At 50.1% G+C, this 238,921-nt stretch overlaps 15 protein-coding genes across 19 annotated transcripts; 7 read left to right on the top strand and 8 right to left on the bottom strand.

The window, feature by feature from the left end:
- Nucleotides 1-6,170: 6,170 nt before the first annotated feature.
- Nucleotides 6,171-12,192, top strand: PARP16 (poly(ADP-ribose) polymerase family member 16; the record flags this gene model as incomplete). The annotated part of the gene is made up of 6 exons (XM_084293720.1): nucleotides 6,171-6,407; nucleotides 8,065-8,202; nucleotides 9,014-9,220; nucleotides 10,307-10,478; nucleotides 11,221-11,362; nucleotides 12,048-12,192. The coding sequence occupies exons 1-6, from the start codon at nucleotides 6,222-6,224 to the stop codon at nucleotides 12,190-12,192; spliced, it is 990 nt and encodes a 329-aa protein (XP_084149846.1). The 5' UTR covers nucleotides 6,171-6,221.
- A 5,408-nt stretch (nucleotides 12,193-17,600) lies between these two features.
- Nucleotides 17,601-19,614, bottom strand: LOC311213507 (gonadotropin-releasing hormone II receptor-like; the record flags this gene model as incomplete). The annotated part of the gene is made up of 3 exons (XM_084293546.1): nucleotides 17,601-18,010; nucleotides 18,317-18,518; nucleotides 19,114-19,614. 3 exons carry the CDS (start codon nucleotides 19,612-19,614, stop codon nucleotides 17,601-17,603), a joined length of 1,113 nt encoding a protein of 370 aa, XP_084149672.1.
- A 9,673-nt stretch (nucleotides 19,615-29,287) lies between these two features.
- On the top strand, nucleotides 29,288-39,695 carry CILP (cartilage intermediate layer protein). The gene is made up of 9 exons (XM_084293786.1): nucleotides 29,288-29,438; nucleotides 30,852-30,981; nucleotides 31,581-31,664; nucleotides 32,467-32,520; nucleotides 33,415-33,600; nucleotides 34,735-35,049; nucleotides 35,153-35,261; nucleotides 35,835-35,992; nucleotides 36,626-39,695. Exons 2-9 carry the CDS (start codon nucleotides 30,918-30,920, stop codon nucleotides 38,971-38,973), a joined length of 3,318 nt encoding a protein of 1,105 aa, XP_084149912.1. The 5' UTR covers nucleotides 29,288-29,438; nucleotides 30,852-30,917; the 3' UTR covers nucleotides 38,974-39,695.
- A 4,572-nt stretch (nucleotides 39,696-44,267) lies between these two features.
- MTFMT (mitochondrial methionyl-tRNA formyltransferase) lies at nucleotides 44,268-49,347 on the bottom strand. Its single transcript, XM_084293583.1, is given in 10 exon segments — nucleotides 44,268-44,524; nucleotides 44,526-44,692; nucleotides 44,964-45,046; nucleotides 45,698-45,779; nucleotides 45,879-45,970; nucleotides 46,504-46,579; nucleotides 47,124-47,226; nucleotides 47,827-47,949; nucleotides 48,377-48,589; nucleotides 49,199-49,347. Coding segments are annotated over 10 exon segments (1,113 nt in total). The 5' UTR covers nucleotides 49,342-49,347; the 3' UTR covers nucleotides 44,268-44,493.
- An 11,355-nt stretch (nucleotides 49,348-60,702) lies between these two features.
- Nucleotides 60,703-66,043, bottom strand: RASL12 (RAS like family 12). Of its 2 annotated transcripts, none has more exons than XM_084293667.1 (6): nucleotides 65,858-66,043; nucleotides 64,899-65,015; nucleotides 64,183-64,239; nucleotides 62,777-62,850; nucleotides 62,511-62,701; nucleotides 60,703-61,931 (listed from the first exon to the last, which is right to left on the bottom strand). In XM_084293667.1, the coding sequence occupies exons 2-6, from the start codon at nucleotides 65,005-65,007 to the stop codon at nucleotides 61,547-61,549; spliced, it is 816 nt and encodes a 271-aa protein (XP_084149793.1). In that variant the 5' UTR covers nucleotides 65,008-65,015; nucleotides 65,858-66,043; the 3' UTR covers nucleotides 60,703-61,546. The 2 variants fall into 2 exon arrangements, with proteins under 2 accessions (XP_084149793.1, XP_084149794.1); XM_084293668.1 differs by lacking the exon at nucleotides 65,858-66,043 and adding an exon at nucleotides 65,210-65,261.
- Nucleotides 66,044-67,269: 1,226 nt separating this feature from the next.
- Nucleotides 67,270-69,197, top strand: KBTBD13 (kelch repeat and BTB domain containing 13). The gene has a single exon (XM_084293396.1). It carries the CDS (start codon nucleotides 67,505-67,507, stop codon nucleotides 68,879-68,881), a length of 1,377 nt encoding a protein of 458 aa, XP_084149522.1. The 5' UTR covers nucleotides 67,270-67,504; the 3' UTR covers nucleotides 68,882-69,197.
- Nucleotides 69,198-72,752: 3,555 nt separating this feature from the next.
- UBAP1L (ubiquitin associated protein 1 like) lies at nucleotides 72,753-79,871 on the bottom strand (the record flags this gene model as incomplete). Its single annotated transcript, XM_084293307.1, has 5 exons — nucleotides 72,753-72,887; nucleotides 73,813-73,914; nucleotides 76,894-77,091; nucleotides 77,687-78,409; nucleotides 79,740-79,871. The coding sequence occupies 5 exons, from the start codon at nucleotides 79,869-79,871 to the stop codon at nucleotides 72,753-72,755; spliced, it is 1,290 nt and encodes a 429-aa protein (XP_084149433.1).
- A 3,685-nt stretch (nucleotides 79,872-83,556) lies between these two features.
- PDCD7 (programmed cell death 7) lies at nucleotides 83,557-88,064 on the bottom strand (the record flags this gene model as incomplete). The annotated part of the gene is made up of 5 exons (XM_084293306.1): nucleotides 83,557-84,411; nucleotides 84,999-85,086; nucleotides 85,689-85,925; nucleotides 86,261-86,399; nucleotides 87,291-88,064. 5 exons carry the CDS (start codon nucleotides 88,062-88,064, stop codon nucleotides 84,294-84,296), a joined length of 1,356 nt encoding a protein of 451 aa, XP_084149432.1. The 3' UTR covers nucleotides 83,557-84,293.
- Nucleotides 88,065-88,507: 443 nt separating this feature from the next.
- On the bottom strand, nucleotides 88,508-110,493 carry CLPX (caseinolytic mitochondrial matrix peptidase chaperone subunit X). Of its 2 annotated transcripts, XM_084293303.1 has the most exons (14): nucleotides 110,319-110,493; nucleotides 106,286-106,446; nucleotides 104,779-104,896; nucleotides 99,853-100,007; nucleotides 98,642-98,801; nucleotides 97,119-97,160; nucleotides 95,807-95,983; nucleotides 94,814-94,978; nucleotides 94,389-94,477; nucleotides 93,716-93,880; nucleotides 92,458-92,757; nucleotides 91,890-91,982; nucleotides 91,493-91,599; nucleotides 88,508-90,371 (listed from the first exon to the last, which is right to left on the bottom strand). In XM_084293303.1, the coding sequence occupies exons 1-14, from the start codon at nucleotides 110,374-110,376 to the stop codon at nucleotides 90,281-90,283; spliced, it is 1,881 nt and encodes a 626-aa protein (XP_084149429.1). In that variant the 5' UTR covers nucleotides 110,377-110,493; the 3' UTR covers nucleotides 88,508-90,280. The 2 variants fall into 2 exon arrangements, with proteins under 2 accessions (XP_084149429.1, XP_084149430.1); XM_084293304.1 differs by lacking the exon at nucleotides 97,119-97,160.
- Nucleotides 110,494-112,508: 2,015 nt separating this feature from the next.
- On the top strand, nucleotides 112,509-123,032 carry SPG21 (SPG21 abhydrolase domain containing, maspardin). 3 transcript variants are annotated; one of them, XM_084293310.1, is made up of 10 exons: nucleotides 112,555-112,632; nucleotides 113,665-113,760; nucleotides 114,550-114,643; nucleotides 118,691-118,852; nucleotides 119,698-119,778; nucleotides 120,373-120,518; nucleotides 121,074-121,182; nucleotides 121,664-121,771; nucleotides 121,927-122,067; nucleotides 122,385-123,032. In XM_084293310.1, exons 3-10 carry the CDS (start codon nucleotides 114,581-114,583, stop codon nucleotides 122,505-122,507), a joined length of 933 nt encoding a protein of 310 aa, XP_084149436.1. In that variant the 5' UTR covers nucleotides 112,555-112,632; nucleotides 113,665-113,760; nucleotides 114,550-114,580; the 3' UTR covers nucleotides 122,508-123,032. The 3 variants fall into 3 exon arrangements, with proteins under 3 accessions (XP_084149434.1, XP_084149435.1, XP_084149436.1); XM_084293308.1 differs by lacking the exon at nucleotides 113,665-113,760 and having other exon boundaries at nucleotides 112,509-112,575; XM_084293309.1 differs by lacking the exon at nucleotides 113,665-113,760 and having other exon boundaries at nucleotides 112,528-112,632.
- A 1,105-nt stretch (nucleotides 123,033-124,137) lies between these two features.
- Nucleotides 124,138-137,456, bottom strand: ANKDD1A (ankyrin repeat and death domain containing 1A; the record flags this gene model as incomplete). Its single annotated transcript, XM_084293222.1, has 15 exons — nucleotides 124,138-124,199; nucleotides 124,617-124,748; nucleotides 125,163-125,364; nucleotides 126,746-126,841; nucleotides 127,962-128,060; nucleotides 129,030-129,128; nucleotides 129,374-129,472; nucleotides 129,996-130,094; nucleotides 131,082-131,180; nucleotides 131,630-131,728; nucleotides 132,350-132,454; nucleotides 132,945-133,043; nucleotides 133,619-133,717; nucleotides 134,377-134,480; nucleotides 137,423-137,456. 15 exons carry the CDS (start codon nucleotides 137,454-137,456, stop codon nucleotides 124,138-124,140), a joined length of 1,527 nt encoding a protein of 508 aa, XP_084149348.1.
- A 13,567-nt stretch (nucleotides 137,457-151,023) lies between these two features.
- PLEKHO2 (pleckstrin homology domain containing O2) lies at nucleotides 151,024-179,293 on the bottom strand. The gene is made up of 6 exons (XM_084293099.1): nucleotides 179,107-179,293; nucleotides 174,657-174,809; nucleotides 167,812-167,928; nucleotides 160,984-161,088; nucleotides 158,365-158,463; nucleotides 151,024-155,949 (listed from the first exon to the last, which is right to left on the bottom strand). The coding sequence occupies exons 1-6, from the start codon at nucleotides 179,113-179,115 to the stop codon at nucleotides 154,720-154,722; spliced, it is 1,713 nt and encodes a 570-aa protein (XP_084149225.1). The 5' UTR covers nucleotides 179,116-179,293; the 3' UTR covers nucleotides 151,024-154,719.
- A 13,245-nt stretch (nucleotides 179,294-192,538) lies between these two features.
- On the top strand, nucleotides 192,539-216,045 carry PCSK6 (proprotein convertase subtilisin/kexin type 6). The gene is made up of 21 exons (XM_084293060.1): nucleotides 192,539-192,728; nucleotides 195,473-195,577; nucleotides 198,756-198,866; nucleotides 199,316-199,459; nucleotides 199,679-199,755; nucleotides 200,079-200,167; nucleotides 202,472-202,644; nucleotides 205,508-205,720; nucleotides 206,738-206,838; nucleotides 207,752-207,855; nucleotides 208,072-208,189; nucleotides 209,091-209,279; nucleotides 209,442-209,578; nucleotides 210,564-210,737; nucleotides 211,115-211,217; nucleotides 211,653-211,849; nucleotides 212,223-212,310; nucleotides 212,514-212,605; nucleotides 213,490-213,619; nucleotides 214,113-214,225; nucleotides 214,611-216,045. Exons 2-21 carry the CDS (start codon nucleotides 195,566-195,568, stop codon nucleotides 214,706-214,708), a joined length of 2,463 nt encoding a protein of 820 aa, XP_084149186.1. The 5' UTR covers nucleotides 192,539-192,728; nucleotides 195,473-195,565; the 3' UTR covers nucleotides 214,709-216,045.
- A 4,293-nt stretch (nucleotides 216,046-220,338) lies between these two features.
- Nucleotides 220,339-225,834, top strand: SNRPA1 (small nuclear ribonucleoprotein polypeptide A'). The gene is made up of 9 exons (XM_084293054.1): nucleotides 220,339-220,533; nucleotides 220,838-220,985; nucleotides 221,463-221,541; nucleotides 222,450-222,496; nucleotides 222,620-222,722; nucleotides 223,263-223,342; nucleotides 224,683-224,758; nucleotides 225,154-225,247; nucleotides 225,758-225,834. The coding sequence occupies exons 1-9, from the start codon at nucleotides 220,452-220,454 to the stop codon at nucleotides 225,814-225,816; spliced, it is 768 nt and encodes a 255-aa protein (XP_084149180.1). The 5' UTR covers nucleotides 220,339-220,451; the 3' UTR covers nucleotides 225,817-225,834.
- Nucleotides 225,835-226,312: 478 nt separating this feature from the next.
- On the top strand, nucleotides 226,313-231,857 carry SELENOS (selenoprotein S). Its single transcript, XM_084293160.1, has 6 exons — nucleotides 226,313-226,438; nucleotides 226,769-226,906; nucleotides 228,025-228,131; nucleotides 228,613-228,702; nucleotides 228,806-228,884; nucleotides 230,839-231,857. Exons 1-6 carry the CDS (start codon nucleotides 226,360-226,362, stop codon nucleotides 230,916-230,918), a joined length of 573 nt encoding a protein of 190 aa, XP_084149286.1. The 5' UTR covers nucleotides 226,313-226,359; the 3' UTR covers nucleotides 230,919-231,857.
- The last annotated feature ends 7,064 nt before the right edge of the window (nucleotides 231,858-238,921 follow it).

Raw genomic sequence — 238,921 nt, 5'->3', positions numbered from 1 at the left:
CACCTTGACATCGCGTCTCTGCCATGGTTCTCTGAGCTGCTGCTGGGTGAAAAAAATATAAAAATATTTGTAAAAATATTATGGGAAGAGCCTCAACATTTCCTGAGGGGACCTCAGTCCTCTCCAGGGGCTGGCACACGATGGGACCCATCCTGTCACACCCTGCCCCAGTGACCAGCCAGCAGAAAGGCACATCTCCCACTGAGATCTGACTGCAGGCAGCCCAGGCTGCTCTTCTGGGGCCAGAAATGCATTTTTTAGCTGTGCAGTCCCCCAGCAGATGGTCTGGGTCTTGCTCTAAGGGCTTGGCTTTATCCCCACCGCTCCTGTCTGGTGCTGAGAGACTGGTGGGGAGCAGGGCTTGGCGGAGCATCGGATCCACAGTTATTTCAGATAACGGGGTTTTGGCCAGAGCCACACGAGACTTGCAGACCTCTCTCACTTCTGCCCTGGCTGTAGCAGGAGCAGGGGACAGAATTGCACTTTTGGTTATCCCCACGTTGCCAAGAGCGGTCTGGAGAGGCACGTCGGGCGAGCTCCGGAGGAGCTTTGTGTCACTGTGTCACCCACACGCTCCTGACCCAGCCTGGAGCCCATGACCGAGGGGTAAACTGCCTTTATCCCACACCCAGACTCCCACCGAGTTTATTTTGCAGTGTGGAGGATCAAAGGCTGCTGTAAGGAGCAAATCTATCAAAAGCTCAGCACCCTAAGAGGGACCCAGCTCGCTTTTATGGCTACTTCTAACAAGCGTGCTCCTTCCGATTGTTTAGCAATTGCTTTAAAATGGATAATTATCAGATTTTCCTATTAATGGGAAGAATCGAGCGGTTGTAAATCTTAAAACGTGCTACTATCTGCACACTGCATGTATCACATCAGGGAGAAAAAAACAAAACAAAACAATCTGTGGAGCAGAGCTATTACAGAGTGACCGTGTCTGGGCTCAGCAGCTGGTTTTAATCCCAGCAGGAGACCCCCTGCTCCCCAGCCACGCCACGAGCCCTGCTCTTCCCACCACGTCTGTGGAAGCTCTGCCAAACCCCGGTGTTACCCTTGCACATCGCAGCAAGTCACACCAGCAGGACCTATGCGTTTGAGACAATGCACAGCAGCTCATTACTGCTTCTGCCATCGCATTTACCCATCTAGAGAGGTTATTCCTTCCGATACTTTGTGAACCTGGCCCTCTTCACTCGAGTTTTTTTTTTTTTAGTCAAAACCATGCTTGCTTTATCAGCATCATTCCTGAATTTCTCCAGAAAATTGAGAAGGCTTTTTCTGGCTGCCTGATGATAGGCAGATGCCATCAGAAAGCCCTGGAGATTTGCCATCTAGTAAGAATTAACTGACAGCACTTCGTAACCTCTGATGCGTCTGGGTGAAGTGAAAACTTCCTTTATTTGCCCCGTGCAGTGACTTACACAAAGCTGAAGGTGTGCCTGTGTAACTGGCAGAGACTCCACTTTTCAGGTCCTGATATCTTCCTGGGAGCAAAAGGACAAGGGGGCATGGGCTAAATGCTGTTGTGGTTGGAGCACTGGCCTGGTATTTGGGAAATTTTAGGTGACGTTCTGGCCCTCTGCCCCAGAAAGCTCTGAAATCCCCCACAGCCTGAGGACTGCCCTGCATTTTGCTACAGACCGAGTGGCTTTGGCTAAATGGCTTAATTCTCTTCCCTTCCCACTCCCTGTGCTGGCTGGGATATGCGAGCCCATTTGGCACGCTTACCTGGTGCTCGGGAAGCTCCTAAATCCATGTAACAATTAAAGAGAGCCCCGCTTTTAGATTAGAACCACGGTAACTCGGAGCTGAGCACATTTTGGTTTGATTTCCTTACGACCACACGAATGTGGAGATACAAGTGACAGAGAAACGTGATTCATCGCATTCATATGACTATTTCCCAAGCAGTCATTACTTTTATCTGAGCAAGCTATTGGAAAATGTTAGAGGCAGGAATATTTTACCCAGCTGACTTAAGGAGGTTGTTTTATTCCACATTTCTGTTTTCAATAAATCTCCCAGGACAAAAACATTCCCTGCAGCATATATATGCACAGGACAAAAAGGCGTTAAATCCTAAGAGAGGGAGAAGGGGGGGAAAAAAAGAGAGATAAATAGTTTACTTCTATTATCTTTACCATATGTTCTATTCCAACTGGATACACATAAACAGCATGTAATCTTCAAGCTCAGCTTTAGACTCTTTGAAGTGACCTGACCATACTACTGATTTATTTCAATCTAACCTTTCTCTTTGAACCCTGGGTCAAGGTTAATTCTATAATAAAACATACCTCATACAGCTGGCTTTTCCAGTGTTGCTAGCAAGTAACGAACCTCTCAGTCATAAGCATTTGTTTTACTGAGTGTAGTATTGTATTTCTATTTTCCCTCCCCTATATTAATTTCCTTCACAGACCCTAGTTAAGGAGGAAAAAAATCTCTTTTCCGGTCCATGAGATCAATTTTAAACACACTGGAATTAAATGAAGACATTTAAGCCGCATTTCTATGCTGAAATGCATCCACCGACACCAGAAACTATTTTTATTACGGTCTATGTTAAATAATCAGATCTTCAATTTCATAAGAAGCACTGCAGCTCTGTTATTCAAACTGCTCCGCCGGCAGTGACCCTTTCAGAACCTTGTGCAAAGCCATCTCTGCACTGAGTCACAGCAAATCGCCGAGGACAGCCTTTATCTCTAGAAAAATAAAATTGGAAAAGGGACGCAGGAGGTAAGAGATGCATGGCACGTTGGTCAGAGGCTGTTGCTCGGGTTGTTTTTTAAGAGGACTGGAAAGCTGCTTCTGAGTCCCAGCCTCTTGCTCACAGCACTTAATTAAAAGGCAGCAAGGCAGAAGCTAAGGCAGCAGCTGTTACGTATTTGTTCTGGCTCCAAAGCCTTGCCAACACCGTGCCTGCTGGAGCTGTCGGGAGAGGGATTAGTTGGGATCTTCTGGGCTCGGGGCTTCCAGTGCAGCTCCCGGTGGAAGACCTTATCTGGTGTTCACTGCAGGAGGGAATTGTGCTTCCCCTCCAAATGGCATGAATAATGACTTTATCCTGACTTATCCTAACGCATTTTACAGGCCCAAGTCTACAGTAGGTTGATGTCCAGCAGCACCAGCACACGGAGATGTATCGCCCCTAAAACTGGCACCAAAAGCTTTCAGTACTTCATCGCCGGCTTAGTGGCTGCTTTGTAAAACAGGATTTTAATCCAGTAGCAGATGAATTTGACCAGACAGCACTCTCAGTCAGCTTTGACACAGCAAACTTGTTATCTCATCAATATCTGTCATTGCCTAACTCAGCTGAGCTGCTGTAATGGAAGCACCATCCATTTGAAATCCCAAAGGTAGGCATTGGTTTGGGATCAATGCTCTCACAGTCTCCATTAACTATTATGATGCCAGCGATGCTTTAGATCTCTTTGGGGTTAATTTCTTCACGCCAGGATAAGCCAACAAGATGTCTTCACTTCACTTTGAAAGACTTTAATCTATGTATAGAAGAGTGGTAGCACAGTGATGCCAGCATCTCCAGAATTTACGCGCTTTCACAGAAATTCCCATTGCATTTCACCATGCTGTCCTCATCTTCCAGCTTCTCCACTGCTGCTATTGCCCTTCTCCACTGTGAAACCACAAGCCAGGAAGCCCCACGCTACACAGAAAAGCCCCAGCTGGCAGTGCCAGATGTGTCCTACCCACTGCCCCAAAATCACAGCCCCAGGGATGGTGTGAGATGAAAGGCACAGCGTGCTGCCTGTCATGCTACAGTCCTGAATGGGAGGCCAACACACTTTTTGCTATGTGAAATGTCTTTACCTGTCCCAAGACTAGCAGGAGCAGTACCCTTCATCTCTTCTGTGCCACAGTAATTAGTATTTTAGATGAAGGCACTGGAATCACACTGATCTGAGAGCTCAGAATTGCAATGTAAAATTTCAAAGACATTAAAAGAGACACCTCTACCATTTTCCAATATTGTTCTTTAATAGGCACTGAAAAGAAAATGATTACATCTAATGATTTATTAGTGAACAAAATCATCCAATTAGACAGTCAATGACTGATTTTCAAAGGGATTGCACAGAACAATTTAATATAATACAAGATAATAAACATGTCCTGAACTGATGCACTGAAAGATGCTGCTAACAGACTGTCAGAGATACCAGATATTTACAGCAGAATAAGCCACCACATCAGATAAAATAAAATACATCCTCTCAAGGATATAGAAATATGGAAAGGAATCTCAGGCTGCATTTCAACTCTGGGCAATTTACATAACTCCCGAGAAAAAGCTCTGTGTGGTGCCAGACCTCTTAAAAGTAGCCCATGCATGCTGCTGTCATTGGGATTACCCAAAATGTGCCGGTTATGAGGCAAACCTCTGTTGGTGCCAGAAGCTTGTGTGACTATACATGGTCCAAAAAGAGCAGGCAGAATCCAGACTTCAAGATTTATTCCAAAATCTGCACAATAATAATTACCAACACATCAAGAAGGTAAAAAAAAAAAAAAAAAAAAAAAAAAACAGCTTTGACCTTATGGGATGGTTTTAAAGAGAAAAACATGCAGCAAGTAACTTGAGTAACCTAAACTAAAGCTATCATTAAAATCATTTTGTCTCCACGTTGCCACTAAATATGTCAGACCCAAGCAAGTTTTTGTGCTTAGAACGGATGGCTTCATATTGCAGGCTTGCTCATGCAGCTGTTACTTAAAGCTGCATTTTTGATAAAATGGTAAAAAGCGAGTAAACAAACCAGCAACTCAAACTGATTTATATATATCATTACGAAATCATTTTCAATTTAATGTAACTGTGCACAGCCTCTGATACAGCTGGTTCTACCTAGAATCATGAAAGCTCCATTAATGCTGCCAAGCCATTCAAGTGGGTGAGTAACAATATGAACTCTGCACTTAAGAAGGAAGTTTGCCTTTTGTTTGCTTTGATACCTGCCTGGCCTTAGCTGGTATTTAATCCAGCTGGTGTTTCTGTTTGCTATGAGTAAGGCTGAAACTGCAGCTCGGAAGAAGGTGCAAGGCAGTCTCTGAGGATCTGAGTATACAGTTCCCCAGTCTAAATATCTTGCACTGAAGGCCACAGAGTTGTGGTTGACGGAGACTTCTGATACACCTTGAAACTGGAGAGATGCTTCAGAGTACTGCAGAGCACTGACCCTATGGTATATTACAGAGGGAAGAGGTAGGATTTAAGGGCCGGTTGCCTGGACTCAATTTTGGGCAACACAGTGAATGTAACCTGTAGAAACCACTGCTAAGATGTCCCATGAAAAGGAAATTCCTCTCCCTTAAATTCCCTTAAATCTGCAGTGCCAGTCTGTGGAAACCTGGCTTCAGTCTTTGAGGTTACAAGAAGCTTGGATGATAAAGGTAACATTTAAGGAGTAACGCTTTTGTATTTGCATGTATGCTTTTGACTTTACTTAGAGCAACGTGATGCCAAATTTTACACAAAGAGCAGTCTCCCTGGATGACCGTAGGGGCTGATCACCTTGGCTGTTGGGCTGAGTGCAATGGGACTGGGTACATGAAGGGGAGCAGCACCCCACCATACTCCAGCAGGGACACAGTGAGGGACGAGGGCCACCTGGGACCCCCGACAACACGCAGGGGACAGAGCATCACAAGCGTCACAGGGCCACTGCGCTGCTCACACCCCAACGTGTTGCCACCACCGTCCCCTGCTTTGGGGTCACGATGCGCTTGTCTGGGTTCTTTGTGGGGGCAGCTGGGCTCTCCCTCAGCGTTTTACCACCAGAGAAGCGCTCTCCCCCTGCTCCACCTGAGGTGCAGGCGCCATTTCCTCGCACCCCCCCTCCACCTGAGGGGCAGCCGCCATTTCCCCCTACCCCTCCCTCCACTCCCCGCGGGGCAGCCGCCATTTCCCCATGCCCCCCCCCGGCTGAGGTGATGATGCCTCTCCCCATTTCAGTGTCCCCAGTCCACCATGCAGCTGCCACAGCGTCCCCAGAGCCGGGCACAGCCCCGCTGCGGGGCGGAGCGGCGGGGCTGAGCCGAGCCGAGCCGCGGCGGCCCCGGGGCGAGGCGGAAGGGCGACGCCGGCCGGGCGGGCGGGCGCAGGGAGGCGGCGGGGCCGGAGCCTTCCCCCGGCTCGGAGCGGTCACAGCCCTGCAGCCCGGTTCTCCCTCCCCGCCACCCCGGGCCGGGCCATGCCGCAGCCCGGCCCCGGTGAGGCTGCCGGCCGCGTCAGGGAGGCGGCGGGGAGGGACCCGCTGGCCGCCGACCTGCGGTGCAGCCTCTTCGCCGCCGCGCTGCAGAGCTACAAGCGCGACTCGGCGCTCAGGCCCTTCCCCGGCCGCTATGCCGGCGGCGACACCAAGGACTTCGAGGCGCTGGTGAGTGGCCCCCAGCTCCGCTTTGCTCGCTGCTGAGGCCGGGAGGCGGCTCCGGAGTGAATTCGGTGCGGGCGCTGCCTGCAGCCAGGCTGCGGGGAGCTCGCTCACAGCCCTCACCGAGGGCCCAGGCGCGGCGTCTGTCCAAGTCCTGGGGTAAAGACACTTCTAAAAATCATCCAGACAGCTGAACTTGTGCTGGGTGTTTATATCCGGAGCAGGAATGCTTTGCTCAGCCTCCGGAGTGAGGAAACAGCCACGTAAAGCTGTATTTAATGAGCGAGCTCAGGGCAAGCACACGTGGGAACATCGCGGGGTACAAGCAGGTGAGAGCACAGGTGGCATTTCAGGGCCACCAGCACAGCACGAGGCTCTGTTTACCCCTTATATATCTCACAGAATCACAGAATCACAGAATCACAGAATTTCTAGGTTGGAAGAGACCTCAAGGTCATCGAGTCCAACCTCCAACCTAACGCTAACAGCCCTCCACTAAACCATATCCCTAAGCTCTACATCTAAACGTCTTTTGAAGACTTCCAGGGATGGTGACTCCACCACTTCCCTGGGCAGCCTGTTCCAGTGCCTCACAACCCTTTCAGTGAAGAAGTTCTTCCTAACATCTAACCTAAAACTCCCCTGGCTCAACTTAAGCCCATTCCCTCTCGTCCTGTCACCAGGCACATGGGAGAACAGGCCAACCCCCACCTCGCTACAGCCTCCCTTGAGGTACCTAAAAAGAGCGATAAGGTCACCCCTGAGCCTCCTCTTCTCCAGGCTGAACAAGCCCAGCTCCCTCAGCCGCTCCTCGTAGGACTTGTTCTCCAGGCCCCTCACCAGCTTCGTCGCCCTTCTCTGCACCCGCTCAAGCACCTCGATGTCCTTCTTGTAGCGAGGGGCCCAAAACTGAACACAGTACTCGAGGTGCGGCCTCACCAGAGCTGAGTACAGGGGGATGATCACCTCCCTCGCCCTGCTGGTCACGCTGTTCCTGATACAAGCCAGGATGCCGTTGGCCTTCTTGGCCACCTGAGCACACTGCTGGCTCATATTCAGCTGACTATCCACCATCACTCCCAGGTCCTTCTCTGCCTGGCAGCTCTCCAACCATTCCTCTCCCAGTCTGTAGCTCTGCTTGGGGTTATTGCGCCCCAGGTGCAGGACCCGGCACTTGGCCTTGTTGAACTTCATGCAGTTGACCTCAGCCCATCTCCTCAGGTTTCACAATAAGTTTGGGATTCTGGTGAGTAAACTACTTGCAAATTTCCACATCTGATACCGAGATGCAGAGAGTTAAAAGACCTTGCACTGCATACAAATAAAAGCAGTTTGGGGTGGTCTGTAGTTTGCAGAGCCTGGATACCTCTTGCATTTATCCCACTGAAAACTGCATTTTGATGGCTTTGGCTTGTTTCCTTTCAGGAGCTTGCTTGCTCATTCCTGTGTGTACTGTGCAAACACTGTTGATAAACAGAAGTATAAATGGCTTTACAAGAAGCAACAAACTTTCACAAACTTGGTACAAATGTCTGTATCTCAGAACTGAAACTGGTTTTCTGTTTACAACCTATTAGGGTGAAATATTGTTTTGTTTTCACTAGAGGTCTCTGTTTAATCATAATGAAAAGAAGGAGCGTACGCTAAATGTCTGTTTTGTTAGCTTGCAGATACCAATGCGCTACCAAGCCTGAAAGAACTTCTGGAGTCCGTTCCAAGCACAGAGAAAAGGACCTGGGATTTATTTAGTTGGATTTTATCATCTAAGGTCTTAATGATACAAAGTACTAAGAAGCAGGAGGTAAGATTTATGTTCTGAAACTCTTGGTAAGAATTTGTCTTTTAAGGCAATTTTGCGTTTCAGAAAGTATTTCCCTCCTGCCAGAAGTTAGCTGGTTATTGGAAGAGCTCGATGTGAATGCATTTTTTCTATATATAGAGAAGGGGGTTCTTAATTTTTATTTTAGGAAAACAGGTTGGAAGAACTAGTTATCACTGTTGGTAGCTGATGATTGGGCAATGATTGTAGCTCCCATTAACAGAGCATGTACATGCGTGTACTAGACCAAGATAGTCCTCCTCGGGTTTCATGGGGCTGGGTCCTGCTTCTCACTGAAAGACAAATTTGTATGTCTACATACTGGCCCAAAAATGGAGAGGTAAGGTTAAGAGCCACCGAGGCATTTCGCTAATAGGGATCAAAATAGTTGTAGAGATTAGCAGCAAGATGAAAACAACTTCTGGGTTCACATTTTTTTTCCTTTTCCAGGATCAGCTGATGAACGTGTCATCTTAGTAGCCAAAACAGCACTGTAGAATTACTAGATTTTCCTTACATCTCTATTTCGTAGTAGCACGCCAGTCTTTTTTTTTTTTTTTTTTTTTTTTTTTTGCCTTCTGGAAAGATGAATTAAGATTTAGCTTTGACAGCAAGAAACTCAGAATTCTCACTGTAGACTTATTCTTCCTGATTTGTGGGAGTGTTGAATTCTAACCAGGAAGCATGATCAAAATACATAAAGAAATTGGAAAACTTAGAGGATAGTAAACAAAATTTTCAGTGAATAGTCTAACCCCATAAACTAAGACCTGTATTCCTCCCTGTTTTCCAGTATGAGAAGATACAAGAACTCACGGGGATGTCTGGTGCTGCTGTTCCTGCTCCGGACTTCCTATTTGAGGTTGTGTATTGCGATCAGCTGAATACCAAGTTTGCCGAGACCAAGGGTGAGCGGGACCTCATCTATGCCTTCCACGGTAGCCGCCTCGAGAACTTCCATTCCATTCTGCACAACGGCCTGCACTGCCACTTGAACAGGGTGAGGCTCCTGGTGTTTCTCATATCGACACCACATCTTTTGTTGGCCGCTTGAAGCCAGTGACACTTTAAAAAAAAAAAAAACACCTGAAATTCCTTTCTGGTATTTTTCCTTTTACAGTGTAATTCGTTTTACTCCTGTTTTCACTTTAGCGTAGGCCTTTGTGTGTGGTTGTATTGGATCTTCTGATGCAGCCTCAGGGTAAAAACTGGAAGTGGCAAGAAACATTTTTTTCTCCAGAGTGACAAATTATGACTGTCCTTTATTTCTTTGTAAGAAAGCATAACACCTCTGAAAACACTCAACTATTTAACACCCTGCAGCTGGAAAATGCACACGCAGAGGAAGATAGACTCTGCACTGCCTGTGTCATTGTCTTTCTGCCTGGCTAAGGGAGATATCCCAGGATATGTAGCCCTTCTGATTTCAACAGAAGAGAAGCTGGGACTCCTCGCCTTGTGTTGTTTGTAAAGCAGCTCTGACACAACAGCTGCATATCCTTCCTGTCAACCTGAACCATGATTTCCTCCCCACACTCTTTTTATGAGTAATGGCTCATCAGCTACGCCGGATCTACTGGATTAATAATGATAGCCAGTTGGCCAAATCTTCTGATACGAAGTTACTAAAACAGTTATTTTTGAAAGGAATTCACAATTGAAAAATAGTTCCTTCCTTTCCTGTAAAGCAGGGGTTTAAATGTGAGTAAAGCCTTGTCTGTATGTGAAGGTTGGGTTATTTGAATGACGGCAGTCTCAATAAATCAGAGAAATGCCCCTGACGGCAGTGCAGTCATGTTGATATAAAATATTTAACTGGCAAACTAAATCCAAATCCGGGAAATCATGAATCTGTCCACACCAAGGGTTGTGCCAGACAGCCAATTTGAGGGATGGCAGCTGCCCCACCCCAGGGAATTAGTGCCAGGACAAAAAACTCTGCATGGATCTGGCCAAATGTGGGTAAGAAGAGCCTTTCTGCATTTACCTTCAGAAACAGAAAGGCCAGCCTGAACGTAAACAACACTTGTGTGCTTTTTGTAGTTTGCACTACAGGATTTTAGGATATGTTTCTGCTCCGTTTCAGACGTCCCTGTTCGGTGAAGGTACCTATCTCACCAGTGACCTGAGCCTGGCTCTCCTCTACAGCCCTCACGGTCTGGGTTGGCAGCGAAGCGCGTTGGGCTCTATCCTTAGCTGCGTAGCTGTTTGCGAGATCATCGACCACCCAGATGTAAAGTGCCAGGTGAAGAAGAAAGGTGAGCCTGTTGCAATAACAACTACACATACCCCTTATTTAGGGCCCTTCGTATTTCAGCCTTGTGCATATATTTAGTTTTACAAAGTGTAGTGTATGGATACTCATCAGCAGAAACTGGCTGCAGATTTCTTTTACAGCTGACCCCTCAACAAATACACACGTGCCTCGTTGTCTGTGAAACTTCTCTTAAGATAGTATATTTAAAGGATAGAAAATAATTTGGTTGCATCGTTTGTTTTTACTAGTTTCAGTAATATGATAAAATCATCTATAATGCCTGCCCATTTCATCAGTGGTGGTGGGACAGAAGCAGCAGAAGTGTATCAAAACCAAACTGTATTTGATGTCTGGGAACCCTCTGCTCAGGTTGTCCTCTCCTATGACTGCTTCCTGCTTGCCAGGCTCAATCAGTCCTTCAATGTTGTTTTCCTCTCCCTGTTAATATTAGCAGCTGCTCAAGTGCTGTGTGTGAAACCCGCCTCCTTTTCACCCTGCTCTGGGACTTAATACCATCCATACCAAGGATGACTAGGAGTGGTATAGCCTCAAGCAAACTTTTCATTCTATTCTTGGATGCTAAAGGATTCTGGGGAATTCCCAGGCTAGATCTTTGATTATCTCATTCCCACTCGTGTGTGTATGTGAGGGTGGCGATGGTGGTTTTTTTTATACTTGAAGATGTGCATCTCTTTTTGCTTTTCTATTCCCGAAAAGACCTATTCTTTTCTCTTCCCATACAGATTCAGAAGAAATAGACAGAAAAAGAGCAAGAGTGAAAAACAGTGAAGGGGGTGATGTACCACAGAAATACTTTGTCGTCACAAATAATCAGCTCTTACGAGTTAAATACTTACTAGTATATTCACAGAAACAGCATAGGAGGTAAGAGTTCAGCTATCTAGAGTGATGAGCATGCTGTAACAGATAGATAAACATATCCCATTTGTGAAAGAACAATTGGAAACAAACTGCAAAGACCTGCTTGCACTGCCAGATTGTTTTTAACCTGTTTCCTGTGGAAATAAGCCTTACTGCCTCTGTCATCATTCTTCCTCTACCTGCTAATTTAATGCTCTCAGTTTCAGCTAAATTTATTTTTCACCAGACCTGTAAGCACTTAGTATCATCACTAAGATACTTAGAGAGCTCTAATAGTTTCCTGCTATCAACAAATATGAATGAAACTCAGTTGAGTGCTGCTCTTAAAACCAGGGCAGTCTCAACTCTGTTCTTACCGATTCTAAGAGGCAGCATTCACCCAGCTAATCAAATGCAGGTACAGCCCAGGCAGTTACAGCCCTGCACAGCTCCAGGCAAGTCACAGAGGGAGGTGTGGACATGGAGAGAAAGAATAGGGCTGTGCATGGTGACTTAGGGAAAAGGGATTTGGGAATAGGAAAAGGAATAGGGAAAAGGGAAGAGGCTTTGTTGGTTACATGGATTGTGAAACGGCTTACCGTTTTTATTGTGTTAGCTTAAATTATTTAAAATAACAAAAAACTTAAGATACTCTTTGTCAAGGTATTTGTACATCTCTCACAAAACTCATGCAGTTTTCCCTTTTCAGCCCTTCAGGTCAATCTTCCTGGTTTTCCACCCACCGTTTTGCCATAATGATGATGCTGTACCTCCTGCTGCTAATGGTGATTGGGGCCAGCAACTCGCCAGCCTTCCTCTACTACTGGCACAGAATGTTTGACTCAGAGGGATGAGTTGCCTAAGAAGATAAACTGTTATTTCACTATGTGCCTTAATAATAACAAATCCACAATGCACTGCATCTCTTCCAGAGCTCTGGAAATAAAGGTGCCTGGAGCTTTCCAGTTCTGTCTCCGCTATGTTATCCTCATGGCATCTTTCCACTTACTGTTTCTGTATTCCTGTGATTCATGAGGATACTCGGCACAGCTGAAAAGGATCACGATGGTGCAGCTTAGCATGAACAAATTGTTGAGGGGCCATGGGAAAAAAAGTTATGTAAAATTAATGACAGCTAAGTGTGGAAACACTCTGGTGTAACTATTTTCTGTCAAACTGAGGTAGGAGTATTTGCACAAGTTGGAAAGGAGGATTTTTCTGTATGTCAGTGGGTCTTTACCAATTTGTTTTCAGAAACTGTGTTTAGTGATGTTTGGCACGTCTCAGTGCAGATGGGATCATGTTTAAAACCAACTTTGTTTCTGACCCGGAATTTTTATATTTGAGCATAATGATTGTAAGAAAAGAACATGAAATAAAACAGCAACCAAAATGGAAAAAATTAAGTGGCTCCTACTAAGGTTTCTTTCTCCCCATAAAGTGTGTACGAGGTTTGTGCTCTCAGCCGTGACCTGCCTTGTCCTTTGGTTACTGCATAGATAAGACAGTCTCAGGCACCTCAGCATCAGTACTGGAGATGCATTTTCCTATTAAACTGCCTTCCTCTTCTATTTTCTGCAGCAAAAAGGTGGAAGGTGAAAGGTTTCACTTATGCTGCCACCTGGCAGGCTTTTTAGGGTTGCAGCTGCTGGATCTGATCCAACATTTTTAGTTGCATTGAATTGTTTTCAGCCTCACTTTGTGAACAAATAGACCAACTAACAGTAGCATACCAACAATTTCCTGAAATGGTTTTCTAAGGAATGGAGTAAAATAGCAGCAGAAGCGGTAGGGATTATTTTATGTCTGAACGTTTGTGGTGTAATTAACTTCATGTAGACTTCACTCAGACCTTCATGTGACAGCTTATTCATAATACTATGTAAGGTAGATTGTCCACTTCTACTTTTCACAGAGAGGTGGCATTTTTGGTGGCTGGAATTATGGCAGTTGCACTGTTTGCAGAGTGCTTTGGCTAAATGCTGGCACATCCAACCTCACTACATCTCAGATTCATCTTTTCTAACCTCGAAGAAAGGCATTCTTACTGTATTTTGGGAGCTTGTTTGAAAACACACACATAGGTATGTGCTAGTTAGTTAATGGAAGGAAACATCATACGCCTTCTGCCCGATTCCTTCATATTTACTTGTTACGTATTCTGTCCTTCAGATTTTGTTACAGAGCAGCCCACAACTGACAGAACAAGGAGCAAGGGACTATCCCCTGATCAGTGACTGGGCATGGGATAAGCCCGATAAAAGCCCAGGGATTCTAGGTGAAGAAAAGCTGGCTACATGCTGCCGTTCGAGCCCTGGCATTTAGCAGCAGACTTGATAAATGCAGGCTTTCATTGCACAGTGAACCCTAACCAAAATAAAATAAAATCTCATCACATATTCCTAGCAAATGAGCCTATGATTACCGCCTCGCTCATTAAATATTTCAAAGAAAATCTCTTCTTTCTCTCATATTCTGTTACCTAATTGCCAGAAATAATGACGAGGTAATCAGGTTTTCTAACTAAAGTTAGAGGACAAGTTCATTTACAGCAGCCCCTCTTCTTGGTGGATGGAGCTAGAAGCATTTATTCCAGTTAATTTTGCTGCCAGAACAAATTTATTTATTCACCATACAGCTTGCAAAACAAGAACATTATAATCCAATTCCCCATTGCCTTTTACAGTCCATTAATAATGCTCACTGTTACAGCACATTGCATTTCCTCAGCCCAAGAAACGCACGCGCTAATTATAGTGCTGATTTGCAATTAAAATGTACGCAAACTAACAATTTATTGCAAAGCAGATTCAGCCACTTTCCAGCAGCTCGCTCTGATATTTCAGTGCAGAAACTTGGGGTCTGAAGCACGCACGGTGTGTTTCTGGAGGTTTTTGCCCATTTCTGGCCCCCCTCAGCATGTTATATTTAAATGTGCCGTGTGTGTAGGGGTTTTAAGGTAGGTAGCAGGGCAGGCAGAAAACCTAGAGGTGTTTGGCAGTGTCTAAAAGGTTTGGTGTTGTTAAGGGGCTCGGTGTTCGCCTGGAAATGAGACGTCTTTTGGAACAGATGGGATATCCTGGGCTCTCTGGAAGAGGAGGAGGTTTAGCAGCAATTGCTTGATGGATGGCTGTTTCATTAAGTGAGCCTGGGAGCCCCCCAGTCAGACAAAAGGAACAGATGGGGAGAAACGTGGCAGGGTCTGGGGGGCTTCCTTGCATAGGAAAGTTTCTGAAGGATAAGCAAAAGGAATTGCTGTGTGGTGGCCACTCAGCGCTATCTCCTAATGTCTGGCTGGGCTTTTTTTTTGGCTTTTAACCAGAGAGCTGAACTCACTTCCAAAGTGGGGGAGAATGGGTCTGTATCAGGAGCTAGCCCCAAGCTGATCTGCATCAGGGGCTCCAGGCTGTATCTTCGGGGACAGGAGCACCGGGGGACCTCACATGTGAGCCAGCACTGCATTAAACCAGCAGGCAAAGGTAGATTGGCTTTTTCCACTCAAATTTGATCAGGTCAAACAGACCCACAGGAAAGAGGTGGCCACGGGCAGGGAACCAGGCTCTGATGTCCTGATGGCTCCTTGGTGCTTTATCTCCCCATCAGTGGACTGGGAGAACCCCAAAGGCAACGGGAAAATAATTTCATGTCAGGTGCTCACGTCCTACCTTAGCTGGCCAGCAGAATACTGAACACCCTACTCTCGTGCTTGTTTTCTGTGCTCCCTGCTGATTTCAGCATGTGTTTCCCAACGTGGCAAGAGGCAGTCAGCTGAATTAATGCGAGTGTTGTGCTGAGTAACTGACAATGTTATGAATTAACCTCAGGTTCTCGTTAACCTCTGCAGCCCGTTGCGCGGCTCTTTGGACACGCACGGTACTATAAAAACGCTAATGGGAGATGAATCAGAGCTGCCTCCCGAACAAAGGAATGCCCTGTCTGAAGCAGGCAGCCCGGGATGAGGTTAAAAAGTGGTAAAATTACCAAAATACCTGCGTGCATTAACACGGTCATTAAATGATAGCGGTGAGTATTGAGATTTTGTTACTGGAGTCGGACAAACCCAACCCTGCAAGGGGAAGCGTGGCAGCGGTTTTTGGCACGGGGAATGGGTGGATTTAGGGAAGTGGAAGAACTCTCCTCCTGTAAGGGGAAAATGGGTGATAAACGTGTATGGAAAGATCTCAGGAGCCACCTGGGTGACGTGGGCAGGGAGGGAGCCACAGCTTACAGAAGCACCTGCGGGGCGAGGCTACAAGCTTCGTGCCCCCACAAGCAGTGCAAAACCCTCTTGCTCCCTACATTACAAACATGCTTAGAAAAGGCAGAACCAGACGCAGGAACAGGCAGCACAACCTGAGCTTTCAAGCCAGGCCAGGGCTCGCTTCCACCCCCAGGAGAAGCCCGCGAGCAGAGCCCATCCCCGCGGGGCACGGCAGCGGCACGGTGCTGCCCGCGTGCGCCGGGCGCGCTGCTTGGCACCGAGCTCTGCGAGTGACATTTTCCTTCTCTCGTGAAAGCTGTTGTTTTGGGCGTCTTGCCCACGCTCTGGGCTTCCCGAAATGTCAGCCTTGAGCTCCAGCAAAGGGAGGGAAGGGAACGACAGGGAATAGTGCACAGCGGGCATGGTGGGGCAGCGCTGGAGAGCCCGCAAGCATCCCGAGCACCGTGCCCAAGGAGTGAGGTGGGTGTCCTCTCCAGCACCCCAAGGAGAAGGATTTCCCTTCTGTGCCATGGTTCTCCTAAAGCCAAACCTGCTTCTGCCCTCCCTCCATACTATGGGCCATGAAGGTGGTGGGACCCCCAACAAGGGAAGAAACACTTCTTGCTCCTTAGAGCAGGGCTCTGAGCCCATTAGGGATCTTCAGCAGTGTAATGAGACCAAGGGAGGGTCTGACAAATAAGTTGTCTTCCCCATCACCATAGAAGAAATTCCTTCTCACACCAGTCAAGCCAAGACAGCCCAGCATCCACAAGCCCTGCTCCATTAGCGCTGTGTAATTAATTAACCCTGAGCAGAACGAGCCCAGGAAAGCCAAACGGCAATTACACATCTCGCTGGAGTTTGGACTCTTTCTAAAGGGCTCACATTAATCCCCACCAGCCAGCCTGGGCTCCTGCAACTCTAATTGATTTTTTTTTCCCCTCCTCGGGCAGCATGTTTAGCATAAGTGATGTTTAGCACGGGGAAAGACGAGTGCCCAGCACCTGTCCCCAGCCTGGCGTCACCCGGAGCACTTTGGCTTCCCATACCCTTGCCACCCAGCAAGCACCACTTACACCTCTCCGACTGAAACCCCACTGGCTCTGTGAGCAACCACGCTTTGTCACAACCACAAGTCAAGAATTGTTATTACAACAAAGCTCACTCATCCTGATAAAATCCAGATGCTCGCTGAAAACCACAGTGGCCACAAAAATACCCAGGACATCGCCTCCTGCCAAGTCCAGAGCTCCTGAACGGTCCAAGGATTTCCACAAAAACCCCAAAATCCACCTGGTTCAAACTAAGTTTGTCTTCAAAAGCAGAAAAACGCATTTGACGCCCATCAGTATGTGATGAAAAGAAATGATCCATTATCTCTAATTGCACAGAAGGGAACAACACAGCTGAATAAACCCAACTCATCAGCCTACACCCAGAGAAGAGGCCTCCACCTCCACAAGCAACTTCTGGCACACTGGTGGATAGAAAAATAAAATAAAACCCAATTTACTCACCACAGCACAGCTCCTTCCTTCTCCTTGCCATGCAGCTGAAGCCGCCTGCACCCAGCTGGCACCCATGGGTGCTGATGGGCCCCCCACCCACTGCTGCTCCCCAGCACATTCCTCCTGGGGACGCAGATGGGCAGCACCTGCGGGGTCTCTGCTTGGGGGCAGAGGTGGGATGTTGGTGCTGGGGCAAACCAATTGCGTATTAATGGGAAAGGGGGGAAAAAAAAGAGGAGAAAGAGTGGGTTTTGCTCCATCAGCCCTCGCGAGCTGCTTGTGGCAGCCGAGCATGGGGTCTGAGGCAAAGGACACGTCCATACCAACCCTGCTCACCAGGATGAGGCAGCCAGGACTGTTTTCCCTTCTGTCTGTCTCCAGAAAACAGAAGAAACCCCACACCACACCAAAACACCCCACTGTAGCTCTTCGTGCCCCTCCTGCCCATACCCCCCACACCCTGCTCCTGGCCAGAGACCCACATCTCCAAAAGGCCCCTGTGGGGCAAAGCAGCCCCAAGGCAGTGCCTCCCATCCCCTTTTGGTGGCTCTCCTCAGCACACCGTGTTGACAGTTGTCCCGTTGGAGCCCCCCGAAACCCCCCTGCCATTTCCAACCCCATCCTTGATGGTTTTCTCCGAGGCTGAGGCGGGTTTGTGTCTCTCGTGCCTGGTGATTGCTGTTTCGAGGCCCCTAAGGCACAGCTGCACGTCCTCCCGAAACGAGGGGGTGTACAGCCCGTAAATCACCGGGTCGGTGCACGTGTGCAGCAAGCCGAAGAGAAAGAAGCTGTGGTTGATGTACTCAGGCGTCCTGTGGATCATGGCGGGCTGGAACCAGTACCACAAGCCCAGCAGGTAGTACGGGGTCCAGCAGATGACGAAGGTGGCGACGATCACGACCGTCATCTTGAGGGTCTTCATGCGCGCCTTGGAGATGGGGTCGTTTTGATTTCTTACCAGACCTGGTGACAGAGGCATAAAATCATGGAGTCGTTAAGGCTGGAAGAGACCTCCAAGATCATCTGGCCCACCCTACCACCAACGTCACCACTAAACCATGTCCCCAAGCACCAGGCCCAACCTCTCCTTGAACACCCCCAAGGACGGTGACTCCACCACCTCCCTGGGCAACCCATCCCAACACCTGACTGCTCTTTCTGAGCAGAAATGTCTCCTCATTTCCAACCTGAACCTCCCCTGGCGCAACTTTAGGCCGTTCCCTCTGGTCCCATCACCGGTTGGACCCCAAGGGGCTGGGGCCTGCTTACCTTTGTTGACCTTGAGCTGCTTACTGATCTCCCAGATGATTCGGGTGTAGCAAACGATCATGATGCTCAGGGGGGTGATGTAGAGGGTGGTGAAGGTGAACATGTTGTAGAGGGTTTCCTCCCACTGCGCTCGGAAGCTGCCGTGGGTAACGCACTGGGTGAAGTTCCCTCCCGGGACCGTGTGCAGGTGGAAGAGGAAAAGCTGAAACCGAGAACCAAATAAGAAGGCGGGGAGGTTTGGGGGCAGAGCACCGCATCCAGGCAGCGCTCCTGGCTGTGCACAGCGAGCACCTCCCTGCTGCTGTCGGACCCTTGGGGATGCTCAGGGAACCTTGCTCTTGGGTTTGGCCTTGACTGATGGGATCTGGGGTCTGTGAGATCCCATTTCTATCTCATCATTTCAGCAGCAGAGGTGGGATTTACCCTCAGGTGCCCTCCTCTCTGCTTTCTGCTGTACCACACTCTACTTTGGGCAGTAACTGCTTAGGTTTGAGGTTTGTCTTGGCTCAGTCTGACACATTTTGCAGTGGAGCAGGGATGCATTTTGGGGAGCTGAGAGCCACATGGATAAGAAATAAAAAAAAATAATGGAAAATTGAATATTCCCTAGGTTTAATTTAGTACCCTAATGGGGTACAATGACCTCCAGCTATAAGCAAGGTGCAGAACCAACGCAGTGACCGCACCAATTTACTCACCAAAGCCAAGCTGGCGGAGGTGAAACCCACAGACTGGGACAAACTTGTTGGTGAAGCCCCTCTCCAAAACCAAACCCTACAGGGTTTGCCCAGTCCTACCTGCGGAGCAGCCAGGAGCACGCTGCCCGCCCAGGCGGCTCGCAGCAGCAGCCCGTTGCGGCGCCGGGCGCGGGCGAAGGGTCGGAGGACGGCGGCGTGCCGGTCCAGGCTGATGACCACCAGCACCAGGGCGGCCGCGTACATGGCGAAGAGCTTGAGGAAGTTGAGGAGCTTGCAGGAGAGCTCGCCGCCGTACCACTGCACCGTCACGTTCCACACGGCGTCCAGGGGCATCACCGCCACCGTCACCAGCATGTCGGCCAGCGCCAGGCTGAGGATGAGCGGCCGCACGTGGGATTTCCTCCTCTTCCTCAGCAGGCTGCCCAGCACCGCCGCGTTGCTGCACGCCGCCAGCAAGAAGAAGACGGCCGTGATGGCCACGCGCACCTTGGCCGCCTGCGTGAACCGGGGCTCGACCCAGTGCTGGGGGCAGCGAGCGGCTGAAGCGTTGAGGTCCCCGTCCGCGGGGAGGTGGCGGGGATGCGCGCAGGGCTGGCTCATGCCCTGCCGAAACGCTGGTGGCCAAGGGACCCCCTGGTTGGGGGTGAGGAATGCGGTGTGTCTTCAAGGAAAGCAGCTGGGAACTGGGGAGGAATGGGGAGAAGGTGGGATGTGAAGGGCTGGAAGCAAGGCGGAGGTGCCAGCAGCACCCCCAGGCTCTCTGCTCCCTGCCTGCGCTGCGCTGCCCGTGTTGGTGATGCTGCCCGTGTGCCCTCTCCGGCTCCCCCCGTAGCTATAGCAATCCCCTGCCCAGACGTATTTTTAGCTCTTTTCGAGGCTGTTGAGCAGCTGTGGAGCGGTGGCTGGGGCCATGGGACCAGTGCCTGGCTGGGCATATCTTTCTTTGCAAGCAGACCACATCTTTTTTAAAAACCCACGATTTCCATTAGCAGGTGAAAGCTTGGTGGTCTGCCTCCATCTCCTGCAATGGACCCCACACCTAGGGGTGGTCAGGAGGGGACAAGGGGCATCCCGTGCTGCCCAGGCACTGGCAGAGGCTCTCAGGAGAGGCTCGTGGTGGTATTTGGGAGCCAGGACCTTCCCCAGACCCAAGCAGCACCCTGTGGGGTGCAGGCAAAGTCCCACAGTGGGTGCCCCTCAGCCTGCTCCACGCCCCTGTCCCACAGGGATTTGTCTTCGGGAGGAGAAGCAGGAGGTGAAGGCAGAAACGTGGGCACATTTTGGGGTGGCTATGGGGTGATGAGCACCACAATGGTCCCCCAGGGTGTGGTTTAATCGCGCATTTATTCCCAAGCAAAACCAGCTTGGGGACAGCCCGCATTTCAAGGGCAAATCCTCCCAACTCTCATGCACTCGAACATTAATGCTCCCACCTGCCAGGAGCTCTCTTAGCATTTTGAGCACCTTCTGGCTTGCCGCTACCAAATTATCACATTCCCTGCCTTTGCACGAATAAAACAAGCCGCAGAGACCAAACCTTCCCCCCAGCTCCATGGGATGGAGACGCCGATGCCTTGCAGCCAGCTGCCCTCCTCCAGCCCCCTTTGCCGCATCCATCCCCTCCCTCCCCAAAACCCCAAAAACAAGCAGAAAAAGCAGTAAAAAGTGCTGATCCGCCGGCTGGCTGGGAGAAACCTACGCTAGGATTTGTCCCAGTGGACAGGAACCTACCTGGCACAGACATGCCCCGAAGTGAAGCGAAATGCCCCTTGCCTCTCCAGTGGCCGTGGCTGCACGTCAGGCTGCTCCAGCACTGAGCATCAGCACATCCGTGCGGCACTGCCCTGCGGCGAGCCCTTCCAAAGCAGCAAAAACCTTCCCTCGCCAGCAGCTACGCTCTTTTTAGCACAGGCGTATGCAGGCGCTGGCATCTGGAGCAGGCAACACCGACACAAACAGCCCCTGCGCCGGCGACGTGCAGCAAACCCCGAGCATGGCAGGCAGAGGTGGGCACCTCTGCCCTCGCGGGCTTAACGAGCTGCCCGCTTTGGGCTTTAATGAGCAGGCAGCGGGGAGAGGATGGAGCTGCTGGGTTGCGAGAAATGGGCAGCGCTCAGGTTGGTGCCTCTGGTGGGGTGGCCAAGTGTGGCCCCGTCAGGGAGAAGTGCCAACGCTCGCCGCGTCGGTTTGCTATAAATACAGGAAAATGAGTTAATTATCTCTGGGGTTGGTGATGAACGTCCTGTTGCTCAGACAACGGAGAGGCTCGCAGCACACACAGGCATGCACACCCCCCGGTGATGCTCCGGGACCAGCCGGCTCCCCGTGAGCCCCAGTGATGAGCACAGCTATGTGCCCGGGCTGGAAATGCCATAAGGAGGGGATTAAACCCGCAGAAGAACTTAGGTCATTTTGCCTCTTTAATGAATCGACTCTTTTCTCTCCACTTTCTCAGTTCCCATCTGGTTCTTCTTGCGTTGATTTCAGCGTAACACCGTGGGAGCGACACGAAGCCCTGGGATGGACACGGAGCTCGCAGGGGCTTAAAAGGCACCGTGAGGCTGGGGATGGGGAACGGGGCACGCTGCTTCTCCGGCCAGCAAAAGAGGAGAAAAGAAAAGCAAAAGACTTGGGGGATGACTGGTAATAGCTTGGTGATGAGAAGCGATTATAAAAGGGGGCTCCTGGGGACCACTGGGATCCTGCTCTGCGTGGGCCAGGTGCTGCTGAGCCTCCCCTGCTTGCTGGAGCTCTCCTGGGCACAGGAAAAAAAAAGAGTTGTTTGGGGTTTTTTTGTTTGTTTTGTTTTGTTTCCCCTATGTGGTTAGAAGTCGGATTGCACAGCACAGAAGCAGGTGGCTTTGGGTGAAGGCAGCGTGCGGCAGAGCCCTGAGACCCAGGGGATGCGCAGCCACCGGAGCACCCAAGGGACCACCAGACACCGCACCCCTCTGAGCCCCCCCATCAGTTCTGCACCCAAGGGAATGGTGAAAACCAGACCCAGCCCAGCTCTCCCAGCCCTCCTTCCCAAGTGGAGGTTGTCCCCAGGGACCCCCAGAGCCACCACGGGCAGAGCAGGAGGGGACGGGGAAAAAAAAAGCACAGAAACTGCACAGGAATCGGGTGGGAGCCCATTTATTGCAGCAGCCCCAGCCGCCTCCTCGTGTTCTCCTCCTGGCTGGAGCAGGGAGGAATCCAGCCCCCCATCCTCGTGCTGCCTTTCCCTTTCTTTGAGCTCCTTGCACCTGCACTGAGGCAATTAAACAGCGAGCCAGGAGCTCGCTCCCTGTTTGTCCTCCTTCCCAGCTGGCTGCCTCCCTGTCTGGAAATGTCCTGCCTGTCCCCCACTGTATGATGCAAGAGAGGGACAGGATTTTTCCCGGGAAATGTAAGCCTTGCTCATGCCACAATAAAGCCCTTGCTCCCTGTTCAGAGAGCATTTTTGTAGCATGCCATCATGCAGAAATGTCCTGGGAATGCATTACTAATAAGTCTTATTTTAAGGGTGTGGCCCCTTGTTAAAAATGACTATTTTTCTCCCGTGTTTGCACAGTAAACCTCTTGTGTTTTCTCTTTTTTTTGTTGTTGTTGCCTGTCTCCTCAAAGGTCAGCTTGGATGCTGTCTGCTCAGCACTGGTTTAGCCATCACATTGTCGGTCTGCGGGATTAGGAAACGGCGCTGGCAGGCAGGGCTGGTTTCCGTGCCCCTGGCCCCTGCTCTTCCCAAATCCTCCTGGGGCTGGGACGCTGCCCTGGGGCCTCCCAGGAGCTGCAGGGGGTTACCTTTGAAAAAAAAGAAAAGCATGAGAGGTGCATTTCACATCAGACAACTCGTACAAAAGGGAACGCAGCACGGGATGCCACCCCTGAGCTGCTGACCCGACACAAACGCACATGGGGTGTGCGGCTGCTTATCCCCAAAAATCACTGTCAGGGCCTTGGCTTTGCACTAGCAGGAACAACCTGCCTGTCCGCCCCCAGGAGCAACTCCGGCTGTTTGGCCTCTGGCCTTACAAAAGAACAAGGACCGGGTTTTTTGCCTGGAGGAGGAGGGATGTGGCGAGCGGAGCCAGCCCGCGGTGGCACCCAGCGCCCGTACCCACGTCCCCAGCTCCCTTACAGGTGCTTCTGCAGGGCTGGGTGTCCAAAAATCCCTGCTTGCTCCGAAAAACTCCCCTTTTCAGACTTCTCAGATGCAGACATTTTTCCCCTAATTCTCCTTTTCCTCCTCCAAGCCTCGAATTGTCTCTGGAGCAGCTTGTCCAAGGAAATGTTTGTCTCATACTGGACCCGAAACAGAAAGTCTAGTCAGGGACATCTGACATGCAGTGTTTTTGTGAGTAAATACCAGTGTCCATGAAGTCATTTCCCGGGGTTAGAGATGAGCTCAGCCCTGGAACGGCTTCTGTTCTTACCCAAAGTTCACAAGGCAAGCAGACGGCCGCGCAGCTCCCCGTTTTCATCCTGCTCATTAAAAACACATCTGGGCTGCGGTGCGGAGCCGGGGCTGGGGACGGGTCCTGTGCACCAGCTGTGGCACGGCATCACCCTCATTTTCGGATAAATATTCCCCGCAGAAAGCAAGGGGGGAGTGTGTGTGTGTGTGCCTGTCCTCACTGAGCCTGGAGGGAAATTGCATCCCCTGTGCAATAACCCAGGAGGGCTCCCTGTCACCCACCGGGTTCCCTTGGGTGTTTCCTTGCGAAATAATGCCCCGTTTCTGGATTCAGCCTCAGTGGTTGCAGCACTCAGCCCCTTCTCCAGGTGTGTTTTGCCCCCGGAGCTGAGAAAAACGTGCTCTGGATGCTCAGCCCCACGGCAATCCTCAGGTTTGATAACCCGGTGGTCCTGGTGCCGCTGAGCCCAGCAAGTCGTGGCGGGGACCCCAGGCACGTGCCTGGCTGGGATGGTTAAAGACCTCATGGAAAGGTGAGATCCCATGCTGACAGTGCCCTTTCCAAATGTTTGTCCAGATTTCCATCGTCCTGCCTGCAGCAGCAGCTCCTGGGGGTTTTCACCAGCACATCGCCACCAGGGCGCAATGCCCTGCGCCCACCCGCACCACCAAGCCCCAACACCACCCGTTCACGAAGCAGAGCCCAGAGCTGTGCTGCGGCTCTCTGCCTTCAGGAAACCCCTTCATCACATGGGAAGACAAGAGGATGGAGTCTGTGACTTCAGGCCACTCATTTCTCTCTCCCTCCCCAAGCATCCAACTGAATTCCCCATGATACCCATAGGGAGCCAGGAAAGATGGAAGGAAAGTTTAGCAGGCTAAAAAGGAGGATGCTCTCTTCTCTCACACACTCTTCCTCATCCCTAAAGATGACAAGAGGGATGAATTTACCTCCTGAGGCCAAACCCTGATGCTCAGCTCCAGCAGCAGCAGGGATTTGGTGCCACGGGTCCCCCTCGGTGCCGCAGCGCCACCGGCACCGACCGGGCCAGGCCCTCGCTGCCCAACCTGGGTATTTTTCCTAGGGTGGAACAAGTTATGAAATCCAAATGTTTTCATTGTGACTAACCCACGGAAGCGAACAAGTTTGCCCTTGTTTTTGGATGGGTTTTTAGTTGCTGTCCTTGTCGTTGCCTTTTGTGCCCGCTTTCATCCTCGCTATTTTTACGCCTCGCTTCCGTCACCTCCCGGCTTTCTCCCCGCACATCGCCCTGCTCTGCTCACCAAACACCCTCCTCTCTCCCATGCTCCCAAGCGTCTTTGGACCCAAATCTGATTTTTCTTACGGGAAAAGCTCTAACCACAGCTCCTCATGCCCCGAGGAGCGAGGGCAGGATGGAGCCGAGCCACAGCGCTCCCCACTGCCTCCTCCAGCCCTGCTGGGGAGGACCTGGGGCCCCTCGCTGCTTTTTTAGGGTTCACCACCTGCAAACCCATTCCCAACGGGCACTGGAGGTTATCCAGGTGTTGACCCGCTCCATCCCAAGCACCTCTCACATCGGTGCAGGGAAAAGCTGAGAGCCCCGTGGGAGGGAGGAGCAGGAGAAGCCTCCCCCAGCATCTGTTTCCCCTTGTTTTATTCAGACCTTTGCCTCTCTCCAAGCAGCTTCCTGGGTTTAAAAATGTCCTTGGGTGAACTTCATGCAAGGATATCAATGCTTTTGGGAAAGGACGAGGCTGCAGGATGTTTGGTGGCTCCAGATGCCCTGTGATTACATGGGCAGGAGAAGATGCTCTCGGGAAAGGCAGGTGTTTCTGCACCCTCACTTGCTGGCAAACTCTTCCAAAGGTGGAGCATGGACACTTGGTCTCCTGCAAGCCAGCAGCAGCTTCATTTGTCCCATCTCAGCTCCACACAGCTTGGTGCAATGATTAATCTGAAATAAAAATCACCTAAAAAAAAAAAAAAGCACAAAATCTTATTATTTCAGCAACACTTGCAAATAATTGCATATAATGAGATCAACTAAAAAAAAAATAAATTGTTTTTTTGATATCAGGGCTTTGTTGTCATGAAAACAGGAGCATTTTTTACAGCACCTCACAAATAGAGTGAAGATCCACCCCAAAAGGGCACACTTGCTGCCAGTCCCGAGCAGAGCCTCACCTGCACGCCACTGAGCAGCTTTTAGCTCCATGCTCAAGTTGGGGAAAAACCAGGTGGTGCTTTACCAGCTTAAATCAGCTGCAGCCCTGCCCACCTTGACCTGATTGGGAAAACAGAAAAAAAATCAGAAAATCAGCAAAATCTGGAGCAGGAAAAGGCACGAGTGAGGGCAGGTCAGAGGCAGCCACCGTGCCGTGCCACCGGCGTGCGTACACAGCCTGGCTCCCAGCGCATCCGAGCCCGCAGCTAATGCCTGTAAATAAGAGCAATAAATTACAGATGTCTTCAGCAGCAATTAATTAATTGCCCGAGCCAACATGTGCTTCCACACAGGATGCCTTTGTCCAGCAGGCAGCTAAACCAAACACCCGGAGGGCTGCGGCCTGGAGCTCTGCCCCTGCTCTTCCTCCGCGGTTTAAATGCCCCCCTTCAGGCGCTGCCCTGCCTCGGACCTCGCCGTGCTCCCGTTGTGCATTACCCAGTGTTTGCAAGAATTTCACCAACCTGGCGTTGGGCAATAATTCACGCCCTGCCGCTCACCTGCAGCGGGGTGGGGTGGGCAAAATTTGGCGTGGTGGTGGCAGGTGGCACCGCGGGGTCCCCTGGGAGTCAGCGCCCCAGGGGTGGCACGGGACCTGTGGTGTTCAGAGGGCCTGGAAGGGCTTGGCCGTGCCTAAACGAGCTGTGATTCTTGATTTAATTTCCCCAGATCGGTCATGTAATTAAAAAGGGATTCACTATGGAGGCGTTCCTGGTGCTGTCAGAGACCAGCTAGTGACCAGCCAGGCCGGGATGCGCACAGCAGGGATTGCTCAGTCCCCAAACACTCCTAAAAGAGGTGCAGAAGTGCCACTGAAGCCCTTCTGCTGGTCACAAAGCAGGTGGCACCCCTATTTTCCAGCCTGGGGGGCCCAGTTGTGTTCTGCCGTCAGTTCTCTGAAGCATCTGGGCAATCCCTCATGTGTCTGCTCCGTAAATGCTGCAGGTGGAGGCGAGCTCTGCGGGGCCGGGGGCGAGGGTTTAGCCTCTGAGCAAGTCCTTTCGGGGGGGGAACGCCGCCTCACTCCTTTTGTCCCAGCCACAGCCCATAAATTCTCATCCGTGCAATAAAAACAAACTACAGTAGTTCATTTTTTGGGCCCTTTCCCAAAGCTTTTAGGCAGCTGGGGTTTGCTTTTGTGCTGACGAAGCGGTGGAGGAGGGCTTAAGCGGAACAATATCGCGGCGGCTGCGGGCGCGCTGGTGCTTCAAACCTCAGAGCGAGCCCCGGGGACCCACGGCATCTCCACGTCTCCATCCAAACCCTGGAAGCGGCCGCTCCAAGTCCCGGGATGTCAAAAACAGGGCTTAAAAAACAACAGCTCGGCACCGGCCACCCCTGGAGCATGGCTGGGGAAGCGCTGGGAGCCAAGCGCTTCGCGAAACCCCGGCTCCCAGCTCGCCCCCCTGCAACACGCAGCCTGCCCCAGCGCGCCCGGGACGGAACAAAGTCATCAATCAGTTCTTGGAGCTCCCACCTCCGTAAACAGGAGCGAGCCCAGGAACACAGAGCAGGGGAAAAAAAGCATCAGCTCCCTTCGGTGCGGCGCAGAGGGCGCGGGCGGGGAGGAGCAGGGCTGCTGGTTCCACTACGGCCCCATGGACCCCGCAGGGTGCAAATCCCATAGGAGCCCTGAGCACGGTGATTTTGGTGATGGTCGCTGTGCCGGTGTTGTATCAAAAGGGCAGGAGGCACAAGTAGCCAGGGCGAGCATCACTGCCCTGTTTTCCCATTTTTTTTTTTTTTAGAGGGGCAGGAGGGGAGCGATGGAGGCATCCAGCGAAGGAGCTTGGGGAGGGAGGAGGTGAGATCTTGGCACCGGTTTGGGGGAAAGCATTCAGCACGGCCGTGTTCACATAAATGCACTATTGTCTTCTAATTACACATCGGTGAGACAGTCATGGAAAAAAACAGAGCCAGCAGAGCCTCCCCGGGGCTCCTCCATAGCAGGGGAGCAGGAGGGGAACGTGGCTTCTCCAGACCTTGGCTTCATGCAGGAAAACGTCAGTGATGGAAGGGAAGACACGAGCCTGTCCAGGCTTGCTGCATCCTTCCCTGCTGGCCATGGGGCACGGCAGCATCCCGCTGACCCCTCCGAGCATCTCTCGGCTGTGGTCGGAGCTGGAAGCAGGCTGAGGAGCTGCTGGGGCTGGCATCGTGGCCGCAGTGAGGATGCTGAGACTTGGCACTGCCGGGCTTTCTGGAGGCGTGGGTTTTGTGGGTTTTGTGCAAACCAGACCCAGATGCAGGCACGGCTGGGAGCAGAAGCCAGGGCTGCCAGCAGCCAAGCCCAGGGAGACCCACTGCCTGCCGCGGTGAAATGCTGTTAAATCTGGTGCTAATTGATCAAATTCCTCTACTCTGACGCAGAACCAGGTGGGGCCGGGCTGCAGCACCTCTCCTCACGGCACCCCAGCACATTTTGGCATGGCACAGCCAGAGGAGGATGCTTGAGCGTGGCCGAGCTCCGTGTTTGTATCTCAGAGCCTCCGGCTCGCTGGACATCCCTCACCCAGCGGAGAAACCTCCTGACACTTTCTGGCACATCCCAGTTGTTTGCTACTTCTGCCTCGTCAACAGAAACAGGAGTCGGCGCCGGGCACCTCCGATTATTTTGTTATGTGACCCCGTGATCGATGTCCCTCCTGCACCGCTCCCTCTGGCAGCGGGGCCGGGAAGCATTACTAAGCGGGCAGCCTGTCCCATCACGTCCCGTCCCATCCCACCCCATTCCATCCCTTTCCATCCCATCCCACACCCCACTGCCTGTCCCCATCCCGAGCACAACACAGTGCGTGCGATGCCACGGGGCAGGCGTGACCCTGCACAGCTCCACGCTTCATTTCCAGAGTTATATGGGGGAAAAAATGTGGTTGCCCTGCTCTGGGGGGATCTCCTTAGGGTCTTTGCTAGCTCTGCCCATGGTTCAAGCGAGATGTGGTTGGATTTATTCAAAGGGAGGGTCCCGGGAAGGTTGTCATCCCTCCTCTGCAGCTCGGGGCTACCCCAAGGTGTCTGAAACATGCATCCCTCCACGTCCCCCAAACCCCCAAAACCCCACAGCATCCTCACCTGGTCCCAGCCAGATCTAGCACAGGGGGGAGAGGACAGCAAGGGGGACAGCCCTGCCCCAAACCCACTGAGTGTGGGGAGCCCCCAGGCACCGGGGGGGGGCACCGCCTTGCCCCAGACCAGGCGAGACCCCCAAAATATCCTCACCGCAGCGAGACACAGGCAGGACCCCGTGAGATAACCACCTGTGAGATATCCCTGCATGGAATTACCACCAGCATCCCATTTGTGTCCGGACCCAGTACAAGCCCCACAGCCCAGATTAACAACAGCGACAGCGCTGTCACCCACGGGACCACCCCAGGACACGGCACGGAGCCCCCACATCCCCATGCCAAGCCGCAGCCACGCTCCTGCAGCGGGGCAGGGCTCCGTTCCCCCGAGCTCTGCGTTCACCATCACCTTGCCGGGGGCTGTCCAGCCTGCAGCTTCCCCTCTCGTCCGATCTGCTTTTGCTCGGCGGCCCGTGGCGCGGTGCCACCTCCGGAGCCGCACGCCGCGCTATATAAGCCACCTCGGCGCGCGGGCTGCGGGGAGGCTCGCGCTTCGCCCGCTGCAGCAGCAGCACCGAGCCCCAGGGAAGCTCCTGCTCCTGCTCTCCTCCTGCTCCTGCTCTCCTCCTCCTCCTCTGCAAATTCCTTCTTCCCGCAGTTACTCCGAGTCCTCGCTCCCCCGGACCTCAGCGTGGCTGGCGGCGAGAGGACGGGACGGGACGTTCCTTCCTTGAGTACTTTTATGGTTTTTTGTAGGTAAGAGCAAAAAAGGAGAAAAAAAAAATCCTGCTAAGTTTTTTTTTTTTTTTTTTTTTTTTTCCCTCCTCTCTCCGCAGCAGGCATTATATAACTCTGCTGGGTAATTAAGGCGTAATTACAAGTGGCTGTGGCTGTGGAGGTGGGAATTCCTCGCTGGGGGAAGCCCGAGGGTGGCTGATGGCTGGGTCTATGCGGGGCGTGCTCGGGTCGGCGCTCGGCGGCATCGTGGGGCTCCCATTCATCCCAGTGCGACCTCCTGCTCGCTTACTGGGCTTGGCACGGGGCTCCAGGACAAAGGCTCTCTGCTCCCATGGGGCTGCCAGGGCTCCGTCCTGCACCACCTTGGGCTTGAGCCCACCTGCCCCGGGGGGAGGACGTGTCCCCCGCACCGGCACGAAACCCTGCGCCGAAGGAGTGGCGGCCAGCTCCCAAAATAGCCTGCGAGTGGGAATCGGGCTTTCCGCCCGCATTCATTTTTCCTGGTTATTGTCTGGCTGGAAGTTCGTGACCCCGCCGTAAGCCCACAAAATCCCGCTCATGTGTTGCTCGTTATTTGTGCTTGACTGGGAGCCGCTGGGCTGTAATCAAAGCATTTCCTATCCCCAGAGCCCCCGCGCTCAGAGAGGTTCGTTCACGCTGCCGGCAAGCAGCAAGGTGCTTTTGCTGCCGCTGACAGCCTCATTTTATGGGTAAACTGAGGCACTGAGCACTGACAGCAGCTTTTTCCCCCAAATTCATTAATTTTGGGTGTGGAAACAAAGCACCTGTAGCTGCAGCTGGTGTCAGTGTGGATAAGAGCAGCCCCGACGCTGGGTACCTTCCGAAATCAAATGCTAACCACAGGGCTACGTGATTTATTAAACACCAGCTGCAGCAGCCGGGCTGGGGGAGAGAAACACAGAGCCTCAACCCCTCACCTCTGCATGCAAAAGTAAAAGAAAAAAGGGAAATATTTGGCATCTGGCTGCAAAGGCTTGGCTTGTGTGGGGGGTTTTACGCTCTCAGAGGTGCTCGGGAGCCTTCCCCTCCTTGGACACACCGCAAACAGCAGGACAGGGCAGAGCGGGGCGCGGGGGCTGAGGGGAAGAAATGTTTCTCTGCAGAAACACTTAGCCTGCGAAATGGCCTGGCAAGGAGATGTCGTTAAAAAGCAGAGCTCTGCAGAATAGATTTGGGGAGCAGGGCTGAGATGTGACGGCGAGAAGCAGCAGGACACGGCACAGATGTGCCACCTCCGCCGGGGGACGGGCTGCCCTTGGAGCAAAACCTTCTGTGACTTCTTCTGGGTGGTGGGTGCCAAATTAGGCTGGGAGGTGGTGGCCCTGCAGGGTGTTTTGCTGGGAGAAGCATCCCAGAAGCAGGTGGCTGGCACCGCAGCGAGCCCTGACCTGGCTGTGCTTCTCCCTGCAGGTCTGGGGAAGGCGCAGGACGGCTGCGGGTACTCGAGGAAGCCCCCGGTCACCTCCGGACACCACCATGGTCACTGCGAGAGGATGGCTGCTGCTGCTGCTGCTCCTCCTGGGAGCCTCGGCCGGTCTAGGTGAAGGTCACCCCTTGCTAGTCCTGTCCCCGTGCTGTCCCCAGCCAGGGGACACAGGCAATGCCATGGGTGGGCACGGCGAGGGCGGGCACCGCATCCTCCTCTCCAGAGCCATCAGGACCCTGCCCGCTCTGCTCGGGAGGGTTTTGCAGAGAAACGTGCTTGCAGGCTCTTTGGATTTGTTTTCCGAGGCTATACAAGAATTTCGCCCTGAAGTGCTCTGGCCGGATGCCCAGGGGATAAGAACAGGGAGGGTCAGTGCTTAGCGGGGACGTGCCCAAAAAGCCCGTCCTGCGCTGGGCAGCTTTGGGCTCAGCTCCCCGGTTTAAGGCCGAGCTCATCCCCTTGGGTTCGTTTCTCCCCCATGTAGGGAAAGGCAGGATGTGCTTTATGCCTCCAGATATAAAAAGATGATTTGGTCATAGCTGCTCCAACACAAAGGGCAGCGAGCCTGAAATGCGACAGCACCCGGGGAAATCCCAGCAGGAGGGACACGGGGAGGGCTCTGAGCACGGCCAAGCCATGCCCGACCACTCACATCTAATTAACTTATTATTAATCTGTTTTAATCTCCAATTTGTTAATTTGTTGACCCCTAGGTCAAAGGCTTCTGAGGCAAAACCTCGGCAGGATCCAGATAGGACAGAAAACCTTCAGCCCGCTGGTGATGCTCAGCTTAGAGAGTGAGTTGTCTCCCACCTCGGGTGCCTTTCCCTTGCTGGGAAAAATGATATTTGCGCGTATATTTTTTTTTTTTCCCCAACCTGAATTTTAAACCAAATCGGTTCATGGGAGTAGGTGGGACATTGAGGCAATGGAATAAATGCTAATCACTCGTGACCTCCTGTCGGGTTTGGGCTCTCGCTGACACACGCCGCTGGCTCCTCTCCTGGAAAGCTGAAGGTCAAGTGCATGACCACAGCCCGGCCCAGGAGGCTGGGGACGGCGCAGCGAGGGCACGGCGCGTTACACCCAGCCCTCCCACCCCACGGCAGGCGTCTGTCCCCCCAGCGGCCCGTCCGTCTGTCCTGCATCCCGGGGTGGGGGCTCGGGGGCTTCCCATTCTCCCATCCCACTCCCGTGGGGCTGAGCCGTGGGATGGAGGGGAGATTGGAAGCTCAGAAAATATGGACGTGGGCGGCCAGGCAGAGGGTTTGCACCTCTCCCTTCAGCCTGCTGAGAGGGGTTTTTAGGGAAGCTGTCAGGGAAACTGCGGCTTCCCAAATTTCCCCTCCAAGTGGATGGCCCCCAGTTGTGCCGTGGCTAGAGCTTGCAGAGCAGGTGTTAAATTGTGCTGCTCTAGGGAGAAATAAAGCAAAACCTTGAGGTTTTGGCCAACACCAAAGCAGCACCTGCCCTTGGCTGCGAGCAGGGAGCCAGCAGCTCTGTTTTTACCTCTGGGAGTCGGTGTGCAAGCTCTCCCTGGGCTGTTCAGCTGGGCTCAGTGCAGCCACGAGGGTCACAGCGCACGTCCTCTGCCCGCAGGTACGAGGAGCAGCTCTCGCCGGGGAGCCCCGACCTTCGCCTACGCCAGACACAGTACGTCCCAGTTTCATTTTCGAACAGTTCAGCCCGTCTGTCTTTCTAGCAAGTAACCTAACCTGGGTTACAACAAAGCTGGCGGGAGAGTAGGTGTGGGAGATGACGTGGTACCCGCACGCGTTTCCAAGAGACCTAATTTTTAGAAACTTTAGTCACAAGTGCATCCTCGTAAACATTATTAGAACATTGTCATTTAAAAATAAGCCCAAACCACACGCTTGGAGTGGATCTCATCCATTCAGGCAGCTTAGACTAATACCTTCTAGTAGCCTTTTAAATAAATTCCTTTAAACATCTAACCGCAAGCTAAACTTTCTGTAAACCCCTTTGTATTTTACGAATCAGCTGGTCCCCAAAATGCTCAGCGTGCTCAGGCTTCTGTTTCGCAGACAGTAAAGCTGGGGCTCTCAACAAGACACACGCTTCCCCTGTAGAGAACATATGCTGAAGCATGCTTAAAGACATTCAGTACGAGCATACCAACAATTTTACCCTTTTTTTTTGTTGTTTTTTATTTAACCACATTTGAAATGCAGGCGAGCACTGCCCCTCAGACAGCATTTAAATGACAATGTGTGTTTGATTTCCTTTAAGCCAAAGTTATTCAAAACTAAGCATGAGCTGCGTGCACTCTGCACCCCTTGAGTTTATCTTAATCATCCTGAATTCGGTAGCCTGCAGGGAATTAAGTCAGAAGCATTCAGGCGCCTTCTCGTGCTTTATATCCCAGCTCTCTGACCATGCTTTGAGTTTGTTTAATCCATGTGGTGCGTGATATCCAAATACAAGCGCATCCTTGGAGCTATATAGAAGCTGTTAAGAAAGCTGCCTGTTTTGGGGCAGCCAAAATGTAACGTGCGTGTCAGTAACACACCCGTGATGTTATTCAAGGTCCGCTGGTGCAAGACTCAAAAAGGTTTTTGTCTCCATGGTCGAAATGGAGCGAGTGCTCGGCAAAGTGTGGCCAAACCGGTGTGCAGAAGCGTACCAGATCCTGCCTAGCTGAACGCCTCTGGGGCGTGCACTGTAATGAAGCAACTGAGGAAGGGCGGCTCTGCATTGGACACGTTTGCTCAGGTGCTCCTATAACATCCATTACCTCCTGATCTCACCACTGCACGGGGGGTTTTCTCCCTCCGTGGCCTTTTTTTCCATCTTTCTCCTTGCCAGAGTTCTGAGGGATGCAAAACCAGGCAGGGCTGGAACACACCAAGGGAGCAGAGCACGGAGACTGGATAGCCAAACAGCAAGATGAGGGGGATCCAGATGCAGGGAAACAACAGGAACCCATAAAGATCCTGGGGATACAGGAAAAACTTGTAGTCTTGATACAGCAGCAGCTCTCAAAGTGCAGTCAGGGATTGCAGGCTGCTGCCTCCATGCACCCAGACCCAGGAAGGAGAAGAGTAGGAAATACTGAATTGCTATAGCCTCACGGCTTATAATTAATTATACTATTCTTATATACCCCTTTTTAGCAAATCACTCTGAAAACAGTCTATTTTTTTCTCCAAGAAAGTTGTTTCGGGTTTTTCCTGATTTCTTTTATTTATTTAGAGCAATTAAAAAAAAAAAAAATCACAGAGCTGCTGTACAGGGATGTTCTGCGATCATAAAGGAATGACCTGAACCCTTGCAAAAGGGAAGAAATGGGAATTATTTAGGGTTAACTGCTATAGGCAACGACAACGTTTCAGAATCACTGTTTGGGAGACCACTCATTAGACCTATCAGATAATGCTCATTTAGCAAGTAACCTGTGTCCTGAACAAGTCAGGATACTGTTGAGTAAGGGGAGACAGCTTTTAAAATACACCATTGCTGTGACATTTAGGTGAGTTGGTAACAGAAACCTACAAAGTGGAAGGCTTTTGGATTTGTGATTTTGCCAGGGTTCAGCTAAGAGCTCACGTGCAGATCTGGATTCAGGTTTCCCTGAAATTCAGCCCTTTGGGGATGGTAAATAAAAGTTGCTAGCTGTAATTATATCCACGTGGCTGCTTTCTACTAATTGTGAGGTTCAGCACTACACCACCCCCGTGTTTCTAATGCGCAGCTGTTGATAATCGGTAAAAAAAATATGCTTGGGATACAATTTATTCCTTATGCCCTATCTGCCTTATTGCATCTAAATTAAAAGCAGGCACGAGACCGTGCTGTGAGCGTGATGGGGCCTGGGGCTGCTTTCTGACTTGCTTGTCTCCCCTCCAGCCTGCAACATCACGTGCCCCATGGGCCGGGTGAACGCCGACTGCGACGCCTGCATGTGTGAGGATGTGACCCTGCATGGAAAGGTTTCCCTCGAGGATGGCTCGCCCGCTGCCGATGCCCGGGTCTACCTGCAAGCCAAGAAACTCAAGCTGTTGACGACAGCCGACAACAAGGGCACTTTCAGGATCCCTGGGGTCTGTCCTGATGGCAAAAACACCCTCAAAATAAAGAAAGCCAAATACGCCACGGCTGCTGTCACCGTGCCCGAGACCAACAGAAGAAACCTGGCGCTCCAAGTGCAGCTGCAAAGATCAGGTAGCCCTGAAGAGATGGGGAAAGTCCGGCACAGCTGAGAGCAGGAGGCGTTACGCAGTTATCAGAAATAAGACTAATGAGGTGGCTTTTCCTTGTCCTGCAGGCAAACCCTACATCGTCAAGAGTCCCGATGACAAGGCGAGGAGAGTGGGGCAGAGCGTGGCGCTCTGCTGTGATGCTGTGGGGACTCCAGTCCCCGACCGCTACCTCTGGTAAGAAACTTGAGTTTGATCCCATACCCTCAGGGAAGGGAGAAGTCTTAACTGGTGCACAGACTTGATTTTTACCTCCTTACTGTCCTACATCAAGGCATTGTTGTTGTTTTTTTTTTAAAGCTATAAAACAGTGTGCTTAAATACACAGAGAAACCACCGCTACAACTGATGGGTTCCTGGAGATTTGCAGAGTTGGCATTTCTCACAGGTGCAGTAATGTAATCCGCTTAGGGACTTAATGGAAAAAACATTCAAACAGGGGTTTGAGAAACCTCACAGGTGTGACTGGCAGCTGTGTCTGGAACTGGTTTTAGGTGAAGTCCCTGTAAGGATTTGTAGCCTGACTAGCACCCCTTACAATGCTGTGGAGTGATGTTTTTAAGTGTGACCACAATACTGAAAGGGCAGCTCCTGGGACGTAGCTGCTCTGTGATACGAGAGGTGAAGCTGATGGAAAAGGTCTGGCAAAATCCACACTGCAGCATGCAGAGTGGGCAGGATCCAGACTTTGCTTTGTACCAGTCATTTAATCAGTCTCCATCCCATTAACTCTCTGCCTCTTCCTGGCAGGTACCACAACGGCTCACTGCTGGATCCCTCCATATACAAATATAAGAACAACCTGATTCTGAAGAACCTCAACAGAGGCCAGGCGGGAGAGTATTTCTGCAAGGCCAGCAGCGATGGGGGTTCAGCAAAGTCCCAGTCTGCCAAGCTTTCTGTAATAGGTAAGAAAAACGCACACGATGCACTCCAAAACAGCTGGGGAGGCAGTGGGGTGCAGAAACCAGTGCTCAGAAATTGTCACACACGTGGGAAAGAAAAGGCACAGGAAAAAATATTCAGCCTTTATCTCATGCATCCGCTAGCGGATAAGCCTGAGTGAGCTGGTTATCAGCCAGATGCTCTCCACAGACTGGAGCTCTGGATTTCAGATGACCTGCCAAACTCCATTTGCTGGGCACGGTCATTTCTCACTGTAACTGCTGCCTGGCATGTGAATTTTTTATTTATTTATTTTGAAATCTTGGGACCCACCTAGGTCTGTCCGCAGCCACAAAGCCAGGGCAGCTGCAGGACATCTAGCTGAGGCTGTTTGATGGCAGTGGCAGGAAAGCAGGAGCTGGGACACTCCTGCAACCAGCACAGCTCTTAATCACATACCTTGAGTTACAGTTGAGCACCTGCTCCACTGAAACAAAGGCCAGATGAACTCAGCTAAACAAAATTCTGCAGACCATATGCTTTATCGCTGCAAAAACCTGTGGTGGGAAGCAATGTTTAGCTCTGAGGGCTTCAGACCACGTACAGATGACTGTACAATTATTTCCTGCTGCTCATTAAGAAATCCTATCCAACAGGAAGACAAGAGGCAGCCTGCAACCCCCAGCCCCAAAGCCACCTCATCCGTCTTCCGCACGACTGTTTCCAGAAGGCAACTAATTCGTTCTACTACGACGTGGGCAAATGCCCGGCGAAGACCTGCGTTGGGAAGCTGGATAAAGGACTGCGGTGTAAGGACAACGTTGCCTACTGCTGCGGGGCAGCCAAGATGGAAACGAGAGAGATCTCGTGCAATGGGTACACGCTGCCCACCAAGGTCACCGTGGAATGCGGCTGCAAGAAATGCACCGAGACCAGAATAACGGTTCGAGGCAGGGCCACGGCAGCAGATAACGGCGAGCCGCTGAGGTTCGGCCACATCTACATGGGGAACAAGAGAGTGAGCATGACCGGCTACAAGGGAACCTTCTCCATCCCCATCCCCGCAGACACTGAGAGGCTGGTTCTGACTTTCGTGGATCGGCTGCAGAAGTTCGTGAACACAACGAAGGTTCTGCCCTTCAAGGAAAACGGAGGCGCTGTGTTTCACGAGATTAAGTTACTGAGGAAGAAAGCCCCTGTTACGCTGGAATCCACTGAAACCAACGTGATTTCTTTGGGAGAAATGGAAGATGATGATCCAATTGCCGAATTAGAAATTCCTCCCGACTCGTTTTACAGGAAGAACGGAGAACTTTACAGAGGCAAAGTGAAAGCCAGCGTGACGTTTCTGGACCCAAGAAACATCTCAGCAGCTGCTGTGACACAAAGCGACCTGAACTTTGTAGATGAGGAGGGAGATGTGTTCCCGCTCCGCACGTACGGCATGTTTTCCGTGGACTTCACTGATGAACGGGGCACCGAGTCCCTTAATGCAGAGGAGGTGAAGGTTCATTTGGACGCTGCTCAGATCAAAATGCCCGAGCACCTGCAAGAGATGAAGCTTTGGTCGCTGAACCCCGAGACAGGATTATGGGAGGAAGAAGGGGATTTCAACCTGGAGAAAAGCAGGCGGCGCAAAAGAGAGGAGAGAACCTTTTTGGTGGGAAACATGGAGATCAAAGAAAGGCGGCTTTTCAACCTGGATGTTCCAGAGAGCAGACGGTGCTATGTCAAAGTCCGAGCGTACCGAAGTGAGAGATTTCTGCCAAGTGAGCAGATCCAAGGGGTAGTGATTTCTGTTATAAACACGGAGCCAGAACCAGGATTCTCCTCCAACCCCAGGGCATGGGGTCGTTTTGACAGTGTTGTTACTGGTCCCAACGGCGCCTGTGTGCCAGCTTTCTGTGACGAGCAAAACCCAGAGGCCTACGCAGCTTATATTTTGGCAAGCTTGGGGGGTGAAGAACTTGAAGCCGTGGCCTCCGCTCCCAAACTTAACCCCAATGCTATTGGGGTCCCACAGCCATATCTCAACAAGCTCAACTACAGGAGAACGGACCACGAGGACTCAAACACCAAGAAAACCGCTTTCAGCATTAACATGGCCAAGCCGAGCCCCAATTCCGCCGATGAGAACAACGGCCCTATTTATGCCTACGAAAACCTAAAAGAATGCGAGGAAGCTCCATACAGCGCCGCTCACTTCAGGTTTTACAGGATAGAGGGAGACCGGTACGACTACAACACCGTCCCCTTCAGCGAGGACGACCTCATGAGCTGGACCGACGACTACCTGGCGTGGTGGCCTAAGCCCATGGAATTTAGGGCCTGCTACATCAAAGTAAAAATTAACGGGCCCCAGGAAGTCAACATAAGGTCTCGCAACATGGGCGGGACACATCCACGTACCATCGGCAAGCTCTACGGCATCAGGGACGTGCGCAGCATCCGTGACTCGGAGCAGCGGGACGTGTCGGCGGCCTGCCTGGAGTTCAAGTGCAGCGGCATGCTCTTCGACCAGGACCGCGTGGACCGCACGCTCGTCAAAGTCGTCCCCCAAGGTAGCTGCCGCCGCGAGAGCGTGAACAGCATGCTCCACGAGTACCTGGTGAACCACCTCCCCATGGCTACTAACAACGATTCCAGTGAGTACACGATGCTGGCGCCTCTCGACCCGCTGGGGCACAACTACGGCATCTACACCGTCACCGACCAGGACCCGAGGATTGCCAAGGAAATCGCTCTGGGCAGGTGTTTCGATGGCACATCCGATGGCACCTCCAGAATCATGAAGAGCGATATCGGCGTCGCGTTGACTTTCACTTGTTCGGAGAGGAGCGCAGCCGAGCAAAGCATCTTTGAGTCCCAGAGGAACTCGGGCCAGCAGTCCATAGTGGTGCCACCACCCCCGAGGGAGAGTCCCGCGTTCCAAAGGCCGCTGGGGATCCGCCAAATCCCCCAAAGCAGGGTCCCGATGAGAGGTCAACGGCCTTCCTCGTACTAGAGCTGTACAGGAGTCTCAGTAAAGTCAATCACATTTGATTCAAGATAGCCTGAAAGGCACATCCACCTGCAAGTAACTTCACTCAAAGCAGGTAGATGTCATTATTTCTGAGAAGCGGTTAAGGTGCCTCTTTTTTTTCTTCTTACATTGCACCAGAAAGGAAAGATAAGGCCAAAACTGGGGGCCAGTAGTTGTAGTGGGTTTCTGCCTTATTAAAAGCATCCAAAAAAAAAGTTCTGCCTGACTTTAAAAAGCTTCACGGTAGCCTAAAGAGAGGATTAAACACACAGCTCACTTAAGACGTGTACATAAGACATTCTCCTGGTCTGCATCTGCAGACTTTGCCAGCCAAAGTACCTGTACAGTAGTTGATAACATGAAAAGGAATAAACTGATTTCCTCATGCTGAATTCAACTGCAAGGTTTTGTACTTGAAATGTAAGTATTTTATTTATTTCTAGCTTGTTTTAGATGACCTTATTCAAGCTAAACTACCGGCAGCTGCATTTCTAAGAACTCACATGCTTGACAGCACAGAGAAGCCATGTGGATTTGTAGGCTCCACATGGATAAAATTATGGCTCTCTCTTGCTTCTTGCATTATTTGAGAAGAAAATCCTTGCTCTACAATAGGGTAGATTAATAAAAAGTCATTTTGTAATTCTGACAACGCTGTATTCTCTTTGTGTTTGACATGCCCAAGTAAATAAACCATGCGTAGAGCTGACAGAAGAATAATCTGCAGAGTTTCTTTTCAACAAATGGGTCAAAGCTTTTCAATGCAAGACTGATCCTGGGTATGGGAAAGTGGTTTGGTGGGTAGCTGCTGCTCCCTTTAGTCCAGGGCTTTGCCACAGCATTCTGCATTCAGGGAATCTCCAGTCTCTGACCCACAAGCAGCACCAGAACCGTGAGATGGGGAGAGGCAGCGACTGTTAGGGGGTGCAGAGCAGCAGGGATGAACACTAAAAGGGAGCAGCAGGGCTCCCAGAGGGGGGACAAGATGGGGGGAAGAGGGCTTTAAGGATGACAGGAAGTCAGGGAACATGGCAGCATGGCTAGGAGGGACAGAAACAGTTTGGTTCCCCTCCACATTCAGCAGCAGTGCACAGCATGCTGCTGGGTAAGAAGCTGCTCTTAGCTGAAAGCACACATGGCCACAGAAGGGGTCAGACATAGGGACCTAACACTGCCCTACCAAACCCCTACAGCCTCCCTCCCACTACTTCCAGAGAGCAATTGAGGACCTCTCCAGCACAGAACACACTGTTTACACCCAAATGTATTACTGTCAATAAACTTTTTGGGTGCAGGCAAGCCTCTAAGCCTCCAACACTGAAATCTTCACGGAGAGACCACAGAAAAGTGGCCAGTGTTCCTGAATTAAAGCTGAATTCAAACATGCTCCAGTGTGAATTTCCCTCTCTTATCACTCAATCCTCTCCTACAGATATGAGGACAGTTCTGCTACAGACCTCTTCTGTGTCTTACCTACAGCTCATGAAGGGTGTGGTGAATGTTTCAGTAGCCTTTAGCAAGCTCTGGAACAGGCTCTCAGGTGTGCCATGGAGCATCTCAGGTATTAAACATAGATCTGTGCAGTGCCAACGCAGCCTGAACTATGGTTGAAAAGAAAAAAAAAAAAAAACAACCTTATAATCCATGTTTTTATGTAAATTGACAATTATCTAAGAGAAACGAGAAAAGAGCTGTGGAATACTCTGGCACATCCTTCTCATACCAATGAATTTAGACTGCGTGTGTTTTCTTTTGTGTCTAGTCTGCTGCAAGAGCTTGGCGCGGGCTCGGGCCAAGGCAGCCAGTGGGGAGCATTAGCTCGGACCTTCCCACAGAGCTCTTGGCTTGCACTGCAGACTCGCAGAGAAATGCCTCTTCTCTCCGCTCCCCTCCTCCTCCGCAGCCAGCCAGCCAAATCCTGGCCCTGGTTTCATCACTTCGAGGGTGAAGTAACACAAATGACTTCTACAGACCAACCCAGGAGTTCCACAGAGGAAAGCAGGCTCAGGGGCTGGTCCCTGCACCGCACGGGTGCTCAGCAGAACCAAACAGCAGAGTTCAGGGCTCTGTCTCTTGGGGAGAAATTTCTGTTTAGCAGCAATTAAATGGTCACAGACCTACGGCCTGAAATTCTGCCCATCCATCAAACAGCAAGAAGCTCTCCAAGTTTCCCCAGACAGTCCCCCACTGCAGCTAAACTCCGACTTGGAGAAACAAACCTCTCTGTGCTCAGAGTCCCTGAGCTCTCAGAGGAGGCTGCTGGCAGAGTGCATTGGATGCAAAGCAAGACAGAGGTTTCCAATGTAGGCACTGACGTGCTATTAAGAGAAAACCAGCCAAAAAACACCACTCGGTGCTAACACTTCTTCACCGCTGATAAGTCACCACGCCAAAGACATCAAGAGTTTTTTTTTTTTCTAGGAGAAAAGCTACAACAGATCCTAGCGTCCACCCCTCTCACAAGTTTTATGCTATAGTGAGTTCTGACTTCCAGCTCCTCAGCGCTGTGTTTACGGTCAGTGCTCTGCAGTGTCCCCTCTGCAACCTGAAACCTCAGGCACACTCCCACATATCAAAGGAGAGCATCAGCCCCAGGAATGCAGGAAGGCTGTAACTCAGCTCCTCCCTGTGCATTAACTTTCAGACCACCAACCTCGAGAAGCAGTCTGGAGCAGGAGACCTGGCTCCTAAACATCAGTAAGTTTGGGGCTAATGGCACAGAAACTTCCATTAAGGTTACTTGGTTTCCAACCCTGATGACCTATCCCTCCCCTTGTTTTTAAGAAAGAGAAAATTCTGCCTCCCAGAAGCTACCAGGCTGTCAGCAGTTAGGATAAACACAAGAAGTGAGATTCCCATCTAGCCTCAACCTTCACATTATTCATGGATTTTACAAACAACAATTTTAAGTCTTGAGTATTCCTTTGATTAATCACCTACACTTTTTGAAATTTATTCAGCAGAAGACAGGAATAAAGTTTCCAAGGAAGCAGGGGGAGTAGTAGGGTTTGGTTAGAGAACAGATGCATCCAACTGCTAGTCATCAGCATACTAGGAAACATCATTCCCTTTAGCATTCACTTGAAATTCAAGATGAAATCATCCCTGTCCAACACCAGAGCCCTTCTGGTATCCAAAAGTTTTGCAGTTCTACCAGCAATTTGGCTTCACTGATCTTAAACTGAGCCGTAGCGGATGTTGGGTCTATGAATACCTCTGCTATGTTTCCTCTCTCCGAGAAGAGGACAGCTGTTTTATTTCATTAGTATCACTTTCCAATTGCTAGGGTGGCTGTGCTTGACCTCGGCAGTGGTCCTGGGGATTGAATCACCCTGCCTATGTTCCAGAGCCAACCTTGACATGCTATTCCACACCTCATCAGTGAATGCCCCATTTTTGTTTTGTCTGTTCTGCAAAAATAATCAGATTTTCATTACCTACTGGGTTAAATCCCTACAGAGCTAGGTGAAGGCAAAGTTTCCAGAGAGATATTTTGGCTAACGGCTGCCTGGGGAACACCAATTCCCTTTAAAGCTTCTCTACCATGTCAAAAATAGCACGTCAAAGATTTCCTCCATAAAAATAAATTAATCTTAGTCTCTTTTCCTCCATAAAAACAACTGGGGTAAAGCCATGCACATTTTGAGCTAGGACAATTAACTGTTAAGCTACGAGGAACTGCTTAATCTTTGAAAACCTCTTGTATAGAAAAGAACTCTGAGAAGATTAAATTTAAAAGCTATAGGTATCCTGGCTACCTCACTGTTTAGGCATTATTTGATATTAAACAAGTGGCTGAAGACATACTGAATCTGATTTTTCAAGATCTTTTGCCGAGCTGACCTTCTTTTTCCCCCTTAAGAGATGCAGTGAGCCCCATCTAGTGGGTTTCTGAGTGCATGCCATCTCAAACTCCCTGTAAAACACAAACTCTTCACTGTTGGCATGTGCTTTAGAACTGAAATTACCACCTGCCACCAGTGACTAACAGCAACAGACCTCACACGAGATCTAAAACTGTTGGCAAGAGACATACAAATTGCCCTACAGATTATCCCCGATGCTACCATTTAAGACACTGCTAGGTGGAAACTGATATTCCAGCTACCAGCATTAATGCCACCCAACAATAACATACATTGCTTTGCTCCATGTCACTTTGGAAATGCATGCAAAGCTACACGGTGCACACCACTCTGATCAAAGGGTTTTGCTCTCTGAGTAATTTAAACACGGCAGAAGAGCGGAATGGTATTTTTGGTAAATTCTGAAGTGATTTCAGAGGATCTTTCTTTGGACTCACACTGGGATACAGATAAAGCTTTGCTATTTTGATGCCAGAGCAGGTTCAGAAACAGGAAAGGACGCGAGTAAGTTACAAGAACTTCCAAAGAATTTTCTCAAAAGTTTTAAAATTACTGCAGCATAAGTTGCACCCTTGAATCTGTGGTTAGAGACAAAGGGGCTTTCTGTAGAGAATTCAACTCCCACCTTACTGCTGTTTCCAGCTTTTGACTTGCATTTACAGGCATGGGTTTCTTGGAGGATCACACGTTCCAGAAAACCTGTCAGAGGCAGATTAATTGTTGAACCAATGGCACTGAAAGAGGAATACTGCAGCATCTGCTTTAACAGATGCTTCTTCAGAAGCATTTTAATCCATGTTATGTAACAACTTTTTTTTTTTTTAGATTTGGTTTCTTTCTGAATGAGTCACACTCAAGCATGTCAAGCTCCTGTCACCTTGATGTAAACCTCATGAATTCAACACGACTTTAGTTTTAACTTTCAGACATGAGTGTTTGAAAAGACACAAATCCCCTGAAATATCTAAAGAGCCAGAAGTACATGCAAAAGAGGGCATGTCCTGTAATTATTTTTTTCTTCTTCTTAGGCTTACAAAATTTCTGTGACAATGCCATAAATATGAAGCTAAGAGAAGGGAATAAATTGAGCAAATAAGGCTGCAGCAGCTCTTAAGACCTATCTGTAGATGAGTTCTCTAATCTGGTCTGGTTCAATAGAAAAAAATGAATGGTTGATCACACGGAATATGAGACTTCCCAGAAAATCCCACCTAGCAAACAGAACGGACAGAGGCATATAACCAACTTTACACTGCTCCAAATATGATTTTGCAATGAAACAAGCTTCTGTTCTGAGAATCTTGCTTTTGTGAAACTAAATATTAAGACAGGGATTTTAATATTTCTAGATTAAGGTAACTGTGCACAGCTTGCCCAAAATAAACTGAAAGCACCGTATAAAAATAAATTTATTACCCAACAGCACAAACAGAAATTTATTCAGTCTTCAACGTTCAGAGATCCTCTTCCTTAATGGGGAAAAAGAAATGAACATTATCACCACGATGAAAATACGCAGATGATGGTCACGTCAAACATTCTGGGGAGGAAAACCCTAAACCAAGTTAAACACTATAGATGGGCATTGAAATATATTTATATTACTATTAACTTAGAGACATCTTTTAAGATACATCTATTGTTTTATATCCTGCACCAGTATTTCGCTCTTTGAGAGTCTTTTTTGCTGGGATAAGTCTGAGTGTTTGAAATCTGCATTCCTGATGAACAGTTCTCGAGCTCTGCTGGAACCAGGAGTGCATGTACCCATTGTAGAAGTCAACTGCTCTAAGCTTCTTCTTTAGCACAACTGTTTTGATTCCAACCCAGCCTTCCTAAAAATAAAAACAGAAGTGTTTAAATATGATAATCTTTAGTTTACCACATTGACTTACAAACACATTTTGTTTACTGTCATCAAGTTTACTTTATGAGTCAAAATTCTCACTTGCAAACAAGAAGACTTTGTGAAAATTAAAAGTTCTTTGTGGCATCAAATAAAAAGAATGATGCTAAGCTAAACCAGTTCAGTGAATAACAACAGACAATTAAAAGCTAAGCTACACAAAAATATTAAAACCTCATATAAAACAAACAGAAGCCTACCTTGCAACGAGCTACCAGTGTTTGGGACACTTTATGGTATAGTAGTGAACCAGGAACAGCTTCATCATCATTTAATACTTGGTCTAAAAGCAAAGCAAGATCATCTTGCATTTTTATATAAACAAGCAAAAAGTTTGAAACACACCTCTTTAAAGCAGAATTACCATTTTGCTCAAAAATACTTTATTGTATTCTGTGCTTTATTATACAGAAATCAGCATGAAAGCATAGGAACAGTCATTCTCAAGCACTGCTCCCTGTCTCATCCACAAGTAGCCAAGCATCTGTGTGTTTGGCACAGCACTCAGAACACACAAGGCTCTCAGACTCACTGGCGACTACAGAAAATGGTTTAAGTGCAGTACACACAGGGATAGCTTCCCTCTTGAGAGATCCACAGACAATGGCATTAGAAGAGGATCTCTCAACTCATTATAGGATTAAAATCCTCAAATATCAGGATTCACAGGACTATGCCTGCTGTTCACTCAACATCATCACAAAGCAGGATTGTCCTTAAAATTCATCTTACGCTTGTCTTTGGGCTCACAAACTTACTAGAATCTGAGCACATGTGAAACTTAGTTCTACTGGAGTCCCAGGAAGCAGTACTTGTTTAGTACAACTGTGTACAATGTACAAAATTGTACAAGATTGTACTAACAATCTGTACAAAGCTAATGCTTACAAAGACCCAAGAATTTAGCTTTACAGATTTAATTAAGAGTACATACCAGCAAAACCAGGAATATTATCCACTTCCACAAAATCCATAAGCTTAACAGGACTACCCTTCCAGAGTGTCTGCAAAGGAAACTGGAAACAGAAGCAACTTGAGTTTCAGCTATCAGTTAAAATATCTAAAACTCAGATCTGCTGGAGGACAGAAAAGGGGTTACAAAAATCCACTCTTACCATGCTTCCTATTGCACGATACAGCCGAATTACTTGTGCAGCTGTTTGCTCTTCCCATTTTATACAACTCTTAGCTACAGATACTTTAGGAGCTAGAAGAATAAGAAATGAAAAGATTTAGTATTTTGTTTTGCACCTTTTTGCACACAAATAGCTGTACTGGTTTCATCCTGATAAATGGAAGGTTCACAGTCTAGCCCTAAGTACTTTACAAGCTCTTTTCTCCATTTGTTGTTTGTAACAACCCAGGTTGGCTTACTTATCTTTTATTCCCAGTTGCCCTCTTAAGTACACAGTGCAAACTCAATGCATATTTACAAGCACAGCTGAGCACTTTTGTTGGTATTACAAACATGAAGAGTAATAAATCAGATCAGATTTCATGTCATTGCTAGAGATTTGATGTTGCACATGAAACATCTGGGAAAGAACAAACATTGATGTAGCAAATTTGAAGAATTCTGAGGGGAGTTTCCCTCTGACTAAGCCAGAGGCAGCAGCGGGAAGATCATACTGAGAAAAGTATCTAAACAAATAAAACCCAGCCTGGTAGGAATAATCAGTTCTTCAGCTATATAAGAAAAAAAAAAACGAACAAGTTGTATTAGATAAAATGTGTACCTACCAAATGTTACTCCTTCTTTTGGTTGTTCTTTTTTATTTTCTAAGCTTTCAGGCAAGTGTTTCAAAACTGACAGGAGCTGCAAAATATTTTTTGTACAGAATTTTAGCAAATACAAATACAGGATTTAATTTTTCATCAGTAAAACTTCCTCATAAGATAAGGGAAAATCGCTAAGGAAAATTGTGTCACTATATTCACAAGCCTTACATAATATAAACAAACACAGTAAATACATTATTTCTACTCAAACACAATTAAATAAACAAATATTCTTTTCTGGATGATCAGCAGTCTGATGTTCACCCTAGAACAGCATGGAAGCTGATACTTAAGCTGAAAAACACAGATATTTGTTTAAATAAAAGAAGCAACTGCAGTGTTTCCACACAAAGCATGCAAGTTCCTCACTTACTAGAAGAGCAACACACAGGACCATCACCGATGGCTCATTACATACCACTCAGCTTTCCTCTTACTACAAGAAAGAGCTCACAAACACTAATTTTCAGATCACTCTCCTCCTAACAATTACAGTCAATGCAGAACAAGAAAAATAGTAGGTTACAAATATTAAAAGCAAAGTATTAGTCAGAATTGACAAGTAGCGTGCATGACTTTACCATGTTTGCACCCATCTTTGCCAGTATCTCTTCCAACTCCTTTGTAGTATAGTGGGGAGGAACAGCAAACTCTTCTTGCTTAATAATTGGACCTACATCAAACCTACAAGGCAGAAAACACACGAGTGTACTGCAGGAAAAACTCTATTAACAGTTCAAAAGCATACATTAAATACATTAACTCAGTTACTCGTTACCTTTTGTTCATCTATTTGACAGTGCAAGAAAACTAAATTTTAATATTTGGCCCAACATGGCAAAAGAGGGAAAAGAAAGCTGGATACATCTTATATAGGTAAGCAATACTCAAGTTTCAACAAAGCCAAGTTTACAGTTCACAAGTACAAGACTTCAAAAGAAACAACCTGAGATATTCAGGAAGAATTTTTCACACTTCTCTGAGATCTACTGTTAGTCAAGAATCTAACAAAGAAAAGATCAAGCTATGACAACGTGTTTTTACAAGCCATCCAAGCGAGAGTTTGTGCTAAAGCTAAAAAACAGATGATACCTCCCTCATCCCTTGGCAAGCAGTTTATTGCTCTCTCTTACAGTCACATGTTACGGGCAACTCTGAAGTCTGAAAACTCACTCTTTTCTGTAACATCACACCAAATTGTTAATCCAGCTGTGTGACTATCTGTACTGTGTCTGCTCCCTGTAATAATGCTAAAAGTTGTTTTGAGAAGCACGTCTAACATACCTCTTTGGTCTGATTTCCATAATTGTCACCCCAGTCACTGTGTCACCATGAAGAATCGTGTGGACTATTGGTGCAGGACCACGCCATCGCGGCAGAAAGCTGGGATGGACATTCAGCACGCCACTGAAATGGAGTATTTTAAAGTTAGAATAGGAACAGAACTGAAATGTATACAAATGGGTGTGCAGCACTGATTATTACACTGAGGCTACCTTAGGCATTATCTGCTGAGACTTTCTGACGTGTTACTGGTTTAAATATATACTTAAAGGAAAATTCACACTACATAATCTTCAGCTTCTCAGTGAAAACAGAAGCGACATGAGAGGAAAGAAGGTAAACGTATTTTGCTGATCATCTGCATAAATCTCCATCAACACAATAAAGAACCTCATAGTGACAGAAGCAGGACTCAGGCTAAGCAGATAACCATCAGGAAGAAGCTCACCCTGCCTGCTACAAATCACGGGTACTGATTACAGTGACATTCAGAAGTGAAGCCTGTTTTTTTCTAATGAATCAGTGACAGATGTCTTGTCAACCCACTTACTATGGGAACTGCAGAATAAGGTCCTCACTTAGGAGCCGTCCAAAGGATGCCACCACACCAACATCAAACTGCCCCACAGGCCCCGTGTGCGGCCACTCGTGAACAGGCAGCTGGAGCTCCTGGGCACAGCTCTTCACGGGCAGGCCTCTGGGCAGGCGGGAGGGCAGGGTCACCACCTCCAACCTGGACACGAGCAAGTCCTTGCTGGGCTCCCTGAGGTGGACAAAGCACTGAAGGACTCATGCAGGCAGAGCTAAGGAGAGACAAAGGCTGGCTCACACCCACCCCTTGCTGCAGTCCGTTTCCACAATGCCCACCTCTTCAAGTCCTACCCACTAGATGGTCCCCAGCCCCCTCACCACCCAGCTTCCCCTTTCAATCCCAAACCCTCTCAATCCCAAACCCTGTCCCCAGTCTCCACAATCCTCACCCCCCCCTCCAAACCCTGTCCCCTTATCATCCCTGCTTCTTCTCCACGGTCCCACACGTATCTCCACGGCCCCTATCCCACCCTATGGCACCTCCCCTGCCTTCCACACCAACCCACGGGCCCTGCCCTCCCCCAGCACCCCCTGAACCCCATCCCTGCCCCTCCCCCGACCACCTCAGCCCCTTCCCTTCCCCATCCCTTCCACCCCCAGCCCTCCCTCGCTCCCCTCAACCCCAACCCTCTCCCAACCCTACCTCCCCTCACCCCCAGCCCTCCCCCATTCCCCTCAATGCCCCCCCCAGCCCTCGCCCTCCCTCACCCCCTTTCCCCCAGCCCATCCCCACACCCCCCCAATGGCGGCAGTCAGGACTCCGGGCGCTACCGAGCGATACCTGGCGGCCTGCAGGGCTCTCAGGGCGGTGACGGCGAAGCGGTCGGTGCCGAAGAAGAGCACCCTCCATGGCGGCTCCCTCCGGGCCCCGCCGCCCGCCGCCTTCAGCCCCTCACGCCAGGCCCGCAGCAGCCGGCCCCGCATGGCGGCGCTTCCGGCGCCCCCGGGGGGACGTCACGACATGGCGCCGCTGAGGCGGGGCCGCCATGTCGGGGCGGGGAGGAGGGCTGTCAGCCTTAGGTGCCGCCTCCACGCCTCGGGGTTTTATGGTGCGGTCACCGAGTAATTAGGGTTGGGAAATCGCTTCAGGATCAGCTGGTCCAGCCACCAATGTCGCACACTAAACCGTGTCCCCAAGCACCACGTCCAACCTTGGACACCCCCAGGGATGGTGACTCCACTACCTCCCTGCGCAACTCGTTCACACCACTGAGGATAAATTTGTCCTAATTTCCACCCTAGCACACTTTGAGGCCATTTCCTGTAGTCCTATCAGTGGTTATCTGTGAGAAGAGGCCGACCCCCAGCTCCCCACGCCTCCCTTTCAGGTCATTGCAGAGAGCAATGAGCTCTGCCCTCAGCCTCCCCTAGACTGAACACCCCCAGTTCCCTCAGCCGCTCCTCACAGGACTGGTGTCCCAGGCACTTCACCAACTTCGTACCCCATTTCTGGACACATTCCAGGGCCTCAATGTCCTTCTTGCAGTGAGAAGCCCACTCCGTGCTGCCCCACCCTCATCTTCATGTAAATTTACTGCTTGGCATCAGTGCTGCGTTAACACAAAGAAATATCCAGGCAAAAAGGAGTGCTAACACTGCAGCCACTGGTTCTTCCCTTTCTCCAACACAAATGGGCAGCTGCAGTGTTAATTTCTGTGGCTGGCCCAGCAGACAGCTTTGTTTTAACAGTGATTATAATTTGAAGAATGTTTTCTTGTAAGTCATGAGGTCAGGATAATCACTTAAAGAACTGTCTTCTCCCATAACATAAGAAACAAAATATTTTATCATTCTGCTGAGGACATTCTTTTCCCCCATGGGAAGATGGTTTATTTGTGTGGTTGTTCATTTAGTGTAAATTACACACGCAATTCCCTATACATCTAAATGACGACATAGCCTAGTGCCTTTGACATTAGGCATTTCTCAAACAGAGTACATGAGAATCTGGGAACAATTTATATATGCCAGTGAAAACATGTAAATTATGTGGAAATAAGAGGACAGTTCATGTCAGGAGGATGCACCAGGGAAGGATCATTAAGGAACATGAGATTTTGTGCCACATTAAATAGCACTATGCATTTTTACTCCCTCTTTCTTATCTGTTTGGCCGTCATCAGGGCTTTTTCCCCTCTGACAGAGTGTGCCTCCATCTCCACTGGTAGAAACATAGGAGAACTGATGGGAAAGTGTAAATGAGAAAGGTAATAAAAAGAGCCAAACAATCCTAAATGTGGTGATTATGTCCCATACATTCCAAGAAAAGGAGAATATTAAATACCAAGATAATTTAATAGTTGAGTGTCAATGCATAAAAATCAATTGCTCCAAAAAGCTTAATTCTGTATTATTAGTGGAGCCCCATGAAAATCCTCAGTTCTGTAACATCCAGGCCACTCTGTGTAATTCCAGTCAGCTCATGTCAGGGTGTGTATATTTCTGGGGGGAAAAAAAAAAAAGATAAACAAGAGGGGAACAAGGATGCAGGAATGGCTTCTGTTCAAGAAGAGATTACCATAACCAGCATATTTCTGCTTGCAAAACAGATGTGAGGAGAAGGGCAGGCTGGGAGCCTGTCTGATCATTAATAGTATGGGGCCGGTAAACAAGGAAAAATTAGTTGTTGCACAAAACTAAGAGATTGCAAGAAGTATTATCAGGCACTTACTGCTATCAGGCTCCACAAGAGAGGAAGTAGTGTTTCACACAGTGTGTAATTTGACCACATAATTATCTCAGATGCTGAAAATATTCATGTTTTCCAAAAGCAGAGAGAGCAATTTGGGAAAGAATTGGCTGATGGACGTGGCTAGATGTGCAGCGGCCGGCTTAGACCTGAAGCAAAGGCTGATGGTGTGGGAGAACATTGATTGTTCTCATCACTAGCATTACGCCCTTGCATGGACTAAACTGAAGAAAATGTTCTGTGTGGTGCAGGAAAATATCAGCTGAGATCTTGGGTGAAACCCTGGATTTATCACCAACACTTCGTGGCCTTCAGAACAGCCAGGAACATACCACACATGTTTAGAAGGCACAAGCACCGCCCAAAAGCTGGCAGTTTAAACCCAGCACTCAAGTGCTGCTCAGTATTAATATTTTGCTCTTAGATCCAAGCACATGAAAAGTGAAAAGTGCCAGTGGCACATCTGCACTGTGTAAGGAGTTTTGCCTTCTATCTGAACAGAAGTGAGGTGAACTTAAGCCTTGGAGAGGTATTCTCAGTTCTGTCTGTAGTTAAGGCTCCTGGAAATACTTCAAGTCCATGCTGGGCTTCTGCCAGGCTTACTCATGAAATAATTAATATTTCATTTGCATTACATTTATGAAGTGGACTTAAATTCACTCTAACATAACTTAATCCCAAGTAATCCATCCTCAGCTCTGATACAACCATATAATTCAAACAGACTATTGTTGTTCTATGCCTTGTCCACAGTGTACATGACATTTAACTAAAGATTTGTCTGGGTGCATTTTTTACAGCAGGGAAAGCAATAAATTATTCAAAAAAAAAAAAAAAAAAAAAGAAAAAAGAAACAAAAAGAAAAAAGAAAAAGGAAAAAAAAAAAGAAAGAAAAAAAAAGAAAAAGAAAAAAAAATCCAGCTTTCCTGCTGGATTTGAACTCTGCTTTTGTACATGGAAAAAAAAATACTCTGAATGTTTAGTTATTCTGTAACCAGGCATTTCGGGTCAAAGACACAGAAGGGATCAAAAAAGATAAGCAAAATTAAAATGTCAAGGTCAAAGGAGTTCTTCCTATGAGTAGTAAAGACAAATCTTAGGAGGAAGCAGAACACAAATCAACGTCCTATCTACACTTTGCTTCCTAGCCAAAGACACTGAAAGTGTCTCCAAGAAGTAAAGAGATATCTCTCATTAAAGAGTGCCAGTGTTGTCAGGGGAAGCTTGAAATAAAACACTCACACTGGTTGCTGAAAAGATTGCTTCTGAGCAGCACCGAGGCAGGACAGTGCCCAGACCTCTGTGCTACAGAGCTGCTGAAGCTGCCCCTGACTTCCCAGGGGCTGCAGGCACTCTGTCTCTGCTGATCAGGTTTCTGGCCATGGCTTCAGAGGCTTTGGGTTAGGGAAATGCCCAACACCATCGCGACCAGCTTCCAAAAATCTCTAAATTATTATCTTTTAAGTCAAGCTTTGTAGGAACCTGGGATGAAAAGGGACCTGCTGGGGCTTTGCAGTCCTGTCCTGATCCAGCCCCTTCTTTGCCATGGTTAGCTTCTCCATCCTTCCCCTTGGAGACTGCGCTACGCTGGCCAGGTGTATTTTTAAATGACTCAAAATGAAATGAGGAGGGAAGAGAAGATGATTTGCAGCGTGGTGTGCTGTCCCTCCTCATTTCCAAGAGGATGTGTCTCTGAGTGCGAGCGCTGACCCAAGCCCTGCCAGGCTGACACTGACCAGCGAAGCTCTTCTGTCTCTGGGTGACGTTGTACAGGGGCAGCCAGGGGAAGCTCTGAGTCGGATGTAGAGTGGGATTCAAAAGATTAATCATTCTGGAGCAGGGCTGCAATGCCAAAGGCACTTTATTTCAAGCTGGAAAACACCAAGAACAGGGTGAACATGTGGAGACTCCCATTAAGCTGAAGCTAACCAGTGCTAGCTGTGTGCACAAAGCCCATCACTGAGAGGGATCCAGCTTGGATATCCATGGATCAGGAAGCGCACCAAGACTGTATTGAAAATGAATCCTCTTCCCCAAATGTGTCTGGCACAGAAAGACAGCACACAAGCCTTCTCGAGCTGCAAAGCCTCTTGGCAGTCTGTTAACTTGGCCAACTCAGATGCTTGTTACCTTTAACACAGATGGCACAATCTCTGATGGGTGCTTTATGCTTGCCTGCAAAACCAGGCACTCTTTAAGATGCTCCGAGCTCCTTAGAATGACCATTCACTTTAAAAAAAAAAAAAAAAAAAAAAAAAAAAAGGGCGATTGCCTGCTTATCAGGACACATTTCCTTTATGCAGTGAGGACGGAGCCAGGCAGAACGAACAGTATCCCTTATTTTAACCCCTGGGGTAACTTATTACAGTGCCATTTTACTCGGCGTGCTCTTTTAATACTGATAATGCCAATAGCTTGAGCAAATAAACTCCAACTTTCCTACGGTTCATTCTTTGGGAAAAGGTCGTTCACCCTGTGCTGTAAATGGACCCACTAAAGAGGTGTGTTTTTTCAGGGACCGGAGCAAACCTCACCTGTTGGACTAGCCTTCACGCATGACTCAGGAGCAGAGTGAATCACAGCCCGTAGCACTCGGAGAGGAGGAGGACGGGCAACCTTGTCACCGTAGGAAGGCGCTGACGGGTGCTCGGGACAGACGTCTTCAAACGGCAGGGCTTGCAGAAGAAATGTAGCTGCCCCTCTCCTGGGAACTGCGTGTTTCTGGTGAGTTGGCTGAGATTAGCTGACATTCCTGGTGCGCTAGCTGGTGGGTTAATTTATAGCTATTGTTAATGGGTTCGTTTCCTTTGGTTAGGAAGCTCAGCTCCTCATAATTTTAAGTAAAGGCTGCGTGACATATTTAAGAAGAGAATGAATGGGAAGGGAGAAGCAGGCTGGGATAACTCCTGCATATAAACAGCCTGGAAAATACCTAATGTAACTTAGATTTGCTTTTTAACTTCTGGCTTTACAAAGGTTGAAAAATACTTCAGTCTGCTTTCTTGTTTCAATGTTTTAAATGCTAAGCAATTGTAGTGTGTTCTTTAAGTGATCTCAGTCCTCAATGTACCTTTACATACACAAACTTGTCCATCTGTGTCTCCACGGTGTGACACTGTATGTCCTGTATGAATCCCAAAGACAGGGCATCCCAGTTGGATAGAGTATTTGGAGTAACTGTCACATTCTAACACAGTCAGTTAAGATAACTATCAGAGAGACAGCCTGGAGGGCAAGAGGACACTAATTTACAAAGACTGGGACACCGTAAGCATAAAATGTAATGAGTACAGAGTAGGAGGACCAGTGGGACATTGTCATCCTACCAGAGGCTGTGCTTCATCATCTTTTCAGATATTTTTTTTCTATCTTAATAGTAAGAAGCAGTCTCTTGCCATTTTTCTGTATTTTCTTGAGGTATCATAGGATGACACCAAATTCCACAGATCCTGGTTTTGAACCAGAGGATTTGGGATGGAAGAGGCGAGTAACTCCATTTATGAAGTACATGCAGCATAGAGCTGCAGCTTGCATGTCAACATCCCATTTGAAAATAGGAAGAAAAAAAAAAAAAGAAAAAAAAAAAGGATGACATTGTTCAGGAATGAATATAAACTCAAAATAGCATGGGCAAAATGTTTTCTTGAGAGTTACTGGCCTGTTTGTTCCTTCCACCTCCTTCCAAACATGCCTAAAATGCATGAACTTTCTCTTCTTTGACTTCTCCATGCTGTACCCAAGCTGGGAAACACCCTGTGTCTTCGCAGGGCTGAGGGACCAAATCCCATAGCTTAGAGATGTCTAAGGCCTGAATTTATGGGTTTGCCCCATCCAGCAGAGGCCAGAGTGCCTGCTGAGACATGGGCAGGGCAACAGTGGAGAAGGCATCACCCTCTTACCTTGTGTCCTGGAGCAGTGCTCACCCAAGCTGGGATATGGAAAGCAGAGCAGCTCTTCAGGAAGGCAGGAGGAGATGACTTTAAAAGATCCAAACTCTCCAGTGGGTGCCCAGCCTTGTGGGACTCACTGTTACTCGTTCTCTACTGGAGAACCTGGGTCAGCCACACGTGGAGGACTGGAGCAAGCTCTCCGCTGGGGTAGGCACACCGACCTGGGAGCACTTTGGTGAATGAAACTTCCAAAGTAGTTCAGTCAGCTCAACGTGGGTGTCAAAGATCCTTACGAAAACAGGATTCCTGTAAAGGCTTTTACCTATATTTCCTATTAATATGAGATGGATACCCATTCTGCCACTGTATTCTTCCTGAGGCGCTGCTTTTAGCAGTCCTCCCGTGTGTCCCTGCTGTGCACGACAGTGGCAGTGCAGATACCAGGAGGTAGCCTGCAGGTTGTGAAGCACCTCAGGAGAAAACGAGCAACCTGCATGTCAAATGTTCTTGCTCGAGCAAATGATTGGACAGAAGCCTTGCACGGGAAGACTTTACACGTTCAAGTGGCACTTCTTATTAGGGTGTAGCAGACTTGTAAGTTGGTTTCATTGGCATCAGCACTTTATTTCCTCCTTTCTGTGGAGTGATCCATGTCAATAGCTAAAGCTTACCTGGACTGCAAGGTAATTGGCGTACCTAACTGCGGGGAGCAGCTTTATTCATATTTTCTGAAATACGGAACCAAAGGGGGGCACGTGAGGTATTTCAGAGCCCTATCCTCCAAGCATCGCTAACAGGCAGCTTTCTGGCAGGAGGGAGCAAGCCTGCATGCCTGGTTGGCTATAAAAAGTGAACTTTGAATTGTGAAGACATTGAGAAGGGGGGGTGGAAATAGTAGCAATCATTAGGTCTATAACCGATAGGACGAACGCTTGCCTGAGGAGTCAGCAGGAGTGTTATTGACACGCCTGGCGCCACGGAACATGTTCGCGAGCGATTTCCAGGGAACAGTTTTAGGCAGTGAGGGGCCATGCTACGAGTGAGAATGAAAGTTGTGAGTATCAGGCAGTCACACAGGTCTTGGTCTTCATATAATAATTAATCGCCTGTGGGGCCAGCGTGTTGTTCACCTACGAGCGGGTGACGGTTCAGATGAGGCCAGCGAGCAGTGACAGCAGCTCTGCTCTCTCGTGGCTGAGCAGTGGGCTGGGTAGGTCCAACCTCACGGTCACGAGGTAACTTGCAGTGGACGATTTTCCTTGTCCCTGAGCCCATTCCTTCCCTTGGCAGTCATTAGTCCTCCAGGGAACACCCTAGTCATCAGTGCTAGCCCCTGCTGAGAGCCTGTGCTCAAGCCTCTTCCACCCACAAGTAGCTCGGCTCGGGGACCACCAGCTGGGTGGCCACATATTGGGGTTCAGGTGTCAAAACGCCTATGCCCAAGCTGTTCTTTTAGGGGCAACGTGGACGTAACTGCCCGAGCTCAGTTGGCCTTGCCTGCATCATGCGCTGGGAGGGCAGTGCTGAGGGGACAGGGCCAGGGGGGCTGGGAAGCCCTCTGCTCTGCTCAGGTCCTTCCAAAGGAGGCTGAGGAATTGAGTTGGACAAGCAGCTATAAAAGCTGGACTGATGCCATTGACAAATGAGGGACTAAAGGTCAAGGAGGAGCTTTCTGCTTCCCTGAGGGATGGGAGATACCTTTGCCTCAACGGCAAGCTGGCTAGTCCTCCTCTTGGAGCTGAGCCCTCTGCTTCCTCGTCTCCACACCCTTATTCTGCCATCCCTGGGCCGTCAGCAGATCATCACTGCCCACAAAATACGTATTCTCTGGGATCATGGCAGGGGAGCGAGGAAGGAGCCAGGTTATTTGGGGAGGGGCTGGCTCTAGCACCAAGCTCCCACCTGTACAGGGTCACCCAGGTGAGGGGTCCCACCCTAGCCCTGTGCCAGACCCCAGTGGCTCCCAGAGCCATTGCCTGTGTCTGCACCCCATCCTGGCATCAAAAACTCACATCTGCAGAAGAAAAGAGATGGCCCAGCTGCACAGGGACATCAGGTCCCCTGTCTGAATACAAAGCTGGAGCAGGGAGGGGCATCAGCATGAGCACAGGGTTGTTTAGAAGATCGTCGCTTCTAGTTGTACTCTTGTCTCATCTTCTGTAGACACCAGAAAAGGAACATGCTGGCTCACTCTCTCCACTCCCTCTGCATGATAACGTCAGGGCACCACTGATAAAACCCGTGGCACTGCACAGTGGGAGCTACAGGAAGGTACTGTGAGGTTGTTCCTCGCCTCTCACCTCTCTCTTTCCCAGGCATCCGCACACTGAACGAACGCTGGTGAAGTTGTGATCCATCCGAGCTGCACGTACAAATATGAGGATGCTCTGGATAATCCCCTTTTTCCTGCTGCAAGGTAAAGGCTTAGAGGAGAGCAGTGTGGGTGAAGGAAGAGACACGTGCCAAGGCTGAGCCTCTTCACAGATTCTCACCCACTCTGAGCTCAGCAGGGGCCACGACACAGCGTTGTGTGCAGGGCAGGCTCACAGGAGCTGGAGGCACACACGTGAGAGTCAGCAGCAGCCTGACCATGGGGAAAGCTGCACCCTAAGCCTTTGCTCACAGCAGCATTGCAACCTCTTTGACACCAGGGAAGACACCTGATGGTCACGGAGGTGACACACTCGTGTTGTGACAGGGTGGCCACGCTCACGTTCTGGTTTCTTTGCAGACACAGAAGCTTTTCTGATGAAGAATGCCAAAATCAAGCTGTGTTTACAAGCCAGCCCAATGGACGAGAGTTTACTGCTGGAGGACTGTGACCCAGATTCAGATTTCCAGAACTGGTCTTGGCAGGGTGATTCCTTGAAGAATCACGGCACGCAGAGCTGCCTCTCTGTGCTGGAGGACAGCGGGGTGCAGACAAGCCCCTGTGACAGCACAGCTTCCACGGGCTGGGACTGCTCCAACTCATTGCTCTCCCCTCTGGGCAGCAGCCAGAGCTACCTGGTGGCGAGCAGGAAGGGAGTTAGTCTCGATAATGTGAGAGGCCTCAAGGCTCAGTGGTGGCAAGGTGTCACGGAGCGGAACGTCTGTGAGGAAAAAGCAGGTGAGTGCTGCCCACCAGGTCCTGGTGGTGCATCTGCACTGCCAGGCAAGGTGGGAGGGCACAGTCAGCATCCTGGGGGCTTTCCAGCCCTGGAAAAGCCCACTGTGATGGGACCTGCAGAAACACCACAGCAGAGGCACCCTCTGCTTTCTGAGTACCTAAAATGAGGCTGTGCACTCTGAGCTTGGCTCTGCCTGCTTGGAGAGGTGTCGTGGGCAGCACCGGGGGCCGTTTCCTGACTGAAATATTGCAGTGAAAGACCTCTGTATCTCTCTGTTCTTCTCCTCCACAGCCAGGGCAGTGCAAGACAGCTACTTCTATGCAGCCCTCACCAGCACGCAGGTGTATGACCACACAGCATACAACTCCACCCTCGTGGCGGGTATGGATCCAGAAGAGCTGAACAATCTGCTGTGGTTCTTCCGCACAGAAGACCGTAAGTCCTGCAGATGTTCCTGGGCTGAGTCCAAACAGAAATGCACAGTCCTTGGCCGGGAACCCTCCTGCCTAGCAGAGGTGCCTGAGGGAATTATCCGAGGAGGTTATTTACCCCAGGTGTATAAACCCTCGGCCTCACCTCCCAGAGAAGCAGGCCATGGGTGAAGTCAGGCCTGGGGCTTTGCTGTGGTAGGGTCTTCTCCCAGAGAGGGCTTCAGCCTCTTTCCAGGCATGTGCTGCCAAAAGTGCAAAGGTCTGAGATCACCAGTGATTTTGGCAGGGTGACGGGAGGGGATCAATATGAGCGGGTCAGCGCCCCGAGGGTCAACTTCAAAGCCACAAAACTCAAGGGCAGAGCATCTGCTGCCATCCGCGCTGCATATCCCATATTCTGGGGCAAAATCCACCTTCCTGAGCGTGGCAGTGGTGAGAAAGGCGGCAGAGAGGAGGGTTTTTTAGAGCAGTGCTCGTGGTGGGGTGCTGCACCTCTCGGCCTTGCTCCCACCCTCAGGCACAGCCTCTCACAGCTTTCAAAAGTGGAAAAACCATGTGAGGCAGATTAATGAGCTTGGAAAGCACCTGGCTGGGCTCTGCAGACCCCTGCTCTGTGCATGCTAACGCTGCCTCTCCGTCCTTCCCCCAGCATCATCGTGGAATTACTCCGTCCTCGCGCTTTCCTTCGTGGCCACGATTTTGGGTCTTGTCCTCCTGGCCATTAACATTACACGAAACAGGTGAGTGAGGAAATTTCAGGGTGTGGTGGTGCACTAAGGACCTCAAACAGATGACATGGGGGGTTGGCTGGGCAGGAACAAGCATTGAGGGATGGAGAGAAGAGCAAAGACAAACTTCCTTTGACCCCTGCTTCACCGTAAAACCTTCCCTACCTTCCTGCTCTCCTCGTGTGCCACTCAGAACAAGCACCTTCACTTCTCTGTGCCCTGGATCCTCACCAGTAAAGCATGTGCAAAAGCACTGGCCAGCCCAAGAGAGGTTTTGGGAGGAAAACGCCGCTAAATGTGTGTATTTGGGGTGCCCACCCATAAATATAGGGGCACGCAGGACTGAAGCAGAACTCCCCAGCCATCTGCAATCCCACAGTGCTTTCAGCCCTGCATCTGAGGAGTAACTCGCTGCCTTCTGGAGCGAGAAAACACACGAGGGGCCGAGCTTTCACCCTGAGATAACCCTAAAAGAGATGCTGCAGGTCTGCCCGGCCATCTTCTCCTTTTAACGACGGCTCGCTGGGTGTCACTGCCTTGCTTTAAGCAGTGTGGTGTGCTGTGCTCTCCAAGTGTAAACACTGGGGCTGTGTGTACTCAGACACTTCAGAGCACTTCGGTGACACAGCGTGGCTGGCAGCGCTTCCCCTAAGCAGCTAACGCCTTCCCGGGGCCAAGCACGCAAAGGATGGATGTAACAGCACCTCGGGCACGTGCCCCAAACATGGGCCGAGCTCGCTGCTTCTCCCCTTATCTCTTTTTCATGTTTTCCCTGCAGGAAGAGGAAGATCCACATGTACAAAGAAGCAGTGCAAGCTGCCCAGCAAGCCGAGCTGGAAGCCAAGCAGGCCCTGATACCGGTGCAGGAGTACAGCCCGGGCAGCCCGCAGCCGCGGGAGCCGGCGCTGCAGGAGGAGAGGGCAGGGGAGGTGCTGGTTCAGTGGAAGGACGGGACGGTCACCACGCTGTACAAGGAGAGCTCAGAGGATGCCATGTAACAGAGGCTGGGGTCCAAGCATTTATCCTCAAAGGAAAGCATCAAAATGTCTCGATTCACACTGAAGATGGGGAAATTTAACAATGCAGTTTAGCCTGGGGAGGGGAAGAAAAAAAAAAAAAAAAGAAAAAAAAAAGGGAAGCAGCAGAGCTGCATCAGCAGAAGTAGCTCTGGACTCTCAGAGCCGTGCCTCCCATATTTGAGCTCCGTCTGGGTGCTCTTTACCCGCTGCTCTCAGCTGCCTCCAGGCTTCCCTCCCTCCAGCATCGCCCCCTCGCCCAGATGCCGCCCGCCTGCGCTGGCAGGGCTGGGGGCTGAGGCACCAGGGGCTGGGGGCTCGCCACGGTCAGCAGGGGAACAAGCCCTCAGGAAAACACCGACACCGAAGCAGAGGAGGGTTTGCTCTTTTCAAAAAGTCATCTTTATTAAAATATTTGCCAAAGTTGATCGAAATCCCCTCTCGAATCTCTCTCTACGTCGCCAAGGTCGTATATATATATATATATATTATGTATATATGTACAAACGTCCAGGGGGGTGTTTCACTCTGCAGATCCGTGCAACTCCAGGGAGAAGCAGAACATTTGTCCTGGTGCAGCAGATGAGCTCCAACACACAGCCCTTGGCCTGGGCAAAGACAGAGCCTGGTCACGGCGCACGGTGCTCTGTGTTAGGATTGTCTTCACGCCCCTCACAGGGCGCACGCAGAGGCCACGAAATAATTTAAGACATCTGGGAAGTACATCACACCAGTCTTTTAAACAAAAAGCTTTTAGGAACGCGTCCTGGTCAGTGAAGCATCTCTCCGTGTAAAGCCTTTGAAAAGGAATGCTGTCGTATAAAAGTTGGTTAAAAAAAAGAAGCTATTTTGGTACGAGTTATTTCAATGCATGGGAATCAATTTTAGGACACCTGAGACCTTTGGTCGGCTGTAACATTATCCGCCACTTTCCCGTTCAGGTTAAAAAAGAAATTCCTCTTATTGCTCGGCGAGGGGACCTGTCAGGTGAACGACACGGGCTCCTCTGTGTCTGGGGTTGCTTCATCCTTCCTGGGCTCCCCACCTCTGCCTGAAGGACTCCATCCAGCGCACGGCCCCGGGGTCAGCCCTCGCCCTCCCAGCGATGCTTCCCGGCCCCGGGAGGTGCCCAAATCCACAGATGCATCGCCCAGGCAGGGCTGTGCACGTGTCTACGGGACAAGGTCCCCTCTCCCGATGCTCCCAGCCCCTCGCAGAGCTGGGGGACGGGGATCTCTCACCACTCCCTTGCGCGGGGAAACACCTTAAAATATCTTGAAGCCTTTCAGCAAGGTGAGCGTGGGCGCTTTCCTCTTGCTCTGAGCCCGCGAGGACTTGACGGTGACCAGCTTGGCCTGGGCCACCGAGGGGATCTCCTTGTAGTTGACGGTGGAGAGGGTGTTGAGGGTGCAGCTGGCCAGCCCTTGCCGGGTGGCCAAGGTGGCCGGGGTGGCCACGTGCAGGCAGGGCCGCTCCTCGGCGATGAAGAGGGGCCGGAGGGGCTGGCTGCGCTCCGCCTCGCGCCGCACCTCCCGCACCGCCTCGTGGAAGACGTGCTGCACCGCCGCGAAGTCCTGGCACGCCGACACCTCGTAGAAAAGGCACCCGAACTTGCTGGCCAGCGATGTGCCTTCAGCTTTGGTCACCTGCCTGCGGAAGGGGGACGGGGGACGATGGGCGCAGCCTCGCTCGGGGCGCTCGTCTTGGTGGTGTGATGGCGTGGGAAGGGGAGAGGGGCAAGTCCTCGTGTCTTGGGGCAAGCAGGGGACAAAAAGGTGTGCCAAGGGAGGATAAAGGGGGCTGGGGGTGATGGCAGGGCCAGCACATCCCCGTGGAAAGGGGACAGGGCAGGTCCCACAAGCAGGACCTTCTGGGGATGGCCAAATCAGGAAGTTTGAGTCGAGGGCCGGCAGGACACAAGCTCAGAGTGTCCCAGAGCAGCACAAATGGCCCGCAAGGAGCTGGAGCTCGAAGCCCAAAGCATGCTGACGCTGCCTCATGACACAGCTGAAAAAACATCCCACCGAAAGCAGGGGTGGGCTCCGTGCCAGCGCATCCCCCCGTGGGTGGCAGAGCCCGCCCCGGATACGCACGAGGATGCGACAAATGCCAACGCGGGTGGAAATAACCACAAAAAAAAAAATCCCAAACTCTCAAATCTGAGCTTTTCACCCGAGTGGGAGGGATCCGTGAGCAATTCCCCAGCGGGATAAGAGGGGCTGCGGGTACCTGTACTGCTCCATGTCCAGCTTGTTGCCCAGCAGGAGCACGGGGCTCTCGTGCTGGCAGCCCCGCGCGTGCCGGGCAAGGACGTCGAGGTAGCGGCGGCAGCCCTCGAAGCTCTCCCTGTCGTCGATGCTGTAGACCACCAGGAAGGCGTTGGCCCAGCACAGGTAGCGCTCGCAGTTCCCAGGACCGTCCTGGGGGCGAGAGGAGCGGGGTGAGAGCCGGCCCCGTGCAGCTGGAGGCACGGGGAGAGCTGCCCGGCCCCTCACCTGGTCGGCGGTGTCCATCACCTTCAGCAGCACGGGCTGCTGGTCCACCAGCTCCTCCGAGGTGTAGGTGTCCTCTGCAAGGGAAATGGGGCCGTGAGGATGGGGTGGACGTTCCCCAACACCCAGCAAAGCCCTGGCTGGGTGGGATGTGGTGGGCAAAGCTCCTGGTGAGGAGCGTCCTCTCGCCTCGCTCCTTCCTACACGGGCGTTATTTGGGGTGGCCGGAGGTGGGCGCAGCGGCGATGCCGCTCGGCAAACCTGGTAGGGGGCAGCTTTCTCCTACTGCATGCAAAAAGTAAGATGGGATTGATTTATTTTTGCTCTTTAGGACAAAACAGCTCAGCACCTCGTGCCCTCGTTTCACTGGAAATTGGGTCCTCCTCCAGCCTCACACCAGCAGCATCCTCACCCCTCCGAGCCACAGCAGCCAAACCTTCCCTAACGCCCTCAGCTCCCTCCAGGGTTCACCCCCATGAGATTTCCCCAAAATCTGTGGTGGGCTGATCACCCCCCGTCCCCTCTGTGGGCTCCTATGGGGACGGGAGGAACCCCAGCACAGCCACCGTGGCTGCGCCCTGGCTCAGCCCTTATCTAAATACGACCCAGCGAGATAAAGCCCCTTCTGGGGGCTTGCCACGGAGCTGGCTTCTGAGAAATCAGGCAAAAGCAGCAGCTCCTTTCTTTAGAAATGGGTGCAGGGCTTTAGGAACAGGGGGGCTCCCACAGGGTGCCCCAGCTGGAAGCTGCCCTCTCCCGGCTGGGTCTTAGGGGATGCGTTTGGGGAAGGTTTTGCCATGGGAAGACGGCAGAACCGCCGCGAAACCACAAACAAGATCTGAATAAAGGATTTTTCCTTCTTTCCTAAGAGTTATGAGGGGCTGGAGCTGGTTCCTGGACGGGGTCCATATCTCCCTAATGTCCCTGATAAATCATTTACAGTTCTTCACTGCGCACTGGAGGCAGGCCTACGAAAATAGTTATTAATTACTCAAACGGAGCAGAAAAAAATGCCCAGACCCTCCTGCTGCACAGCACAGCCCCCGGGGATGCCGGCTCCTACACATCCCCTTCTCCTGCAAAACACCCCAAAGAGCGAGCAGGAGGCACGGGTACCCCCAAAACCCCCCCAAAATTGGGTTTTGCCTCTGGCACGGAGATGCAAGGAGCTGATTTTCCCTGTGGGACGTGCCCACGGGGCGAGCACCGCTTTCACCGCTGTTTTTACAGGCTGGTTTGGGTCAAATCCAACCATTCTTTTGCTTTTCATGTCTTTATTTTTTTTTTTTTTTTTTCTCCTTAAATGCCATATTCGTGGGAAACGTGGGAAGGGTGCTCTGCCGGAGCACATCGGGGACATGCAGGGAAAAAAACAGGGAGAGGAGAGAACCCCAGAGATGGTGCCTTACCCAGGTTGGGATCATACTCGCTGATGAACCTCTTGGTCAGAAACTTCACCGTCAGGGCTGCGGGAGGGGAAGGGCTGGGTGAGGACAGCAGCGCCCCATGAGCCTCCGTGGTGCCCCCACTCTGTCACCCCCCCCTTCCCAGCCAAAATGCACCTCTTCTCCCCAAATCCTGCCCGCCTTTCCCACAAGAGCCTTGTGGATAATAAATAATAAAGCCATTCTGGGTTATTTTGGGAGGTTTTCGCACCACTGGTGGGGCACGGGGAGGGTTTCTGGGCTCCGATGCTTGGGGACCCACGCAGCCCTCCCCAGCAGGACCCGCTCAGCCCCCGCCTGCTGGCCCCGATCTGCACAAGCAGAGATGCTGCTGCTACCCTAAACATCCACAAATAACCCTAAAAAAAAAAAACCCACAGGCATTGCATGCAAAGCAAACGAACCCAGCCACGGCCGTGGGCCTGACCCAAAAGGCTTTGACCCGCTCCGGGAAGATTGCAGAGAAACTTTTTCCTCTCCCAAACATGAGGAAAAAAATAAAAAATAAAAAATAAAAAATTCTCGGGGCTGGTGCACAGCATCGGGGCAGGGATGCTGCAATGGGGCAGGAGCCGGGAGAGCAGGGTGCTGGGAGCTGAAGCTGGGTGGGCACCCAAGGGTGCCGAAAAGCCAAGGGCAGCGTTGGGCAGCCCGGGGGGCGCGTCGGTGCCCGCTCTCACCTGACTTGCCGGCCCCTCGGCACCCCAGGATGGCCACGTTGCACTCGGCGAGGGGGCTCTGGGGCGGCCGCTCGGCTCCAGCCCGGGGCTTGCCGAACATCGAGGACATCCTGGGTCCTGCGGGAGAGAGCAGGGGGGACGTGGGGACCCTCAGCCACCTCCCCGCCGGGCAGCAGGGACGCAACCGCTCTCGCCACCCGGCGAGGGGATGCGCTCGCCTCCAGCCGCAGCCCCCGGGGCCAAAAAATCAAGACAGGGACCCCCTTTTCCACCCTCTACCCGCGGAGAAAGAGAGGAAAGCAGCCTCCCACCTGTGCCTCCGAGGCTCGCCGGGTGCGTGGAGGCCACGGCGGGGCTGGGGGAGCAGCGGCCCCTGCGCCGCCCGCGCTCCCAATGAATGAGGCAGGCGGAGGCGAGCGCTGCTCCCACCGCTCGCGCCCCAGCCAAACTCCTTGTAAGGCAAGCTGCCGCGCCGGGGCCGGGCTGGACACGCGTCCCCAGCTGCCCCAAGGACTGTCCCCTTGGTGCAACGCCCCGGGGAGGGCAGCCCCACAGACCCCCAGCAGCAGCAGGGTGCCTGCTGGTGCCCAGCGGCGCTTGGCGGGGGAACCATCGCCAGCATTGCCTCCATGGGGACCCCCCAGCTCAGCTCCCGGTGGCCACTTTTACACGTCCCCTTCCCCAGCACCTCGCTGGGACCCTACAAGCCCAAAGCAGAGCCTGGCTCCCCCCCCCAGAGCCCTGCAGCACCCAGGCTGAGGCCGGCACACTCATTGCACCTCCCGCGGGCAGACGCAGCGCACGGGAGCGCGGTGCCAGCACGGCCACCGTCCTCCCCGGCTCCTTCCCTGCAAGAAGCATTCGGGCACGGGCACCGCCTGCCGCTGGCAGGCTCAGCGGGGGGGAAAAAAATCTCCTTTTTCCACCCAAAAATACGCGATCCCAAGGGGAGGACTCACCGCCGCTGTTGACCGCGCCGAGCCATCAGCCCAACGGGCTCCAAAAGCGAGGAGGAGGAGGAGGAGGGAGCTGAAGTCAGCGTTGTCATGGCAATCGCAGCCATTTGGGATGGGGCTCTGCGCCCGGCACAGGATGCGGCCCCCCAGGGGGTCATGGAGGGGCTGGGGTCGCCCTGGGGGGCACGGGGGCTGCTGTGGCCGTGCGGGGCTCTGCGCCGCTGGGATGATTGCCCGGTAGCGCACGGAGGATATTTTTAAACCTTCCCAAAATAGTTTGTGACCGTGGAAGCCCCTGCAAGCATCGCTGCTGTCCTGGGAGGGATGGACAAAGGGACAGGGTCAGTCCCCTGTGGGAAGCAGAGCCCCTCCAGGGACTGATTTTGGTGGGATGGCAGCAACCCCCCTGCCCCAAATCGCCTTTGGGCACAGGTGGAGTGTGCTTCAAGGCATCAGAGCCAAATTATTTTTATTCTTTTTTAAGCCATTCAATCTTCTGGCAGAGGTTGCCATAAAGCAGCCTGCTGTCGGGGTGCTGCGGAACTTTGTCCTCTGCCCGTGTGGGGGCTTTGGGGGGAACCCAGTAGGGCCACGGCACTGCCACCCCCTGGCACCCCACTGCTCCATGCTGGGACACCCAAACCAGCCAGAATAAAGAGAAAGAGACAAAATGCCTCCAGGCAGGGCAGGCTGCTTGCCTTAAATTATGGCTCTGAAGTAATCAGGGGCTGCAGGTGGTGCCTGCCCTCCTCTGCACCCCGCAGCGGATGCGTAACGGGATTTCTAACCAGAAAAAGCTGTGAACAGCACGCAGATGAGCAACATGCCACAAACGACACTTTTCTTCTTCTTTTTTTTTTTTTTTTTTTTTTCTTTACGTGAGTTGCAGGTGGCTTCGTCTCCACCCGCAGCCCCTCCAGGCTCTGCTGCATCTGGGTGCTGCGGGGCGAGCCCCGTGGGGCTCTCATTTTCGGGCAGTTGTGCACTTCATTTCCATTGCCACAGGGTCCCCAAACAAAGCACACGTTTTCATTGCTCGTGTGCCAGGGATGAATTTTGCCCCTGTTGCTCAAGTGTCTCCTACCTAAGGGAGACCCAGGGCCTGTTTGCAAAGGGAAGCTCCCCCGTAAACGTCTCTCCCTGCCCTTGGCCACGCAGAGCCCCTTTCCCACGGCCGGGCTGGAAGGCACCGAGGCTTGCTGACGTCCCTTACCCCCCCGTGACCATAAAACTGATGTTTGCGAGGGAAAAAATAGTACAGAGCCCTGCTCTTCCCGGCAGTGCGGCCCAGCTGGACGACAACCACGTGGAGCCCTCCCCGTGATGCCCGGCGCCTGCGGTGGGAAGCGGCCCCTTGGGGTCTCACGGGGAGGATGCCCCAAATCGCCAGCAGCCCCACCGTGACCCGCAGCCCCCGCCGGAGACCCCCCTGCCTTTAGGGTGGGCGGCGAGCGCGGCGGATGCCTTGGAAAGGGGCCGCTGGCTGCCCGCGGGGCCGATCACGAGCCGGGCTATCTTTAGCCGAGGGGATTTATATTACAAGCGAGCGGCGGCAGCACGACAAAGACGCCCAAGGGTGGAGGAGGCCTCCGGGCACGGCGAGGAGGAGCATCGGGGGCTGTCCCCTTGCCCCCCGAGAGCCGGGTGAGGATGACCCCGGAGGAGGACGGCGCTCGGGCACCGGCCAGCGTGCGTATCCGTGTGGAGGGGCAGCTGTTCTCGGTGGAGAAGGCCGTGCTGGTGGAGAGCAGCGAGTATTTCCGTGCCCTGTTCCGCTCGGGCATGAAGGAGAGCAAGCAGGAGGAGATCGTGCTGGGGGAGCTGAGCGCCGCCGGCTTCCTCGCCATGCTGCGGGTGCTGGCGGGCGAGCGGCCGGTGCTGGGGGGCGAGGAGACCTTCCAGGCGGTCGAATGCGCCGCCTTCCTGCAGGCCAAGCCCTTGGCCAAGTACCTGATCAACACCATCAACTCCGACAACTGCATCCTGCTCTACCAGGCCGCGGCCATCTTCGGCCTCCTGGACCTCTTCCACCGTGCCGCGCTCTACATCAGGGACAGCTACGCCGAGCTGGAGGACTACCTGGACTGCCTCTCCGCCGACCTGCTGGCCTACGTGGAAGCCCTCCTGCCCAGCTCCTTCGTGGCCGTGGGAGCCCACACTCCCACCTTCGAGTTCCTGGAGGACCTCTCCAGGACCATCTGCTACCTGGACGAGGAGGCCAACACGTGGAGGACCCTCTCGTGCCTGCCGCTGAGCGCCAGCACGTTCCTAGCCGGCATGGCCACCATGGACAACAAGATCTACATCGTGGGGGGCGTCTACGGGGCCAGCAAGCAGGTGGTGGAGAGCAGCTTCTGCTACGACGCCGACACCAACGCCTGGAGCGAGTTCCCCAGCCCGCACCAGCTGCGCTACGACGTGCGGCTGGTGGGCCACGAGGGCTGCCTCTACGCCATCGGCGGCGAGTACGAGAAGATCTCGCTCAAGTCCGTGGAGCGCTACGAGGTGTCCTCCAACACCTGGACCTTCGTCTCCGACCTGCCGCAGCCCAGCTCGGCCGCGCCCTGCGCCCAAGCCCTGGGGCAGATCTTTGTCTGCCTGTGGAAGCCGCTGGACACCACCGTCATCTACGAGTACGAGAGCCAGCAGGACGCCTGGCTCCCCGTCACCGAGCTGAAGCGGCAGCAGAGCTACGGGCACTGCATGGTGGCCCACCGCGACAACCTCTACGTCATGCGCAACGGCCCCTCGGACGACTTCTTGCGCTGCGTCATCGACTGCTTCAACCTGACCTCGCGGCAGTGGACGGCTCTGCCCGGGCAGTTCCTGAACAGCAAAGGAGCCCTCTTCACCGCCCTCATCAAGGGCGACACGGTCTACACGGTCAACAAGATGCTGACGCTCCTCTACTCGGTGGAAGAGGAGACCTGGAGGTTCAAGAAGGAGCGGGCGGGTTTCCCCCGCAGTGGCTCCCTGCAGACCTTCCTCCTGCGCCTGCCACGGCGCGACCACGACGTCGCCACGTAGGCGGCCCTGGCCCACCTCGGGGTGCTCCCCTCGCGCCTGGCCGCTCCCCTGGGCTCCTCTCCTCCTCTGCGGAGCTGTGCCCGGGTCCACGGAGGTGGCGCGTTGGCCCTGCCAGAGGGGAAGGGGCCGCGGGATGTCACAGCAGCCGTGCGCCAAGTCCCACCAAATGTGAGCCAACGGCGTGCAGGGCCCTGTGGCTCCTGCAGAGGACGGGCTCTGGAGAGGTGCAGACGTTAGGTTGACCGATTTTGGCCCCGCTCTGAAGGTGCGCAGCGTCCCTCCTGCTCTCTGCTCCGCTGGGAAATCAGTCTTCACATCCTGGAATTAAAGGGAAAGCTGTAAAAAAGCCCTGTGGTTTTCATTACTCTTCTCTCGTGGCTTTTTTTTTTTCCTTTTTCCCTTCAGAAAGGGAAATACCTCCGAAGGGGGGACCCACGTCAGCGCTCCCTCCTGTCCCCTTTGCTATCCGACCACACACCAAATGCTTTCTCAGCTGCGGCTCCGCTCAGAGCTGCTGGCAGGAGCGCGGTTCCCAGGCAGCCCCGAGCTCCCCGGGGAGGCACCGGCTGCACCCGGGATAGGGGGACAAAGGGGCATGAGGTGGTGGAGGGGAGAGACCTCAGAATTGGGGTTTGTCTCCAAAAACCTGCACGGGGGCAGGCCGTGCTCTGGGGTGAAGGGGTGCCTCTCTGGGAAGCATCCCTCCTGTCCTCGAGGGCACCAGCCAGCTGCTGACTCCTCCAGGGAGACACAACGCAGAGACAGGGGCTAGCTGTCCTCTTTTATAAGCCAGAGGGGGCTTTTTAGGACATAACAAACCTCGGAGACACAGAGGGTGTGAAACAGGGAAGGAGAGGACAGGTGCCCAGGTGTCCTCAGCTGGCAGAGCTCCGTTATCAGCTGAGCCATCCCGGTCAGCCACAATCCCAAAATGCTGGAGGCTGTCAGACCCCTGCCAGCTCCTGGCTTTGCTCTGGGGATGTTCAGAGAAGGGCTGCCCTCGCCTCCCTTGGCAAATGCTTCGTGCTGCTGTACATCGGGTGGGATAGGGACAGGGAATTAAGCTGGCAGCAGACCCCAAATATCGCCCATCTGGGCTCCCGTGCACCAGGGTGCCCCTGCTCCCCTCCCCTGGGGTCAGGGCACACCAACTGGGACGACTCCACCGCTCACACTGCTGGCCCTCCCCAAGTTCTCAGCATTTTCGAAACAGACTGCATTTGAGAAAAAAACAACACCAAAGTAAACAAGAAAACCCAAGCTTGCCATCAGCACCCATCAGCATCAGCTGCCCTGCGCTGGCTCCCCACGACAAGGCTGCCTTCCCCCTCCTTCCCCTCGGGTTTGTTTTCTGTAACCTCCTGTGTTACCCCAGGAGGAATTCGGAAGAGCTGAGCACGCTGCAAGCATAAATCCCATCGAGTCAAATCCCTGCTCCCTTCCCAGACGAGGCCAATTAACATTTCGCGCTGTCTTCTCCCAACTGGAAGCAGCGCACGGGAGCACGCTGCTTTAAACCACGTTAAGCTGAAGAGCGGGCTTAAAGCCTCCATTAAAATAAAGTTAAAATCATTTCTGTTACTCAAATATTTATGGCAGCTTCTGTGACTAACCCAAGACAGTTTAACTTGGCAGCCTCTCCCATTCCTTCCAGCTCCGGAACAACCGAGCCGTGCAACTTCTCCCCCACCTTCGGGCACTGTTTTCCCAACAGTTCACAGGTTTGCAAAGGGAAAAAGATCTTTTTTAAGTGGAGCACCTGATGGAAAAGGCAAGCCTTGGCTGGCACTGGGGAGCGGGGCATGGACGTTCCCAAGAGATGAGTAACTTGCTTGCATCCGTCCACCCAGACCGCGGTACAGAGCGTAACACGAGGCAATTTTTAGAGGGAGAAAAAAGATGCTGTTTGTACCTCTGCAAGCAGGGGGGAAAAAAAATCATGAGCCAGCGTGAGAGGCTGTTCTGCCTTTGCACAGTGAGTGGGCACGATGCTGCAGATCTGCTTTGCTGCTCCAGAATTTAGCACTCGATGTTACGCGGTGCTGGCACGAGCGCAGCGCCGTTATCTGCCCCTCCGAATCTTAATGGGGTTTTGCTCCGCCAAAGCTTGCAGCCGGAGCCGAGGCGATCTATCTAATCACAGCTTAACCTTTTGCAAGTTTCTGCTGAAGGTGACATCATCTTGGCAGGGAGGAACGTAACGAAAAGCTGTCTGTAGAATGGACTTGCCTTATAAGGGCCGTATCGAAAAGAGAAGCTTGTGTAACCCGAGCAAAGGCTCCTGCAGGAAAAATGGATGGGAGCTCCCACCTGCTGCAAGGAAGGCAAGACGCAGCCAGCCTCCACGGATGGATGGGGTGGGATGGGATGGGATGGGATGGGATGGGATGGGATGGGATGGGATGGGATGGGATGGGATGGGATGGGATGGGATGGGATGACCACCCCATGCTCCATCAACCAATTTCCCCGTCCTTTTCCTTGCAGGATATCTCCTGGGGCCACACAAGGGGGTGCCTCACTTTGCTTTTCACTTAAATTCATGATGTTGCAGGCATTAAACGCCCATCCTTGGGTACGGACAGGTCAGTTCCCCCAAAATCTGGATGCAAAGTGTCCTCTTCACTCTGCCACTGGGCAAGGATGGAGGCATTCGTGGAGGGCTACACCTGCATGCATTGTTTTGAGAGCTACCCAAAGAAGAGTGGAGCAGGGACACATTGTTTTAATTTGATTAATGCATTTTAATGCACTGGGCAAGGAGATTGCTTGGAAAGACACAATGGAAAAGTGGTAAATACTTTGCAACTAATTAATAAGAATTGTCCCTCATACGTTGTGCCAGTTGGCATTTTCATAGGAAAAGACACCGACACTTTTTTATAAGAACCCCTCCAAGCACCTTTACTCAAAGAAATTGCATCTGTATCTAATTCACGGGGAAATAATGTTCTTTTATATGAAAATACTACCCATCATTACACTGCCAAATCACGAGACACATCCTGTACGATGGTGAGCTGAAGCTCCCAGTCTCTGTACTTAGTTACACACAAAAACTCCCCCAGGCATCCAGATTTTCCTGATCTCGATGTTTCTGCTTAACCTAATTTTGAGCCACTGTCTCCGCAATTTAGGGAAGCATCCCCTGAATTTGCCTAACGAAAGGCAGAGCTGAGCCAGTCCTTCATCTCCCTGCTCAGATTTCGTGAAGTTTCCTGAGCATGAAGCCTTGCACAAGCCATTTTTCATTGTGCTGGGTAAAAGCAGTGTCTCAGTTACCTAGAACAACGGCAGCCTGTTTCCCTTCCAAACCCTTCACCGAGCCGTGCGTTTTTCTCAAGTTTCTTGTTCAGAAGGAGACACCAAGTCGATCCGGCTAGGTTTCAATTACAACACCCAAACGTCATGAAGTCAGCTGAGAATCTTCCCAAGAAAGGAAGAAGCGGTGTTTCTGCGAAAGCACTCGGCTTTTATGAAAACACCCTCTCCTGATGATTTATATCACCGCGCGTGGCTCTATTTGTAAACACGGCGCTGCCGAAATGAGCCGCAGGAGCTGCGCGTTCCCCAGGTGCAGGGAGAAGGCTGGCTTTCTGCTTTCACACAGCCTAAAGGAAAGGCAGCTTGGATCTCACCCCCCCCCCTAATCTAAACAGCAGCGTTGTTCGAGGGTGGACGTGTGTGGGTGAGGAGATAAACACTGCCGACGCGAAGCCTCGGCGCAATGACAAACTGGCGCGTGATGGATGTCCCCGGATGAGATGAGAACCCACGCTGGTGAGCTGCTGCTTGCTGCCCAGGAGGGGATGGAGCAGCAGGATGAGTGCTGGGTGACCTGGACGGAGCTGCCCGTCGGTGCTGGGCGCCTTCACTGCCTCTTCATCATGAGCTCTTCCAGCGCCTTGTCTCTCTGGTTGCCGCAGAGCAGGAGGACTTCTTTGATTTCGTTCTGCTGGAAGCCCATGTCGTTGAACTGAGCTAACAAGTGCAGGAATTCGGCTGCCTGGAAGGGGGAGGAAGAGAAAGGGGAGATTTTATCGTCAGGATGCCTTCAGTGCACCATTTCAGCGGGCAGGGCTGGATGATCCCGCAGGGCTGTGTTACTGCTGAAGGGCACCGCAGCTCCCGCTGCCAGAGCAGATCAAGGGAGCAGGCCAAGTGCTAGTTTTACAAAGTCTTTCTTTAGGCAACTTTAAAAAATAGGAAACGGTTAATGAAGTCGGCCTCTAACCTCACTTATTCCTTATAAAGTTTAATATGAATTCCAGCCGCATGTTTGCGTTGCAGAACTACCGCAGCAGACCGAGGAAAGCAGCCTGCAATTCATTTCTTCTGCTTCCCCTCTTGCTCAGCCTGGGCCTCACTGCAACACCTCACCCGGGCCCTGTCCTCAGCAAGCCTCAACCTCCCAGATCCAAGAATCAGGCACCATCCCGGTGCTGAACCCCTCGTCGGAGGCGAGCAGGGTGATGCCACGTGCCGTGACAGCCGGTATCACGTCCGACAGCACCAAGGTGGCTCAGGGATTTCCTCTACCTGGCTCTGTGCACCATGCAGGTCCTTCTAACCTTAACTGCCAGCAGCCGAAATGGGATTGCTGGTGGAGAACAGAGCAGAGGACGCGTGGTCCTGCACCTGGGACACGCCGATGGGCAGCCAGGAGGCCGGGAGCACGGATGGTGGTGTGCCTGGGGATGGGATTCATACCGGGGCTGTGCAAGCATCATACTTGTACAGCAGGGAGAGAACAAGGAGGTAGACAATCCTCTGCAAGCCCTTATGGCCATGCAACATCATCCTGGGGGCTTGAGCCCGGGCTGCAGAGTGTGTGGGCTTACTGCTGGCCAAGCACCGAGCCCCGACCCGGCAGGAGGCTGCACAGGAGGCAGGCAGGTGGGACAAAAGGCTGGGCACCGCGCCGCTCTGACCTTTTTCTCCGAGTACTGGAACATTTCCATGGCCTCCTCCACCTGCCCTTCCTCGTAGCCCTGCTTCAGCAGCCGGTCGCAGGCCCGGAGGTAGCCCAGGAACTGGAGGAGAAGACGAGGAGGGTTAAACCCAGGGTGGGAACAGAGCGACGCGGGGGCAGAGCAAACATCTGAACCATCCGGAACACCAAGCAACCATCTGAAAGCTGCTTTTTTATATATATATATATTTTTTTTTCATTAAGCAGAGCCCATCTGGGTGAAATGCCAGGTGCACGCTGATACCTAACCCCTGCTTCCCTTTGATGTTCCCAGCCCTGGGCCCCCCCGGGACCCGTGCGAACCCCCCCGGCCCCAGAGGAGGGCTGTGTGCTGTCATTACGGAAAGCAAACAGTTATTTTTGGCTTTCCTCATTGTTCTTGGAGTGCTGACAGCACAATTCCCAGTGGTATCTTTGGAATACCACGAGAATCATTCACTGTCCAAAAACATGCGTGACAGATAATAATTAATGAGCTATACAATAGTGGAAAAAAAATATATATGGAAATGGCTGCTTGGAGAGACGGTGAGGAGCCCAGGGGTCTCCCCAAAACCGTGTCTGCTTCATCCAAGGAGAGGCTGACTCATATCTCCCAGACCTCCACCCTCTTCAGCTGCGCTGTAGCCAAGGAGGAGGATGCAGTAAAAGACCATAAAACACATGAAAAGGCCAAAAAAAGTCCCTCAAATGCTGAGCTTATATAGCTTGGCTAAACAGCTAGTCCCCCTGCAGCAGGGTAAGATATTTTTTTTTTAATGTAAGCCTTTAAAGAGTGGGTTTTCAACTCAGACACAAGTTATTCACTGGTCATTGGCATTCATAACCTGGTTAAATTTTCCTCACTACCTTACTAACTAAAAAACCAGACCATGGCTGCATTTTCTTGCCCTGTTACAGGGAGAGCTGCTCCCCACGTTCAGAGCCCAGTGCAGCCAGGCTTGGCAATCCGACACGCTGCTCGAAATCTGTCCCGCTGTCAACTCCGCGATTTTTATCATTAAAGAAAATACATCTATATCCTCAAGACTAAACAAAAACAGGTTTTTAAATACTTCGACCTGCTCACCTCCCGGGTTCAGCACGGGGCTGATGGCTTGCTGGGGAAGCAGCAGGAGGCTCCCCTCGCCCTAGGAGGAGCATGGTGGAGGGCCAGCAAGCTCGGTGCTTGGATTTCCAGTGCAAGAACGTGCTGGGGAACATCTGATGGGCACACAGAGCTGCAGGGAGCTTCTGCACACCCATAACATTGCCACCTTGCAGCAGCAGCTTGTGGTGATGCCTCAAGGAGGCTCCTTATAACCTACCTGGATGTGAAGCCAAAGCCTCAAGCAGAAGTTAGCCTCCTATACCCGAGCACCAAATGTTTCCCAAGTGGCAATTTCGTGGTGAAGGAACGGGAAAACGTGGCCAGGGTTGTGCAAACATGTCTTTTGGTGCCACCCCTCCAGCACTGAGCCTCCAAGGACACAGCTTCTACAAGCAGCAGCGAGCCTTGGGGAGCCATAGCCGGATGGGGTCAGCGGGTGAAAGGCCTGTAGGAAGCACTGAAGATCACGTCAGGGCGACCCTAAGCCTGACAGAGCCTTTTGGAGAAGCTTTTCCACCAAAACTGAGGAGGCATCGCCTCGTTAAGGCAGCAGACTTAGAAAAGTTTGCTAGCTCCCCCAGGGTGGGCTCTGCCAGCTTCGCTTGACACTGCGAAGAAACGGAACAATTTTTGGCTACCATCTGGTGCCACAGTCAATCTTCGTGTTTGAAGCTGTCATCGTCACATGCTGAAACCCCGTGTGACACCAGCAAGCAATGAAGAGCGTCCACAGCCCTTGTTTTTAACTTGAAACATATTTTCCAGGAAGGTCTTGGCCTAATTTGGTAGTTCTGTGCTTGTTACAATCGCCTGAACAGCTAGGCCTTGCTCTTCATCTTGGCTGTGCTGGGCTTAAATGGGAAAGATGGGAACATCTGGTGGAGAGACCAGGATACAAGGTAGACCCGGTATTTTGGTGCATCAATCACCTCTCCAAGAGAGTGGGAGCCTGTGTGTTCACACAGAAGGGAGCAGACTGCAGTGTTTTTAGGAGGAAATTCTCCTTCACAGGAAAGAGAGACATCGCTACAAGACATATTTGATGGCCCTCCACAACGACCGTGGGCTGTGCTCTCCCATTTCCCTCTCCCTGCCTACATAGAAACCTTTAATATTGATGAAATAAAGCTCCCCTTCCCTCCTGGGCTCGTAGCAGCACTCTTCTGGGGTCCTGGGGAACTGAGGTGCCTCAGAAAGAGCCAGAAGCTGAGGAAAGACCCAACATCAGAACATCTTTGTATGGCAACCAGAGGCATCAGTTGGATGGAGCTGGCCCACGTGGCCCTGCACATAGGCATCTCCTGGGGTCACCCACCAGCAATGCTCAGTGATGCTCCTCAGCCTGGCAGAGACTCAGAAATTGGGGGCACAGACAAGACAGGACTCAGATACCAGGGTAGGAAGAGGTTATACGTTAATTATCTAAACTAAATTCCAGGTTAGGACAGTGGGTTTCTCACAAAAGCTCGGTGGTTGCGCACAATGACCCGAACGCGACGCTTGCGTGGAGCCGCTGGTTGCTCCAGCGCGGGCATCTCGAGCTTTGGAGAGCGACCAGGCAAATCCCCGGGGTGTTTGTGTGGAAATCGTCACACCGAGCTAACAGCTGAGAAAAAACAATGTGCAAAAAGTTCCCATATACGGGGGCAGGATCTGCACAGAACGCTGCGCTCCGCGCACCAGATGGGGAGGACGGCGGCACCCGGCCGCTATCGCTCGCTGACAAGCTGAGCACCACTCGCTGCACGTTTCCTACAGCTAAGCTGTGGGCATGCCAGCTAACATAAAACCCTGCTTTGACACCAAAATGCAATAAATGGCCGCAATAAATTTTCCCCAAAGGAGAACAGGGCCGCGGGGAGCCCACTCAGAGCAGAAGCAGCAAAGATGAATCTCTCACCATGGAAAGATGATTTTTTTTTTCCCAAAAAAAACACCAGCTCCACCAACCTGCCCCAGGCTTTGCCTCCCGGTCTTCTGGAGAGTGAGGATGGCTTTGCGGGCCGGGTAGCCCAAGGCGATGACGGGCTCGATGAGGTCGCGCTCCTCCTGGCTCAGCGCCGCGAGCAGGTCGGTTGCCGAATCCGGCTTGGTTTTGCGGGATGCCAGCGGCCGCGCCGGGGGCAGGCAGGTGTAGGGGCTGAGGGACTGCAAAATCAGACAGGATCTCGTGTTGGACAACCGGGATGGGGCCACCTCCGTGGCACCCATGCGAGATGGCCATCAGGAGAACCCCCTGCCTGTCCACAAGCCAGCACGGTGGAGGCAGGCGGCAGAGAGCATTGCTCCAGTGCTTCTCATTGAGTGTCCTTGTGTTAGTTAGAGCACCACAAGGAAAGTTCCCATAAATGGAGCAATCCCCTTCAGGCACGTGCATGCTTTCCCTGCTATACATCTGTTTTTTCCCCAGAAATGGGTGAGCTTGCTGGGAGCAGGACCTTCGGTGCTTCCCCAGCGGCTTGGAAGCAATGCCCATGGAGCCTTGGAGAGGCTGGGACACGCAACTCCCAAATAAGTGGTTATTACATGGTTTGGGGGCACGTACAACAATTTAACCACACACTTTCTCTCAAAAAAAAGACCAAACTTAAATAAATCCATGCCCAGCTACAGATAGAGATCAGGGAAATCAGCACCCAGGAGCACCTCTGGGGGGAGGCCACCAAACCCAGCCTACTTTAAAAAAAAAAAAAAAAAGAAAAATCAATTGAAAATTAAGCAGCAGGAAAAAGGAGCAGCTCACCGGGACCGTGGGCTTGTGCTTGCGGATGGGGGGCATGGGGGCAGCCAGCCCTGGAGGGGGGGCTGGCACCAAGCCTCCCGCGCAGCATACGGCCGCTGCCGGCCCGTACTTGAGGCTCCTGTTGTTTCGGGAGCGCTGGGGGAGTGCTGGTGGCTCTGGGAGCCCTCCGTTCTCGGCCGTGGCTCTGTTTAAAGGATGCACCAAAGCAGCCAGCTTCCTCCTGGCTGCTTCCAGCTCGTTCTTCATGTTATTGAACAAAACCAAAGACCGCCTCTGCTTGCCCGTATCCGGGCTTGCTGTCTTGAAGCTGTTCTCCGGAGGCGGCTCCAGCAAGCCAGGCGATGTCTTCGGTCGGATCTGCTGAAAGACGTGCTGGTTTCTCCTCCGGAAAATGTTCTCATCCCGGTCATTTTCTTCCCAGGAGGTGGAGGAATACTCATCATCTTCCAAGTACCCGTCCTCCTCTGGGTGCGCGGCCTCGCTCTCCGTGTCGGAGGCTCTGCCTCTGCCCTGGTCAGCGGCGTTGAGGCTGATGCAGCGCCGCACTGCGCTGTCCCGAGCTCTGCCCCCGGTCGTCTCCCTGCCCTCGGCGGCGTCCACGAGCAGCAGCCAGCACGGCGGGGCCGTGGGGACGGTGTCGGTGGTGAGCCGGTGCCGAGAGGTCTGGTGCTGAGAGGCAGCCTCCAGCCAGTAGAGCACCTTTCGTTCCAGCGAGAAGTCATGCTGAGGGAGAGCAAGGAGCAGCGAGTGAGCACACCCCAAACACCACCACGGTTCAGCGGGTACGGGACAAGCCCCATAATAATTCACCCAGGCCATGTCGTTCCTGTATCAGACCCCACTGGGGATGGCAATTGGCAGCAGGGCTGCAGGGCTGGGCAGCGCCGGCCTCATCCCTATGAGGAACCCTCAACATTTTCACTTGGAAAACATCCAGCTGCGGCGTTATTACTGCTTACAGTTGTATTTAAAACTCTGCGGAAAGGGTTTTTTATGCAGGGCAGAGGGGTCGTGTCCGCATCACCCGGCTTCGAACATGTCCGAGCCTCACATCAGGGCACTTGCTGGGAACAAGCAAGCCCTGCGTGCCCCAGCGCTCTCCAAACAAGGCCTCCTCCAGCCCTGGCAGGCACATTCATGGCCCAGGAATGCTGCTGCTACTGCTGTGCCCTGCCCCAGCCAAGCTCCCCGAGGAAAACACCATGTGGAGAATGTCGTCCTGTCCCACCACCGCCTGCCTCCAGGACAGACGGACGTGTCCCCATGGATCCCCCTGAGGTGGGGCCGGGGGGATGGACACAGCTCAGCAACACCTCGGCCTGCAGACCGCCACCTGCCTGCTGCTCGAGATTTGAGGAATCCCGAAGGAAATGGAAAAATCTCAAAAATGGTGTTTTCATGCTGGAGCAGGCCGCAGGAAGCAGAAGGCCCAGGGTGCCCCAGCACAGTGCTCTGACCCCATCTACGGGTGAGACTGCTCAAGGCACAGCCGCACAGTGGCAAGGGGTGAGGGGACTTCTGACCCCCTGCGAGCTCCATTTTGTGCTGTGGTGATGTCCCAGTGACCAAGGCCGCTACAGCACCAGGGGTGTTTTCGGCAGCAGTGTAGGACTGGCTGATGAGGAAGATCACAAAACCTCACAGGAAACAAGTTACCAGCACAGGTAGCAATGCCTGGTCACATCTCAGATAGACTTATTAATAAATATTTATTAAGCATTATAAATTAATGAGATTGTGATGATTACAGACCACAAAACGCTCCGAGACCAGGGCCTAAAATTGGCCCTTTTCAAGAACAAATCAAGCATCCTATCGAGGAAAGACCCTCCATCCATCTCATCCTCAGGCTCAGATGGGATTAAGGAAGCCCAAACCCAACCAGAGCCCTTCCTCCCACCCCCAAAACTCACGGTCCTCACCTCCTCACGCTCCTACTGAACAACAACCGATGGGGAGGACACCAACTCGGAGGTTTTCCTTCCTCCCCTTCCCCAAGACAAGCATCCCCGTCAGCATCCCAGTGGAAGGAGACGTGGAAAGGCCAACCCACCATGGTGCTCATGAGGATGTCGGTGCAGTCGGGAAGGTCTATGGCCGGCGCATCAATAAAGGTGTTTTGTCCTGCCAGGTCTTCTTCGAGGCTCTTGGCCGTCCGGAAGGGGACTCCGTCCAGGTAGCTCATTATCACTGCCAATTTCTTGCTGTCTAAAAGGAGGAGGGAAAAAATGTCAATGGAAGGACTGGCACCTGTGAGGAAGTGAGGTAACACTGGCAAATTTTGTGGGGAAGGAGAGAAAACTGAGCTGTTTCAAGGGATCTTTTGGAGAGAGGAAAAACTCTGTGCACACCGCCCAGATTTGCAAAGTCTTAATTCCTAGATAGCAGGAATATTTCTCCGAACTATCCTTTGCCATTTGGAGCTTGAGTCTCCTGACCAAACTTACGGCTTCATTCAGCAGAGATCCTGAGCATTTTTCTCCTCCACTTCCACCCCTTTGCCACCCCCATGCATGCCTCATTGCTTCCCCAAGCAAGGCACTGAGCCCTTTTCGCAGCTGTAGAGCAGAAACCGCTCCACAGAAGCTTCTGTAGAGCTCCTGCCAGCTCCTCCTAAGGGAAGGAGGAGGTGAAAGAGAAGGAGGAGGAGGAGGGGATCACCTCCCAGTGACCTGGGCTGGGTGGCAGAGACGGCACGTGGCCGCCACACCACTCCGAGCCATCACGTGGAGCTGCCACACCAGGGGAACCATCCCCGTGTCGCTGTGTTACTGGGCTGGTGTCCATTGCTCTCCCCAACGAAGAGCTACAGAAGCACCTGCATTTTATTCCTATTTTCTACCTTTATTCCTATTTCCTACCTTTATTCCTATTTTCTGCTTCAGTAGCTTTTGCCAAGGTTCACGCTGGTGCAAGCCACAGTGTTAGAGGGATGCTGAATGAGCCATTTTAAGGGGAGATTAGCTTCTAAGAACCAGCTGCTCGTTTTAAGCACCATGATGTGTTTTAGGATTAGGAATGGCTGGGGAGAGAAAAATTTCTGATGAACTGGGAATGGTGGCATGGAAAATATTACTGCGATTGTGTAGCCATCGGTTCTGCATAAATGACTCAGTTTAGTAAAAAATAAGCCACTACTTCTTACATCTAGTCCCAAGTCCCCAGTGATGACAGCACACAAAATAGTTTCCTTTCTATAACGTCGACTGGCAAAAACCTGCAGTGATGGTAAGTTTTCGTCTGACTTCTGGAATTTGCAGCCTGTTTGTCCCAGTCCTCGCCAGCCATGCTGGTCATAAGGCAAACACTTTGTGTGACATCTGTAGCCATGGAAGTGTCTTTACTTTTTTTTTTTCCCCTTTAGAAAGGAATGGCCTCTATGACGATGAAGATAAACACTCCACAAAAAGAAAATAAGTGGCAGAACGTATACAGAACAAAAAAGCTGCCTGTTAATTTAATGTAAAAATAAGGAAAATGGGAAACGGCATTCGAGAAAGGCAGCTCCTTACCTTCGGAAAGGAATGAGACAAACTGCTTCGAATTAAGAGCAAAACACACAATAGCTTGGCACCACATGTTGCTCTCACCACAACTCCAAGGAGCTGTCACCCAGCTGCTGACGCCAGGAGCCCCAAATCCCCGCAGTCCCTAACCAGCTTGGCCGGCCCCGCACGTGTGCTGCCGCGAGCCCGCGCCGTGCAACGTGCCGGGAGCCATCTGCTGCCCAGCCTGAGAGGGCTCAGCCCAGGTTACAATCCGTGCAAGTGCTGACGAAGGGAAGGCAGGGAAACATCTGTCATCGAAGCCACGTTGTCCCCATTTTCCCCAGTTCGTCAACGTCACGGCGCGGCCCCTGCCGGCCGCGGATGGCCCGGTTTGGTGCGAACCCACACATCCTGACAGCTGTGCAGCACCTGGAACGGTCTCCAAAAGACCCAGGCTCGTTTACAGAGTAGAAGCTGTGTTGTGGAGTGCAGCATCAACGTGGTTAAAGCCATACCAAAGTCCTGCTGTCCTCATACAGGAGCAGAACAGGCCCCTGGTGCCCTCAGCTGCTGTGGTACTGTGCTAACAGCGGGCAGTAGGAAAGGCTCCCACTGATATTAACTCCCAAACCAGCTGCTTAAAGAAAAAAAGGGGGGAAAAATCCACCAGGGTGAGGAGCACTGACTGTGGAAACGCTCCTAGACAAGAGCAGGTGGGGTCACTTGTAAATACAGCTCACACCAGAAAGCAGCTTCTGCCATTGCTCCGACCTCTGCTGCTTCGCACCAGCCCTGCCCAATTTCACGTTACAGGCAGGCTGGCAAAGGAGCAGGCACCCATCAGGACAGGGTGAGCCTTACAAGAACAAGAAACCCAAACTGCACCAAGACCTGGGAAGGAACAGGATGCAAATGAGTCCTAGAAACTTGTAACAAACCCTTCTTCTTGTGGGATATTTGTTGTTGCACTTATAGCAGTAGGAAATACCTTACTATACTCAGACAAATCTGAATCTTAAGAGTGAATCTGAGTACACAAAGGTTTGTTTTTGTTTTTGTTCCCCCCCCCCCCTTTTTTTTTTTAAGAATCAATGGCCCATCTCCCATGTATTTTGGGAGTATTTTACAAGATTTTTGAGGTTTCAACCACTCCTCTTAAAGCTGTGGCTTCAAGTTCTTCCTCTCTTAAAATATAAAATGTTTTAATGCAGACATCATTAGACAAGAGCAAATACACAGAATAAACCACAGCAAGCTTGTAAGATTGAAGTATACCTTAACAACTTGCTGGCATTTTCAATTCTTGTTTTTATCAATCATATAAAGTTATCCTTACCGTTGGATGCAATCACGTAGCTCGTCTCACACGGCAGGGAGAAGAGGCTTGCTTTTACCCTGCCTGCTTATCCACTGCTCAGGTCTTTAAATTGTTGCACAGTCAGACAAGCACCTGACTTCGACAGCTTCAAGATTACAGCAGCTTAGGCGGATAGCCTGCCTCACCAGACATGTTGAGGCGATAAGGAGCCTAACTATTTAAGCAGAGCATCCTCTGGTCACTTAGCTTCTTGAATTGAAAGTGTTGGTCCCACAAGAGTTTTTATGCTGTTTGAACTTTTGGTGTTTTTTTTTGGTCAAATAAGACCCCCAGGACCTGACCTAGCCATAAAGACCTTGGAGCAAGATGAAGCTGGAAGTCATAGTCGGGAAGGGGCGAAGTATGGACATGCAAATCAGAACCCAGATCTTTAGGGGACTTCATGGTGATCTGTATTTTGTGGTGCAATATACACTGGAGCAAGAATTGCAAACTTCTGCACTTAGACAAATCCTAGCTCTATCAAAAATTACTAGTTAGTGCTCCCTAATGAACAGAAATCAATGCCAAGCTTCAGCCACTGACATTACACAGAAGCCCAAAGTTAAGTGCTGAATTTATCAGCTCAGAGTAGGCAATGATGTGCTGCCTCCTCCAGGAATTACACAATGCTGTGATGCTGAGGTAAGGAACTGGAATAACTGAATCCATTCCCACACATTAGGGCTAAGTGAGAATAAGACTGCAACACTGGAAAGATGCCACAGCAATCTGCGTAGACAAGCAAAGCCCCAAAACCATATGGGCCATCGCTGTTTTAAGTAAATTGTCCAGGACATGGAAGGCTTTGAAACCATAAGCCTGTGTCACCTTGTAGGAGGGAGAAGTTCCTTCACACAAACCTTTTGCCAGCAACTCTCTGCATAGCTTGGGTTGTATTCGATGCCAAGTACTAGAACAAATCTCCCTAGGAGCAAAAACACTTCAAATGAGGAAAAAAAATCCATTTTTCTCTGTTTATTCTGTACAAAAAAGAATTAGAAAACAGAGCTGCATTTTTAATCAAACGTTACATAAATGATCTGTCTCTATAGAAAATAGCTATAGAGGTAAAAATATTTTAAATAGGTTAAACTTCAGATTGTATTTTTTTTCCCAGCAGGCTTATTTATCAGATTTATATATAATCACGTCTGACTGACTTATTTCAACACAACAGGTAATATTTTCCATGTTGTGGTACCAGTTTTAGTCCACAAAAGCAAAATGTCAACAGCTGCTTTAATCAAGCTTTAAGAACTTATATCTTGTTTGTACTTAGAATTTGTTTAAACTTGTACTATGTTCGTTTCTACGCACAGAAATACAGAAACTATTTTGAAAGCAATGCTTGACATGCTTCATTTAAAAAGAAAAACATGTTACTAATGATCTTTTTTTTTTTTTTTTAAACAACGTTTTTATTTCTGGAGATTTCAACATCTTGATTTAGGCTTATAAAGATAAAAGTTACTAAAAATAGCACGTGAATACCAGCACAAATAACCTTGTCAGCAATGTTACTTTATTAAGATAGAGATTTGTTAACAAAAACTCACAGCAGGATTGTAACTCTGTGCCACAAGAGGCCTGACAGCTTTGGACTTGCTCAGATATTTCCCTCCAGAGTCCGAAAACAAAAACATCTCTTAACTGTTTTCGTCAAGATATTCCAGTATCTGGCCACAGGCTTAATGACCAGAAACGGGACCCAACGATGAGACCTTATCGTCCTTCAAAGATAAAATAATTTATTTTTAAATTATCTGACAGCAGTGGCCCAAGTGTCGTTTGTGGGGAGACTTGGAAGAACCCATCCTGGAGGGATGCAGCTTCCTTCGGGGTGATCGGCTGGCACCAAGTACTGATCCCACTCGTGCCTTTAAGAGAGAAAGTCTTGTTTGAGAGAAGCAGTAAGATTATACACCTACATACAGATTTGTTCACGCCAACCAATGCACAAAACAATTGTAAACTGTGCTCTGAAACATTTTTTTCAAAGCACAAACGTGAAAATTTTAATATACTGATACAGTAAAGGCAATGGTTAGACATGAAAGTACACACTGCTTCGCAAGAGTGTCTGCTGGATACAAGTTGATCAAGCTAGAAGGTAGATACTTAACCAGAAAAGAAAAGAAAAGAAAAGAAAAGAAAAGAAAAGAAAAGAAAAGAAAAGAAAAGAAAAAAGAAAAGAAAAGAAAAAAAAAGAAAAGAAAAGAAAAGAAAAGAAAAGAAAAGAAAAGAAAAGAAAAGAAAAGAAAAGAAAAGAAAAGAAAAGAAAAGAAAAGAAAAGAAAAGAAAAGAAAAGAAAAAAAGCAGAATCATAATAATAATTGATTATTATGAAATAATTATTATGAATAGGAATAATCATACTTGGAAGTTAATGACAGAACTAAAAATTTACAGTCCCAACAAACAGTACTTGTCACTTTAGACACTAAAATAAAATCTTTATTTCTACCTGATCTGGATTAGAGCTGCTACAGAATGCTCGGCTTGTAAGTAATATTCTCTGAAGGGTTGCAGTAGATGGGCAAGAGGAAATTCATCTGTTAAAACACAGACAGAAATCATTCAATAAACCAGAGACACCTTTGATTGTAAGAAGTCTTAGAAGCCCTAGATTTGCCAACTCATTTGTTACTCCCCAACCTAACTTGGGATCTTCACTTACACAATGTGTTAAGGACTATTTAGATGCTTTGCACATCTCTTCATCCTTCCCATAGCTGTCAGAGCAAAGTCAAGGCTAGCAAAACTTTTTCCTGCCTCCATCCTCTAAATAAGGGGAACATATGGGCACTGAATCTTTTGAATCACAAATCACCAAGTCATCAAATGAAAGCATCCACTGGGTGCAGGAAGTCTTCAATCTACTCTGTTTATTCCTACTTCAGCTCATCTACAACCTCTTCTTGCAAAATGTTATGGAGTCAGCTTGAGATATACTGCAGCCTATGATGAAGAGCTCAACAGTTCTTGCATCACATTTGTTAAAAGCAGTTAAATTATTTCTCTCTGTTTATCCCATCTTTTCCTCTAAGCATAAATTATTTCAGATGACTTCTTTCCCAGCTATTTTTGCTCCTGTAATTTAAACCCAGTGCCTAAGACAAAATAAATACAGTGACGTATGACACGCAGGATCTACCTGGATCCCCAAACAGCTTGGAATCAATTTCACGTTTCTGCTGTAGAAGTTTTTCCCTTTCCTTCTTCTGTTTCTTCTCCATTTCTCTCTTCCGTTCTTCCTCCTGCTCTCCCTCCAACATAACTCTTAATGCTCTCTCCTCAGCTTCGTACAGCTCTGTCCGGTCTTTTAGCAACGTTTTGAGACTTTCCACCTGACTTTCGAATGCTTCGTCTGCTGAGGGAGGCGGACAAACACCTAAAGAGAAAAAGAATTAATTTAAAATTTTCAGATTCAGAAGAGGCCCTGTTAGCAGACTAAAGAGTGGAGCTGGCAAAACACATCAGAGAAGCATAAGCCTAACCTTGCTAACAATTATCTTGACAGAAGAATTTTCTGATAAGGAGGAGCTTGGAAATGTAGGAATGCAGCCACTGCATCCAATTTGCTGTTCAGCATTTTATAACTATTCTCGCATAATGATGTAACTAAGCCCACTGATTAAGAACCAGCTTTTCCAAACTGCACCTTCCACATCACATTATTTCCTGCAAGCACAAGTAGAAAAGTTTGGAAAAATTCTCCTAATTAACCTTTTCTGCCAGCAGCCTCTTTTCTCAGTTTCCGAAGCTTTTCTAAGGCACGCAGGATGTCCATCATTCTCTTTGTGTCTGCTTGCTTCTTCCTGACCTCAGATAAGACACTGTCTGCAGCAGCCTTAAGTTCCCGCTCCTGAAAGGAAAGGAAAAAAACAGCAATGCATGAAATATCCTCCACAGACAAGAAAACGTACTTTTAAAAAGACGAGCAAAGCCCTGGAGATCAAAATAACTTCCTAGTAACACAACCATAGCAAGTCAGTCAAGCATCTGATCTCCTTTATCAAAGTCAAAACCTAATAGACTTTAGGAGAAAATAAATAAATGCTCTGCCACTCATAAATTTGGGCCAGAATGGCTGTTGAATTCATAAAGCCCAACAGCCTTTAGCTTCAGAAAGTTAGCAAAAACATAATAAATATAAACCTCACAGGTTTTACAGCTGTGCAGTTACAGCCCATTAACATGGCAGAGTCTGAATGCAAAACCTTTCACTACAGCTGCTCTGCACCCCCAGAGCAACCGGCCCAGCACCCCTAGAGCAGCGAATCTTTGACCAGCAGCCAACCAACAGGTGCCTGCAACACTTCACATCGAGCCTAATTTGAGAGCTTTGTTGGTTGGTTATTTTTTGTTTTGGAGCCGTTTTGCTTCCCCACGAGACAGAAAACCTTGCGAACAAGCTTCGTAGGGACAAAGCAGGCGGCAAGGCCGAGGCACCAAACCCTGCTGACCGCTGCTGGGTAGCTGAGGGCGCACGGCAGCCGCTGAGGCACGGGGAGGCTGCGAGCTCAGGACCACAAACCAAGGCCTCTGCATGCACCTGAGCTCATTTAACCGCACCCGCTGGGCTAGGACATGGCTGTGGCACAGCCGAGATGTCCAAAAGGGCTTCTCCAGAAGCCACCAAGGGCTGTGAGTGCTGCTGAACCTCCTGTGCCAGCAGGAGCCATGAGGCCGAAGGCTGGTTTGAGGCTGGTTCAGCACCCGTGGGGTGTGAGGAGACAGCAGGACGAGGCCGTACCCGGTTCTTCTCCTCCACCTCCTGGATGCACTTGGCTCTCCACCGGTCGATCTCAGCCTCCCGCTCAGCAGCTCGGGCAGCCTCCTCCTCCTTGGCCGCCTCAGCCTCCTGCTTCCTCCTTTGGAGGCGCTGCCTCCTCTTCCTCGCCTTCTCAGCCTTCCTCCCCAGCTCCTGCAGATAGCCGGGCTCCCTCAGGGGCCTCACGGCCTCCCGCAGCTCCGACCTCGCCGCCTCGGCTTCCAGCTTCGCCTCGCTCCATCCTTCCTCGTCCCCCTTAGCCTCCAGCCGCCTCAGGGCTCGGCAGGCGGCGGCCAGGCGAGCCACCAGCCCCAGCGCCATCACCGCCAGCCGCCGCCCGGCCTCGGGGCTGGCACCGAGGGACACCGGAGGAGGACGAGGAGCAGCGAAAGGAGCCCGGTGACGGGCTAGGAACTGTGTCAGCCATTGCTCGTCCCGCTGCCGCTGCTGAGCCTCCTCCTCCGCCTCCGCAGCGCCCGGAGGGGCCCCGCGGCCGGCCGGGGGCCGCTCGCTTGAGGGCCACGGGGGGAAGAGCGGCGGGGCGGCGGCGGGGCGAGGAGCAGGGAAATAGGGAGCGGCCTCGGGGGGCAGCAGGAACGGCGGGGGAGCCGCCGACACAGCCGAGAAGGGAAGCGGGCGGCCCGAGAAGGACGAGGAGGGAGCAGGAGGAGGAGCTGGGGGGAAAGGTCCCGGGGGGAAGGAGCGGAACGGCGGCGCGAAGCGGCCCGGGAATGGCGGCGGCGGCGGGGCCGCCATCTTGGGGAGAGGCGGGGGCGGGAGCGGGGCGGGGAGAGCAGCACAGGGCCCTCGCCTCAGACAGGAGGAGTTTGTGGAAAGGGCTCCTTGGGACCGGTTTTAATAAAAGCGGGGACAGGTTATGGGGATGTACAGGCGTATTGTGAAGCTTCACGCATCTATAACTCTTTGCTGCATATAACCAAGGCGAGTTGCCACATCAGGTGCTTTGGTGGGACTGCCCTCGTGCTGAATAAACACCTACTGTGGAGTCCCTTAAGTCACACCAGCATCACCTTTCTTCATTCATCTGCATCAATTTAAAACCAAAAAAGCAAAAATCTGGAACAAAACAAACCTTGAAGTCCAACAACAATATCCAGAAACAGCCCCCAGCCACACGTGGGTCACCACCACTCCTGTCCAGCCCAGCATCACTCACGGAGGACACATCTCTCTCTCTGTCGTATTCCACTTTGTTTTATTCAAACGCCAGCAGTGAAGTACAAACTGTAGTTACACAGCATTTGTTTCCTTAAAAACAGTTCTTGGTTACATAAGGCGAAACAACTTCCAAAACTAAGTTGTTCAACAGTTTTGCCTAAAATGTTTTTCTCCGCCCCCCCCAGCTCCACTTAAAAAAGGATTAAAGAATTTGGAGTTAAAAGCGGTTGGTTATGTTCCTCACTCTACAAAAAGGAAAATGAGGATAAAGTTACAGGCAGATCACCACAGATTTCGATTTGAGTGACTAAGCATCTCTTAGAAACGTCCTCAATTTTAAAAGCAGCTTTTTCTGAACCATTAACAGGTCATTTAACCAGAAAAAAACGTGAAATCCTAACAAGCATTTGTTGCATCTGGCTAAAACTGCTTTCTGTGTAGGAACACAAGTATTATAGGACCATCACCTAAAATTTACATGACAAAAATTAACGAAGAACAGGGCCAACACATCTGCAGTACCTTTCCTTACCGAAAATATCTACTAGATGGAAAAGAATGATGCAAGTTTTATTTAAATAGCGTGAATTAAAATTTAAAAAGGCCCAGTAAAACCTAAATCCGTGTATCACTGAAGGACAAAACCAAGTTGTAAGCAACAATTTTAATTCCTGGAACAAATAAAAAACATACAGGTCCTTTAGTGTTTTTTTACAAAGACTTTCCTAAAGGATTGAATTTATTTTGATGTGAAACAGAAGAGGGAGGATTGCTTGCTGTGAGACTAAAAATCAAAGACAAAACCACAAGATGCAATACTAGCATTTGAGCATATAACTTAAAAGCACTGTCATGTGAACAATCACTATTGATTACATCAAAAATATTATACATTTACTTCTTTCATCTCAACATTATAAGATAGGTTGGGCAAATACCTGGCACCAAAAAATTGATGCATGATAGTTCCAATACGTTAAACAAAATGTACTATATTAGAACATTAATATTTAAAAATTTATGCCAAGTTCTCTTCCAAACTCAGATGGCTTACCAATTCCTGGAAATTTTACTTATCCTTCTGGAAAAAATGAGCAAATTGTCAACTTCACCTTCTTTCACGGTTCTCCAGGTGACTAAAACTGACTCCTAATGGAGAGGTGAGCAATAGGATGTATTTGATATTGCATCCAAATTAACGTAACAAGCTAGTGTTACATTTAGCAAAGTCTCCCAGCAGTGTCCATAAAGTGTCCCCTAGTTTTTTCAAAATCCTGTTGCAAGGGCTTCCTCCCACACCACATGTAACAAGTCACTCCAGCACCCGCTGGGTTTCAAACACCAGCAGAAGTCTAACACTGACCTGAACACAACCCCGTGCGACTCACATGAGGAGCTAATAGTTTATTCACCCTCTACTAATTATTAAACTTGTTTTCCCATTTGTAGAGTAACATTATTGTAAAATCTAACTACTGGTAGTACCTGCATTGCTGTTTAGTTTTTAGAAAAAGCAATTCAGGTGTTGCTATATTTGCTATACATTTTAATTGAACAAATGTAATATACAATTCATATTTGAACATTATGCCATTCAAGTCCACACAATGTCCATCAAATAAATCAATGTGATGTCACAGTAAAATACACGATCTGATTTATCTAATAAGGTTCCTCATCACGTATCATATCCGAGATAGATCCAATGCTGTTAGTATCAGATTGTGAAGCCAGAGGCAAATCCTAAGGAAATAACCAAGTGCGCTTTATGCAGGAGAGCATTCTGACAGTATTTAATGGTTTGCAGCATCTGCTTGTCGAGGCCAGCCTTCTTCCTCAACTCCAGAGTCATATTCCTCTTCAGATGAATCTTTAGTGGGAGCCCTATAATTAAAACGAACTGATCAGATACTTTATAAATTGAGGGGGAAAAAATGGAGACAGTTTCCATAGCTTGTGGTAAATACACCACCTGTAAAGTGCCATGATGAAAAATGTTCTCACAAGCATGCCATCTGCTTAATGACCTTTTGATTTGAAAATGGTGCTTTGCACTTAAACTACTAGCATGCAGTCTCATTACTGAAAAAAATCAATCAAATCAATCAAAAAGTTAAATTCAGTTAAATTTTCTGATTTACGCTGTAAATATTAATTTTTCAGCAAACACGAGTGCTGGCGCTCTGCACAATAACAGAAAGCAACCATCACTGTAAGACTAACACCTTCGGTTTCCACCACTCCCTTTGAGAAATGAGGTACGCTGAGCCAAGCTTCATCAAAGACACAGATAAACGCAGAGCATGCATCTCAGTGGACAAAGTCACTCAAAAGTTTCTAGCAGAGGTAGAAACCAAGCTGAAGTTTCTAAACATCATTCCTCTTTTTTTTTTTTTTTTTAAGCCTGACCCATTCCCTCTCTACTCCACTGCCTGTTCACTAAAATTAGTTTTTTTTTTTCCTTTAAACGTAGACTTGCCCAGTGCTTTCAGTGCTCTACCACATCATTACCACATTGATTATTTTAGCTAGTGCTCAGCAAATCAATAGATGCTTCGTTTTGGCTCTCCACAGCTGTAAGAGTAATGGAGGAGAAAACTGCTGCAGCCTGGAGCATGCGTAAAAGTATACCTTAGTGTGGTAGAAGCTAGGAGGAGGAAAGATTCTGCTTGAGAAACTTCAGCACATTTAAAATTTCTGATTTTTACTCTTATCTTTTGATCCTGATCATTTACTTTATTTCTACAGGCATATACACACACGCACAAGGTTTAAAGTAACTTCATGTATGTTTATTTTTTAATTTCTATTTAAAAACTGAAGAAACACAAACCCAAGGTCTCTAGGACAGAATAGGCACTAAGTCAACCGTGTACAGTATACAGATATTGGATCCTATTTAGGTTGTGTGCATGGTTTTGTGTTTATAAACTTGTTCCTATGGCAAACATCAGGATCCCTAACTGTATTATTCATCTGTTCTCATACTCCCATTACGGTTTTACCTAATGTATCCTGGCTCTTTTTTGCCTTCTACTACATCTTTGTCAACTTCCACGCATACGATGTCAGAATTGGGCACTTCAAACATGGGCTCCAGCAACAGCTTTTCCTACAAGGAAATAGAAAAAAAAAATATTTCTGTATGCCATCATCTTCATTTTCAAAAATGAAATAAATAAAATGGTTAGCAAGTGATTCTCAGGGCTAGAGGTTTTTCTTGATGGAAGAAATCTGAATACACACATTTCTAGGAAGAGATTTATTGTATCTATCTGAGACCCCAAACCAAGTAAGGCTTTATCTGTAAATTGTTATGATTAAGGCCACATACATGAATATGGGTAGCTTCATTTACTTGAGATGAAACCATTTACTCAAGATGAAACTTTATTTACTTACCATTATAGATCGCAGACCTCTTGCACCAGTTTTTCTGTCCAGGGCCAGTCTGGCTATAGCCTTCAATGCATCTTCAGTTACATTTAATTCACACTACATACAGAAAAATAGTAAGTTTAGTTAATTATTTCACTTATAACTACTTAATTCTTAACGTGCTATTGAGTTAACAAAATCTCGTTCAAAAATTTTTGTCCATTTTGTCCTATCAAAAAACAAAAGAGCTCCAAGTTCTTACTCAATGCTGGTATTGTGCATGTAAACTCCTCATAGAACAACAGCCTCAGCAATCAATGTGCAAGTTTTTAGAGCTTATTGTCAGGTTAAACTTGGTTTGTTTGGTTGCCTGTTTTCCCCCCTCGTCATCTAGCAAGATGTAGGAACAATTTCAGTCTTTAAAGCAGGGGCTATACACATCTGAGTCAGTGTTATTCCTTTTCCTGCAAAGCTGCTACGTACAGTAAGATTGTTTTCTTCAGCCACAAAACACAGTATCTTTAGAGTGAGGCAGCTTTTTAATATTGTATTTTATAAAGAATAATATTGAAAAGCTGTCAGAAGTGCAAACCTTATCCATGCTGAATAATGCCTGGTACTGGGGGACCACAGCATTTCGTGGCTCAGTAAGAATCCGTACAAGGGTTTTTTCATCAAGGCTGTGCAGAGGAACCACAACAGGCAAACGTCCCACAAACTCAGGAATCATGCCGAATTCAATGAGATCTCTGGCTTCCACATGACGCAGCAAGCGATCCTTTTCTTCTATGTCTTCGTGTGTATTGGACTCGCCACTTATATTAGCCAGATCAGCTGCTGCTGCAGCCCTTCTGCCTTTTCCGATATTGGATGGTGTCCCAAATCCTAGATACTGCAAAACAAACATGTTGTGCTTACATAAAGTTTTCTTTATGTAACTAACTCACGATGCAGGTGTATAAAAAATGGTGACTGATTACATCATTTACATATTACTTTAAGCTTAAGAAACTACTTTGAGTAAAATTATCTCCCTTGCACAAAATCCATTTCTCGTATGTTAATACCTTACTGGGGGAATGAAATGTTAGACTGAGTAAAAGTTCATTCTTAAAATTAAAAAGGTTAGTACATATCTTAAGAAGTTTTCAGGTAACAATGACACTAAGAAGTGCTCTACAGCAGCAACACAAATGAATGCAAGAATGCCTACACGATACCTGAATCATTATAAACAGTAATTTGGATTTTTGTCACTGTTCTAGTTAGAAACAGGGTACACACTTTGTTCCCAAATATTAGTATACAGAACAATAAAAAATGTATGATTAAGCATTTTCATAAGATGATAGCTTTTAACACCATTTACGCAAGATTTCCAACTATCTATTAAAAAAGTAAAAGCTTTTTTCTACTGACATACAAAGGTTTTCTCAGTTCCATACTTGGCACACTCCACCTGAAATATATCCTGTTATCACTGCTAGAACTAAGTGTCACTTACTCCGTTTTTAAGAAACACAGGGCTTTACAAAAGTTTAAGAAGCAACCACTTAAGGATGCACAGTAAGCGCACTACCAACAGTTTTGAACTTTCTTCTATTTGCATATGCTAAAAATTTCTCTGGAAGCAGAGACCACTGCTAGCTACTTAAGCCTACTAACAGGCTTGCTCTTTGCTACCTTTTTTAGGCTCCTTGACCTCAGATCCTCAGATAACAGAAAGAAAACCACTGCTCTACACACAATCTTTGTGGATTTACAACTATAGCAAGACCTTCAGGAGTCAGCACTGTGCGAACAGTGATCAGGATTACAATTTCAGGTCAAACTCAGCCTGATACACTCACTTTTTCATTTTTCCTCCTGCTGATAATTCTGTCAAGACCATTGAAAGCACCAGAAGCTACAAAGAGGATGTTTGTTGTGTCCACCTGCACCGTTTCTCCACGTAGCTTACGGGAATTCTTTTCTGGAACGTTTACTATTGTGCCTTCTAGCAATTTTAACAGGCCCTAAGGAGGAGAGAAGAAATAAACAACGTTTTTAAAAAAAGAAGTGCAGTACCCTATAAAAACACATAGTATACTGTGTATATCTTCACGGGTTTTCCTTCAAGTTTTAATTCCTTATGCCTTTATACCAATTGTAAGTGTCTAAAGAAATCAGTTCTCAGGACAGACAAAAAGCTTTTAATGCAACTCCCACCCAAATGATGAGTTGCACTGAGTAATGAACTGCTCTGAGGGTTTCATCAGAAACGTAAAGTGTTATCTATTCTTGCCTCTGTTATGCAACTTGCTATCTGATACTGCAAAGAAGTTTTTAAACTAAGCCTTTTCTGCAATACAGTCCTCAGTTGCTCTTGGCTTTTTTTTTTTGGAATGAAGAAAGTAAACAGGAAAGGTGACAGTTTCAAAGGTTAATAATTAAGAAACTGAAGAACTGTAACTCTACAGTCTCATGCTATCTGACATAGCAGACTTGATGGACTAAGTAAAGCCACTCCACGGAAATACTTACTTGTTGAACACCTTCTCCTCCAACATCCCTTAACTGATGAATACCGGGAACGCTGCCAATCTTATCTACTTCATCCAGAAAAACAATTCCTGCAGTTACAGAGAATGGATTGAAGGAAGGTTCTACTTTTTAAGAGGCAAAAGTTTACAAGCAGGGAAGCACACAGTTTAAATGGCAATCTCTTCTACCTTCCTATTTCAGACTGCAAAAATGTATGACCCGAATATATAAACAAAGCTATGAACAAGAGCAAGAACTACAAGATAAATTTAGAGTTCTTTTCAGATTTATTATTTCTGATTTCAAAGTGGCAATCCAGGGATGTGACACAAAACTGTAAGTTACAGAAATACTGGTTATCTCCAGGTTTAGAACACCTAAGGTTAACAATCTATTCAAGAACTTCAGGAAACTTAAAGGTTTACCTTGCTGAGCTTTTTCTACGTTGTAGTTGGCATCTTGCAGCAGTTTTGCAATGACAGACTCAATGTCTTCGCCAACATAGCCAGCTTGAGTCAAGGTAGTACAGTCACAGATAGCAAAAGGTACATCTAGACATTTAGCTAGAGTCTGAGCCAGCAAGGTTTTACCTGGTAAAACAAAAACTGCATGTTAAAACTGCCATATAGTTCTTCAGAGCACGCAAACCTAAGTAGTTACCATAGGATCATTATTACTGTCATTAGACATTTAAAATGATATCAGCATGTTCATACAATGATATAAAAGTTTTCCAATGCAGCCAGTTTTCACAAACAGTGCTTATGTCAGCAAGCTGTATTTCTGAATAAGACCAATACTTACTGTACCACAAATAAGATGTCATACAATACACAAAAGAAAATCCATTTACTTGCATATATTAGTCAATACGGAGTCCTTTGTGCTAAGGGTGCAGTGCAATGACCCATTGCTCCTGCTTTGAAGTTGGGGAGAAACAGAATTCCAATGTCATTTAGTGAATATTCTCCCAAATAGTCTGCAAAACGCTATCACAACAGCACAAACGCTCCCATTGCCTATGAACACACAGGTATCATTTCTTTTAACCACCTGTAAGTGATCTGTTCCAGGTGTGACACATCACTTTCTAACCACAGCATCTCAACTTGACATCTAAAAAGCAGTCAAACTTTAGATGCATTTTATTTCAGCTTAGGGAAGCTTACATCTTTTTATCAGTCAGTATTCAATGGCACAAAAAAAAAAAATCCCCAAACAATATGACCAGACTTCCTTCCTTTTCAAGGCCATTTAGCTCAGCTTGATACAGTGACATGAAAGCATAAAATCACAGTTTTGAATTTACAGTTTAGCTTTACAAAGACCAAATTGAAATAATCACATAATAAGGAAAAAAAAAATCACTCAATTCTAAGAAAAAATATTAAAAAAGTATAAATGATGCAGCTGTATACCTGATCCAGTTGGTCCAAGCAGCAAAATGTTACTTTTTTCAAGTTTTATGTCATCGTTGGGTGAATCTAGTACTTCTCCTCCCCGTTTTTCCTGAGGTATTTGCTGGTTCATTTGTTGCTGCATTGACGCTCCTAATGCATTACCATGTGGACTAATCCCAGCAATCTGCAGCAGCTCTGAAAAGAACAATAACAGTAGAGTTGAAGCACTGACAAGGTTTGTCATTACCTTCAATGCATAATAAAATCATTAACTTAAATGCATAATAAAAGCTTTTTTTTTTTTTCCCTGTGAATTCCACCCATTTGTACAAAAACTTAGAGTTAGGTCAGCAACACAAATTTGCTGCAACTATTACAAAAATATGAGTTTCAACCATATTTTTCCAGAAGTATGTATCTACATATATGGAGAGAATTTCTAATGATACAGTGGATTATTTAAAAAAACTGCTAGAGAAATTTTCAGTCCTCACATGAATTGACTCATTTACATTGCAGTTTTTCTTTTTAATAAACACATAAAAGGAAATAAACCCAAACCACTGATCTCTGTGACAAGAAAGTACAAGAACTGACATTTACAAAAGCAATGCAGAAGCCTACTCTCAAGACTTAAAGATTTGTCTTAGTTCAGTTGTTAAAGGCTTTGTGTTCATATGTGGATAAGGAATCTGAGCTGAATATTCTTTTTCCATAGCACTACTGTTTTAGTTGGCTTGAAGAGTAATATCTTGAAGATTAAGAAAAGTGGTCTGAAGAGGTGTAACTGGAATTACAAACTGATCTACTCTAGACTAAGGACAGAGTTCAATAACCAGCAAGAGTTTTGGTGGACCAAAAATAAGTGATTGACATCACCTGGACAAATAAATGGTACTGAGGTTCAAGGTGATGGTACCCCTTAAAAGTGTAGATACCCTGCAGAAAACAGGTGCAGAACTTCCCTTATTATCTACCTCACATCGTATTTTGTATGGCACTGATATAATCACATCAGAGATCTAAGTTTAAAAAAATCTCAACTTTCACTTGTTCCATTGAGGATGATTCTAATAGACAGGTGATTACTGAACCAACTTTATAAAAGGTAACTTTACATTCTACCTGCTTTCTGCCTACAATGAGATAACAAATCTGATCCTCATCACCTCAGTCAAAATATGCTCAATGCCACCAGTTAAGTTTAATTACAGAAGAAAAACAGATTTTTTACTCAGCATTTCTGACTAATGGTCACTAAACACTACTCTACATTAACACCAAAAGAGTACATATTGCAGAGGAGGACATGAGGAGAGAGTTCACTTACTTGTAAATCTGTACTCATCCTCCCGTCTTCTGATTTCTAATTCTAAGAGAGAGGATGAAAACAGTAATAAAAAGTAAGTTTATAAAAGCTTATAAATTCTCCACCTCTTGCCCTCTTCTGAATACATTTCCTAACTGTGTATGAAGGTATTTCTAACATAAAATCCCCACGTGAATTAGTTTTTATTGCTGTCAAATTTAGCCCCAAAGTCAACTTGCACGCTTGTAAAATGACAGCCAGCTATCTACTACTAAAAACATTTACAGGCTATTACCTCTAATTAGATTTTTGTTTACATTTATAGGAGGAAAAAAATGCTATAATACAACTTCATTTTGAAAAGACTTCCTTAAACTCAGGCATTTATAGCTGAGTGTTACTAAATAAGATTGGTAATACTTTGAGATACATTCAGTTATAAACATTCACTGCCAGCCTCTTTGCGTGCACACCATTTTATCTTTTGTGGAGGATCAGGAACTTTCCTATACCAGGTACAAAACTGCTCTCCTACCACTACCAGAAGAGGTTTTCCCCCCCAATTAATTATTTCTTTCAGTAAATTCAAAAAAGAACAAGATTTGTTTGCTTAGTGTACTATTAATCGGAATATGGAACAAAACACCTTAAGAAAAAAAATCAAGGTACACTTTGAATCGGAGACAGCAACCTAATCCTACTTCTAAAAATAAATTAGATCAACATAGCTACACACTTAGCCAGCAGCAAAAGTACTGCCAAGAGTAGCTCAAACTACACCTGCTAGATATCGAACAATACTATGGTGACCAACAGATGCTGCCAGCAACAGGCAAGTTTAGAAAGGCAGCTATTCATCAAATTCACTATGCAAAATATTGTCTTTGTGATCTGCATTGTTGCTTGCAGATTAAGCCATTAAGCAGTAAAGGAGATTAGAAAGAAAAATTTAGGAGGCTCACGTTATAAACTTAAAGGAAAACACCTCCTAACACGTGCCAGTAAAAAAATGTTATATATTTTATTGTTTACCCTATGTAATAGGTAGACAATACCCATGGCATCACAAACCTGCTGGATTACCATTTAAATAAATCACAGAAGTTCACACACAGTGAAGTTCAAGTTTAATAGATTTTTTTTTAATCATTTCAGTTACAGAATATCTAGTGTCAAGGTAAGACTGTTTGTATGTTTCTCAAGTGAGATTTTCTTAACTTACTGATGCAGTATGTGCTAATCCCACTTTACTTTGTTCAGACAGTGAAAACAGACTGGTCCGCTTTTGAGCTATACTCTCTGAATGCAGTGAATTTGCATATACAGGGGTTTCTGAAAATGTTGGGTTTTACCTAATAATGTTCAAGTCTATCAAACATCATTTTAGGAAGCCTCAACTTTTCCTTTGGGAAATATTACTAAACTAAAATCCAATCTATATGGTTGACAGATCAACTACTACTACTAGAGATCCAAAAATATAAGTTAGGGAACCGAAAGGGTGAGTTTTATTTGACCAGAAGAATACCAAACATCAGACAAACCTCTTGGTGTTAAAGAAGTCTGCTTTTCAACTTCAGCCTGCTGTCTCAGGTTAGCTGGAATATTATTGTAGATCCTCTTGTAATGATTATACACAGCTACCGAAAGCACCTTCTTGGCGAAACACTGACCAACAACGTATTTGTCGAGGTAGTTATAAATCTGAAAGATGATTCAGTATTAGTAACATTTCTAAACAACCTTGTAGCAAGAAAAAGTAGTAGATTGTGACAAAGCTAGGACTTTATAAGACATTCAAAAATTAAACTTGAGTGTTGCTTTATTTTGTGAAGGTGTGCGAAGATTCTGGCATATGTTCTGAAATCCTGATAACTAAGCAAAGCTGAACCCTGTGGTTTTGGGATAAAACAGGATATAAGCACAAGCTCTAACCCCCAAAGTTGGACTAAACAGTTCTGACTTATTTCAGTCTGTAACAAAACCTGGAGAACATTACAGAACAGAGAAATAGAAAACCAACATTTAAAACACAAAATAGATTCCTGTTGATAAGGTTACTAAAAAAGGTGGGACTTATATAACTAGATCATGTCTGCAAGTTCTCTTCTACTAACATTTGAAACCATTGTTCTTTTCTTTTGCAAATTTGGGTGAAACAGAAATTTCAAGTATATTTAAGTTCTTACAAGAGGCCTATCCAGAAGCCACATGCAGCTTTAGAAACCATTGCAGTCCACTGGGAACTGCAGAACACAGTAAGCTTCCTCTTCTCCTTCTGGAAGGAGGAAACCAAGTGACTTAATGCGGAGGCAGCAGTGGACAGGTTGCAGCCACACACCAAGTAGCCTCAATTCTCACCCAGAAAGAGGTCACACAAAACGTTTTGCAACTACGGCAAGAAGCTGCCAAAATCAGGGTGTAGAAAATAAGGTCAGAGCAGGAAATTAAAGATACCATGGTTAGCAAGGACTGAGGTTGCCTCAGGGTCACAAGGCCGAAATTAAGGTATTGCACCTCAGTCACAGGACAAAGCCAGAGGAAAACAAGCCCAACTACTTTTATGGGATCTACTTATTCCTTTATCAGCGGTCTGCTGCATCACAAAGCTCTAAAAGGTTTAATCTTGAACTAATCGCCTTTATTGTTTGTTGCTGTGTCACAGCAGACCATTGCACACGATGCAGATTAAGAAGTAAAGTCTTCTAGCACGATGTAATACAGGGAAGCATCAGGGTGGCATTAAGAACTGTACCTTTTTCGGTGGAGGAGGTGGCTTCTGCTGGAATGCCAATTTCACAGCTTCTGCTGCTGACTCGGGCTCTTTAATGATGCTCTTTTTTGTGTCTGCCTCTGACAGTACAACAAAAAAATGGTGACACTTCTCACACTTCACAAAACGAGTGGAAGCTGCAGAAAAAGCAAAATGAAACGGTACGAGAAATTTTTCAGTATTCACTCAGCTGCCTGAGTTTTAGTACACAGGACAAGCACCTGTACAGTCAACTCTGTTCACACACTTTCCCTTTGCTTTTAAAGCTTCTAAGGTGAACAATTTTTGGACTAAGAAATTTGACAGAAGGAATGCAATTTGCCCAAAGTCACAATGCAGGACGGCTACCAAACAAGGGGCTGGAAAGCAAAAACTATTTTGTACTTTTCCAGGAGCGCTAAGCTCAGTAGAGGAAACTCTTCACCTCAGAGAGATGCAAAATTAATGAGGGCTTCTAACTATGCAGGAAGTGCTAATAGCTCAAACCTGCAGGCAAAAATGTTGTGGTTAAGGCCAGGCTATTCTACAGTGTGGGAAAGCAATCTGCGATATAAATCTCAAAGGCAGCATGCAGCGGGTTCAGGGAAAGGCAGCTCCTGGTGTCTGCATCCCCCTGGCTGCGTGATGCTCCAGAGCGTGCTTGAATTGGTCACCTAAGCCCAGGACATGGAGCACAGCATCACACACCAGGAGTCAGCTATGGTATGCAGCAGGTGGTCAGGACTTGGAGAATTTGCGTATTTATTTTTGTTGTCAAGAACAGAACACATTTTTTTCAAAATCCAAACGCTCCTACTGCTGACTTTGTGAATCACTTCTCAAGAAGCAAGGGCTGCAAAGGCTGGTTTCAAAACTCGCAAACTAGAACTTGCACTACGTTATTTCTTTGGGAAAACCCAAGTTGAAGTAATCTAAAATAAAGAAAAATAAGTTTATAGTCTGAAATAGATCTTTTCTAACAATACTGCTATATTCTGTTACATAGAAACTGAGTGCAACAAGACCGATTAGAACTAAATATATTAGAAAATTTATTAAATTAATAGTAAAGGAAATGTAGCAAAACAACCACATGAAGAACTTCAATGTCAGAACTTCTGAAGTCTTAAAAATCTTTTAGTAAATGGCTTGTAGAGTCTTGTACCAGCTGAGTTACTAACAGCCTCTAGCAATAAACTAGCTGCTTATTTATAGCTTGGTTTTGCCTTCCATAGAGCTGGCATCAGCATTTTACTTCTTTAATACTGAATACAGATTATGGCTGAATAAATAAAACTAACAGATTATTTAATACCGCAGCATGTAATACTGTGACCACCACAGCTTTATTAGCTCTGCCCCAAAGAAAATTTGTAAAACAGCTGTAAAGTTCTCCTGGCAACACTACACATCGGTGTTATCTGCCCGACGGGACTGCAGTGGAGAACTGCTTGCACACATTTGTCTCAGAGAGCTACTCGTTCGTCAGAGCATCACATGAAAATACTCAGAAGACCCCTGGTATCCTTACTGGCTACAGTGCCACGAGGCTGTTGTCCTTCCCTAGGCAATGCTAATGGCTTTTTTAGGACGCAATAGCCACAAGAATACTTGCCCCCCTTTACGGATCTACAGGGATGGTGAAAAAGGAAATAAACAGCAGGTTATAAGAACTTTATGCGTTCGTAAAACATGAATCAATGAAAAAAAATCACTGTGCAGAGTACATTTGTATCAATTACTCCAAGCAGCACACAGGAAGGTTATAAAAGAACTTTCTGATTTTCAGCAGGACCAACAGGGTCAGTAGTTAGAGAAACTTTGATGTATGGGGTGCCCCTGGCAAGTTTCATAACTTATTACCAAAACAACTGAGAAACCAGCCAGTGTCTACCATTTACATAGCATCTTAGAAACAAGTATCAATGAGTTTTAACAGAACTCCTACTGTTGGCCAAAAATGTTGAGATTCTGCTCCAAAATCGAAGGAAACCAAGTTCAAGTACTGCTATCTTCCCAGAAGTGAACACTCAAAATTTCAAGCAACTTTTCTATTCTTAAATTACTGACACATTTTTATATGTTGTGTTACCAGACACACAAAAACACAGAAGAGCTTTGAGGTCAAATCAGCTCAGTATCATAAATATATCTGCAAATACGTACGACATAGTAAAAGAAGCAAGTCAAGTGCTGGTTTTGATTCAGACAACATTACTGTAGCATGCCAGAGGCTGCGTTTGTATAGAGATTTCTAAAGTCCCCACAAGCTGACCTCGCCAAAGAGAAATGCTGGGCTTCTACAACACGCACAGGAAGTCAAAACAAGAGGAGGATTAATCTTGAAAACACTTGTAGGGCTGTGACAATGGCCTACCAAACGGATGAGGTAAAATGACATCAGGAAAAAAGAGCAGGGAAGCATGTAGCCTGTGAGGTACCTGCAGTAGCAGGGAAGTTTTGCTTTTGAGGATGGGAACTAAAGGCATCAGCTGGAGACAGCAAAAGCAGTTCCCTGTTAAGGCTTCTTATGTGAAGCAGCTTTAAAGCTATTGGATTTCACTGTACCTAAGGCTCACATCTTAGTTCACTGATCACAAAACGCCTCGCGTAGTTCCACAAACCAAAACAATACAGGAACTGCTGCAAAAATGTGGCAAAGGCATATTTATTAACATGTTTCGTTCTTCCTCAGTAATTAATTACTGGAAAACCATAGACAAAAAAAATTACTCATGCAAGATTTGTCCACTCGATGGTTAACTGCAAAATAATTCACTAATAAATGTGGGTTTTATTCAGTATTTTCTTTCCCTACTCCTCTCAAAATGACTAAAACTCTAATATTTAAAAATCAAAACAAATGCTAATTCCTTATTTTTCTTTGGCTTTTGATATTTAGGGCTCCACAGTTCTGTAATTCAAACCAGAACTGGATGAAATCATCATTTTTGCTAAGTAAGCAACAAATGTTTAACTGAAAATCAAGTTACAACATGTGTAATAGAACTTGCAACCCATTCATTTCAGAACTTAATTTTTCCTTTTTTTTAATATCTGTATTTTTAAGAGACTTAAACGCAGTCCTTTTGTTTTCCAGCTGCTTTATGTTCTTTGATTTGGCTGGGAAGCAGTGTACTCAAAGTGACAAACCAAGCCAGAAAGAAACACATCCAGAGAAAACTTGACTATGACTCAGAGGAATTTCTGAGAAATTAGAGCAAATGAAGAAAATAAAATTGACAACAAAGATTTTAAGTTAACAATTAATAGAGTGAGAAAGTCCACTGTACTCCGTTATTGAGTGTCACTGAGCTTAGTTTGAACAGACTTTAAATTAAGGCTGTAAAATCCTGAAGTCTCAGAGTAGAGCACGCAAGGACGAGAGAAGCAGTTATGTTCAATTATTCACTAGCAGACTTCTTCATATTTTGACTTTCAAGCTGATAAATTTGACCAGTTTCAACGTTACCTGTGCCGTTCTGATGCCACGATTCAAGTGGCATATTGCTACGTTTGAAGCTGAGACTGTATTAACCAGACATTTTCTCCCATGGTATTAGTATGAGTAAGTTTTCTTTGTATGACAGTTTTCAGGCACGCCTAAAGATTCCTAGTGCTAATGCAAACATGCTAAATTGAATCTCAGCCGTATAGGGACCCAGTGACTTCTACTCCAGGAAAATGTTTGAATGGTATTTGCAGATAAAAGCACGACCTCCACTGATGCGTTCTCTGCACTTGCTGAAGTGAGACAGTTTCAGAATGACTCTGTCTACCCATGAATCACCTCGCAGGAAGGTAAATCAGGTTAAAATTACTTCCACTGCTTTCAACCACATGTAGTCCAGGAAGAGACCAGTGCATAGAACATCCCAGAGGATTATATTTCTATATTTCTAGTTACATTAGTGGGCGTTACGTTATTCAGAAGTGCTTGTTGTCTACAGCTTCAAATAAAGACTTATTAAAAAAAAAAAAAAAAAGTAGCTACTGATGACTGATCCTTTTATTTAAGCATACTGTTACTACAGATTTGTCTTGTGATTCACAGTGCCCAATCATTTTAATAATATGTTTTGGACAGGTAGCAGTGAATAAAAGCACACCTGCTCATTTCCACCAACTACGATATTAACAACCATTAAACAAGCTTATGCTGTCCTGCTCTTAAGCTTCTCAGTGCACAAGCCTGATTATGGCCTGATACTTCCTCCTTGAGCCCCACCAACTGACAGGGGACATTTGCCTTCTGCCAGCTATGTTCTAGGCTGCTCTCATTAGCACAGTGAGTATGGGAAAACCTAAAGGTGCATAAATGCATAACTGGCATTAATTTGGGCTGTACTTCAACAAAAGCTTGCTACCGCTGCTGGACATCGGGCATCTGATACATTTTGGATTTTCCATTTGGGCTTTGTTTCCTATTTGGAACATATTATGAATCTGATTTTGCCATAAATAAAACATCAGAGGAAGCCATCTGTCATATACTAATTCCTCTGCTGTGTAAGCATTTTGGTTACAGTACATGCAGGATTAGTCTGACTTATTTAGCAAGGAAAGGAAACATTAAGTTACAGACATCGACATATGTAATAGAAAAAAAAAAAATTAGTAAAGTAGTAACGGTTACATGAGCATCTCTTCCCCTGCATGAAGTGTAACAACAATTATAAAAATGCATATTTACAGTCGCTGTCCAAATACTACCACCATGTTCTGCTCCACCATAGGAAATTACACAAACATATCAACAGAGGCAATACTTGCTTACACCAATGTGGCCAGATTGTCCTTTTTAGTCTATGTAGAACTTCAAATAATCACAGAATGTGTTTTTAAAAATTAGCTATCAGGACTGTATTAGATCATTAATATAATTACATGTGAGGCTGTTTATAAAGGAAAGTATCCATCAGAACTTACAGACAAAGGTCTCCACGTGTGTGCACAAGTCACCACACTTCGGGCAGCGCAGCTGGTTCCCTCCTTTCCCAGAGCTTCCAGAGCTTGACTTTTTACCACCTCCCTCACTGACGGACTTCTAAAAAAAGATTTCCAGACAATTAGCTCCAAACAGTGGAGCTGTTACGTTAGGCATTTAGCAGTGTGTTTATGGAAGCCAGTAGTGTGAATATTGTAATACCTGAACGACAAAGTAACTATTGTCAGGACAACACCACAACACAAACATTCTGAAGTGTCTGCACATCTGCATTTCCCCGTCCTACCAATTCTGGATGCTCACAGAAGAGGTATCCCATATCTACATTAAAACTGTTTGATTTACACTGGAACTAACAAGCTAAACCGTGTCAGGAATGTTTTAATAGTACATTCCAACACAGCTTACTTTAACCCTACATAAGAAAACAGATCATACTTATGGAGAGTACTTTCATTATCACAGCCGTGTTTATTCTAAGTGTGCCTGATGTCACAACTCTCCGCATGTCCTTGACAGATGTAGCTATGCTGGCAGATGGCTGTAGGGCAGATCTGACCTATAAAACAAGCATCTCAGACATCGTTTGGAAAAATTCTCTTCTGACTTCTAAGGCAGAGTTCCCTGACAGAGTCCTACTTGTCTTTCTCCACGTTATGCTGCTTAGTGGAGTCTACGGTTAACATTTTTTGAATCTGTATTTGTTTTGTGCCTTTATACCTTGACTAGTAGCAAAAGCTATTATATTTCAGGAAACATACAAGATTTCTTCCCTCTTCCAAGATACTTCCCCATATTTTATTTTTTTTAACCTTACTTGCCCACTTGTTTCTCAAGCACAAAAAACTAAAACTCTTTGGAAAGTGCTTCAGATGTGATGACATGCCATACCAAGGCAGAAGTTATCACCTCAACTCTCAAAATCTTGTTTGCTGACTGAAGAGAATTTTTATTCTCAGGTAATCATTCATCTGAAGAAGCTGTTGATTAACCGTAATTATAGAGAAAGACTAGGATGGAAAGAGATTAAAATTTACCAGCAAGAATAAAGGTGGTGTCCTCACAAAGTTGTCAGCACTGATTTGGTAGTTGTATTTAAGACAACAAAAACATTTGAAACTGTACTTACTTTTAAAAGCCTACTGGGGAATAGCAGACTTGGAGGAGAAAAGTTCTGATTACTACTCTTTCCTGAGCTCCTGAAAACTGTTGTGAATTTATAATATTCTACAAAGTTCAAGTGTCCCTTTATGGTAGGCAAAAAGATTAATAAAGCTGGGAAAAGCATTATGGAACATTTCTATAGTTTGCTAACAAACTCAATACATTTTTTTCTTTGCTGTCAGCTGCAGCAATTTGGATTGGAAGTGCCAAATATTAGCAGAATTTCAAGATTCTAATTTTAAGTAAGGAAGGATCTACTAAAAACATTTAAGAAACATTTTCAAAAAAAAAAAAGAAAGAAAAACATGAATGCATGGAGATTACCTTGCTTCCTTCTCCAGAGCTATCCTTGCTTGCACCATCCTTTGAAGCAAAATACGCTGGTGTTTCTGAAAAGTTTCTAAGAGGAATTCGTTTGAGGGAACAAGTTTCAAAAGTCCCAAGCTTTCCTAAAACAGGGACACGTGTACGACCGCAAGTAATACCTACAAATGAAAACGTGAAAGTAAAAATATTAATTTCATCAACCGTTACACTGTAGGAACATTTTGGCTGATATCACTGTCAGATAACAGAACCACCTAGATAGCATCTGGCCAAAAAGCATTCTGGCTATGACTACATATACAGAACTTACATAACTTCAATATACTGCTTTATATTTTCATCCAAGTCTTTAGGGAAATCACTAAGAAAACCCCAAACCAGTGTTTTCCTTACGTGCAATCTGTTCAAAATGTAGTATTTACCTATGAGGACCCAAATTTTGGAACGTCAATTAAAAATACCCTAGTTCTAACCCTGATGTCACCAAACCCCAGAACCAATTTACATGAAATAGAGCTCAAAAGTTGCAGCAGCAGAACTTAACTCTGAACACCCAAATTTCTGTTATCCAAAATAAATCCATGTGATGACCTTTATTTCATTAAATGTTGCCTGGATCATCCAAAAATGACCTGAAAGTAATTTCATGTCCTCTAATATCAGGCATGGTTTCACTACATCATGGGACTGGGAATATCCCGCTTGTGAACCAGCTCCTCAGAACAATGAACACTCAACACCTAGCACCGTGAAAGAATTCCAACACTGAAGTGGAAAAAGATCAATGAAATGCTCCCTCGTCGAGGGAAAGTTACAAAGAAGTGTCTCAGAGACACAGAGCACACGTCCAGACTTGGTTTTCACTTGTGAACTCTACTGAAAACTAATTTCCAGGAATCTGAAGCAATGCTTGACCAAAAAAAAAAGTTGTTCCGAGGAAAATTAAAGGGTAGAATTGCATTTGGCACACACTGACCCTTTGCAGACAGGCACAAGTGAATTCAACATAACCTTACCTTTGTTGAAACAGCTTATTGCCAGCAGGAATAAAGCCTAATTGAGAAACTAACGGGCGTGTAAGATTACATTTCATGGCTAGGTATGATGTGAATCAGCAGATGTCATGCCTGTGATTGCAACATCTCTCAACCTAAACAGACGAGTCTGGAATCCGTATCTTTTATCTTTCTTTCATTCAAACTGCCACATTTCTTACTCGCTTTATGCGCTCGACAGGAGCTCCTTGCTTGCTACCCACAGAAGAATTATATAGCAAAAATAATTAAAAACTTGTTGTTCAGGCTTGTTTTTTTTTTATCTGTTAAATCAGAAGTGCCAGAATTCTACAGAAAGCCCAAAAAAGTCTTCTAAAAATAAATAAAACAATAAAAATTGCAAGAGAAATACAGTTAATTTGCACTGGAAGAGGTAAGAATGACTAGAATACAATAAATAAAAAACAAATAAAGAAGCAAAGCACTACAGACAAGCCCAAATTGACTGTGAAAACTCCCTCAGACTTCTACCAGGTCATAACCAGGAATACAGGGTCAAATGAGTTGAAGTTATTTATTACGATATATGCTGCTTAAGATACCTGAACTTAAGGATAATTTGCGGTTATTAATTGTGTCTGTAAATTAGTCAGGGATGTTTAATGATCAGCATATTTTCCAATTTTAAACACTGCCGAGTGCCACACCACACGGGTAAACACCTTAGATTACAACACAGGAGAACCTGTGAAAACACACGGCTTGCTACATGCCAGAAGTAATCTTAAAATACGGGTTCGTTTTCACAAGCTGTTGTGTCCTGTTGACTGAATATGCCCAGGGAGCTCCAAGGATCAGGAGTGCTAAATTTACTTGTCAGTACAGAACAAACTGTGGCGAGCATTCAAGATGTTACACTGTTCTGCAGTAATTCCCTGTCTTGGGGGTTCAGTCCTCACAAACGGTGCCTTTACAGGGATTTGTGTCACCACTTCTAAAGGGAACTGGGACAGGACCTCTAAATTAAAGAGGGAAAAAAAAGAAATACTTCCCTGAGTGAAAAACAACATCCCAACTCTCCTGCTGCAAGGAGACATTCAGCCTATGGAGAATGAACAGAGCCCTAACAAAGCCTCACCAAACATTTTACCGCTAAGCACTGCGTTAAGTACCAAAGATGGCTAATTTTAAGAGAATGACACATAAAAAGCCCTGAAAATTTTATCAGATGACCTATGAAGCTTCACAAGTGTCCAGGCTGGTAGGTGCCACGTTACCTACTGTGCCACTATCGATCCGAAGGCTGCAGTTGTGCGACTTCACCTCCAGCGTTTGACAGGCTGCTGGCAGCAGACCCGGGCTAGTCAGCAACGAGTGTGCTGCTCTTAAGCTCTCTCCCGTTCCTCTTACGAAAGCCTGAGTGGGTCAGCCTTTAGGGAACAGCGTTAAACTCACCCTGCCACATCTGCTGAACTCCAGAGGGTATGGAGAGGCTAAGCCAGAAGAAAAAATATTATTGCTACATCAGCTTTAGGCATGGGGACGAGGCTTTCTTGTTTGGCCAACCTAGGTGTGACTTTTCTGGTGTTGTTTTTTTTTTGGACAACTTCATTGTATAGCTAAAGAATGAAGTAGGAAGAAAGTTATCACAACGGCTTGCTTGCATAATTGAGCCCAGAGGCAAATTTTCGAAAGCCATCCCAGCCCCACGCCTGGCAACTTCCAGCGACTGATAGGTACCGGGGAGTGTTCAGGCAGAGCAGCTGGCTGGCGCGGCAGTATCTCCTCAAACACACGAGCTGCACTCAGGGCTTGGCTGTTTTGTTTTTTTTGAAACACAGCTTAAAGAACACACAGCAAACCTACAAAGTTAGGTAGGAGCAGTGGCTTCTACTCAGGACATTCAGGTTAGCAGGTTACGATCAAAACGGGAGTTCCTTTACACAATATCAACCTTTAATTGACAGCTGAGGAAAGAAATACTGACTTCTGGGCCAAGCCTCAAATATTTTGAGAGAATCTGTTGCCCAAAGACATCAGAAGGAGAATGACAAAAGAGAAGTCTCCCCTCTCAGTGAGGCAACACCCCACCATCAGACCCATCAACTGTATCGCAAGATAGGATCTCTTCTAACAACCAAAATGCACCAAAATAACTTTAAAAATAAATTCTACAGAAAGCTCATGTAAAAATCTTATTGTCCCGTAACTGTGTTTTAGTCTCGTTTGTTCTTGTAAACATCCCTTTGAAATCTTAGGTCTGACTAAAAAACACAAAATCTATTAGTTATTAAAAAAGAGAAATGACACAAAAAACAGTTCCAAAGTAAATTTTGATCGTTGCCTGTTTTAAAGGACTTGTCCAAACCCTTTCAGCACGGGTGATGTCAGAGATGCCGATAAAAAATCACCTGCAAGGAGTTGCCTCACCTCCTGAAGGCAATAAATCGTCTCCCCTGACTGCTCAGGCCCCTCCCGAGGGTTTGATCATTCAAAAACTTGTTGCAGAGGTGGCAGCAGGAAAAATTCCCCCCCCCAACTCTGGGGTGGTCTGCCTTTGGCTACAAGAAGCGTACAAGAAGCCTGTCAATGCTCACGACACACAGAAACAGGGCAGAAAAGGTAAAACGAGGAGGAAAGCAGCAAGCCTCCTCCTGCTTTCCCAGCCTCACCTCTCTATTAAGTTGGTCACAACTATTTTTGGCCGACTGAGCGCAGGTTTTTGTGAGAAATCCTTCAAGTTGAGGCTGAAAACAACCCATGCAGCTGCATTCCGCAGCCCCACAGCGCGACCCGCACCCAAAAAACCCCTTTCGGAGGCTCGCTGCGCGCTGCCACCCCACAGAAACACCCCACGGAGAGCCCCTTTCCCCCACAGCCCCTTCCCAGGCCGCCGGGACGGGATTCATGAGGTAAAAAACACCCAGAAAAGGGGCAGAGGGCTCTGATGGCGGCCGGGCTGGTCTGCGGGGAGGAGGCCCGAGCTGAGAGGAGGAGGAGGGAGGGGAGGAAGGGGAGGCTGAGGAAGGGGTTACCTCTCCGCGCAGAGCCCAGCAGCCGCGCGGCCGCGGCGCAGCAGTGGCAGGCGGACATTATCGCTCGGCTGAGGTGAGGAGAGGAGAGACGAGGCCCGGCCCGGCCTGGCCTAGCCCGGCCCGGCCGCTCCCCCCCCCCTGCCGAGGCCTGGCCCTGGCTGGCGGCGCCGCTGCCGCCCGCCCCGTAAACACCCCCCCCACCCCCCCCCTTCTCCTCCTCCTCCTCCCCCCTCCCGGCGCCGCCTCGCTGACGGCAGTCACCGCGCCGATCGTTCTGCCCCCCCCCAGACACTCTGTGGACTACAACTCCCAGCGGGCAGCGCGCGGGGCGCCGCGCGGAACGCCGTGCTAAGGGCCGCGCGGGGGCTTCTGGGAAATGTAGTCCTGAGAAAATTAGAAGCGCCCAGCTACCCCTGGGTGCAGCGCATCATGGGAAATGTAGTCCGGGCGCCTCCCCTCCCCACAGCAGTTTCAGGCAGTTCCCAACTGCTAATTTTAGAGAAATAATCCAACTCGTCTCTCCCCTGACAAGTTTTCCTTTTTACTCTATGATACTCAGAAATCCACACAGTCTATGTGGGATTTTCACCAACACCTGGTCAAAACCCAGCTGGGACTAAACATCTTTTTTTTTTTTTTCCATGCAATGAAAGATAATTTTTTGTAATATTAATCTTTTATTTATTTATTTGGTTCCAAATCTTAAATGCAATACAACAAAAATGCTTCCTGTAGATCTCAGAAGTGTAAATCTCAAGCATATCCTTTAGGCACAGTTCACGCAGAATACACCTGCAACTGATGGGCTTGTGTAGGTCTTCCAGCTCACCTTCAACTCCTATCTGCTGTGTACTGATTAAATGGAATTAATTGATCCCAACAGTTAATTTTAGTAATGACTCGGAGACAGAAATACATTACCTGACAGCAATTAACTTGAGTTGCCCTGAAGCAAATGCCAAAGGCCACTCTAACAGCAGATAATCCACACAACAACACACGACTCTACACAGGATGATCGCTGAATGCCATTTTTAACTTCTGCTGAAGTCTAGACAGTTTTTAATCCCTGTAAAATACAGGTTTAACACTACCACCTACCGCCAGGCAGCTGCCGTTCTGATTTTAATCTGTATTAAATCCAGCGCTGTGTTTCGTTTGCAGAGCTTTTTCAGGGAGCTAGGCAGGAATAGCAGGTTAGGCTCAAGGACACACCGAAACGCACTGATAAAAGCTGTTTGTCTTGCAATCACAAACCACGACAGCATAGAGGAGAGGAGCATTGCCTCCAGCAGGTATCAGATCCAGCGTGCTGCTGCGAATAAAGGTTTGTTACAGAGCATTCGGACCACTAACAGCAACAGGATGGCGATCTCAGCCAGCCCCTCTGAACTTGAAAAACACCTGAAAGTACTGAAAATAGATCAGTAAAATGCTGCTTAGGAAGGATGATTTGAATGAACAATTTCCTCAGTTTGTAGCTTTAGCAGCTCAAATTTCTTTATATATGGAAAATGGGCAGTGCTATTGCACTTTCTAACAGCCTGTTATTTAAACTTATAATATTTAAAATCTAAAAATTACAAATTATTTAAACTCAATTTACCATATTACTTTTATGGGCACCCTACTACATTTTTTTAACAAAGTTTATCCTGTCAAAACTACTTGAGGACCACTTCCCTTCTTTTTAGGGCAACCCGGAATTTAGCTTTTTTCAAACCGATTTTGACGGACGAAAAGCCCCAGATTTTGTATCAGAAGAACCGGCACCACAACAGGCTCGGGCGAAGGGAGCTGGATTTTTGTGTTTAATACGAGCTCCTCTTACAAACACAGCCCTTTGCCCGCAGAGCAGCCGCGACTGCCGCTGGGTGGCAGGGACAGGTCACAGCGTGAGATGCACAGACAATAGGGAAGCTTATCCAGGGGCTGTCACGCCTTTTTTTATTATTTTATTGACCAAACGTGTGACCGTTGTGCTCCACACACACCCCGCAACCCCCGCGGGAAACCCTGAACCCCCTCACAGCGCCCATAATGGCGGCTCCCCCCTCACCGCCCGCCAGCCAATCGGCGGCCTGCCATGACCCCACGTGACCCACCCTAGCAACGGCTCCACTTCTTCCGCCTCGGCGGCGATGTCGTCACGTGACCGGCGCGGAAGCGGAACCCGGAAGTGGCGGCGGCGGAGGAGGAGGAGGAGGAGGAGGAAGGGGGGGAGGAAGGCTCCACTCCCGCCACCCCCACCGGGCCGGTGAGGGCCCTGTTAAGGGCTGGGGGCCTCGGGGGGCTCCCTTTTTCCCCGGGGCCGGTAAGGGGGAGCGGGGCTGGGGGCTCCCCAGGAGGGCGGCGGGGGTCGGGGGTCGGGGGTCGGGGTAGGCCCGGGGGTGGCCTCGCCTCACGGAGCCCCTGTGGGGATGGGGCCCGTCGGGGCGTTTGGTTCGGCCGGGGTTGCAGGGGGCTGGTCGGTGAGGGGGTGGGTTACGTTTTGGGGTGAGTTTGGGCTTTTTTTTAAGTTCTGTTTTGGGTTGTAATGCCTTTTTCTGCTGTGTTTCCCCTCTCTTGCCCGTGGTTCAGCTCCCCTCTAGCCGGAGGAGCCCCCGGGCCGTGCACAAACCCGCTGCTGCCATTCTGTGTTGGGGAAATAAAATATTTGGGTCGCAGGTCGCTGCCTGCAGCAAATCCTCCAGGAGCTCCTGGAGCCAAATGAAACCCTTTGCTCTCCCCTCCGAGGGGCAGAGCTCAGCAGCTGCTGCTGCACCTGTGTGAGAAAGGAGCTGCAATTGGATGCTCACTGCGATCTGTTGTGTGTTTGTGGGACAAAAGGTGGTTTTTTGCCTCCACTGTAGTTTGATGTGCTGCCAGGCTGTGACAAGTAGCAAAGCAGTTGATGGCAGCACTGAAATGAGGCCACATAAAAGTGAAACGAGGGCTGTGCAGCTGAATTTCCAGCCTCCAACACCCTAGTTAGGCACAAGGTGCATCATCCAGCCATATGTGGGATGTGCACACCGTCGTGCATCTTAGGAGGTGCTTTTTCTTTTAAAGCTCAGGTTTCCTCTGCTCAGGAGATAGCAAATGAAGGCTAAAGGATGAAGAAGTTGAGAATAACTGTTAATGCGGCCCCAAAAGTTAATTAAACCTATGTTAGTGCAGCTGTAACCCCAAAGTTAGCTAACCCTACATGCTGGCAGCTCTTCTGCAAGATGAGGTGCATTTGAGTGACTCTCAAAACATTGAGTTCCTTTTTTGTCAAGACCTAAGAAACAAAACCTATCGATTTACGTTTGGCAACCCTAAAGTAAGGAGATCGAAAGCTGCTTTGGTTTGTTGTGCTCAGCAGGTACGAGTGCAGGACAAAAACCTCCTGGGGCAAGTGGCTTTCAGGGCAGGGCTGTGAGGCCGGCAAGCTTTGGAGCTGTTTGATACCATCTGTTGTGTAAGTGGAAGCTAATGGTCTCGTGCTGCTTTAAAAAGTTGAATCTAGAAGTCATTAAAGTTGTTTGCTACAATTTAATGGAGTATTAATGAGAAAATGTCGCTACTTGCTGTTGTGTGTTCTGGCTCGAGTAAGTATTTCAGAGTAAATGAATGGATTTCTGTGTGGAGCTGATTCTGAGATCAGTTAGTCTTGTATTAATTGGTGTGCCCCAAGGATATTGTTGTTCCTAACTCCTGACCAGAGCCGGCTTCTGCTTGGGTAGGTTTAAAACCTCGGGACTTGTGTAAAGCCTCAGTCAGCTGCTGTTCCCAATGCGCCTCGGGGCTCCGTGGGGTCACTTGTCCTCAGGCTGAGAGCACAGCCTCAACGCTCAGGCAGTAGCTCCACAAAATAATTCAAGTCTAAACTGCTGACTGAATTCCATCAGATGTAAATTTGGATGCTTTATTAAGTTAAGCTCAAAGCACAGATAGGCTCTAGCTTCTCGAGCCGCTCGCAGCCTGCAGCAGAACTGCCTTTCTCTACAAGCGCTGCCCGGGAGAGCTCTGTTACAAAAGCGTCGTCATTTCCTAATTAGAGCAGTACGGGGCAGCCTCCTGGGAGCACAGTTACGTGGCTTGTGATGAAAACTGAGGATAAGTGAAGTTGCTGCAAGCCAGGGGAGTGTAAGGACTCATGAGAGCAGGCTCACCTTGTGAACGTTTTGTGTGTGCGTGCCACAGCCTGGCGTGTTGCTGAAGGTAAAGCCCTGTTCTCCATTTTAAATGTTGTTTTTCTTTGTTTCAGGCTGCCCTACGCTGAGTTTTTTCTAACCATCATGGGAGAGATTAAAGTCTCTCCTGACTATAACTGGTTCAGAAGCACGGTTCCTCTCAAAAAGGTACGTTCAGCTCTAAGCAGCTCGTGTGCGGCTCCCTCCTCTTGCTTCGGGGGGCAGAGGACTGGGCAGTCGGACTCCGCTTAACGCAGGACATTTGTGCTGTGCTACTGACCCAGCTCCCCTAGCTAACTGTTGTCCCAGGTGTCTCATGAGGAACACGCTGTTAGTTTTCAGGTGCTTCATGAGCTGGGGCAGCAGTGGCTGGTGTCCTGGTGCCAGCCGTGTTCACAGAGCTGCTGTGTGAGCCGTGCTGCACCAAGGCAGCACAACCGACCTGGCCCAACGCTGCCCTGCTGTCAGAGCCACCTCTGTGGATCCCACACCTGGCTTCAGGCTGCAGCAGAGCTCCTGAAGGCAGCTTCTTGGCAGGCAGAGAAGGGAAGGACGTCTCAGCAGCAGTGGAAAAAGGCAAAGCTGCTGCTTCTTGTCCTTCGGATGGCTTCTGCTTAATCAAACCGTCCAACCGCTTTCCCCTCTCGCTCAGATTTCTCCACTTCCTCTCACAGGAGAGCTTTTGGGGCGTGCAGCTTCTCTCTTCTTGAGCTTCTCTGTGTGCAAAGGGCACAGGGCCCTGCGCTGCTGTGTGGCTCCTGGCCTGCTCTCCGCCATCCCTTTGTAGATAAGGCTCGCCGAGGCTGTGGTTATACAGTAACTGGCAGCAGCAGCCTGGGCTCAGCTGACTGCCAGCTGCTTCACTTCCCTCATCTGGACGGTTTGGGCTGCAGGAAGGTGCTGGCAGCAGGGGTGGGAGCAGCACAGCCTCTTTCAACAGTGAGTTGTTTGTGGTTTGGCCACCCTAAAGGGATCGTGTCCCCAGACCTAAGGGACAACGCTTAAATGTGCCTGGCATTATTTCTGCTGGATAACACGTGGCTTTCTCTAAGAAATTACCTCTATGGAACGATTGCAGGATTTTTGGTCAGGGTTTTTCATTCATTTTTGCCACGTAGGTGCTTCCTGGAAGTAAGAAAGATCTGCCTGCTCTCCCTAGGCTCTGGTTATCCATTTTCTTTCCGTTCCTGGCCAGTGCTGGATCTACCGGGCTTGTTTGTTCCACGCTGTTTCCCCCAGGCCGTGCCTTGCTGTGGCAGCAAAGCCTGGAGGCAGCGCTTCAGCTCAGGGATGTGCAGGTGCTCTGCAGCCACGCAGTGAACGAGAGGAACTGGAGGATGTGGTTGCAAAGGGTACACGCTGCTGCTGCTGCCTTCAGCTGCTGCTGACTGCTCAGGATCTCAAAAATGAGAGCGTGTGTAAGCCAAAGCTGCTGTTGGCAGGGCTTGTCTGACCTTCAGAAAGGGGATTCCTTTCCCTCTGGGTGATTCAGCCTACTCAAAAGTAAAGTGAAGCTACGGTTGATGAACGTGGGGTTTGGAGAAGGTAGAAGTAAACTAGTTCTGGTTTCAGGGTGGAGGGGGAAAGTACATTTGTTTGTGTTATCCTCCCAAAAGCTTAGGCAGAGCAGTTGCAATGCAGAGAATGACCAGCCATCGTTGAAGGAAGCAAAGCCAGAGCTGTTTGGTTGAAAACAGGTTGGGATGTCCCTCCTGAAAGCAGCAGAAGATGCACAGCTCCACCGCCCTTCCTGCTCTTGTCAGATTTGGGAAGTGCAGCACAGAAAACAATGTTCCTAAGCCAAGTCTTCAGCTCTGCCCCTGAGCCCCCACTTGGCTTTGTGGCCACCAAAGGCAAACAAGTGCCACAGGGCGAGTCCTCAGTTGTATGACACTTCAGCTCAGGTAAACATTCAACCACAGGGTCATTCAGTAGTCCTTTTCTGAGGAAAATTGGAGTCTTACTTCACATTTCACATGAATGGTGTTTTTTCAAATGCAGAAGTGGTTCTTTATCACAGGGTGGTGAAGGGGACTTTTACAGGGCGGTCGGCAGCCTTGGGTGAGAGGTGATGGGGAGGCTGAGATTTCCCCACAAGGGGGTGGGAATGGGGGTTTCTCCATGGAGGCCCGGGGCTGCAGCTGTGTAAATGCTTGTGGCTGATGTGCTGAGCCTGAAATGGAGAAGGAGGGGAGCACAAATTTGGGTTGAATCAGGCTGGGTGCTCTACCACGTATAGGAGTATCCCCAAAATCCACCACTCGCTGTCTTATCTAAGTCCTACCTAAAAGTCCTCAGCAGAGGACACCCTGGTCCTGCTAACCTCAAAGGGAAGTTCTTCCCCTCGTTTAAGATAAATGCAAATTTTACCCTGTTTGTAAGCTGTATTTGATCTCAGTCTACAGACCCAAACAAGGAAATTAAACCAAAAAACTGGCCCCTGCCAGCTCAGCGTTTACCCGTGCTGCTGTCTGTGTGTGCAGCACTGAGCATTGTTTTTGTGCTGCAGTTAAACTACCCGGTGCGTGGCTGGAAATCAAATAGAACAGTTTTTAAACCTCCTGGTTCGTTGTCTGGGCTCGAGGAAAGAAACGTTGCCTCCCAGCCTCAGTTCCCGTGACGTGAACCAGCTCAGTGATTTCAAGGGCTGTGCAAAGCGAGGTGTTGCTTCACCTTTGGAAATAAACAGCAGCCTTGCATGTTGGCAGAGTTACTGGAGAACAACAGCTGAGACTGCGAGTTCTGTGCAAAGGGTTGGTTTGGGGAGGCTTTGGGAAGGCTTTTGTGTGAGTTTTTAAAACTATTTCAGTGCTGAGGGAAGCCCTGGTATGCAGTCTTTATTTTTTTGTGTGTGAAAGCCACAAAACAACAGCATCATGTGATTTCTTGCATGTTCCCAGAGCCTGAAATACCGGCTTTATTGCAAGCAGCTTTGTTAATCAAGCAAATGTGATTTGTGAGGCTGGTCTCCGACTCCCTGAGCAGCTTAACCGCTGCGGTGGGAAAGCAAACTGGGCTCCTACGTCGCTGCTCAGAAAGTTGCAAACTGGTGACGCAGAGGAGATGAACTCCTGCTTCCCCCAGAGGTTTGAGCTCGTCGATCTGGTGCTTTTGTGCTTTCGCAGGGCTGGGGAAGGTTGAATGAGAACCAGCACAGTAAATATACAGAATGGCTCGTTGGTAAACAGGCTGGGTAGAAATGAGGCAGGCCCCAGCACTGCTAGAAAAGGAGACCTTGACCCAGTTCCTGTACTCCTGTAGATGATAATTGTGCTAGGACTTGTTGCTCCTGGCGTGTGGATAATCTGCTGCAGCCAGCTGTGTGTCCCGGGGGCTCCGGACACCCCGAGGTGCTCCCGTTTCTTCCCAGGTCAGCTCTGCCGTGCTGCTTTGGAGTCGTGTGGCCGTTCCTGGCAGTGGGATGTAACTGTTCCAGAGCAGTAATCTGCAGGGCTAGCTGCTTAATTCAGTAAATTGCACGTATCCAGACCTGTAATTCTTTTGCCCAGTGTCTGCAGGTGTCAGTGGTCAAAAAGCTGCCCCTGCAGCAGCGCTCCCAGCCTGTGGCTGTTGTGCTTGGTCCTGAGAACCGACCTCCCGGCTCTCTGTGCTGGGCTGTGGCACAGTCTCTCCCCTGCCAAGCACATTTTTCTGCCTGCAGAGTGATGTATGAACCCGATCCTTTGGGGCACAGCCTCGCTGTTCCCATGGTTTATCCGTGTGTGTTTCCAGACCAGGCTGTACCTTTCCAAACCATTTCAAAGCGCAGAAAACCGCTCTGCCTCAGAAAGGAAGAGATTTATTTATTTTTTCCAGTCGAAATCCTGACCTGCAGTCAATCACTGTCAGCCCAACGCAGCTCACTCCTGCCAGCACGTGTGTTATATTCCAGCTGCCTGCAGAAGGGTGCATCCCAGCAGATGCCACGGCCCGGCACAGGGTGGTGTTAGCTGCCCTGCTTAGGTCCAAGCACACGAAATGTTTGGTCTGACAGTGTTTGGTCACAGTCCCGCTTCCAGCTGCATCCACGCAAACATTGTAAGTGTTGTTTGTAAGCAGCCTTAGAGAATAAAGCTATTCTGATGAGGAATAAAAGAGTCTTGTTCCAAAGAGTCTTGAGTATTACAATATTCACTGGGTGACAGATTATTGTAGAAGCAGTTCTGGAAGTTGGTTGAAGAAACTCAGCCTTGTGTTTTTCCTCTCTTCCTCCAGATAATAGTCGACGACGATGACAGCAAAGTCTGGTCGCTGTACGATGCAGGACCCAGGAGCATTCGGTGCCCTCTCATCTTCCTTCCTCCTGTGAGCGGAACTGCAGACGTGTTTTTCCAGCAGATTTTGGCACTGACTGGCTGGGGTTACAGAGTTATCGCTGTGAGTATTCGCAGTCCTTTGTCAAAAGTCAGCATAGTTTTATGTGTTGATATAATTGGAGGTTGGATAATGAATATTAATTCAGTTTTGATGGGAGAATTCCCCCAAAATGTGATGCTAGCTTGTAGTCCAGAATACGTAGCGTGCAGTTCAAGGCTAAAATCTGCTGTATGTTCACACAGCCATTTATGCAAAGCCTTGTGCATACACATTACTACATTCTCGGTCTGATCTTTACCTTGTGTGCCATGGACAAGAGTCGTCTTTGCCTCCAGCTGGATCTTTGTTAGCCATGAGATGTGTGTGGGTTAGTTCAGGGCTTCTGTGTTTGCCTTAGGGATGATTAATAACCTGCTTCTCGGCCTGGATAGTTGCAAATGCGAAATCACTATTTAAAATCCCAACAGCCCACTCTCTTGTGGCTTCTCTTCAGCTCCAAAGCTGAACTGAAACAATGGGTTTGTACAATAATTTTTCTGCTAAGTGATATTCTGAGTGCTGCTGTATCTCCTGCAGCAATTAGCAATGTCTGTATCTGCCAACTTTCCATGCCACAAAATCACTGAAAAATCATTCTGGTATCTTTTCCCTTTTCCCCTTGATTACAGAACGAAACGAAGATGCACTTTCCTCTCTGAAATTGTTCCACCAAACTTTCTATTGTGTATTTTTGTCCAAGTGAGGGGTAGTTCTTCCTTAGGGACCTTGCTGAGGAGCTTGAACCTCATGGCACGAGACAGGTTGCTGTCTTCAAACCTTTCATGGGAGAATTGGTGCAAGTTTCGAGCAGACAGCTGATGGATACTGCCCAGAGAGGGGCTTGTTCTAACTTTGTGGTGTTTCAGTTGCAGTATCCAGTGTACTGGGATCACCTTGAGTTCTGTGATGGATTCAGAAAACTGTTAGACCACCTTCAGCTGGATAAAGTGAGTGCCTGGAGACGGAGAAATGGATGTGTAGTTGCCATAAAAACCTAACATTCAAAAGTCTCATTTAAGAGCAAATGGATAGCATATGATGTAAAACCAGCCTATAAATAGGCTGTGGGGCAAGTTTACTTTTGAAACTAGTTTATTTTTGAAGGTCAACACCCTTGAAAATTTTTTCTAAATTCACTTCTGTTGTAAATTGTACTGGGTAACTTCAGTTTTTCATGAGACCCTGTTTAAGTTATCTTTCATAACTCATGTTGTACAGCATACCCCAATAAAACACCTTGGATTGGAAGAGCTACTGAAGACGAAGTGAAATGTTCGCTTTTTACTTAAGCGTGATAAGCACACAGAAATTTGAGCTGTGATCTGGAAACACTTCCTTTTTTCAGTGTTTATCATATCCTATAAATTACAGAAACTGTATAGAAGAGGTTTGTGGGTTTTTTTTCCTTTAAAAAATTAGTTGTGAGGAAAAATAAAACTTGAATGACTTATTTTTCATAACAAAATAACACACTTAAGTGTCATTTTTCACAAATGTAATATCTGTTTTTGTTTGTGTTTTTTTTTTCCTAATTGAATTAGGTTCACCTTTTTGGAGCTTCTCTGGGAGGCTTTTTGGCTCAAAAATTTGCTGAGTACACACACAAATCCCCCAGAGTTCACTCTCTGATCCTATGTAATTCCTTTAGTGACACTTCCATCTTCAACCAGACGTGGACAGCAAACAGGTAAGGAAGACAGGCAATGAGATGGGTGGCATTAATGTTTTTTGTGATGAAATGTGACGCTGATCTGGTTGGACACGTTTCTGACCTGTTTCCAGCCTGTGTGACTTGTGGCAAGAGAAGTGAGGAGTGGAATAGTGTGACTTTTAGAGTCACATCACGAAGGAAATAGAAATCTTCACAATTGGGAGTGTGGAATTTGGCAGAGTAGTCTTGTATTTATCTTTCCTGTGATCATCTGAGAACATGTGGTCAGACTTAAAAAATAAATAAATAAATAAAATAAAATAAAATAAATCTACCTGATTTCTAGCAAAACCCTTCAGAGTGAAGAAAGTGTTATTCACTATGTTTAAAATACACACAAGATTATCAGCTTTCCAGAGCATTTCAAGCACCTAGCTGTAAGGTTTTCCATCTCTGTGCTCTCAAAGCTTCTTTACAATTTCATTTGAAATTCAAGCACAAAGTCTGTGCAAGAAGAGGAAGCGCTTACAACAAAGCATCTTAATTCTGGAGTCTTGGGTGCTTGAAGATTGAATCTTTTTTCTGTTTTAGCTTTTGGCTGATGCCTGCTTTTATGCTGAAAAAAATTGTCCTTGGGAATTTTGCCTCTGGTCCCGTAGATCCTGAAATGGCTGATGGCATTGATTTCATGGTGGACAGGGTAGGTGTCTGTGTACTTCAATGGCTGTGATGTCGATTTCTGAAAGATTCGCTTAGCGCACAGTGGAGGTTGTACAGATTTCTGCTGCTTCCTTCACTTATCCAGAAGTGAACAGTAAGGGATGGATCCTTAGCAGGCGTTGGCTGTCACAGCCTTGCAATTTAACTGGCAGTGTGACTGTCTCCCTTACTGTCCTGTTTGTATAGATTGGAACAGAGGAGTTTAAGAAAGATGGAAAAGGGAAAATGTGCTGGGATGTATCTGTAGGCTATGCTGTGGAGGCAGGAGCAACTAACTAAACATGTTTTAAGCATTTGTCTCATGAAGGAAGATATTAAATTGTAACTATAACTTTCACCTGAAGAGCAGCTGTGTTTCCCTTAGAACTAAGGAGCTGACTTCTCTTTGGCTGTGTTATTACTGTTGCATTAACTGCCTGCACTGAAGTATGTTGTTAACCAATATTTATCTCTACTGAAAGCTGGAGAGTCTGGGCCAGAGTGAGCTCGCTTCAAGACTTACCCTCAACTGCCAGAATTCCTACGTAGAACCTCATAAAATTCGTGATGTCCCTGTAACTATTATGGATGTAAGTTAACTCAGTTTAATCTTTTCTTTAACACTGTTTCCTCTTCTTGGAAGGTGGGGCGTGGTTATTGTGTTAGGAACTTAATAAATATTTGCAGCATTTACTTACTTAAATAAACTTAGATTCAGAATTAACTGTTGTGACTTGTTCTGTAGGTATTTGACCAGAGCGCACTTTCGACTGAAGCAAAAGAAGAAATGTATAAGCTTTATCCTAATGCCAGAAGAGCTCATCTCAAAACAGGAGGCAATTTCCCATATCTCTGCAGGAGTGCTGAGGTCAACCTATATATTCAAGTAAGTGCCTGCATTCAAACCCAATTTACCAGCATGTATAGCTGGAACAGCAGTAGGAAACTTTCTGTGCTTGCTTTTATTTCTTAACCTGCCTGAGCTCTGTTCACTCTGTCTCCCAGATCGCTGATGCTGAGCAGCCACATCAATCAAGGGTTGGCTTTGGGGGCTTGGCTGCTGCTTATTTCCTCTATCCTTTGTCTGAACTCTTATACTCCAGTCCCTGATTCTATTCTCATAGAAAAGTTACTCAGAAGTAATGTTTTTCTTACCAGTTATGCTTCCACACCCTTTTCAGTGTTAATTTCTGTGTCTTACAGATCCACTTACTGCAGTTCCGTGGTACCCGGTATGCAGCCATCGACCCCTCAATGGTCAGCGCAGAAGAACTGGAAGTCCAAAAAATCAGTCTTCATAACAGCAGCGAGCAAGAAGAAGAGTAGGTTTCTGACTGCCAGTGAAAATGAGGAATCAGGTTTGGTGGTCTTCCTGTGTACAATCATCTGTTCCCACTCTGCCTTTTTTCTTGTGTTGGCCGATTATCACTGTGCGATTCCAACAGGATCAATAGTCAGTGAGCTACCCGTGGACAATAAACCTTCAACAATGTAACGGAACATCTGCTTAATTTTAAGTCTTTGAATTCAAGGAAGTATCTCTGAAGGCTGCAGTTTTAAAAACAAAGACATTTTTGCTACCAAAGTCTTCACTATCATGTTCTTGAACGGAACAGTATTTCTTTTTATATTTTCACTCAGTTGTATATATTGCCACATGCAGGTTGTGTACTTATAAGCTGACATATATTTTTGTTGAGTATTTGGTTTAAAAGATGTTAAAGTGCCAATGTTGCCATCACTTATTTGCTTTATATGTTGTGTTGCAAGTTAGTTTATTTCTATTTGAAATAAATTTTTAACTTTCTTGCTAGCTGTTTAAAAATGGTTTTCAATAAAACTTCAAGTTCAGCAAGTGCCTCTTCTTTTGACTACAAGAGAACAGTAGTGTAGCTTACTACAATCCTGGTTTGCCTCCACAGATACTTTAAAAAACAAACCAACGCTTTAATAGGTACCTTCTGTTTGAATTTGCCTCTTGTATTGAACAGTTTTAGTTGTAAGGTTGCACTGGGTTAGCTTTGAGTAAGAATTAGTCAATATTTTTAATAAAGACTAAGACACAATGTGCAAATTTAATCTTAGAATTTTGATTTATTGAAATACAGATATTATTTTTCCCTTGAAACACTAAAACTACAAAAACTTAAAAGACAAATTGGTGTTCATGAAAATTGTATGTCCTTATCATAGGCTGTGTAAAATAATCAATGATAACCTCTGCGAGTTGAAACAGTAAAATCCACACAGCAGTGCTGTGGACAAGAATATCAACCTTCAGGTAGTCTTAAGTTCACTCTCACTCTTAGATGGGTGGAGCTATCTATGTTCTAAGGTAAAGGAGATTTTCAAGTGGCAATCAAGGGATTAAAGAAATTACTCGATTTATAAATATTACAGTGATATACGTTTTCTCTTTAAAGATCACAGTCCTTAGGGATCAAGTAGTTGCCTTGACTTGGCTGAACAAACTTCCAAGTTAGATTTGTTTTTAACTTTGCTCCTAAGATACGTGTGGTATACAAAAAAAAAAAAAAAAAAGAGGCAAAAAAGGTATGTAAAGAACATTCCTGTAAACAAAAGCTTATAAAATTGACAGTTAAAAATTCATATACAAAAATACACTGCAAACAAGTTACAATAAAATCTTGTAGTATATCCTTGTACTCGGTCACATTATGGCAAGTGAGACTTAGCTCTTATTACAGTATTGAGAACATAGAGAAGATCCAATAAAATCTCGCTTCTCTTTAAAGAGGCATTTTAGACTGCTACTGTTTGCTGATATCCTTGTAGTTTCAGACCAAGAAGGAAGCAGCAATGACACCAGCTTTTTATGACAAGAAGCCCTTAAGTTACAGCTGCCTTCTGGTAAGTGACAGAGCAAGTGTTTCTCTTGTAGCTCTTAAGACAACCGATGACACATCAGTGAAGGAACCACTACTACCCTTCAGTTTTACATGGCCGTGCACTTCCGTGGAGAAGCAGAGTCTGCATTTGCTTTTTTCCGAATGCTTTCTGTAAAAGAGGAGAGAACGTTCTCAGTTCTAAGGGGTGGATATATCTTACACATCTTGTTTATATATATATATATATATATATATATATAAAATCTTGTTATATCTTACAACACCATTCAGTGGTGCTGTAGGTTTACTAAAGGATAACTCTTTGATCTGTTTTTACTGGTTATTGTCCTCTGTTAAGTATCCTGCTGCAGAGAAGGCTTAAAGCTGTGGAAGGATGTGTTAATTTATCAAAAAAAAAGGGGAAGAGAAATGATGTATAGAGTGGTAGTAAGGGGGTGGGACAGGGCGGAGTACCTTTGAGCTCATGTGAATTGGTTTCTTTCAAGTTTTTTTCCTGTATGTTGTAAAACAACAGAATTCAGCTAGAGCTTAGTGTGTGCTATTCAAAGGAATCCAAAAGCATTACCAGCCAAATCCCTTCTTCCAATGCCCACAAGACCTTCATACAATCCCTTGATTGGATTTTCTCCTGCTGTGATCACACCATGAAGCCAGATAAGCAACATCCTGTGGCCATGCTCTCTGTAGCTTTTAGTACCTGGCAAGATGAAGCCACAAATCAAATCCTGCACTTCGCAGCCCATAGCTCTAGAGATGATTTCTGAGTTGCTGAGTTTGGGTACCCCTATGCTTTGGATTTTACCATGAAGCTCTGAAGTACATTCTGGCTTAATTCCTGGTTGTGGTATGATTGGTAGATTAATATTAAACTTGATGGAGTGGGCAATGGATGAACTTGGGCTTGTCAGACAACCTTTTATGTCAATACAGAATTTCCACTTTCAGAGCATGGTTCCTTGCTCGCATTGTGCAAACTATGGGATTCCCTGGGGTGACCGACAGATCACCAGCAGTGATCTGCTTCCAAAACTCTGAACCTGCTAAGGTATCCATGAAGTTCTAAAGGGGATTATGCGTGAAGTATGAAAAATACCTGGGTAATGTTTTATACCTGTCCATTGTTGTTCAATGGCTCTAATGTGTGCATCGGTGAACTTCCAGAAATGTGCCAGCTTCTTCCATTCACCAGGTTTGAGGTATTTAGTAGCTAATCTCCACATTACTGAGCGAATGTGCTGCGTTTCCACCCTGTGGTCTTGCTTAAAGGTCAAGTGCTTTGCCACCCAGGAGTCAGAGTCACTGTTCAGGTTGTCCTACAAAGCCAGAACAGGAGTTTCAGTGTGAGATGCTGCAGAATTCTTATCACGGTCTTTTGTGTGAGATTCAACTTGAAGTGTCCTGCTGCTTTTAGGCTGTAATCGAGTTTTCCTGCTGGCAGTGAGGAGATTACCATGAGAACAAGATGCAGTTTATCTGCTCTAGGTCTGCCTTGTTTCCTTGGCTGCCGATCTCAGTGCAGCTGGGACAGCAATGCTCTGTTGTGTCAGTGTTACTGATTATCAGCCCATCATCGTGCTTCCTGGACTGACACCTGCACGTGCCCTCCTGGTGTTAATGAGACCTCCTCAGTACCTGTCCTTCTGCTATCTCCCACATCCTCAGCTCTGCAGGTCGCTGTGAGTTCATTCTGGTGCGAAACATTTCTTCTATTGTCTTTTTCACTCTAACCGTGTGTGTTAACAAATCTGTTAATAGCAGCTTTGCTGTGGAAGCCCATTCGAATCACAATTGGCGTTTCTACAGTGCCTTTTATCAGGGACTTGTATGCAGAATCATTTAATTAAACTTCACACGCTCACCTCCTTCACATGCCAGACTGCAAAGAGGCTAAATGACTCTGCCTAGGGCTGTCTGGGAAGCCCGTGCAAGGCCCTGATACACAGCATTACTTCTGAGGCTGGGCCTGTGCCACCTTCCTTTCCTTCCCCTCTAGAGTGTTGTCCTTCCTGGTTTTGGGGGATGCACAAAGTCCTATAAACACAAGGAATGAGGTGTTTGGCTGTGCTTGTGTTGTGCCCTCTGCTCAGACTGTGTTGGACACAGGCTTGGGGTAGGTAGGGTTTCAGTTCAGGGGTTAAGGCAGATGAGCAGCTGCACCCTATGTGCTGGAGACGCTGCTGTGCCACACAGGGAAACACAGGAGGAACAGCCCCAGCTGGGGGGAAGTTTGAGAAGGAAGTTGGTTGTATGACTCCAACAAGAAACAATCACTCGGCTCATGGGAGATTAGAGGTGAGCTGCCTCCTCTCTGCTGCTGAAACCCCCAAGGTCACAGTTGGTGACCTCAGCCCAAGCATTTTCGGGCTCTGAGCTTCATTTTCTCCTTCTGGGAAAAAGAAATAACGATACCACACCCTCTTCTACAAGGCTTTTGGAACAACTGCCAAAGAATCTTTGAAAATCCCTGTTCCCTTCAGCACAGCCTGAGGCTTTTAACAACAGAGGCTTTTTTTTTCTAAAAAAAATAGGGAGTGTCTTAAGTAGCTGCAGTTGACATGGTGAGGGCTTTTGTTTATCTAAAATGAAAGTTGAGGTCAGGATGTCATTTTGCAGTTGGTAATGTGGAATCTCAGGGGAGAGGATAAGCTACATCTACCCTGTAAAACACAGGAGATGGTGATACACGCTACTCACCTTTTCCCATTTGTAAAACCGATCGGCTTTGATAATCATGTCTGCCACGTTGATGTGATTGCCTCGGGCAGCGACATCCAAAGATGTTTTTCCTTGCTGCAATTAGAAGGGGGAAAAATGAGCTGGAAAAGACCTCGCACGCTCAGGAGGTTCAATCTCCATGCCCACCTGGCAGTCTAACAGCAGGCGGCACAGCCCATTGAGCTTTGTACCTAGCTCTACCTCTATTTTCCACCTGCAAACATTGTCTCAGATGTGAGTTAACTTCAAGCTACTGTGTGCAGGACACAGAGAGTCATTTTCCAGGCTCTGCAGCATCTCCTCTGCTGCCATGGGGGGGCTGTCAGATTGGCAGCAGTGCCTGGGAACACATCCTGTAACCCCCAGGGGGATTGCAGTGTGCTTTCAGGCACCCAGGAACATGGGATCTTCAAAGGACCAGCTCAGTGCTGCAATCCAAGGCCTTTTATAGCCTTCTGCACAGCAGGTTTGCTGACACGTGAAGCTGAAGTGATTTATGCAGCCTCATTAACTTTATAGGATCCACATATGCATGATTAGAAATGGTCTCCTAGGAGAAGCTGATAGGACCATGAAAATGTAACTACACTCCTTACGTGAACACAATTTTGGATGAACTGATGGATATATATTAATATTTGAGTCTGCATGAGCTTTAACCCAGGTGCAAATGGCAGACACTACGTTAATCTCTGCCCAAGCCCACTTCAACATTTTCCAGGCATCTACGGGGTTTTCAGGCTGCACACAACACGCATGATTCCTCTAGAGTTCCTTTTTCTTATTTCAGGGACAGAAATCCTGGACACTGGTGCCAGATTTATACTATCCAGATACTTTTTACCTATTAAAACATGCACTGTGATCCCTGAGGTATATTATTTATCATTACTCTGTAATATCTTTGTTATTATTGTATGCAATAGCAAAAGCAGAAGTAGCAGGAACTGGAACAACTTTGGGAAAAAAATTTGCTCATTGTGTGAACTGTTTTCTACCTTCCTAACAACCAGTCACCTCCTTACTGGAAAACGCATCAAAATAACCTACTCTGTGCTGTTTCAAGACCTGGAAATTCCCAGATTTTAATATTATCAGTAGCCTTTCTTGAAAATTAGGAAAAACAACAGAAAAGACCATCTCTATTTTCCCTCCATACCCCTGTGGAATCTGTTCAACTCACAGAGACAATTACCTTGTCTGTCAGCTTCAGATTGACTCCTGCAATGAGAATCATCTCAGCAATGTCCTGCCTGCCGTGCTCTGCAGCGATGTGGAGCGAGGTCTGCTGCCTCTGCAGAAGGAGGGTGAAAGGATTAAACTTCAGAGGGGACAAGTGTGAGGCTGGAAAATAGGGCAGAACAATACCAGAAGGAAGCTTTGGAAGAATACAGTCAGCTCTGCCCTCATTCCCCTCCCTCCCTTTTTCAGCTGAGGGCCAAGCACACTCCAACGATGAACTGGAACTGGGTTCCTCAGGCTGAGCAGAACTGGTTTGTCCCTGGACTAGCACCAGCACTGAGTGGTTTCTGATAACGCTTCAGTCTGAAGAAGGAAGCTCTTCAATTCCATAAAGATCCCTGGGGTCACTTATAGGAATATATTATTTCTTGTTATTTAAACATTTTCTATAGGCAGATAGCTTGGCCAAGGGAAGAAAGGGTCTGTGCCAATTCTTTGTTCTGGGGACACAGGGCCTGTTTAATTTGGATGCATTGTAATCTGTACGCACTTTGGGATTATTCAATGGAAAAAATTAAAATCAAACACAATATGTGGCAATTTTATGGTGGCATGAAGAGAGAACATCACCACAAAAAAAAAGAAGAAAATTAACCAAAACGTTACAAACAAGCTACAAATTTGTTAACAAAGCCACTCATTCACAGAATTATAATCTGGCAAGACAACCAGCTACCTCCAGGGCTTGCTTCCCGTTCTCAGTCTCCAAAACATTTTGCAGAATATCTTTTGGCCTGAATTTTTTCCCATCTGACTCCAGCAGGGAGGAGAGAGTCTGCTTATGCAATGTCTCTGTACACAGGTCCCAGGGACATGGCACAGCCCGTGTGTTGAGAGCTATCAAGTGATGACCTCACTGCAACACTCAAAATCATTTCACAGGCTTCATGTTTCCTTAGTTGTGCTCCCAGCTTCTCCCCGTTTTAAAGCACTCCTCTTTAATCCTGTCCCTAAGGTGATCAAATCCTCCACAAAATGGACTCACGTTTCACAGACAAAAGAACAGGAGCTGCAGGCTTACGTTATCTGGAATGTCAAGGTCACACTCCGCATCGATGAAGAGTTTCACCATTGCTGGGAAGTTCTGCAGCACTGCAATGTGGGTCGCCGACGCGTTTTGCTGTGGAAAGAAGATGCTGTGCTTAGGAAGAGCTCACCTCATGGCATCAAAAAGACTGTGCTGTGCCTACAACGTCCACACTAAGACAGCTGCAAGCCTGGACTTGGGGAGAACTAGGGATATTTCCCCATAAGAACAGACCCCACAGCAGCACTGGTCCTTGCAGAGTTGTTTTGTGTTCTTGTAAAGCTCCACAAACCGGCTTTGCTTATTAGGAAGTGATGAGAGCAAGGAGTGGGACTTACATGGTTAACAGCATCTATGTGGGCTCCTGCATCCAAAAGGGTCCTGGCGATCTCCACGTAGCCGTGCAGTGCTGCATAATGAAGGCAGTTCATTTTCTTCTGAGAGGCATATCAGAAGAGACAAATATTAGGGCTTCTTCTCAGAAGCTGTAGCTGTTACAGACTACGCAGAGATATCCCTGAGATATCCCCCCAGAGATATCCCTGCTTCCCTCCTGCACCAGCCCCGTGCCCCAGAACTGGCAACTTTATCATCTCCATAGCCCCCTGGTCCCAGGGCAGCTTCACCCACCTCTTCATACAAAGCTGTGTGGGTTTTCCTCTGCACTCCCTGCTCTATTTTTTTTTTCTATTTCTTCCAGCTAGGAAATTTAGATTTTCCCAAATCTAAGACATTTCTCCAAGTGCCCTGTCACGGTGGCATCAGGAGTGGAAAGGAATCTCCAGAGTGGGACTAGCCTCTGGGACCTCAAGGCTCTTGCTGGAGACTTAAGTGACTAAAAGCTTGAGGCTAACCCTGCACAAGCTGCTGGCTGCTCCCACACGGCTGCACAGGCACCGCAGGTGCTGTGGCCACGCTAGAGAAAGCATCTGGGAAAGGAGTCACCTCCACAGAGCTCACCTGGGTTTGGGCATTGACATCGGCACCTACTTCCAAGAGCAGCTTCACGCAGTCACAGTGCCCACCCTCAGCAGCCAGGTGCAAAGCTGTGAGTCCTTCCTGGAACAAGGCAGGATGAGAGAGGCAAAAAAGGAGGCACGCAGCTCTTCTGTAGGCAAGGCCAAGATAAAGGAGAACCAGCAAGCCTCTACCCCATCTTCCGAATCCACATGGTAAAATACCAATGCTGAGGGCCAGAGATATCCAATTGATTTCACATGGGCACTGAAGACAAACTATTTCCCCAGAGTATCTCAGAGACAGACAAATGCAGAACTGGAAACCCCTAGCTCTCAACCACTGCTCCCCCCTTCTGAGGGAGCTCATTTCTTTACAAGAAAACAGAAACCAGCAGAATTCTTAAGTGAATTAACCTCGTGTTATTGCTGCTCTTGTACACAGGGCAGCTATTCTGGGGTAACAAATACTACCAGTTACCAAAGTAGGTAGTTTCCATTTTCTTCCAGATCTTAGTGACAATCAAATATATTTTGCAAGGACTGTACCCAAATAAGACTAAAAAAAAAAATTGCTGATAAACTTAATTGGGAGTGTGCTGTGGAATAAATACTTTACTAAGCCAATATTTGCTACCTAAGTCATTAACCGTGTTCTAGCCACAGATTTTTTTGAAGCGGATCTATCAAAGAGAGATCTCAAACAGAAGGACCATATGTTCAGTGGCTAAGTCAATACTATAAAGCACACTGAAGTTTAGTTTAAAACACATTCAATAACCATTTAGGCACTTGAATGTACAAGGGTCAGGGAGAAAAACTGAGATAATAGAGTGATAAGGTAGCTCTGCAGGTACAGTAAGAAGAAAATGAGACATTTTAGAATTGGATATTAGTTCAAGAAGGATGTTGCTTTTCACTGATACTCTGCAAGTGTAACCTCCATTTATAAACATACATTTTAGATAAAATCAGCTACCTTCTAAACCTCAATAGTAATCATTTAGCCCGACGACTATGGCAGGAGAGTATTTCTAGAGAGAGAAAGAGCAGTATTGATGTGATTTTCAATTTGTTTAAATGTACTTACTAAGTTCTTCTCATCAAGGCCCACCCCGATATCTACAATCCTCTGCAGCACTGAGAGATGTCCGTTTTTAGCAGCTAAATGCAATGCTGTATTCTTTTCCTGAAAGCAAACACCACTTCTTACACACATATATATATATATATATATATATAAACTTCATACATAGATATGTATCACTGGACTGAGTGTTCATACAAGACAGTTTTGCACAGAGTATACCCAGGGTGACTGAAGAGGAGGTTGTAACCAGTAGTAATAGTCTGAAACAGTCCTGTAATAGGAGCAGCAGGGAGGCAAGAAACCCAGCTACCTTAAACCACAGCATGGCCCACCTGGCTGGCCATTTATCTGTCTGAAAAGTCCTGGCGAGAAATCCTACATGGACTGAGGCACAAATGGGTTGCAGGTGGATGAGGAAGAAAAGCCCTGACATACCACAACCAGGTACAACCACTGACAACCTGCACTGGCCTCATTTGGTATCCCATGCCTGATTCTCACATCCTCTGATCCTTGGACTTTATATTCCCTTGTTCTTATGCTCATACCTCGTCTTTAGCATTGTGAGAACAACCCTGGCGAATCAGGAACTCCACCACTTCCAGCTGCCCATACTCTGCAGCCAGGTGAAACGCTGTCTTGTCCATCTTTGAAAAGAAACAGAAAGAAATGCATTCCAAGCAAGTCTCAGAAAGCACAAGATCACATCATCTGCTGCCAGCAATACAATAATGCCTTGGGCAATAACCCTGTTGCTCAGCACGGTTAGTGTTCACAGAGGGGAAAAGTGCTACACTTCAAAAACAGTTAACTTTTATTCTGCAGTTAACTTTCATTCTGAGTTACTTTAAACAAACCTAACAAAATAAGCTGAACAGACTGGTGCTAACCCACGGGTGCTAACAACCCCAAGCACTCTAACAAAACATGGGAAAGGAGATCTTTTTAGTGTTAATTTCACATAAATAGAGGATGATTAAAAGTTTACTAATAGCAACCAGGGATAAAAAAAGGTAATTAATATCTGAGACTCGAGTTACCAAGCGAGTCAAAACCACTTCTGTGGAAAGGCAGATCTTGTGTCGCTTCATTTAGCCCCCAGGCATCAGAATGGGGATCATTCTAGGAACCATGAGGGCCAGGGAGCAAAAATGAGTGTGTGCCAGCTCAGAGGGTTACCCTTGGTTATAAGAAAGGGCAACATTCCTGCTCAGCTCGGCAAAGCAAGATGAGATCTAGCGAAATAAACATGTGAAGAGCCTTCCCACCTTGTCTGTCTTATCCACATGCACGTCCTCCAGGTCCTCCATGATGAACTCCATCACCTGGATGTGTCCCCTCTGAGCCGCACAGTGCAGGAGGCTCCTGCCATGCTGGAGAGGAGATAAAGGCCAGTTTGTTTAGCAAGTCAAAGGCTGCAGGACAGGCTCTTTTAACAACCTATTCTGGTTAGCAAAGTGATGGGATGTCTCCCTGCACCTCCAGGGCTAAACTACTTCATGCTGCAGACAGCATGTTATGACTCTGAAGTATTAATGCTCGTTTCAACCAAGGTTTATTTTAAAATGCATGGACTTCTGATTTCCTAAACCCATTTACCAGTTCTCTAACACCTTCCATGGCGGCACTGCCCAAATGTCAGCTGAGGAAGCCCTGTACATCCCTGTAGCTACAATTATCACAACTGTTTTAGGAATAAATCTAGGCTTGGAGGTGAAGATGACCTCACCCAAGGTCACCCTACGAGGCAGAAGTGCAGATGGCAGCCCCTGCAGCAGATGCTGTCACACACGATTACTTTAGCTAATAGGTAAACCTCTCTCTGGCTCTGCATGATGAACCCAGGTACGGCGATTCTCTCACCTTATTGACACAGTTAATCTTTGCCCCAGCATTGACGAGGATATGCAGGACGCGGAGGTGGCCGAACCATGCAGACAGGAGGAGGGCATTCATTCCAAACTGGGCAGAAGAGAAGAGAAATACTGGTAACTAAACTGCAAACCACAACCATCCTCACCCCGGAGGGAAGCTGCTCACGAAGCTTCCCAAATATCTTTATTTCTCTCTCTTTTTTTAGCCGCCAGTTTCTTCAATTACTATTATTCCTGCCACCGATGGTCTCAGCAGCAGAGCAGAGACCTGCCTCTTATCTTCCACTTCCTAGTCAATGGTTTCAGGCAAGAAAGATCTTGCAGGCTGTCACAGCCTTCCTACACGCCTCACCAACGTGACCAGAAGAAGCCAAGCATCCCTGTGCTATACATAACGCCTCACATTCTCCCAGAATACTTCCTGGTCACTGTGCATGCAGGGAAAAGGCCAAAAGACAATGCACAGAGGCACCCTAAAACCAGGCTTGCTCCAAAAAGTCACTGCACCTTCTTTGCAGGGAGGTCACAGCTTCCCAAGTACTGCAATACCTTGTGCCACCCCCTCAGGACTAAGGTGCAACCCGTAACCCAGCACCCAGCCCTCAGCACTCCCCCAGCACAGAACACATTTGCAGAACAGGCAAGGGAGATCTGCCTTCGTACACTGTCTTCGTCATCCACCGGCACGTCGTGGTCCAGAAGCAGTCGCACAGCGTCCACGTTCCCTGCTCCCGCGGCCCAGTGCAGGGCAGTTCGGTCTGTCTGGTAGAGAAGGAAGGAGAGAGGCGAGGCTGATGTATGCACAATGCACGTGTATCCACCACCCTCCCTGCAAACCCAAATCTGCCATCCAGGGAGCCAGAATTCCCCGCACCATACTGGGTTTTCTTTGGCCACAGCCCTCTCTCTTCTCTCTGCTATCAGGCAGTGACCTCTGCTAGTCACCTTCTACTTAGAAATTACAGTTGTGGACCACAGCGACAGCACAGGAGTGTGAAGTATCATTGCCCACGGATGGATGGATTGGTGCAAACCCATATTTCCAGGAACCTACTGATGAACACTGGGAGAGCTGCACCAGGAGCTAATCAGTCCCACAGCCTCGGCATACAGAGACAGCCAAATCAAAGCCAGTCGCTGCAGCCACGTGTATCTGGCACACTGGTTCCACTGGGAACCATGAATTATTATCCTTCCTCGGTGCTCCCAACTTCCCAGTCTGGCCCAGATGCCAAAGCTCTGAGTTTCAGAGTGTTGTGAAACTGCCCAGTTGCCACAGGCCCTATTTGGCACTGGGAAGTGCATTTTAAAGCTTCGGCCGATTGAGCAGCTAATGAGGAGGGTAGTGTTTCGGAGCTGCAGTTCTCAAACACACCCTCAGCGCTTCCTGAAAAATGGAGGTGGGAAAACCGAGGACTCACGTTGTTTTTGGCTCTGATGTCGACCCCTCTCTTGATGAGCTCCTCCATCCTGGCCGTGTCGTTGCGCTTTGCTGCATCGTGGAACTCCTTCTCTGAATGAAGCACTGCAGCAGAGACAGAAGAGCTGGCATTGAAACAGAGCAGGCATGGAGCAGCATGCCCCAACAAACCTCCCCTTCAGCTCGCCAGCCCTAGTGGCTTCAGGGAAGGCAGACTGCAGAAATATTCTCCCAGGAAGAAACTCAGCCCTATTAATGCTAGCATGCCTGCTGGATTCGTCTTCTCCCACTGTCTCCCCTTCCCTGAGCACCCCTGAGCCACATCAGTGCTCCTCCTGTTCTACCAGTTTCTCTTCTAATTCAGTGTCCCCTGTTTGCATGGATTTGTTCTAGCCCCAAAAGCTTTTGATGTGAGGTCTTTTTGCCCTCAAACCTTTTGATTTGAGGTCTGTCATCTGCCAAGGCCCAGAGCTGGTGTGAGGACTCCAGCAGAAGGCACAGACCCTTCCCTCCATCCCTCCATTTACACCCTGCTGCTCTACAAAGATGCCCTTACATGTGGTCCTGCTGCCTTGCGAGCCAAATCAGCCGAGCAGCACACAACCTCCAGTCTGGCTGTGATTAGTGTTGCATCTCTTAATAGACTGTGGCAGTTCTTGCACATAATTTACACAAATGGCAGTATTTGTCCTGCACAGCTAGGCACAATTTAAGGGTGTTTACTCTCCATGCTGGGCCTTGCCTCAGCAATCTTCTCCTTGATCGAACAAACCTTCCTGCCAAGAAATGAGGGCAACGCGATTCTGGGCCTGCTGCGGCCTGACAGGGAGGCTCTCAAGGTTTTTGGCAAGGCTGCTGCCAGTCTTTGTTGGACTCCGTCTCTGCCCTAATGCTTTTGGGGAATTCTTTAGAGAAGGGATTGAGTAGGACCCTCAGCCTGTCACATCCTGCTGGAGAGCTGGCACAGACACTCTGCTCCCTTCTATTCTTCTCCAGATCTCAGGCTGCAGTTTGAGTGTAGTGGGGAATCAAAGCAACCTTCATTTGCTTTCTCCCCGGTGAAGAATACATGCATATGTCAATCAAATCTGTTCATGTTTTAAGCCAAACATAAGTCTATACATGACTCTTCAATCACACTCTTGCTGCTGCCACACACACCTCATCCTCACTTTCAAACCTTGTCTTTATAAGCACTTCTCGATTCCTTACAGGATTGCACAGGATTGTCAGTCTGTGAGCACACCTGTCCTCTGTCCTTTGCTCTGTAACATAAAAGGTGTCCCTGCCTGTGAAAAGGTCCTCATAGGTGAACAGCTACGAGTACAGCGCTGAATACCAAATCCAAATTCACACTGCAAATGCAGAGCATCAGCAAATTCATTCTGCTTACGCTCAGGCAAAATAAGCCTCAAGCAGCTCTGCTCTCCACAGGTTCCCACAGCCCGAGGATTGCAGGAGCAAGCAGGCTGCCTGCCCTCACCAAAAATCAACCCCCAGAAGACTCAGCAGAGGCGAAGAGCTGGCCTAGGCGGGGACGGTTTTGCTCAGATAGTTCATCTGTATGGATGAAGTCGGAGGATGCTGAAAGGCAATGATGCCAGGCAGGTTCTCAGCTGTGTAAATCCAAGTAATTCCACTTGCTTCACTGCTGATCTAGATAAGGATAAGCCTCTGCCTTAGCGTTACCTGATGCATAATCCACTTGTGAACATCTTCTGCTAATTCTATGGGGCTGCAAACCTACAGGCATAACACTTCATTAATACTGAGAAAACGTTATCAACTGGACACTAGCCACAAGCCATAAAAAGCCATCAAAACATTTTTTTGTCCCTGTCCTATCACATTCGGGGGATAAACGAGAGATTTTCTGTCTAAATAGCACTACCCCACCTCTCTGGAGGGCGCAGAAAAAAGGCAACCCTACTGTGGATTACTAGGGCAGCAGAGAAACTTAATTTGAGAGAAAACCTGGAAATATGTGGAGTTTACACAAATTATTAATACCAATGTCTACACACGACTTCCATATGCTTATCTCCATTCTGTAGAGTAAACTCTAGGTCTCAGTTAAGCAAATATCACATCTCTCCAGGTGGCAGAAATGCGTTCCTGTGTTTTATGAGCCCACAAAACCCCGGCAGCCCTGCCAGGAGAAGCCGAACCGTCACTTGACTTATTCTTTCATCCACCTGCCACGATGCAATAACAAACCTTTCATCGCTCAGGGTGTAGAAGCTGAAATTTGTTTGTTTTCAGCGACATATGGGAAACACCTCGACAGGCTGGGCTTCCTCCTTAGCGCCCACGCTGTGGAAATGAGCCCTGTAAATGCAGGTGCGCTCCTCAACGTGCCACACACCCACCGATAAGAAACGTTTTGGTACGTATTTAGCAGTTCCTCTCACTCTTTCGAGCTTGGATTTTGGGGTATTTCATATCCTGTGGTAATGAATATGGATTTGTTTATCCCAAACAACGCCGAGCACAATTTAAATGCTTCCTTGCTCGGTGCAATGCACCAGCTCGCAGGCAGTGCATTACATAAGAGATTTTAAAAGGCAGCAAAGAAACGAATGCACAAAAACGTGCTAAAACTGCCTGCTGGGCTCCACCAGAGCCTGCGGGACACAAAGACACCCCATGAACACCGGTGACTGGAGGCCGAGAGGCCGAACTGGGAGCACTGGTGTTATCTGGGCGCTGGGGGGGCTAAAGCCATCTCCATTCCTCCACACCCACCCCGCTTATTTCTGAAGGGAGCCGCACGTTTTATTAATCTTTACACCATTTATTCCCAGGAGGTGGGGGGCGATAGCAGAGGGGAATTGGAGCTGGGTTTAAATTGCTCCTAAAACCACCGCCGGCATGGGGGCGGCGGCTCCGTGAGGGGCACCCGCAGGGACCCCCCGGGAGCCCCCCTCCCGCCTCAGCCGCCCCCCGGAGGGCGGCAGCGGGCCCGGGGAGGCCGGGGTCGGTGTCGCCGCCTTCAATCCCCCCCCTCACGGCGTCTGCCACCTCCTCCCCACCGGGACCCCACTCACGGGTGTCGGCCTCCGAGGCCAGCTCATCCCCCATGCCGCGGCCCCGAGCCGCCCTCCGCCGCCACCACCACCGCCTCCCGGGCGGGCTGAGGGCCGGGGCTCCGCCGCCTGACGGGCGGGCCGAGTGTTGCTGCCACGCCGCCGCCGAGCGGCTGTTTTAAGTGGTGTTTGAAGAGAAATAAAATGCAATAAAGATGCTTTTCCACGCGCGCCGCGGGTTGGGGGGGTTTGCACTGGATAGCGGAGCAGCCAGCCGATTTGTTTCGTCGTGACAGGGAGAGAGGAAGGGGGCCTTGGGTCAGCAGGCAGCGTTTCTTAAATCCTTGCTTTTTATTTATTGTATTTATGTATTTATATTTAAAATATGACGTTTTGGGATGACTTCAAGGGGCAAATCCTGCTACCGACGCTTCAGTCAGGGTGCCACATGATCGCTCCTTCAGCCAGTGCCGCCTGTTATCTCAGGGTGGTTTCAGAGCCTTCACTTTGGGGCTGTGGGTGGTTAAATTCTGTTTCCAAGCTGATTTGGGAGCACAGGGATTTCTATTCTGTGGAAAACATGGGGTGGGTTGCTTTATTTTACTTTAAAGTAAGGTTTAGGGTTGGTACTTTCTGGGGGCTCTCACCACACGGCCGAGGCACAGCAGCAGGTGCAGAAGGGAGTAAGAGTGCTCTTCACCCAGGTTTTTAGTTAATATTATCCTATTTCAACATCCTTCTGGGTCTGTCTTTGATTTTGTTTTCCATTTTTATAATTCTAGGAGGAAGCAAGCGGGCACTGGTTGAGCTGAGGCTGGGAAAGGATCAGATCTGTCTTGCAGAGCTTTGAGGTAAGTGGAAAAAAAACAGGGCCCAAAGCAGCCGATTTGTGGGTGAGTACCAAGAAACCACAAAGCTGGGTGCTTGTCTTGTCAGTGATGTCCCACCACCATGCAGAATTGTGGAGAGATGCTGCTGCCTTTTCACAAGTGCCAGGCAGTGACTGCTCTGGCAGCAATTCTCACCTGAAGCTACGTGGGAGCTGCTCTTTCTGCCACAGCCATTTCAATTTAGCCTGTATAAGGTCTCTGAAGCGGGTCTGACCCTCACAGCTTTCTTGCCATATCTAATTTTTGGGGTAAATGTGGCACACGGGTGTTCTCTGGGATGTGCCTGAGCAGCTGGTGGCTGTTCCTCAGGAGCCAGATGCTCGCTGTTTGAGCTCTGTATCAGTGGTGAGATACAGCTGCTGCTGAAGCAAGGTCCTAGCTGTCAGTTTACATAAAGCAGACATTTCTAAGCGAGACTGCACTGCAGGAACTGCCTCTGGTGGCAGCCTCTGACCCGTCCTGGAAACCCGCTGGTAGACTCAAAGGGTTCAGAGCTTGCCCAGTTCAGCGTGCTTTGCTTTACCCAGACCTTGTCAAATCACCTCTTATGTCTTCTGCCAGCAAAAGGCGTCCCAGATTCCTTCATTGCCTTCCTCTCACCCGCCTTTTCCAACAACTTAGCCCTGAAAACAGTTAAAATCACTTAAATGAGGGCTGCATGTTGGAGCTTTCACCCTGTCACCTGCTGGCAATGTCTGCTAAACCCTGCCTGCTGGCCCTGCAGGGGATATCACTTCAGGATAGAAGTGATCTTGCAAGGACCCTTCTAGCCCCGCAACTCTGATTTCTCTGCTTAGTCCCTGCAGCACCAGGTTTGCATTCCCTCCCTGTACCATGCCAACCGGTCGGTCTGTCAGACTTCACCCTTGTCCTGGGCTCCTCTCCCCTCCTCAGAAGGAATCCCCCGAGGAGTCATCTCCCTGTGCTCTGCAGCCCTGCTGGACCGCCGGTTTTGGGTGAGAGCACGCAATCACAGCGACCACACGAGGGTGCCAGTGCTGTTTACCTGCCGCGATTTGCTGTGAGCAAGGAACTCCAGGCTGTAGCTCCCTGGTTCAGGCCAGTCCTGGGGGACACCACTGTCCTGGGGACCCTTCTGCTGCAGGAGAGAGAGCGTGGAGAGATGCAGTGAGGCAGTGAGGCAGATGTAAAGACCTCTGCTCATAAAGAAAAATCCTTCTGTGAGCGCAGCTACACCCTGTGCAGAGACACCAGAACTAACTTCAGTGCTGGGCTGAGCCATCGGTTTCCATCTCATCGGAGGCGTGCTGCTGAGGGCTGTGCAGCCAAGCGCTGCACTGATGCAGCTGTTTTGCTGCAGGGACCACCGGCAGGGGCTGCAGCTGAGAAATGGAGAGATGGAGAGCGCTGCCTCTCGCCCCAGTGGACCCCGAGCTCCTGAACAGTCACAGATTGTGCGTGGGGGTCTGTGATTAGCTGCTGGTCATAGAGCTTTGGATTGGTGTTTTGTTTTCCTTTTGTTCAAATTGAATTAAAAAAAAATAATCACTCTCTGGTAGGAAAAGCAAACATAAGGGCTGTCTGGGTCCAGGGGAAGCCCTTCTGGTAGAGCATCCTCCCCTGGGAGAAGGAAAAGCTGGGTTTGATCCTTGCCTCTGCCTGAGGGGAGATGGAAACCCTGATCTCTGCAGGACTCCAGAGAGTACTGTAAACAGCAGGCTGCAAGCTTGTCTGGTGCAGAGAGTTTTTCTTGCCCTTTCCTGTTATTTTAAATAATTAATGATTTGATGGAGCGGGGAGTGTAGAAGGCAGGTGTCCTGTCTCCCTCGAGAGGAGGCTGCGCACCCGGCTAGACGGACGCTTGCTCTCTCGTGATGAATATTTAAGTGTCTTAGACAAATTGGAGCGGCGCCAGCGGGAATGACTGCGAAGGGCTGAGCCTTCCCCACTGGGTACCCTAGTGCCTGAGGGTTGGGGAAACAGCTCTGAAAAGGGCAGGCAATAATCCCTGCTCGTATATAGGTACAGTGCCTGGCCCAGCGACATGCCAGCCTTGGGTGGCACCTCTGGCTCTTGCCACTCTTTCCTTATGCTGTGAGAGAGCTGGGGATGGAAAGCTGTCCAGATTTAACCTGCCACTGTTAGCATCATTGTCTGCACCTGGCCCAGAACTTGAATCAGCTGGGAGTGATCTGGGAGTAATGCTGATATCAGAAGAGCAGTAGCACAGACATACTGGAAGTTTGCATCTGTGGGCTTGGGCATTTGCAGCTGGCAGAAAAAAAAGCAGTGTAGGCAGTTCCTTCCATCCTTACCAAATAGGTTTGTGTTCAGGTGTGGAAGGGATGAAGACTTTCTGCTGACACCGAGTACAGAATGTTGCAGGGATTTATTAACAGCACTAAACACTTGCCCAGTGATCCATTTATTAGCTAACAGACCTAAAAGAGCACTTGGATTTTCCCTCTAATGTTGTACCGTAACAGATGACAGGGGGAGGTGATAACTTGAGCTCTTTTTGCAATATATGTCTGATACTGACCCCGTCTTCAGAAAGGTCTTTGGCTTTATTTCACATGAAGAAATCTAAGCTGGCTTTGTGCTCTTTCTTGCTTAGAAGTGAAGCTCTCTGACATAGCCGTTTGTGCCCAGTTTTTATGTGTTAGTTTAGGATAATCATTATTTTCAATCTCCAGCTTTCAGAAATCATGAGTCAGGCCGTTTAAATCCATGCCATTTTAAAACGCGCCTCTCTTTGCCCTCTGGTTCGGTTGTATACACAGTGATTTTTAAAGTCAGTCAGATTTGCAGCTAACCATGTAACGCAGCCCACAAACCAGCATGTGTTTATGCAGAAACAGTTGCTTACCAAAAGGTTGAGCAGATCGGACTTGAATTTATTTCCTTTGGAAGCAAATCTGGAAGGTGACTCCTCCTGCCTGCAGCTGATTACAGCCCGGGAAGCCAAGCATCTGCTTCCCTGGAGCTGCCCACAGCGGGGGAGCCCGGCTCAGGGAGCAGCCTCCTGCCCTGGAGGGTTGTCTTTTCTGGCATTTGCTGCCACGGTCAGGAAATTAAATGCTGCATGGGAGAGGGGCCGACCACATTCCTCGTCCTGTGTTAATGGACTGTTGTTACACGGCTGGGTGTCAAACAGCACAAGGTGCTGGGCTAGCCACGGAGGGCTCTGCGTGGAAGCACCCAAATCAGTTCCTTTGGGCCCTTTGGTGTGATGCCGTGGGGCATTGTGTGTTTGTGCTACTTTACGGCCTTGCTGTGGGTGTGAGAGAAACTAAATGTACAGATTTTGCGTCCTGGTTTGCAAACTGCACCTTCAGACGTGTCCCAGCAGCATGGAATCCACGGCAGGGCTCTGTCTGCATGTCTTCATGTGTGGCTCCAGCTGATTTTTTTTTTTTTTTTAATTTGGGCCAGGCTTTGAGTTGTCCTGTAGGCTAGGTTATTTTTGGTGCTTCCTTTGATAACTCTGTTGCTGGGACATGCTGCGAAGCCAAAAATCCTCTGGGAATGTCCCAGCAATGCACACAAACAAACACCAGCCCTGTAGCTTCCAACAGTCAAACATACGAAGCTTTCAGAGACTCTGGAAACCTAACGGGACTCCACAGACCCGCTCTGGAAGCCTGAGGAAGGATCCATCACTTTCCTCAAAGGCTGTATTCACCTCCTTGCAGGGCTCCCAAGAAGGAGCAGCTTGTTAGAGGGACCTGTGGAGCTTGAAACCTTTGCCAGTAATGATTCAGGCTCAATTCTGAAATCAAATATTTAGTTAAACAGAGACTGTCTGATGACTGGATTAAACACAGACGGCCTCTGAGTGAGCTTAGCACTTCATTTCTTTTTTTTTTTTTTTTGTCAGTGTCCATTTCCCAAGCCTATAATTCCATTTTTCCTGCCTTCCCAGACTCTGCTTATCCTGCGTAGCCTCTCAGACGATGCAGAAGGAGGTATTTCAGCAGAGCTCTTGCTCTAGGTCAGGAAGCACGCCGTACCACAAAGCAATCTTCTCTGTCTCCAGGCTCAGGAAGAATCCAGTATTATGGGATCGGGATGAAATCATGTGCTAGAGAAACGCAAGGGGTTATGTTTGTTTGGGTTGAAGGAAAAGTCTCGAGGAGCCCAGGGAATGCCAGAGAGAGCAGGTGAGCAAGTCTTGCCTGGCGAGGCGCCGTGTGGGGTTGACACAGATGGGTCAATCCCTGCTAACAGCGCCTGGAAGTTGCAGTTGGTGATTTGAACTTTCCCGTCCTGTCCGTGCCATTTTCCAAAGCTCTTAGGCCTTTAAATCCCTTGAAAAGATAAATGGGCTTAAGCTTCTGTGTAGCTCTGAAAGTGCAGCTTACACTCAATTAACACTGTCGCCGGGGTTTTTCCTGGTGATCGGGTCACTCCTGTTATCTCTGCCCTTCGCTGACACCACTTCACGACATCTTCTAGCTCAGTTCCTTCTCCTTGCACTTGTGGAGAGCTGAGCTCACTGCCATCCTGTGGGAATGCGTGAGAAGCAAAAAAAATCTGCTCAGTGGCTACTTACACCTGAATGATATCTTAGGAAAAGTACTACAGGGAGGGGAGATGCACTATTTCTGTGATGCTTGGCAGTGAGGAGGTGTATAAAAGCTCATCGTGCTCAAATTCTCTTAAGTCTGAGTCTGAGATGTGACCAGCAGCCGGGAGATTTCTGGTGGGACAACCTGAATCTCGTAGCCATTATCAGGTCCCAGTGGTTATCCCGGCTCTGCTTTGAACTGTTCCCCTTGCTAGCTGAGGTCAGCCTGGGCTTTCAAGGCCAGGAATATTAGACTGATATCCTCTTTAAACATCTACAATGCGAAGGAAAGCAAGTGCAGCAGGGAAAGATCAAAAGGGCAGAAATATTCCTCCCTGCCTGTGAGAGCAGACTCTGTGCTGGGGCCGGTGTCCTGTCCCTACCAGGTTTGCATGCGATGGTTTAACCGAGCGAGAGTTGGTTATGGGAGGTGGGGGTGGCTGCATCCCATAAACCCAACCCTGATGGACACTGCTTCCCAATCCCCTCACTGACGTGCCTGCAGGCAATGTTTTTATTCTCACTTTCTGCATGTGTAAACGAGGGCGGGTCCCCTGCTTCCTGGCCCTCTGAGGACTGTCTGGCTCCTAAAGGCAATCCTGGCCCTGCTTTTATCAGGAAGAGCGCAGCTGAAATGTGGGATTTTGTAACCAGTAAACCTCACGTGCTGAAACCTCCTGCCAGAGGCACAGCCCTGAGCTTCTCCAATGTCATCCTGTAAGGCTCGATGCAAAATTTTAAGCAATGCAAAAAACCACTTATGTTTGGGCATTTAATAAAATCAAAGTGGAGGCAAAGGGTCGATAGAGCTGCGATGCCACCGGTGTTTTTGTTTCTGACTCCATGGTACGGCACGGCGTGCAGCAGGAGCCAGGAGCACGCTGTCAGGAGGCAGCAGCGCAGCTTTGGAAGTGTTTTTCTGTCTCTCAGCAATTTTCTTCCCGAGCCCACAACATCTGTCTCTGTCCCCAGCCACATGCAAGTGCGCCGAAAGTTTGTTCCAGGCCTAATGAGTAATTTCATGGTCCTGGAGTCGGAGGTGAGGGGAGGGGGCTGGGGCGGCAGCTGGAGCCGTGTGCTTTGCGAGGAAGAGCTCTGCAGATGTCAAATCACCGACTGATGGCTTCTGTTTTATCGCAGCCCACCAGGCTTCCCTTTACAAACCTGCTGCTGGAGTTTCTGGTGATCAGCGCCGAACCAGCTCCCACACAGGCTGCTGATTTCCAGGGGGCGTCCTCGCTTCTGGGCACGAGCAGCCTGGAAAAAAATAATGTCATTTATTTGGAGGAGGTGAGGGGGCTCAGCTGGGCGTCAGCTCCGCTCCGCTCACGGAGAGAGCACGAGTGCAGAGCACTCTGCCTGCCCTGCTCCTGTTTCCAGCACGTGGGGCTGGTAGAAGGAGGGATGAGGGAACAAATAACCCCGGGCAGATGTGGGATCATGTTGCTCAAGCAGCTAGAGGGTGCGCGTGGCGTGTGAGCACACACACAACGAGCTGGCTCCGATGGCAGCTGGTCTCAGCGGGCCTTTAAAAAGCCCCAAGCCCAGCTTTCTCTCCGAGAAGGGACAGAGCTATCTGCAGAGAGCGATAATCTGCGCGCAGCACAGGAAGCAGAAGGCAGATGTTGTCACGTTTATCGTATGTTTCCAGCACAGGGGCTTCCTCTGGGACAGGCCTGCAGAAATCGAGCCCTGGGGCAGGATTCGCGCAGCTCCATGTGTTTATCCAGCACATGAGGACACGCACGGCTCTTCCTCCACCTGCCCAGGTTCTCCTCGTCTGGAGAGGAAGTTTACCTTCGCTCGCTGTGACTCAGAAATAGAGCCTGATTCATTTTCCTGGTATTACTCACAGAAAGGGAAAGCCAAACGGCAACCGGTCTGTGCCTGTAGACACCTGTACCTCTCCAGCTTTCTGCTCGTTATCTCTGGATGAGTTTCTGTTTATCGGCGCTAGCACACTTCCCCTGGTGAAGCTCCTCTTTGCAGAGAAGTACTGATCAGAAAGTGAAGTTTTCTACCCCTACAGCCAAGAGGAAGAGTGCTGGTTCTCCATAAATGCTTGCAAAGTTCCTGAAATGGGACCAGTTCAAGCTGACACTTCACAGGGGAGCTGTCAGCAGAAAGAGCAAGCACCAGACAGATTCAGGAACGGCTGCAGAGGTCCTGCAGCTCCTGAGCTGACCGCTGTGCCTTCAGGGAGCTGCTGCTGGTCTGCCTCTTACAGGTGCTCAGCACTAACAGATCCTGCTTCAGTGACGGTGGCTTGTTGAGGACCAGCTATTTGGGAAATTCATCTCGCCAGCAACCTGGGCTTCTGCCCCATGCCTCGGCTCCCTGCTGTGAAACAAGGACAGGAGCTGCTTGGGGTCCGTGTAGGCTGCTAGTCCTCAGAGGAAGGGGTGGTGTTTTACTTTCTGCTCCCTGCTCCGTTCGTGGCACGATGGGTGGGTTATTTTGTGCTAGAGAGACCGCATGAGCATCAGCCAGATTTCAAAATCTCAGATTTTGAAAATCTCACCCAAGATGTGCACAGAGAGGCTTTGGTTGTGAGGTGGGAACCTGGGACTGGCACTACAGCCGGGCCCAAACCCATCTTTCCCCTATCATTCCTTCCAAAACCCGCAGTGTTTGCAGCCCTTCTGCGCTGCACAAGGGAACACAGAGCAGAGCTCCAGCTGGGTGGGCTGTGGGGAAGGCAAGGAAGGCTCTCAGGCCTGGAGCAGCAGTTGTGTTAGAGGTAAGGTGGTTTCCTCTGGGCTGTGGGAAGCTGAGGCTTGAGTCACAGCTCTGAACAAGGCAGAAGAGGGTTTTGGCCCCAAACCTGGCTCTCCCTTATCAGCAGCCTGCTGCTGGGGGAGAGGCCACGCGAGGGTTCAGTTCTCTCATCGTGTGCCTTGACCCCCCCTGGAAGAGCTTTCTTCAGAAGCGTTCCACGGGCTCTCAGATTAGAAGCTGGGGTTTCGGGTATTTTCTGGTGGAAAAAAAGATTTAATTGGAAAAAATTCCTGCGTGGCTTTGGTATGCTTTCAGCTGGCATCCTGCCTGCCCCTCTGAAAACATTTCGGATTTTGAGCGCGAGCACTTTGTGTCAGGCTGGCTTCTTTGCCTGCAACCCTAGCTGAGGTATCCCTTTTCCCTGAGCGGACGGCAGGAGCTGGCTTCTTGTTACGTGGCACTGGAGTGACCTTCTGGGGCTGCCCTTCACGGGAGAGGACGGCTGAGACAGGCCAGAGATCCCGGAGCATTTGGAGCAGTAGCCACTGCCCTGCTGCTCCTAGCAGTCTGCTGGAATAATTGCCACCGCCCCCAGCTCCGGCAGACGTGTTTGCAAAAAGCTCTGCGGGCAGTGGAAGCGAGCTGGTTTCATCATGACAATGTCGTTATCCTTTTAAGGGAAAATTCCCTCCGGGAGCCAGCCCTCAATTACCTCCTGCTCCAGCTCCTTCGTGCTGGAGATGTCTTGTAACACGGCTGAGTTACAGCCACAGCGCTCTGCAGTCGAGCACCTACCCGCTCGGGAGAAAAATATAATTAATCTCTGCTGGCTTCTGTTGGTCGCTTGTGATTGCTGAGTCTGGAAACTGCAGACAAAACCCAAAGGGCTGGCTCCCCTCGTGGGTGCAGAAAGGATCTGGGGATGCTGGATCTGTGTGATCTGGGCCCTCTGCCTCTGCCACCAAGGGCTGAGCGGGAGCTCTGGAGAACAGCCCATGCCCTCCCTGTTCTATAGGGACGGTGGCGCTTGTGACATCTGTAAATGTACTCTGCATGTCCTAAAAAATGGCACTTTCTCTCCGGGCAATAGCAGACCCGTTAAAACCAACCCCAAACCTGTGCAGTTGCTGCTGCCTTGAGCCGAAACAAATGGGCTGCAGCCCGCGGTGTGACTGCAGCAACGGAGAGTGAAACGCTGCTCCTTGGAGGGAAGAGTCACAGAGGAACAGGATTGATCCCAGTGCCCTATCTGGAGGACCAAAATGCACAGGAATCCTATTCTGTCTGTCCAGATCCAGACTGAAAGAGCTTCGCCATCTTCTGAGCTTTCCCAAGGGTTTAAATTCTCTTCCCCTATGAAGATCAAGGCAGAAAATAAAACTTTTTGAAAACTTACGTAATTAGACAGGAAGTAATTACACGAGCTCCAGCCAAACATGTAAGATCTGTTGCAGCCTTTTAAAAACTCGTTGAGAAAATTATCTAAAGATTAGCTGAGGTGTTGACATCGTGTTTTCATGCCTCAGAGCAAAAATGCCCACTTCTGGATCGTCAGCTTTTCGAAACGTTTTTGTACATTTTTTAAAACCGGGACACTTTTCTAAATACCTAATCCTCTGTTAACAGCTTTGGGTTGCTGCTTTAACCTGAAAATGTTTTGCCAGAAAATTTCCTGCCTGCAATTGCAGCGAGGCCCTGGTTGCACGGTTGGAGGTAGGTGGTTTTGAACCCGCACGGACAGAAAGGCAGAAGCGTGGTGAAGCTGAGAGCTCCGTCATTCAAACACATGACTATTGTTCGCACTGACAGCCCTGCAGAAGTTCATCAGCTCTTGGCACTTGGAAACCAGCGGAATTCATTTGCCTGGCTCAGGACATTCAGCCCGTGCTGTTGAAAATTCAGCGTTGGACCAGAGAAAGCTGATGGGAGGCTCGGTGGCCTGGACGGGAAGGCTGATCAGGCTGATCACCCGCGTGGGACCGGCGCTGGAGGATGTAGGTTTGGATCAGGACCTGCTGTGAGCTCCCCTGTGACATCTGGCCCTGTTCTTTCCCTGAGCTCCACTTCCCCTTCACCACTGTTCCTTGCAGATACACGCAGGGCGTTAGGCACCGGGCAGCGCTGTGCTGTCATGGTGATGTGGTCTAAACAAACGCAGAGCATTTTGCCAGCATTTCAAAACTGAAATTCTTGTTGCGAATGAAATAGCAGAGGAACTCGGGGTTTTGTTTGCTCGGTTCTTCACCCTGAGTCTCTGAGTCATGCTGGCTTGCATGTCCGCTGGACTTCTGGAGATCTTCTAGTCTTTTTGCCAGCTGCAGTGACAGATACCTCAGTGTGCAGTGGTGATTCACATATAAAACTGATTAGCATTAAGAAGCATTTATTTTTGTGCAAGGTAGGTTTCATTGGAAAGCAAAAATATTTTTCCTCCAAAACTATTTGAGTTTTTTTGTGGGTGTGAGGGGAAAATATGAATATCGTTTAAAATTTTACTGAGCATCTGAAAACCATTTAGACACCAAGAGGGAATTAAGTAAGGGGTAAGGGGAAGCCAGTAACAAACTCAGATTTTTCCTAATTTCTGAGTAGTTCTAAGGGGAAGGAGGGTCTGGATCTGTTTACGTTGCATACATGCCACATCCCTACCTGTGAATTAGGGTGAGTACTGAGCACTGCCTTCCCACTGCCTGCCCTCTTCCCTTGCAGAAAGCTCCAGGTGGCTTTCTCTTTTAGGCCAGAACATCTCCAAAGCAATTCAGGTTCTTATTTCTCATTCAAATGACCAGTATGGCAGATTTTACAGCTATCTATAGTACTTGCACGGTCTGACTTGTCCATCTATGGGCTAGGAACAATAGTTCTTTAACTACTAATCGACCAAAGAAGCAAGATTCGGGGTTCCATTCCTCATCCTTCAAAGGATTAGAAAAGTCATCAGAGGACAAATTGTCAGCATGGGCTTTTGTTTCTGTTTTGTTTTGTTTTGTTTTTTTAAGAGGACTTTGGCTGGTAACATTGTTCAGGTCATCTAATGTTTGCTGCAGAATGTCAGTAGTACACTAATTAAGAATGAAAGTTTCCACCACAGGAAAACGGGTTTGGAGTCCAGCACTTCAATGCTCTGTGTCTTTCCCTTCGTTCTGGAGGGTGAGAAGCTCCACTGTCTCTCCTGGCTGCACAACAAGGCTGAAGTCATTCGTGTCCACAAAACACCGTAAGGTCTGCACACTGGAAGATGCTACACGAGAATTGCCAATAATGTTTAGTCAAAAAAGAGAAAAAAAAAATTGAGCTAGTTCTGGCTTTGTTTCCCAGCATTTCAGTTCCATTCATTTATTTTGAGTAAATTGTTTTAAAATTCATTGTAAACTGCCTGAGTTACAGAGCACAAACTTATCCCCATGGGGATGAGTAAACTGTCCCATGGATCCCATGGGGGCGAGGAGTAAGGAGGTTTTCTTGGCAGGGACACATCCAGAAGTTATGGAGAGCTTCTGTCAGAGTGCTGAGCTCTCTCTGAAGGAATTCTTCTGCCTGAGGAAGGGACATGAGATGGGAAAGGGTGAGAAGAGAGCTGGAGCTTGGAGAAGAAGAGGAGAGGAGGAAAGCTGGAGAGAGCAAGGCGGTGTGAGCTGGGACCTGCAGAGCACCGCGCTGTTTGTCATCCCGCTGCTCCACGCGTTCTGCATGATCCCCAGTGAGAGGGCAAACAAGGTTAAAGGACTGAGCAGCCCGTGGGGTTTATTAGCCACTACGCCTGCTTGCTGAGGCTTCTGCCAGTGCCCTGCAGGAGCCATATGGCCGGACAGGACCGCAGGCAGTGGCTCCATCCGCTGTTCCGTGCAGAAGAGGGAAGACAGCCCCACCCTCGCTGCATATCTGCTCTTAAATCCTGCTGATGGAGGTCCTCCTGCAGATCCCGTTCCAGAACATCCCCACCCTGTGCCTGGAAGACCTTTCTGAACTCTTCCATCTTCTTTGCTGCAAATTAAGCCAATTTATTTTTTCCTTTATGCGGTGGATGTGCTACGCTGCAGACAACCATCCCTCCTGTAATAGTTGCAAATGGGGTTTGTAATATTCCACTGAAGCTTTCTCTTTCTATCTACAGCTCTGAGCGCCAGTGCTCTGTAATACATATGCACTAAGGAAGAATTGCTTCAGTGTCCTCAGACACAGCTTTACCAACCCTGAACTGAGCAGCCTAGTAGGTCAGGGAGAGGGGACCAACGCCGAGCAGCCGCAGGTGCGAGGGTCAGCCCCCCTTGCACTCCGAGGGGACATTTTTCGGGCTGATTTGTCACTGATACTGCGAAGAGGCGAGGAGTGGATGGAAAACACATTGCTTAAAGTTCCTCACACTGCCCCAGACAGCGGGGTTGCTGCCGAGAAAGAAATCGTTGATGCTTTGTAACATCACATCGGCTGTTTTCGCAGGAATATTGTGGGTTGCAGAGCCATGAGGTAAGGCACTAGAAGAACACAGTGACTAAGTTTCCTGGAACAAATGAAGCACTGGCTTTCCGAAGTATGTGAACTTGCATAGCATAACAAAACAGGGATCTCTGTTCTCTAAACACAGTGGATATGTTCTGTGCTGGCAGATTTTCTAACTGGAAGGGGAAATCTTGGAGAGCTTTGCTGTTGACGATTCATGTTTAAGATAAAACACACATTTTTTAATAGCAACAATAATAAGTCACCGCAGTAGACCAGCCAATGCTGTAGTAAATCCTTTGGCACCCTGGGACTGGAAGAGCTCTTTCTGCTCTTTCTCAGATGCAAATTATTGAGCTCTGCAGGATCACTGGATGAAACCTAGGACCCCCATTCTCTATTTCAGATTATGAAATAACACAGTCTCTTCTAATTAGTTAAACTATGGCCATGCATTGAATTAAAAGCAGTCACGCAAATGTTTCACGTGCCAATACAATGTATGTTCTCATTTTCATGGGCTTTTTAATCATGTTTCATGGGCTTTACTTAGTGCTAGACGCTGCCCTTCCTTACCAACATCAATTTGAGGCCCAAATGTGATCTGTTGTCTGCTTTCTCGGAAGAGGAGAAATAGCTTTTTTTTCTGTAGCATATCTGTAGAAATCAACCGAGTCTTTTGGAAATTCCCTTGGGGAACTGCCCCCTTCCCAGCAGTGGCCTTCAGAGTTTACCAAGCACATTTACCCAGACGAAGCTGAGCTTGTGCAATAGGATGGCATGCACGCTTGCATTCTTTTTCCCTGCTTCCTTGTAACTTCTCAACCCACTGGCCAATTTCCACCCAGTTTCACAGAAGGGAAGCACTCGCTACGACGCCAGTTCCTGCCTTCTTGTTGCTCACTGGCATCCATGCAGGGGAACGAAGCTCTGCTGCTGCTCAGCACCGCGGGGATGACCGCTGGGTGAGTTTCACATTCGCTACACACCAGAATCCACATGAAGGCGTTAAGGACGGCCCCGAGAGAGCTGCCAGAGCCTGCACTGGGTTGGGTGCAGCAGCCCAGCTGGGTGCCACCCGCAAGCCCCAGTGCTTCTCCTTCCTCCAGGCTTGTGGTTAGCACAGCAGCTTGCTCGCCCCAGCCTGACCACAGCCGTGCAACGCGCCCTCCTCCGCAGCAAAGCCCCCGGCTGCCAGTCCTCCTGGCTCCTCTTTGCCCCTGTTTTAGGACAAATGGCTCTTAAACAGCTGATATTTAAAAGGGGGTTTATTGCCAAGTCTCAAAGCTCGTTACAAGCAGGAGCCAAAGTGCTGCCTTCCCTCTGGCTGCGGCAGCTGCTTCTCAGAGAGTCATCCACGTTTGCTTGCTTGCAAGCTCACTTCCTTCCTGTCAAATGTAACCTGGTGGCACGGCCTGAAGCACAGCCTCACGCCCCAGCGCTCCATGCCCACGGGGTTGCCAGGCACAAGAAGGCAGCCTTAGTGCAGCCAGAAATCAGGTGTTTAAGGGGAGAAACAAAAAAGTGCGTGGTGGCAGGACGTACGCTGAAGATGGGAGGTGCTGCAGGAGGTCAGAGCAAAGGCTCAAGAGGCCAGGATCCCGTCTCGGACTGTGACCAGCGCTGCCATTTGCAGAGGAGCATCTAGAAGCACTCCAGAGGGCAGCTACAAGGTAGCCCACCCTCCTGCCTTAGGCAGAGCCCAGCTTATGACCAGAATGAGAAGAACAAAGTGGGAAAACTGCAGAAGCAACGTGATCCGTTGTTTTCTGGGAAGTCCGGGTGAATCAGGCTTAGGGCTGGGCTAGACGTTTTAGGATGAAACTGCTAACCCTATTAGAAAAAAGAGTTAAAAAGTCTCCAACGGAATGTTTTCAGCAGTAGAGTTACCAGGTGCTATGGAGATCCCACTTAAGTTATACCTATTTACAAGAAATAATACAAATCTAGTAAGTTCTGTTAGTACAGCAAAAACCGTCATTAGCTGTAGCTTGTAAAATGATTTAATGTGCTCATTTCCTAACAGATAGGGTCGTTTGGTGTTTTTTTTTCTGTTAAGATTCCTACCGATGGGTATTCAGTAAAATGTCAGACATTTATTCATTAGAATATCCAGTATTATATAAAAATATACAGTAAATATAAGCACATCCTGGAGGTCTGGCTGTAACAGATAGGGATGTCTCGGTATCTTCATCAGCTCTTTGCCAGACGGTACCCACAGAACACACTGCCACAAGAAACACCCGTGAGAGCAGAAGCATTTGTATGTGCATTAGGGGACTGACCTTCCCATAAATTACCTCCATGCTCATGAGTTTTCAGTTCCAGGCTTTGATTTGCCCATCCTGGAGGTCAGGACTGGCTTGCACCTGGGGATATGAACCTGCACCCGGAGTTTGCCCCGGTTCATGTGTCTTCCTGTTAGTGTGAACTCCTTTTCCCCATCTGGTTTCTCTCTTGTTACAGACCTGCATCCTGCAAACGCCTGCCTGCTCTCTGAAGCTGATGTCCCTCGACTTCCAGTGCGCACCAGGTTCTGACAGCTCACATTCATACCACACAGTGTTCGGTAAACAAAAGTGCACATGCAGAAAAATACATTTAGATAGCAGATAGGCACAGAGTATTGTCTATATGATTAGCCCTTGTCCTAAAAATATCTGGAAGGCAAGTAAGACCCACGGTTCACATTCAATCTACAGCAGCAAATCACACAGATCCAGAGTTTCCTCCAGGCTGTGTGCCTGGCAGTGGGCTTAGGACGTAGGAATCTTTTCGTCTCAACGCAAAGCTTTTGTGGCACCTGAGCCCTGAGTGTCCGACTGTGTAGAACCTCCCACGTGAGAGAATCAGAAGTGATTTTCCATGCATTGTCTACAGCTGTCCTGAGAGGGGGAGAGACCACCCTGGCTGCTTGAATCCAAATCAGAAGATATGGAAGCATCAGCTCTAGTCACTCACTACCTGTCCTGATGGCTCTGGGTGGTGAAAACCAGGATATTTGGAAGCCCAAAGACAACATTTCTCTGCTCAGATCTGAAGAGCACGTGGGCTAGCCTAAGAAGAGGTGCAGATGAAGCTTCACTGGGCTGCTGCAAAGGGAGGTGTTTGCAGCCCACTGCAGCCTTGTGGAACCTGGGGAATTACACAAAGAATAACAGAAGAAAAGTGCTGACAGTGAGAGAAAAAAGATAAGGTAGCGTGTCACTCCTTAAAACCAGTCTGGAAAAATCATCCTTTTCTGTGCTTCCAGAGTCTGGCTTAAGCAAAGGAGAAGCCCTTCAGGATGTCATACGATTCTCCTGAGAGCAAATACTGTACAGAACAGGAGAGGGGACTCAGCTCAGGTACAGCACTGTACAGCAGCGGTGCAAAGACAGGATTTTATCACAACTTTAATCACTAGAAACCATGGGAATTGTGATTGCTTTCAGCAGGTGGGTGGGGGAGCTGTGGGAATTGTGCCAGAGCCTCCTGCAACACTTTCCTCAGCCCCTTACGTAGCAATGCTTTTTTATTTTCATATACTTAAGCCGCAGGGACCAGCCCCAAAGTTGTGCGCGCAAAATGCCTTTCCCTCCGTACTCCAGTTGCAGATGCCTGTGCCAAACCGTGGCTCTCAGGCTAGCCAGGACACAGCAGGTAGAAACCTGCTGAATAGGACGAGGGATCTCACCCAGGCCGGCTGCCTGATATGCCTGCTCCTATCAGTTAGCATCCCAACAACGGGGAGCCAACAGCTAAGGGAACATCCTTAACAAATGAGCTTCTTAAGGACAGGCTCTCCTGGGAACACCCTGGGCATCTCCTGGACACAAGCTCTCAAAACATCTGGCTAATCGTTCCCAATTTACAAAGTGGGGATTCAGAGTTACCAGGTAGGTATGGTCCTTAAAAATGAGCGTGTTGTGCTGCTGCAACACGCTGCTTCCAAGGCCAAGTGTAAGCTGCTCTGAATCCTTGCCTCAGTTTCCCTGTTAATGAAACAGGAACAATTAATACGTGCCTGGCAATGATGCATTGAAACCTGCATTCATTTACACAGGGCTTAGCCCACCTAGAGCATTGCCTGGCCAGACTCAGAAGAGTGCCTAGATCTGAGGACACTCCTCGCAGCCAGGAGCTGGCCAGTTTTGCTTGCCTCTGTGTGCGGTCACTAACTGTGGATGTGGTTTTACGAGCATCCTCGGAGAAGTTTAAGCCATTTATCCTTACATTCCTAGATGTCACTGGGCCAGGTGCTCCAGGAAACCTTGCCAGCAAGTGTATAAACAAAGTAAAATGTTCTCTGACTGGATTTATCTTTAAATGATTGAAGTGGGAAAACCGGATAGGTGCCAGTGTAATCTGGTATCTGCTTGTAAATACAGACGGGGGCTTTTGCTAGAGAAACCTTTCTGCTTCTTTCAAAATTCTGACTGGGTTTGACTACCAGAAATTTTTAAGGCCTGATCCATTGATTTGAAAGTACTTTGGACCAAGTCCCTAAAAACCATTCACATTTTTGAAGCTGTCCTGTAACCTTCTGCTGTGCTGAGAGGATTAGAACCGGACTGGTACGTACAGCATGGAGAAAGAGAGGAAGAGGCTATAACTGAGAGCTCAGTTCTGTCCCATAAACATGGTGCATGCACAGCAAAACACCACCTCTTGAACACTGGCCTAGCAACGGTACAAATCATAAATGGCAAACGTTTAGCCTTGATTTCAAAAACCAAGCTTCTTGGAAGAGTGTGTCAGGGAGCACTTCTCCTATAGAGAGTCACTAGATCCTTTTGCTTTTCTTTCTGTTTCTGTGTTGCTTCTTTTTTCAGTTCTCCAAGACCTTTAATTTCTTGCAAGACTTGCGTGGCTTGCCGAAGTTGTTCTACTGCCTCGTTGAGTAATGTCTCTGCCATCACTGGGGGTCCGTTCCCCTCCTGGGCCTGCTCCAGCCCCCCACGTAAAACCTTCTGCAGAAGTTTTTCCGCCTTTTCCCTTTCGCTCGCAACTTTCTCCTCCATTTTAGCTAAGCAGTGATGGGAATCCTTGGGGAGACTTTGGCCTGGAAGTGCTGTCTGGGTATTTTTGGAATCTGACAGCAAGTCTCCCAGAGACGAACTGCGAAGTTTGAGGCCCAAAGTGTTTTCTACGGAGGTTTTCCCCTCGATAGTTTCTTTTACACTCTCCTGGCCTGTTTCTGCAGCTAAGGAACTCGGTGTCTGTTCTGCTGAACTTTGCTGTTCCTTCTCAGCCAAGCTTGTCCCGTTTTCTTCTTTAGGTTCAGCTGTTGGGGATGTGGACTCTGCTACTTCGCTGCCTTCGACGCCGTTCACCGGGGGCTCAGAGCTGCCAGACCCCAGATCTTCCAAGCCCCCAGCTTCCAGGTTGCCGTGGCTGGAGTTCATAGTGGCTAGCATCTTTTCTGACAGGATCTTAGGAGGAGGAGCAGGGGGCTTTGTAACATCTGCAGCAGCAGTCTCAGCAGGGCTGTCTTTGCTACCGTCTCCTGATGATTTCAAGTCTTCTGTGTTTTCAAGTTCAGACACCGGTTGGTCCCAAGCCACTTTTAGCTTGTCTGGCACGTTCTTGGGAAGAGGAACTGGAGGTTTTGATGTGCCCTTGCTGCTGAGCTCAGCAAGTTTCTCTCTGTTCTCCTCACCTGGCGCCTTGGATTCTTCCACATTCTCCTCTCTGCTTACAGAGTCCTCTTCCTTGGCATTTACATTGTCCTTTGATGCTAAGCCTTCCTTAAGCTTCTGATCTGGAGGCAGAGGCGTTTTGTGTTCCTGGTCAGAAACGCTGTTCTCTGCATCTTGGCTTTCTTTTGTGCCCGTGGGTTTTGTAGGCGGCATGGGTGGCTTTGGAGTTTCTTTCTGAGGTGGCGAATTGTCACTTTCGCTGATAGTGGAGTCAAAGGTGGGTGGTCCATTGTCTACCATATCCAGATCTAGTCTCAGAATACCATCTGACGTAGACTTGGCAGCCTGAAACACAAGAGGGAACTTTTTCAATTTCTATTCCATCAATCCTCTAACTTCAAGGAATTGCTATGGATACAGCGGTATAAACACTCGCGGCATAAAACTGAAGCTGAAAGGCGAAGGCAGGGGATTACTGCTTCACACATCCACCCCCTATTTATACTTACATCTGTCAAAACTGCCAGGAGAATCTGACTGATTGCAGAAATGGTGCTCTCAAGAGCAGCTGCTTCTACAGCTCAAGAGCAATCTACGGAGCTTCTCCTGTGCAGCATCACCCCGAGCCCCCCTCTAACAGCAGTTGCATTCATCTGCTAAGTGAAAGCCAGTGAGATCTGCTGTGCCAGAATTTAATGAGCTGGGATAATCGTGAGTCCCAAACACTTCACCCGACAAAGCAGGAAGCAGGGTCAGCTCACGTACGCTGCGGCAAATCTCAAAAGCATCAAATGGAGCACCCCCGTCCCTCTGCACAGCCCCGTTTTTCCTCCAGACCAGCATGTTCTGTGACTGCCGTGAGCGTTTTTGCTGCTGAGTTATTTTCCGCCTGACAGCGCAGCGACTTGCACAAGAATAACAAAGCCAATAGCCACAAGCAGTCAAGAATGAGGACCAAAGCACAGAATTATTTTTTTTACTACTTCCTTTGAGCAGACCATCTCAAAACGTGCTCCACCATAACCTTAGCTTCTTTGTTCTCCTCTTGGTGCTGCGCTCTCAGCTCTGCACAACCTGAATTCCTCATCCTGGGTAGCTGTATCTCCCTACCCCTTTCATTTACAGATGGTTTCCCCAAAACTGCTTTCAGGACTGCCCTATTTCCACTTGAATAAGTAAAACAAACCGATCTTTGGATGGTCAGCATGTGTTGAGGCCACTTGAGCAGGGATGCTCTTGCAAGACCGTTGCCTTCTGCTCGCTCCCTTCAGCCTGATTTCACCGCTGCCTCGCTGGGGCCAAGCCTCAGCCCATCAGACCTTCAAACCACAGGCTGCGTGCAAACCTCTCGAGCAGGGGAGGGATATCCTAAAAAGGGTGGACGCGGTAAACACGCTACAGGGTGTGAGCTCGGCACCCTGGGGGGAGAAATGCGATGGCAGTTCCTGTGTGAGGGCCCCAGCTGCAGCTCCGGGCAGCCTCCTGCAGCACAGAGAGTTTAGGTGAAGCATCTTTTGCCTTTCCAGCCCCTAAGACACACAGAGGGAAGCTGCATCCTGGCTGCTTGGCCCTGACCCCTCCTTACCTGGCCTGCTTTGGCACTGAAAAAAAAAATCCTCCCATTTCCTTCACAGTGCTGCAACCACCTGTGATACCCATCTTTCTGCAGGCTCTGTCCTCCCCCTTTCCCCTCATTCCTACTTTTGATTTTGCAAGCCAGTTTCCCCCAGATTTGGCCAAAAGTGAGAGCTCTTGCAGATATCTGAAGTGTCTAATGAAAACAGTGAGCTGGCTTCCTGCCTTACTGAACCCGTTCTAGGCATCAGAGAATCTACGCAGCGTTGCTTCTCCAGCTTCTGTCGGGTTTTGTTCTGCTGTTTTCTGGAGGGATAGATGGGAACCTGGGATCCATCCCCATGCATTTCTCTAGAAGAGACACTCTCCCTCCATTTCTATGCAAAGTTAAAACTCTTGGGGCATCTCATTTCCTGCAGTAGGGTCATCTGAGAGCTGCGCAGACACATAACTCAGAGCCTGGGAAGTGTGAAGTAAGAAGGTTTGATTTAAAAACCTTCGTTGCTTTAGATTAATGGCCTCCTAACATATCTGTCTGTGGAAGCTTATTCGTAAATCACAGGAATCCCGCATTAATAAGAACTTCTCCCATAGAAATGAACCACAGGTTTATTCCGTGGTGCTCTTTCTTTCCTTCTTTTTTTAAGTGACAGACCCAGAAAATCAGTTACGAGTAGACAGGCCAGTCTATAAAGCTGCCTGGGAGAATAATGTATTCTGGTTCAGACCGAAGGAAGGGTTTGTAAACCCGAAAGCTTGTCTGCTTTTTCCAGTTAGTTTAATAAAAAATACTGCTTCTCTCCACAGACCACGCAGTTCTTGGGCCGGCAGACCATTGTGGCTACAAAAATCATCACTTCTCAGAAAATAAATATAGGAGCTTCAGTCTCTTCTGATTAAAGTGAAACCGTAATGGCTCTCACCAGACAGCGCAGCGGCTCGTGAGGTATGGAAAGCTAAATATATCATAACACGCTGCAGCAGCTACAGATCTATGGGAACCCAGAGGGCTGCTAAAGAGGTGCTGGCACCGTCTTTCCCAGGGGAAGCTGTTTCCCTTGTGAGCTTTCTCCGGGCACCTGGGTTTTCCCTGGGGGTTTGCTGGTGGCTGGATGGAGCAGCCTGCTGTGCAGCTCGTGCTGATCCCAGCTGGGAGCTGGCTCAGTCCCCAGGCAGGGCACCTACCTCCTTCAGGTGGCTTCTCGTGGGTGGCCGGCGACCTTGGGTCATCTTCACTCTGTCCCGAGTTACATGGTCCAAGGAAAGGCTCTCGTCTACTTTCACCTGTAAAAGGGGGAACGGGAGGGAGAGAGGAAAGAAAAGAGGTATTAGCTTCTTATGAGCCGTCTGTAAAGGTGGCGTTGGCACACAGGAAGGGACGCTGTGTTGGGATCCAAGATGATTTTTGAATATTTCACCATTACAATCTTAGCCTCAGACCTTAGGTACAGTTTGCCTGCAAAGCCCTGCACGTACGTGATGGACATTTAAGGCACCAATCCCCTGTGTTTATCCAAAAGGCACTCCAGATCAAAGCATCCAACCTTCAGGTCCACAATCACTAACCCTTTCTCTGCCAAAAGGGAGGGCACAGAAGGGCACCAGTGGGCTTTGCTGTCCCCACCCCAGCCTGGGCTTGGAACAGCTCCTGCGTGTGGCAGAGCACGGCACCGAAATTGCTGTTGCCATCTCGGAGGTGAAAGACCATTAATAACCGTGACCCGACGGTGAACTGTATCAGCAGTTCTTCCTAATAGACCTTCCCTTGTACGGCTCTAATGACTGCAGGAAGCTGAATAGAAGGTGTGAGCAGTGACCTGGATTAATTGCAACTGTAGCTGAATTAACAAATTCATTTCCCGGCATCAGAGTAGAAATCCACTAGAAGACCCAACCCCATCGCAGGTATTTCTCACTGTCTGCCACCCTCCTGGGGCTGGGGACAGGCATCCCATGGGCAGCAGAGCCTCTAAAGCCAGCCCAGGCACTCTGAGGTTGTCCTCAGCGTGGTGGCAGGGGTGGCAGTGCTGGGTTGAGGCATGGGCAGCCAGGAAGGGCTGTCGTGCAGCTCTCCTCTCTTGGCAGCTCTCCCATGTTCTGCTGGCCACAGCTGAGGGTCGGAGCCAGTTCGGAGGATGGTGAAAGGTCAGCACAGTTTGCTGCCCTTCAGACCACAAGGCTGTCCTGTAAGAAAAGCTGGTGAGTGTGAAAGAAGGGTTTAAAAGGAAAAATTGGGTCCCAATCCCTGGTTGATACAGCAGGGCGCTTCTACAGCTTTCAGTGGAGCTGCTCCAAGCCTGACCCATCAGCTTGTGCCTAGCCTGTGCAGCAACACTTTAAATCCGAGGTCTGACGCTGATTGGAATGAAGGAGAATTAAAAGCTGTCTCTCTCTGTGCATCCAGGTCCTCCTAAGGAGCAGAACCTCCAGATTAAGACCTCAGACCCCACCATGCCGTGCCGGGCTTTGCTGCCCACTGCTGTGCCCCTCCGGGCAGCTCAGGGATGGCGTCAGGTCTCCAGCAAGGACTGAGCAGCGCCGTGTTACAGGACATCTCATCTCCCACCCGCTGTAACGTGAGAGCAGGCCTGGCTGCTGAGCTCTCTGCTGCTCCACTTTGTAACGTCCTCCCTGCTGCTCCCAGCTGCCAGCAAAAGCCTGATGCTGGATGTCATTTACCCAGGCAAAAAAGGAGCACATCCCAGCCTCTCCTCCAGCTTTTGCCTTGTAAAAGCAAAGACCAAGCTCTCAGGGTTTAAATTCTCTAGCACCACACCGACAGGGCTCAGCCCTTGACTTTTACTCACTGCTTTGGTTTCCTCTGCTCGACACATCTTGCTGATTTCTTAGTCTCCTAGCTACCCTGCCCAGCTCTTGTGTGATTCCCGTGGTGGTGGTTTTATGCACTTCCTTTCGGTTACAGAAACAACTGCAGAATTGTTACTGCTCTTTCAGTTTGCTTTGGGGCTGATCACACACGAAAGGGGAGCTGAGCAAGGTTAGTCAGGCTCCGGGATGTGCGATTTTCATCCTTGCCTCTGCACATCAGGAGGAGAGGAGGACTGGGGCGTGCAGGTGCTGGGGCCAGCTGAGAGGCAGGCAGGAGAGCAGCCGGGCTGAGGAGCCACGGAGTAACTTTCCACTGGACTCCAGACTGGAGGCAGAATAGCTGCTGGACTGAGTCACTGCAGATTTTTCCAGTCTTGAAGACTGGGCTATGTCCTAACCAAACACCTCCATTTCCAGGCTGCTTGGTGCTGAGAATCACGACACTGAGGGGAGACGAGTCCTTACTGGCTTGGTGCTGCAGCTGCTTCTGTGCCCCAGCGGCTTCCTCCAGGACAGGGGAACATCAGAGCATTTGCTGAGGGGCTGATCCAAAACCCCCTGAAGCCCCCAGACCATCTTCCACTAACTTTGGTGAGCTCTGGTGTCCCCTGGGCCTCCCAGTGAGACATTAGCTGTCAGCAGCACAGAGCATGCCTCTGGCACACATCTACTCACCCTGCTGCCCCTGCATCTAACCCTGCCAGAAGAGAAGGGAAAGCAGCAAGAGGCAGAAGGGCTCCAACACTTCTCTGCATGTTCTAGCTTCTTGGGCTGAGAACTGGAGGGACTAAAAGCTCCTAGCCCGTGGGGATGCAGCTTGGTCTGCCCTGCATACCAGCTGTGAATGGGCTTTCTCTTTCCTTTGACCATGCCTGGCATGCAGCGTGGGGTCTCGGGCAAGTTCTCTTCCTAGCTCGAAAAGCAGTGAATGAGAACTGACACAGAAATACTGGGGTTGAAAACTGTTTCTCTTACCTCATCAAATACTTTGTTTTTGCCTCTATTGATCCCTTCATTAAGAGCTTTTATCCACGATTCCTTTTCTTCCAAAGTCGGAGCTTGAAATTTGATATCATGAACCTGCAAAAGTGGAGAGAGAATTTTGCCTAAGCATTTCTCGTCAAGAACAGGGAGGCAGCTTTCTGCTCTCTGTATATCCCTTCAGTTTTTATTTAACATCCAGTCCCAACCTGTGTTTAAACTACAGATTCCTTTGCGCTTTGGCAAGCATTTCGCATCACAGCTCCCACGAACAGAATTTTGTTATGCTGAACTGTTTGTTGCTCTAGTTTTATTTTCGCCGCTAATAAATACAGAAATAAGAAAGTGAGAGTTTTTTTACTTCTGCAAAACGCGTGGAGGAGGTCTTGTGGCAGCGTAAATTTGTACAGGGAATGGTCAAACTGTGCGTAGTGAATCAGATTGAAAGTCCAACTTGTTTTGTGGTGGTTCAAAGGCAATAAAGTACTTTATCCTCAACTTCCCCACAGGCTGCGAGAAGAGAGCAGTAGGAAACCTGCATGCTGCGGGCTCTGCCCGCTTCCCTGTTCCTGCAGCTCTGCAGAACAGAAGCGATACAAGAATCCAGGGCCCTGGCTTTAACTGCGTGTGGACGGGATGCAGCACGAGGGCGGCGTAAGTGAACGAAATTACCGTATCTTTTTCCGTTTGCAAATGAAAAATTAAAGCAGCAGACACCACAGACAGAAAATTTCTGGGGTTTGAACGGTACTGCGTAGCTTTGCCCCAAAAGTACCCTTCAGGTGAAACACCATCTTCACGTTACAAGTGGCAGACTGGCTTGGATCCAAATAGCTCCACTGTGTGCCTTCACCTGCTCTGTGCAGGCACAGGGGTAGACTCTTGTGCTAAAGAACATCATGCGAGTGGCAAAATCAAGCACTCAAAAATTAGACAATCCCGAAGTCACCTAGGCAGCCTGAACTCAGCCGTGCTGCACAAGTTCCTCCTATCACCAGCCCTAATGACAGGGGAGGTGCTCTTACTGATCAATGTGTCTCACTGAGTGCACTCTGCTCAAGCCCTGCCCTGAAGACACAATTACTGATTCCGTTGATGATCTCTTCTTTGCTGCTTATCACTACAATATCTGTGGGCTTCACAAATAACTTTTCAGAGCAATTAGCAATTTTCACAGATGAGGTGAGCAGCTATGGACAGGCTCATCCAAAACACATACTGGAAGGGTCTCATTTGTGTTTTTTTTTTTTCAGGTATTTAACATGCTACAGCTATCCAACATCTTTGCATTGCCTTGAAGGGCAATGCCTCAGCCTTTTTGTAAATCAGGCCCCACATTCTGGAATCACAAGAGGGTCAGAACCTCCGGACTGTATAAAATGAGGGAGACAATGCTAAGGGTGACTGACAGCTGAATGCTTTTAGCAGCTTCCTGTTTTGTTTATGGTACAACAAAGTGGCCACTGTTTTGGGTCTCAGCAACTTAAATCTTACATACCTATGCTCTGGACATCCCTACTGGGATGCTCTCCTGACCAAAGCAGCAGCATCAGAAATTCTGCAGAGCTAAAGCCTCAGCTCCTTACATCCAGCCCTGCAATTCTGCTAGAAACCTACTGCCCTTCCTTTCTGCATTTATTGCTCACTTCAGTGCCACAGTTTTGCACCTGCACGTCACAACGACAAGGTGCAGCACCCTCACAAACAGCATGGCCAGCAGGGAGTTAAGCAGCAATTTTGGGGAAGTGCATTTGTTTGATTAGTTTGCACGTAAGGTGATTGGGGCCACACGTCTTCCTAAGAGCCCAGAGGAGAGGTTAGGGCCTGCACCGCAGCGCTCTGCAAAAAGAGCTCTTTGTCTGGGGCACAGGAGGATCATGCTAACCGGGGAACCTAAGGGAAGGCAAGGCTCCAAAACACAGTGACAGCCAGGTTTTGTTTTAGCCCAAGCAGGCCTGGTTTTGTGTGTGCTTAAAAACTTTTTTGTTTGGAAACGATTTTGCCCCAAAGCTTTGTGATTACAAAAGCTTATGAGAAAGCTCCACTTGTGAGCAGCTGAGCTGTCACACTGCCTGGCAAAGACCTGGCAGCCCACACTGGGGTTTAGAAAGCTTCGTACATGTTGTTCAAGGGAAGGATTCCTGCCTCACTTCAAGCTTCCTATTCTAATGCCACTTTCTGTGCCTCATTCTCGGCCCCGGACAAAAGCTGCTGGCCTCCCAGAGCTGGGACTGTGACTAAGTGCTGGTGTCAGCTAGCGGCTGAGCAGCAGGGCAGAGCGAGGGCTCTGGGGGCTGTTCGTCAGCAGTGAGAAGCTGAAGTCTCCCTCCAGCCTGCACCTTTTAGCGCTAACCACTTGCTGCAGCCACCTAACGCAGACCCAGCAACAGCATGGGGAGGGGGATGCATGGGAAGATGCTCCCAAGGCAGCAGAACGAGCCTTCTTCAAGAACATTTTTCTCCTTTTTAGCCCAATATCCACCCGTACCAAGGAAAAGGCAGGTTGCTGGGGTTCTGAGGCTGGCACTCGTGATGCTGCCAGACAGAGCCTTATTGTTCTCGCAGTCCCTTGCGTGTCTGCATCCCTCTGTGGCTCGTGTCCTCCACCGCAGGCACAGGGGAGGAGGCTAAACCACGGGGGGGTGGAAGCTCGTGTCAAAGCCCAGAAGACACAGGAACAAGCTGGAGGAGTTGTTCTCAGTTCTGCCTGCCGCTGTAGCACTGGTGGGAGATCCCCAGCTCCTCCACAGAGAAGGAACAAATGAATTGACTTTGTATTTTTACTTTTCTGAGTATTGACAGGTATCAGAGGATACACCCCTGCACAGCTTTAAGCAGCGTCTGATCTCCAGCAGCACTTTCAGGTGGGGACTCGGTGACACCAAACCTAAAGGCAGAGGGCAGCCGGCAGGGCAGCACATCTGCTGTCCTGCCTGCTGAAGCCAGCTGAGCCTGAGTCATGAACAACAGCCTGGTGTGCCAGGAAAAGCTGTCGTGGCTGACCCTACTGTGATAGCCACCATTGTGAGCCACGAATACAGGGTACGTAATTTACTGTAAGTCAGCGCGGAGCACGGCACGGCCAGCCAGCTCCTGCTGAATCACTGCCTGGATGTCATGCAACAAAAGAGGCTCCCACTCCGGCCACTGCCTGTAATGACAGCGAGCACATTCCCTGACTGCTCCACCTCTCCTCGGAGACATCAGTCAGCCTGCAGGCAGGGAGACCCTGGTGGCTACGCTCACCCTGCCTTCCAGGGAGCAGAAGTGCTCCCAGGGCCATCCCATTGTGCTTGCACTAAGTGAAAAGCTGCAGCTTAAGACATTTACCAATAACAGTTCAGTTTTTCCATTAGTTGTTGCCAGCCAGTCGCAGAGGTGGGTGACAGAAATCCCCAATTTCTCAGCCATTTCAGTGCAAAGCTTCAGCTGCCAGTGGGTAAACTGGACTGTGAGCTGCCTGTGACCTGCTGGCTGAGGTGCAGGAACGTGATCCTTTCTGCTGTCTTTTGGCACCGGGTGGTCACCTCTGGCAGATGCCAGAGCACAGCTGGGTCAGCAGCTATCAAGAACACGCCAGAGTCCGTCTGCCAGATGTGAGGTCACCTCCTGCCTTCTCCTGCATGAATTTGGGTCCTTGTCAGGTTGGATCACAGAAGGAAAAACAAAAGCAAAGGGACTGTCAGGAGATCCTCATGTTTGTTTGTTTGTTTTTTGCAGCTGAACCAAGAGCTGCCTCAGCACTGGGAATAACGCAGCGCCTCTGCCAAACTCTGCCAAACTTGGACTCCCAGAGCACTGGGCAAACAAGCTTCACTGCAATCTCTTACAGCTTCCGGATCCAGGCCCCTCCAAAGTTGACGAAGAGAAAAATAAGCAGTGAAAGTTTCCAGCCCTGAGCACAGGTGCTGAGCTGGTGCCTGGCAGCGCTGGGTAAGGACGTGGTAAGCTGCAGCACTTGCTGGTGCACTCTCCCTTGCTACCAGTCTCTTTCTTGCCATTCCTCCCCGTAGCTGAAGGCTCTCAGACCTGCTGAACACCAGCCTCGTGCCAATCTCTGTAGTCTCCAGGCAGTTTACACTGCTCTTTGCATCGTGAGTACATTTTAAAGCCTCCAAGCCAAGGTTGCTGCCCTTTCTTACAAGTTCTCTGCTCAGCTCTCCGTATCCAACAATTTTCATCCAACTGCTGCGGGTGGCACAAAGCATTTGAGATTGCTAAGCAGAATGGGTCTTTTGCTCACTTCCAGCTTCCTTTGCTGAAGAATCGAAGCTCAGGGCAGCGCTTTGTTTCAGTTCCACGCATGGAGCTGACCAGTGCAGGCGTGTGACATGCTCATACTGTCATGGCTTAAGAAAAATGTCATCCTTGTGACTAGGGCAAGCAGAATCTCGGGTGCTGCCATCAAAGATCAGTGTTTAGCAAGGCAACTTATTTATTTGGGTGCAACTCTTACTGCAAAGTATTTTTAACTGCCCAATTTAATAAAAGCAGAGATATACTGGGCACAGGCCCTTCAGACACTGGAGAGGGGTTGAACGGTTTCTGTTTTGCTCTTTGCAAGTGTCCTCTGCTCTTCAGAAATGTCACATCAGAGATGTAAACCTGGATTCCCCTACAGCTAACCAGGGGTCCTTGCTTTCAACAGGGAACCTTCTGTCTGTGCACAGAAACATAAATGACTTTTCCCAGCTTACTCACTTACTTTCTGCATTCTCTGGCATTGTGCTCAGGACAGGGGGCAAAGAAACAGCAAGATCTGGAAGGGCTTGTCAAGCCACTCCGTAGGGTGTCCGAAAATTGCAGTGCACACTGCAGCTGGCAGCAAGTCTCCCAAAAGGAAAACGTTCGGCAGACATCTATTGCCACAGCTGCAGTTTCAAAACAGAAGAAGGCCACTTGTGTACATTGGCCTCCTAATGGAAGCTTGTTCTAACATCTGCAGAAGTATGTTGTGTGTCAACACCCGCACCAGATTCTCAGCCAAAAGCAGGGTGGGAGGGAGTAACAAACAGGGAACTTTTCACTTATAAAAGCCCTCCTTTTCACCAAAAGAGCCTTATAAAAAGTGGCCTCTATCTAGGTCTCCATTTAATCACTGGCATGAAAACCAGGGGAGCTGTAAACTTGCCAGCATACCAAAAGGGTGAATTTTCCCTTTCGATGCAGAATTTGGGCATAGCTTTCTCCTAGCAAGAAATGAAAGGTTTAAGAACAGGTCTCACGCCCTTTGTTGGTTCATTCAGCAGAGCAGAAACACATGCAGCTACTACACAATTTGCCTAAGTAATATCCTTGCAAATAATGAAAATAATTCCTACTGTGCTGCCCATCTGTAAGCACACACAAGCTGTTCCTAGCCTCCCTGGGAGTAGGTGTGCACACACAGAGTAGCCAGAGGGATTCAGCAGGGGCAGCTGTGGTAGTTCGGGCACCCTCCAGAAAACACACCAAGCCTGCCAGGGCTAGGCACTTTCGATCTAAAATTGACATTATTTGTGATTAATGAAGCTACAAAACAAACACTAAACCCCCAGCCGAACTGGAGACACTCACTGCTCTGTAACCCCGTGCTGAGCAGGAGCTCAGTGGCACAGGTTCATATTTCCAGGCTGCCATAACCTTGGTGCATTTTGCTTAATATCCCTTTTCTCCCTGATACAGGCAGCGCCTACTTGAAAAACACGCATCATTCACCTTCCCTCTCCACTCCCACCCCGCTCCATGTGAGCATTTTGGGACAGGAGGACAGTTCTTGACTTGTTTGGAACCAGGTTTAGCACAACGATGCTCTGAACTCAGCTGGAGCCCCGAGGCACTGTTAGACGAGTAAATGCTCAGTGACAGGAGGGAAAGAATAAGCAGCAGTGACAACGACGACTAAACAATCTCCATTTATTCAAACAGAATGGAGATGAGGGAATGCATGTCAGTTGATATTTTTGGCCCTTCATATTCTTATGGAAATTAGGATGTTGCGTGTCCCCTCACAACCCCTCGGATCTGGAGGTTTTATGAGATCTTTTAAGCCAACAAAATCACATTGGAATTAGAATCTAAGAGTGAGTTACCTAAGAGCAACAACAGCAACATCCCAGCCCAAAAAGATGCTGATGCATAGCAAGCAGGAATGCAGAAAAACCTCCAAATTATGTGTGGTGATGATGGACATGCACAGGAAGCCAAGCTCATCCCTGCAGCCAGTCAGAGCTCGGTGGATGTGTGACTTCTCTGTGGCACCAGCCTGGTTATTTGGTCCTGGATATAACCACGTGCTGCACAGGAACCTCAGGTTGTAGTTTCATTAAATTTACAGAATAAATCTTTTCTTCCAGGAGCTGTTTGGCTGCAGGTAACGTTGCACTGGAGTTGCTCACATGAGCATATCTCCAAGTTCAGGAACTTTCTCTGGACATGGGGCAGGATCACAGATTTCACTGGAACTTCAGCAAAGCTGCAGCACATACAGCTGGGACAGGGACACTTCCTCACCCAGAGCACGTGGGGAACAACAGAGCCCAGAGCACGTGGGACATTCTCCACTGCTCAGGGAGTATTGCAAGAAAGAAAGTGATAAGGACAAAAAATATCAAGAGGAAAATGTTCTTGTAAATTGAGTAGCAGGAAGGCTGATTCACCAACATGGTAAGAAAGTCTATAGGACAATAGTGTTCCTCTTTGCATATTGCATTCTCAGCCACAGGTCATTTCTCCCAGCTGCCAAAGAGCTATCTCAGAGCCTTTCGTCTGCTCTGGGCACAGCTGCCTGGGGACTCATTTTGGAATTAGCAGAATTGAGGGTGATGAGAAAGGCAATCCTACCTTCTTACCCGGGGAGCGGATTAAAATGAAACGGTTTTTCTTTTTGAGTAGTGCACGCACTTCCTGGCACTTGTCGTAACTCTCCAGTTCCACTGTTTCTATGCATTTCTGTTCATCCTGCAGAGGGGGAAATAAAAATTATCATGAATAGGAAGCACTGAAATCAGTCATATACCACCAACCTCTGCATGTCTTCCCGTTGCATCTGCCTAAAAGCTCTTCTGCCTTAAAAATAAATCTGCATGCAGACGGCAAGCCCCCATAAATCAGGCTGGTATCCCACCAAGAAAACACTCAGGTCTCTAAGCTACAGGCTGATTTGTGGCTAGTGGTCCGCAGCGGCTGAGCAAATAACACATTGTGAACAGGAACACCAGGCTCTGCCACTGGTGGTGGCCTCATCCAAGGATCTGCAGCCAGAGGCAAGGTGGGAAGGGCTCTGCCCCAGGCTGTGAATGCCCTGTCGGTCCTGCTGCAGGGCTTTTTGCTGCTCTGTCCAATGAATAACACACCGCACTTTTATAAAGCTTCCTGGCACGATCTCAGAGCACCCCCAAACTCCCGCTCGGCCTGGCTAAATCACCTCCCCCTTGCAATGAATGAAGGTGACGTTACTCTGCTTCTCCACAGGGCAGAAGGTGGCACAGGCATCGCAGGACAAGGTCAGTGGCAGCCACACGCGACAGGGACACGCTCCTCTCACAGCCATGCCCTGAGCTGTCAAAATGCTGAGGACTGGAAATAGAGCCCTGTACAGCCAGCACAGCTGTCGGGGCCAGCATCTCGCTGGGGAATATTCCCCTCTGCTGCATCTCCACTGACGACTGCAGGCCACGAACTTGGCTCCTTTCACCCCCGAACATAACTCAAATTCCACTCGTGGTGCGTGGCTCAGCTCAGCCGCAGAGCAGCAGCCCTAATAGGAACGGCAGCGTAACGCCGGGCAGATCATACGATATTCTCCGTGCCCCAAAACTCCCTTTGCTACGTATCACACAAATAAGCAGTGAGCATCGCGGAGCAGTTCTTGCCGCTAAAGCGCTGCCGTCAGCACCCCTCGTGAACCTCCCTATTACCACCCTAAATTAAAACCTCCAGCCGGGACCATCCCCAGCTCTGAGGCCGCTCCCAGGGCAGCGGCTCGCACCCCGGCGGGTTTGTATTTAGCAATTCCTGTAGCAGCGAGGGGGTGTGGGGTGAGGAAATGTTGTCGTAGCCAGGAAGTTACTGCGTGGCTGGAGGCAGGGAATGGAGAGTTCAGAGGGAAGTGGGCTGCGGGGAATTTCCTTCGCTTACCACTTGACATTTAAGTCACTGCGCAGAGCTGGGGCTGCGCTCGTTTTTTTTAACCCTCCTGTCTGGAGATGGGGGCCCAGCAGAGCGAGTGTGAGTACGCACAGCAAGTTCTGAGCCACCGAGGGATGTCTGGATCTAATTTCGGTTCATTATTTTAATGACATTACTGTTTATTTCGCTTAACACTGAGTAGGTGAATGTGACCAGAGAACTGGCGAAAGGTACATTAGGAGGAGGAGACGGATCCTGCCCAAACCTAAAACCTCGCAGATAAAATCCTGCTGACGCTACTGAGCCCTTTGAAGGCGCAAGGCTCCTGCTGCCTTGTTTTGCAATGTCACAGCAAAAGGACAGGGATGGAAATAACAACCCCTCGGCAGCCAACAAATGATAGAGGAGGGTGAGGTCAGGGATACACGCGTTAGGGGACGGGTGATCTCATCCTGCCCGTTGGTGGATGGCCACCCACATCACAGCGCTGCCACACGACTGCTGCGGTCGCCAGCGCCTCCGCCAAGGTTTGCTGGGCTCAGGATGGACGTGGCTTGGCCGGGCACTGACAAGAGAGCAGCACAAAGCCTCCTGGCAAACCTGCCCATCCTTGGAGGGTGGCTCTGCCCCCAGCAGAGCCCGCTGGCTCTGCGTCACCTTCCTCGTCCACGCCATCCTTCCTGCCTCTTGGGCAGGAAACTGCCCTCACATCCCGCGCCAGCCGTCCTCCACATTTTAAGGACAGTCACGGGCTGTGACAGAGCTAGGGGACAAAGACTCAGCAGGTTGAGGAGCTGTGGCTTTGCTGTGTCATAGTCTTGACTTTCAGCCGCCCCTCTCCTCCCTGGGGAGGCTTTGGGATTATGGCCCGGCCAGGGAATAAAGGCATGGAGGGTGGGGACACGCAGGGCCCTGCCTCACGGGGGCACTGCCTTGACTTTGCAAGGTGTAGCTCCTTCACCGCAGACCCTGGAACTCCTCAAGTAAGTTATCCTCCTCAGGGAGGGCAGGGAAGAAAGCAGCCAGAGAAATATGAAAACTCCATGCATGAGGCAAGGGAAAAAGTTTGTGACCTCAGCTGGTGCCAGAATGGGGCCTTTTGTCTCCGTTTTACCCTTGGCGAGTGGCCAGCCCCTCTGTGTGCCTACCTGGTCACAAAGAGATCCTTTATGTCTGCTCTGCACAGCTCAGATAAAGACCAAGGGCCTGACCCTGCCACAGGTCTCCAGGTCCCTCCAACCCCCTGCGACCCAGAGGATGCTCAGCATCGGGCAGGGACAAGGTTGCTTTTAGCAGCCCTGCCCCTACGGACTGGTCTCAAACACTTTTTAGCCAAGTTCCCGCTGCATTTCGTCTCTAGCATCCCAAGGAAGTTAAAACAACTCTGTTCCATCGTGCTGAGACACAAAGGCTGAATTTAGCTGCCTGCATCTTCGCTCAGCAGGCTGCCCCACGGCACCGCATCTGCTGCCGATCTGCCACCTCTCACATAGCCACAGAGATGTGACCGGGGAACAGGGAATTCCCTTCAGGCCTTCTTCCCTCGACAGATTTTAGTGCATGTTTTTTAAATTGCTTTTGCACTTGCTGTAAGGGACAATCAATAAGACACGTTAAAATCCTGGTACAGAAACCCCTACACTCACGATTTAATGCAGAAAAACAATTCCATCAGCTATTCATAGAGCAGGCGCTGCTACTTCAACATGTACGTGTCTGTGTTTCACTTGCTTGGCCCTTAGGAAGAAAATTACTGAATGTCTATATATATTAATGCATGTGCTTAACAAAAGAATCACATTTGGCAAACCTACAGTTTCCTGAATGAAGAGGTGATAAAAAGGGGAAAAGGTGCACTGAAATTTTCATTTATCTGAAAGAAACATTGCCAGGACCTCATCGCTGATGCACGTTAATGGTCTGTGACCCTCCATTCACTGTATATCTCTAAACCCCTTGAAACAATAATCCTCTTCTCCAGCTGAGGATCTCAAAGCGTGTTAGTAAATCACGTTTGGGTACACATTGCTGTCACTTCACCCGTGGAGAAATGCAGGTTTTAACTGCGCCACTGAGGCCACACAGGAAGCCAAATGCCAGGTGGATCCTCCGGCCACTAGAAGATGCTTTGCCAAGATGACTTTTGCCCTGTTATATGCTACTCTTTAAGAAAAAAAAAAAAATTGAAACTTTTAACCAAAAAAAAATCCAACTTCTAATCCAAAAGACTCACTCTCTTTAATCCATGGAGTGATGGCATTGATTTGTTTAGCCTCCTTGCATAGGATCGCCCGTTCTTCGTATGCCCTCTGTAGCTCTGTGGGCTTAATTTTTATCCCAGCAAGAACATGCAGAGACAGCGAGACAAAAAACACCATTATAAAATAACCTGCCTGCTGGTTCTGTGTGGGTTTGTGCCCAACATGCCTGTCACTGAGACTTCTCAGTAATGTCCCCAGTATCCAAACACCGCAGAGCTGCACGGATTTGCATCGGGGCACCTCTCCTGACATCTGGCTATGCAATGTTGGACGTGTGTCCCTCTTAACCGAGTCTTAGCTGACGTGAGGGTGCAACTGTAGGGTGCTGGAGCTGGAGCTGGAGCAGCTAAGAAGAAATACATCACACTTGATATTGCATCAGCCCGCTGAAACCTGCAGCGCGGCGAGGTGCGGCGACTTTCACCCGCCATCTGCTCCCAGTAACACAATAGCCGACTGCAGTTTGCCTTCGGGAGGTTGCTCCGTGTTAAAACAGACCAAAAGGCTGACGAGCAGATGCAATATGGGGAACAGGCTTCCCAGGCGGGTCAGAAGTACATTCCAGGAGATTTCTATTGATGATGCTAAAATACAGTGTTTGTGTTATGCTCAGGCTGTACTTAAAATGTTATTGCCAGGATCTTTTGTTGGCCTTCTGCTCCGCTGTTACTCTGCACACCCAAACTTCAGAGACAAGGGCAGCTGCCAGCTCGTGCAATTGCATAAACAAGTGTGGCTGCATGTGAAACAACTGCTGAAGGCAGTACGAACACCTCTGCACGAAGGGCTCCAGCACACCAGGGGCTGATAACGGGACAGTGTGTCCAAGTCACTAGCTCATTTCCTGGAAATCTGATGGGCTTAGAGCAGTTTCAATACGCAGGCTCTAAACCTGGCCTCGCACACAGAAGCTGATCTCCCTCCCATTTAACCTACTTCAGTCTAACTTAGGATGCATACAGAAATAACTGTGTATTTCTGCTGCCCAACGCTCTATCTCTTTTCTTTTTCTAGGGCTGCTAAACCTCCCGTCCAGCAAGCACTGAACGATCCCATTTTAAAAAGTTTCTTCCTAAAAGCAAAAAAAAATGCAGATTGAGATCCGGAAATAAAAGCCACCGGAGCACGCTGCACCACAGGCTCTCTCCTTTGACATTGGGCAAGTCACTTCTCATCTCAGAAACTTAGTTCCCCAATTGTGAGACAGAGACAGCAACGCTGCCCTGACTCACCTTACTGGAAGATAAATACAGTAATAAACACGAACTGCCACGATGCTGTGCTAACGGGACCCCTCCTGAGTACAGAAAATTGCCATTTCCTTCAGTTTCCCTGTAGTAAGTCTGCACAAACACACGCTCTCCTATTGAGCTATCAGACAATTTTGTAGCAATTTCCTCTCCTAAGATATTTGACTTCACTGTAAGCCTGTTTAATAGCCTATAGATATTAACATGATCCCTTATTTACAATAATGGGGCCTTGTAGCTACCGTAGCTCACAGATGCAATTTATTACAGGATGTTACCACAGTCCGCAGGCTACCAGAAAACATTATGTCTGGTTGTTACAAATGCCATTTTCCTCGTTGAGATAATAAAATAACCCTTTAAATGATCGGGATTTTTCCTTCGTCTGAATGTCTGTGAAAATTAATCTTACTTTAAAAGCTTCCTTTTCCCCTGTGGTAATAAGAACCTCCATATATCTTGGTTTTTAAGTCGTGCCCTCTAAAAAAAACCTATGTCATGTTTATGGACTCAAATCCATTTGTTCCTTCAGCTGGAGTCAACAGGTGTCTGGGGGACTTGGATGCAATCTGCAGAGGGATGATAGTTTGCAGGACCAGGCTGTGTCGCCCTGGGTAAGAGCTGCAGGTCTCGAAATCCCCACTGCTTTGCCTGTCTTCCAAGCTGCTCATCACCTGACGCTGACTTCTCATTTTGGTATTCTTGCACTCATCATGACATTTCAAAACTAAGAACGAACGCCTCCAGAAAGCCTCGGGATTTGGAAAGAGCAGGAGGGTTCAGCGTACAGGAGGAGGTAATGCCATTTAACCTAAACTGCTCATAACAAATCTTCTATATTAGGCAATGCTACGTTTTTTTTTTTTTTTTTCAAAAAGAGAACCAAACTCATTTGTCAGTCCCGCTGTTCCTGAAACCACCACAGCAGTGCAACTGCTGAAACATTTCCCCATTCTTGTTCCCTTGACACGCTGCACAGAAACTTGACGTGCTTTTATTTTCTATCCTCCTGATGCCCACGACTGACCCGGTCCCCTTGTGTCAGACGCCGCGCAGGCACACAGTCCTCGTGCTGCTGTGCCCTGAGAATCCCTGACACTTCTCCTGACACATGCATGCAAAAACCTCAGCCCAGAGGCTGCTTCAAGCCACCACGTACTAGCAGGGCTTGGGACTGAGCTGCCCCTGTCTCAAATCTCTCTGGGCTGCAGTTTATGTGACTGCTGTGGCAAACTCAGCTCTCACAGAGCCCCTTTCAGCCCAGCAGCAGAGGGGCAGGCTCAGGAATTCTCCACCTGTACGAGCAGTCCCGCTGCAGCCCAGCAGGACTGGCCCTGAACTTTTCATTCCTCTCGCATGAAGATGCAGGGCAGATTTGGCTTGGCTCTTCTTTCTTATTTGATTAGAAACAGCTCTAAATGAGGCCGTGAACTTACGGCACGCAATTTATCTAGGGAAGTTCAGGATAAGGCTCCCAGGGGTCCTTCCCTCAGCGCTGGCTTGCTCAGCTAACAGGAAGAGATGAGCCAAACCCAAACTGTGTCCCCTTTTAAGGAGGAAGGCAAACGCTCAGGATCTTGCCCTGCGCCCAGCAGTGCCTAAATGAAACCCTGAAAAGTCTGGCTAGGAGCAGCTCCAGCTCCTTGAGGGGTGCCAAGCAGCTGCGGGGCCGCCTGTCAGCCCCTCTAGCAGCAGGTGGGCAGCCGGTCTGCTACAATGCAGTTTTAGCCCTTAAATGCCAAAAACTACTAGCACATATCCTGCTTCCGCCCAAAGTTGTACTCTGTTTGCCTTGTCACAGGATGTCCTGCCCCCATATTTTTTTTTTTTTTTGACAATAGCACTGTCAAAATATTTACTGGCTGAAATATTTATGATATATAATATACTCCAAAACGCAGCAGCTGTCTCTTCTTCACAGCATTTAACCTTCCCAAAGATATCTGGAGAAGTCCTTTTGAAAGGAATGGGCTGGAGGGAAGAGTGAAAAATGCAGGAATGTGTGTCACTGAGGGCCTTTATTCAAGGGAGTTAGCTGTGACCATACCTCATCCTCAAAGACCACAAGCTGTGTTTTCCGTAGCTGGACGTAACGATCCTTCCACAGTCCCAGGAGTCCCCCACTGCTTTTCTTAATCCAGCCGAATTTCTCTGCGTTTGGAGCTGACTTTGGTTTCTCTGAGACCTCCTCCTTTGTATCCTGCAAGGGCACCGAGAAAAGCAGAAGGGAAAAGGAATCACGTTAAAAAGCACTTTCCATCCATCTGACGACGGTCTTCAGAAAGCCTGCCCAGAGCAGACCCCAGCACCCACCACGTGTGCTCCCTCCCCACCAGATCGCACGGAACAAAGCCTGGGAGAAAACTTCCAGAGAAAACTTCTGCAAGGAAGAGGAAAGCTCAGCCAGCTCCCCCCCGACAGCCAAACCTTTGGGACAGAGTTAGTGGACAGCACGGACCTTGGCCACTCCTGAGGATGCTGCTGGGATGGCGGTGAGTCCCCCTGCTCCTCTGCTCCCTGTGGCTCTTTGCTCCCCTTTTGGGGAAGGTTCTCCCCACCGGCTGGTGCACCAAGTGCCTCTTTAGTAGCAACACTCGTGTTTTGCCCACAGTCACTTCTGCAAGCTCCTCTAGGTCTCGCTTTGCTCTCAGAGCTGCCCTGCTCGCACGGAGTCACTGCGACCTGTCCCAACACGCACAACTGCTTTGCTCTCCGCTTGCCACCGGCTGCGATGGCACTGCAAGGCTCCCGTGACCAACACAGCTTTGCCCTGGAGGGCCAGGACTGCATCACACTTGCATTGAGATGCTTCTGGCCCGGCACACGGGCTCTGGCAGGGTTGCTGTCATGAGGCTCTTCCCCAGGAGCAAGCAGAGGAGCACTGCTCGCTGCCTTCAGCTGAGCCACAGCCGCTTATGAAAACACCTCGCCAAACTCGTGACCCTTACAAGGAGGCCAACCCCAAATCCTCCAGCACCCTTCCAGAAGCCACGCTGTTAGCCCAAAACTTGGCTTTCCTCCTGGGACACGGCACTGCTGTTGCCTGTGATGACAATAATCCCACTGCAAAAACGCGATGCATTTCCTCTGAGTAAGGATGTGTGACAGAGGCAGGAGACAGAGCATCCCCAAATGGTCCTGGCTAGCTGCTGAATGAAACCTTTTCTCCTAGGAAAAAGAAAACAAACCAAACAAACCAAACCAGTGTGGCTGTAGCCATCATGTTTCTTAACATGAGGAAATCCCATGTGCATCGGAAGGAGTCAGAGCTGGACACTCCCATGGCCAGAAGGGAGTAGGGATAGAGCGAGTGAGTACGGACGAGTTCCAAAAACTCAGAGGAAACCCTTGCTAACAAATCTGTTTTCATGCACCAGACTCCCAGCGAACACACCCTTGGATTGCATTTGGGTGAGCTGTTCCTCTAAAGACAGATCTTGCACCCACAATGAGAGGAAAAACAGATTCAATTCCCTGCGCATGGGCACTTCTTCCAACCTCCAGCGAGGTCAGGGAGAGGCTTCCCGTTTCCAGGTAGGTGCAGACCAGGCACAAGAAACCAAATCAAATGGCCTCCTGTAAAAGTAAACCCCACAGAAAGGGGTATAACGTTCTTGGCACGCTCTGCAGAAGTTGTTTCAACTGTACCGAGCGGCGCCCCAATACAGGATGATAGAGCATAAAAAAGTTTTCCGGGAAATGAGGGGTACTGCGGTTTTTTTTAAGTTGACTTTTTAGGTTGCCAGGAAGTTGTATTCAGTTGTGATCTGCTATTTCAGTAAACATCAATCGCTGCACAAATATAGACCTGTTGGTCTCCTGATTGAGCACCCTTTGAAGTCATTTTTAGACAATTGGCCTGGACTTCACCCTCACTCCTCGCAGCTTTGCATGGCTGTACCCGCACGAGTAGTGACTCCAGACCAAGAGCTACCCAGCTCACCATTACTCCCAAATGTTTTTACTTCTTGATTTTTTTTTTTTGTAGGTTCCTTTTGCTGGGCAGATTCATTTTAACCATTCTTCCCCCCTCCCTCTGCAGATGGCAGAAGGGCTATCTGAAAGAAAACACACGCCAAATAAGTCTGCCTGTGGCCTCTGCTCTCTACAGAGTGAAAACTACCGTTTTCTGTGGTTTTACGATAAAAGTGCTCACTGTCAGGTCGCAGCACGGCACAGCTACTTTTGAAAAAGCAACCTGCCCCGGTAGCCAGTTTTGCCGGAGTTTATTTTCATGCCAGCACTCCTGTGACAGGCCGAGCTGCAAGGCTACAGCCGAGGTGATCCCGCAACCCGCCTACTCCCACCACCTACACCAGCTCTCTGACATTTCGGGGCCACTTTCCTCAGTACCATCACAGGGCTTCTGCTCCTGGGCTAAACGGGCCCTGCCTGTGCTGGGAGCCAGCGCTGCCTGCCTGCTTGCTCGCTGTAGGTTCCCAGAGCACTGCTAAGATCCACATGGGGAAGAACCCATGCTTGGGTTGCTCTCCAAACCCCACAGATCCTCCTGGAGGTGGAGGTCCTCGTGGAGCATCCGCAGGGAGGATCTCTGAGTCCCCACCTGCCCCAGGCTGCCAGACCCCAACTTGTCCCCCTCAAGAGGCTCCCAGTGCCAAGGCTCTCTGCAGGAGGAGGAGACACAGCCTGCCTCTGCCACCCAGACCCGGAGCCTCCTGCCTGTGAGAGCCCTTGGCAGCCTGCTAAAAGAGGAAGGATGAGATGGGATGGGATCGTGCAGCAGTCTCCTGAGCCCGAGCTGCCTGTGTGGCCCTCTGGTCCTGAGTCCTTAAGGCTACGAGGACAGTGCTACGCACCAGGGGAGGTTTGCCAGGGAAGGGCACCATCAGAGCAGGACTTTGTGTCCACTCCGCACCCGCTGCCTGCGATTCCATGACTAAAATTGGAGCGCGGCACAAAGAGACGATTTGCTGTTGTCAATTCAGCTTTCTGCGGGGATTCCTTCTGCTGGAGGCAAGAAATGCTAAGATATCCTTTCCAGGATGTTCTGGGGCTGGATTCATGCCCGATGCTGGTGTAAATCCACGAGAATAAACCCACTGACATCAGCCAAGCGAGCCAGCGTAAACGAGGGAAGAACTGAGTTGTCCTGTCACTGGCCGAGGCCAAAGGCACGGGTCCCAAAGCCACTCCATACAAGTTGTTTTTGCAATTTTTATCATGGGCACCAGAAGTGCAGCACGAGCTTGACTCTCACAGCCCGGCTTACACTTCAGTTTTACAGCTTAGCAGAGCCCAGCATCCTGCAGGGGCACAGGATGGCTTTTAATTTAACAATTAGGCGATTCTTTCTCCCTCCCTCCCCCAGCACTTTAAGGGCCCACAAAACCACACACTTTTCATGGCTTCGAACAACAACAAAAGCCCAGCAGCCCCGTCGTGGCGGTGTTTTTACAGGTCACACACACTGCCCAGAAGTGGGTCGCTGTCCCAGTCGCCCCGTTCAAAGCAAGCAAGAGCAGCCAGCTCATCCCATGCTATCTACACAAGACGAATGCATCTCCAGACGCCTTCCCAGACCTCAAATCTTTTTCTGCCCTTCCACCTTCCCTTCTGACAGGGCTGGTGGCACTTCCACTTCTCCCCGGCCTGCGGGGATGAACCATCTCCCCGGGCACAACCCGCTGGGATCCACGTGAGCCTCGGCAAGCTGCAGCTGGGGCCCCATCCCCAAAGGGCTCCCCGGAGGATTCCTTCGCCGAGCAGCCCCCAAAAAGCCTCCTCGCTCCTGCCCCTCGGGCCGGGTGCCAGCTGGACGCCGTTTTTGTGCCGTGGATTAATTTCACGGATGCCGGCGGATAATGACAACTTTTGGTCCCGACCAAGTCGGGTCGCTCTGCAGCCTCCCCGCTGCCCGCTTGGGGAGGAGATTTCATTCTCGCCGCATTTTTGGGAGCTGAAATAAGGGGACGGGAGGCAGGCAGCGGCTCCCAGCTCCACGCACGCCGAGCTTTTGTGCACCGGCAGCAATTTATGGGGGGGGTCGTGGGGCTGGGACCGCCCGGGCGTGAAACCCCACGCGTGTCTAGGGGGGGCGCACGGCCGGCAGGGACACGGGAGGAGCAGGAGGAGGAGAAGGAGGAGAAAAAGAAGGAGGAAGAAGAGGAGGAGGAGAGGACAGACCCTGCGAAGGCTGCGGGCTCCGGCACGCCCGGCTCTGCCGCCGCTTGTCCGCCCCGAGCGCGACAGGGGAGGAAAGTTGGAAGCGGGGGCGCCGGCTGAAAAAAAAAAAAAAAAGCCAGGAAGAATTACAGAAAGCAATAATCATCATCATAATTAAGCCAAAAAATTTAAAGACCGGCGTGGCCGGGGGCTGCCCCATACGCTTGGCAGCCGGCGGAGGCACCGAGGGGCTCCCAACCCAACCCGTCCCATCCCATACAGCCCTGTCCCGGCTGGGAACGGCTCGGCACGGCTGGGAACAGCTCGGCACGGCTCGGCACGGCTCGGCACGGCTCGGCAGGGCCTTTACTCACTTGCTCCATGGCTAGCACGGACCGGGGGTGCTCCTCAGGGGCTCCGCTGCCGGCTGCGTCCCGCTGCGCAGCGCGGCTCCGGGTGGCCGGGCATGCCGAGCCGAGCCGAGCCGAGCCGAGCCGGGCCGGGCTGAGCCGGGCCAAGCCGGGCTGTGTCCTCTGCACCAACTTCTTGGCGAGCAGCAGCAGCAGCAGCAGCAGCAGCGCCGGTTTCCGGAGCTGCGAGCGCGGCCCCAAGGAGGCGGGGATCCCCCCCCCCCCCTAACCCGGCACGGCCCCGCCCGGCACGGCCCCGGTCCGCGGGGAGGCAGCGCCCGGTGGAGGAGCTGGGGGGAGAGGGGGAAAAAAGGGGTGTGGGGGTGTATGGGGGGTCGTGGGGTTGGGGAAGGGGAGGTCCTAGGGTGGGAAGGGGGGTGTGGGGTGGGATCTGGGGTGTGGGAAGGGGGATGTGTGGTGTGGAGGAGGGGGCATCGTTTTTGGGGACAGGTCCCCGGGGTGGGATGTGTCTGCGGGGGGGGTATGGAGCAGAGGGGTGGGAGAGGGTCTGTGGGGTGGGATATGGATGATGGGGTGGGGTAGGGTGCTTGGGTTATGGGACATGGAGAGTGGAGGTGGGACAGGGACCGTGGGGTGGGATGTGTCTGTGGGGTGGGACATGGAGCATGGAAAGGAACAGGGACCGTGGGGTGGGACAGGGTACCCATCGGTGTGGCACAGTCCCTGGGGTGCAGCAAAGGACCATGCAGGTGTGACAGGTCCCTGAGGGTCAGCCAGCATCCCCACAGCCGGGTTAGGGTCCCCAGGGGACCCCACACTAGGATGGGGTCCCTGGAATTGGAGCCACCCCACGGTCAGGCAGGGTGGGACGGTGCCATGGGGACAGGGGACAGCAGCACAGGAGCAGCAGGACGGGGTGCAGGACGCAGAGAGGCGAGGGATGCCCACGCAGGTGCCGTGTGGGCACCGAGCACCGTGGCTCCATCACGGAGCAAAGCCCTGGTGCCTCTCCTGGGGCTCAGCTCCACGCACCAGCACGGCCCCCTCGGCCCCAGGGCAGCGCGGTGCTCCCATGCCAGCAGGTTTCGGGGCCGTGCCTCGTCTCAGCCCCAAGGGAAGCAGCTGGGAAGTGGTCTTGGGTGGCAGAAGTGGTTAACGCAACTAGTCACGCTCCGGCTATTGTTCTCCGCTGGCATTCAGCTTTGCAGACTTTCTGCTTCTATTTCGGGCCTGCTGAAGGGCTCGTGTACCCAACAGCCTGCCTGTTTTTCTCCTAATTATTTCAGTCGGTCTAAAAAAAGACATCACCTCCCTCTGCAAACCTTGCCTCCATTGTTCATGGTGTAGAAGATAGAGGGTGAGAAGGAGAGAAGTATCGGCAGCGGTTCCCTCCAGGTTAAATGTGCCTCGGAGAAAAACAGGAGGCTGCTGAGCAGGGATGGAGGTGGCACCGAGCACCCACCAGGGCTGGTTGTCCCAAATCCTGCGTGGACAGGGCTAGCAGAGGAGCAGGGAATCGCCCTGGGTTCAGAACGGGAAATCCTGGGGCTGCCAGGAAGCGATTGCAGCAATTGCAGCATCCCACCTGAGGCTTGAGGATGCTGCACGTTGCACCTGCCGCGATGGGCGAGGGTTTTGTCGGGGGGCTGAAGGCGCTGGGAAAAGCAAAGGGGAGATGGAGAGGGGACGGCAGGGCCCCCGTGTGCTCCACTTGTACGGGGTCGGATCCGGGACCGGAGCTGGGAGCGCACAAACAGCTATTAGTGGTCACGGGTGAGGAACACCCTGGCGGCACCTCCTCCCCATCAGCTCAGCCGTGGCTTTGGCAGAGGCGCCGGTCTCGCCGAGGCGATACCTCTGCTGCGTAAACACTTTCGGCGGCCTCGCTGCCCCTCCTGGCAGCAGCATCAGGCCCAGAAAGTGCCGATGTGGTGCTGGGCAAGCAGCTGGTGGGTTGTGAGCACCCGAGCCCTTCGGTTTCCTCACCCCCATCCCATGCCAGGCACCTCGGAAAGGTGGGACCAGGACCCTCAGGCAGAAATTCGGAGTTGTGGCCGTGCTGGGGACAGCCCTGTGCTGCCCGAGAGCAGCTTTAGGGCTGGCTTAAAAACATTTGCTCTTGGTTTAAGTTTTCCCAGCTCTCGGATGGGATAGCTGGTATTGCAGCAAGGCTTTAAAGTGATAAAAAAAAAATCCCAGGCACGAGGGGAAACATCTGGCAGGGCAGAGAGGCTGTAGGCTGTGCTTCTGACTCTCCCGGAAAATTCTAATGGGCGAAAAAGTGAAGAATATTTTTAGCATGCAGTCACCGTGCATGTGAGGGCGTGTGCACGGGGACGGCCGCGGCGCTGTGGTTTATCAGCTGCCGCGAGCGCACGGAGAGCATCGCGCTCCCCTCGTCCCCGGGAGGAGCTGGAGTCCACGAGAGGAAGGCGAGGAAGATGCTGGTCGTCTGAGAAGGTGGAGGCTGGTCCAGAAATGCCGTCTGATGACAGCACGGGGGCAGGAGCCCACCCAGCATCGCATTCATTGACAAGAAGCGGCGTGGTGCTGCTGGGACGAGCGGGACAGAGCCGCACGTGGCACGAGGAGCTCGTGCTGGTGAGTCACAGTGCAAGGACCTCTGTTTGTAACCAAGCCCTGGGCTTTAACCCCTCCTGGCCGCACACATGGGCACTTCCCTGCTGCAGGGTGATGGCATTTGGGGTCCTGCAGCACCTCCACGTCTCCCTGCCGTGGGAAAGGAGGTGGCTTGCCGGGGCAAAATGGGAATGCCTTCGGTTGTCTTAAATTGTCCAAATGGAGATGTCTTTTGGTTGGCTTTGGTTGTCTTCTCTAGGCGAAGGGGACCAGGTCTGAGCCCAGAGGTGGCTTGGAAGAGCTGTCCCAGCACCCGCTGCTCAGCACCCCAAGGCCTTTCACAGCAAGGGATGATTTCTGCTGACCAAAATCAATTTCCCTGTAATGGGGTTGGGGCATCCTCCTGCACCCATTGTCCCGCACCCATCCCGCAGTGCTCAGTATGCCCCAGGTGCTGTCTCCCCTCTGCCTTCCATGAGCTCTGCACTGTTCCTGGCCTTTGGGGATGTTTCCAGCAGTCAGTGACCAAAAAACACCCCAAATAATCCCCCCTCTGCTCCTTTGGCTGGAAGCTGGGATGTAAACACGCTGTGATTGTTGGTGTCACTGGGCTGCAAAACCGGGCTGCCTTTGGGGCTCCACCTGGACAGGGTGACCCCAAAACCGTGGCCGCCCTCTCTACTGCTCACTCCTCGCCTCCCCATTAAGGGGGAGGCTGTAGCAGAGCTGGAGAACACAGCTATGGGCGGTGTACCGAGCAACCCAGTGACATTGGCACCCCAGCCTTGGGGGCGAACAGGACGCCAGGAGATTTCTCCTCGCTTCTCCCCTTGTTTTTTGGGGCTGTTTCGGCACGGCAGTGCCACCAAGCTGGGGGCTTCGCCTGAACCTCGGCGCCTGCTGAATCCAGCCCCTGCTGGGAGCTCCCCGGGGAGCTGGGGCGGCTCAGCCTGGGCTCAGCTGGCCGCCCTTTCTTTCCTCATCCCCTGGTCTAAAAAGCGAAATCCCCCCTCGCGGCGCGCGTCGGGCGCGCGGAACAAAGAGCTGCTGGCCCGCTATTAATACATCAAGGGGAAGCAAAAGGAAGGGAGACGAGCTAGCGGGGCTGGAAGACAATGTTGGCACCAGAACAAATGGGGCCAGAACAACCGGACAGGAATAAATTGAGGCTGGGAATGAGGGAGGCTCTAATCCCCTGCAGATGCTGCCGTGGCTCCTCGGCAGTGGGGACAGAGAAGTGAGATTTGGGGATTTTGGTCCTGCGGCGGCCAAGGATGGTTTCTCGGCGTAGCCTTGCAGCTCACAGACTGTAATCAGAGCTGTCAACTGCACTGAAATCCTAAATGGTGAAAGCTGAGTACAGCAGCCCTGACACCAGCACGGCCCGAGTGCAGCCCTGCAAACCGCTGCGTGTCGGGAAAAAGCCCCAGAAAATCAACGCCTGAATGGCCCCAAATCGCCATGTGCTGCCTTTGGGGCTCCCTCAAACTTAATGAAGGAAAAACTGTTTGATTTCAAAATGCAAATCGTTTGTGGTTGATTTTTTTTTAATTATTTTTTTCTTAAATTACAGTTCTATGAAATTGGGAACGTGGCATCCCAGGCGTTGTGTTTGGGGACTCACCACCTCGCCAGCTGCTGCCGAGTTTTACTGGGGGGGTGTGATGGTGGCGAAGGGATTTAGCTGGCAAAATGGGGGCTGTTGGAGGCGGAGGCACTCATTGCTGGTTGGGTTTGCAGGGAGCTTCGTGAGAAGCTCTCTTGGGGCGGGTCTGGGTTGCCTTGTGGTGAGCATGCGGGGTGGCCGCATCCTGCACGCTGCCGGCACCAGCCCGGGAAACCCATGTGCTGTGGGGTGAGAGGGGGATTTTTCATCCGGGGGCTGATCTGAAAGATAGAAACAGGAGGAAAAGTGAGATAAATCAGTTCAGATTGAAGGGAAATAGCGGGAGACAGCATGATAAAAAAAATCCCCCAAGCCTTCTGGTTTTAGACCAGCTCAGAATAGTTTGAAAAGAAATGCAAAGTTTGTGTTTGTGGGCCAATTAGCCCCTTTTTAAAACTTAAATAAAATAAAATCTGTTTCCAGATAAAAAATAAAACCTCATCTTTCCTTAAAAACCTTCTAGAGGAAGGGTTGGGTGTTCCTGAGGCACTTGGTTTTTAGGACCCCAGAAACATTGCCGGGCTGGCACGGATCAGAGCAGCTTAGGGCCTCGCTCTGATTTTGGGTCGGCTTGGGAAGCAGGTTGGGATCAAGCAGCTTAAGGAGGGATTTACAGTGGGCGCTGGCAAGTAAATTCTTTCACATGAAGGGCTTCTCGTGTTTGCCCATTGTGCCCGGGATGGGCTTTGGAGGGTTTGCACGTGGCCGTGCAGGTGGCACATACAGGGATGTAGGGATGCAGGGATAGAGGGATAAAGGGATACAGGGATATAGGGATTCAGGGATGCAGGCACACAGCGAGTGCTAACATTTGGTGCCCCAAAACATTGCTCTCTGTTGGTGTCGAGGCCAGGGGGCTCTCAGAGGGCTGCCTGAATTGCAGCCTCACCACGGCTTGGAGACAAAATGCGCTGTGGCCACGGGAGGAGGTTTGGCCGAGAAGCATCAGTGGGCAATGCTTCCCTTCTGGAATTGCACAACGTAATTAATGCTGGTAATAAACATGGAAACTCATTACCTCCGCGGCGGTGAGGTGCTCCTGGCTGGTGGCAGCCTCGGTGCTGGGGTGGGAGGCAGCATCCAGCCGAGCTGCCACCAGCACGTACAGACCCAGCGGGGCGCTGCGTCCCCAGGCAACCCCCATTTTCCAGGGCTGCACCACCGTTTTGGCTAGATTTTGGGGTAGAAATACTCTCCTCTTTGCCCCTGGGTGGGGCATGCTGGATGCACAGAGAGAGAAGCCCCGTTCCTGCCCTAATCCCCCCCAAACACCACGAGCTCCCCAGCAGGATCAGGCCTGCAGGAGCCATCAGCCAGCTCCGGCCGTTTGTCACAGGAAAGGTTACGAAGCCCTGGGGCTGTGAACTTTGCAAATGAGTTTCTGCTCCACGTGGAATTGGGCCATTTTCCCCCTTCCAGATGATGAAAGTGCATTTACCATCCCCTGGCCGTGCGGGCTGGGCAGCGCTGACTCAATCACTCCAGTGACATTTGTAAATGCCTTTCTGCAGCCTGGCCAAGGCTCTAACCATCCAACACAGGAGCATTTTCCCTTTTTCTGTGGTGTTTTCCCCCTTTTTTTTGCAGTGTGTGAATCCCCCCCAGTGCTGTTTGTGGCCGGTGTCTGCCGATAAACACCCCAAAATCTCCCCTCCCTGTCAGGGTGGCAGCGCCAGGGCCGAGCAATGCGCACACCTGGGCAACAAGCAGCATCCCCTCGGGGGCAGCTCTTAGGGAGGGCAAATACTCCCAGTTAACAGGACAAAACACCCAAATTGCAGATGTTTTTTGCCCCCCCCGGGCTCTACCAGCTGGCGATGCTCGGGCAGGGCGAGCTGAACCTAACCGAGCACACAGCGCCCGTCCTTTGGCCGGGACCCTCTGCTCCCTCGGAGCCCACCGAGGTGAGAGCTTCCAGCAGCAGCCCCGGAGGTCTCCAGCCCTCGATCTTCTTCCTCCTCCTCCTCCTCCTGCTGCTGCTGCTCTCCGGGACCACAGCCCGCTGTGTGCGTGCTGCCATCCCCACCTAGCGCCCGCCGAGCGCAGCTGCTGGAGCTGCGGCTCCCCCCGGGGTGCACCCAGCACCCCTCAGCCCACCCAGGCTCCAAAAAGCCCTCTTGGAGACATTTAGGGCAGCGTACGAGGCCAGGACAAGCCTTTAGCGATGCTCCCGTCCAGGTGATAGCAGGCTGCGGACTCCCAGAGCCACAGACGGCATCTCCTCATTTTCCTTCCACTAATTGCCCCCGCTCCATCTCTGGGGAGAGGCCGGGCTTGCGCCATCGCCCTGCGCCCTCCCTGCTGGTGGCTGAGCCACGGAATAATTCGGGTTAGGAGGAGCCTCCCCAGGTCCCTTCATCCAGCCCTAGAGGGGCTCCTTTCGCAGTCCTTGCAGAGAATCGTTCCCAAATTTGGCTCATTCTTGTCCTGCCTCCAGTTCCACCACCCCCTAGGCCATTGTGTCACAATTTCCTTGGCCCCGCAGCCCCCGGTGGTTCTCCTGGGTGCTGGGGCTTTGCTGCTCCCACACAGCCCCTATTCCCCATTCCTGCTCGTGATTCAGGTGGGGGCTTTTTTTTTTGCCTTTTGGTGTTTCTTTTTTAGGTTTGGTTTGACTTTTTTATGGTCTTATTTGTGTTATTTAACTTCAGAAACCAATTAAGGCTGTGGAGAAAGCACATTTTGGATAGAGAATCCAAAGGACCCTCTCTTGGAAACACCAAGTACAACGATGCTGAGCAGCCCAGGAGCCACAGCTCCCAGCCCCAAGGCATGGCACAGGAGGTAAAACCCAGGCGATGAAGGTGCAGCGTGGGCTTCTCCCTATTTCAGAATGAAACCAGAAAAAAAAATAATTTAAAAAGCACACTGGCCCTATTTTCGCTTGGCAGAACCCCCCTCGCAGCTCACCCATAAAAGCCGGATTCAGTAGCTCGGCGTAATCCAAACTTTCCCTCTGCCGCCCTAAAGAAAACGTTGGAACAGAGCGAGCTCAATGCCCACTGAAGAGGCCCATTTATTTGCAGGCTGAAAGAAAGCAGTAGGATAATATTTGGAAAAGGCTGCGAGCGCCCGGCCCCGGCTGTGCACGATGGCAGCAACCTGCCGAGGGGACCAGGGGTGAGGCCACCCCCCCAGAGTGTCCCATTTCCCCATTTCCCCTCATTTCCTGCCCATTTCCATGCTGGCCCCACAAGGTTTTGCCATGTCCCTCTTGTTTTTGGGTGTGTTTCCCCCTGGAAAAATAAAAATGAGGCGTTTTGGTGGGGAGGGTGGGCAGCAAGCCTGCCTGGTGCCAGCCTCCCGGTGGGGCTGGCAGCCAGAAACTGCTCCTTCCCCTTGTTTGTTGGAGCTGCACGACCAGCTTCATCAGATATCACTTAAAACCAGGCTGATTTCTGCTTAATTGGTCAGTAATAGTGATTTAATTGGCAAAGCCGTTAAGAAGTCGCAGCCCCCCTTACGGCAGCATCAATCCGAACACGCGGAGCCTGGCTGGCACTCAATAAATGCTGCTCTGCATTTCTTTTTTTCTTTCTTTTTTTTTTTTTCTCCTTGTCTAAAAGTGCTAATGGCTGTTTAACATTCTGTTGGACATCTGATTCCGATTTGGAGCCTAATTAGCCTTGATGAGGACTAATAAGCAGCTTTCAACATGCGCCCAGGTGAGCGTCTCGCTGCTGTCTCCTGTGGGGAAGCCCGGCTTTACCACCAGTTGCCGATGCAAATTTCTGTGGGGCTAATCCAGACACGTCCAGGGCTCTGCTGTGCCTTACACCACTGTCATTAAGCAATTTCGAAGCCCGTCGAGGGTTTTTTTTTTCCCACTTGAGACTGCTTTTTATTGCTGCTGAATTTTCTTTCCTACAGGATTTGCCCTCCCGATGCTCTTGGTGTGTCCTTGCACGTGGCGCCTGGCTGAAAACAGACATTTCCGCCCAATTTGCCAGCCTTGCTGGGGAAGAAAACGAACATTTTGAAGGTGTCATTTTTCTGTGGTGAGAAGAAAACTTTGAAATTAGCCCTAAATTAGCCATTGCACCTTGAAACCTGGCTGCAGCTTGAAGCAGACGACATCGGGAGAAGCCCACGGGGCCAGCCGGATGGGGCAGTGGTCGATGGCCAGTGATCGATGGTTGATGGCCCATGGTCGATAGTCAGTGGTCCACGGTTGATGGTCCATGGTTGATAACCAATGGCCAATGGTTGACGGTCGATGGTTGATGGTCACTGGTTGATGGTTGACAGTCAATGGCTGATGGTTGACGGTCAATGGCTGATGGTTGACGGTCAATGGTTGGTGGTCAATGGTTGATGGCCAATATCTGACGTTTGGTGATGAACAGGTGAACTTGGGTGGCTGAAGGTGGATGGCTGATGGCTGAGCCAGCAGCACGGCAGCACGGCTCTGCGGTAGCAGCAGCGCTTGCCTAGGTGGAGCTGCTTCTCTTCGGCATCGCCCCGCGTCCGCCGGCAGCGCCGGGTCTCATCGCACAAACACCGCCTGGCTGCAGCTCCCGGGAGGGATGGGCAGGATCAGGCGGAAAGCAAAAAAAAAATCTGTGGGCTTTTGTTTGTTTTCCGTGCTCCCCCTTCAAGTGCTGTGCAAAAGGTAATAGCTCCTGGAGGCTGGGCTTTGGCAGTCCCTGCTACGCCGCTGAAACCTCCGGATACGCCCTGGGTGAGCCCGGAGCACGTCCCCACGCCCCGCTGGGGAGCGTGTCCCAGCCCCGGCTTTCTGGGGTTGTGGGGACACGTGTGACCAGCTCTCCCCCAACCTCAGATGGGCTGCTACAGCCCAGCCCTAGGGGCAGAGTGCTTTTTTTTTTTCAAGTTTCACAGCAATTACGGGACTGCAGGTAAATACCCAGACCTCAGGGCTGGGAAAAGTTGCCAATTGCCGTGCCGTGAGACAGGTTCAGCCAGTGACGTTTGTTCTCCTCGGCCTGGCTGAAACAAGGACCATGTTACAGCCCTAAATAGTTGCTTTTGGGGGACAGGTGGGTCAGGGCAAACTTTATTTTTCTGGAAACAGCAAGCACATTGTGCAGGGAAGACTTTCCAAGGATGCTCCCCACACCCTTTTCAGGAAATACCACGCTGCTCTCCTTATTGCCATGCCAATAATTTTTTTTTGTTTGTTTTTTAATTGGCATAAATGATAGTCTTGGCAGGGACACGCCGTGTTTTCCCTTGGCTGTTGGATTTTATTTTGAAATCGCTTTTGTTTTGATCTCGGCATCTCTCCACCCCCCCGGCTCGCCTCTCACCCCGCACGTTCGTGCTCCCGGTGCCTGCTCTGCCGCCACCACATCTGCTGAACCCGGGCGTGAAAACACCGTGGGGGCCTCCCACATCGGTCACAGCGGGTCCGGGGGGACGTCACCCACCAGGGGACACGGCAGAGGAATTGCAATTTGCTTTGCAAAAGCCCCCGGGGCGAGGAGCGGGCGGCCGTCCCTGCCCGGTGACTCAGATCCTTCTTGGACACGTGGGCAGCGCTCGGAGAGCCCCGACGCCGCTGCGCGGGGGCCCAATTTTAGCCCTGGGACAGACATTTTAGCCCTTGGGGACAGACATAATAACAGCGAGAGACGTGTGGCTCCGGCCAGGGGAGGGGGGGACCCGAAATATCCTCCTCCACGCCACGATGGCACGGCCCCTGCCCGGCGCCCGCGTAAACCAGCCTTGGCCAGACCTGCTATTCCAGTGGGTGGGGTTGGCTTTGTCCCGGGTTTATTACAAGCTCCCTCTTGACACCAGTGCCAGCTCCTGTGCTGGGACGCTGCTCTGGGACGTGGTGGGGCTCGGCTGGGTGTCCCCGGGGGGGCTCGGAGCTGGGGCAGCTCCCTGGGGACACAGCAAGGGGCTGGAGCACCCCCCCCCAAAGCCCCGCTCGGGCATCTCCTTCATCCCCCTCATTTCTTAAACAGCAATAAAACCAAAAGCAATCCGAGACGAGTAAAAACATCTGGTTTCTTTCCCCCCCCTTTTTTTTTTTTTTTTTAATTCAAGACCAGGCACATGGTTGATTTTTTTTTAATTGATCAATTTTCCCCACACCACAAATGTCTGTGCTGGGCCTCTCCATCCCTGGAGCAGCCGTTAGCAGCTGAGCTTCGGTGCCGAAAATTGTTTTTAAACTTCCAGATCCATCTTTCGGATGTTTTTTTACAGGCCTGAGTCCATAGTGGGCCCTTTCCTTTTATTTTTTATTACTAGCATTTTTACCAGGATGACACTTTGACTAGTCTGGGAAATCTTCTCACCCGCCACGCCGGCTCCTGATGATGGAGATTTAATCTTTCTGGAGAGGAGTAGCGCACCAGATGATAGAAAGCACTGCAAATTTCCCTCAAATTACAGAAAACCAGAGCAGAAGGAGCCTGCTGCCAACCTCCAGCCTCACCTGCAGCAGCACAGCATCCAAATGTGCCCACACCTTGGCCGGGCTGCCATCGGTGCTGCCTCTCTAATACCCAATTTAAATCTTTTTTTGCTGCTGTCTCCAGCTTCTGATGGCCGGGAGAGCTGCAGGATGGCGGAAAAACCATCAGCACATCCCTCCTTGGGTGATTCGGGGTTTTTCCACCCTTGATGGGAGCTCTCTCCCAGCGCCTTTTTCCTCCAAATCTCCCCCAGAGGTGCCGGGGTGCAAGAGGCAGGTGCAGCATTTCTCCATCAAGCACAAATTTCCTGGAAATCCACCCAGGAACGTCCCAAGGCGCAGGCTCTGAGCTGTGGTTTGTGAGCAGCGGCAGCACCGACAGCGCCCGCTCCCTTACGCGAGCCGTCAGCCGTGGGGGTGCAGCTCCAGGGGGGCTGCAAATCCTCATTTTTCGGCTGTGGGGCTGCGCAGGTAGCTCCTTGCTGCACGGGATTTTTCCACAAGCAGGACTGAACGTGGAACATCTGCTCCGGCTGGGGTGGGAGCAGCACCAGGCTGACCGTGGGCATCCCTGTGGCGAGCGGCCGGAGCCAGCCGGGGATTTTTCACCAAAGCCAAGCTGCAGAACGACTCCCGAGTGCAGACAAGATCGGGAACCACACTGCTTTAATTACACCAGCCCAATTTTCCCTCATTTGGTTAAGCCTGGGAGCTACAGAAAAAGCTATTTCCAGGTGCAGGGCTCGCATGAAGGCACGATCCTTCCCAGCGCCCCGCACGCAAACGGGGTTTTGCCACGTCCTGGCGGCCTCGCTGCGCATCCCAGCAAGCAGATAACCAGGGTTGGACCCGATCCCTGCCGTAATCTCTGCTCTGACGGGCTCGATTGCCTCGCCTGTGTCTCGCCGGGCTTGGAGTCAGCACGGAAAAAAGAGTTAAGGGGAAGCCTCTGCCCCGGCGCACCACGTCGCAGAGCGCGCGGGGCCAAAGTCTGCCTCGCGGGCAGCACCGGGGTCAGCCAGCACCCGGCGCCTCCCTGGCTGGCACGCGGAGCAGAGCAGAGCCGCTGCTCTTCCAGCCGGAGGGACACAGCGCTGCCAAGCCCTTTTCCCCCCAACTTTTCCACTTTCGGGGTGAAAAATCGGCAGGACGCAAGCGGTGAATTGTGAAATCGTGGCGGTGAGAGGGGGGTACCCGTGGGCACCAGCTCTGGCCAGCAGTCCCAGGCCCCCTTCGCCTCCCCTCCTGCTGGGCTCCTCCACCTCTTTCTGCACGCACAGTGCCCACTAGCTCTGTCCATCGCCCTACGAACAGGGAAACTCGAGGAAAATCCCATAAAGCAGGGATGCGAGCGGTTCATAACCCATATTGTTTGTCCTGGTTGAAACCAAAAGGTGTTCCTCAGCAGCGCTGCCTCTGTGGGTAACACGGATTTAATTTCCCCTTGAGGGTGCAAAGGGGATGGTTTGGGCCCCATGGTGTGGAACAGAAACCCCGTAAATCCCCCTTAAATTGGTTAAGGGCACCCGGTGATGGCAGTGGCTCTGTTTTTGGGGCACGGGGCCAGGCAGAGAGAGCTCAAACCCCGCTGTGGTGCGGGGCAGCTCCCCCCGGGGCAGCTCCTGAGCTGGCCAAAGTTCACCCACGGCTGATTTATCGAGCACTGAGGTCAGGTTCACCACGACCTGGCAGGCCGGGTGCCGAAAATTGGGGGGGTGGGGGGCTCACCGGCCAGCCAGGACACCAAGGGCAGAGCCCCCAAACCCAGGCTGGCCTCTGCGTAAAGACCGAACCCCCCCGGGGGGCTCCCCAGCATCCAGCCCCCCCTTGGTCCCCTCCAAACCCCTCCTGAAGCCCCCTCGGGGCTGGCAGTGTTTTGGCTGGGGGGGCTGCAGGATGCCACCGGAGATGCTGGGGGGGTCTGGGGGTACACAGGTGGGGGGGTGAAGGGAGGTTTTGGGGTGCAGTGCTTAAGAGGGGTGCGGGGAGGGCTGCTGGGGGGCATGTGGGGGCTGCTCAGGGCTGGGGGTGCACGGGGGGGTGCGGGAAGGGTGCACATGGGGGGGTGATTTGGGGGAAAAAGGGGGGCACAAAGGAGGGGAGATACCCAGGGGTACCGGGGGGGTATCCAGGGGGTATGGGACTGAGGGGGGGATATCTGGGGATGTGGGACAGGGCGGGATACATGAGGGTACTTGGGGATATTTGGGGGTATGGGGGGGATATCCAGGGGTACGGGGGGGATATCTTGGGGTGTGGGATGAGGGGGATACCCGAGGGGTATGGGGGGATACCCGAGGGTACGGGGGGATATCCAGAGGTACGGGGGGGATATCTGGGGGTATGGGACCCCGAGGGGGGGATACCCGGCAGTATGGGATGGGGGGGGATACCCGAGGGTACTTGGGGATATTTGGGGGTACAGGGGGGATATCCGAGGGTACAGGACCCCGAAGGATGGGGATCCCCGTGCGTCCTGGACCCCGCGGTGGGTACCCCCAGAGACCCCCCCATCACCCAGCCACCAGCGACCGCGGATCCCCACCCCCCCACCACCCACCCCCCTTTATTCCACCTCCCCTCTCCTCCTCCTCCTTGGGCCGGGCTCCCCCCAAACCCCCCCTAAACCCCCCCAAACCCCCCCCAAACCCCCCTTCGGTCCCTCCCCACCCCTCCCGGAGCATCCCCCCGCCCCCGCCGTGCTCCGGGGCCGCTTTAAAAGCCGCCGCTCCCCGCTCCGCCCAGCTCGGCCCCGCGGCGCGCACCATGCCCGCTGCTGCCTCCTCTTCTTCCTCCTCCTCCTCCTCTTCCTCCTCCTCTTCTTCTTCTCTCCTCTGCCTCCTGGCCCTCTCCCTGGCCCTGGGTGGCCGGGGGGTGGCTGCCGAGCCCCCCCGCCCCGTCTATACCAACCACTGGGCCGTCAGGGTGCGGGGGGGCCCCGCCGAAGCCGCCCGCTTGGCCGCCGCCTACGGGTACCGCAGCTTGGGGCAGGTAAAGGGGACGCTTGGGGAAGGGATTTGGGGTTGTGGGGTCCAGGTTTGGGGGGGTTGAGGGGTTTGGGAAAGTTTGCAGCGGCTCTGGGAGAGCTGCGGGGCGCGGGGGGGGTGCTGCTGCTTCCCCCCCCTGTCCTGGGTGGGTTTGTTTTTTTTTTAAAGTTCGTGGTTTTTACTGGGATTTGGGGGTTTTTGGGGTTTTTGGGTGACCCCCCACACCCCGGTTGGAGGTGTCTCCTAGGGTGGAAAGTCCGACCTTGTCCCTGTCCCGGCCCTATTGGGATGGGTAATGAGCGCCAGGGGGCTGCTGTGAAAGGGGGAGGCAAATTGGGGGGGCGCAGAATAGGGCCAGCACCCCCCTCTGTGCCCCCCTACCTGCACTGCTTCCTCCCCAGCTTTACCTACTGGGAGAGCCCCGGCTTTAATTACTGGCTGAGCGTTAATTACTGCTCCGCCATGGGGCTGCCTGGGGTGAGCGTCCCCCTTGTCCCGGCTCCCAGCAGCCAAACCCCAACCCAGCTTTGGGGTTTCGCCGTTGTCGGTGGCTGCAGGAGCATCCCCTGACCCCGCACGCCAGCGTCCCGTGGCCGTGTCCCTCCCTCTGCCCCAGCAGGCTGCGGACCAAGGGAAATATTTCTGCGGTTGCATCAGGGTGATCCTGGCGCAGCCTCCCCCGAGCACCTCGGGGGCTTCCCCTCAGCCGCTCTCCGTCCCCAACCCCTCTCCGGGATCTCCCTGGGGACAGCCCCAATGCCATGGGGGCCTTGCCCTGCAGCCCCCCAGCTGGGAATCCCCACCTTGGGGTTGTTTTTGGCTCCCCAAGGTGCCTGCGTTGGGTGTTGCCCCGTGCCAGAGCCGGGTCCCCTCTCATCTCCCCATGCCCAAGGCGCCCTAAAGCCCTCGGTCACCTCACTGGCGTTGTGCTGGGGGATCACATCGCTTGTTGGGCTTTTATATAAGAGCAGCAAAAAGCCCAGCAGCAGGAGAGGCACCTCACACACACCCCAACGCCCTTTGTTCGCCTCCATCTCCTGGGGCGAGCTGCGGCAGGCCCAGGGCGCTGCGAGGGGCCGGGTGTCTGCGTCCCGGGGGGTACGGCCCAGCCCCATCCCCATCCCTGTCCCCACACAGGGACTTGCCCCATTTTTAACTTGTTTGCTGGCCAGCAGGGTGAGTCGTGAAGGTTTCCAATGTATATGGCAGTCCTGGATGTGGGTGCCCGTGGCTGGACTTGTTTGGGGATGGATTTGGGGTTTTGCTGAATTTTTGTCATCTGGGGGGGTGCTGGCTCTCGGTGGGCTTGCTCCAGGCTTGAATCCAACCACTTGGGGCTGCTGAAGGCAGAAGGCAGCAGCTGGGACCCTTGGGGGGGAGCAGACCAAGTCCCCACGGCACGAGCAGGCAGGGGACCCCCGCTGGATCTGTCCCCAGGGATGTGCCCAAGGACCTGCCTGGTGCTGGGAGGGGAGCAGCTGGCCCCAAAACGCTCTGCCCAGCTCTGGTGCTGAACTCGGTGGTGCACGGCTCCTGAAAAGCGTTTCCCTTGTAGCTGAATCGCTTCTTAGCATTGGGAATTAAATTTGTGGGGTGATCCCCATCGGGAGGGGGTCTCCAGTCTGCCCTTCCCCAGGGAACTTTGAAGCCTTTTGGGGTGCTGGGCTGCCAGGAGGGAGCTGGAGGGTGCCCGTGCTCCTCCAGTGAGCCAGAAGGGATCAGCCTCCATCACTTTTATTTTTTTTTTTTTTTTAGGTGGAAATCCCATTTTTAAGCTTTCCTCCTTAGGTTATCTTACGTTGAAGGGTGCCCACGGAGGTCCCCAGGCCCAACCTCCCTCCCTCCTCCTCTCCACTTAGCCTCCCCCTGGACAAGATTATTTATTTATTTATTTATTTATTACTTTTCCTTCAATAAATCCCACAAGAATGAGGGAACAGGAGCATCCCTGCAGCTGCTGCCTGTCTGTAGGTTGTGGTCCTGCTGCGACGAGCACCGGGGGGGGGGGAGCAGGGACGGGGACAAAATGAGGCTGGAGCTCAGCCAGGCGGGCTGCGGGGTCTGGATCCCCAGGTAAAAAGAACAAGAGGCTGAGTGGCCTCTCCTGAATCCTTCCCCACGTCCCGGCAGGTCTGAGCTTCCCCAAAATCTGGGCGGTTTTGAGACTCCTCCTGCACCTTCCCGAGTGCACGGAGTGGGGCTGCAGAGCAGAGGTGTAAAGGGCGCTGAACGTGGAAGCAGCCCCTGTCTGCCTGGCTCTGCCCGGGGTTTGGGGACATGGGGATGTGGGGACAGCTCGCCCCGGTCCCCACTGTGCCCAGCTCCAGCACGGGGTGGCTCTCGGGGACGCAGATGGGATGCCAGAGGGGTGGTGACAACCCCCTGGGAGCCGGCAGCAGGGTTATTTTGCAACTGCTCTTTGCTGCAGGGTGGGATTTTATTTATTTATTTATTTATTTTGCTTTTTGCACCAATTTCCAACCCCCAGGGGATGGAAGGAAACCCTCCGGCGCTGCAGGCGCCTGGCACAGCCCTGCACGTCCCAGCTTTGGGGTCACCCCATCCCTGTGCCCACAGACCCCCCGGTTGGCTTGGCAGGATGGTGCCGCATTTTTCTGCAAAATCAGGACCTTTCTGCCCCAAAAATAGGCACAAAAAGTTACTGGGGGAGCGTGGGGCTTCCCGAATCTGAGAAGAAAAGGTATCAGCCTTGTGCCCGCCTCCCCTGGTAAAACAAATCTCTTCCAGATCGGGAGCTTGGAGAACTACTACCACTTCCACCACAGCAAGACGTTCAAGCGCTCGACGCTGAGCAGCCGGGGACCGCACACCTTCCTGCGCATGGACCCCAAGGTAGGGGGCCGGGGGGGCCCTGGGGACCCCCATAAAACGCCGGAGTCTCCCCCATAAAACCCCAAAGGCTCCCCGAGCACCGCAGGATGCTCTGAGCCACAGCTCGGGGGTGATGGCAGCGCGTTACCCCTGGATCCCAGCCCCGTTTAAGATGGGTAAAGGCAATCAAGGGTGAAAAATCCTCAGAAGGGACTAAATGCTAACATCTGCCCGAAGGATAGGAGCAAGAAAAGGGGGGAAAACAACCCAAAAAAACCCCTCCCGGCTCAACGAGGCTGCCCTGCGCGGGGTGTTGATGCAGTTGCCACAACATTTGCTGTCTCCAGGGTTGCTGCGCGTGAAATCATCGGCCGTGCCGCGCCTCGCTTCGTCCTAGAGCAAGCACCCGAAGGGATTGGGGCTGCAGCTGGGCTGACAAAAAGCTGTGGGGGGACCGGGATGGGTGAGCACGGGGCGGTGCAGAGGGGGAAAAAAAAAAAAAACTCAGGTGTGGCCGGGGAGGTGGCTGTGAAGACGCCGAAGCCGCTCGCCCTCGGGGAGGCAGCGGAGCAAGCGATGAGTTCCCACCTACGATGGAAACGCGCCCGTTTAATGGGGTCTGGGAGCGCTGCTGCCCTACAAGCCGAGCCAGCTGGCTTCCTGGCTGCTGAGGCTCAGCTCTCCGAGCTCCACGGGCTGATGTTGGAGCAATGAGCTCCTGTTCTTGGCCGCCACCCGGGGTCCAAGCCCTCCTGGCGCGCGCTGTCTCCCCCCCCCCCCCGTTTCCCCTGCGTGTTTCCAACTCGTTTCGGAGGTGTCCTGGCATCTGGACGGCACCGAGCTCGCGTGCACAGCGTGGATGAAGCGAGCACAAAACCAAAAAGCCCCGCGAGGCATGGGGAAAACGCGGCGTCTCGGGCTGGGACAGCGAAGATGGAAACAAATCGTGCAGGAACCCCACAGCCCCGGCGCGCTCGGCTCAATCGTTTGCAGATGTTCCACGTCTCGTGGCTTCCAGGGGGCTATTGTTCCAGCCCTGGCCTTTATGGGTCTGCTCCGCCACAGGGGTTGGTGCCGTGGGGGCTGTGTGTCCCCCCCAGGCACTGGCAGAAGGATGGAGACGAAGCGTGCCAGCCCCTGCGGTGCTGATCCCCACGGGGACACAAATTCTGCCCCCCCAGAGACCCCTTTTTGGGGTGATGGAGCTGCAGCTGGTGGCTGCTCCCTGTGGGGCTGGTGTCAGCCAAACGGCACGGCGGGGGGTGGGAGGATTTAGCAAACCCAGCAATTTTTTTGGGGGGCAGATTGTGGCGGTGAGAAGACGCACGGAGCACGGCTGCACCATGCTGTGGGCTGCAGCCTGTGTCTGGCACCCAAAAATGCCAATTACTGCGGTGAGGTCTAATAGAAAAGCAGCACCAGGGGATGGCACAACCCCATAGCAAACCCCATAAGCCTCCAATTGCTTTTTGGGCTTCGTGGGCATGTGCTGGAGCCACCTGCGTTGTCCCAGCTCTGCGTTTTACCTGCTCCGTCTCCAGCTGAACGAGCCAAGCTGTTGCTTTCCTGGAGGTGTGAGGGGTTTGTGGCCTGGTTTTCACCCCCTGGAAACCCTAAAGTGGTGCAAAAGCTGCCCCTGTCCCCAGCCAGGGCCATGGCTTCAGCTCCGTGGTGCCTGCACCTCCTCTTGGGTCCTCGGGTGCCTCGTTAGCGCTAATTAGGGCCGGCCAGCAGGGCTGGGAGGGAGCAGTGAGCCAGGACCCCAGGCTCAGGACTGTGGCGTAACAACTTGGGCCGCTTCTTGCAGCAAAAAGCCATTCTTTTCTTTTTTTTTTTTTTTTTTTCCCTTGTATAATTTCCGAGAAGCTTCCCCCCCGTGAAGGGCTGATGGAAGCCGCTGGGAATTTCGCAAGCCCCCAGCAGGGCTGGCCCCGGGCTCCTTCCCGCTGCTGCTGCTCATTTTCGGATGCCAGCGGCATCAATTTTGGCACCGACTGCCCCAATTCAGTGCGGTGATGCCACCAATTTGACTGTGAATTAAATTAAATTAAAGATCTGCTCCACGCAAGGCTTCTGGGGCGCATCCTGCCTCGTGCGCTGGCTGCGGGGCGTTTGGGGTGAAGGTGCCGCATCCGAAGGCGAGGGCTGGGAGACACGGCCCGGGAGCACTGCTTTGAGGAGAAAAGCCATGTAATTGGGCACATTCCCTTATTTAATCCATCTTCCTTTAAACCAGACCGTGCAGTTGCATTTTTATTTTCCCTTCCCATATTCAAATCCATCGCTGCATAAACAAAGCGGCACTATCAGCAGCCGAGGTGCTACGGGGAGATATTTTCATATGAATTATGTTTTTTTTTTTTTCCTCGTTTGTTTCAATGTGTTTTTATTTTCCTGGAGAATATATTGGTTTAAAAGCCAAGCTCTAGGCTGGAAATGGCCTGGTTCGATACGCCCCGCTCCCCCGGCCGCTTTGATCCCGGTAAATCACAGCCATAAAGCCATAAACCAGGCGAGGAGAAGCTGCTTCAGCTGGCAGCTCCCGCGTAAATAAGCCACGCAAAAACTTGCCTTTTGGGTTTTTCTTATGCTTCTTGAAAAACCTTCATCCAAAGAGCTGAGCCATCCCCACAAAGGCAGCCAGCGCCACCAAAAACCCTGAGCCATGGGGGGCAAAAAGTTTTGGGGGAGGTTGGCTCCGTGGATAAGCTTTCCCTTCTACTCCAGCACAGAGAAAGCTTTTGGGTATGTGTTTTATAAACTGCTCCTAACCAGCCTTGGTTTATCTCTGTGCCTCTAACCTCGGGAGACCTGAGACCTCGGGGTGCCCCCGTGCCACCCCCGTGCCCTCCTGGGGCGCATTTTGGCACCGCTGGGAGCCCCCGGGCTCTATTTGCTGTCCCGTTCGGCTCTGCAGCTGGGAGCAGGATGAGCTCAGAGCGAAGCCAAGCTCCTGAGCCCCTCCTAGCAGCCGGGCTTCTCCGAGGAAGCGCTGCAGCACGCGTTTTGTCTCCAGTGGGACCCCCGTGCGTGCTTACAGGCTTCGCTCAGCCGGCACGGTCGAGGCACGCGCTCGCCGGCGATGTGTTTTGCTCCGTGAGAGGGATCAGTTCCCGGGCTCGGAGCCCACGAGGAGCTGAGCTCTGTCTGTCTGGCCGTCTGTCCTCCCAAAACGAAGCCTCTCTCCGTGTGCTTGCAGGTGGACTGGCTGCAGCAGCAGGAGGTGAAGCGGCGGGTGAAGAGGCACGTCCGCGGCGAGCCGCACGCGCTGCCCTTCAACGACCCGGTGTGGCCCAACATGTGGTACCTGGTGCGTGTCTCCTCGCCGCCCAAAGCCTTCCAGCCCCAGGAGGGGCCGGTTTGAAGCCTGTAGGGCATCAGCATCCCCAGGCTGTGATCCCCACGCGGGTGTTTTTCCCCTTGGTAGAGCCGCAGCCGTCTCTTGGCAATGTGGTTTTCCTCCTGCCTGCCTCATCGATCTGTGTTTGACAGGGAAATTTGTTTAAGGCTGAGCGCAGGGAGGAAATGGGAACTGGAGAACTGAAGAGCCTGAAGTATTTGAAAGGGGGAGAGAGGAGGAAAAACGGGGAGGTGGCGCTCCCAGGGCCGGCTGCTGCCGGGGAGGTCGATCAAGGGGGTGAAGTTGTAACAAATCTGTGAGTTAGGTGGAAGGAGCGGGATGGCAAAACGTTTTGGGGGTGATTAAATGTGCTCTGAGCTGGGTGGGCTGGAAATCAGGCTCTGTGCTCCTGCCCGCAGCACTGCGGGGACAGAGGCAGCCGCTGCAGGTCGGAGATGAACGTCCTCGCCGCCTGGCAGCGGGGCTACACCGGCAGGAACGTGGTGGTCACCATCCTCGACGACGGGATAGAGAGGAACCACCCCGACCTGCTGCAGAACTACGTGAGTGGGGCGCCCATTGCCAGGGCTAGGGGGGAATTTTGGGATGATTTCAGAGCCCGAGCACAGCCGCAGCCTGTGCAGCAAGAGGCTGGGAGAAGAGGGTTTTGAAACGCTCGGGGTGTTTTTAAGAAGGAAAATTGGGGATTGGGGAAACCCCAGCAGGGTGGGGGCTGCTGTGCTGTGCCGACAAGCAGGACCTAATGGCAAAACCTTTTTCAGGACCCTCTGGCAAGCTACGATGTCAACGGGAACGACCACGACCCGACGCCGCGCTACGATGCCAGCAACGAGAATAAGTACGTTAATAATAATTAATAATAATAATAATAATAAAGTTTCAAACGCTTTCTGGGCTTTGGTTAAAGCAGGACTGGGCTGTGGCAGCGGGGGGGAAAGGGAAAAGCTAAATGGCACTGCCGGGAGTGAGGTGCATTGGGGTGCAAAACGCACCGAGCGCATTTCCTCCGTCCCCATCCCTCGCTGGGGCTTTGGGTAAGGGCTCTGCAGCTCCTGGGGCGCTTTCTTCCACTACCCAGTCCTTGGGGCTGGCTTTTGGGTGCTGGGGGGGGGGTTGTCCTCGGCCGTGGGACGTCTGCTGACGGGGTTTTTGTCCCCGCAGGCACGGCACGCGCTGCGCAGGGGAGGTGGCGGCGGCGGCCAACAACTCGTACTGCGTGGTGGGCATCGCCTACAACGCCCGCATCGGAGGTGAGGCTGGCGCTGCCCGCGGCTCCCTGCCCTTTGTGTCCCCCCCCCCAGGGGCGTCCTGCTTGGGGGTGGGCTCCCGGGGGAGGGGTAAGGGGGCGGTGGGGTGTTGTCCCCCCCCCGAATTTTGCCGGGAGAAGGGTTTGCGCTCGGTGATGTCGGCACCAATGTGGATTATCGAGCCTCTGGGCAAATCCTGGTGGGGGGAGCAGGGAGTCTGGGGGGGCTGTGGGGAGGGTGGGGGTCCCCAGATACATACAGGAGACCTGGGGTTGGGGGGGATGCTGGCTTCTTGTGTTTTGGGGTGGAAACCTGCTGCTGGGGTCGTGCCCTCACCGTGAGGCTGATCGAGAGTGGAGGGGTTTTGCCCTAAAAGTCTTTTTTGGGGGGGGGGACTGTGTGGTGGCACCAGCACACTGTGGGGTCAGCGTCTGTAAATGAGCTGCTCAGGAGCAGTCTGGGGACCCCACCACACCTTGGTGGGGAAAGCAAAATGCCTGTGGAGGTGTGGGGGGGTTCAGGCCCTCATCCTGGCGGGGCTACGGCAGGAGAGGGGCTTGGTAAAAGGGGTCTGCGCCCCCCCGACACCCCCATATTGGGATCCTGGCCCCAAGCACCCGGGGTCTCAATCCCTCGCATCCCAGCGTTGCATGGAAGCTGCTTCCCATGGGGAAATTGGAAATTCCTCGGTGCGGGGCTGGCCGTGGGGTCCCCGTGCTGGGAAAACCCCGATGGAAGGGGTCTTCCTGGGGAGGGCAACCAGGGGGGGCAGCAGGGTCGCGAAGGCTGCTCCCGTTTCCCCAGCGATGTCCGTGGAGATGAGCTGCTTGTTGCCTTTATTACGGCTCCTGTCTCAATTTGCTTCCTTCCTTGGCTCCTGCGTGTGCGCTCCTGCGTCGCTCGTCGTGCGCCGTGGGCGAAATCCATCGGGGTGCCCCAAAAAGGGCTCCTGCGCCTCTCCTCTCCCTCCTTGACGCCTGTTTTGGAGGCTGCTGTCACTGCCTGCGTGGAAAGCAGCCCGTTTAGCTTCCAGCCTCTATTATCCAGCCCTGGGACAGGGCTGGGTTTTCCCTCCGGGCTGCATTTTGCTGCGGGGTGGAGCAGGAGCGGGCTCTGGGGGCTGTTGGGGCGTGCTCAGGACCCGGCATCCATCCCGCGGCTGCTTTGGCGCTGGGTGCCGGCACCCGGCCCCGCTCTCCACCTCTTCCCCTCGCCTCTTCTCATTCACACGGCAAGGAAAGGGAAGGGAGCACGGCAGGGAAAGGGAAGGGAGTGCTCAGGAGCTGCTGCGCTCCCCCCTCCTGCATTTTGAAGCTTGTTTTTGGCCGGCTGGGGACAGCGTCAGAAAAATGTCTTGGAGTTGACCGTCGTCCAGAGCGCAGCTGCGGCTGTAACCACATCTGCCCGCGTTTGTTTTCGTTAAGAAATGCACATGTGGAAAGGGGGAAACGTGGTTTTGTAAGCTGGAGTCTCCCCGGATGGCGAAACGCGGAGCTGAAATTCCCGGCACCGGCTCTCCTGGTGCTTGGGGGGGGGGGGTGGGACGGGCTGGGGGCTTCCCCCGATGCTGATAGCAAGGCTCTGGGATGGTGATAAGGCTCTGGGATGGTGACAAGGTTCTGGGACAATGACAAGGCTCTGGGATGATGGCAAGGCCCTGGGACAGGCACTTCGTGTCCCTCTCCAGCTGCTGATGCCGACGGCATCGTTTCACCCAGCTCTCAACCTGCGGTCCCGATTCTTTCGTGTCCCTTCTCAGTCGGTTCCTGGCCACGTTGCTGTGGGGTCAGTGTCCCTGAGGTGTGCCGGTGGCGTTACAGGGACTGTGGGCTTGTTTCATGGCTTTTCCTGCAGTGGTTGAGCCCCTCCTGGGGCTGCTGCTGCCCCCGGCACCGTCCCGGTGGTGTTAGGGGCACGGGGACGGGCACAAACAGGGGTCCCGGTCCTCCTGTGGCACTGGGGGGCCTCAAGCATCTGGGAAATGCTGCCCACACCCAGGGACAGCGGGGTTCTTGAGTTAAAAGGGGAAAAAGGGGAGAACAAGCCTCTAGCACGGGGAGTTTGGGGCTGGCAGCGTATCTCTCCCCTGCTAAATCTCTCCAGCCCAGCCCTGACGGAGCTGATTTTTTTCACTGCTGCCCCAAAACCCCAGCTGGCGATGAAGCCAGCAGGGCAGAAAGCAGGAGCAGAGATCCCAAAGCAGCGCCCAGCCCCTCACCGCCACCACCAAGGGCCTTTCGATTGCGAGCCTTGCGCTTTCCACGCGAGCCGTCCAGCCCCTAACGTCTGATGTTTTTGTGCTTTTAGGCATTCGTATGTTAGATGGAGATGTAACAGATGTTGTCGAAGCGAAGTCGCTTGGCATCAGACCCGATTACATTGACATTTACAGCGCGAGCTGGGGGCCCGATGATGACGGGAAGACAGTTGATGGACCCGGTCTGTTGGCCAAGCAGGCTTTTGAGCATGGCATTAAAAAGGTGTGGATCGCGCAGCGCCCAGCCGCGCTGGCACTCCTCCCCGGCCCCGCGGGACCCCTGCCCGGCCCCAAAACCCCAACCCCGAGGGTAAATCCCCCTCTGGTGGCTCCCGGTCCCCCGAGGGACTCGGTGGCGGCGGTGGGACCCCGCACGTGGCCGGAGCATCCCGTGGTGGGATGCTCCAACCCAGAGCACCCCATGGGGAAACCCCACGGCGAGGTGCCCCCCACCCGCAGCCTCTCCATCTCCCCCTCTCCACCCTCCCCAGCTCCCCGTTATCCTCTCCCGGGGGGTCACATGCAGCGTTTCTGTGGTTTTCCACCCAAAATTGAGTTTTGTGGCCAGGGTGGGAAGCAGGTCCTGCCTCAGGGTCCTCCAGGGCTCGGGGGTTGGAGGGGTGGGCTCGGCGCTGGCTCGCGTGGGTGCAGGGAAAATTCAGATTGTCGTCCTCAAAGCTCTCCCCTTCTTTAATATATATATTTTTTTAAGCCAAATATTGGCTAAAATCACAGGGCAAAGCCCTTCAGTGGCCCCTCAGTGGGTACGTGGGGTGGTGGGGGGCACAGGGTGGGCTCCTCCTGTCTTTTTGGGGCAGCTCGGGGTCGGGTTTTGCCTCCCCAACCCCATTCCTCCCTGGGTTTCCTCCTGTCCCCGCGCCTGTGTTATCTCTCAGGAGGGTGGGGTGGTTTTCCCACTATTTACTTGATTTCCTGCCGGGGCGGTCGGGGCCGAAGAGGAATTCATTGAAGTGCCTGGGAGTTCACGCCGTGTAAATACAGCGAGCAGACTGCTTTTTAGAGCTTTTTTTTTTTTGTTGCTTTTTGTTTTTTTTTTCCATGCGGGAGGGAGCCGGCGGCAGCGGGGTCCCCGCCTGGACCCGCCGTTGCGGGAGGATTTCTCCAAATCTGCTCGGATTTAAAGGCTGAGAGCAGCAGGGAGGGGTTGGGCGAGGGGGTGAGGACGGGTCCTGCGCCCCTGGGTGCCCTCTGTGCCCATTTCTCCCCACCCTGAGCCCTCCCTGCTTTTATTTCCCCTGTTTTTTTGGGGAGAAGCAGGATTTGGCGAGGGGCAGCGCGCCCCAGCTTGGTGTTCCCAGCTGGTACCGAGCTTATTTGGGTTCCCAAAGCTCCTGTCCCCATGGGGCACCCCCATCCCGCATGCACAGCCCTTAATTGCCCCCCACCTCCCCGTAAATAACGAGGGAAGCCGTAGGCAGACGGTGACAACCTTCAGCCCGAGCCACCGGCTGTAATTGAGTTATAAATCCTTCAAATCGAGCTTTTAATGGAAACGTTCAAATAACCTTTATCTGCTCGCCACAGGGCCGTGCCGGGGTGATTTCTCCTGGCGGTTCTTGCTCCTCCAGCCACACCTTGTTAGCTCCTGAGCTAATGGGCTGTATTTATCCTGGTGCTAATTAAGCATTGCTGAGTGGCTGCCCGAGCCCTGGCAGTGCTGCAGGAGGAGGGGACGCTGCACGGCCGTGGTTTGGTCCCAAATCTCCTCTGGGGAGGGGTTTTGAGTGGTTTAGGTTGTGTCTGCTTGTGATTTTTATTTCAGTGTTGCCACGAGCCAGCGGTGGTTTCCTTGCTGATGGCTCTTGGTGGCCACCGTGCGCAGCCATCCGTGTGTCCGTGCCGCTTGTCCATCTGCACGTCCACACGTGTGGAGCTTGAGAAACTGGGACCAGGGCTCCCAGCAAGCTTTTTGAGACACAGGGCAGCACGATCATGTCCTTCGTGGTGGCTGTTTTCCTTACAGCTCCGTCCCCCCTCGCTAGGAAATACTCAGCGTGCGCCCAGGGAGCGAAACCCTGCGTACAGCAGGGCAGGAGCCGGGCTGAGCCCGAGCACCAGGGGCAGCTCAGAGCCTCTGCCCTGATTTGGGGAGCAGGTAGCACAGCAGCCCTCTCCCCGAGTGCTTCGGGAACACGAGGAAGCCCAGCGAATTCCTCTGCCCTCACATTTTTTTCCGCCGAGGCAGAGCCAAGCAGTGGGAGGGAGGCGAGCGCCGGACCTGCCTGGGCGAGCTCCCCGGGGAGGATGGGGCTCGCCCCGGCTGCTCCCGGCCTCCGCGGAGAAAGGAGAGGGAAGCAGCCATTTCGGGGAAGGGGATTTTAGCAAAAAGGAGCGGGATACACCAGGCTGTGGGGCTGGGCTTCGCCAGTCGGCGTCGGTACGTGCGCTGTGCTCCGGGATGTCCCCAAGCACCGGGACGTGCCATAAGGCACCACCCAAGGGACAGTGAATGGGGGCTTCCTGTGCTGCACCGCCAGCTTCATTAGGGGCCCCAGCTTCATTAGGGGCCCCTCGTTAGCAGCAGGGCTGCTGTTCCCACCCGGGACTTTCCCCAGCTCCGGGGAGGTCTGCGCGGCTGCTCCCGTCCCCATCCCCTTGCTGGGCTGCCGCAGGCGTGCCCGGTGGGGATGCTCCATCAGATCTTCCTGCCAAGCCATGGGGGAGGAACAAAACAAAACAAAACAAAACAAAAAGCCTTAAAGATGCCTTGCAGGAAGCTTTCGTATGGTTTGGGTGGGCGGTGGGTGCGTTCCTGATGGGCTCTGTGGGCTGCAGAGAAGCAGGCATGAGGTTTGGGGGGGGTTCGTGATGTTCCTCCTGGATGTATGGGATGGGGTGACCCGGCTGCTCTTGCACAGGGGGAAAAAAAAAAAAAAAAACCTGTACCTTCATCCTGACCCCATTCTTGTGCCCTCACCAGCCCCCCAATCCTGCCCCAAACCCCGGGTGATGCTCAGCACAGCGAGGGCTGCGCCCCACCACCATCCCCTCGTCCCCGCGCCGTTCCCCGCCTTCATCCCACCCAAACCTCGCCTCTCCTCACCCCTTCCCCTCTCTGCCCGCAGGGTCGCAGGGGGCTGGGCTCCATTTTTGTCTGGGCGTCGGGAAACGGCGGCCGGGAGGGCGACTACTGCTCCTGCGACGGCTACACCAACAGCATCTACACCATCTCCATCAGCAGCACCACCGAGAACGGCTACAAGCCCTGGTACCTGGAGGAGTGCGCCTCCACCCTGGCCACCACCTACAGCAGCGGCGCCTTTTACGAGCGGAAAATCGTGAGTTTGTCTGCTGCGTGGACGTGGCGGGTGGGTTTTGCTTGGGTTTTGGGTTTTGCTTGGGTTTTGGGTTTTGCTCGGGTTTTCTTTTCTTTTTTTTTTGGGTGAGAGTGGAACTGCTCGGTGCAGCTGCGGTTGTTTCGTGCTTGGGAAGAGCTCGGAAATCTGAGTTTTCCCCCATGAAAAAATGCAGAAGTGGAAATATTCGCCTGCCCCCCAAATCTTGTGCTCACTTTCGTATTGTTAAGAGAAAAAAAATGTGGGATTTGGAGGATTTTAGCTTGAGACAGAGAATGAAGAGGAGGGATGGAGGCGGTTGGCGGGGATGCATTAAGCCCAGCCAAAGCCCTTGCCGTGCTGCAGGTGGGCGCAGCAGGCAGCAGCAGTTTTGGCGAGCAGCTCAGTCAGGAACCGGGTGCCACATCCCCTCCAGAAATCACCAGGATAACTCAAAACCCAGCAGCCTTTAAAAAAAAACAAGTAACCAACTGGGCGTCTCTGCCCACCTCCGCTTTCTGAGCTTCTAGCGCTCAAGCACCCTGCTCCTTCCTGAAACAGAAGAGCTGGAAATGGCTTTCTTTTGTGTTTTTGTTTTTGTTTTTTTTTTCCCCATGCAAATGGGAATTCTTGCCTGATGCAAGGAGCTGGAGGAGCTTTTAAGGAGCTTTTAAGGACAGCGTTTGATTCGGAGTGGCTCAACCCCAGCCCGTGGGCGCGTATTGCTGCCAGCTCTGCTCCCACCCCAACTTCTCCTCCAGCTGATCCACAGCAAAATTCATTCATTTTTTTTTAATTTTCAAATACTTCTTGCACCTTTTAGCAAAGGCAAATGTCAGTATAGGTGTTTTCTCACGTGCCAGATGTGTCTGCAGACCCTTTTTCGGGCTGATGCTGTGGCAAGGGTTTGGTATCCAGACCTCAGCTCCCCATGAGCCGCACCGTGAGCAAACCTGGAGCTTTGGGGTCGGTGCCGGGAGCACCTCGGGCACCCCGGGGCTGCAGCTCCTCTCTCCCCAGGTCACCACGGACCTCCGGCACCGCTGCACCGACGGCCACACCGGCACCTCCGTGTCTGCCCCCATGGTGGCTGGCATCATCGCCTTGGCTTTGGAAGCCAAGTAAGTGTTTTTTTTTTCCTCTGAGGTGGCTCGAAGCAGGGCAAAGTCGCTCTGATTTGCTCCTTTGGGGCCGGGTTTGATGCAGGGCTGTTGTTTGCAGCTGATCTTCCCACAGGTGTGTTGTTGAGCTAATTCTCCACCCGTCTGGTGGAGAGTTGGGCTTTGTGGGATGAGCTGGGCTTTTCGCTCGGTGCCCCGAAACTGCTGACAGCCAGGCACTCAGGCTGCGGGCCCCACTATGATGAGAAGGAATAAATTGAATTTTGTTTTCCTAAACGCTGTTTTGAGAGCACTATCCATCACAGCTCGAGACGCTGAGACTGTCGGGAAAGCAAGCATGGGAAATTCTTCACAAATATCCCTGGGTTGGGGTTTTGGGTGATCCCGAAAGCACCCAGCGCTCAGTGTGCAGCACCATGAACACAGACATCACATAAACCTTGCCTGAGTTTTTTTTGGAAATATTTAGTGTTTCACTTTTATGATAAATGTGCAACCCTGGGATTTTTTTTAGCACTTTTTTTGCCATTATTCCTAGAAGGGGAGGGTTTGTGTCAGCTTGTGTTGTCATTGTGCTTCATTCCTGCAGGAAATGGGGAAAACCTTTGGGATTTATATATATATATATAAATATATATATGCGTATGTATGAATGTGTGTGTATTTATATATATATATATATATATAATAAATATATTTAGTGTGAGAGCTAAATAACCTTTTCTAGGAAGAAATCCCTGCAGCACCCATGCACGCAGCATCCCTGGGTTGCTCCCCCTCTGCTTGGGCACCCCCCAGGCAGGGGGTGAGCATGGAAATAACCACTGCACGCTCTACGTGAGCTTAAAAAAGACCCTTTTTTAACCCAATTTTGGGGTCCCTGCTGCCTTTCCGTGACCCTGTCTCCTTGCAGCCCCCTGCTCACCTGGAGGGATGTCCAGCACCTGCTGGTCAGGACCTCGCGGCCGGTGCACCTGCGGGCAGCCGACTGGAAAACCAACGGAGCAGGGCATAAAGGTGAGCACTCGATGTCCCTTTTGGCAAGCAGCGTCCCACCACGGGCTGCTCCTGGTGTTTTCCTGCCACCGGGGTATTTTTGGGGTGTAAACTGGGCAGGTCGATGAGCTCCGTGTGTTGGAGCACCTCCTGCCCCGGCCGGTCGGAGGATGCTCGAGGAGGAGAGGAGGGTCTGGCAGGCAGAGCGGGGGGTTTCTGAGCCTTCTCTCTTTCCAGTTAGCCATCTATATGGCTTCGGGCTGGTGGATGCAGAAGCTATTGTGGTGGAAGCCAAGAAGTGGAAGACGGTGCCCCCCCAGCACGTCTGCGTGGGAAGCCTGGACAGGGTGCCCAAGTGAGTGGTGGGCACCTTGGGAGAACTGGGGCTGTGAATTTGGGGTCAGTGTGAGCCTTGTGGGCAAGCCAGAGACGTTTCTCCTCTTTTTTTGGTGTCTGAGACACTAGTGCAGGAGGTCCTGCAGGAGCAGCTCCAACAGGGGATGGTTTATCCCTCCCTTTCTGTGCCTCCACTCCCGGGGCAGGGGGATCAGGCTCTGCAGTGACCCCTGAGTCCCTGTAGGGCTTTTGGGGTCCTCTGGGGCAGCCCAGAGCCTCCGACCGAGGCAGGCATCCCAGCCAGGCAGTGCCTCACCTTGCAGCAAGCTGCTCAGCGGGGCAGCACAGCCCCTTTGGAAAGCAGTGAGTATGCAAAGCAGGAAGGGACTCGGAGCCAAGTGTGTGCACGAAACTATTTATCTGATACAGACACTAATTACAACCTGGAGAGGAGCTGCGCTGGTAATTGCAATAAAGAAGCGCCCTTGCAAGCCATGAGGCGTAGATCTTAGAGGCAGTTCAAAAGCACCTCGCTGCCGTTGAGCAATTCAGCGTTTCCCCCTGCGAGGAGGATGGCGTGGTGCTGGAGGAGGCGATGGTTTGCTGCTCTTTGCCACGGAGCAGTGCAAGGTTTAAACACAACCGGGTGTCTGCTGATGGGAACGCAGTGTTAAGAAGGAGTCGAAGGAAATAATCCCAAATTTGGTCTCATTAATTAGTCCTCTGCTTAACATGAGCGTTATTAACCCCTCGCTCCAGCCATTTCTACCCAGGGTTAATGGCATTTGGGTTCCCAGCTCCCATCGGTGGGATTCAAAAGGGCTTTTTAATCAGCAAGGAGCAGCCATCGCCTTGGTGCCTGGTGTTTTTGAGTGCTGGGGAGTTGTTTATTGATGAGGATTGCCCCCTGCCCCCGGCAGGTACATCCGCCCCGACCACGTGCTGCGCGCCAGCACCCTGAGCAGCGCCTGCAGCGAGCAGCGCGAGCAGCACGTGCAGTACCTGGAGCACGTGGTGGTGCGGCTCAGCATCGCGCACCCGCGCCGCGGGGACCTGCAGATCAGCCTCATCTCGCCGGCGGGGACCAGGTCGCAGCTCCTGGCCAGGAGGTGAGAGCAGCCAAGGGAGCCTGCCCGAGGTTTTTGGGGAGGTGGGGAGCGCGCGCGCGGGGGCTCCACGCAAAGGTGGGTGCGCGCGGGGGTGTTTTAACGCATCCTTAATTCAGCAAAACCTCTTCTGATTGACTGCGGTGTTCGTGCTGCTCCTTGCAGGGTTTTCGACCACTCCAACGAGGGCTTCAAGGGCTGGGAGTTCATGACGGTGCACTGCTGGGGGGAGAGGGCGGCGGGGGAGTGGACGCTGGAGATCCAGGACACGCCGTCCCAGGTGCGCAGCCCCGCCGCGCAAGGTAAGGGCACAAAACCCCGGGGGGGGGGCTCCCAAAAGTGGGCAAAAAACACCCAAATGCTGTTGTGCAAAGGCTGGGCCGAGCCAGCAACAGGTCTGTGTCCCCCCCCCCTTCTTCCCCCTGGTGAATTTACTGCAATCGAGAGCGAGGTTTCCAAAATTAAACCGTACCGAGGCACAAGGAGGAAAGGCGAGAGCTGTAATTTTTGGGTGTTTGTTTGGCTTCGCTGCTGGAACATCTGCAGCGTGGGCTGGTCGTGCAGCAGCAGCAGGGGGGGATGATGCCCTGTCCCCAGCCCTGCTGTGTCCCCAGGAGCCGAGCTGGCAGGATCCGACCCCGAGGAAAGGGGCAGCGGGGCACGAAACATCGCGCCTCAGGCTGGTGCTCCTTGTGGGGGCGTGCAGATTCACCTTAGCACTGCCAGAAAGCCAGCAGCAAATTAAAAACCTCACCCACGCTGCTGTCTGGCACGTGGGGGTTAATTGCCCGGGAAGGCGTTGCTGTTTGCTGCCACGAGCCCGAAATCTTTTTGAACTCGTAGCAGCAGCACTGAAACGCCCCCCCCCCCACCCCGGAGCTGCTTTGCCCTCCGGGTTTAGTTTTCAGCTGGTATTTCTGATCCCCTCCCACGAGGGGAGCGAGCTGCACGCTGCCCCGGGGCTGTGCCCTACCTGGCTGTGCAGAAAAAAAACACAAAAGGAGCACACGAAACCACCCCGTAAAAATGAAGTAGAGAGGGTGAAACAGGGAGATGCTCGTGGCCAGGGCTGGTACCTTCCCTCTGCCACTGGTGGGGAGCTGCCCTTTGTAGGCACTCGGTTGTGAAACTGGGAGGTGAAAATGTAAAGTCAAAGACAAATGGGATTTTATCACAATTGGGGTAAAATTTGGGGTGCGGGTTCAGCGCTTTGGGTGGCGCCAAGCTCGGAGCGCAGCGTGGGTCAGGGTGAGCGTGGGTCCGGGTGACAGAGCCTGTGCCCCGCAGGGAAGCTGAAGGAGTGGAGCCTCCTCTTCTACGGGACGGCCGAGCACCCCTACAACACGCTGGGGAGCCCCCAGCCCCGTGTGAGGACGCCGGAGGCCCCGGAGATGGAGCCGTCGAGGGCGGCCTTCCTGCAGGGCCAGGTGGAGGTGGCGGAGGAGGAGGAGGAGTACGCGGGTAAGAGCCACGGGGTGTCCCCCAAGTACCCCCAAAAGGCAAACTGGGGTGAACTGGGTGGGCTGGGGGGGGGTTGGCAGGGAGGAGGAGTGGTGCGTGGGGCAGCAGGATGGCGAAATTAGAAGGTGGGGAGAAAAAAAAAAAAAAAAAAAAAAGCAGCCTGTCGGCGCTGCCGCCACAAATTGGTGCCGGGAGCGGCTGGGGAGGACAAAAAAACAAACCCAAACCCAAAAAAATCCCCTGCCCACCACCCCGGTGTGCACAGTGAGATGTGTCCCCGTGTTCGGCTGCCTGGGGAGGGACCGGCTGTGCCCTCCCAGCCCGCGGGGGTCCCTCCTCAGCCTCGGTCCCCGTGCCTGAGCTGGTGTCACCTGCAGGTCCCTGCCACCCCGAGTGCGGTGACCAGGGCTGCGACGGCCCCAGTGCTGACCAGTGCCTGAACTGCATCCACTACAGCCTGGGCAGCGTGAAAAGCGGCAGGTGAGGGGCTGCGGGGTGTCTGCACGGGGCAGGGAGCCCAGGGGATGGGTGGAGGGGAGATGGGGGAGGCATCGAGGGGCTCTGGCCCGGGGTAGGGTGGCTTGGGGGACACGGAGCTAGAGGTGAAGTCGTGCTGGGGTCGCAAGGGACAGAGCTGAGGTGCCAAATGACTTCTGAAATTGGAAGTTTGTTATTGTCCTGCCGAAGCCAGGGCTGGAGGATCCCCAGCTCTGCGTTTCAGAGCCACGGTGTCCAAGACAACCTAAACCTGAAGAAGAAAACGAAGCAGGGAGGGGGATGCAGCGTTTCGGGAAGGCCCCGCCGCTCTCTGGGCTGTGCGGGATGCGACAGATGCGGGGTGGGCAGGGATGGGAAACCTTCAACACCAAGTCAGGGGCCGAGCACGGAGCTCGCAGTGCCTCTCTTCCCCCCCAGGATGTGCGTCAGCTCGTGCCCCGCGGGGTTTTTTGGCGACAAGGCAGCGCGGAGGTGCCGGCGGTGCTACAAGGGCTGCGAGAGCTGCGTGGGCAGGGGCCCCGGCCAGTGCACGGCGTGCAAGAGGAGCCTCTACCACCACCCCGAGATGGGCGCCTGCCTGCCCCTCTGCCCGCCCGGCTTCTACGCCGAGGAACGTAAGGGCGCTCGTAAACCACTTGTAAATCATCCCCCGGGTGTGCTCACACTGTTTGCAGGAGGAGAAATCCCCTCCGCTGCCCCGTGCTGGCTCTGGGACAGCCCCGACCTGCTGCCTCTGAGGATGGAGGGGGCAAAACGTGGCCACTCAGAGCTGTTAATTAGAGGGAATTGTTATTAATGATCCTAGCTGCCTGCTAAATGTATTAATTCGTAGCACGGAGTGGCAGAGAAGGGCACGGGGGGCTTGCTGGGGGGCCACACGTCCCATCCCTGGGCTGTGCGGCTCTGCCCACCGATGGCAAAGCCCTGTCCAGGTGCCATCCTCACCTCTTTGGTTGTTCTTTTTTTTTTCTTTCTTTATTTGGAAAGGTCAGAAACGCTGTCTGAAATGCCACCAAAGCTGTAAAAAATGTCTGGGCGAGCCGGATAAATGTACTGCATGCAAAGATGGCTTCAGGTAAAACACCAGCACGGCGTGAGGTTTTATGCCTTCATCCCCGCGGATCTGCCAGCACCCCCCAAAATATTGCACCCAGCGGGGTACGGTCACGGTGCCGTGCTCGGGGAGCAGCCGGGGTGCAGGGAGAGCTGGGGATGGGCTGCTTCGGGTCCCTGCAGCCTGTGGTGTGGGTGCCAACGTCCTTTGTGCTTTGCTGGCAGCCTGGCGGGGGAGAGCTGCGTGCCGGAGTGCCAGCCCACCATGTACCTCAGCCGCGAGCCCCGGCGGTGTGAGAGCTGCCCCGCCGGCACAGGTACGTCCTCACCCCCAACACCTGCACGTGAAAACCCCCAAATCTTTGGGCTGCGTTGTTTTCCCTGCTTCAACCCCCCTGGATAACCGTGCCCGTGGGGAAGCGCCCCGGGGATGCAGCTCAGCAGCATCCCCGGCTCCCACGCGTGCACGCTGCAGGTGCTGGGATGCGTTCCCGTTGGAAAGGCTTTTAGGGAGTTTTTCTATTTTTATTAGAGCCGTTCTTTATTTCCTGCTCTCCCCTCTGAAGCCAGGTGCTTTGGTTTAATAAGGTTGCGGGGGAGGCTGTGAAACCCTCCCGGAGGGATGGAGGATGGCTCGGCAGCATGTAGAAATGTCAGGTGCCCGACGCGTGCTGGCCCCAGGGCCCTGCCCTCCCCACACCCACCCGCGTCCCCAAGTTGCCTGAATTTTGCCCTTTTTTTGCCGTTTGAAAGCCCCACTATTTTCCGTGGTTCGTGCTTGTGTCTGCTCTCAGCATCATCATGGATCTGATAATGTGATCTCTGGACAAGTCAGGCTCAGTGCTCAATCTCATTCATCACACACGGGCAATTGCCTAGGACTAAACCCCAAATATTTATTGATCCCGTTGGCGAGCGAGGAAGGGGATGGACTCCTAATCCCTTAAGAAAATGACTTCCTTTGTAATTCTTATTCCAGGCAGTGTAAATATACTTCACCACAGGTTTTTTTTTTTGAGCCCTTTCCTCTCTCCTTTTCCCACATAACCATTTCTCTGGAGGGAACGGGGAGGGGATTTCAACACCATGTCCCCAGCCGAGCCCATAACCAGCCGCAGAGGGCTCCCAGGGCAGGACGCCGGCTGGGTTTTTGGGGTGGGAGCAGGGTGCAGGACCCCATCAGCATCTTGTTTATCCGCAGGGCCAGGCGAGGAAGAGTGCACCCCCTGCTCCCCCGAGGCCCCCGCGCCCCAGTGGCGCTGCGTCCCCGCCTGCCGGGAGGGTTTCTACCCCGCCGACAGCCACGGGCTGCCCAGCAAGGTCTGCAAGAGGTACGGTGCCTCCTCCCGTGGGGAACGAGGGAAAAATCAAAACCAAAATACAAAATTAAATGAAAACGAATGAAAACGGCTCGCAGCTGGGGCTGTTTACGGGGAAATAAATCCATAGGGCAAGGCAGCGCCAAGCTGGCTCCCTCCTCTTTGTTATTTTTTTTTTTATTATTTTTAAGAGCCACCCAGCCAAGGTGTCTTAGGGCTACGTGGAGGGGCTCAGCCCTGGCCCCAGGCTCCTTGGGGAGGCGTGGGAGGGAGGGTGATGATATTTAGGCAAATATTCCAGCTCTCAACCAGAGTCTTTGCCCTGCGGCTGTGGCATTAACCCGTTCCTGCACCCAGCACGGGGCCGGAGGTGCCGCAGGGGACCCGCTGAAGCCTCCTTAGGGCCGGCGTGCCAGGGAAGGGCAAAGGCAAAAGCACCGTGGGAGCTCCAGGAGTTTTCCCCATTTCGGGTGGCCGGCTCAGCGCTGCGGGGTTTCGTCCCCAGGTGTGAGGACCACTGCTCGGCCTGCGAGGGCTCCAGCGGGACCTGCATCAGGTGTAAGGAAGGTTTCAGCCTCCTCGGCGGCTCCTGTGTAACCAACGAGACCTGCACCAACGGTAAGAGCCCGTGGCCTAACGCCTGGCTGCAAAAATTGAGGGTTTCTGGGGATTCCCTTCATAAGGTAAAGCCCAAAGCTGCCGGCTTCCCGGGGCACGGCTGCGGTGGGCACGCTGGCAGAGCTGCTGGATGTCTGCCTGTTGCTCAACCCCATCCAAGCGTTTGTACTTTGCTGTGTTTTAGTCTCGGGGCTAATTCTCCCACTCTCTGCAAAGCTCCTTTGTTCCTTCATTAAACCCCCGTGAAAGATGCCCTTAAGAAGCGACTCCTTTGCAATTCTCTCTCCTCAAACACTGGAACGAATTGCGCCGCCTGTTACGTGCCATGTTTGTTTATTTAAAATGTTAATCTGCTCTCTTTTTCTCTTGTTCCTCGCCTCGCCAGCTGACAAGACTTTCTGTGAGATGGTGAAATCCAACAAGCTGTGTGAGAAGAAGCTGTTTGTGCAGTTCTGCTGTCAGACGTGTCTCATGGCCGGGTAAAGTTCAGCGGCTGCATCCAGGACTTCCACCGACTGCCAGCCCAGTTTCGCCAAATGTTTAGGACAAAAGTTTATTTTTTCAGCTTCGGGAGAGTTTACATGGTGCTGTCAAGCGTTCCCTCGTAAGTTTGATAGCTTTAATATCACTGTCAGCTCGTTCCTATAGCAATACGTTGAGCAGAGATCGGATCGTAGCCTGAATGACCGAGCCCGGTCAGGCACCGTGCAGGCGGTGATATTAATACTCTCAAACACTCCTCGTGAGCAGGGAGCAAGGCGTGATCCGTGTACCCAAGCTTGGTTCTTCGCAGAAATCCTACTGACGTGCGCGGCTGGCGGGAGCCCGGCTGCTGGGACACGAGCCGGGGCTGAGCCCTGCTGGGTGACGGTGCCAGCGCCCTGCACTGCCAGCAGCCAGCGCCGTGCTCAGCACCTGCAGGAAAACGAGGAGTTGGGTGGCTCGGGAGCAGGCTGTGCAGCCCACCCTGCCACCCCCGTTTGGGTTCAGCCCTCAGCGTGGCCGTAACCGGAGCTCCAGGGATCGAGGCGGCTCCACGGGCAGGCAGGAGCTGTGTGTCCACAGGGAGGTTCGGGGGGGGGGTTCATCCACGTGGAGCAGCCTGGGGGGCCGCAGCCTTACTGTAAAATGAATTTCCCTCCCTAATTGCTGTTTAGTTCAGTTCTGGAAGGAGCTAGAGCCGTCCTCTGGGAGCTGAACGAGGTGGCTTCCCAACCCGTCCCAGCATTTCGCATCACCGTCCTTCCCCGGTTTGCTGGTATACCTCTCACAAACCCTCCTGTTCACGGCAGTGATTTTGTTTTTTTTTCTCGGGCATCTGTTTCAAAAAAAAAGAGACATTCCAGGGATCTGGCCAGGAAGCTCTTAATTCTGCAAAACCCTCCCCCGAAACAAACCTTTTCATGCTCTCTCTTAATAGTGCGTCATGTGGTGTTTATATAATTGTGTTTAAAATATCCCTGGCTATGTTGTTTTACAGATTTTTTTTTAATAACTTATACAGTCCTTGTTTTCCTCTGTAGACTATTTTTTATATGGGGAGCGGGGAATCTTGTCTTACGTCCTTATCCTCTCCGACCTTGCCGAGACGCTCTTTTCACCAGACGTATGTAAACAGCCTCCCCCTGCGCTGCATGTTCTGATTTTTCATTGTTAATAGATTTAAGGAGTTAAACCTCTTGCCAGGGAAACTCGCAGTGCTGATTGTCACCCGCTCCTCCTCCCGGAGCTGGGCTAATCCCTGCTTGTTTTCGGCTGCGACGACGCGCCCTGCCTGGGCTTGCCCGACAGAGCTTACCTCCGCCAGGCGAAGGGGCGAGAGCCACACCGCCAGCGGCGGACCAAACCCTCGCAAAGACGGAGCTTTGGCGAACCGACCTTTAAGTTAATAAACTATTGATCTCCCCTCAGCAACGGGTCTGTGCTTTTCCCAAATTCCTGCCTCCGGAGGCAGGTCGGGGCGGTGGTGCTGCACCTCGCTTTGCGTTGCTGCCCTCGCTGGAGCCTCTCCCATCAGCCCAGCTCCTGCGGGAGAAGCGGCTCCTGAGCAGATGGTGCACGTGCAAAAAAGCTCGTGTTTCTTCTCAAAAAAGGCCTTTTGCCTGCAGAGCTCACAGTGCAGTCCTGGCTGCAGCATGGGCTGGTGGCCATGGGGCCACCCTCTCCTCTCTGGCTGGGGACAGAGAGGAGCTGCTGCTGTGGTGGGGATGGAGGGAGCCGTGGAGCCTTTTTGGGTTTCTTTTACAGGGTTTTACCCTGGGTCAGGCACCCAGGATAGTGCCTGGGTATCTGGAATTGAGCTTTTTAAGTGTGAAAAGGGAAAGAACTGAGCCCTCTCATGAGGGAGTCGTGGAATATCCCGAGCTGGAAGGGAGCCACAAGAATCAGCGCGTCCAAGTCGAGGGAAGATGCTGTCTCAGAGCTGTGCTGCTGAGGGCTCGTGCGTCTTGCAGTTCTGCCCATTTATCATCTGATAAACGTGAATTAACCAGATGATGTATCACGTACTGAGTCCTTCTGTTGCTCTGGGATCCCCTTTTTGGTCTCGGGCCAAACCAGAGGTCAGAAGTGGGGTGAAATGCTTCTGGCTTCTGCCACTTTGGTTGTAAAATAACAAACTTTAATTTCTGTTGCTGTGTCACTGTCAAAAACGGGAGCTGTGAAGCAGGAGCACTGCGTCAGCTCTGACTTCCAGTTCTGGCTCACAGCAGCCTGCCTGTAACGCTGCTCAATGGTTTATTCACATCTACTGAAATGCTAAAAAAAAAAAAAAAAAAGAAAAAGAAAAAAAAAACCTGTTTACCCTTACATCCTTGGCATAACTTAAAATACAAAAATACACCATGGGTGAAGCAATGCAATTTAAGATGACCAAGCCCTAGCAGTCGCAGCTTTATCTGGCTTTCTGCTGCCCTCCGGCCTGCCGGGAAAAGAAATAAATTCTACACATCGGGTTCGTGCAACAACACCAGCTTCCAGTGTTTCCCAAGGCTCTAACTCCCTCAGAAATCATTCTTGGAAAGTAATAAAATTCAGATTATTTATCTAAGCTATTGCAATGCTAGCTTGGAGCTATTAAAGTCTCTCCGACACTGGTATGCTCTGAGGATCAAAGTGGCTGTCTCTTCAAGATAAACGAATACTTAGGCAGTGTATTAAAGCACATTTCTCTATTGTCTCTTGGCACCAGTGACCGATCCATAATAGCTGTTTTCTGGAAAACCTTCTTAGAGTAGCCTGACTCCTCATTTGCTGTTTGGCTGTGAGGTTGCGTTCGCAGCCATCGGCCATTTCATAGCTGGCAGGTGGAGAACACACATCTTAAAAATCATCGCTTTGACTTTCCATTACAAAGCAGGGGCTTTTAAGAGCTCGTGTAGCGCATCTGACACCAAGAATCTGTCTGCTCTCAGTTACGGCTCCATTACAGCCAGGGAGCCGAGGCACGCTGCTATACTGTGCTCAAGGAGAAAGGTCCCCGTTTTGTTTAGCCTTGGCAGGGGCAGGACCTGCTTCCCAGGAGGCTGAAGAGAATCTCCTTTCAATGCCTGCCCGAAATGACTGAAGGTTGCATCGACTTTCCCATCGTGTGATTCCTGAGTCATGTGCAACCACGCCGCTAATTCTTTGTCTCTGCTCATGACACCTCTCTCTCTTGCTCTCTCCCAACTTCTTTTAAAGAAACGCAGATGTTATAAAAACCTGACTGTGTGCTTTCGTATGTAGCATTGGTCACAGAGAGCAGTGAGGGTGTTTCTTTAGCAGGGAGCCCAGGAACTGAGTGACCCCAGCCGACACCTCCGCAGGCATCGCCAGCCAGAACGGAGCCAGCGCTGACACTGTAATCCTGGGGACCAAGCCAGGCGTCACTCACAGGATGCCGCCGCTGGATGCTCCCAAAAGAAAAGTATGAGCCATCCCTGTGCGGTGCCAAACGTGGCTGCAGCATTTAAACTATCATCACATCCTCCGAGTTCACAGAAATGTCACAGCGCCCAGAAAAATAAAATCCTTCCCTAGATAGCGGTAGAGGCAGAAATCATTCTGCCTCATCTCACAGAGGGAGCCTTGAGGGCTGGAGAAGTATTTTTCCAGGGTCACAGAGGTGGTGGCTTGGTGACATTCAAGAGGATTTGGGGACCTGGGGGTGACCAACCACTTCCTTCCCATGCCACCTCCAGTTAGCGTCATCTGCACTGGGGCTCACCCATCCGCAAAGCGCTGCTGCTGCCAGCCGAGCCCTGCCAACGGGGCCAAGTGCCTTGGCTGTGACAACCTGACGTTAATGCCAGGCAGCTCACCAGCCTTGGACCTGATTTACACTGAAGTGAAGCTGCCTGCCCAGGCACGGCAGGCTGAGCCATCTCAGCTCCCCAAGAGATACACCCAGCTCTTCCTCAGCTTTCCAAATCCGTAAAGTGGGGCAGGAGGGGGTTGATGCCACTTGAAAGTGTGCTTTGTCTTGAAGGCAAAAGGTGAATGCTGTGCTGGAACCTGCAGAGCTCCCAGCCCATCATTTCTTCCCTGAGAGCTGGAAAGCACGTGGAGATGCCAGAGCAACTGTCACGAGCGCTGCAGTGGGAAGGTGTTTATGGGCAGCCCTGTATTCAGGAGCAAAGCCCAAACTGCTGCTGGGATGGTGGAAAGCACCGAGAGCTGTAATTACTCTGTGAGGCTGTCCTGGCTCTGTAGCAGGAAAGGAGCAGCATTTGTCTGAAAAAGCACAGTCCCACTGGCTAGAAGCACAAGCAGCTACTGTCCAAGGGAAAGCAGCCTGCTTGCTACGTGTCAGCCCACGGGAAGCAGGTCCCCAGCCTGCTCTGCCTGGATTCCTACAGACCTAGTCTGATCTGTAATGCCAGAAGCAGAGAGGGAAGCTCTGGTAAAAGCTTCTGCCTGCTTTAGGGTTTAATGGGTAGCAAAGCCAAGCCTTTACTCCATTGATAGATGTGCCTGGATGCAGAGCTCTGCACTCTCTCTCTGGCTGTGCACAGAACTGAGCTGTGGGGTACGTGGAGAAACTGCAGCTCAACACAGATTTTGCCACAAAGGAGATTGCAGTGACCCCTGGCAGGATCATGTTGTCCATGAGAGGATGGCTTGGAGTGAAAAAAACTTCTAATTTTGTACCTTTTCCCTCAACACTCACAATTGCTGCTAGGAGCCCACAGAGAAGGATCGCTGCCCTTCTCAGCAGCGCTGCCACAGACAGATCAAAGACCAAAAGTTTTCCACCACCTTCAAGGCCTGGGGAGAGAGGGGTGACAGAGACACCCTGGGACGCTTGGGGCTGCTTTGGCCAAAGGCTGAGGCGTTTGTAGGACATCAGTTCCCTCTGCTGACGAGCTGCCGAAGTGCTGCAGTGCTATGGCTGCGCTCATGGGGGATTGCCCAAACTCCCCAAATCAAGGCCACTTCTGAGCAGAGCTGCTCCCCTGGGCCCTTGGTGTCACTCCCCCCAGCTCCCTGGGAGGGACGAGGTTCCAAAAGCATGGAAAACCACTGTTTAAGGACATTTAGAGGGGTGAGATTTAGGAGGATATGAGGGAAAAAGGGAACAGTGTGACTTGGTTGGGCACTGGCACAGGCTACCCTGGGTAGCTGACATAGCACCGAGCCTGGAAGAGTTCAAGAAGCATTTAGGACACTGCTCTCAGACACATGGTTTGTTTTTTGGGTGGTCCTGTGTGGAGCAGGGAGCTGGACTCCATGCTCCTCCATCATTCAGTGACAAAAGGGACATAGAGCTTCTGGAAAGGATACAGTGTAGAGCCACAGAAATGATTAAGGGATTGGAGCATCTGTCCTATGAGGAAGGACTAAGCAAGCTGGACCTGTTTAGCTTAGAGAAAAGATTGAGAGGGGATCTTATCAACCTCTAAAATTACCAGAGGGGGCAGCGTAAAGGGGATGGGACCAAATTCATCTAAGTGGTGGCTAGTGATAGCACAAGGGTTAATGAGCACAAATTTAACCACAAGAATCTTCATCGCCAAGTGAGGAAGAACTCATTTATTGTTCAGGTGACGGAACTGAACCCAAAGCCGAGCACCACCCCGCTCACCCCGCTCTTCCCCGCCCTCCGCGGCCGCCATTTCGCGGAGGAGGAGCCGGGGGCCGGGCGGCGCCTGCTCGGCTGTGGGCGGCTGGGGCCTGGCGGAGCGGGGCGGGCACGGCTCGGATCGGCTCGGCTCGGCCTGGTGCGGCCTAACGAGGGCTCGGAGGGATGGTGAAGCTCACGGCGGAGCTGATCGAGCAGGCGGCGCAGTACACCAACGCCGTCCGAGACCGAGAGCTCGACCTGCGCGGTGCGGGGCTGAGGGGGGAGCTGGGCCCCTGAGGTGGGAGCTGGGCCCCTGAGGGGGGAGCTGGGCCCCTGAGGGGGGAGCTGGGCCCGGCCCCGTGGGGCTGGTTTTGGGCCCAAGGATTCGTTTTTTGGTTCTCTGGGGGCTGTTGGAGGATTTATGCCGTGTGGGAGCGGGGTGAAGGCGCCCTGCAGGGATTTTTAGCAATCCTTTTGTCCAAGCATCTCCCCCAGGCCCTGTTTTTCGCCGTGTTTTACTCACCTGTAGCCACCCTCTAATTCCCGCCTCGCGTTCCTCTTTTCCCCAGGCTATAAAATCCCCGTCATCGAGAATCTAGGCGCCACTCTGGACCAGTTCGATGCCATCGATTTCTCTGACAACGAGATCCGCAAGCTGGATGGGTTCCCCTTGCTGAGGAGGCTGAAAACTCTCCTGATGAATAACAACAGGATTTGGTGAGGGGCTGTGCTTGGGGCTCTGGGGCAGAGGAGCGTCTGTCAGGGCAGGATAGTTGTAGAAATGTTTGTTTTGTGGGGAAAAAAATGACAATGAATACTGTATAATCCCTCTGGTTTATTTGCTTTCTTCATTGCAAAAATCTGTCCCAGATCAGGCTTCACTTTCCAGACAGGATAACGACACACAGAGTCTGGAACTTGGCTGGAATCTTTGGTGTTCATTTACCATCCCCATAAAGAACAGGCAAACAGGGAATGTAACACATATCATGCATCTAATGCTCTTACAGTGCCAGCTGGTATTTTATGCTGCTTTGATTAGAAAAAGTCTTGTAGCTGATGCTAACCCAAACTTGTGCCAGTGTCAGACTTGGTTGTGTTGAAGAGAGAAGCTCTGTATTTTCATATTTGTGTGTTTTCATCATTGCTAATTTCCAGCCTAAGTTAAACCTTTGGATTTTTGTTCTTCTTCAGTCGGATCGGTGAGGGACTTGAACAGGCTCTGCCCAGCCTCACGGAGCTCGTTCTTACCAACAATAACATTGCTGAATTGGTAAGCTATCAATGCAGGATAAATCCAAACAAGCCTGAATTGTGTGTTTTTATCATCCTTCTAATTAACCTTTTCCTTTAGAGAAATATCATGTGAATTTGGTACACTGGTGTATATGGTTTAATTAACATAATTTGCAGCATGCAGTGGAACAGCAGTCAGAAAACTTGGGTGGGTTTCCTGTTAAACTAACTGTAGTAATTCTAATTGATTTCTAAAATGCATATGAGATTTTAGTGAGGAGTATTCACAAAGCCGATCTAATTACTTTGAAATTAAGTACTTTTAGGTCCAATACTGGACTGTACAAACAGTCTCTGTTTTTAAAAACTATTAAAATTCTCTTTTAAAACTTCTTTTTAGTCACTTATTCAAAACTGGAAAACCCAAGTGCATCTAATATTCTCTGTTTGAATTATTTAATTCATTAGCCAGGAGCCTGAGCACAATTTCATTGGTTTTGTTAGTGGTGTTACGTGTAAAGATGAGCAGATTGGAATCCTTTGTGTAGCATTTGAGTAGATTTAATACCAGTGGGTCTACTTGCAATTTTCTTATTCTTAATTCTTTGTTAAAACTGAAACTTGCTTTGTTGCTCTTTTTTTCTGCCTGTTTCTAGAATGTATCTTTTCCATGGTAGAAATCAAGACTTTTGGCTCAGTTGGCTGCCTTAAATTGCGTATAGGAGTATTGCTTGAAACGTTACTGACTTGCTGCAGTCCTTTGCAACAGTACAAATGCTGCTGTTTATCTACATTTTCAAAGAATTAAGCTTGAAATGAACGTGAGATTATTCTGCCTCTGAAGCAGTAACTTATAAAGACTGGTAGAAGTTCAGGAACTTTGTTTTGAAATACTGGATTCCTATTAAACGCATTCAAAATTGTTTCTGTGTTCCCATTATGTAGGGTGAACTGGATCCATTATCAAGTATTAAATCGTTGACATACCTGAGGTAGGTAATCTTGAAAAGAGAAGTTTTTTTCCCCTCCCTCTATGTATGAATATAGATATATCTTAATTTATTTTAATATATTTCATATTAAGTACCTCTTTGTAACCTTTATTTACGTTGTAGCATTTTAAGGAACCCTGTAACAAATAAGAAGCATTACAGACTGTATGTAATCCACAAAGTACCTCAAGTCAGAGTACTGGATTTTCAGAAAGTCAAACTCAAAGTAAGTCTGCCATCTTCTGATTCAGCACAAGATGAAAACCTTTTTTCTTGTTACATTCTTGAAACTTTAGTGGCAACAGCAAGCTTTTTTCCATATTTGTAAGTTGTATTGAAACTACGAGTCCTAAGTGGCTTTAAAACACCTGCTTTGCTTTCTTTCATGATTTCATTCTGTTAAGAATCTAGTCTGCTTAATTACATTTAACTATGTTTTACTGCCATCGTTTTAGTCTGATTCTCTTCTGGCTGGCTAGTTTTGTTGGTAAAAAGAGATCTGGAGAAAGGAACGAGAAATCACAGCGGAGCCCTCTGTTCTCAGTGAAGATGCAGTGTGGGAGAGCTGTTGTTTTTCAGAGCATTCGGCTGATAGGCCTTGAGTCTGAGTGTTTGGGCAATGTTTATGTGCTTGTTGTTAACGTCTGCTCTCCGTGTGCCAATGCTCGCTGATGAAGATGAGCCAAAGCATCTTTCTTTGCAAAGACAGCAACTTTGCAAAATGCAATGTTCTCAAATTAACTTTGTGTGTGTGGTATCGCTGTAGGAGCGACAGGAGGCAGAGAAAATGTTCAAGGGCAAACGGGGTGCACAGCTTGCAAAGGATATTGCCAGGAGAACAAAAACGTAAGATGAAAAATAAATTTCCACTGGTGTTCTCCTTCAGAAACACCACTTGGTGTGCGGCACTACGCGCTGCACCGAAATGTCCCTCATTGGCAGGAGGGCTTAACTTTGCTAGGGTGATTTCACAAGGCACTTCTGGCTGATTTTTGGATGGTGGTGAATACATCTCAGAAATATTTCTGGAAGAGATATTTGGTCAGGGTGGATTCTTATCTTTTTTTCCCCTCTGTGACTTGACTGCAAAGAGGTGGCCATTTGTGTGTTTATTTTTCCACTCTAGATGATTGGTAACTGAAAAATTTTACGTTTTGCTAGGGACTATAAACAGTAGAACGTGCTTTAACTAGGAGGATAAATGCAGCTGAAAACATTTAGTTTACAAGTGTTAAAATATTTGCTTATTTAGCGTGATTCTTAAATAGTACATCACGGAATGGCTCAGGTTGGAAGAAACCTTAAATATCACCTTGTTCCAACCCTCCTGCCGTGGGCAGGGATGCCACCCACTAGATCAGGTTGTCTGGGGCCCCATCAAACCTGGCCTTCTTTTTGTTTAATTTTTCATCGAGTTGTTTGGAAAACAGAATTCAGATCAGGCATGGCAGCAGCATTTTCAAATCCCTAGCAAAGTAACAGAAGTATCTCAAATGTATTTAGCACCTAAAACTGTAAGAGGTGGCCTTTCACAATGGTTTGTGAATAAAAAAGAGTTCAGGTCTGATAGATCACTGATTTACTTGTTCTAAAACTAAATAGTTTGATAAACATAAAGAAAACCTCTCTGTAGCTGTGGAAGAGGTTGCAAGTTCCTGAGGCTGGGTCGGCATTTCAGGAAATTCTTTCCTGCTGCTTAGTCAGTAACTCCCATTTTCAGACTACAAATGTTTATTTTTTTCTTAAAGCAGGTAACTCTGAAAAGCAGTTTAAGATTCTACTTAGAGTAGTGCAGGTTTTAACGTAGGCTGCCACAAGGGCATATTAGATCTTTAAGAAAAAGAAACCCCAGTTTCCTTTACCCTGTATTTATCCACCTGGCTTTTGTCATGCTGACAGACAAAACAGAGTGTTCAGCAACATCCAAATCGAGCAGCTCTTGTCAAACACTTTATAAATTATTCTCTGCCTCTCGTTATGAGCAGATGAAAGGTGGGAGGGGGGTTGGGACCCTGAGGACAAGTTGCTGGTGTTTCTGAAGGAGGCAATTCACTGTATCAGTTTGTTAACAAAGATAAGATACTACACTTGATTGATTGAAATGCTTCCAAACCTGGTTTGGAAGTAAGAGAAGCACCTGCTCCTCCCAGGGTGTAATGATACTTTATTTTCTTTTTTCTTTGAAGCTTCAATCCAGGCGCTGGTCTGCCAACAGACAAAAAGAAAACCGGACCCTCCCCAGGTGACGTGGAGGCAATTAAGGTAGGTACAGCGGGACAGCACACGGGGACAAAAATTGAGGAGAAAAATGGTGAATCCAAACAGAACAAGTGTTTTTTTTCCTGGGAACATCTGACTCTGCTCAGATGAACAGAACAGTACGTCCTGTTTGTTGCCGGTGCTTTTCCTGTAAGTTTTCTTCTATGACATGCCTGTTTTTTGAGAATTTAACTGAAACTTTGTCCTGGGCTTAGAGTTCTCCCAGGGTAGAACAGCTTGCTTAATAAGGGAGGAAGTAAGATCGTGCTTTGTCATGTGTAGAACCTTCTAGGATGTAAAAGCTTGGCTTCACTTAATTAAAAAAACGTGGTGTGTTTATTTTAAAGACTGACGTGCTGCGTGTGAAGATCCATTGTGCTCTTTTGCCTGTTTTTCAGACTGCCATAGCGAATGCCTCGACTTTGGCTGAAGTGGAGAGGCTGAAAGGCTTGCTGCAGGCTGGTCAGATACCCGGCAGAGAGCGAAAACCAGGTCACGCGCTGCTTCTGCTTCTGGTTTCCAAACAATCCCCATTCCTTGGAAGGGCCAAAAAGTGGAAAAGTTTAAAAAACTCTTTAAAACTCCCATAAATTGATGACCAGAGTGACCGGGGATCATCCCTAAGGCTCTGCAGCCAGCGGGGGTCTGCCTGGCTGCCATATGAGGTTCAGAACTGGCGCAGGGTCTCATGGGGACCAGCAAAGTGCCAAAACACCAGCTGTAAACCCTATTGTCATTTAAAGAACAATGATCCCATTATTTTGGGACTCACCCTGTTGTCCTGAGCATTAGCTGGGGCACGGGGAGTCCCCGGGGGATCTTTGGGAGTCACCGGGGGGGTCTTTGGGACCTCTGAGCAGACACCCCGTAGCTTCAGGCTGCCACCATCACTCCTTATCTGCAGCTGAGACCCGCACAATCGGCCTTTTTTGGGATATTTGTTAACAATTTGGGTTATTAGGCATTATGATGTTCCCTGCTGAACCCTGCCTGTCTCCCCAGGTCCGGCCGAGGATGCGGAGGAGGAGATGGAAGAAGACACCGTCCCCAACGGATCCTAGCGGGGTGTGGGGGGGTGGCTGCAGCCTGTGGGGCTGCTGGGGGGGGCTTTTGGGGCCGCGCCGCGCTCAGCCCTCAATAAAGGAGCGGGGCCGGGGGCCGGCGGTGCTCAGCTGCTGCTGGGGGCGTGGTCTGATGGTGTGGGGGCGTGGTCTGGGTCAAGGAGGTGTGGCCTGGTGGATGGGGGCGTGGTCATAGCATGGAGGGCTGGTCTTCGAGGGTGGGGGCGTGACCATACCTTATATGGAGATCCCGCGCGGGCCTTAAGGGGGGCGGGGTGGTTCCCGGCCGTTGCGCCCCCGTTGGTCCATTCGCGTCTCCTTTCCTATTGGCTCTCGCCGTTCTGATCCCGCCCCCTTTCCACTCTGGCGCCCCGCTATTGGTCCGCGAGGCTGGGTTTCTTTACCCTCATTGGCTCCCCGCTCCCTCCCAGCGGGCGGGGCACGGCACGGGGCGGGCGGTGATTGGCGGGGCGGTGCCTGGCCGGAAGGAGGAGGAGGAAGAGGAGAAGGAGGAGGAGGAAGAGGAGGAGGCGGCGGCCGGGGATGGGTCTGGGGGGCCCCGACGGCGACGGAGCGGAGCTGGAGCGGGGCCTGGGCGGTGCCGAGCTGCTGCGGCACGCGGGTGGGCACCGGGGAGGGGAGCCGGGGGGGAACCGGAGCCGAGGAGGGGCTGTGAGGGGGGCCGGGGCCTGGGCGTGTGAGGGGAACCGGGGCTGAGGGGGGCTGGGGGGAGAAACGGGGCTGAGGAGGGGGCTGTGAGGGGAGCTGAGGGTGAAATTTGGTGCTGGGGGTGGGTTACAGGGGGAGCCAGGCCCAAAGCGAGGGCTGTGAGGGGAGCTGGGGTTCAGGCAGGGGGTGTGAGGGGGGCTGAGGGGTGTTTTGGGGTGTGGGGGGGTGCGAGGCTGGCGGTGACAGGCAGCCCGCCCTAACCTACGCCTCGTCCCCATCGCAGTGGGCTCGCTGCTGTCCAACTACGGCTGGTACATCCTTCTGGGCTGCGTTGTCATCTATGTCATCGTCCAGAAGATATCCCAAAGCCTGGCCGCCAGGCGGGGCGGCCGGGCGGGAGCGGTTGATGCAGCAGATATCGGTCAGTAAAGCCTCGCGTGCTCCTCGGGGCTGCGTGGTGGTGCTGAGGTGTGGGTGTCAGCCTCTAGGTGCCTCCTGGCGCTCCTCGGTTGCCACGGGATGGCTGGCAGCTGTTGGGTTCCACACAGGCAGGATCTTGCCTAATGACAGCAAAAAGAGATTCTGCTCTGGGGGGTTTTAACCATGAGGAGTACTCGGGGTGGCTGTTTAGGCCCATGGAAGATGCAGATCTTGCTGAAGAGATTGGTGGGGAAAGGTTTGAACAGGAGAAATATTTTTAAAAGTCTGTGTTGTGGTGGGGTTGTTAGGAAGTGATGTGGTAAGGAGGGAAGGAGCCCTGACTCCATCGGGATTGTGTACACTTGGGGTGTAGCTGCCTCCTGTGTGCGTTGCCTTCTGCAGTGTGGCAAAGGTGGAAAACCTTACGCAGTCCTTACACAGTACACACGATCCTGCCCCACTCCAAGACCTGCTGCTGTAAAGCACAGGCTGTACTTACACGTCTGCTGAAAGAAAAGTGCCTGGCACTGAGCCCTCTGGCTGGCACGGCAGTTGGTGTGACCTCAGAAAGTATCACTCACTTGTCCTTACATTGAGATGTTTGATGTTTGTGAGTAATTTCTCCGCTGACGGAGCAGATCAAATCTGCCCGTGCCCTGCTGCCGTAATCCAACCAGCAGGACCCATTGCCAGGAGGAACATGAGGGAACGTGGGCTGGTTGCTGTGTGCTTCTGCACAAAACAAGCTCTCTGGGTAAAAATGGAATCCCTGCAAAGCATGGATGGTGTTTCTGAAGTTACTGGTGTCAAACAAGTCCTTCAGAAATAGAAGCAAATATTCTAGAAGCTGGAATTTTAATTTTGATGGGTTCGTTACGTGGGTGTCTGTATTCATTAAAAGCCCGTTGAAGTAATTGCTCTAAAAATATTCAAATATTATGAGATTTAAATCAGTGTATGAATTACTGTAAAAGATAAGCTGCAAACTGGACTTGAGCTGTGATTTTTCCACAAAACTGTTGTGGCAAGGGATGGGAGCCTTTCCTTATTACCACTCTTTGAGGATATCATTTAGAATTTATTTCAAACTGCTTTGCAAATTCTTCTGCAATTTCCTAGAGCCCGACCTGGTGGTAAGGAGGCAGGAAGCTTTGGCGGCAGCTCGCCTCAGGATGCAAGAGGAGCTGAATGCACAGGCAGAAAGATACAAAGAAAAACAAAGACAGGTAATTTAACTCTGAATTGATTTGTTTTTTTTGGATTCATTACGTCAGAAGAGAGAAGGGAGAACCTTTGATAATACATTGGGATGTAAATACATAGCTGGCTTGTTCATTTAAAAAAACAGGTTTTCTTCCATAGAACCCTCCATTCTGCTTCAAATGGCCATCAGATGCAACATTCTTTACTCAGCACTTCTTATAGACTGATGATTTAAGCTTTCCACTTAGTTCTGTTTTACTTCCAAAATATTTTTAAGCATGAAGGGGTCAAAAGAAGCTGCAGATGCAGTTTTGTGTGTGCTGGGGAAGAGGGGGTTGCAGTCCTGTTGTGGGGAAGATTCGGGTGCTCACAGAGCTGAGGTACTGCATCGGGTAAAGATAGATCCGTTGGGTTTTGATGGGTCTGTTGTAGCTGTTCCTGTAGCACGGGCAATTTTATTAGTTCTAAAATCTTTGTCTTACATATCCTCAATTTCTCTCCTAGCTTGAAGAAGAGAAGCGAAGGCAGAAGATAGCAATGTGGGAAAGCATGCAAGAAGGAAAAAGTTACAAAGGAAACCTGAAACTGAGTCAGGTAACGGCTGAGTTGTTAACCAGGTTACGGTTATGTATGTGTGATTAGTTTAGTCAAAGCTCACATTGACTAAATTCTGAGTAACGTTTACTTTTGTGAACAGCAAGAAGTAGAACCTGGTGCCTCCACCTCAGCAGCAGTCCCGAAATCTAAACCAAACAAAAAGCCTTTGCGAGGAGGTGGTGAGTATGAAATCCTTAAGATGTTTTGAGCTTGAAACGGAGCATTTACCTACCTGTGCACAAAGTCATTGTGTAATTACCTCTAATTTTCCTCTTGTGCAGGAAGAAAACAAAATGTGCCTTACGAACAAGTTCTCTGCTTTACCCATTGTGGTCTGCTTACACTTTGTACAGAGCCTAGTGGGCAGTTTCTGTCGTGCTTTTCCCCAGGGAGACAGCATTTTAGTTTTCTCATAAATGCTTTTGCCATAACTTAGGAAGATTGTTGTACTCAAAAATACAGGTTCTTGCAGTATTTCTGGGACCCCTCCCCTATTATTGAAGTCCAATAACTTAATATCTGACCTGTCTTCCAGTCACCTGTACTACTAACTCAGTGCAGGAAGAAAGTATTTTACTTTCTCTTATGTAGACTCAGGGACATGAAACACCTCATTAAGGTAGATGTGACCTTGTTAATCAGGCATTACAGTAACAACCTATTGAATATGTTAATCCTGCAGAGGTATAAAACTGTTACCGACTCTGACAGACCACCGTAGGGTGGTTTCATTAAACTCACTGTCAACCACTGAAATCTGTCTCGATGGATTAACTGTTTTCTGTAGCCAGAAATCCTCCCCATAAGGGTCACTGCTCTAGATCAGCCAGGCAGCTCCTCTCCTTCCTCTCCTCTTGGCCAAACAGCCTTTGCCATACCTGCAAGTGCTAATTTGGCTATAATATTCTAATTACAATTTTCCATAGCAGAAGGGATCATCCTAGACAACCTCAACCGTATCAGACTAAGAGGGAAACACACTTAGGGTGCAGCAATGAACAAGTCACTTGATTTAAATGTATCAGACCTGAAGATCCTTCATTTATATGTGCTATACCTCAGTAACTGTTCAGTGCTGAAAGTTCTGCTTGGAATATTACGGATTGATTCATCTTAGGGTGTTTGATATGAGTTAATATAAATGTCTGATACTGTCAGATATCTTTGTAGCTGTCGCACAGGATATTTACTGCTACCAGGAATGAGAAATGTGTGCTAATCCTTAGCACATGGTTCTTTCATGTGCTGAGAAACATGATCAGGGCAACTAGGTTGAGGCATCCTTCCAGCTGCTACCTGTCCTATTTTCAACCTAAGCAAAATCTTTGCTTAAGTTTAACGGATTATGGAATTAGAGGTCTCTGATCTTCTCATGAGTTAGCTGAGGATGAAGTGAAAGAACCATCTGCGCTGTTCAGCTGCTGAATTAAGCTAGAAAGCAGAACTTAGCTCGTACAACAAAAACAAACTTCAAAGATGGAGGTGGTGCTTGAAGTTTCAGTGGAACAGGTTGCTTTGAAACCTGCTTGGTTAGCAAGGCTTTTGGTTTTCCTTTTTTTTGCCTTGTACAGAACAAATGAAATATGTTTGCCAAGCGGTACCTTTCCAAGTGCATGCTCATAAAATGAAGTTGCCTGTAGCATGGCATTGGGAGGTTCAACTAAAGTTGCCTCACTGTGTGCACTTGGCTTCTCAAATTCATTTAAAAATTATCTTGTAGTAGTAGAATCTGCTTTTTGACCTTCAAAATATTCCTTACAGGACTGGAATTAAAGATTATTGTAAGTCCTTAACTAGTCGGGCTCTGGGAGAACAGATAAACTCCTACTGCTCTACAGCAACTGCAGAGCAGCATTAAGGCTTTAACGCAGGTTTAGCGAAATTATATGGCAATTGAAATCAATTTGATTTAATCCAAATTGGCCAAATTAAAACACAAATGTTTTGCAATGGCTTTTACTGTTAGCCCTGTAAAATAAATCATCTCAGGTCTGGATATTTTCTCTGCTTTCATTTTCCTTAAGTCGCTGCCTGTGCAGTAAATAAAAATAAGGTGCAAAGACTTGTGAAATTTATTTTGGACTTGTGTGTTGATGAGTATTAACATGGTGGATTTCTCGTGTGTTCTTCTAGGCTATAACCCCCTGTCTGGAGAAGGAGGCGGAACGTGTTCCTGGAGACCAGGCCGCAGGGGCCCGTCAGCAGGTGGATGAGGCTAACCTCCCTAGTGCCTCACATCACTAGCAGGCTTACTCCTACCCACTGTCTGACTGCCTACAGTTGGCGTGTCACCGTGACTCCTTTGGGGTGTGGTTTAGTGCAGGTGCTCATTTAAAAACAGATTTTACATCATTTGCATATACTAACAGCAACGATACTACACAAGAAAAATACCCGGTTCTCTTAGAGAGGAGGAAGAAAGAAACAAAGTCAGTACAATCAGTTCATTTTATTCCCTCTGTGGTGAGGAAGCCTGGTCTCCAGCCCAGATGTATCACTTGTGATTGAGAGCAGGATTCTGTGGTTGGCTGTTCAAAAGACTGGCCTCGAGCCAGTGAATGAAGGATCTAGGCCTCAGTTTACCTGTGTAAAAAGAGGATATTTGCCATCCTCAGACCTGTAATGGGATTTACTGTGTTTGGCTGGAAGGTCTTTAGGAGGGAAGAATATTGTCATTGGCAGATGCCTTCAATGTTTGGAGGAGGGACTTTGAGAAAACCCAGATGACCTGACAAACGCCCTGGATTTGCACTGAAGGCCAGTTACTTTAGAAGAGTCTCTGTGACAAGCTACCTTGAATGATGTTTTCCTTAGAAATGGTGAACAAACCAGTGAGGATTACTGATGCTAGACAGCAGATGGGGGTTTCTTGCTATTCCTTTTTTTTTTTTTTCTTCAATTTCAACTGCTTTGTAAAAACAAGATACCGTTAATATTAAATACAATTGCCAACAAATCCTAAGTCTAGTATTTACAGTCTTGTGCTTTTCTACGGCATCTTTTCTATAGAAGGCATATGTTGTAGTGCAATAAATGTGTACAAAGCAAAACGCTAGAGCGTTTTGTGTGTATGTGTAAAGGAAAACATATGAGAGATCAAGTGAAGTGATTTTCATTTGGCTAGCACCATAAACAACAGTTTTGGTTTGGTTTGTCGTTTTAAGCGGTTCCTTTGTTTTTAATCTATTTATTTATTTTTTTTGTGTGTGTGTGTGCTCTTCCAAATCATGATTCCTAGAAGAATCCTCTTCAGGTTAAGACCAAATCAAACTTTCCTCAAGTTTAAAAAATGAGACTCCCCATTCCCCACCCCTAGTAAGTGACTGTGAGGCGGGGTAGGTTGGATGAGTAGTTGTTAAATTCTCCAGCTATAGCTGAATCTAAATCAAGGAAATATGTATAACAAAGTCTTTTGCTCTTGGCACAGCAGAGGGTTTCTTTTCAAGTTGCTGCTGACAAATAGTGTTTGTGGAGGAGTGTTTACATGGGCGTGTTCAGCTTGAACTGCAAGATGTTCAAAAGGAAAAGAGAAGCCACGAGCTGTGCTGAGACCTGTGCGGTGCCTTGTTTCTGGGCAGCAGGACTGCCTGTAGCTTTAGCCATGCAGCATCAGGGTTACACCTCAGGATCACTGAGAACTTACCGCATTTCACTTGCTGTTCTAAAGGCATCTCAGGGTGTGAAATGAGAGCCTGGCTGCGTTGCGTGGCTGTCCCGCTGCCCTCAGTAGCCTGGCAAGATGCTGGGGTGTGTTCTTACCTTGCTGTCAGCTCATGCAGCACAAAAGGGTACAGCTTTTTTTTTTCTCTCTTTTTTTTGGGGGGTGGGCTGCAGGGAGGCTGAAAAGAGCCTATGACTAGCAAATGCATAACATTTTCTTGTCTCCGCTTGTGTTTGAATTATTTCTGTCCATTTGTACGTGTGACTGCCAGCTCCAAATGCACTGCTCATACAGCGACTGCTCCTTCCAGGTGTCACCTGATCCTCGCTGATTTCCTATGACTGTAAATGTAGCAGGGGCACGTTACTTGGGAGTTTTAAAGTAGCCAAGTAATGAAATGGAAAAGTGGATTACCTTTTCCTTCAGACCTATGAAGTGTGTGCTAAACTGCATGTGGAAGATGAAGTGAGAAGGCCATTAAGGTTCCTATGGAAACTAGTTTTCATTTCCTGACTTCTGTGCATTTTGATACATAACCTTCAATTTCCATTGTTGTAACACAGAGTGCAGAATGTCACGTCAGGTTTTCTTCTTTAATAAGGCAGAAAAAAACAGAGGCGGGGGAATATTTTTCAAGATCTTCATCCGGAGGAGGGCTAAGTTATCTTGCTTGTGCCTGTGAGAAACGTTTTCCCCTTCTGTTTGGGGAAATAGGCAAGTCTGAGGTGGTGTCTTCAGAAAAAAAGCCGTGGGAGATTGTTGTCTTAAAGGTACAGAATTCCTTGTCTTGATGACAAGGAATTGGTGAAGATGGGTTGATTTAGCTCAGTAAAAGCATTTAAAGGAATAAATAAGCAGGTCTGAGCTGAGTATATGCTAATCTTTTTCTGTGTCCCAAAACTTGCTTCTGGCCGGGGCTGGGATATGGATTTTTGCCCAACTCTTAAGATGTTGAGACATATCCAGGGAGAACAAAGTGATTTACATATTTCTTGCAACTTCAACTTTCTCTCTCCCTTAATTTTTTTTTTCCCAACCCTAAAGTCCTTAAATCTTTCTTGATCATACGCTTCTAAGCTATTGAACAGAGTGGGAGCAAGAACCTCAGTTTGTAAAACTTTTCCTTTTGGCTCACAAACTACGCAAACAGATGGAAGGGTTTTTCCTCTGACTTCAAATAGAAAGTTCTCCCTTGACCACAAACAAGTATGGAAACGTGGCTGCTTGTTGCTTTACAGCTGAAGAGTGAAGCATGCAGAAGGCATTAGGTGAAAGTGAACCCTCTAATAAATCCATTGTTCCTGTTTTGGTATGAATTCCCAAGAACTTTAGATTATGAAAGAGCATATTAAAAAGCCTTCAGGAGATAATTTTTTTTTTCCATTTACAGCAGTTATGCAAGAACTCTCTTACTCTACTGATGCAGATGTTCTGGAAATCTCTTTATCTGGAAGAAACAAGATAAACTTAGAGCTGATAAAATGGTGTTAATGTGCTACACGTAATAGTACTCAGCTGCTGAACAGTAAATCTGTCTTGGGAATCGAAAAATCCCGAGTCAACCAATGTACAGAGGTACAAAAGCATTCTGTAAATGTCAGTTGATTGAGAAACATAGGTAAGTATTTCTCATTGCCTTTCAGATGAGTTATATGGTGGAGAAACAAAGGGTTATGTTTTCTTTAAATTGCTGACGAGGTTTGGTCTATGCATCATTCTGATAAATCTTCACCAAGAAGTACTGAGCACTGGAATTAGAACTGAGCAAAAGCCACGTCACTCAAAATTTATTTGGCTTTACTTGGGCCTTTCAAACACACTGTAAAATGAAGAAAAGCTTCTAAGAGCGATAATGCATCACATACGTAGATGTTAACAAACAGAAATGTTTCTTACACTGGAAATATTTAATAATGAACAGCAGAAGATGGACTTGTTGGAGTGAGGGCAAACAGGAAAGCTGTTGGCAGAGCTGTTCCCCTGCGTCCCAGAATTACCTGTGTGTTCAAGATCATGTGAATGAAAACGATCACCCATTTCTGCAAGGAACTGCTCTCCTGGCAGGGACTTTGTAGGTGTGTAAGGACAGAGCTAACAGCTGTCTGTCACTGTGGTTTATGCAGCCTTGTGTTTTGATTCTGAACTCAAGGACTTGGGCTGCTCAGCTGTGGCTCTGTACGCAGTCAGGCTTCATCCTTGGACTGGGCAGATACTCAGTACAGGTGTTTGGATTGGATTGGTTTTGTGTGTGTGTGTAATTTCCCCCTCCCTAGGAAGATGGCTAAAGGAAGGGAGTGTTTGTGTTCAGAGAGCTCTCTGAACGAGAGGACATGCAGCGTGGCAAACTCTGGGCTGTTTTGCCAGCAGTGCTATGGTTAACGACTGCGTCTGAACCATCCTCACACTAATTCATGCCTCCTGCACTCAGCGAGGCTGTTCCCAGTTCTGGCAGCAGCGTTTTCTCAAGCCTGGCTGCACATCAGCTCACATCTCCACAGCAGATCAGATCCACGCTTTGGAATATCTCTGAGCGTGTCCAGGCCATGAGGTGACACCTTTTCGGTGGCCAGGTTAGCCAGGAGCGTGCCACAGCGCGTTGCTGTCCGTGCTGTCACTGAACACTGAAACTATATAATTTCCAGCTGTAGAAAAAAAAAAAAAAGCTGGGCTAGGCTTGGATAGGCTGAAGATGTGGCTTTCTTTTTTTCCTCCCCTTTTTGGAATGAAAGCTTAGCTTTTGGAACAGCTCTGCAACCACAAAGGAAAAGCATACGGCTGCTGGCTGGGTGGTGTCCTGGCCCGGTTGTGCTGCTGTAGCTGGATGGCTGTGAGCTTCCAGCCCAGCTGTTCCAACCCTGACACACACCCTGCCTATATTCCCAGCTCCGGAGCCAGCATCTTCAAAAACTTCCATGAGTTTTTATGAAGCTGCAATGGAATAGCTCTCTTCAGCTCGGTTTTGGTGGTGAGCTGTGTGTGTGCTCATTTTATTGCAGATTTCTCTTGTGGCAGGCACGCAGCCTCTGCTCTGATTCCTCTTTCTTCTGTGATTGCTTTTGTTTTGAAGTGCACACCTGTTAAAAGGCAGTTTGAGCACAGAGCAAGATCTCCAGTGAGAAATTAATAATTTAATTCCTTCCTCTGTGTCTGCCACAGTTTGCAAATCAAGATTCTTTTGTGCTGCTTGACGAGCTCAGCTTCGGTGCTGGTACCGTGGGTAACACCGAGGTAGGGAGGGCAAGGAAAAGAACTTAAAAAAACTCTATTTAAAGAGAACAGAAGGAAAAATGGATATCCTGAACTCGGGGATTGGAAGGGGCCTTGAAAGAGCACCTAGGGAGCTGCGGTGCTGCACTGCGGTGCTGAGCCGTGGGATGGCAATGTCGGCCTGGCTTTCACGCAAGGAGCAGCTGGTGGCGTTTGCGTGGCCCTGGAGCTGCTGTCTTCCGAGTGATTCAGCCGAAGAGGAGAAGTTGGGATTGGTCCTGGTCGGGACCAGATGAGGATGGGGATGAAAAAAAGTGGGTGCTGGAACCGGGGCAGGAGTTTCTGCATCACTCAGGAAAATGCAAGGGAGCTGGAAATACCGTGACAAAGACGAATGCTGCCGGTTGCCCAGCGAGATTTTTTCCACCATGAGTCTGTTACCTTGAATGTACGAAGTATGCTCATTTTCCAGCGTCTGGGTAGTTTTTAAAGTATCGGTTGAAGTACTGGAACATTAATAATTAACGTTTCTGGGTCACTGGCAAACTAGTTCACTTCTTTAGCTCGTGTTTTAAAATATGGTGAGGGTGGTAATAGGGTAGAAGGCACATCCTGTGAGTGGGGTCGTTATTGTGGATATACCAGAGATCAAAACTGATGGGAAAAAGTGGTTGCAATGCAAAATAATCTCATTCCTACGTAGGGTAGTGTCCCCTCTTCTGTTACCCTGCTGCTTTGGTCCATAAGGATGGCAGCCATTCTGCGGGCGTACCAAGCAGTTCTCTGCTTCAAGTGCGTGGCTTTTTCTTCATGTAAAAAAGAGAATTGCTATTTTGTTGGTCTGAATGTGTATCTAACCTGCTGGGGTCTGACAAGGGTGCTTTCCCTGGCCTGTCCATATGCTAATCTCGAGTGGGACACACACAGCGAGCATCCTCAGGCTTCAGAGAGTCCTCGAGAAATGTCCTCAAGCAGTCCCACAAACTGCATGCAGAATACAAAACGCTGCATAAAAGCATGCCTGCTGATGCTCATACAGTTATATGAGAAAAATACCTTGTCTTTTCATTTATAGCAGCAAGAATATACATAGCATCAAGTAATCATTGAAAATAAATGCTGTATTAATAGAGGAAGGCACTTAAATATGATTGAAGTACGACCTTTCTGGGCCAAACAGATTTAAAGCTTACTCTAGGCCACCAAGGGTCAGGGCAGGGTTTTACTCGTGTTGGAGGAACTAACCTGTGTTCAAGTTTTCCCTGAATTTGCCTTTTTTTCTTTTTTTTAACCCTATAATGGAAACAGCAGCTGCCCTGTGCAAGGACAGGGGAGGGGGGCAGGAGCAGTGAAAGGGGCATTCGCACCTCTGCCGCTTTTGAACTTGAGTTCGGCATAAAAATCATTTTAAAAACGATGAGATCAGGTGAGGCACCGTAGCTGTGCCTGGGGAGTCCTGTGTGGCTGGGCACTGCCTGGAAGGACATTGCTGGGCATCTCAGCCCTTTGGCTGGCAGCGGGACACGCGAGCTTGCTCCCCTCTGCAAGCTGCGGGGCTGGGAGGTGGGAAAACACCGAAACAAACCCCAGGACAGCAGAGAACTGAAGCCCTGCAAGGCTGTGCAAGCCAGGCTTGGTGTCAGGCCGCTGCAGGAGGTGCAGCAGTGTCCTGGAGGTGGAGAACAGCGAGGACAAAGCCGGGTCCCCAACGCTGCCCTGCCTGCTCCCAATGCCGTGTGGCCCCTGGGTTCTGCGAGCTCCTGCGCCTCATCGTTTCCATGTGTGCTGAAGTCGCCCGGAGCTTTCAGTTCTGATGACTAACTTCTTTTTCTTCATGGGAAGGAGCCAGCTGACAGCTCCTCAGCCCCAACCCTTCTTTTTTTTTTTTTTTTTATGGCCTTTTAACCACACCAGCTCTGCCTTTTCCTGTAATCCGCAGGCCACAGTGTCTTTCCCTTGAATCAGGAGATTTTTCCTGCTGATTTGGAGCACGTTGAGAGTGAGCCTGTTCCTGCTCACGGACTTGCCACATCTTCTTTTGGAAAGGAGGAAAGGCCTCCTTAGTTTAGTTTCAACATCTGTCGGCTTGCTGAGTTTTAGGACCCGATATTCGGGCTTATTTGGGGAGAGGGGAGGAGCAGGGTTTGAGGAGGCCCCTCACCAAAAAAAGCTTTTGAAAGTAAAGGAGCCAGAGTGGCACAGGCTGAGGGTAACCCTGGTGGAAAGGGATCAGGGAAACAGCAGAAATAACAATAATCCTGAGAGGCAGATGGGGATTGCAGTAGTGGGGACAGGGTGGGGATTTCCCCCTGTGGAAGGGAAGCACTGCCCAGCACAAAGGGGTTTGGTGGTATAACTCATTTGGGATCATTTTAACAGAAATGGACTGAGGTGGATGCTGGGTCCCACTCCCTGATCCCAAAACGAAGTTTCCAGGTGAACAACTCCGTGCTGGCTCTGTCAGAGCAAAAGCAAAGCTCCCGGCAAGCCCCAGCCCGCGGGGCTCTGCCTGCTCTGCTCTGTGCCGGTGGCAGTGGTGGCAGCGCAGCCCTGCTCCGAGCGGCACGAGGATGCTTGGCGAGCCTTTGGGGAGCCCTTCTGGGGGATCTTCACCACTCTTATCTGCCTGGCAGCAACACAGAACTGGTGGGAAACTGCAAAGGTTTGCTGCACCCAAGCTACTGCTGCATTTTTAACCCTTTCCCCACGTTCTGCGGCTCTGGAAGGCAAACCGTGTCAGCCTCGGAAACCCCTCCTGCCTTCGGGCTGGTGTTCGCCAGGCAGTGCTTCTCCTCCTCTCCTTCCCCTGGTTTTTCTCTGCCTCCCGTCTCTTCCTGTCTGGCCTTTTTTCACTTTCCCTGCCTTCTGCCTTTTTAGTTCTCGTCTGTTTCTTCCTCTTCCTATAAACGTACATCTCACGCGATCCTGCTGCGTTCTGCCTGTTGGCAAGCGAAAGGAGACCTCCTGCTCCTTTCTGTTTGCTTGCTTGCATTTCTTCTCCGCTTCTATTTCTGTTTTATTTTTGTTTAACGCCATCAATTGTCATGGCACTCGGGTAATTCATTGCTCCTGACATCGCCAGAGTTCATCGGTGCTGACCTCAGTATCAGCCTTGCGACGTCAGAGCGCCAATAAAACCATGCAGAAACGTTTATTTTCAAGACACACCGGCATTTATTAAACCATCGGATTGCAATTTTACCTGATGCTTCCCAGAAATGTGACACGCTATAGGAAGATTGTAAAAATCCACCGAATATGCCCAGCTTGGTGTCACTTTAGGTTGGCACAGTGGTCTCTTTCACAACGGCCCTTGCTCAATAACAGACTTTCTGAGCTTGCCGTGGA

The sequence above is a fragment of the Netta rufina genome (genome assembly GCF_964035555.1).
Source record: "Netta rufina genome assembly, chromosome: 11".
In the NCBI taxonomy this organism is placed as follows: domain Eukaryota; kingdom Metazoa; phylum Chordata; class Aves; order Anseriformes; family Anatidae; genus Netta; species Netta rufina.
The sequence above is the reverse complement of the archived record's forward strand: the minus strand, read 5'-3'. Positions and strand labels throughout refer to the sequence as shown.

Excerpts from the sequence above, each read along its gene's own strand:
- CILP (XM_084293786.1), top strand. The coding sequence starts at position 30,918 with ATGGTCACTGCGAGAGGATGGCTGCTGCTGCTGCTGCTCCTCCTGGGA. Across the intron at positions 30,982-31,580 it reads GGGAGCCTCGGCCGGTCTAG|GTCAAAGGCTTCTGAGGCAA; the intron begins GTGAAGGTCACC and ends GTTGACCCCTAG. Across the intron at positions 33,601-34,734 it reads CATTGGACACGTTTGCTCAG|CCTGCAACATCACGTGCCCC; the intron begins GTGCTCCTATAA and ends TCTCCCCTCCAG.
- RASL12 (XM_084293667.1), bottom strand. The coding sequence starts at position 65,007 with ATGTCCTCGATGTTCGGCAAGCCCCGGGCTGGAGCCGAGCGGCCGCCC. Across the intron at positions 62,702-62,776 it reads TGATGGACACCGCCGACCAG|GACGGTCCTGGGAACTGCGA; the intron begins GTGAGGGGCCGG and ends TCTCGCCCCCAG. Across the intron at positions 61,932-62,510 it reads CTGGACATGGAGCAGTACAG|GCAGGTGACCAAAGCTGAAG; the intron begins GTACCCGCAGCC and ends CCCCTTCCGCAG.
- KBTBD13 (XM_084293396.1), top strand. The coding sequence starts at position 67,505 with ATGACCCCGGAGGAGGACGGCGCTCGGGCACCGGCCAGCGTGCGTATC.
- CLPX (XM_084293303.1), bottom strand. The coding sequence starts at position 110,376 with ATGTCCGCCTGCCACTGCTGCGCCGCGGCCGCGCGGCTGCTGGGCTCT. Across the intron at positions 97,161-98,641 it reads GACTTCTTTAACACCAAGAG|AATTAGAAATCAGAAGACGG; the intron begins GTTTGTCTGATG and ends CCTCTCTCTTAG. Across the intron at positions 93,881-94,388 it reads GAGGAGAAGGTGTTCAACAA|GGCCTGTTAAAATTGCTAGA; the intron begins GTAAGTATTTCC and ends TCTCCTCCTTAG.
- SPG21 (XM_084293308.1), top strand. The coding sequence starts at position 114,581 with ATGGGAGAGATTAAAGTCTCTCCTGACTATAACTGGTTCAGAAGCACG. Across the intron at positions 119,779-120,372 it reads ACCACCTTCAGCTGGATAAA|GTTCACCTTTTTGGAGCTTC; the intron begins GTGAGTGCCTGG and ends TAATTGAATTAG. Across the intron at positions 121,772-121,926 it reads TCCCTGTAACTATTATGGAT|GTATTTGACCAGAGCGCACT; the intron begins GTAAGTTAACTC and ends CTTGTTCTGTAG.
- PLEKHO2 (XM_084293099.1), bottom strand. Across the intron at positions 161,089-167,811 it reads TCCGCTCCCCGGGTAAGAAG|GTTCATGATATCAAATTTCA; the intron begins GTAGGATTGCCT and ends CCACTTTTGCAG. Across the intron at positions 155,950-158,364 it reads CGAGAAGCCACCTGAAGGAG|GCTGCCAAGTCTACGTCAGA; the intron begins GTAGGTGCCCTG and ends CTTGTGTTTCAG.
- PCSK6 (XM_084293060.1), top strand. Across the intron at positions 208,190-209,090 it reads AGCCTGGACAGGGTGCCCAA|GTACATCCGCCCCGACCACG; the intron begins GTGAGTGGTGGG and ends TGCCCCCGGCAG. Across the intron at positions 209,579-210,563 it reads GCGCAGCCCCGCCGCGCAAG|GGAAGCTGAAGGAGTGGAGC; the intron begins GTAAGGGCACAA and ends TGTGCCCCGCAG.
- SNRPA1 (XM_084293054.1), top strand. The coding sequence starts at position 220,452 with ATGGTGAAGCTCACGGCGGAGCTGATCGAGCAGGCGGCGCAGTACACC. Across the intron at positions 221,542-222,449 it reads ACAATAACATTGCTGAATTG|GGTGAACTGGATCCATTATC; the intron begins GTAAGCTATCAA and ends CCCATTATGTAG. Across the intron at positions 223,343-224,682 it reads ATTGCCAGGAGAACAAAAAC|CTTCAATCCAGGCGCTGGTC; the intron begins GTAAGATGAAAA and ends TTTTCTTTGAAG.
- SELENOS (XM_084293160.1), top strand. The coding sequence starts at position 226,360 with ATGGGTCTGGGGGGCCCCGACGGCGACGGAGCGGAGCTGGAGCGGGGC. Across the intron at positions 228,703-228,805 it reads GAAACCTGAAACTGAGTCAG|CAAGAAGTAGAACCTGGTGC; the intron begins GTAACGGCTGAG and ends TTTTGTGAACAG. Across the intron at positions 228,885-230,838 it reads AAAGCCTTTGCGAGGAGGTG|GCTATAACCCCCTGTCTGGA; the intron begins GTGAGTATGAAA and ends GTGTTCTTCTAG.